This window comes from Ranitomeya variabilis, chromosome 6 (assembly GCF_051348905.1).
Source record: "Ranitomeya variabilis isolate aRanVar5 chromosome 6, aRanVar5.hap1, whole genome shotgun sequence".
Lineage (NCBI taxonomy): Eukaryota > Metazoa > Chordata > Amphibia > Anura > Dendrobatidae > Ranitomeya > Ranitomeya variabilis.
The window spans coordinates 326528309-326790781 of record NC_135237.1 but is presented as its reverse complement, the minus strand read 5'-3'; the positions used below and the strand labels follow the sequence as shown (position 1 = coordinate 326790781).

General features: G+C 45.9%; 1 protein-coding gene across 3 annotated transcripts; it reads right to left on the bottom strand.

The window, feature by feature from the left end:
* Positions 1–68432: 68432 nt before the first annotated feature.
* On the bottom strand, positions 68433–230521 carry NQO2 (N-ribosyldihydronicotinamide:quinone dehydrogenase 2). 3 transcript variants are annotated; one of them, XM_077269785.1, is made up of 6 exons: positions 230277–230521; positions 155222–155386; positions 144556–144686; positions 89252–89365; positions 75900–76001; positions 68433–70724 (listed from the first exon to the last, which is right to left on the bottom strand). In XM_077269785.1, exons 2-6 carry the CDS (start codon positions 155340–155342, stop codon positions 70551–70553), a joined length of 642 nt encoding a protein of 213 aa, XP_077125900.1. In that variant the 5' UTR covers positions 155343–155386; positions 230277–230521; the 3' UTR covers positions 68433–70550. The 3 variants fall into 3 exon arrangements, with proteins under 3 accessions (XP_077125900.1, XP_077125901.1, XP_077125899.1); XM_077269784.1 differs by lacking the exon at positions 230277–230521 and adding an exon at positions 164666–164886 and having other exon boundaries at positions 68434–70724; XM_077269786.1 differs by lacking the exons at positions 89252–89365; positions 230277–230521 and adding an exon at positions 164666–164891.
* Positions 230522–262473: the final 31952 nt, after the last annotated feature.

Genomic DNA, 262473 nt, shown 5'->3' with positions numbered 1-262473 from the left:
TATAGTATACTCACCCAGGGGCGGTCCGATCCGATGGGCGTCGTGGTCCGGGGCCTCCCATCTTCTTACGATGACATCCTCTTCTTGTCTTCACGTTGCCGCTCCGGGGCAGGCGTACTTTATCTGCCCTGTTTGCTTTGCTCTGTCCTCAACAGGGCAGATAAAGTACGCCTGCCGGAGCGGCAGCGTGAAGACAAGAAAAGGACGTCATCATAAGAAGGTGGGAGGCCCCGGACCACGACGCCCATCGGACCGGACCGCAGCGGGACCGCCACTGGGTGAGTATAATATAACCTCTTTTTCTCATCTTTCAGGTTACATCGGGGGCATATCTACAGCATTCCAGAATGCTGTAGATAAGCCCCTGATGCTGGTGGGCTTAGCTCATCTTCGATTTTGGGGGTGACGGGCTCCCTTTAAGAATTAAGCAAATATTTTACATCAGTCACAGCGTGGTACAAGAATACAAATTCCCTGCTTTTTCTGGCGCTCGTGGAGACCTCCTGGAAGAGATGTCAAATCTTGCATTGGCTGTTCCCTCTGCTATAGGCTGGTTTCTTCTGACAGTCTAATCTATATGGGGAGTCGGGGACCACCAACAGGTGATAGTCGGGGGCATGGTCGGCCCTAGCTGTGTGCGATGCGAACTCGGCTTTAGTTCCTTCCATACATTTTCTTTTGAATTGGACTCTCTTTGAAACCAATTGAGAGTTCCTTTGGCTGTGTGTTTGAGATAATTGTCTTGCTCAAATGTCCAACCTCTTTTCATCTACATCCTCCTGGTAGATGGCAGCAGATTTTTATCAAGAATGTCCCAGTACATTTTACTTTTATCCTTCAATTATATGAAGTTTGCCACTGCCGTATGCTGAAAAGCAGGCCCGCACCATGATGTTCCTATGTCCAAACTTCACTGTTGGTGTGGTGTTTTTGGGGTGATATGCAGTGCCTTCTGGCCACCAAACTTGGTGTGTATTATGACTTCCAAAGAATTCAATTTTGGTCTCATCTGACAAGACTATATTCTCCCTGTACGCGCAGGCGTGTACTACGGAGGACAGAGAATGAACTTCAATCCCATATTGCAGCCAGCATGCAGCCAGCGGGTAAGGAAAGGGTAAATCAAACACCCGAAAACCCCGCCTATATGACCCAAAACTGGTCCCGCCAAATTCAGGTGACAGGTTCCCTTTAAGCAAACGTTAAATGTGCTTGAACATGTTTTTTGTTCATCAGTGGAGTCTTGATGTGATGAGCCTGCATACAGGCCATGGAGGTTGAGTGCATTACTTACATTTTTCTTTGAAACAACTGTACCTGCCGATTTCGGGTCTTTCTGCAGTGCTCCACAGGTGGTCCTTGACTCTTGGACAACTCTTCTGATAATTCTTTACACTCCTGTCTGAAATCTTGCAGAAACACCTGGTTGTGGCCGGTTTATGGTAAAATGATGTTCTATCCACTACTGGATTATGACCTCCAACCGTGCTCAATGGAACCTTCAGTAATTATGTAACCAATGCCATCAGTATGTTTTGCAACAATAAGGTTGCAAAGGTCTAGAGCCCTCTCACTGGTTTTGCCCATCATGAGATGTTTCTTGTGTGGCACCTTGGTAATGAGACACCTTTTTATAGGCATCAGTTGAACCACTTGATAATATTTTTCACTAAATGGCAGGATTGCTTTCTAATTATTGATAGATTTCAGCTGGTGTCATGACTTTCCATGGCTTTTTGCACATCTCTTCATGTGTTCAGTACTTTTCCCGTGTCATTTCTAATTATTATACATAATTTAATTTATGGACATCTATGGTTTGATTTCTTTGCCTGTGTTGATTGGATGGGTCATTACATCTGGTGAGAATTTCATGTCAGTATCACATTTATGGCTTTGCCTGGCTCATCCCGATTGTCCAGGTGTGGTGGAAATAGGGGTAATAGTATTAGGGGTTGATGACAGCTATGATTTGTCAAAACTTAAACACCTGGGGTTAGTAATGGAGATGTGTCTATCAGACTCCCCCAGTACTAACCCGGTAATAAAAAATAGAAAGACATACACACAAAAAAAAAAAAAGTTGATTTCAATAAAGACTCCCCCACACATTCCCAGGTTCACCAATTTATTAAAATAAAGCCATGCAGTTCTGTCGTAGTCCAGGGAATCTGCTGTAGTCCACACATGAATACCTGAAAGACATAAAAAGGCAAAGGCTGGAGTCGCACACAACGTATAAAAATACGGTCCGTTTTTTACAGACCAAATACGCAGAAATGTTCCCTGAATAGTGATACATATGTCATTCGCAAGCAAGGTGTGGCTGCGTATTTTGCTCATGTAAACCTCCGTATGGCATCCGTACAGCGAGATTTTCTCACCGGCTTGCAAAATGGACATAGAATGGATCCATGGGCTCAAATATTAGTGAAAAAAAAAATAAAAATAAAAAAAAAATATATATATATATATATATATATATATATATATATATATAGTTATATATAGTTATATATATATATATATATATATATATATATATAGTTATATATATATATATATATATATAGTTATATATATATATATATATATAGTTATATATATATATATATATATATATATATATATATATATATATATATATATATATATATATATATAGTTTATATATATATATATATAGTACAGACCAAAAGTTTGGACACACCTTCTCATTTAAAGGTTTTTCTGTATTTTCATGACTATGAAAATTGTACATTCACAATGAAGGCATCAAAACTATGAATTAACACATGTGGAATTATATACTTAACAAAAAAGTGTGAAACAACTGAAAATATGTCTTATATTCTAGGTTCTTCAAAGTAGCCACCTTTTGCTTTGATGACTGCTTTACACACTCTTGGCATTCTCTTGATGAGCTTCAAGAGGTAGTTACCGGGAATGGTCTTCCAACAATCTTGAAGAAGTTCCCAGAGATTCTTAGCACTTGTTGGCCCTTTTGCCTTCACTCTGCGGTCCAGCTCACCCCAAACCATCTCGGTTGGGTTCAGGTCTGGTGACTGTGGAGGCCAGGTCATCTGGCGTTGCACCCCATCACTCTCTTTCTTGGTCAAATAGCCCTTACACAGCCTGGAGGTGTGTTTGGGGTCATTGTCCTGTTGAAAAATAAATGATGGTCCAACTAAACGCAAACCGGATGGAATAGCATGCCGCTGCAAGATGCTGTGGTAGCCATGCTGGTTCAGTATGCCTTCAAGTTTGAATAAATCCCCAACAGTGTCACCAGCAAAGCACCCCCACACCATCACACCTCCTCCTCCATGCTTCACGGTGGGAACCAGGCATGTAGAGTCCATCCGTTCACCTTTTCTGCGTCGCACAAAGACTCAAATCTCAAATTTGGACTCATCAGACCAAAGCACAGATTTCCACTGGTCTAATGTCCATTCCTTGTGTTCTTTAGCCCAAACAAGTCTCTTCTGCTTGTTGCCTGTCCTTAGCAGTGGTTTCCTAGCAGCTATTTTACCATGAAGGCCTGCTGCACAAAGTCTCCTCTTAACAGTTGTTGTAGAGATGTGTCTGCTGCTAGAACTCTGCGTTGCATTGACCTGGTCTCTAAGCTGCTGTTAACCTGCGATTTCTGAGGCTGGTGACTCGGATAAACTTATCCTCAGAAGCAGAGGTGACTCTTGGTCTTCCTTTCCTGGGGAGGTCCTCATGTGAGCCAGTTTCTTTGTAGCACTTGATGGTTTTTGCCACTGCACTTGGGGACACTTTCAAAGTTTTCCCAATTTTTCGGATTGACTGACCTTCATTTCTTAAAGTAATGATGGCCACTCATTTTTCTTTACTTAGCTGCTTTTTTTTGCCATAATACAAATTCTAACAGTCTATTCAGTTGGACTATCAGCTGTGTATCCACCAGACTTCTGCACAACACAACTGATGGTCCCAACCCCATTTATAAAGCAAGAAATCCCACTTATTAAACCTGACAGGTCACACCTGTGAAGTGAAAACCATTCCCGGTGACTACCTCTTGAAGCTCATCAAGAGAATGCCAAGAGTGTGTAAAGCAGTCATCAAAGCAAAAGGTGGCTACTTTGAAGAACCTAGAATATAAGACATATTTTCAGTTGTTTCACACTTTTTTGTTAAGTATATAATTCCACATGTGTTAATTCATAGTTTTGATGCCTTTAGTGTGAATGTACAATTTTTATAGTCATGAAAATACAGAAAAATCTTTAAATGAGAAGGTGTGTCCAAACTTTTGGTCTGTACTGTATATATTTATATTTAATACAGCGCTAAAAGCCGGTAATTCAATTGCCGGGTTTTGCTATCGCCTTATCAAACCCGACAGGATATGAGACATGGTTTCCTCACTACTAATGTTAGAAGTGTCTGTGTTCAAAATTTGGGGGCTCTAGGTGTTAAAATAAAGGGTTAAATCACGGAAAAAACTGGCATGGGCTCCCGCGCAATTTTCTTCGCCAGAGTGGGAAAGCCTGTGACTGAGGGCAGATATTAATAGCCTAGAGAGGGACGGTGGTTATTGGTCCCCCCCCCCCCCTGGCTAAAAAACATCTGCCCCCAGCCACCCCAGAAAAGGCGCATCTGTAAGATACGCCTATTCTGGCACTTATCCACTCTCTTCCCACTCCCCTGTAGTGGTGGGATATGGGGTAATAAAGGGGTTAATGTCACCTTGCTAATGTAAGGTGACAATAAGCCTTTTTAATAATGGAGAGATGTCAATAAGACACTTATCCATTATTAATCCAATAGTAGGAAAGGGTTAATAATACCCACACACACATTATGATTAAAGTATATTAATGAAATAAATACACACATGGGGTTTTAAAATCTTTATTGTACACTTAATCCACCTGAAGACCCTCATTCTGTAAAATAAATAAAATAAAAAAGCAACAATATCCCATACCTGTCCGTCGTACAGTTATGTCCCACGCTGTAAATCCATCTGGGGAATGAATGGAATGCAGGGGAACGTAGCTTTGTAGACTTGCGGTGATGCGCCCCCTGGTGGCATCATATGAACTGTAGGGTGGGAAAATTTTCAGAAAAATTCCCACGCTCCAGAATGAAGCATACAGGACCATGATGGGAAGACACAATTGTCTCCTATTTTGCAGGCACTGCACAGTGTGAATGTAGCAGAGTCGTGTGTGTACGAGGTGTATGGAGCATAGCCGCATGTGTACGGGGTGTACGGAGCAGAGCCATGTGTGTAAGAGGTGTACGGAGCGGAGCCGCATGTATATGAGGTGTACGGAGTGGAGCCATGTGTACGAGGAGTATGGAGCAGACTGTATATAACAGAAGTACTGGTTGTACGCTGTGCATAGAGCGGCAACGTGTGTGATGGAGGAGGATCCCAGTACTAGTAAAACTACTACTCCCAGCATGCAGTGTCAGTAATCTGTGGTAAAACGACTACTCCCAGCATGCAGTGTCAGTAATCTGTGGGGAAACTACTACTCCCAGCATACAGTGTCAGTAATCTGTGGTAAAACTACTACTCCCAGCATGCAGTGTCAGTAATCTGTGGGAAATCTACTACTCCCAGCATGCAGTGTCAGTAATCTGTGGGAAATCTACTACTCCCAGCATGCAGTGTCAGTAATCTGTGGGAAATCTACTACTCCCAGCATGCAGTGTCAGTAATCTGAGAAACTGAATAGTGGGGGTGTTGCATATACTTGAATTCATTACTTGTAAATAATTTTTTTTTTTCTGTTTATAATTATTATTTATGAAACAGTGTGATCAGCAGTGCTAAAAGGGTGTGGTTGGGGCGTGGATATGGGTGTGACTAGTTGTGAAATGGTTGTGGTCAGGGGCGTGGCCTATAATTTGCCACTGTGCGCATCACAACCTTTGTCCCTTTTCCCTTCTTCAAAAGTTGGGAGGTATGCATTAATACTGTTGCTTCGGCAAATTCCTATAGGGGAGGGAGCCTTATATTCAAGATACCTCCCAGCAATTGGCTGGAAGCCATCTTGCTGGTGTACTCAGATCCTAAATGTCTCCCAGCTATTGGCTGGGGGCATTTTACTATATGGACCACTGCCCCTTTATGAATGGAGGAGTGCGTGCACACAGACTAGGTGCACCGCCAGAAAGTGTGACGTGCATAAACAGGTGGCATGACACCAGACAGGGAGGTGACTGCATGGCCGCAATCAGTGGCGTATCCAGGGGGGGCAGCCGGGGCATGTGACCTGGGCGCAGCCGACAGGGGGGCGCCAGCGGGCCGCCTGATGATGTGGCGGTGCAAGGAGGCTCCCTGTCGGCGGCATTCTGCTGCCCCCATAGTCTGAGATAATCCCGTTCTCTGAGCCGGCTATCAAATTGACAGCCGGCTCAGAGAAAGTGCTGGGCGCCGTAGTCCAATCCCAAGGTGTACAGCGCGCCACGGCTGTGCCGCCGCTGTCGCTAGTACCCTTGGCTTGCCTGTTGTGAATGTGTGATCCCTTCTGACGACCGCTGAGGCACCGCTGACCGCTTCTGGCACTTCCGCATCAGTGAAGTGCCAGCAGCGGTGACGTCACTCTCTCTTCACACACAGACACAGCAGGGCAGGTGAATCACAGGCTACTGCGTTGCGGTGTTGTTGGACGGTGGTAAGTGTGCTCCAGCTCCAGACCGCAGGGACCGGCTGGGTAATGGAGCTGAAGACACCGACCTACCGAACTTAGATTGGAATTTGATAATGTTTGATATTTAAGGGGGCTGGGGTTGGGGGGGTCGGTCGGCTATATGGAGCCTGCAGCCAGGATAGGGAGGGAGCAGGGGCCAGGGGCAACGGTCTGTAGTAAATTGTGTGTGTATATATAGAGGTGAGAGGTGCTGTGTGTTGTGTGTGTATCTAGGTGAGAGGTGCTGTGTGTGTGTTGTGCGTGTGTGTATATAGGTGAGAGGTGCTGTGTGTGTGTGTGTTGTGCGTGTGTGTATATAGGTGAGAGGTGTGTGTGTGTATACAAGTGAGAGGTGCTGTGTGTGTTGTGCGTGTGTGTATATAGGTGAGAGGTGCTGTGTGTGTGTTGTGCGTGTGTGTATATAGGTGAGAGGTGCTGTGTGTGTGTTGCGCATGTGTGTATATAGGTGAGAGGTGCTGTGTGTGTGTTGTGCGTGTGTATATAAGTGAGAGGTGCTGTGTGTGTGTTGTGCGTGTGTATATACTGTAAGTGAGAGATGCTGTGTGTGTGTGTGTTGTGCATGTGTGTATATAGGTGAGAGGTGCTGTGTGTGTTATGCGTGTGTGTATATAGGTGAGAGGTGCTGTGTGTGTGTGTTGTGTGTGCGTGCATGCGTAGCGCTGCGGGTGAATGTGCAGAGATGTAAATGGTTTTGTGTGCATACGGGGAGGAGAGGTGAGGGCAATGATGGGGAGAGGGCAATAATTGGGATGGAGGGGGAGGAGGAGATGATGGATGTGGTGGAATGGGCAATGATGGAGGTGGAATGGGCAATGATGGGGGTGGGGGGAGGGAATGATGGAGGTGGTGGAATGGGCAATGATGGGAGTGCTGGGGAAGGAGGAAATGATGGAGGTTGTGGAATGGGAGGGGAAGGAATGGGAGGTTGTGGAATGAGAAGGGAGGGGAATAGTGTGATAAGACAGTATGGGGGGGAGAAAAATGAGTGGGCACAGAATAGAAACAGCAGTGGGGGCGTAGCATGGGGGGGACAGTGTAAGGGCACAGCCAGGAGTGGACAGTATACCAAGGAGGGGGAGTGTGATGAGAGAGTACAGTATAAATACTGAGCCCTATAGGGGGACACAGTATGAGAGGACAGTGTGAAGAGGGGGCCGGTATGGAAAGGAGGTCAGTGTGAGGAGCGTGTACCATAAGAGGGACAGTGTGGGGGTCATATTTTGTGCAGACAATATAGTGAGGGGCAATGTTTTATACAGGAGCATTATAATGACACTTGTATCTTTAAGGGCATCATGTGGAGATTTTCTGCAAAAGAACGGAGAAGATGGAGGTCTGCAGAGACGGCTGTGGATGAGAAAACTCATGATGGGGTCTGGACAAGATGAAGAAAGGAAGGAGAATGTCTCCAGAGACGACGTCATCTATAAGGTACCTGGATGTAAATGTTATTTGTGATACTAACTAACTCTCATGTTTTTATTTATGTTAGGAGCATTAAAGGGGATGTCCAGGTTTGTGATGAGTCTGCAGTCATTCTTTGTGACTACAGACTTCTAAGTTCTCACAGTGTGCACTGCACGCTGTCAGGATTCTCTCGTGCTGGCGATTTACATACATGCGGTCACGTGCTGACTAGACGTGTGGCTTCACTCAATGAAAACGAACTGAGCGAGGCCAGGCACGTCTAGTCGGAATGTGGTCGGACGTATACAAATCACATGCTTGTGCTGAGATGACTGTCCACCGGCAAGGGAGAATCCTAAAAGTGTGCAGTGCATGCGTTGTGAGAATTCAGTAGACTGCGATGTCAGGATTCAGCTCTGCAGGTTCCAGTAGTTGTCACATGGACACTTCACTCATATGCGACCTTCACACTTATGGTCTGGTGACAACGAGCTCTTCTGCTTCTCTGTTTTTCACTGAACATTGAGAGCATTAGGGAGAGGAGCTCGTGGGCACATGACTGAGTGTGAAAATCGCATATGTCCTGGGGGGGGGGGGGGGGCGCCAAAATGAATTCTTGCCCCGGGTGCCAGAAACCCTAGATACGCCTCTGGCCGCAATGGTGAGTATGTCGTTGTCCTGCATAGGGGGAGGAGGAGAGCCATGCGGGGACGCTGGCATAAATGTTACACATTACACAGCTGACATCAACCCCATAAATTATTACCCCGATTGCCACCGCACCTGGGCAATTGGGAAGAGCCGAGGCAAAAAGGCCAAATTGGAGTATCTAATGTGATGCACCAATTTTACGGCGGCTGCGTAGGGGAGGAAGTTACATCATTTTTTAAAATGTATTTAATAGGTAAAGTACCCTTTAGTGCCACATAAAAGGAACCAAAGGGTGCTAGTTTTTTATATGTAGGCGGCTTGTAACATTATATATCTACAGGACATTCATCATATCCGATATATCGATTCTGTATATCCTGTCTATTCTATTATGATGGTTCAGGCTGTGAATGAAGTCCTTGGCTGATTAAATGTCAGCTTTCCTTTGAAATTGGTGCATGAAAATCGGGCTGCACATGCATAGCCCATGTGCCGTCTGATTTTCTGATTGACTTGCATTGGCGAGTGCAATTCGATTCTAGCATCCAAACACAGCTTGCAGCGATTTTTTTTCTTATCAGTCTATTTAGAGCTGAGGAAAAACTCGCCAATGAACACTGACTCATTTAATAACATTGCTCAGAGTGCAATTCTATGTTTTCTAGCATTGCACTCCTCCGTATTATAAGCCAGTGTGAGCGAGCCCTTAGAAATATATTTACTTAAAAAATTGGTGACGTGATCACTACTTATTTCACCCACTATATTGATTTTGAAAATAGTAGTGCCCAAAAGTATTGGGCATGTGTGGAAAACATTCTGCAAAGTTAAAATGCTTTAAAAAAATAGAAGTGTTAAAAGTTTATTTTTATCAATTAACAAAATGCAAAGTGAATGAATAAAATAACAATCCAAATCGCATTAATTCTTCTACATACACTCAAACACAGTTTTTAAAGACATTTTCAGGCAGGTGGTTCCAAACATCTTCCAGAACTAACCACAGATCTTGTCGATGTAGTCTTGAGTAGAGGTGAGCGAATATCGTCGGATCCCTCCTTATTTGGCAAGCTATAGCGCTTACTGAAGAAGCTGCAGCGGGAACCCGGATACCTGGAGCACTCATCAGTCGCCCGGCGCCGCAGCTGTATGTATTGCGGCTATGTGACAGTCACAACACATAGGCTCTCCGTGCATGTGTTGTGCCTATCACACTGCCGCGACACATGCAGCTGCGGTGCCGGACGACTAATTATCCGAGTGCTCCAGGTATCTGGGTTCCCGCTGCAGCTTCTTTGCTAAGCGATATAGCTTGCCAAATAAGGAGGGATCCGACGATATTCACTCATGTCTAGTCTTGATCAAATCATTTTGTCACTTTATGTAAACCCCACAGACTTGATTATACAATCAAGTCACCAGGTGATTTTATATTGTGCATTGGTTTTTCCATCTTCGAGGACAATTTGGAGCTAAAAATCATTTTTGCATTTGGGTGTCATTAATATTGTTGCACTATTTGCATTCTAAAGACTGTGTTGCACTGTCTGAGGGGTTAACTGGGAATCCATCAGTAAACTTGTTCTGACTGTCTAATGGGAGAATATGTAAGGTTACATTTACATGGACCACCTTGCAGCAATAAACAACTCATCCATAAACCTTTACTGATTGACAGTCGTTTAATGGCATGTTTAAACAGGCGTAAAATAGATTGCTCAATGTCTGCACACTAGACTCTGATGTTCCAAGGTACCTGTCATCTTAGCTCTGCTGTTCCTGGGTGAACTGTTTACAAACTTGGCTCTGCTTCTCTTGGATGCCTGATTGGCAACACAGCTTTGCTGTTCCTAGGTATTGTCTACACATTATTCTTCACTTTACCTACATGGCTCTGCTATTGTGACACCCCAGGGTCCTGGTTGTTACAATGGCATTGCTTTCCTCATGGGGAGAGTGATGTCATGCTTGGAAGCGAGGGAAGATCTTCTTTGCAAGGTGAACACAAGCATACAACATGTTCACACTCCAGGCCAGAAGGGGGAGCTCTGATCCAGCTTATGGGTGGCTCCCCTATATATATATTCTGGTCTGGAGGGAAAGTCAGTTAGATCCTGTCAGAGAGACAGTTAGTGCCAGACAGCAGACTGGAGCAGTCAGAGGCCGAAAGAAGAGTGGGAGGAGCTTGTCAAGGATCATCATCTCAGGCAGAGTTGGTAAGAGAGGAGTGCAGCTGAGCAGACGTGGGTGTCTGCAGATCCTGGACAGAGACAACACTAAAGGAAGAACACTTTGTAGAGAGCGTGCAGGAGAGCGGAGCACAGGAGAGAAAGAACTGGGGAGAATAGCTGCGACTGAGCTGTCTCCTTGCAGAGCGCAGACATCGGAAGACTGAGGTTGTGTTGGACTCTAGGAGACACAGCAGAAACTGGCAGGACAGCTGGACTACACGTCACTTGTCCGCCCCAATACCCAGGAGACAGTGGTGCATAGAGCCCAGGTCGTGATAGAGACCCTGTAAAAAGGTTTGAGCCACCTGTCATACGGGTTTGTGTCCCACCTTTAAGGAGGACAGAGAGAACTGTGAGGACCTTATCAGAAGCCATAGGCAGTAAGGGACTACAATACCACCGCGCTATGAGGAAGGCTTTTAACTCACCTGGTAAAGGAGACTCTGAACTCACTTCCAAGCCGTCCGGACCCTGCCTGTACCTGTGATATGGTGCCCTGGACTGTGGCCGCCTGAAGTCTTCATTAAACCAGGTAAAAAGACAGCAAACCCCTGTCCTCATTTTCTTACTGCACCGCCCACCGTCTCCAGCTACACAGCGGGAGCCCTGGGGACCTACTTCACCTGTGGGAAGTTATTCCATCTTAGCTGCTATAACATCACCCCAGCGGACCCCTTTAAGCAGGATCGGTTATTTGTGACTGAATACCACAGGTGGCATCACGAACACAAACTTTATTCAAAACCCCTTTAAAGGCTTTCCCTTTTACTTGGGCGCCCAGGGCCACAGACCGGGACGCAGCCACCGTGACCACCCCTTTAACAGCGACTGGACCCGGTACCGAGTACCCCACGGCCCTGGCGGGCGTTCCACTATTCAATGGTGCTATCCGCACATTTGACTCTATTGCATCTAGGTGCCCAGTTACTTACGTGTCACTGCTGTACCACGGTCTGACCACACAGTAAACTCCGCTGTATCAAAGTGCCTGTTTGTCTACACAACTGTGTTATTCCAAAGTGCCTGTTCGAATATCCCAAACTACTCGTCCTCACAGCACCATGTGCCATGCAACAGGTCCAGCCCATTGTCCCACGCCACTCCAAGCTGATCCAGTTCTGTTTTTCCATGTGTTGCCTATCCTGTCAAACTCTGCTGCATTAACAGCAGTGGTCCATTTTGCTCACTCTGACTTATGGCTTGGTGAATTCACTTCCTCTGATGAGCCCTTCACATGGTTCAGCTTTCTTTTTTAAGGACTCATACTCACTTGCGTGAAATACGGCCGAGTCTCGCATGGTAACACCCAGCTCTGCCGCCGGCACTTGGGAGTGGAGCGTGCAGCTCCATGTATTTCTATGCGGCTGCACGCTCCGCTCTGGAGTGCCGGAGGCAGAGCCAGGTTTTAACATGCGAGACTCGGCCGTATTTCACGCAAGTGAGTATGAGCCCTAATGGAAAAAGCAACAACAATTTTTCATGTGTTTCTGCTTGGAAAAAATCACTGTACATTTGACGTCTGAATTAATTGAAGCAGAATAATGCCCCATAGACAAAAAGAACAGTAAGAAACAAAATGTGGGAAAAACACCCTTAGTTATTTTTTTGCAATTGATTTTTCAGCTGGAAAAAGTGACAGAAAAAACTGTGTGCGCATAAGGCTGGATTCACACTACGTTATGGGCGTCCGTTAGACGGACTACGTTACACCGCGGCATAAACGCGGTGTAACGTAGTCCTTAACGGCCGCCATTAATTCCTATGTCGGATGCATCGCTAGCGCACGCTCACAATGGGCGTGCGCTAGGGATGTGTCGTCATTGAGTGACGGACCCTGAGACGCGGGCTGCAGCGTTTCCGGGTCCGTCACTGCTAGCGCAGATAGAGCTAGCAGATGCTCTATCTGCTCTAGCGTGCTGCCATACCGGCACTTACATTTACAGCAGCCCGTTACCGTATGTGTTGAACGGGCTGCTGTAAACGTAGTCTGAACCCAGCCTAACCCAAAATGTGAACAGACTCTGTGTAAACATACCCAAGAGGTTTTTCAAAACTTAAAAACATTTTTTTTACTACAAGTTGTGTGTATGCAGTGAAAATTTAAAGAAATTCTGTCTTCAGTTTCATGCTGCTGGAACACATCAGGGAATCCTGAAAAGGGTCCAACATTCAAGATGTCTACGTTTTACTGAGGCTTTAAATCTAAAAATTGAGGCAGGAAGAAGCCAGAGAGGAGGAGATGTCCAGCATGAGGGGAACACTGTTCGATGATAGTATCCCTCAAGCTTCTTCCTTCCTCAGTGTTTCGGGGTAAAAAATAGCTCCCTGCAGGGACATACATAGAAATTATGGGGCCCCATAGCAAAAGTCTGAATGGGTTCCCCCCAAAAAAAATATAATAAATATTTTTAATATGGGGATTGGGGAAGCTTGCAACAAGCCTCGCTCACCTGCCTCCAGCCTGTGTGTGTCTTGTCCAGCTCCTCAGGCATGTGGTAATGCAGGACCGCCACAGTCACACACATGGCCCTGGACCATCAGAGGGGCCCACTCGCCGTCAGTGCCCAGGCCGCTCCCCCAGTGTTTGAGTGCGGTCACTACAACAGACATGGTGGCGCGCAGTGCGGCTGTGTCTGCTAGTAATGACATGGCCGGGGTGTCACACAAGCACAATTAAAAGTGCAGTGTCGCCCCTGTATGTGCAACTACTTCTGGCCGGGCCCTGCATACACTGCTCTCTCTGGCTTGAAAGCTACGTCATCTAGGAGGCATGGTGTCCTTATATAAATCCAGCCAGAGAGTTCAGCCGGGAGCAGGGCAGGACTAGAAAGGAGGAGTTAGGAGCAGCCAAGTGCAGAGTGACGGCGGTGTGTACATTTAATTAAAGCAGGGGTGGGGAACCTTTTTCCAGCCGGGGGCCATTTGGAAATTTCTACCATCATTCGGGGGCGGCACAAAAATGATCACCTTGAAAATTACCCTGGTATATATAGTCAAACAATTAATTACGGTAACTCACCCTTAATGTGACTGCTAGAGCTGCTTCTCTTTGGTACAGCTGTGATGTTAGGTCATACTAATCATGTTGCTTCTCACAGCTGCTTTTCCAGGTTTGTGTCGGCCAGGAGAGCAGTCAACTTTTTGTCATAATATGTTTTATACATCATATAATCACCATAGGAGATGCTGGGACTACTGTATATACATCACATAGGAGACGCTGAGACAGCTGTATATACACCACATAGAAGACGATGGGACTGCTGTATAAGCATCACATAGTAGACACTGTGACTGCTGTCTATACATCACATATAGATACAGCAGTCTCAGCATCTCCTATCACATAAAGGACGCAAAGACAGCTGTATATACATCACACAGGAGATTCTGGGACTGCTGGATATACATCACATAGGAGACACAGAGACTGCTGTATATACAGTACATCACATAGGAGATGCTGGGACTGCTGAATATACATCACATAGGAGAAGCTGGGACTGCTGTATATACATCACATAGGAGATGCAGGGATTGCTGTACATACATAGCATAGGAAATATTGACACTGCAGTATATGCATCAAAGGAGACTCTGAGGTCATATAAATTACAGGAGGGGCTGGGGGGCATATATATCACAGGAGATGCTGGGACATATTCATCACCAGGGAGGCTGCGGGGAATATACTGTACATCACTGAGGAGCTATACACATTACTAGGAAGCACGGACAGCACTGGGGGTATATATGTCCCTGGGAGAATATAAATCACTGGTGGGGTCACATACCTCACGGGGGGCTATATACATCACAGGTGGGGGATATACAGCACTAGGGGTGATATACAGTACTCAGTGGGATATACTGCGCTTCTGGGGCAAATGCAGCACTGGGGAATATATAAATCACTTGGGGCACATACAGCATTTGGGGAGGGGGGATATACAGCACCGGGGGCACAGGCATCGCCGGGGAGGCACATAGATCACTGGGTGGGGTTTATAGATCACTGGGGGGGACACAGAGATCACGGGGGGCACAAAGATCAAAGGGACACAGGAATCACAGGAGGGCGAATAGCTGGAGGGCATAGATCACGGAGGGGTACATAGAGATCACAGGGGCACAGAGATCACATTGTAGCACAAATATCCCAGGGGGTGCATAGCAGGAGGGCACAGGGATCACAGGGGGTGCATAGATCACAGGGGGCAGAAAGCTGGGAGCCTCAGATCACAGGGCTGCATATAGCTGGGGGGCACAGAGATCACAGGGGGCATATAGCAGGTGGGTACAGAAATCATAGGTTGGGCATATAGCTGGGGGCAGAGAGATCACAGGGGAAACAGATCACAGGGGGCACATAGCTGGGGGGCACAGAAATCACAGGGGTGCATATAGCTGGGGGCACATCACAGGGGCATATAGCTGGTGGGCACAGAAATCACAGGGGGCATATAGCTGGGAGAGCAGAGATCACAGGGGGGCACATAGCTGGGGGCACAGAAATCACGGGGCACATAGCTTGGGGGCACAGGGATCACAGGGGGCATATAGCAGGGTGGGCACTGAGATCACAGTGGGAAGGGCACAAAGCTGGGGCCACAGAGATCACATGGGGGCACATAGCTGAGAGTTACAGAGATCATAGGGGGGCACATAGCTGAGGGGCACAGAAATCACCGACAGGCACTGAGCTGTCTGCACAGAGATTGCTCTGGATTCTCTAGCAGCAGCTCCTATTCCGGGACAGGATGATGGGAGAGCATTGGGAGCTAACCCCACCCACCCTGGCGCTAACCTCGCTCACCCTGGCGCTAATCCCACCCAGCTCGATGACGTCATGATTCATGTGCAAGCAGCGTTCTATGATGAACGCTGCGTGCACTTGGAGGTTAAAGGGCCGGCAGCTGGCAGGATACGGCTGCCTTCCGAGCATTGCAGACTCTGGGGACCTGCCCGTGGGCCACATTAAAAGTCACCGCGGGTCGCATGTGGCCCGTGGGCTGGAGATTCCCCACCCCTGAATTAAAGGCACACAGCTCAGCCGTTGTGGTCCGACTCCGGGAGGCCCCCTCACCCCTCAGGGCCACATAGCAGTCGTGTGTCCTGCTGCCATTGGCGGTACGCCACTGGCTCTCTGTAACGAAGGCAGCAGGTAACGGTTGACCGATTCCATTTTAGGGGGTGAAAACCCAATGTTCTTGACAGTGTAAACTCCTGTTTTTCTTGTCTAGCAGAAATCTCAGTTGTGTTAATAAATCTAGTGTCATGCCTCATCCCACAGCAGTTATAAAGTCATAAAGGGAACACAGTGAATGCTGTACGTTGTCAAGTTTCAGCATGTTGTAATACAGAAATAGTTCTGTATTCTAGGTTTAAGCAGTTGAGCAAGACATTTTCTTTCACACTACAGGCTAAAACTCAATTTGCTTTCTCTTAGGCTACATCCCCACTCTCAGTATTTGGTCAGTATTTTTCCTCAGTATTTGTAAGCCAAAACCAGAAGTGGGTAAAAAAAATGCAGAATTGGTGAACGTGTTTTTATTATACCTTTTGTTTTTTTATTGTTCCTCACCTGGTTTTGGCTTACAAATACTGAGGACAAATACTGACCAAATACTGATAGTGTGACTGTAGCCTTAAAATCAGAACGTGCTGCGCCTATTGTTGAGGAGAGCACAAATGTAACTACTGTGAGCACAACTGAGCTATTACAAATATGGCAGAATTAGGTTGGTGTTATTCTGTTTAGGATATTTACACTGAAGATCCTTGAAAGCATGTAAGTAGATGTTTTTAAGAGGTTTTCTGGGATTGGCAAATTCATTAGAGTGCAAGGCATAAACTAACTACAGAACCATGATATCTACCTGATTAAACCCTTGTCTATCCATCGTCACTGCTATGGTGATAACCACCCGTCTCTGTTTACTTCCCTGTAGTTGGCATGTGAGATTTACACATCACAGCCGTCATTGGTTGATGTTGGTAGTGCACTTGGTACTTCTCCAGACCACTGCAGAAAAGTATATAGAGACCAGCAGGGTGCAAAAGAGCAGCAACAGTGATAGAGAAGTAGATTTTATTTAGATAAATGTTTTTTTTTTGTATTTTATGCCTTTTAGTAGCATTAGCGTAACCTTTGCTGAACATAGAAAACCCCTTGAAGGTAATTTACAGTGTTTCTAGCATAAAAAGTTTAATCTTTGTTTGCTTCTATGTGACCATGTTGGTGTCGCTGTTAATCTGTGCTGTTGTCTCTCACTAGGATCAGTCTTCTTCTCTATCCAGAAGCTGACAATATACAGTAGCTTTTTCTCACTTCCTCTTTAGAACAAGAGAACAAGTCATCTTGGCCATGCCGAGGTTTTGCTGCTGTCCTCACCACCAGGGAAGAAAGCTAATTCTATAAGAAGTCTGCAGCGAACAAAAGGATCACTACTACTCATAAACTGGCTGACATACTTTTCTAGAGTAAGTTATTCAACTAAAGTGGCGTATTTTATGATTTGAAGTCTGTGTTACTGTTGAGGTTCGTATCTTATGATTTCATGAACAAAAGTGACCATAACCCAATTCGTCCATGTTACACCCAAATTGGCATAGCTGGCCTGTAGTGACATGTAAATGCCAAGAGTGTCAATATTATTCACTCACATATAACAGAGGAAAGCATCGGGGAGTGGAGGTAATGGAAAAACAAAATTAGAGAAAAGAAGAGAATTACCTCACTTAGGCTATGTGCACACTTGCACACGTTGCATATTTGCTTGTAGAAATTTCTGCAAGGTTTCTGTATCTCTTGGCAGAAAAACACAGCTGAAAATACACGTGTTTTTTATGCATTTTTGCATGCGTTTATGTAAATCCATAGAGCTAAATAAAGATATATTATTTAAAAAAAAGGAATTGTGATTAGAGATGGGCAAACCCGAACAATAAAGTTCGTCATCCGTACCGAACACCTACTATTCGGTCACGGACATCGAACACGGACTTCACCTGGAAGTCTGTGTTACTCTTCAGGTGCGGCTGCCCAAACACCGGGTGTTTGTCATGCTGTCATGTGCATGAGCCGCGGTTCGTGAGCCCACAGCTATGATCGAAGGTATAAACTTTACCTCCAGTTACTGGTGTCAGCTGATGGGACTACAGCTCCCATCAACTGACACTTGCTGCCGCTAATAACAGGGAGCGCAGGAACGGCGGATGGGAGTATTCATCTGCCGCTCCTGCACTGTTAATAAATAATAAAAAAAAAAACTGCATGGGTTCCCCTGTATTTTTACTAACCAGCCAAACAAAATTCACAGCTGGGGGCTGCAACCTTCAGCTGTCAGCTTCAGCAAGGCTAGTTATCAAGAATAGAGGGGTCCCCATGCTGTTTTTTAAATTATTTAAATAAATAATTTAAAAAAACAGCGTGTGGTCCCCCCATTTTTGACAACCAACCTTGCTAAAGGTGACAGCTGGGGGCTGCTATTCTTAGGCTAGTAAGGAGCCATGGATATTGCCCCCCCCAGCCTAAAAATAGCAGCCCGCCGCTGCTCAGAAAAGGCACATTTATTAGATGCGCCTATTCTGGCGCTTTCTCCGGCTCTTCCCTTTTGCCCTGTAGCGGTGGGACACTCGGTATTAAATGGACTAGGGCGGAAAGGTGAGTATATGTTGGTTTATTATTTTTGATTGTTTGCAGGAGACACTGGCATCGGGGATTAGATGTTCGGTGAGTATGTATTTTGTATGTGAATACTGTATGTATGTAATTATGTAAATGTTTAGATTTTTTTTTACAATTGAACACAGGCGCCGGATGATGAGACTATTCTCCCTCATCGGCTCATGCTGTCTCTGTTATATGTGACAAAAGACGTAGCTGGATGGGAATAGTAGTCCCATCAGACAACGCCTGGGTACACATGTTGTATGGGTACAGACACACACAGACACCGGTACATATTCTACGCCCACACACAGAGACACACACATATTCTCCGCCCACACACTCTTCCTCCTTCTGACATCATTTCCTTTGACAAATCGCAGTGTTTTTGGCAGCAAATCTGCAGAAAATACACAAACCTTTTTACTCCTGCGTTTTTGCTGCAGATTTGACTGACTCAATTGAAGTCAGTGAGTCAAAAACGCTGCAGAAATGCAAAAAGAATTGACATGCTGCAGAAAATAAAATGCTGCAAATATGGACAGAAATTTACTGATCATGTGCATTACACTTCAGGATTATCATTGCATTACCTTGCATAAGTATTCCATTGCGTTTTTGGACCATTTAGGCTTGTAAAAAACTCATTAAAAACGCATTGTGTGCACATAGCCTTACAAACCATGCAACAGTCACAGATAACTCCTCCAACACTCCTGATATGAACACCTCTCCTCCTGAAGCCATGCACCAAATGCTAGCTCTGCCAAGGATTTGCATCAGAGCCCAGATTATAAAGGGAACGGGAGTTGCTAACTTGAGCTCAGCTGCAAGCTCAGGGCCCTCCAGCATGCCTGATTAACTCCTGCTCTACCAGAAGAAAAAAACACCATTAAAAAGAAGTGCTTCTTCTCAGTGCAGGAGTGGGAGCAATCAGACACAGCGGTCTTCTAGCTCCTCCGTGCTGCGGAAACCCTGTGTCAGATAGACCTCATTGAACCCACTAAGTTTATTTAACCATCAAGTAGGATAAAAAACACATTTTAAAAGTTGTTGCACAGCTGGAAAAGAAGTCTCTTATTGCAATATTAATTTAAGGTTTATTTAACCTTCAGTTTTCAGCTCAGTTTGGCTGAACGTCCAGGTCTAGGAAGACTTCTGGTGGTCCCAAACTTCTTCGATATAAGGATTATGGAGGCCACTGTGCTTTTAGGAACCTTGAGTACTGCAGAAATTCTTTTGTAACCTTGGCCATAACTGTGCCTTGCCACAATTTTTGTCTCTGAGACCCTTGACCAGTTCCTTTGACCTCATGATTCTCATTTGGTCTGACATGCACTGTGAGCTGTGAGGACTCCTATAGACAGGTTTGTGACTTTCCAAATCAAATCCTATCAGTTTAATTAAACACAGCTGGACTCTAATGAATGAATAGAAGCATCTCAAAAAGGATCACAAGGAAATGGACAGCATGTAACTTAAATGTGAGTGTCTGAGCAAAGGGTCTGAATACTTATGACCATTTGATATTTCAGTTTTTCTTTTTAATAAATTTGCTAAACTTTCTACATTTCTGTTTTTTTCAGTCAAGATGGGGTGCAGAGTGTACATTTAATGTGAAAAAAATTAACTTTTTTGAATTTACCAAATGGCTGCAATGAAACAAAGAGTGAAAAATTTAAAGGGGTATGAATACTTTCGGTACCCACTGTATGTCTTGCACTGAGGAGAGTATTCCGTCGGTTCACTCTGCCATAAAGGCCCGACTGGTGGAGGGCTGCAGTGATAGTTGACTTTGTGGAACTTTCTCCTATCTCCCTACTGTATCTCTGGAGCTTACCAACAGTGATCTTGGGGTTCTTCTTTACCTCTCTCACCAAGGCTCGGCTCCCACGATTGCTCAGTTTGGCTGGATGGCCAGGTCTTGGAAGACTTCTGGTGGTCCCAAACTTCCTTCATTTAAGGATTATGGAGGCCACTGTGCTCTTAGGAACCTTGAGTACTGCAGAAATTCTTTTGTAACCTTGGCCAAGTCTGTACCTTGTCACAATTATGTCTCTGAGCTCCTTGGCCAGTTCCTTTGACCTCATGATTCTCATTTGGTCTGACATGCACTGTGAGCTGTGAGGTCTTATATAGACAGGTGTGTGTCTTTCCAAATCAAGTCCTATCAGTTTAATTAAACACTGCTGGCCTTCAATGAAGGAGTAGAACCATCTCAAGGAGGATCACAAGGAAATGGACAGCATGTAACTTAAATATGAGTGTCTGAGCAAAGGGTCTGAATACTTATGACCATGTGATATTTCAGTTTTTCTTTTTTAATAAATTTGCAAAAATTTCTACATTTCTGTTTTTTTTTTATAGTAAAGATTGGGTGCAGAGTGTATATTAATGTGAAAAAAAAATAAACTTTTTTGAATTTACCAAATGGCTGCAATGAAACAAAGAGTGAAAAATTGAAAGGGGTCTGAATACTTTCCATACCCACTATGCAGAGTTAATCCATAATGATCCAGCACATCTTCTTGATAATAAAAAACTTTTACTTTATTCAAATCCTCTTAAAAACATTGTTGGAGCTCAAGACAGAATGGGATAGTTAGTCCCACATGAGAATAAAACTTTATGCGTCATGACTAGTGTTGAGCATTCCGATACCGCAAGTATCGGCCGATATTTGCTGTATCGGAATTCCGATACCGAGATCCAATACTTTTGTGGTATCGGGTATCGGTATCGAAACAACATTAATGTGTAAAAGAAAGAATTAAAATAAAAAATATTGCTATACTCACCTCTCCGACGCAGCCTGGACCTCACCGAGGGAACCGGCAGCGTTGTTTGCTTAAAATGCGCGCTTTTCCTTCCTTCCGTGACGTCACGGCTTCTGATTGGTCGCGTGCCGCCCATGTGGCCGCGACGCGACCAATCACAGCAAGCCGTGACGTAATTTTCAGGTCCTTCTAGGCATTCAGTATTTTAAAATTACGTTCCGGCTTTGTGATTGGTCGCGACGCGGTCACATGGGCGACGCGACCAATCACAAGCCGTGACATCACGGGAGGCAGGAGACGCGCGCATTTTAAAATGCGCGCGTGTCCAGCCTCCCGTGACGTCACGGCTTGTGATTGGTCGCGTCGCCCATGTGACCGCGACGCGACCAATCACAAAGCCGGAACGTAATTTTAAAATCCTGAAGGACCTGAAATTACGTCACGGCTTGCTGTGATTGGTTGCGTCGCGGCCACATGGGCGACGCGACCAATCACAAGCCGTGACGTCACGGGAGGCTGGACACGCGCGCATTTTAAAATGCGCGCGTCTCCTGCCTCCCGTGACGTCACGGCTTGTGATTGGTCGCGTCGCCCATGTGACCGCGACGCGACCAATCACAAAGCCGGAACGTAATTTTAAAATACTGAATGCCTAGAAGGACCTGAAAATTACATCACGGCTTGCTGTGATTGGTCGCGTCGCGGCCACCTGGGCGGCACGCGACCAATCAGAAGCCGTGACGTCACGGAAGGAAGGAAAAGCGCGCATTTTAAGCAAACAACGCTGCCGGTTCCCTTGGTAATGTCCAGACTGCGTCGGAGAGGTGAGTATAGCAATATTTTTTATTTTAATTCTTTATTTTACACATTAATATGGTTCCCAGGGCCTGAAGGAGAGTTTCCTCTCCTTCAGACCCTGGGAACCATCAGGGATACCGTCCGATACTTGAGTCCCATTGACTTGTATTGGTATCGGGTATCGGTATCGGATTAGATCCGATACTTTGCCGGTATCGGCCGATACTTTCCGATACCGATACTTTCAAGTATCGGACGGTATCGCTCAACACTAGTCATGACCCATGTGTGGGTCTTAATTGTAATGAGCAAAAAAACAAAACTCCTGACTTGATATCCTGCTCAGGAGAGGAAATGACATTTGTGAAACAGCTGATGAATAATCAATGTTAGAACACATACCAATCAATAAGGAACACCATACACACAAGAAACCACATTTCACATGTAGATCAAAAACTATGGAGCAACATCCCAAAGATTATTTCTGTAGGGAAAAAAAAATATTTTTTTTTTCTTCCCTCTCCTTCTCTTCTTCCCTCTATTTTTAAATAAAAATAACTTACATCTGTTTTCTGATTCAAACCTAAGGGAGCTCTAGCGTTTAAACGCAGAATCCAGCGTGCTTGTCTTTTATGCATTTCATGCACTATGTCCCCTCCTCAGTGTCTTAGATTTATTTTTTCAATTGCAGAGATTTTTAAATCAGACACATTGCCGGAGCGAGCACGCAGAAAATGCTTAGAAACACCAGACAAACTGTGCGTTGTACGGTTTTGTGCATCATAAATATGTTCTGATAATCGTTTGCGCAGTGTTCTGGTGGTGCACCCAACATATTGCACTCTGCATTTCTCACATGAGATAAGGTACACTAGATATGTGCTCCCACAATTCATCATTGATTTTATATTGAAAGTTTCTCCTGTCTGATAAGAAACAAACTGTTTAGTATTGTTCATGTACCTGCAAGCTCCACATGTATTATGGCTTTTGTTGCCAACTAGGGATGGGCGAGCATATTCATTAGGATTCGGTAATCGGCGAGTAATGCGGTACTTGAATCCTAGCGAGTATTTCAGTACTCGCCTCGCAATACTCGTATCTTCCCCCCAACCCCCCCAGCATTAGCCAGTCACAGTAATGCAACAGTCTTCTTGGTTGTGGGCGGCATTACTGTGATTGGCTGGCTGCGCAGCGTCATTGAAGAGTCATTATAGTAGATTATGACTCATAAGCTCTATACATGCCCTGCTGGCGCCATTTTCTGCACATTGCATCCGGAACACAGCTAGTGCTAGCGTTGAGAGAGTGTGAGCAGCTGCTTGGGAGAGTTGTGCTTTTGGAAATCATCCAGAAATCATCTAAAAAAAAACACAAGAGCTCTTGTGAGAGCTATTCTAGTAGTAGGTGGCTGTAGTAGTACAGGGAGACAGGCAGGAGAGTTACAGTACATACATATTTCCTCAATATCTCTGCTCTTGCTGAAAGTACTGTATAAGGTCAGGGAGTAGTGACAGTTCCCAGCAATTTTTGGGGTCACATTTACCCCTGCAGGCCAATATTTTTGCTCTTGTGGTGCTGTTTGCACACTGAATAGCACGCACGTTACTGTACAACTGACATGCATCCAGCTCCGTTGTTTTCTGTGGTGACTGTCAAGCAAAATATTCGGCGTTAAACTAATTTAATTTTTTTTGCCTTTACGGTGCTGTTTGCACACCGAATAGCAAGCATGTTACCGCACAACTGACACGCAGCTAGCTCCGTTGTCGTCTGTGGTGACTGTCAAGCAAAATATTCGGCGTTAAACTGAGTGCATTTTTTTTGCCCCTGCGGTGCTGTTTGTAAAACACAAAGCAGTACTAAGCTGTAGTGCTACCTTCCACAAAGCATGAACTGTTCCTTGTTCCCCAATATCTGCATCTGAACTTCTGCAACTATGTCACAAAAAACCCAAATTCCCAAAAAGCCTGTTGTGAAGGGACAGAGACGTGGACGTTGGCATGAGGTTGTCAGTGGTGCCCGACTAGGCGCTGAGTCAGGGAGACAGAAGAAGGTTGATGCATCTATGTTCCTGTCGAAAATTCCCAGTCTAGAATGTAAACGTGTCTGGAAGCCAGAAGAGCAAGAGCAAATACTGTCTTGGATGGCAGATAAGGCCTCAATTAAATTTTCTATTAGCACCCAATCCTCCACGACCACACAGTCTACTGTCAATACACAGAACGCTGGGTCATTCAATCCTCAACCTGTTCCTACTTCCTCCCCCCCTCAGCAGTCACAGGAAACATTTGACACCATGCTTGACCACTCCGATGATCTGTTTGGTACATATGATCCTTTGGTTGCCTCTGGCCTCTCAATGCGCAACCTTGAAGAGGAACGTGAGGAGGTATTGTCTGTTCATTGCCAAATATTTGAAAACCCACGGACAGAAGAAAGCTACTTTCAGCCTGTGATCTGTCTTTCCCAATCTGCTGGCCAGGAAGCAGATGCTGCTCATACCTCCTTCTCACAAGCTGCGGTTGCAGAGACACAGGACACATCAATCCCATCCACTTGTTTGTCCCAGCCAAGCGTCCAGTTGTCCGTGCCCCAGATCTATGAAAGGAAGCGTAAATACCAACCCATGCACCTACAAGCACAAATACCAAACGCGCACATTGCCAAGTTGCTACCCGTGGAGATGTTGCCGTTTAGGCTTGTGGGGACAGTCTTTCCATGCTCTCTTGGCTGTGGCTGCCCCACGATACTCTGTTCCCAGCCGGCACTATTTTTCCCGGTGTGCTGTCCCTGCGTTACACCAGCACGTGTTAAACAATCTAAAGTGTGCTCTCACCAATGCCGAAACCGGGAAGGTCCACCTAACAACAGACACATGGACAAGTAGTTGTGGACAGGGACGATACATTTCTGTCACGGCACACTGGCTGAACCTGGTGGAGGGTGGGACAAAGTCGCAAACTGGAACATCAGTTATCCTACCCATGCCACGTATAGTGGGCCCAAAGTCAGACATGGTTTCTGCATCATTATATACATCAAGTCTCCCCTCTTCCTCCTCCGCCTCCTCATCCTATGCTGAATTACCCTCCACATCACTCCCAAGTCGGGAACTGTGCAGCAGCACATCGGCAAAGCGGCAACACGCTCTGCTGAAGCTGATCTGTTTAGATCAAACACCACACACTGCAGCAGAGCTGTGGAAAGGAATAAAACAGACCGATCAGTGGCTCTCCCCACTGCAACTCGAACCCGGTCTGGTTGTCTGCGATAATGGGAGTAACCTGGTGGTGGCATTAAAGCTCGGGAAGCTGGTACATGTGCCATGCATGGCTCACATGCTGAACCTAGTGGTTCAGAAACTTATCAAAACATACCCTGACTTGCCGTACCTACTTGAGAAGGTGCGCCATATTTGTGCTCATTTCCACCATTCCTCTACTGCTGTTGCCAATCGTGCAGACCTTCAAAAGCAATTTCATTTTCCAAATCACTGACTCATTTTCGACCTGCCCACATAATGAAACTCAACATATCATATGTTGGCAAGGATTAGTGAGCAGCAGAGGGCACTTTCTGAATACCAGCTTAAACATGCCCATCAGACTGCAACTCAGCCAAAACACATAACAATTGTCGAGTGGGTGTGGATCGCTGACATTTGTGAGGTGCTTGATAACTTTGAGTACTGCAATAACCTTGTGAGCGGTGATCAGGCTATTATCAGCGTTATCATCCCGATGCTATGTACGTTGAAAGAATCGCTGCATAATCAAAACATGGAATCTTTGAGTGCCCATCAGCAAGGTATGGAGCAAGATTTCACACTGGGTGATCCTGCCCAGCCAATATCATGATGAGGCAAGATTGGGTGATCAAGATGAGGGGGAGAGGACTTATTTTTATGTGGTACCGAAGGGACCCATGATGCTACAAAGGGGACTCCCAACCCCAGCTTCAGGTCTGTCCAGCATGGGTGAGCTGGAGAGGAGGAGGAGAGTCAGTGTGAGGATTGTCTGTCCCAAGACCCTCGCATGATCCACATTTTCAACAGCAACCTATACTGGTTGGCCACCTTTCTCGATCCACGGTACAAGGACAAATTTCCATTGTTACTGTTGCAGTCACCAAGGGGTTTCACAATTGAATCCATCAAGAGAGTTGTTGTCGATCATTTAATGACAACATCAGACTGAGACACTGTTGGTAGCAGAGGTACCAGCTCTTTGCAACAGCATGCATTAATGGGGAGAGACACGCCCAGCAGGTACAAAAGAGGTGGGGGTAAAATGTCCACAAACTGGGCCATCTTCAATAAACAGGCTCATGAGCAAGGGCTATGTGGACCGGTAACAATGTCAAGGAGGCAGAAGTTGAACAACATGATCAAGGAGTATCTAATTGACCATACCTGCGACCTTCCTGACACATTGGTTCCATTTAATTACTGGGTATCCAAGCTGCACAGTTGGCCAGACCTCTTGTCAGGACTCTGAACATTTTTTACCTTTTGTGCATTACTGCCCTTTTCCAAGATGGCGTCTTTGGTCTCATGTGCACTGTGTCTTCCTGCTATAAAACTCCACCCCAGCCGTCAGTCTGTGCTAGAGTATTCTGCCTTGCATCCAGCTCCTGACCTCTGATTACTCCCTGGCTATACAACTGCTCCTGTGAACCTGTGTGGTGATCCTGCTACTCTTGTTATGACCCCAATGGCGAGGGTCTCAGAGGAACAAGGAAGTCTGCAGAATACAAAAATCCAGCTCATAGGGCAGTGGTAACTGGGTTGAGCATATATCTACTCCTAACGCCAACACTAGAAGTAGCCGGGGATCATTCCTACGTTGATTCTAGATGACACGCGCCAGCCGGAGAATCTAGCTACCCCTAGTAGAGGAAAACAAAGACCTTTCTTGCCTCCAGAGAAGGGGACCCCAAAGCTGGATAGAAGCCCCCCACAAATAATGACGGTTAGGTAAGAGGAAATGACAAACACAGAAATGAACCAGGTTTAGCACAGAGAGGCACGCTTACTGATAGCAGAATAAAGAAAGGTAACTTATATGGTCAACAAAAACCCTATCAAAATCCACACTGGAAATTCAAGAACCCCCGAACCGTCTAACGGTCCGGGGGGAGAACACCAGCCCCCTAGAGCTTCCAGCAAAGGTCAGGATATAGATTTGGAACAAGCTGGACAAAAATACAAAACCAAAACAAATGGCAAAAAGCAAAAGGCAGACTTAGCTGATATAACTGGAACCAGGATCAGTAGACAAGAGCACAGCAGACTAGCTCTGATAACTACGTTGCCAGGCATTGAACTGAAGGTCCAGGGAGCTTATATAGCAACACCCCTAACTAACGACCCAGGTGCGGATAAAAGGAATGACAGAAAAACCAGAGTCAAAAAACTAGTAACCACTAGAGGGAGCAAAAAGCAAATTCACAACAGTACCCCCCCCTTAGTGAGGGGTCACCGAACCCTCACCACGACCACCAGGGCGATCAGGATGAGCAGCATGAAAGGCACGAACTAAATCGGCCGCATGAACATCAGAGGCGACCACCCAGGAATTATCCTCCTGACCATAGCCCTTCCACTTGACCAGGTACTGAAGCCTCCGCCTGGAGAGGCGAGAATCCAAGATCTTCTCCACCACGTACTCCAACTCGCCCTCAACCAACACCGGAGCAGGAGGCTCAGCAGAAGGAACTACAGGCACAATGTACCGCCGCAACAAGGACCTATGAAATACATTGTGAATAGCAAACGACACAGGAAGATCCAGACGAAAAGATACAGGATTAAGGATTTCCAATATCTTGTAAGGCCCAATAAAACGAGGTTTAAATTTGGGAGAGGAGACCTTCATAGGAACAAAGCGGGAAGAAAGCCATACCAAATCCCCAACGCGTAGTCGGGGACCCACACCGCGGCGGCGGTTGGCAAAGCGCTGAGCCTTCTCCTGTGACAACTTCAAGTTGTCCACCACATGATTCCAGATCTGCTGCAACCTATCCACCACAGAATCCACCCCAGGACAGTCAGAAGGCTCCACATGACCCGAAGAAAAGCGAGGATGGAAACCAGAGTTGCAGAAAAAAGGCGAAACCAAGGTGGCGGAACTAGCCCGATTATTAAGGGCAAACTCAGCCAACGGCAAGAATGTCACCCAATCGTCCTGATCAGCAGAGACAAAACACCTCAAATAAGCCTCCAAAGTCTGATTGGTTCGCTCCGTCTGTCCATTGGTCTGAGGATGGAAAGCAGACGAAAACGACAAATCAATGCCCATCCTACTACAAAAGGATCGCCAGAACCTGGAAACGAACTGGGATCCTCTGTCTGACACAATATTCTCAGGGATGCCGTGCAAACGAACCACGTTCTGGAAAAACACAGGAACCAGATCGGAAGAGGAAGGCAGCTTAGGCAAAGGAACCAAATGGACCATCTTGGAGAAGCGATCACATATCACCCAGATAACGGACATGCCCTGAGATAGCGGAAGATCAGAAATGAAATCCATGGAGATATGTGTCCAAGGTCTCTTCGGGACAGGCAAGGGCAAGAGCAAACCGCTGGCACGAGAACAGCAAGGCTTAGCTCGAGCACAAGTCCCACAGGACTGCACAAATGACCGCACATCCCTTGACAAGGAAGGCCACCAAAAGGACCTGGCCACCAGATCTCTGGTGCCAAAAATTCCCGGGTGACCTGCCAACACCGAGGAATGAACCTCGGAAATGACTCTGCTGGTCCACTTATCCGGGACAAACAGTCTGTCAGGTGGACAAGACTCAGGCCTATCAGCCTGAAATCTCTGCAACACACGTCGCAGATCCGGAGAAATAGCTGACAAGATAACTCCATCTTTAAGAATACCAACAGGATCAGCGACTCCAGGAGCATCAGGCACAAAGCTCCTAGAAAGAGCATCGGCCTTCACATTCTTTGAACCTGGTAAATACGAGACAACAAAATCAAAGCGGGAGAAAAACAATGACCAGCGGGCCTGTCTCGGATTAAGGCGTTTAGCAGACTCGAGATACATCAGATTTTTGTGATCAGTCAAGACCACCACACGATGCTTAGCACCCTCGAGCCAATGACGCCACTCCTCAAATGCCCATTTCATGGCCAACAACTCCCGATTGCCCACATCATAATTTCGCTCGGCAGGCGAAAATTTCCTAGAGAAAAAGGCACAAGGTTTCATAACAGAGCAACCAGGGCCTCTCTGCGACAAAACGGCCCCTGCCCCAATCTCCGAAGCATCCACCTCAACCTGAAAGGGAAGTGAGACGTCAGGCTGGCACAAAACAGGCGCCGAAGTAAACCGGCGTTTCAACTCCTGGAAAGCCTCCACGGCAGCAGGAGCCCAGTTAGCTACATCGGAGCCCTTCTTGGTCATATCCGTCAAAGGTTTCACAATGCTAGAAAAATTAGCGATAAAACGACGGTAGAAGTTAGCGAAGCCCAAGAACTTCTGAAGACTCTTAACTGACGAGGGCTGAGTCCAATCAAGAATAGCTCGGACCTTGACTGGGTCCATCTCCACAGCAGAAGGGGAAAAAATGAACCCCAAAAAGGGAACCTTCTGTACACCAAAGAGACACTTTGAGCTCTTGACAAACAAAGAATTTTCACGCAAAATTTTAAAGACCAACCTGACCTGCTCCACATGCGAATCCCAATTATCAGAAAAAACCAAAATATCATCCAGATAAACAATCAAAAATTTATCCAGATACTTCCGGAAAATGTCATGCATAAAGGACTGAAAAACTGAAGGCGCATTGGAGAGCCCAAAAGGCATCACCAAGTACTCAAAATGACCTTCGGGCGTATTGAATGCGGTTTTCCATTCATCACCTTGCTTAATGCGCACAAGGTTGTACGCACCACGAAGGTCTATCTTGGTGAACCACTTGGCACCCTTAATCCGGGCAAACAAGTCAGACAACAGCGGTAAAGGATACTGAAATTTGACAGTGATCTTATTTAAAAGCCGATAATCAATACAAGGTCTCAAAGATCCGTCCTTTTTTTCCACAAAAAAGAATCCCGCACCAAGAGGGGAAGAAGACGGACGAATATGTCCTTTCTCCAGAGACTCCTTGATATATGAACGCATAGCGGTATGTTCAGGTACCGACAGATTAAACAGTCTTCCTTTAGGAAATTTACTGCCTGGGATCAAATCTATAGCACAGTCACAGTCCCTATGAGGAGGCAGTGCACTGGACTCAGACTCACTGAAGACATCCTGATAATCAGACAAATACTCCGGAACTTCCGAAGGCGTAGAAGAAGCAATAGACACAGGCAGGGAATCCCCATGAATACCACGACAGCCCCAACTTGAGACTGACATAGCCTTCCAGTCCAGGACTGGATTATGGGTCTGTAACCATGGCAGCCCTAAAACAACCAAATCATGCATTTTATGTAAAACCAGGAAACGTATCACCTCGCGGTGTTCAGGAGTCATGCACATGGTAACCTGTGTCCAATACTGCGGTTTATTTGCTGCCAATGGTGTAGCATCAATACCCCTAAGAGGAATAGGATTTTCTAATGGTTCAAGAGTAAATCCACAGCGCTTAGCAAATGAGAGATCCATGAGACTCAGGGCAGCACCTGAATCTACAAACGCCATGACAGGATAAGATGACAGTGAGCAAATCAAAGTTACAGACAGAATAAATTTAGGTTGCAAATTACCAACGGTGACAGGACTAACAACCTTAGCTATACGTTTAGAGCATGCTGAGATAACGTGTAGAATCACCACAGTAGTAGCACAAGCCATTCCGGCGTCTATGAATTTTCCGCTCATTTCTAGTCAGGATTCTATCACATTGCATTAAATCAGGTGTCTGTTCAGACAACACCATGAGGGAATTTGCGGTTTTTCTATCACATTGCACCGAATTAGGTGTCTGTTCAGACAACACCATGAGGGAATTTGCGGTTTTGCGCTCCCGCAACCGCCGGTCAATTTGAATAGCCAGTGCCATAGTATCATTCAGACCTGTGGGAATGGGAAAACCCACCATAACATTCTTAATGGCTTCAGAAAGGCCATTTCTAAAATTAGCGGCCAGTGCACACTCGTTCCAATGTGTCAGCACGGACCATTTCCGAAATTTTTGGCAATACACTTCAGCCTCGTCCTGCCCCTGAGACATAGCCAGCAAGGCCTTTTCTGCCTGAATCTCAAGATTGGGTTCCTCATAAAGTAAACCGAGCGCCAGAAAAAACGCATCAAGATCAGCCAATGCCGGATCTCCTGGCGCCAGCGAAAAAGCCCAATCCTGAGGGTCGCCCCGTAAGAACGAAATAACAATTTTTACTTGCTGAGCAGAATCTCCAGATGAACAGGGTCTCAGGGACAAAAACAATTTACAATTATTCACAAAATTCCTAAACTTAAACCTGTCTCCGGAAAACAGTTCAGGAATCGGTATTTTAGGTTCTGACCTAGGATTTCTGATAACATAGTCTTGTATGCCCTGCACACGAGTAGCCAGCTGGTCCACACTTGTAATCAAGGTCTGGACATTCATGTCTGCAGCAAGCATAGCCACTCTGAGGTAAAGGGGAAGAAGAAAAAAAAAAAAAAAAAACTCAGAATCTTCTTTCTTATAATCCCTCTTCTGCAATGCATTAAACATTTAATACTGGCCTGGCAAACTGTTATGACCCCAATGGCGAGGGTCTCAGAGGAACGAGGAAGTCTGCAGAATACAAAAATCCAGCTCATAGGGCAGTGGTAACTGGGTTGAGCATATATCTACTCCTAACGCCAACACTAGAAGTAGCCGGGGATCATTCCTACGTTGATTCTAGATGACACGCGCCAGCCGGAGAATCTAGCTACCCCTAGTAGAGGAAAACAAAGACCTTTCTTGCCTCCAGAGAAGGGGACCCCAAAGCTGGATAGAAGCCCCCCACAAATAATGACGGTTAGGTAAGAGGAAATGACAAACACAGAAATGAACCAGGTTTAGCACAGAGAGGCCCGCTTACTGATAGCAGAATAAAGAAAGGTAACTTATATGGTCAACAAAAACCCTATCAAAATCCACACTGGAAATTCAAGAACCCCCGAACCGTCTAACGGTCCGGGGGGAGAACACCAGCCCCCTAGAGCTTCCAGCAAAGGTCAGGATATAGATTTGGAACAAGCTGGACAAAAATACAAAACCAAAACAAATGGCAAAAAGCAAAAGGCAGACTTAGCTGATATAACTGGAACCAGGATCAGTAGACAAGAGCACAGCAGACTAGCTCTGATAACTACGTTGCCAGGCATTGAACTGAAGGTCCAGGGAGCTTATATAGCAACACCCCTAACTAACGACCCAGGTGCGGATAAAAGGAATGACAGAAAAACCAGAGTCAAAAAACTAGTAACCACTAGAGGGAGCAAAAAGCAAATTCACAACAACTCTGCTCTGAGTTCCTGCTGCATACACAAGTTTCCAGTAATCCTCCTTCATCTGCTGTTTGTGTTTACTTCCATCTGCATTTGCTGGACATGTAAGCTGTTTCTGCTTTGCAATAACCTGAGACTATTAACCAGGCCTCCCTGGTTGAGCTAAGATATTGTTTGAACTGCCTAATAAGCATATCTATGTGTGCCTGGACTAAAGGTACCTTCACACTGAACAACTTAACAACGATATCGCTAGCGATCCGTGACGTTGCAGCGTCCTGGATAGCGATATCGTTGTGTTTGACACGCAGCAGCGATCAGGATCCTGCTGTGACATCGTTGGTCGGAGCTAGAAGGCCAGCACCTTATTTCGTCACTGGATCTCCCGCAGACATCGCTAAGTCGGCGTGTGTGACGCCGATTCAGCGATGTCTTCACTGGTAACCAGGGTAAACATCGGGTTACTAAGCGCAGGGCCGCGCTTAGTAACCCGATATTTACCCTGGTTACCAGTGTAAATGTAAAAAAAACAAACACTACATACTTACATTCCGGTGTCTGTCGGGTCCCCCGGCGTTCTGCTTCCCTGCACTGTGTCAGCGCCGGCTGGCCGTAAAGCAGGGCACAGCGGTGAAATCACCGCTCTGCTTTACGGCTGGCGCTTACAGTGCAGGGAAGCAGAACGTGGGGGACCCGACAGACACCGGAATGTAAGTATGTAGTGTTTTTTTTTTTTACATTTACACTGGTAACCAGGGTAAACATTGGGTTACTAAGCGCGGCCCTGCGCTTAGTAACCCGATGTTTACCCTGGTTGCCAGGGGACTTCGGCATCGTTGGTCGCTGGAGAGCTGTCTGTGTGACAGCTCTCCAGCGACCACACAGCGACGCTGCAGCGATCGGCATCGTTGTCTAGATCGCTGCAGCGTCGCTAAATGTGACAGTACCTTAAGACAAGGATTTATTCGTGTCAAGTATCCTCAAGAATAACTGTGCTTCATAGACTTTCTGCTTGATTGCATTTTCCTCTGAAGTTTCCTGTAGACTGCTAAGCTGCGTTTATTATTTGCACCAAGTGTTGTGGACTTGAGTTTCTCTCTGCACCTGTTTGAATCACCGTGTGATAATATAGACTTTACCACTTATAAAACTGTGTCCTGTAGTTGTCTTGTTCCACGCAAAGAGTCTCCTGAGTTATCCCCTATAATTATTACAGGATACTCTAGCCTAAAAAAAAAAAAAAAAAAGGAGACTGCTGGAACAATGGCTGCAGAAAGCAAATTAGAGCAGGTGTTTTCCATAATTAGATCACTGCAGAAAGATGTGGTAGGTCTGCAAAAGAAGTTTGGAAGCTTTGAACACAATCAACAAGTGTTTGGACAACCTTTGCAGGACTTGAGCAACCGCATGGCAGCCCAGGAAAACAAACTTGCTGGCATAGAGTCCCAGTATGGATGGGCTTTTTAGGACATAAGCACGCAAATAGCTGCACAAGTGACTTTACCCTCTGGGCAACCGCCACCAGCTGGCCCACCTACACTGTGTTCCAAATTATTATGCACATAGAGTTTAGGAGTGATAAGGTTAGAATTTTTTTGTTTGTCATTTAAACTCATTGATGGTGATGTGTGTCAGGGCTCTTTATATCACTGAAAGCAATTGCAGATACCTGTGCAAATTAGTTTGGCAGGTGTGTCCAAATCAAGGCAAGACTACTTAAGAAGGCTGTTCCACATTATTAAGCAGCCTACATTTTTTGCCAAAATGGGAAAGAAAAAGGATGTGTCGGCTGCTGAGAAGCAACAAATTGTGGAGTATTTAGGTCAAGGCATGACTACAATCAACATTGCCAAGACACTTCATCGTGATCATCGCACAATCAAGAAGTATGTAGCTGATTCCCAGCACACACGTGTGCGTGCTGATAAGGAAAAATTGAGGACTCTTTCCAACAGGCAATTGCGTAAGGTTAAAAGAGCAGCTGCAAAAATGCCTTGTCATAGCAGCAGACAAGTTATTGAAGCTGCTGGTTCCTCCAACGTCCCCAGAACAACAAGATGCAGGGTCCTTCAGAGGTTTGCAGCTGTGCGTAAGCCATCCTGTCGACCACCTCTATCCACTGCAACAAGCAGAAACGGCTCCAGTGGGCCAAACGATACATGAAGACTGACTTCCAAACTGTTTTGTTCACCGATGAGTGCCGTGCAACGCTCGATGGTCCAGATGGATGGAGTGGAGGATGGACACCCCATGAAAACACGGCTAAGGCGCCAACAAGGAGGAAGTGGAGTAATGTTTTGGGCTGGAATCATGGGGAGAGAGATTGTCGGCCCCTTTATGATCCCTGAAGGGGTAAAGATGAACTCCATAATCTATGTGGAATTTCTAAAACAACACTTCCTGCCATGGTTCAAGAGGAAGAACCGTGCTTTCCGCAGCAAGATCATTTTCATGCATGATAATGCACCGTCTCATGCTGCAAAAAACACATCTGCATCTCTGGCTGCTATGGGCATAAAAGAGGACAAACTTATGGTGTGGCCACCATCTTCCCCTGACCTCAACCCCATTGAGAACCTCTGGAGCATCATCAAAAGGAGTGTCTATGATTGGCGGGAGGCAGTTCACATTTAAGTAACAGCTCTGGGAGGGTATTCTGTTCACATGCAAAACAATTGAAGCAGAAACCATCCAAAAACTGACAAATTCAATGGACGAGAGAGTTCAGAAGCTTCTTTTGAACAAGGGGTCCTATGTGCAAATGTAACATCACCTAGAATAAAGTTTTCACTTGAAAACTGTTTGATTTCATTTTGTAATAAGCTGATAATGCTTATAACGTCACAATTGACCATTTTTTTGTTCAAAATAAAAAAAAAAAAGTTGAAAACTCTACTGTGCATAATAATTTGGAACATGCATTTTGAGTGTTTATTTTTTTTTAAAAGATACTGTTTTCATAGGCAGTTTTTTCCAAAACATTGCAATTATACTAGAATAGTAGATGACTGGAAAATAACAATGACTGCAATTCAGATAGGTAATTTAGAGAAAATATGAGGAAATATTATTTGCATAATAATTTGGAACACAGTGTAAGTTGCCCCCATTCAGATTTAATGGTGATCGTGACAAATTTCGTGGCTTTGTGAATCAATGTATGCTATATTTTGATGTGCATGCTGACCGTTTTCCTACTGATAGATCCAAAGTATTGTGTGTAATAATGCTACTGACCTCACGAGCGCTCGCCTGTGCGAATCCGATGATTGAGTCTTGTGACCCACGGTTAAATGACTTGGATGATTTCTTGGCCGCTATGGCATTAATGTTTGATGACCCTAATCGCCGTGCAACCGCTGAATCTGCTTTGTTGTCTTTACGCCAGGCTAAACGTTCTGTTACTGAGTATGCTACTGAATTCAGGAGATTGGCGGTAGATACCAATTGGGACAGTTATGCACAATTGCCTATTTTTAAAAGGGGTCTGTCTAGTATTGTAAAAGATGAACTAGCCCTCTCTGAGTCACCACAAGAGCTAGAGACATTTATACAGCATTGTGTGCGCATAGACATTCGCGTTACGGAGCGTAGGCAGGAGAAATTTGCTGCATATAACCGTGTTTTAACTTTTCCCTTCCTTCCAAAGAGCCTGCAGGTAAAACCTCTCGGGAGGTGGAGGAGATGCCCATGCAAATTGATTCCGTTCAGAGGCGCGAGATCAATGAGCGCCGGGAGCATCGCCTTCGTGAAAGTCTATGTTTCTACTGCGGCCAGTCTGACCACTTCTAGATCAATTGTCCTAAGTGTCCTAGACGGCCTAACAAGGTTCTAGCAGCAATAGGGGAGTATCACAACTGTGATGATGAATCTGACATCTCTGAATGTAGCCTGCCTTTAAACGCTGTATTCCATTCACTTTCTATGACTTCACCCCCCAAGGAGCTGAAGGAAAAGAACTCTCACTGTTCTCTCCCTATTAAGATCCTGTGTTCAGGACAGTGGATTTCCAGTTCAGCTATTATTGAATCTGGTGCAGGTGGCAATTTCATGATTTCATGAATATCGCATTTGCCAAGGAACATGGTATTAAAATTCAGCAAAGAGCCTCTCCAATTACCATGGAAACAGTGGATGGGTCACCTTTAATCTCTGGGCCTGTGGATCAGGAGACCGTACCTCTTGAAATTTTGTTGGAGCCTAATCATCAGGAGCAACTTTCTTTCTTGCTAATTTCTTCTCCTCATTTTCCTGTGATTTTAGGCATTCCTTGGTTGCGTTGTCAGAACCCAATTATCAACTGGGAGACCAAGGAGATTATCTTCCCAACAAGGAGCAACTCAGCGTTAACAGAAGCTGTCCCTGAGTCCACGGCTACGGAACCACATGTACAGGTATTTTCTTTACCTCCAGCATATAAAGAGTTCTCTGACATCTGTGACAAGAAGAATGCAGATCAGCTTCCTCCACACAGGCATTATGACTGTCCCATTGAGCTGCTTCCCGGGGCAGCCATTCCTTTTGGTAACGTATACCCTTTGGCGGCACCTGAGCTTCAAGCCTTAAAAGGGTATATTGATGAAAATCTGGCCAAAGGCTTCATACGTCCTTCTTCCTCACCAGCAGGGGCACCTATCTTTTTTGTAAAGAAGAAGGATGGGACCCTGAGACCCTGTGTTGACTATCGAGAACTCAATAAGGTAACCGTAGAAACCGTTACCCTTTGCCTCTGATTCCCGAATTACTGGAAAGAGTCCGCCATGCTAAGGTGTTCTCTAAACTGGATCTTCGTGGGGTTTATAATTTGGTGCGTATTCGTCCAGGGGATGAGTGGAAGACAGCATTCAGATGCCGGTATGGACACTTTGAATCTCTTGTGATGCCTTTCGGGCTTTGTAACGCCCCTGCAACATTTCAATACCTTGCTAATGACATTTTCAGAGATTTGTTGGACCAGTTTGTAGTGATCTATTTGGACGATATACTAATCTTTTCTGACTCTCTACAGGAACATGAAGAACATGTCAAAACTGTTTTAAGACATCTGAAAGAGAACCATCTGTATATTAAGCCGGAGAAATGCGAGTTCCATCGTTCTGAGATACAGTTCTTAGGTTATATCATCTCTCCCCAGGGGCTGAACATGGAATCTGGTAAGATTCAGGCTATCCTTGACTGGCCGGTACCCAAGAACGTTAAGGAGGTCCAATGTTTTATTGGTTTTGCAAATTTCTACAGACGCTTCATTCGAAATGTTTCTGATATTGTCCGTCCCATTACTTCCTTGACAAAGAAGGAAAAGCCCTTTAAGTGGTCATCACAGGCTCAAGAAGCTTTTGATCGGCTTAAGATCTGTTTAACATCAGCACCGCTGTTGATACACTCAGATCCAACACTTCCTTTCATTGTGGAGGTGGACGCTTCTGATAACGCTTTGGGAGCTGTTCTCTCCCAAAGAACTGGAGAGAAGGGTCTGCTACATCCTTGTGCTTTCTTTTCCCGTAGACTGACCTCAGCAGAGAAGAATTACGACGTGGGAGACAAGGAATTGCTGGCTATTATTGCGGCTTTCAAAGAATGGAGGCATCATCTGCAAGGAGCTGCACAACAGATCATAGTGCTAACTGACCATCGCAATCTAGAGTTCCTTAGATCCGCTAAATGTCTTTCTCCTCATCAGGCTCGTTGGAACTTATTTTTAAATCAATTTAACTTTGTTATCTCGTACCGTCCAGGTTCTCGTAATGGGAAGGCTGATGCTTTATCCCGAATCCATGCTGCGGATTCCGTACCTGGAGCCCCTTCCAAAACCATTCTATCTGATGCCAATTTCATCGGAGTTATCCACGATCAGGACTTGTGGAAGGAGTGCAGGGAGGCCTATGAAGGTGATATATTTCTGGCCAACCCACCTGTGGATATTAATCTTGTCTTTAAGGGTGGCATGTGGTTCAGAGATCGACGTATCTACGTCCCAGAGGTCGTCTGTCTGCAGATCCTCAAGTTGGTACATGACTCCAAGTTGGCTGGTCACAGGGGGGTACAGAAGACACAAGAGTTCCTGAGCCGATTCTTCTGGTGGCCAACTTGCCTGAAGGATACCAAGGACTATGTTCTCTCTTGCGAGGTATGTGCCCGTTACAAGACTCCTCATGTGGCACCTACGGGTCTTCTACAACCATTACCTGTTCCGTCCTGCCCTTGGGGGTCTATATCAATGGACTTTATTGTGGAGCTGCCTACATCGGGGGGCATGAATACAATCATGGTGGTAGTTGATCGCCTGACTAAAGTTGCTCATTTTGTTCCGTGCACCGGCCTCCCCTCAGCTAAAGATCCAGTGAACTTGGTTATACAGAATGTCTTTCGGTTGCACGGGGTTCCAGATGAGATCATCTTTGACCGTGGAGTACAGTTCACTTCAAGATTCTGGAAGGGGTTTTGCTCTGCACTCAATATTAATGTCTGTCGCTCTTCTGCTTACCATCCCCAGACAAATGGTCAGACTGAGCGTACCAACCAGACGCTGGAACAATATCTAAGATGTTATGTCAGCCATCTCCAGGATGATTGGTTGAAGTTGTTGCCGTTAGCCGAATTTTCATATAACAATTCTCAGAGCGCCTCCACTAAATTTACACCTTTCTTTGCCAATCTGGGTTATTATCCGTGTATTTTACCTAGGTCTCCAATTAATTCTCCGGTTCCGGCAGTGGAGGAAAGGCTGACTGCGATGAGACAGAATCTGGAGGTTCTGAAGGAATCCCTGACCACAGCTCAAGAACGTTATAAGAGATCGGCTGATAGATTCCGTAAACCTGCACCCATGTTCAAGGTAGGAGATTCCATGTGGTTAGCAACTAAGAATCTGAAATTAAACGTTCCTTCACAAAAACTTGGACAGAAATTCATTGGCCTTTTCAAGATCAACGGTATTGTGAGCTCTGTGGCCTGCCAGCTGAAGCTGCCTAGGACAATGAAGGTACACCCAGTTTTTCATGTATCTTTACTAAAGCCTGTATCTCCTAATACCTTCCAGGGACGTGTTGTGCCACCTCCGCAGCCTGTGGTGATTGATGGGCAAGAACAATTCGTGGTGGAGGAAATTATTGATTCCAGGATTCGCAGGAATCGGCTCCAATATCTGATAAGATGGCAGGGATATATTCCCTGAGGAAGACTCCTGGGAACCTGTAGAAAACATCAATGCCCAACAGAAGATTTCTCGTTTTCAGCAGAGATTCCCTGAGAAACCAGGTCCAGGATCGTCCTGAGGCCGCTTCTAAGGAGGGAGTAATGTCAGGACTCTGAACATTTTTTACCTTTTGTGCATTACTGCCCTTTTCCAAGATGGCGTCTTTGGTCTCATGTGCACTGTGTCTTCCTGCTATAAAACTCCACCCCAGCCTTCAGTCTGTGCTAGAGTATTCTGCCTTGCATCCAGCTCCTGACCTCTGATTACTCCTTGGCTATACACCTGCTCCTGTGAACCTGTGTGGTGATCCTGCTACTCTGCTCTGAGTTCCTGCTGCATACACAAGTTTCCAGTAATCCTCCTTCATCTGCTGTTCGTGTTTACTTCCATCTGCATTTGCTGGACATGTAAGCTGTTTCTGCTTTGCAATAACCTGAGACTATTAACCAGGCCTCCCTGGTTGAGCTAAGATATGATTTGAACTGCCTAATAAGCATATCTATCTGTGCCTGGACTAAGACAAGGATTTATTCGTGTCAAGTATCCTCAATAGTGTTGAGCGATACCGTCCGATACTTGAAAGTATCGGTATCGGAAAGTATCGTCCGATACCGGCAAAGTATCGGATCTAATCCGATACCGATACCCGATACCAATACAAGTCAATGGGACTCAAGTATCGGACGGTATCCCTGATGGTTCCCAGGGTCTGAAGGAGAGGAAACTCTCCTTCAGGCCCTGGGATCCATATTAATGTGTAAAAGAAAGAATTAAAATAAAAAATATTGCTATACTCACCTCTCCGACGCAGCCTGGACCTTACCGAGGGAACCGGCAGCGTTCTTTGCTTAAAATGCGCGCGTTTACTTCCTTCCGTGACGTCACGGCTTGTGATTGGTCGCGTGCCGCCCATGTGGCCGCAACGCGACCAATCACAGCAAGCCGTGACGTAATTTTCAGGTCCTGAATGCCTAATTCTAGGCATTCAGGATTTTAAAATTACGTTCCGGCTTGTGATTGGTCGTGTCGCGGTCACATGGGCGACGCGACCAATCACAAGCCGTGACGTCACGGGAGGCAGGAAACGCGCGCATTTTAAAATTACGTCACGGCTTGTGATTGGTTGCGTGCCGCCCATGTGACCGCGACGCAACCAATCACAGCAAGCCGTGACATAATTTCAGGTCCTGAATGCCTAATTCTGCATTCAGGACCTGAAAACTACGTCACGGCTTGCTGTGATTGGTCGCGTCGCGGTCACATGGGCGGCACGCAACCAATCACAAGCCGTGACGTAATTTTAAAATGCGCGCGTTTCCTGCCTCCCGTGACATCACGGCTTGTGATTGGTCGCGTCGCCCATGTGACCGCGTCGCGACCAATCACAAGCCGGAACGTCATTTTAAAATCCTGAATGCCTAGAATTAGGCATTCAGGACCTGAAAATTTCGTCACGGCTTGCTGTGATTGGTCGCGTCGCGGCCACATGGGCGGCACGCGACCAATCACAAGCCATGACGTCACGGGAGGCAGGAAACGCGCGCATTTTAAGCAAAGAACGCTGCCGGTTCCCTCGGTGAGGTCCAGGCTGCGTCGGAGAGGTGAGTATAGCAATATTTTTTATTTTAATTCTTTATTTTACACATTAATGTTGTTTCGATACCGATACCCGATACCACAAAAGTATCGGATCTCGGTATCGGAATTCCGATACCCGCAAGTATCGGCCGATACCCGATACTTGCGGTATCGGAATGCTCAACACTAATCCTCAAGAATAACTGTGCTTCATAGACTTTCTGCTTGATTGCATTTTCTGTTGTGAACTCCGTTTTCAGGCTCCCTCTTGTGGTCACAGATGGTATTGTGTGACTTTGGTTTTTTGGCTCCCCCTGGTGGTTTGGTTTATTATCCTGCGGGTCTGCTGCATCAGCTGCCTCGTTATTCACCAGGGAGGCTCCTATTTAGCTCTGCTTCACTTCCACTTGTTGCCGGCTGTCAATGTATTCAGTGCTATTCTGATTACTCCTGATTATCTCGTTTTCTGCCTCTTCAGGATAAGCTAAGTTCTGTTTGAATATTTTTTGCTCATCTGCCTGCAATATGATTTCTGTGTATGATGAGTCTAGTCCAGCTTGCTAACATGTGATTTATTTTTGCTGGTAAGCTCTGGGGTACGGAGTTGCTTCCCCTGCACCGTTAGTTGGTGCGGGGGCTCGAGCAATCTCTGCGTGGATATTTTGAATAGGGTTTTTTATTGACCGCACAGTTTCCTTCCTATTTTCTGCTATCTAGTATTAGCGGGCCTCATTTGCTAAATCTGATTTCATCTCTGCATTTGTGCTTTCCCCTTAACTCACCGTTAATATTTGTGGGGGGCTATTCTATATCTTTGGGGTCTTCCACTGAGGCAAGTGAGGACTTACTTTCCCTCCAGGAATAGTCAGTTTCTCAGGCCGTGACGAGACGTCTAGGATTTTTTAGGTAACGTTCCACGGCTGCCTATAGTTGTTTGCGGATAGGATCAGGTTGCGGTCAATCTAGTTACCACTTCCCCAGAGCTAGTAGTCTGTTCAGTTACTTAGCTAGTCCGACCTGCGATCCTTGCCACTAGGATCATAACAGTACAGCCGGCCTATAAAGTGTTAATTGCATGGCAGAAGCAGGAGAAAAGAAGCTTGGAGATATTATTTTTTTTTTTTTGCTGCCGTGTGTCTAGCTGCTGTGTGTCTGGCTTCTCTCCTCCTCTTAATCTTGGTGTGGCTCTGAGTTCAGCTGCTGATATGGATATCCAGAGTTCAGCCTCCAGTGTAGATCATCTTGCTGCAAGGGTACAAAGTATTCAGGATTTTGTTGTGCACAGTCCTATGTCAGAGCCTAGAATACCTATTCCGGAGTTGTTTTCTGGAGATAGATCTAGGTTCCTGAATTTTAAGAACAATTGGAAGTTGTTTCTTTCTTTGAAACCTCGTTCCTCTGGGGATTCTGTTCAGCAAGTTAAGATTATTATTTCTTTCTTGCGCGGCGATCCTCAAGATTGGGCTTTCGCATTGGCTCCAGGGGATCCTGCGTTGCTCAGTGTGGATGCGTTTTTTCTGGCCCTTGGATTGCTCTATGAGGAACCTAATCTTGAGAACCAGGCTGAAAAAGCGTTGTTGGCCCTCTCTCAGGGGCAAGATGATGCAGAGGTGTACTGCCAGAAATTTCGGAAATGGTCGGTGCTTACTCAATGGAATGAGTGTGCCCTGGCTGCAAATTTCAGAAAAGGTCTTTCTGAAGCCATTAAGAATGTCATGGTGGGGTTCCCTACGCCTGCAGGTCTGAATGAGTCAATGACTCTGGCCATTCAGATTGATCGGCGTTTGCGGGAGCGCAAACCTGCGCACCATTTGACGGTGTCTTCTGAACAGACACCTGAGTCTATGCAATGTGATAGAATTCTGACCAGAAGTGAACGGCAAAATTATAGACGGCAAAATGGGTTGTGCTTTTACAGTGGTGACTCAGCTCATGTTATCTCAGCATGCTCTAAGCGCACAAAAAAGATTGATAAATCTGTCACCATCGGTACTTTACAGCCTAAGTTTATTTTGTCTGTTACCCTGATTTGTTCCCTGTCATCTTACCCGGTTATGGCTTTTGTGGATTCAGGTGCTGCCCTGAGTCTGATGGATTTGTCATTTGCCAGGCGCTGTGGTTTTGTTTTGGAGCCTTTAATATTCCCTATTCCACTAAGGGGAATTGATGCTACACCATTGGCTACGAATAAACCTCAGTACTGGACACAAGTGACCATGTGCATGACTCCTGTTCATCAGGAGGTGATTCGCTTTCTTGTATTGCATAATTTGCATGATGTTGTCGTGTTGGGCCTGCCATGGTTGCAGACGCATAATCCAGTCCTGGATTGGAAAGCAATGTCTGTGTCAAGTTGGGGTTGTCAGGGAATTCATGGCGACGCTCCTGTGGTGTCAATTGCTTCATCCACTCCTTCTGAGGTCCCTGCGTTTTTGTCAGATTACCAGGATGTATTTGATGAGCCCAAACTCAGTTCTCTACCTCCTCATAGGGATTGTGATTGTGCTATAAATTTGATTCCTGGTAGTAAGTTTCCTAAGGGACGACTTTTCAATTTGTCAGTGCCGGAGCACGCTGCTATGCAGAGTTATATAAAGGAGTCTTTGGAGAAAGGACTTATTCGCCCCTCCTCCTCCCCTCTTGGTGCGGGGTTCTTTTTTGTGGCTAAGAAGGATGGTTCCTTGAGACCTTGTATTGATTATCGCCTTCTAAACAAAATCACGGTCAAATTTCAGTATCCTTTGCCATTGTTATCTGATCTGTTTGCTCGCATTAAGGGGTCTAGTTGGTTCACCAAGATAGATCTTCGTGGTGCGTATAACCTTGTGCGTATTAAGCAGGGTGATGAATGGAAAACTGCATTTAATACGCCCGAAGGCCATTTTGAGTACTTGGTGATGCCTTTTGGACTTTCTAACGCTCCTTCTGTCTTTCAGTCCTTTATGCACGACACCTTCCGTGAATATCTGGATAAATTTATGATTGTGTATCTGGATGATATTCTGTTTTTTTCGGATGATTGGGAGTCCCATGTTAAGCAGGTCAGGATGGTGTTTCAGGTCCTGCGTGCCAATGCTTTATTTGTGAAGGGCTCAAAATGTCTTTTTGGAGTCCAGAAGGTCTCTTTTTTGGGTTTCATCCTCGTTTTTCCTCGGGTCAGGTGGAGTCTTCTGACTGTCCTGGAGTGGATGTTGTGGTGGATAGGTTGCATCAGATTTGGAATCATGTGGTGGACAATTTGAAGCTGTCACAAGAGAAGGCTCAGCGCTTTGCCAACCGCTGTCGCTGTGTGGGTCCCCGACTTCGCGTTGGGGATTTGGTGTGGTTGTCTTCTCGCTTTGTTCCTATGAAGGTCTCCTCTCCTAAGTTTAAGCCTCGGTTTATCGGTCCTTATAAGATTTTGGAAGTCCTTAACCCTGTGTCATTTCGTTTGGACCTCCCGGCATCGTTTGCTATTCATAATGTGTTCCATCGGTCGTTGTTGCGGAGGTATGTGGTGCCTGTGGTTCCTTCGGTTGAGCCTCCTGCCCCTGTGCTGGTTGAGGGAGAATTGGAATCCGTGGTGGAGAAGATCTTGGATTCTCGTATTTCTAGACGGAGGCTTCAGTATTTGGTTAAGTGGAAAGGCTATGGTCAGGAGGATAACTCCTGGGTTGTCGCCTCTGATGTTCATGCGGCCGATTTGGTTCGTGCCTTCCATGTGGCTCACCCTGATCGCCCTGGGGGTTTTGATGAGGGTTCGGTGACCCCTCCTCAAGGGGGGGTACTGTTGTGAACTCCGTTTTCAGGCTCCCTCTTGTGGTCACAGATGGTATTGTGTGACTTTGGTTTTTTGGCTCCCCCTGGTGGTTTGGTTTATTATCCTGCGGGTCTGCTGGATCAGCTGCCTCGTTATTCACCAGGGAGGTTCCTATTTAGCTCTGCTTCACTTCCACTTGTTGCCGGCTGTCAATGTATTCAGTGCTATTCTGATTACTCCTGATTATCTCGTTTTCTGCCTCTTCAGGATAAGCTAAGTTCTGTTTGAATATTTTTTGCTCATCTGCCTGCAATATGATTTCTGTGTATGATGAGTCTAGTCCAGCTTGCTAACATGTGATTTCTTTTTGCTGGTAAGCTCTGGGGTACGGAGTTGCATCCCCCGCACCGTTAGTTGGTGCGGGGGCTCGAGCAATCTCTGCGTGGATATTTTGAATAGGGTTTTTTATTGACCGCACAGTTTCCTTCCTATTTTCTGCTATCTAGTATTAGCGGGCCTCATTTGCTAAATCTGATTTCATCTCTGCGTTTGTGCTTTCCCCTTAACTCACCGTTAATATTTGTGGGGGGCTATTCTATATCTTTGGGGTCTTCCACTGAAGCAAGTGAGGACTTGCTTTCCCTCCAGGAATAGTCAGTTTCTCAGGCCGTGACGAGACGTCTAGGATTTTTTAGGTAACGTTCCACGGCTGCCTATAGTTATTTGCGGATAGGATCAGGTTGCGGTCAATCTAGTTACCACTTCCCCAGAGCTAGTAGTCTGTTCAGTTACTTAGCTAGTCCTACCTGCGATCCTTGCCACTAGGATCATAACAATTTTCCTCTGAAGTTTCCTATAGACTGCTAAGCTGCGTTTATTATTTGCACCAAGTGTTGTGGACTTGAGTTTCTCTCTGCACCTGTTTGAATCACCGTGTGATAATATAGACTTTACCACTTATAAAACTGTGTCCTGTAGTTGTCTTGTTCCATGCAAAGAGTCTCCTGAGTTATCCCCTATAATTATTACACCTCTCCTTATATGCCTTGGAGGTGCTGGCCTGCCCTGCTGCTAGTGTGGTGTCAGAGTGTGTTTTCAGTGCTGCTGGGGTGATCATCACAGATACACGCACACGGCTGCCTACAGAGAATGCAGACAGGCTGACTTATAAAATTTAACAAGGACTGGCTTTCACCACAATTTTTAAGCCCTCCAGATGTCATCATCCCAACCTAAAGTCACCCAAAATGTTCTTTTATGCTGCTGGTGATAACGCCCATCCCTTCCCATACAAACCCCTTTCCTCCTTCTATTTACATGTGTATCCTACTCCTGCTTCTGCCACATGTACCTCATGGTCAACAAGCTAGAAACAATGTTACATTCATTAATATTTCCCATCGGAGGCAATTGTGATGAGACTTCCTTCCTGCATGAACCATGGTATCATACCCCTTGGGCTAATTTTCTGGAAACACTATGTCTATGCCTGTACATAGTAGTCTAGTTTCATATTGTCTGGCTCTTGAGGCCTCCTTCTTGTGTCAACCATGATACAGCCCCTTTGGCTAATTTTTAGAAACACTATGTATATGCCTGCACATGGCAGTCTAGTTTAATAACTGTCTGGATCTTGAGGCCTTCTTCATGCCTCAAACATGATACAGCCCCATGGGCTAATTTTTTGAAACACTATGTCTACCCCTGCACATAGTAGTCTAGTTTCATAGTTGTCTGGCTCTTGAGGCATCCTTCCTGCGGCAACCATGATACAGCCCCTAGGGCTACTTTTTTGAAGACACTATGTATATGCCTGCACATTGGACATTGGAACTACCGTCCTAGTAGTCTAGTGTCATAATTTTCTTTCTCTTGAAGCATCATTCCTGCGTCAACCATGATACAGCCCATTGGGCAATTTTTTGGAAACACTGTGTATGACTGGGATATTTAGGCGTGCAGGATTCATTAGTCCTTGCCAGTTGTCAATTGTTGTTGGGAGGTGTTGGACCTCTGCTTGGTTCCTCCTGCCTTTCTGCCAAATCAGCAAAGATAAGTGTCTGTTTTTTTTTTCCTGTGGCACACATGCTATGTGCTTCACAATTCAGTGCTATTCTTTGTGTTTTCTTGTCCAGCTTAGATTGTGTCAGTATTTTCTCAGTCTTGTTGGATTCTCTGGAGTGGCAGATATACATTCCATGTCTTTAGTTAGATTGTGGAACTTTTTGTATTATCTGCTGTGGATATTTTTGGAAGGGTTTTTTAATACTGACCACCTAGTAATCTGTCCTATCCTTCCCCCAGAAGAAGCCAGGGCGAAACGCGCGTCGGGGCGCTGGGGAGGAGACGTGGGAGGACGCACATCATTCACAGCTTTATTTGGTGAGCACTTTTGTACACTTTTCCTCTCTCCATGTCATATGTATTTGGATGTTATTATAGACATATGGAGAGCGGGAAGGTACGGGGATCTTAGTCCACCTATGTACTTGGGACCTGTTATTATTCCAGAAGTGGATGCGGTTTGCACCTTGATGTCTATTGGCCCACATAGGATCATAGGTGGGCAGGTGCTCTTAATATATACATATCGATTTGTCTTAGAGGACATTTTTTGTATTGTGCTTCCCATGTTCTTCCCATAAGGTATTACCTAGAGGATTTGCTGTAGCTTTTTTAGATATTAATTGTTGTGTTATGTTGTCTTCAATAAATTTATTTTAATTTAATCTGTGGTAGGCTTCTTTATGGATGACAGTGATTCTGCTGCCATCTAGTGGTCGTTTCATATGTATTTTGGAAGTACCATTTTGTGTCTATGGTTGGACTTGTTGGTAATAATATATATATATATATATATACTAGCTGTACTACCCGGCTTCGCCCGGGTTAATGACTGCTGTTAGCAAAATAGAATGTGTTAACAAAAATTTATTCTGCACACAAAAACCACAAAACAAATAGATAGAAATGTAATTATTAAAAGGCAAAAACTAAGCTAATAGAAGAATTTCACAACATATATTAGCTTTGTTATACTGAGAATGTCTTTGTTGCCTATATTAACCAATCAGAGCTCAGGTTAATTAACTGTAGCAAAATAGAAGCTGAGCTGTGATTGGTTGCTATTGGCAGCCTGATAAATCCCCAGCCAACAGGAAGACCTCCCCCTGGCAGTATATATTAGCTCACACATACACATAATAGACTGGTCATGTGACTGACAGCTGCCGTATTTCCTATATGGTACATTTGTTGCTCTTGTAGTTTGTCTGCTTATTAATCAGATTTTTATTTTTGAAGGACAATACCAGACTTGTGTGTGTTTTAGGGCGAGTTTCATGTGTCAAGTTGTGTGTGTTGAGTTGCGTGTGGCGACATGCATGTAGCGACTTTTGTGAGATGAGTTTTGTGTGGCGACATGCGTGTAGCAACATTTTGTGTGTCGAGTTGCATGTGACAGGTTAGTGTAGCAAGTTGTGTGCAGCAAGATTTGTGCATGGCGAGTTTTGCGCGTGGCGAGTTTTATGTGTGGTGTGTTTTGAGTATGTGCAAGTTTTGTGTGAGGCAACTTTTGCATGTGGTGCAACTTTTGTACATGTGGCAATTTTTCTGTGTGTGCAAGTTTTGCATGAGGTGAGTTTTCCATGAGGTGAGTTTTGCACGTGTGGCGAGTTTTGCGTGAGCCTAGTTTTGCATATGGCGAGTTTTGCATGTAGCGAGTTTTGCGCGGTGCGAGTTTTGAGTGGTGACTTTTGTGTTTCGACTTTTATGTGGCGAGGTTGGTGTGTGTGTGGTGAAATGTGTGCTGAGGGTCGTATATGTGTTCAAGCACGTGGTAGTGTGTGGCGCATTTTGTGTTTGTGTTCATATCCCCGTGTGTGGTGAGTATCCCATGTCGGGGCCCCACCTTAGCAACTGTACGGTATATACTCTTTGGCGCCATCGCTCTCATTCTTTAAGTCCTCATTGTTCACATCTGGCAGCTGTCAATTTTCCTCCAACACTTTTCCCTTCACTTTTTCCCCATTATGTAGATAGGGGCAAAATTGTTTGGTGAATTGGAACGCGCGGGGTTAAAATTTCACCTCACAACATAGCCTATGACGCTCTCGGGGTCCAGACGTGTGACTGTGCAAAATTTTGTGGCTGTAGCTGCGACGGTGCAGATGCCAATCCCGGACATACACACATACATACATACACATTCAGCTTTATACATTAGATATACCTGTATGTAATCTCCTGTATATAGTATATACCTGTGTGTCATCTCACTTATATATAGTATATATCTGTGTGTCATCTCCTCCTGTATATAGTATATACCTGTATGTCATCTCCTCCTATACATAGCATATACCTGTATGTCATCTCATCCTGTATATACTATATACCTGTAGGTAATCTGCTCCTGTATATAGTATATACCTGTGTGTCATCTCCTCCTGTATATAGTATATACCTGTATGTCATCTCCTCCTGTATGTAGTATGTACCTGTATGTCATCTCCTCCTCTATATAGTATATACCCGTGTGTCATCTCATCCTGTATATACTATATACCTGTAGGTAATCTGCTCCTGTATATAGTATATATCTGTGTGTCATCTCCTCCTGTATATAGTATATACCTGTGTGTCATCTCCCCTGTAAATAGTATATACCTGTGTGTCATCTCCTCCTGTATATAGTATGTATCTGTATGTCATCTCCTCCTGTATTAGCCCTTGTTCACACGTTATTTGGTCAGTATTTTTACCTCAGTATTTGTAAGCTAAAATGGCAGCCTGATAAATCCCCAGCCAACAGTAAGCCCACCCCCTGGCAGTATATATTAGCTCACACATACACATAATAGACTGGTCATGTGACTGACAGCTGCCGGATTCCTATATGGTACATTTGTTGCTCTTGTAGTTTGTCTGCTTATTAATCAGATTTTTATTTTTGAAGGATAATACCAGACTTGTGTGTGTTTTAGGGCGAGTTTCGTGTGTCAAGTTGTGTGTGTTGAGTTGCGTGTGGCGACATGCATGTAGCGACTTTTGTGAGATGAGTTTTGTGTGGCGACATGCGTGTAGCAACTTTTTGTGTCGAGTTGCATGTGACAGGTTAGTGTAGCAAGTTGTGTGCAGCAAGTTTTGCGCATGGCGAGTTTTGCGCGTGGCGAGTTTTATGTGTGGTGCCTTTTGAGTATGTGCAAGATTTGTGTGAGGCAACTTTTGCATGTGTTGCAACTTTTGTGCATGTGGCAATTTTTCCGCGTGTGCAAGTTTTGCGTGTGGCGAGTTTTCCATGAGGTGAGTTTTGCACGTGTGGCGAGTTTTGCATGTGGAGAGTTTTGCGCGTGGCGAGTTTTGAGCGGCGACTTTTGTGTTTCTACTTTTATGTGGCGAGGTTGGTGTATGTGTGGTGAAATGTGCGCTGAGGGTGGTATATGTGTTCGAGCACGTGGTAGTGTGTGGCGCATTTTGTGTGTGTGTTCATATCCCCGTGGTGGTGTGGTGATTATCCCATGTTGGGGCCCCACCTTAGCAACTGTACAGTATATACTCTTTGGCGCCATCGCTGTCATTCTTTAAGTCCCCCTTGTTCACATCTGGCAGCTGTTAATTTGCCTCCTACACTTTTCCTTTCATTTTTTCCCCATTATGTAGATAGGGGCAAAATTGTTTGGTGAATTGGAAAGCGCGGGGTTAAAATTTCACCTCAAAACATAGCTTTGACGCTCTCGGGGTCCAGACGTGTGACTGTGCAAAATTTTGTGCCTGTAGCTGCGACGCCTCCAACACTTTTCCTTTCACTTTTTCCCCATTATGTAGATAGGGGCAAAATTGTTTGGTGAATTGGAAAGCGCGGGGTTAAAATTTCACCTCACAACATAGCCTATGACGCTCTCAGGGTCCAGACGTGTGACTGTGCAAAATTTTGTGGCTGTAGCTGTGACGGTTCAGATGCCAATCCCGGACATACACACATACATACATACATACACACATACACACATTCAGCTTTATATATTAGATATATATATATACAGTGTATATGTGTATATATATATATATAATGAAGAAAAAAATTGGAACAGCACAAATACACTACTTATCTTCGGGTGCAAAGCCCAGACAACCCGTCCTTGGTTGTTTCCTGTCAATATACTTCACAAAAGCAGGCAGCACTCCATAGTCTTTTGAGACAATGTGTAGGCGTTTATTGGACCCACATCTCCATATGCTTTTTTTAGCACTCCATAGTCTTTTGAGACAATGTGTAGGCGTTTATTGGACCCACATCTCCATATTCAACGTTTCGGCTCAACTGAGCCTTTCTCAAGCAGTGTACAAACCCTTTTACAACATATATATAGGGCTATGTCCCCTTCATCCCCTTATTTCAGCCAATCCGTAAATCCCATTAATTTGCATATAATTACAATTCTTCATAATGTGTCAATAGTGTATTATACAAAAAATCATTAGGTGACTCATTTACACAGTGACCTGTCATACCTTGTGAGAGACATGTCTGTAATGGAGGGGCAGCATGTTATCGGCGTCCCTGCACCGCTATTGCGCATGTCAGAGCGCTTCCTTGTACGTAGTGCTCACATGTTTGGAGGAAGACCAATAGGAACACTTAGTTCCATATGACATCACACACCTGCGCAGTAGCGCTCACAGTCTCCATCTTTCTTAGGAGATCAAATCCCTTCATTAGCGTATTGCGCATGCGCCGTAAAAATGCGGTGTGACATCATGCATCTGCGCTCAAAAATCTCCATTTCATATGGAGATGTGGGTCCAATAAACGCCTACACATTGTCTCAAAAGACTATGGAGTGCTGCCTGCTTTTGTGAAGTATGTATATATATATATATATATATATATATATATATATATATATATATATATATATATATATATATATATATTCTGGTGTACCAATTCGAGATCTACTGAGAGACAGGTATGTATCGTACAGACAGAGGTTTGCGGCGATCTGCATCCAGGACAGGTTGCTGGGTCTTGCAGTCGTAGTCCCACAAACCTGTATTTTAGTAAAGGGCTAGATTTAACGTTTAACGAGAAAGTGATGGATGGAACTGGTTAACCACATACCTCTCAAGGGATGTGCTCCTATTATGTCAGGAAGGTCCTTTTTGTCTTCCTGGTTGCACCACATGGAAGATGTCCATGTGTGAGACTGGAGCTGGCTAGTGCTCCTGAGAGTCCAGGGAGCACTGAGGGTCGGAACTAGTGACAGGACCTATATGAATCCAGGCTGGGCAAACTCGAGCATCTGTTAAGCAAATAACCCACAGTCAGGGAAACTGTGTGTGTTTGGCTCCAGACCGAGCCTGAATACCAGACACTAACCAAGCCTATGGTCAATAACCAAGTCTGTGGTCACACAGGTTTGGTTAGTGTCCAGTATTCAGGCTCGGTCTGGAGCCAGACACACACAGTTCCCCAGGCTTTGGGTTATCTGCTTAACAGATGCTCGGGTTTTCCCAGACTGGATTCATATACTGTATTTTTCAGACCATAAGACACACTTTTTTCCCCAAAATTTTTTGGGAAAAATGGGGGTGCGTCTTATGGTCAAAATATACTTAAAAATCCTGTGGCTGCGGTCCTGGTGGCGGCGGTCCCGATGAAGCCTCCCTTCCCAGGCTGGTGCGGTTATGGCGGTGCTCTGTGGTGTTGCACTGGCTGGGCTCTGTGCTGTGTGGGGGCTCTGCTGGCATTTCGTCAAAGCCCAGGGGCCCCCACAGCTCTGCTGCTGCGATGCATTGACCTCCGGTAAAATGTCCGCCGGGGCGGCACATGCTTAGATTCAGATCTCGGCAACCCCCCGGCACAGAGCGCTGCCGCCCCACAGAGCTCAGCCACACAACAGAGCACAGCTACTCCACAGAGCACAGCCACACCACAGAGCACCGCTACCGCATGGAGCACCGCCGCAACACAGAGCACCGCCACCGCACCAGCCTGGGATGGGATTTTCCGGAGGCCACTGGACCAGCCTGGACCACCGAACGACCTCTGTGACCACTCCTCCACCTGTGCCGATCCCTTCCCTGTTAAGCTGAATTCAGACTTAAGACGAACCCCCATTTGACACATTATTTTTTTTCCCCTATTTTCCTTCTGAAAATTTGGGGTGCATCTTATGGTCCGGTGCATCTTACAGTCCAAAAAATATGATAGGTCTTGTCAGTAGTTCCAATCCTCAGTGGCCCCTGGATCTAGAGTGCCCCCACGGTCGCAGAGCCGAGGGGTACCCGGTACCGGGCCTCTCTGTCTCAGTTCTGGGATTGTCACGGTGGCTAGACCCGGTCCGTGACCCTGCTAAGGGGCGTCCAATGAAAGTTGAGAATGATGATGTGTGGTGCAGGTTGCGATGAATAACGAGGACACAGGGTTGCAGTCACTTTACCTCTTTAATGAAGGCTTCAGGGTCCTCAATCCAGAGTACGGTTACCAGGGCGGTCTGAGACCGGCCGGTCCGATGGCACCTCCAGAGTTCCCTTTGCAGGTGGAAATCTGTGCCTTCCTTCTAGTGCCTGTGTGTTGTAGTCCTTCCCTGCTGAGCACCACGGGATAGTCCTCACAACTGTTGTGTCTGTTTCTGATGTTCCCTCACAACTGATTCTGATGTTCTTCTCCGTCCTCCAGATGATATGGATAGGACGCACCCGTATGACGGGTAGGCCTGGAGTTCTTCCGGGACCCTAGTGACGTCCCTCTCCCACAATTACCCCCTATGTCTGCTTAGGTGAGACAGCCCGCCTGTAACTGACTGTCCTGCCATTGGTTTGAAGTAAGGCTTGGAGCCAATACTTCCTCGGCGTTTCCGGCCACCGGCTACGCGCCTCAGTAGGATGTTGCCTCGGTCTTACAGCACGACTCCTACTGGTGTTTTCTCCTTGTTGCTATGATCTCGTTTCTCACTCTTCGCAATAAACCTCGCTTCTTGTCCTTTCTTGGGGTACCGCCGCAATGAAGTGCAGGCGCAGTCCCGTAATGTTCTTTCCTGTTCGCTAGGCCTCTGTCAGGATCCCACCCCTGACAGGGACCCCCCCTGAATCTTCCCCTGCAACACCCTCTGCCACAGGATGTTGCCTGGTTCCAACCCAGTCAGCTTCTGTCCTAACTTTCTATCCAACCCCCAGTTTTACCAGATTGTGAAGAGTGGCCTAATGCATAGTGCCCTTTGCTCCCCCTAGAGGCCAGACTATGAAGTGTATTGGTGTCTGAGATACCTGGTCAGATGAACTCCTTCAGTGCCATCAGACGTACCATAGCCCCCCTTAGTGGCGGAGCAACAGTACTGCAACGACCAGGACTCTGGGGCACTGCAGATTCCTTTATTATAGTCACTGAAATTTTGTATATATATGGTGAATTTAATCCCTAAGCATATTATTATGTTATAGGCCAGGATAAGTATGAATCTAACATAAGTATCTCTTCAGAGGATTTGTCATAGGGAGGGATGATTAATGTTTTATACAGTAAATAGTCATCATTATTATATCTGTATGATCTACAGAATACCTGCATAGGATTGTTTACATTAAACGGCTGACTGGGAATTTACTTAGTTTGTTTCATCTCTTTCTTCATCTACAGTGGGGGAAAAATAATTTAGTCAGCCACCAATTGTGCAAGTTCTCCCACTTAAAAAGATGAGAGAAGCCTGTAATTGACATTATAGGTAGACCACAACTATGAGAGTCAAAATGAGAAAACAAATCCAGAAAATCACCTTGTCTGATTTGGCAAGATTTATTTTGCAAATTATGGTGGAAAATAAGTATTTGGTCACCTAAAAACATGCAAGATTTCTGGCTCTCACAGACCTGTAACTTCTTCTTTAAGAGGCTCCTCTGTCCTCCACTCATTACCTGTAGTAATGGCACCTGTTTGATCTTGTTATCAGTATAAAAGACACCTGTCCACAACCTCAAACAGTCACACTCCAAACTCCACTATGACGAAGACCAAAGAGCTGTCAAAGGACACCAGAAACAAAATTGTAACCCTGCACCAGGCTGGGAAGACTGAATCTGCAATAGGCAAGCAGCCTGGTGTGATAAAATCAACTGTGAGAGCAATAATAAGAAAATGGAGGACATACCAGATCACTGATAATCTCCCTCAATCTAAGGCTCCACGCAAGATCTCACCCCGTGGGGTCAAAATGATCACAAGAACGGTGAGCAAAAATCCCAGAACCACATGCGGTGACCGATTGAATGACTTGCATAGAGCTGGGAAAACCATAACAAAAGCTACCATCAGGAACACACTACACCACCAGGGACTCAGATCTTGCAGTGCCAGACATGTCCCCCTGCTTAAAGGGCCACTGTCACCCCCCTCCAGCCGTTATAAACTAAAAGAGCCACCTTGTGCAGCAGTAATGCTGCATTCTAACAAGGTGGCTCTTTTAGTTTTAGGTTCAAGTATACCCCCCAAAAAAGCGATTTGATACTTAGCCATAATTGGTGTCTCTAGCCACGTAGGCTGCTCCTCCCTCCCCAGCTCGAAACGCTCCTCTGCCGTCACTCACTTCTTCTTGGTCTTTCTGCGCCGCCCCCTCAGCGCTGTTTACGTTTTCAAACCGGCGCCTGCGCTGTGTAGTACTGTTCTGCGCAGGCGCAGTAAGCTCTGGCCGTCTGCCGTCCAAGCCAGGCTTTCACACTGCGCCTGCGTGGGCAGTGCGGCCCCCACCTTTGGAATCCCATCCCCGCACTATGTTATGCATTATGCACAGTGCGGGGCTGGGATTCCTGGGCATGCGCACAGCGTGTTGCATCCTGTCAGCCCGGTCCCCCACCTTACTGCTTCTGGATACAATATACAGATCGTGCCTCCTCCTCCTCTAGCAATCGCCGGGCAAGAAGCAACTGTGGAAACTTGCCTGCTAGGTGGGTAAAGATCACCCACAATTTATTAACAGATCCAGACACATAAATAACACACCTAGACACAACACACACCACCTAGCAGGCAAGTTTCCACAGTTGCTTCTTGCCCGGCGATTGTTAGAAGGAGGAGGCACGATCAGCTGTATACTGTATCCAGACGCAGTAAGGCGGGGGACCGGGCTGACAGGGTGAAACACGCCGTGCGCATGCCCAGGAATCTCAGCCCCGCACTGTGCATAATGCATAACACAGTGCGGGGCTGGGATTCCAAAGGTGGGTGGCCGCACTGCCGCGCAGGCGCAGTGTGCAAGCCTGGCTTGGACGGCAGACGGCCAGAGCTTACTGCGCCTGCGCAGAACAGTACTACACAGCGCAGGCGCCGGTTTGAAAACGTAAACAGCGCTGAGGGGGCGGCGCAGAAAGACCAAGAAGATGTGAGTGATGGCAGAGGATTTGGCCAAGTTGGGGAGGGAGGACCAGCCTACGTGGCTAGAGACACCAATTATGGCTAAGTATCAAATCGCTTTTTTGGGGGGTATACTTGAACCTAAAACTAAAAGAGCCACCTTGTTAGAATGCAGCATTACTGCTGCACAAGGTGGCTCTTTTAGTTTATAACGGCTGGAGGGGGGTGACAGTGGCCCTTTAAGCCAGTACATGTCCAGGCCCGTCTGAAGTTTGCTAGAGAGCATTTGGATTATACAGTAGAGTACGTGGATGGGTCTTTCAGCATAATAATGATCCCAAGCACACCACCAGGGCAACGAAGGAGTGGCTTCGTAAGAAGCACATGAAGATTCTGGAGTGGCCTAGCCAGTCTCCAGATCTCAACCCCATAGAAAACCTTTGGAGGGATTTGAAAGTCCGTGTTGCCCACCTACAGGTCCAAAACATCACTGCTCTAGAGGAGATATGCATGGAGAAATGGGCCAACATACCATCAACAGTGTGTGAAAACCTTGTGAAGACTTACAGAAAACATTTGACCTCTGTCATTGCCAACAAAGGATGTATAACAAAATATTGAGATGAACTTTTGTGAACTTTTGTTAATAACCAAATACTTATTTTCCACCATAATTCACAAAATAACTCCTCTGTCCTCCACTCAGGTAATGAGTGGAGGACAGAGGAGCCTCCTAAAGAAGAAGTTACAGGTCTGTGAGAGCCAGAAATCTTGCATGTTTTTAGGTGACCAAATACTTATTTTCCACCATAATTTGCAAAATAAATCTTGCCAAATCAGACAAGGTGATTTTCTGGATTTGTTTTCTCATTTTGACTCTCATAGTTGTGGTCTACCTATGATGTCAATTACAGGCCTCTCTCATCTTTTTAAGTGGGAGAACTTGCACAATTGGTGGCTGACTAAATACTTTTTTTCCCCACTGTATAATGTTTTCCCACCTTCCTTGGTAGGGCTTTACAGGGAAGTGAGGGATAGTCCTCGTTGAGTGGGAGCGCCAAAAATTGTTCTCTTAGGGTGCCAACTTCTACTGCCAGGCAGGTTCAGGATTAGGTTTATTGCAGGGTTGTGTAGGTTTTTTTAGTCTATGTTTTGGTCTTGGTATTTAACCAATTGTTTTTACTGGGTAGGTGTCTTTTTAACATTGGAATAAATAAATTGTTTTTTAGGGGATTATTAGCATGAATTACTCTGCCTATACTCATAACATTTCTCATGCAAGCACTGTGAGATGTTATTCACATGAACTACTCTACACATACTCTATAATCAACCATTCTGCGCAGGCGTTGGATGCCATATTGCAACGTCACTGATTTGACTAATCTTTCAGGAAGTTAAATATCACCTGCCATCGGTAATTAATTATTATTGCATATTTAAACTATATATATATATATATATATATATATATATATATATATATATATATATATATTTGCCTCTTTTGTTTCTCACATTTTCCCTCAGGAAGCTGCCATGCAGCAGCGATACGCGTGGGGGTTGTCCCCACCTGCATCCCTCCTTGATTCTGGCATTTGGATCCCATATTATGGACCCTTCGCAAGCACTACACTATACAGAAGGAAAATGGTAAAAAACAGCATTGTTTCAATCACTATGATTATCTGCTGTCCATTATAGACTTTATGTAGACTAGTCATCATTCATATACACTCACCGGCCACTTTATTAGGTACACCATGCTAGTAACGGGTTGGACCCCTTTTGCCTTCAGAACTGCCTCAATTCTTCGTGGCATAGATTCAACAAGGTGCTGGAAGCATTCCTCAGAGATTTTGGTCCATATTGACATGATGGCATCACACAGTTGCCGCAGATTTGTCGGCTGCACATCCCAAAGATGCTCCATACAAGGCAGGATGGATCCATGCTTTCATGTTGTTTACGCCAAATTCTGACCCTACCATCCGAATGTCGCAGCAGAAATCGAGACTCATCAGACCAAGCAACGTTTTTCCAATCTTCTACTGTCCAATTTTGATGAGCTTGTACAAATTGTAGCCTCAGTTTCCTGTTCTTAGCTGAAAGGAGTGGTACCCGGTGTGGTCTTCTGCTGCTGTAGCCCATCTGCCTCAAAGTTCGACGCACTGTGCGTACAGAGATGCTCTTAGGCCTACCTTGGTTGTAACGGGTGGCGATATGAGTCACTGTTGCCTTTCTATCAGCTCGAACCAGTCTGCCCATTCTCCTCTGACCTCTGGCATCAACAAGGCACTTCCGCCCACAGAACTGCCGCTCACTGGATTTTTTTTCTTTTTCGGACCATTCTCTGTAAACCCTAGAGATGGTTGTGCGTGAAAATCCCAGTAGATCAGCAGTTTCTGAAATACTCAGACCAGCCCTTCTGGCACCAACAACCATGCCACGTTCAAAGGCACTCAAATCACCTTTCTTCCCCATACTGATGCTCGGTTTGAACTGCAGGAGATTGTCTTGACCATGTCTACATGCCTAAATGCACTGAGTTGCCGCCATGTGATTGGCTGATTAGAAATTAAGTGTTAACAAGAAGTTGGACAGGTGTACCTAATAAAGTGGCCAGTGAGTGTATATGCGAGAGTGTGGAAACCACAAATACGACCAACACAGTCAAAAAAATAATGTACAAAAAACTTTTAGTATCTCATAAAAACATACTACACAAAACTACAGACAGAAATGGGAATGACAGAAGGCATGTGCAAGCAACGGACATAAAGTGCAGCTGTGCACGAAACAGACATGCAGATAAACATAGAGAACCACCTGGAAGACTATTCATCAAGTATCCATATATATCAAGGCATAGTAACCCTGGGGGATGTGCCACTAATCAAAAGAGAGACCACTGTCATAGATGTGGTACAAAGATACATAGTATGATATATTATCCTATACTTGCAAGGCTATTGCCAGGAGGGATATTACCCTTCTCCGTAGGAAGCACTAGTTATACCTGCTGGAATATACAGCCTAAAAAAGCCACCATATCTATTTAGAGAAAACATCCCCTGGATGCCCCATCAGGATAAAGACGGCACATCCCAAATAAGAGCCCAAAGCCAAACATATTTAGAAATCAGGGTATCATATATATTACCTCTGGGATGGCGTTTGTGCCGCAGTGGTTCCTCTATCTAAATGTGCACCCGACGCGCGTTTCAGAGACTAGCTCCTTCGTCAGGGGACGTGTCAGATAGATGAAGTGCCGGGTTTAAATGCCGCTATACCGAAAGTAGTGGTGACGCTTACCGGAAGTGACGCCCCCGCTACCACGGCAACCCGCGACTCTCGATAGCGTCGGCATCATGCGAAGGCATCGCCACAGTCATGGCAACCGCACTATGCATAGTGGTATCTATACAGTGGCATGTAAAACTTTGGGCATCCCTGATCAAAATTACTGTTATTGTGAACAGTTAATCAAATTGAAGATGAATTGATCTCTAAAAGGCCTAAAGTTAAAAATGACACATTTCCTTTGTATTTTAGGGAAAACAATTTTTTCCATCTTTTACATTTTAAAATTTGCAAAAAGGAAAACGAGCTGACGCAAAAGTTTGGGCACCTTGCATGGTTAGTACCTTGTAGCACCCCCTTTGGAAAGTATCACAGCTTGTAAACACTGTTTGTAATATCAGGATTCAAACCAAAGCAGCTCTTGTGCACCAGGTGACAGCTCTTCCTTCTGAGCTATTCAGCTCACTGTTGTTTCTGATTTTCTCCACCCTGTGTTCCTGCTTGGCTCCACCCTGATTGAACTCCCCACTTTAACCTGACATCGCACTTCCTTCCTTGCGAGATTATTTAGCTTCTAGCTTTTAGTCAAGCTTCCTTTCATCTGCTCCTTCATTTGGATTCATCGATACAGCAGATAGGTTGTCTGCAAGACAAACATGTTGGGCCTTATATTTCTCCAGGTTTAATTTTATAATTTCTTATCGGGCTAGTTTAAGAAATGGCAAGGGTGATGCTCTGTCCAGGATATTTACTGACCCTGGACCTCAGGAGAGATCTAACACTGATTGTACTATTCTACGTCCCAAAAATCTTTTGATAATACTGGACTCCAAATAATTTTTTAATGAAGATTAAAGATGGATACCAAACTGACTTTTTTCTTAACCATTCTTCTAAACCTGTTGATCTTTCTTTTAAGAATGGGTTTTGGATGCAGAACCACCAAATATATGTCCCCGAATCTGCTTGACTTGAAGTCCTCAAACTTGTCCATGATTCTAAACTTGTAAGACATACTCAAGTCATGAGCGCAATAACTATTGTGTCATTCTTTTGGTGGCCTAATTGTAGGAAGCATGTGAGAAAATGTTTCTTCCTGTTTAACATGTGCATGGAACAAGATGGCAGAATCTTCTCTTCTAGGACTCCTTCAACCTCTTCCAGTTCCATCCAGGCCTTGGGAATCAATCGCATTGGATTTTATCGTGAACTTACCTCCATCTAAAGAAATGACTGTTAGGGCTCATACTCACTTGCGTGAAATACAGCTGAGTCTCGCATGGTAACACCCGGCTCTGTCGCCGGCACTTAGGAGCAGAGCGTGCGGCTCCATGTATTGCTGTGCGGCCGCAAGCTCCGCTCTGGAGTGCCGGCGGCAGAGCCGGGTTTTAACCTGCGAGACTCGGCCGTATTTCACGCAAGTGAGTATGAGCGCCCTTAGCCTTGTTGTGGTGGAAAGGCTCACAAAGATAGCCCATTTTATTCCAACTAAAGAGATTCCTACCGCTGAGCAAGCCGCAGAATTAATAGTCAAACAGATATTTAGGCTGCATGGAATTCCTGACAATGTAATTTCTTATAGAGGTGTTCAGTTTACATCAAGATTTTGGAAAATTGTCTGCACAGCTTTAGGAGTTTCTGTCAATTTTTCTACTGCCTTCCACCCACAATCCAATGGCCAGACTGAAAGAACTAACCAAACCCTCGAACAATACCTGCCCTGTTTTATTTTTTACCTACGGGATGACTGGGCGGACTATTTAATAAACCAAGCAAATAAATATGTATATAGTCGTGTGTCTATCAGAATACTCAACAACTACAAATATGATACACAACCAAGATTCTTCAAAAAAGTATATATTTTTATTATTGCACAATGATAACAACATTAAAATAGGGAACAGAACACCAGGTGGCAATAGAGTGCAAGGTACCATATAAGGGTATGGGCAAAAGACATTCATCAAGTTGACAATAAATTAAATCAATAGAAAAACTAATCAGTACCTCAATTATTTTACTGTACTCAAACAATCCAGACAGTAATAAAATATATAGAAAAGGCTAATATGCACTAAATGCTCACATCTCCAATTTTATCATTTAAAATACATATATCAAATGGGTATTTATTATTATTATTTATTGTTATAGCGCCATTTATTCCATGGCGCTTTACATGTGAGGAGGGGTATACATAATAAAAAACAAGTACAATAATCTTAAACAATACAAGTCATAACTGGTACAGGAGGAGAGGGGACCCTGCCCGCGAAGGCTCACAATCTACAAGGGATGGGTGAGAATACAGTAGGTGAGGATAGAGCTGGTCATGCGGTGGTTTGGTCAATCGGTGGTTACTGCAGGTTGTAGGCTTGTCGGAAGAGGTGGGTCTTCAGGCTCTTTTTGAAGGTTTCGATGGTAGGCGAGAGTCTGATGTGTTGTGGTAGAGGGTTCCCGAGTAGGGGTGATACGACGCACGGATAAAGTGAGCGCTGTGCAAAAATAATAAATTGCCCCAAGAAAATAAATCACCAGAGTGGTAAGTAATTAATATAGGAATGGGGGATATCAGATACAAAATAGCCTAGTCACTATGACGCACACAATATTAGTGCATCAAACATGGTTGTCCTGCGGTACTGCATTGCCATAATTATACATACCGCGTTGGTAAACCCGCACGGTTTGATTGGTTCCGGTCGATATAAAATGCAATGCGATGGGCTCCTGCTCAGTCTCCCTCGTCAAAGCTGAAGCGAAACGCGCGTCGGGCCGTGTGGGTTTACCAACGGGGTATGTATAATTATGGCAATGCAGTACCGCAGGACAACCATGTTTGATGCACTGATATGGCGTGCATCATAGTGACTAGGCTATTTTGTAGCTGATATCCCCCATTCCTATATTAATTACTTACCACTCTGGTGATTTATTTTCTTGGGGCAATTTATTATTTTTGCACAGCGCTCACTTTATCCTAAATACCCATTTGATATATGTATTTTAAATGGTAAAATTGGAGATGTGAGCATTTAGTGCATATTAGCCTTTTCTATATATTTTATTACTGTCTGGATTGTTTGAGTACAGTAAAATAATTGAGGTACTGATTAGTTTTTCTATTGATTTAATTTATTGTCAACTTGATGAATGTCTTTTGCCCATACCCTTATATGGTACCTTGCACTCTATTGCCACCTGGTGGTCTGTTCCCTATTTTAATGTTGTTACCATCTACTATATTATTGTCTAAGGGGTACTTCCGTCTGTCTGTCCTTCTGTCACCGTTATTCCTTCGCTGATTGGTCTCGGCAGCTGCCTGTCATGGCTGCCGCGACCAATCAGCGACGCGCACAGTCCGGAAGAAAATGGCCGCTCCTTACTCCCTGCACTCACTGCCCGGCGCCCGCATACACCCCTCCGCTCACCGCTCACACAGGGTTAATGCCGGCGGTAACGGACCGCGTTATGCCGCGGGTAACACACTCCGTTACCACCGCTATTAACCCTGTGTGACCAAGATTTTTACTATTGAGGCTGCCTATGCAGCGCCAATAGTAAAAACATCTAATGTTAAAAATAATAGAAAAAATTAAAAATGATTATATACTCACCTACGCCGCCTTTCCCGCTCCTCGCGATGCAGCCGCCACGTTCTGGTGCACGGATGGTCTGGCAGAAGGACCTGCCATGACGTAACGGTCATGTGACCGCGACGTCATCAGAAGGCCTGCGCGGAAAGGACCTGCCGTGACGTCACGGTCATGTGACCGCGACGTCATGACAGGTCCTGCGCTACAAGGACCTGCCAGTCGACAGAGCTACAACGCGCCGGCGGAAGGTGAGTATATGTTTATTTTTTGACCTGTGTCATACGTGGCTGGGCAATATACTACATGGGCTGTGCAATATACTACGTGGCTTTGTGCTGTATACTACGTCACTGGGCAATATACTACGTCACTGGACAATATACTACATAGCTGGGCAATATACTACATGGCTGGGCTATATACTACGTGGCTGGGCTATATACTACGTGGCTCTGTGCTGAATACTACGTCACTGGGCAATATACTACGTCACTGGGCAATATACTACATAGCTGGGCAATATACTACATAGCTGGGCAATATACTACATAGCTGGGCAATATACTACGTGTCTGGGCTATATACTACATGGCTGGGCTATATACTACGTGGCTGGGCAATATACTACGTCGTTGGGCAATATACTACGTGGCTCTGTGCTGTATACTACGTCACTGGGCAATATACAACATCGCTGGGCAATATACTACGTGGCTGGGCAGTATACTAAGTCACTGGGCAATATACTACGTGGCTGACCAATATACTACGTGGGCTGTGCTATATACTACGTGGACATGCATATTCTAGAATACCCGATGCGTTAGAATCAGGCCACCATCTAGTTATGTAATAATAAAAATATATACTTTTTTGAAGACTCTTGGTTGTGTATCATATTTGTAGGTGTTGGGTGGACTATTTACTAACAGCAGAATTTGGGATGTAGAACTGTGTTTGGATTCATCATAAGCAAAGTCCATTTTTTGCTATCTATGGCTTGCATCCAGTAATTATTCTTAATCTTCCATTTAATACTTTGGTTCCTGCTGTTGCAAACGGATTTACAGAGTTGCAGAAAGCTGAGAAAGAACTAACTGAGATGTTACAAAAGGCCCAAGAAGACTACAAAGAAACAGCGGATAAACATTGTGAGTCGCCAGCCAGGGCCTGGGATACTCGGTACCGGGTCCGGCCGCACTTAAAGGGGATGTCACGGTGGCTGCGACCTGGTCCGTGGCCCTGGGCACTCAATTAAAAGGAGAAAGGTCTTTAAGGGGAATTTTGGAATAAAGTCTATTTGTGACACTACCTGTGGTTCTCGGTCAGAGGGGACCGATGCTGCTTAAAGGGGTCCTCTGGGGTGATGTTGTTGCAGCAAGATGGTGGCGCTTCCCACAGGTGAAGCGGGGTCCCCAGGGCTCCCAAGGTGTATGGCAAGGATGGTGGGTTGCCGGTAAATAACGGTGGACACAAGGTGGCAGTCTTTACCTGGTTTACTGAAGTAGTAGTCAGCCTCAGTCTAGGATACCGGCAACAAGTGCAGAAGGAGTCCAGGCAATCTGAAAACAAGTAGAAATTCCCTTGGCAGGTCAGGTTGGGAGCCTTCCACTATGTGCTGGTTTTCTGGTCCCTTGCTACCTGTAGCTTGCTGGCAAGGTACCCCTTTCTCTCTTCTGTCCTGGGACAGTACCTGCACGGTAGGCAACTTGAGCTGTTATCTTGGGGTCTCTGCCATGGTGACTCCAGGCTCTATCTGCTGCTGTACCTCAGGTTTAGTATGGCAATTTACATATAGTCCTATGCCCTCTGGTTCTACTGTGGACTTTGCAGCTATCCACAATCTCTCGCTCCCGATGCCCGGTTTCTGTGCTCTGCCTCTCAGGAGGCCCAATTGCCGCCACCTTGAGCTCCAAATTCCTCCTCCCCGCTCCGCTCCTGTCTCTTGCCTCTCACAGACTGACTAACTCCTCCTCCAGACAAGGATGTAAATTAAGGGAAGCACCCCTAAAACCAGGTTTTGAGCTCACCCTTCTGGCCTGGAGTCAGAATGTGTTGTATGTGAGATTACCTGCCAAAGGGATCCCTCCTGTCTCCAGGCATGGCATTACCCTCCCTGAGAGGAAGGCAGCACCACTGCGGTACCCAAACTCCTGGGGTGCCACAATTGCAAAGCCCCTCGCACCGTTCAGGTCGGTGGCAAGGTTTGGCTTTCTACAAAAAATCTGAACACGAACGTACCGTATTCTAAATTGGGTCAAACATTCATAGGACCTTTTCAAATTTCTGCATAAATTAACCCAATTGCCTTCCATTTAATACTTCCTAACAGACTGAAAATTCACCCTGTGTTCCATGTATTCTTGCTCAAACCATTCAGTCAAAACCTGTTTCCAGGTACAACTCAGCCTCCTCCTCCACCAGAAAATGTCCATGGTGATGAAGAGTACATTGTGGATAAAATTCTGGACTCTAGGCGATTTAGAGGAAGACTACAATATTTGGTGTAATGGAGGGGTTATGGAACAGAAGATAATTCATGGGAGTTGGAGGGCACCTTTCATGCACTCAGGCTTACAAGAGCTTTTCACCCAGACATCCAGAGAAGCCAGAGCCTGAAATGTCCAGAGGCCATCCTGGGAGGGGAGTACTGTCAGGATTCAAACCGAGCTGCTCTTGTGCACCAGGTGGCACCTCTTCCCTCTGATCTTTTCAGCTTGCTGGACAGTTCCTTGCTAACCAAAATACAAGTACCTGTGTTGTTTCTGATTGCCTCCACCTGAGTTCCTATTTGGCTCCACCTGATTAAACGTTGTACTTTAACGTAATATTGAGCTACAAGCCTTTAGTCAAGCTTCCTTTCACCTGCTCCTTCGTTCAAAGATTATACTGCTGCTTCTCTGAACCGACCCCTGGCTATTCCTGTCTACGCTACCTGGTGATCCTTTAACTACATTGCTGCTCCTGTGTACCGACTCCTTGGCTAATCCTGAGTACGCTAAATGCTCATCCTTTAAAATACATTGCTGCTCCTGTTACCGACCCCTTGGCTATTCCTGACTAAGCTACTAGCCGGTGCTGCCCCTAGTAGTTGCAATACCACTACTCCAACACAGATCAGTCCATAACATAACATTTAGCCAGCCAAGAGACTTTCAATTATTATCCTTGTTTGAGGGATTTTCATGCATTCTTCCTTGGAAAATTCTTCTGGTTCTGTTAGATTCCTAGGTCATCTTGCATGCACTGCTATTTTGAGGTCTACCCACAGATTATCAATGATGTTCAGATCAGGGGACTGTGAGGACCATTGTAAAACACTCAGCTTGCACCTTTTGAGGTAGTTTATTGTGGATTTTGACGTGTGTTTAGGATCATTATCCATTTGAAGAAGCCATCCTCTTTTCAACTTCAGCTTATTATATTTGCATCAAGAATTTGTTGAAATTTCATTGATTCCATTCTTCCCTCTACCCATGAAATGCTCTCCATGACAGTGGCTGCAACACAACCACAAAGTACGATTGATCCACCCTCATGCTTAATGGTTGGCGAGATGTTCTTTTCCTGAAATTCTGTGCTTTTTTTCTCTACACATATCTTTGATCATTGTTGCCAAAGTTCTATTGTAACCTCATCGGTCCACGGGACTTGTTCCCAAAGTGCATCTGGTTTGTTTAGATGTATTTTTGCATATTTCTGATGCTGCGTTTTATGGTGAGGACGCAGGAGAGGTTTTCTTCTGATGACTCTACAATGAAGTCCATATATGGGCAGGTGTCTCTGAACAATAGAACAAAGTACCACAACTCCAGAGCCTGCTAAATCTTTCTGAAGGTATTTTGCAATCAAGCCTCTACCATGTAGTCCATATATGGGCAGGTGTCTCTGAACAGTAGAACAAAGTACCACAACTCCAGAGCCTGCTAAATCTTTCTGAAGGTCTTTTGCAGTCAAGCTGGGTTTTTGATTTGCCTCTCTAACAATCCTACAAGCAGCTCTCACTGAAATTTTACTTGGTCTTCCAGACCTTATCTTGACCTCCACTGTTCCTGTTAACTGCCATTTCTTAATTACATTTCGAACTGCAGATAGAGTAACTTGAAAACACTTTGCTATCTTCTTATAGCCTTCTTTTGCTTTGCGGACCTCCACCATTTTCATTTTCAGAGTGCTAGATATCTGCAAAAAACCAATGGCTGCTGTTTTTTGACACAAGGTTAGCGGAGGCTGGGTTTTTATAAAGCTGGGAAATTTGCATCACATGGCCTAATCTAATGATGATAGTGATTAAGCGATAACACTTAAGGGCTAATTAAGGTCTAAAACCTTGGTCAAACATATCTGAGCACACAAATTTCCAAGGGTGCCCAAACTGCGACCCAAAATCTTTTGGTAATCTTCAGATTTCATGATGCCTTACACACAGTCAAGGCATCCAGTGCCAAAGGCAGCAAAGCAACCCCAAAACATCTTTGAACCTCTACCATATTTGTCTATAAGCACTGTGTCCTTTTCTTTGTAGATGCATTTGTAGTGGGCTATTATTTTTATTTATTTAATTTGACATTTCATATATTTTTTTTTATATACCGTATATACTCAAGTATAAGCCGAGATTTTCAGCCCACTTTTTTGAGCTGAAAGTCCCCCTCTCGGCTTATACTCGAGTCATACCCAGAGGTCGGCAGGGGAGGGGGAGTGGGGGCTGTCTAAAAATACTCACCTAGTCCAGGCGCGGTCACTGCAGGTCCCTGGCTTCCCCGGTGCCGGCAGCAGCAGCTTCAGCTTCTTCCTGTACTGAGGGGTCACATGGTACCGCTCATTACAGTAAATGAATATGCGGCTCCACCTCCCATAGGGGTGGAGCCGCATATTCATTTACTGTAATGAGCGGTAACAGTGACCGCTCAATACACGAAGAAGCTGAAGCTGCTGCTGCCGGCGCCGGCGAAGCAGACTCCACAGCGCCAGGACCAGGTGAGTATACAGGGAGGGGAGCGCAGCGCTGCGCGATAGTCACCTTTCCTCATTCTGGGCGCTGATCTGTCTTCAGCAGTGACTCTGAGGACAGAGGGCGCGGTGACGTGGTTAATGCGCGCCCTCTGCTGAACGTCGGTGCTGAACATGGAGTGGCGCCGGAACGAGGTGCGGGTGACTATTGAAAGTGCCGGGGGCCTGACCGACGGAGAGGTGAGTATGTGATTTTTTTTTTTTTATCGCAGCAAATGGGGCAAATATCTGTATGGGGCATCTTATGGGGCCATAATGTTTGTGCAGCACTATACAGTATGGGGCCATAACGTTTGTGCAGCACTATATGGGGGCCATAACGTTTGTGCAGCACTATATGGGGGCCATAACGTTTATGCAGCACTATATGGGGGCCATAACGTTTATGCAGCACTATATGGGGCAATAAAGTTTGTGTAGCACTATATGGGGCCATAATGTTTGTGCAGCACTATATGGGGCCATAAAGTTTGTGCACTATATGGGGCCATAACGTTTGTGCAGCACTATATGGGGCCATAACGTTTGTGCAGCACTATATGGGGCCATAATGTTTGTGCAGCACTATATGGGGCCATAATGTTTGTGCAGCACTATATGGGGCCATAACGTTTGTGCAGCACTATATGGGGCCATAACGTTTGTGCAGCACTATATGGGGGCCATAACGTTTGTGCAGCACTATATGGGGTCATGTTTGTGCAGCACTATATGGGGGCCATAATGTTTGTGCAGCACTATATGGGGCCATAATGTTTGTGCAGCACTATATGGGGCAATAAAGTTTGTGCAGCACTATATGGGGCCATAACGTTTGTGCAGCACTATATGGGGCCATAACGTTTGTGCAGCACTATATGGGGGCCATAACGTTTGTGCAGCACTATATGGGGGCCATAATGTTTGTGCAGCACTATATGGGGCCATAACGTTTGTGCAGCACTATATGGGGCCATAACGTTTGTGCAGCACTATATGGGGGCCATAACGTTTGTGCAGCACTATATGGGGGCCATAACATTTGTGCAGCACTATATGGGGCAAGTGTCTTGATGGGGCCAAAATTAACGTTTGTAGGGCACTACAGTATATGGGGCAAGTGTCTGTATGGAGCATCTTATAGGGCCATAATCAAGGTTTGTGCAGCACTATATGGGGCCATAACGTTTGTGCAGCACTATATGGGGCCATAACGTTTGTGCAGCACTATATGGGGGCCATAACGTTTGTGCAGCACTATATGGGGGCCATAATGTTTGTGCAGCACTATATGGGGCCATAACGTTTGTGCAGCACTATATGGGGCCATAACGTTTGTGCAGCACTATATGGGGGCCATAACGTTTGTGCAGCACTATATGGGGGCCATAACATTTGTGCAGCACTATATGGGGCAAGTGTCTTGATGGGGCCAAAATTAACGTTTGTAGGGCACTACAGTATATGGGGCAAGTGTCTGTATGGAGCATCTTATAGGGCCATAATCAAGGTTTGTGCAGCACTATATGGGGCAAATATCTTTATAGAGCATCTTATGGGGCCATAATCAGCATTTGTGCAGCATTATATTGGGCAAATGTGTCTATGGAGCATCTTATGGGGCCATTATTAACCTTTATGCAGAATTATATGGGGCATATTTTAATATGGAACATCTTATGGGGCCATCATAAACTGCATGGAGCATTATATGGGGCTCCTGATTCAATATGGATATTCAAAAACACTTAACCTACTGATGTCTCAATTAATTTTACTTTTATTGGTATCTATTTTTACTTTTCACATTTACCGGTAGCTGCTGCATTTCCCACCCTAGGCTTATACTCGAGTCATTAAGTTTTCCCAGTTTTTTGTGGCAAAATTAGGGGGGTCGGCTTATACTCGGGTCGGCTTATACTCGAGTATATACGGTTATATAAATATAAAGTAGCATATTGCATGATTCGTGTAATTTGTAATTTAAATTAGGGGGGTCGGCTTATACTCGGGTCGGCTTATACTCGAGTATATACGGTATATTACATAAGGTGTGCACATAATCATTGGTTAGTTCTTTTTTTTCTGCTGTTTCATAGAAGCATCAAACATCTAGTGGAAATACCAAGGCGGATAACAATCTATAGGGTTTTCATCCCAAATTAGTTCCAGCCTTTCAGCCCAATTATTTAGCATTTCTCTTCTTCTTTCTTCACTTACATACTCTGGTGAATATGATATTTGAGGAGTAAGGACTTCAAATCCACAGAAGTGCATTATGCCATGCTAAGGAAAGCAAGAGTAAATATGTTTAGTACATTGACTTAATTTCTTAATTTACACTAATGCAGATATAAATACTGGGTACAGCAGAACTCATATAATTCCAGAGTATTAAGTTAACATGCTATTCCTTCCTCCCAACTACCCAGTCCTCCACTTCCAAAACCATCTTCTCCACTATTACAGAAGATCGACTCTCCACTCTACTCGCATCTCACCACCTGTGCACTTGACCCGATCCCTTCCCACTTCATCCCAAACCTCGCCACAGTCTTCATCCCAACTCGAACCCATCTCTTCAACCTATCACTAGCAACTGGTGTTTTCCCCTCAAGCTTTAAACATGCCTCAATCACACCTATCCTCAAAAAGCCCTCTCTTGACCCATCCTCTGTATCTAGCTATCGCCCTATATCACTTCTCCCCTATGCCTCAAAACTACTGGATCAACACGTCCATCTTGAACTGTCCTCCCATCTATCTTCCTGCTCCCTTTTTGACCGCTTACAATCAGGCTTCCGGTCACACCACTCCACTGAAACTGCCCTGACTAAGGTCACCAATGACCTATTAACCGCCAAGAGCAAGCGACACTACTCTATCCTCCTCTCCCTGGACCTGTCCTCTGCCTTTGACACCGTGGACCATTCCCTATTATTACAGACCCTCTCATCCCTTGGCATCACAGTCTTGGCCCTATCCTGGATCTCGTCATACCTAACTGACCGAACATTCAACGTCTCCCATTCACACACCACCTCCTCACCTCGCCCCCTATCTGTCGGAGTCCCTCAAGGTTCAGTTCTAGGGCCCCATGGAATCTTAAGGTTTTCAGTATCATCTCTATGCTGATGACACACAGATCTTCATCTCTGGACCAGATATCACCACCCTACTAACCAGAATCCCTCAATGTCTATCCGCTATTTCATCCTTCTTCTCCGCTAGATTTCTAAGAACTTAACATGGACAAAACAGAATTCATTGTCTTTCCCCCATCTCACGCGACCCCCCCAACGAACCTATCTATTACAGTAAATGGCTGCCCACTCTCCCCAGTCCCACAAGCTCGCTGTCTCGGGGTAATCCTTGACACTGATTTCTCCTTCAAACCTCATATCCAAGCCCTTTCCACTTCCTGCTGCCTTCAACTCAAAAATATTTCACGGATCCGTACATTCCTAAACCAAGAATCTGCAAAAACCATAGTCCATGCCCTCATCATCTCCCGCCTCGACTACTGTAACCTCCTGCTCTGTGGCCTCCCCTCGAACACTATCACACCCCTCCAATCTATTCTAAACTCAGCTGCCAGACTAATCCACCTGTCCCCCCGCTATTCCCCGGCCTCTCCCCTCTGTCAATCCCTTCACTGGCTCCCCATTACCCAGAGACTCCAGTACAAAAGCCTAACCATGACATGCAAAGCCATCCACAACCTTTCTCCTCCATACATCTGTGACCTCGTCTCCCGGTACTTTCCTGTACACAACCTCCAATCCTCACAAGATCTCCTTCTCTACTCCCCTTTTATCTCCTCTTCCCACAATCGCATACAAGATTTCTCTCGCGCATCACCCCTACTCTGGAACTCTCTACCACAACATATCAGAATCTCACCTACAGCTGAATTACACTGCCTCAAACAATGGCAGCATGAAACAGACTCTGGCTCCATCGTTTAAGCCATGCATGTTTTATTCCCGTGCAGCATTTCAGAGAAAGAAATATTTTAAAGCTGGCCTGTGACAATGCAACTGAGGTGACTCACCTATGGGCCCAAATTAAGCTTTTGTCACAAATGTGCCATGTCCTGCTGAGACCTTTGGGTTATCTGGGATCAGATGGTCACAGCAATTGGCAAATCGCAAGTCCTCTTTGGAGTCCCCTCAGCAATTAACTTGAGTAGAGCCGATTGATTTTCACTTAGTGGTGAAGGGGTTAAGAGCTCCTTTTTGATCTTGCTGGGATTCCATCTAATCTCAGCTGCTGCATGTTGCTGCCACTCCCATCCATTATGTAAACTGACTCCTATCTCTCTCTTATGCCAGTTATAGGTTATCTATGCTCACCTCCTTAAGGTACCTTCACACTAAGCGACTTTGCAGCAAGAACGACGACGATCCGTGATGTTGTAGCGTCCTGGATAGCGATCTCGTTGTGTTTGACACGCAGCAGCGATCTGGATCCCGCTGTGATATCGCTGGTCGGAGCTAGAAGTCCAGAACTTTATTTCGTCGCTTGATCACCCGCTGTCATCGCTGTATCGGCGTGTGTGACGCCGATACAGCGATGTGTTCACTTGTAACCAGGGTAAACATCGGGTTACTAAGTGCAGGGCCGCGCTTAGTAACCCGATATTTACCCTGGTTACCATTGTAAAAGTAAAAAAAAAACCAGTACATACTCACCTTCTGATGTCTGTCATGTCCCCCGGCATCCACAGGGTTACGCGCTGCTGCCAAGAACTTCCTGCACTGAATGTGTCAGCGCCGGCAGTAAAGCAGAGCACAGCAGTGACGTCACCGCTGTGCTCTACTTTACTGCCGGCGCTGACACTTTCAGTGCAGGAAGCTCTGAGCAGCAGCGCGTAACCCTGTGGACGCCGGGGGACGTGACAGACATCAGAAGGTGAGTATGTACTGTTTTTTTTTTTACTTTTTCAATGGTAACCAGGGTAAATATCGGGTTACTAAGCGCGGCCCTGCGCTTAGTAACCCGATGTTTACCCTGGTTACCCGGGTGCTGCAGGGGGACTTCGGCATCGTTGAAGACAGTTTCAACGATGCCGAAGTCGTTCCCCTGATCGTTGGTCGCTGGAGAGAGCTGTCTGTGTGACAGCTCCCCAGCGACCTAAACAGCGACGCTGCAGTGATCGTCTCGTGGTCTATATCGCTGCAGCATTGCTGAGTGTGACGGTACCTTTAGAGAAGTTGTTTCACTTAAAGTTGTGAAGTTCCATTTGTTGTTTTATTTCTGTTTGTTTGTCTCCCTCCCTGTGTTTTCTTAAGGTACCGTTACACTAAAGGTACCTTCACACGAAACGACATTATAACGATATCGCTAGCAATCCGTGACGTTGCAGCGTCCTCGCTAGCGATATCGTTTCGTTTGACACGCAGCAGCGATCAGGATCCTGCTGTGATGTCGCTGGTCGCTGAATAAAGTCCAGAACTTTATTTGGTCGTCCGATCGCTGTGTATCGTTGTGTTTGAAAGCAAAAGCAACGATACCAGCGATATTTTACGCTAGTAACCAGGGTAAACATCGGGTTACTAAGCGCAGGGCCGCGCTTAGTTACCCGATGTTTACCCTGGTTACTAGCGTAAAATGTAAAAAAAACAAACAGCACATACTCACATTGCGTCCCCCTGCAGTCTGCTTCCTCCTCTGACTCAGCGCCGCAAAGTGAAAGTGAAAGCAGCACAGCGGTGACGTCACCGCTCTGCTCTCACTGTACGGCGCTCAGTCAGTCAGGAAGTGGACGCAGGGGGACGTGAATGTAAGTATGTGCGGTTTGTTTTTTTTAGATTTTACGCTGGTAACCAGGGTAAACATCGGGTTACTAAGCGCGGCCCTGCGCTTAGTTACCCGATGTTTACCCTGGTTACCAGGGGACCTCGGCATAGTTGATCGCTGGAGAGCGGTCTGTGTGACAGCTCTCCAGCGACCAAACAGCGACGCTGCAGCGATCGACATCGTTGTCGCTATCGCTGCAGCGTCGCTTCGTGTGAAGGTACCTTAAGCGACGCTCCAGCGATATAGACAACGATCCGACTTAAACCAGATCGCTGGAGCGTCACTGTTAGGTCGCTGTAGAGACGTCAAACACAGCAACTCCAGAACGATGCAGGAGCGATCCAGTAACGTAACGGCGACTCACTTATCGTTCACGCTCCATGTAAAAACATTGCTGACATCGTTGCTTTTGCTGTCAAACATGATGATACACGCCGATCTAGCGACTAAATAAAGTTCCAGACTTCTAGCTCCGACCAGCGATATAACAGCGGGATCCAGATCGCTGCTGCGTGTCAAACTCAATGAGATCGCTATCCAGGACGCTGCTATGTCACGGATCGTTGTCGTTCTCGTTGGAAAGTTGTTTAGTGTGAAGGTACCTTTACTGTAGTACTGAGACTAGTGCTTACTGCCCTACTCATTAGTCAGGATTAGCTCAAGGCTAGCCAGGGCTTAGGCACTTGACCACACATGGGAAGGGGAGGAGGGGACCCGACTAGGGACGATAGGGAGCACAGGTTTCAATCTCAGGTGAGTATTTAGGGATCTCTCTCCCCTCTCCCTATTTTCGGGGCTCTATTTACCTTTTTTCCTGGGGTTTTTCCTCTCATTTGCGCCACACATCGGGCATTCCCTTGTTCTGGCATGACAGCTTTTACCCAAATTTTAGAGAGCAAAAAAGTAGTATGCATAGACAGTTTGGGATCACCTAATAATTTTAATTATTCTTGTAATTTTAATTAAAGCTTTTACGCAAGTATTTTGGTGTAAAAATCCTTAAAACGTCACAAACTTTTGGTGCAACTTGATGCTTTGCTAAAATGTTGCAACTTTTGGTGCACTTACACAGTCTTTTTCTGATTCTACTGATGAAGAAGTCAGACAAACTTTGAAACGCGTTGATAATAAACCGCACTTTTCCTGAAAACGTAATATTTTTTGGATAATTTTATTTATCACTTGTCAGCAGCATGACACATTCACTTTTCCATTTTTACTTGATTTCGAAGTTGGATCCTCCAACCAGCGGAGCAGCAGCAGCTGGAGTTACACATCAAGGCCTCTGAAGAGTTGTGCTTTCTCACTACTCAACCTGGGGAGCAGTTGATGCATCACTAAAAAACTATTTTTACTGGATAACACTATTTACACTTTCTTGTCCTTCTTCATTTCTCTTGCTATGTGTGCTTATAAGCAGAAACCTTTCCTTCATGAGGAGTGGGGAAGAGAGAAGCCAGCTGGGTGCTAGCGTCTTGGACTAGTCATCCGAGTCACATGATCTCCAGCTGGCTTTTAAATGTATGTTTCCTCTGAAATGCCTCAGCATGTCAAGGTAAAACATATCTGTCTGAAATGATGGAACTAATGTATGTTCCATGCTGCCCATGGTTCCAGCAGTGTGAATCAGCTGACAGGTTTCCTTTAGCAAATTCTTACTTGAATAGGCCAGAGAAGGTATCGGATGTCACCACTTAGACCTTCTTTACTGAACATTTGTTCTGTGCCACCGGTTGTAAATGAAAGTATGGCTCGTTTACCCTAAGAAGAAAAGAATTAGCTTGTAAAATTCAACAGTGTTAGAAATGATCTACACTTTCACCTACAATTTTACTTTCATTGCCATAAAATCTCTTAACTCAATTCTTTTGTACAATATTAAGCCTTCTTCACACATTTTTTTTACCAAAACAAAATTAGCAAAAAAAAAGGCAGGTAAGTAGACATATCAATATATTTCTATATCTATTTCTATAGACCTTAACACCTTCACGACATTTGCTCTACATATACGGCGCAAGCATGAATCGGCTGAATGGAGCGGGCTCACGTGGTAAGCTTGCCCCATATCAGATAAGTAATTGCTGTGTATTAACCTGCAATTGTTAACCTGTTAAGTGCTGCTGTCAAACTCTGAAAGTGGCATTAATAACATTGTGGTGGGGGCACGTCATTCCATGGGCCCATCGATGTGCCCGTGATGTGATCGCGGGTTGCGAATGAGTTGCTATGATGGCTGGGGTTCTGTTGAATGCTTAATGCTTGTCATTATGGAACTCCCTTAAAACCCAACCTGAGGACGTGCTTCAAAGGAGACCGTGATTTTCACTTTATATAAGAAAAAATTGGAGGTTGTCCTAACCCCTGGATGATGATAAAAGTTTTAGCTTTATTAGAATGTTAATTAAAATATAGCATTAAGGAGTGGGTGGAAAAAGCAACATTTTTGAATGCTATATGGCAGTGAAGCAAAAATAGAAAACACATGGGTGATTTATAATGGATACGATTAAACCAAACAGAAAAAAATGTGGTTTGATAAAATTCAATAATTCTCAAAAATAATTTACACGAAGAAGCGCATATTGAAAAACACACCGTGTTCCAAATTATTATGAAAATTGGATTTAAGTGTCATAAAGATTTAATTGTTTTGTTTTTCAAATAAACTCGTGGATGGTATTGTGTCGCAGGGCTCAATGGATCACTGAAATCAATCTTAAACACGTGATAATTAGTTTTCCAGGTGATTCTAATTAAAGGAAAACTACTTAAAAATGATATTCCTCATTATTAAGTAGGCCACAGGTTTCAAGCAACCTTGGAAATAAAAAGGATCTCTCAGCTGCTAAAAAGCGTTAAATAGTGCAGTGTCTTGGACAAGGTATGAAAACATTAGATATTTCACGAAAACTTAAGAGTTATCATCATACTGTGAAGATATTTGTGACTGAAACAGAGCACAGACAGAGGTCATGCAGATAAAGGTATAAAGAGGAAGGTTTCTGCCAGACAAATTCATTGGATTAAGAGAGCAGCTGCCAAAATACCATTACAAAGCAGCAAACAGTTATTTGAAGCTGCTGGTGCCTCTGGAGTTCCTCAAACCTCAAGGTGTAGGATCCTTCAAAGGCTTGCTGTGGTGCATAAACCTACTATTCAGCCACCCTTAAACAGTGTTCACAAGCAGAAATGGTTGCAGTGGGCCCACACATACATGAAGACTAATTTTCAAACGGTCTTGTTTACTGATGAGTGTCGAGCAAGCCTGGATGGTCAGATGGATGGAGTAGTGGATGCTTGGTGGATAGCCACAATGTCCCAACAAGGCTGCGACATCAGCAAGGAGGTGGAGGAGTCATGTTTTGGGCTGGAATCATGGGGAAACAGCTGGTAGGGCCCTTTAAGGTTCCTGAAGTTGTGAAAATGACCTCTGCAAAGTATATAGAGTTTCTGACTGACAACTTTCTTCCATGGTATAAAAAGCAGAAACGTGCCTTCAGGAGCAAAATCATCTTCATACATGACAATGCACCATCTCATGCTTTGGAGTATCATGAAGCCAAAGATCTATGATGGTGGGAGGCAGTTCACATCAAAACAGCAGCTCTGGGAGGCTATTCTGACTTCATGCAACGAATGACAGTCTGTCTAATAAAAGTCATCACCCGTTAGATTATACATCGAATTTTATTGAAGAAACCTCCCAATGATAACAGTATAATCTCCAAAATGAATAAACACTCAAAATGCACTGTTCCAAATTATTAGGCACAGTAGAATTTCTAAACATTTGATATGTTTTAAAGAACTGAAAATGCTCATTTGTGGAATTTGCAGCATTAGGAGGTCACATTCACTGAACAAAAAAGCTATTTAACTCCAAAACATCCTAACAGGCCAAGTTACGTGTTAACATAGGAACCCTTCTTTGATATCACCTTCACAATTCTTGCATCCATTGAACTTGTGAGTTTTTGGAGAGTTTCTGCTTGTATTTTGTACCGACCATTTAGGAAAATCCGAGAAAAATATCATTTGTATAATCATTTGGAACACGGTGTACACATACATTCATATTAGTAATGATACATGATTTTTCATCTTATATTTAAACCATCTTCCCTAGTTAACAAACATCTACTCATATCCTCACCTTGTGCTGGTTTATTAACCTTTTCAATGACGAAGGCTTGAAATTAAGCTACCTGCCATTGATGGTGAGTACTGAAGTGTTTGGCTGCTGACGAAACATTTCAGTTTAGATTATTTGTATTGCAAATATCATTAGAGGGAACCTGTCACCCCCCCCCCCCCCCAGTCGTTTCAAACTAAAAGAGCCACCTTGTGCAGCAGTAATGCTGCATTCTGACAAGGTGGCTCTTTTAGTTCTGGGTGCTGTAACTAGAGAAATAATCCGTTTTATAATTTGTCCAAAATACCTGGTCTTCAGACAAGGAGGCCGGCCTTTCCCCCCTGCTTTAGACGCCATACAGCCGTCACTCACATCTTCTTGGCGCCGGGCGCCGCCTCCTCAGCGCTGTTTTGAAAATAGCCGCCGCCTGCGCTCTTTTCTCCTGCCTGGTGCAGGCGCAGTGCGCATGCCCAGGAATCCCAGCCCCGCAATGTGAATAAATCATAAGTCACTGCGGGGCTGGGATTCACAAGCAGGGCGGCCGCGCAGGCGCAGTCACCGAGACTGCATATGAGGAAAGACGGCCAGCGCTCACTGCGCCTGCACCAGGCAGGAGAAAAGAGCGCAGGCGCCGGCTATTTTCAAAACAGTGCTGAGGAGGCGGCGCCCGGCGCCATTAAGATGTGAGTGACGGCTGTGTGGCGTCTGCAGCAGGGGGGAAAGTCCTGCCTCCTTGTCTGAAGACAAGGTATTTTGGACAAATTATTATAATTGATTATTTCTCTAGTTACAGCACGCAGAACTAAAAGAGCCACCTTGTCAGAATGCAGCATTACTGCTGCACAAGGTGGCTCTTTTAGTTAAAAACGCCTGGGGGGGGTGACAGGCTCCCTTTAAGATGTTCGTTGATGCAAACTTTTATTTTATGTGTCTGCAACCAACATAGATTTTTTAATATGAAAAATATCTAATTATGTATACCACATTTTCAGTATTACAGTTGATGAATTGTTTGATGTTTAATAATTGGGATTTAGTCGTATCCCTTAGGCCTCTTTCACACTTACGTCTTTGAGCTCCTGTCGAAATCCGTCGATTTTTGAAAAAACAGGATCCAGCAAATTTTTCTGCTGGATCCTGTTTTTTTCTCATAGACTTGTATTAGCGACGGATTGTGACAGATGGCCTTCCGTTTCATCCGTCGTGCACTGGATCTGTCTGAAAATTGCTGTCCGTCGGGCGAGAACAACGCACAGAGGAACGTTTTTCCTGTACGTTGGAAAATCGCTCAGCGACGGATCCTGCGCTGCCCGTCGTTGGCTATAATGGATTCCTATGGACGCAGTATCTATCGCTGACTATCAAAAGCAGGAATCCAGCGACGGGTTCCGTTTTTTGAAACTGAGCATGTGTGGAAGAATTTCCAGTCAGGGAAATTCTCTATCGCTTGCTCTCTCTCTCTCTCTCTCTCTCTCTTTTTTACTATTGATGCTGCCTATGCAGCATCAATAGTAACAAGATATAATGTTAAAAAAAAAAAAAATCGCAATATTTTCACCTTCCGGCATCTCGCGCTGCGTTTCTGATGGTTGAATCCCACCTCTGCATCAGCATGTGAAGTTGAGCTCCGCCTGCTGCTAGTAACCACTTGAATTCTGATGAAATCTCTGACAGTCCCATTTGAAGTGCCAAAACACCGCCCCTACATCCTCTGCAATGTGATTGCAGCACTCCGATGGGTTGCCATGACATCCAGACTCTGGCCAAAGGCCACCGTGTCTGCCATGATGGTGCTACAGTGAAGACTGTGATTTTTACGTTGCACTGCAATACTATAGTATTACAATATATAGTTCAAGCGATTGGCCAATCGCAGGTTCCGATACCTTATCCCTTTTATCCCCCAAGCCTATTTGCACTTTCATGACCAGACCAAATGTTACAATTCTAACCAGTGTCATTTTAGGTGGTATTAACTCTGGAACGCTTCAACGAATCCCACTAATTCTGAAACTGTTTTTTTTGTGACATATTGTACTTCATGATACTGGTAAAATTATTTGATATGACTTGAATTTTTTTGTGAAAAAAAATGAAATTTGGTGAAAATTTGGAACCTTGAAATTTTTCAAACTTTTAGTTATTATGCCTTTAAATCAGAGCGCTATGACACAAAATAGTTAATAAATAACATTTCCCAGATGTCTACTTTACATCAGCACAATTTTTGAAACATATTTTTTTCTGTTAGGAAGATATAAGGGTTAAAGATTGACCAGCAATTTCTCATTTTTTTAAACAAAATTTACAAAACAATTTTTTTTTAGGGACCATATTACATGTGACTTTTAGGTGTTTATATGACAAAAAATTACCAAAAGTGACAACTTTCTAAAAACTGGACCCTCAATGTGCTCAAAACTGCATTCAAGAAGTTTATTAACCCTTCAGGTGATTCATAGGAATTTTTGGAATGTGGAAGGAAGAAATGAACATTTTCAGTTTTTTTTTTATTTTTTACTTTAGACCCTTTTTTTAGCTTGTACAAAGGCAACAGGAAAAAATGGACCTCAAAATTAGTTGTGAAATTTCTCTTGAGCATACCGATATCCCATATGTGGAGAAAAACACTGGGTGCATGGCAGGGCTCGGGAGGGAAGGAGCGCCATTTGACTTTTTGAATGTAAAATTGTCTGTAATAATTAGCGGATGCCTTGTCTGATTTAGAGAACACCTGATGTGCCTAAACAGAGCTAACCCCCACGAATGACACCATTCTGGAAACTAGACCCCCCAGGGAACATATGTAGATGTGTGGTGACCACCATAAACCCCCAGGGGCTTCACAGAAGTTTATAACATTAAGCTAAAAAAAATATAAAATTTTCTCTTATAAATTCTTTTTAGCTTCAAATTTTACATTTTCTCAGGGTAACAGGAGAAATTGCACCACACAATTTGTTGTGCAATTTCTTCTGAGTATGCTGATACCCCAAATGTGGGGGAAACCTACTGTTTGGGCGCATGGCAGTACTCAGAAGGGAAGGAGGGCCATTTGACGTTTTTAAAGCAAAATTTGCTGGAATAATTAGCAGACGCCATGTCACGTTTGGACAGTCCCTGATGTGCCTAAACAGTGGAACCCCTCCAATTGACTCCATTTTGGTAACTAGACCCCTCCAGGAATGTATCTAGCTGTGTGTTGAGCACCTAAACCCCCAGGTGCTTCACAGAAGTTTATAAAGTAGAGCTGTGAAAATAAAAAAAATCAAATATGTCCCAGAAAAATGTCATTTTAGCACCAAATTTTGTTATTCTCATGAGGATAACAGGAAATGGAACCTCAAATTTCATGTAAAATTTCTCCTGAATATGCTGATACACAATATGTGGGGGTAAACTACTGTTTCGGGGCACGAGAGGGATCATAAAAGCAGGAGTGACATTTTGGAATACAGATTTTGATGAAATAGTCTGCTGGTGTCATGTCACGTTTGAAAAGCTTCTGATGTGCCTAAACAGAAGAACCCCCCAATTGACCCCATTTTGGAAACTAGACCCCTCCAGGAATGTATCTAGATGTGTAGTGAGCACCTGAACTCCGGGTGATTCACAGAAGTTTATAAAGTAGAGCTGTGAAAATAAAAGAAAATCAAATTTTTCCCAGAAAAATGCTATTTTGTCCCCAAATTTTGTTATTCTCATGAGGACAACAGGAAATGGAACCCAAAATTTCTTGTACAATTTCTCCTGATTATGCTGATACCCCATATGTGGGGGTAAACTACTGTTTTGGGGCACGACATGGATCATAAAAGCAGGAGTGACATTTGGAATACAGACTTTGATGGAATAGTCCGCTGGTGTCATGTCGCGTTTGAAGAGCCTCTGATATACCTAAACAGTGGAAAAAACCCCACAAATGACCCTATTTTGGAAACTAGACCCTTTACGGAATGTCTAGATGTGTGGTGAGCACCTTGAACCCACTGGTGGCTCACAGACTTTTACAGCGTTGATCTGTGGAAATGAAGAAAATATATTTTTTCACCCAAAAATGTTTTAGCTCCAATTTTTTATTTTCACAAGAATAGCAGGAGAAAATTTACCTCAAAAATTGTTGTGCAATTTCTCCTGAGTACACTGGTACCCCATACATAGTCAAAAACTATTTTTGAGGCACAGTGCAGAGCTCAGAAGGGCAGAAGCCATATTAAAGTTGAGATTTTGCTGGACTGGTTTGAGGGTGTCATGTCACATTTGCAGAGCCCCTGAAGTGCCAGAACAGCAGAACCCCCCATAAGAGACCCTATTTTACAAACTACACCTCTCAATGAATTCATCTGGGAGTGCAGTGATCATATTAAAACCCCAGGTGGGTCACAGAATTTTATACCATTGGGCTGTGAAGAAAAAAATAATTACATCTTTACCAACAAAATTTAGTTTAACCCCAGATTTTACATTTTTACACTGGGAAATAGGTAAAAATTGCACCAAAATTTGACCCACAATTTCTGTTATATAGAAATACCCAATAGGTGTCTGTACAGTATTGCTTAGCCATACGGCGAGACTCAGGATGGACGAAGCACTATTTGCCTCCTGGAATGCAGATTTTCTTAGAATAATTTGCTGACTCCATATACAGAGCCCCTAAGTGCTAGAAGAGTAGAATACACCTTCAAGTGACCTCATTTTGGAAATTATACCCCTTTGGGAGTTTTTCTACAGGTGTTCTGACAATTATAGTGACCAGAAGCTCATGCTTCTGGAGGCACGCACTTGTAAATTACACGAACTTTCATCACTTCAAAAATGCCAAACAGGTTGAAGCTAAATATGGTTTAGGTACACTGTGGGGCTCAGAAGGGAGAGGGACATTTGGATTTGAGAGCTCAGAATTTCCTGGATTTCTTTTCTGGAGGAGAAGCCATTTTGCTCTTCCAGATTCTTTGTACTACTAGTAACATGGAAGCCCCAATATTTCCATTGACAGATAACGATCCTGATGGCGACTTCCTTTTTTTGTGGTTTGATTTGGAGCTTTTGTTAGGAACATAACATTTGGTATCACATTTATCTGGCGCTCTACGCTGAACACTTACATCGGGGTTTCCATCTAAATCTCTAAGTGATGTGATTCATATGAAACCCCTGAGGGATCCATTCGCTATAATAAGGCAGCAGAGTTACTATGATCTCTTTCTGCCCTCTGTTCAGTGGTTTCCTTCTTTACAGATGTATACAAAACTGTGGCAATGGCACTTTTATGCACACCTAAAAAATATGAACGACACCCACAGTGCCTCCAGATGGCATCCACATTGCCTCCATCTGTTTCATTATAGGGAATCTTTCAACAAGGCTTCTGTTTGAATCACATTTTTCAGAGGGCTACAAGGAAAACCCCGTTGTAAGCGCTTAGCGTAGAGCACAGGATAAATATGCACAGAATATTAATGCGATCTTTGGGAGGCTGATTAAACAAATCAATAGCAGGTGAAGTATTGGTTTTATTTATTTTTTACGCCGTTCCTCATGCAGTATAAGTGATTAGATTACTTTATTCTTTTGGTCCGTGCAATTACAGGGATACCAGATTTATAGGTTTTTTTATGTTTGGTTGCTGTCACACAGTAAAAGATGATTTTTTTTTTCAAAAACTAGCATTGCCATATTTTGAGAGCCATAATTTTTCCATACTTTTGCTGACAGAGTCATGTGACCGCTTGTTTTTTGAACAAGTAAATGTTTTTATTGGTACCATTTTTGGGCTTGTGTCATTTTTTGATTGCTTTCTATTCCAAGTATTGTGAGGCAGAATGAACAAGCATCAACAATTTAGGATTTATTTTTTAAATGCCGTTCCACATCTAGTAAAATTGATAAGACGGCTTTATCCCGTGGGTCAGCACGATTACAGCAATACTACATTTAGATAGTTTTTTTTGTGTTTTGGCGCTTTTACGCAATATAAACTATTTTATTGAAAGAATATATTTTTGGATCACCTTATTCTGAGAGCTATAACTTTTTTCTGCTGATTGAGCTATATGATGGATTGCTTTTTTGCTGGACAAGATGAGGTTTTCAGCTATATCATTTTTATTTATATTCTTTTCTTATCGCGTTTTATTGGTGGCATAATTTTTTAGGTCGGATCATTCTGGACATGGCGATACCAAATATGTGTACTTTTTTTTCCCGAAAAATACTTATTTATTGGTACAATATATATATATATATATATATATATATATATATATGTGTGTGTGTGTTTTTTTTTTCTATTATAATTTGGTCATTTCTTTAAATTATGTTTTTACAATTTTTTTTTCTACTTTTTTACTAAGTCCCCTCTATGGGACTTTCACTTTCAGCAGTGTGATCGCAGTTCTAATGCATTGCAATGAACGAGCATAGCAATGCATTAGAACTGTCAGTCCTTCAGACATGTTAGTTAGAAAATGCACTGCGAATTAACTAACTAACTTGCTAGTGCCGGGTGACCTGGGTGGGTTACAATGGCAATGATCGGGCCCTCGCGATGACACCGATCGCAGTGCAGAGGGGGCTCCCTCCCTCTGCATGGCTGCAATTGCTGCAACCACTAGCAATCGCAGTATTCAGGGGTTTAAAGAGTCAGGCACTGAATCAGCTGATAACCGCTCGCGTGCAGAGCCTCTGTGCGCACAAAATTGCCATGACGTATCCATACGTCAAAGGTCAAAAAGATGTTAAAAAGTAAAAGTTAAAAAAATGTTTTTAATCACAGAAAAAATATAAGTATAAAATAGAAACAATCTCCTTTTCCCAATAAAAATAAAGAAATTGGAACAATTAAAAAATATACACATCTATGGTATTGCTGTGTCTGTAAAAGTCAGTTCTATCAAAATATAAAATTTATTAAACCAATTGGTAAGTGGCATAATGAGAAAACAAACCCTGAAACTTCACAATTGCGTTTTTTTAGCCACAAATATGAAAAGGTGCAACCAGTAGCAATCAAAACTTGTATCTACCCCAAAATGTTTTTAATGAATGATGATGTTAATTTTTCATGTAAAAAATTAGCCATCATGCAGCTCCATTAACTCAAAAATGAAAATATCACAAATTTTGAAAACTAGTAATTTTTTTACAAATTTAATATTTTTTTCACCACTTAAAGGGCCACTGTCACCCCCTCCAGCCGTTATAAACTAAAAGAGCCACCTTGTGCAGCAGTAATGCTGCATTCTAACAAGGTGGCTCTTTTAGTTTTTGCTTCTGTTATTCCCTCAATAAAGCGTTTTATAATGGAGGGGGTGACAGTGGCCCTTTAAAATAAAAAAAAAAACGATACAAGTTTGGAATCACTGTAATTGTCTTGACCTGGAGAATAATGTTCATACGAGCGCAAGTAATTTTTCTCAAAGAAGACAAATCTCCAAAACACAATTGTGCAGTTACATTTTTTGGGGGCATTCTTTCCGTACTCCATACTAATTTTTTTTAGATTTTTTAGTACATTGAATGATAACACTGCAACTCTTCCCACAAAAAACAAGACATAAAAATAAAAAAGTTATCGGTCTTGGAAGAAGGGGATGAAAAAATGAAACCACAAAAAAGGAAAATTTTCAGTGATACCATTTTTATTTACATTAGTCTTTTTGATAGTGTTTTATTCCATTTTTTGTCAGTATGAAGGGGTTAAATAGCGTGACAGTTTTATAGGCCGGGTCATTAGAAACACAGCGATATACCAAATATGTGCGCTTTTTTTTAACATAAATATACCTACAGTATTTATTGGCTTAATATTTTTTTTATTTTATGATTTTTGTAAATATTTTTTTTACAATTTTTGTAACTCCTTTTGTTACATTTTACGTCCCTCTGTGGGACTTTAAATTTAATTAGTCTGATCACAGGTGCATTGCAATGCATTATACCTGTCAGTGCTGCAGTGACAGAAGCCTCTTGGACCATGCTCTGAGCATGGTCTGATCGGCTTACCATAGCTTGGTGACCTGAATGGTTCCCTCCTTCCCCCTTCCTTCTAATTGCTGCAATCGCTATCGATCATGGCATTTAGGGCGTTTGCTTTAAGCCAAGCTCCTGGCGGCAATCATGCTGGCACTGCTCCTGTGCTCGCATGATTGACATGACGTAAATTTATGTCATTTGCGGGAACCCCTTCCCGATGTAAACTTATGTTAACTGTCACTATGGGGTTAATGAATTTGGTGCATCTTACTCCAGCACCCTTCATTAAGGCTAGTCTACAAATGGTAGTGTTAGGATTCCCTTACACTGACTGAGTGGTATACGATATTTTATCGTATAGCATTTGGCCCAATGTTATACTATGGGGCAGTGTAGATTTGACATGAGAAAAGAATCGCAGCATGCAAACTCTGACAGATCTGAGTGTCATTAGTATAATCGGCCTGATTCTCTTGCACGAGAAAATATACGGCAGTGTGAGTGAGCCCTTAAAAAGAATTTGTCAGCACAAAATGACTGTTCAGATCAAATAGTGCACCCTTGGCAAGGGCAATCACTTAAAGTGCACCTTCCCATCTCCGCCCTTCTCTGTGTCTATAAAGTCACAGCTGTCGAAGAAGTGGGGTGTGTATAGAGCAGAGGTGTCAAACTGCATTCCTCGAGGGCCGCCAACAGGTCATGTTTTCAGGATTTCCTTAGCATTCCACAAGGAGCTGGAATCATTCTGTGCAGGTGATTAAATTATCACCTGTGCAATACAAGGAAATCCTGAAAACATGACCTGTTGGCAGCCCTCGAGGAATGCAGTTTGACACCACTGGTATAGAGGGAAAACAAAACAAATTGGTGTGAAGGTGCACTTAAATGTTTGGCCACACCAATGGTTCACTGAGAAGCTTTACACAGTCATTCTGTGCTGACAGGTTGACTTTAAAGCAGTCCATTTTTCTCACTGTACACGTTGTGAGAAAGTTACTAGTAAAATACTAGATGGGAGATACGTGTTACTCAGGATGTTAGCCTCAGTGATGTGAATCTGGGAAAATGCTCCAGCATACGAAGTACTGGGTTTTAGGGAACATCTGAAGAGTGGGTGGGAGGCTGTTCACCATATCTCCACCTCAGGGTGTGGCCCAGAAGCTAATTGTGGAGACTTTTCCGCTCATTCAGTGATCTGTGTACTCTGGAGGGGAGTGGACCTCCAGTACTGGGCTCTTGCTAAACACAGCTGAAATCTGTTTCCTGTGCAGGATCCTCGCAGTTAGGGCTGTCCCACACGTCCAGATAATTCCGGTACCGGAATAAATCGGTACCGGAGTTATCCGTGTCCGTGTGCCTGGGAACTCACGTAGGCCATACGAGGGGCACACGTGTGCCGCCCGTATGGCGAGTGGGTACCACACGGAGCGTGTGGTACCCACTCTGCATCGTGCTGAAGCCGCGATTCATATGTTCCCTGCAGCAGCGTTTGCTGCAGAGAAAATATGAATAATAGTGTTTAAAATAAAGATCTATGTGTCCGCAGCCCCCCCACCCCCTGTGCGCCCCCCCGCTGGTCAGAAAATACTTACCCGGGTCCCCCGTCGGCTGTCGCTCCTTCCTGGTCTGGCCGCGGCTTCTCTACTGTATGCGGTCGATTACACTCATGAATATGTGGCTCCACCTCCAATAGGGGCGGAGCCGACTATTCATGATTGTAAATGAGCGGCCCCACGTGACCGCATACAGTAAGCCACGGCCAGACCAGGAAGGAGCGACAGCCGACGGGGGACCCGGGTAAGTATTTTCTGACCAGCGGGGGGGCGCACAGGGGGTGGGGGGGCGGCGGACACATAGATCTTTATTTTAAACACTATTATTCATATTTTCTCTGCAGCAAACGCTGCTGCAGGGAACATATGAATGGCGGCTTCAGCACCATGTGGGGGGGACAGCGCTTACTGTAGCGCTGTCTCCTGCACGCACACGGACCCCAGACGGAGAATGTCCGTGTGAGGTCCGTGTTTTACACGGACCCATTGACTCTATTGGGTCCATGTAATCCGTGCGCTCCCACGAACACTGACATGTCTCCGTGTTTGGCACACGGAGACACGGTCCGCAAAAAATCAATGACATCTGAACAGATGCATTGATTTTTATGGGTCTACGTGTGTCAGTGTCTCCGGTACGTGAGGAAACTGTCACCTCACGTACCGGAGCCACTGACGTGTGAAACCGGCCTTATAAGGATTATGGTGAGTGCTATTCTTTTTCTTAATGCCAAGAAGACTGAATATGTCTATGTATTTTGGTTGCACTGGTTTATGACGCCTGGTTTAATAAACCAGTTAAAAATGTAATTGTAAAGCATTCCTGTGACTACCTCGTGAAGCAGCCGAGTGAGCTGATCTACCACAATGTTAACACTGTTTTACTATTTTTACAAAGATTATAAACACTGTGGCCCCTATTCAGTAGCGTTTCATACTCCAGTCTTAATGAGGGGCATGCAGGAATAAAAAGCCCCAAATTCATTAAGCGGTACGTCATTTAATTAATTTGGCACTTCTTATCACTGTAGTGCTTCTCTACCTTGCCAGGAATGTTAATCCAGTTACGGAACGTAGCAAGATTTTTGGTGTAAGAAACACCTACACTTTTACTGAATTTGACAAGCAAGAGCAGCCACCTCCCATCCCACCCTGGCTCCTTCCCAGCTTCATCCATTTTGGTGGAGCTGCATCAAACCAAACTCACCAAATATTTGCACAACTCTGCATTGCGTAAAAATGTTGCAACTTTTTAAAATATTTTTCGATACTTTTTTGACATAAACAGTTTGTTTTATCGTCCCCTATATTTTGTCATTCAACATAATCGTAGTGGTACAACATACCTTAAGTAATCCAGTTTCATAACAGCCTGGGAAGTTGAAAGCAAAGCCTTGAACGAAGCATCGATCTATCCAGCCCTTCATGATTGCAGGGAAGCTAAACCAGTATAAAGGAAACTAAGGAAAATAAATAGGTACATTAAGGCTGGATTCACGCCGTGTTATGCTGAATTTTTCAAAGGCAGGTGGTTACTTGAAAGTATTTAGTGAATCATAAAAAAATTACTTTCTGTTTCTTGTTTTTTTTTTTTAATTTCTGGGCCTGACTTTTTTTTAAGAAGATCGATAAGGTTCCAGAGATATATGCTTTTTCATTTACTGTTATTTTATTGTGTTACAAGGGGAGTGACTTACAGGACTCTTTGGGGGCATGTCTGTAGACTGCTTTGCATTATTACCCTGTGAGCAACACCCCCTTGGTAAAGAATAAAATTTAGCATGTTGGGCTCACTACATAAAGAGACCTATATATCTGCAATTGTATTGCGGATTCAAAAATAAAAACAAAAAAAAAATACTCTGGGGAACAGCAAGATTAAAATGATAGCAGCCACTGGCCACTTTTGGCACCCTGCTCGTAGTATGTCATTTTTCTGGTCTCTTCTCCATTGTCATCGCTATAGGACTTGAAAATATAAGTGTATAAAATTAAAAAATAGCACAAAAATTAGCATAACAATACAGTTGCAATGATTTTTTTTTAGAAAGGCTGAAAAAGTATGCTAAGGAGATACACCCACGATATTGCACCAGGCTTGCTAATCAAAAGAGAAGTTGTGGATGACAAAATTTAGGAGGCACTAAGCAGGGATAGCAATTATTGGCCACGGAATACGAACATGGCAAATGTATTTGCTTATCTCTACTAAGTATAAAATAAAAAATCCATACTTATGTATCAATTCCACATTGGTCCTTTCTAGTACAGCCTAAGATTCTCTTCTAGTTTCCTTGCTGGGAACAGTTTATGTCACGAGTTTACAGCGACAGAGAGGATCCAGAAGACCGCAGTGACTGATTTCTCCTACTCCTGCACTGAATAGAAGCACTTCACCTTCATATTAAATGGTACAGGTTTATTTCAGCAGTGCAGGGATTAATCTACTCAGTTGAGGGCTCCTGGAAGCTTTCCTGCATTAAGGCTTAGCTGTTTACCATTAGCCACTCCCATCTTCTGCATTGTCAGAGTTAGCTTATGCTGAATGGCTGGAGGTTGTTGTTGGTTATTGGAGAAGGCATTTGGTGGCTTTTTCTGTGATTGTTGCTAGGGTTTGAGTGTGTGATAACTCCCTTTCTTCTCCTACTTTGGCTTACCCTCATCCTCCACTCTCCGGTGCACTCCTCTGTTGTCCATGTGAATATGTTTGTTATTTTTCTTTATCCCTGTTCGCATTACCTTAGTAGTCTGGTTAGTGTATTACGGTACACTATTACTCCACTCTTCCCTGGGTGGGGGAAGGGTACAGACTGAGGGCAGATTCAGGAGCTAAGGCAAGGTACGTGGCCCTGGCGTCTTCACCACCAGAAGTAATCCGGGAAGCAGGGTGAGCTAGGGGGCCCCTAGTGTTAGAGACAGGGAAGGAGCCCATGGTCCCGGAAAACCCGACAACAGAGTTGTGACAGTTTACATGTTCCAGGTTTGCTATTTTTTCTTTTTCCTGAAGACAGCAATCCTCATGGGTTTTGTGCTATTTTTCATTGCAGACATATATTGCTTTTTGACAATTTTGGGACCTGTGTCATTTGTTTCAAAATGATGTACGATTTGGATGTAGTTTTTTTTTGTAAAATTTTGTTCCCATTGACCACAATATGTATGTATTTTTCATCATGCTTAATAGTGATGAGCGAATATACTTGTTACTTGAGATTTCTCGAGCATGCTCGGGGGTCCTCCGAGTATTTTTTAGTGCTCGGAGATTTAGTTTTTCTTGACGCAGCTGAATGATTTACATCTGTTAGCCAGCATAAGTACATGTGGGGATTCCCTAGCAACCAGGCAACCTATCACTCATCACTAATGCTTAACCCCTTTACCCCCAAGGGTGGTTTGCATGTTAATGACCAGGCCAATTTTTACAATTCTGACCACTTTCCTTTATGAGGTAATAACTCTGGACCGCTTCCATGGATCCTGGTGATTCTGACACTATTTTCTCGTGACATATAGTACTTCATGATAGTGGTAAAATTTCTTTCATATTACCTGCGTTTATGTGTGAAAAAATGGAAATTTGGCAAAAATTTTGAAAATTTTGCAATTTTCCAACTTTGAATTTTCATGTCCTTAAATCAGAGATATGTCACACAAAATACTTAATAAGTAATATTTCCCACATGTCTACTTTACATCAGCACAATTTTGGAACCAAAGTTTTTTTTTTGTTTGGAAGGTATATGGGTTAAAAGTTGACCAGTGATTTCTTATTTTTACAACACCATTTGTTTTTTTTAGGGACCACATCACGTTTGGAGTCACTTTGAGGGGTCTATATGATAGAAAAAACCCAAAAGTAGCACCACTCTAAAAACTGCACCCCTCAAAGGTGCTCAAAAACAGATTCAAGACGTTTATTAATGCAGCGCCCCAGAGTCCTGGTCGTTGCAGTACTGTGGCTCTGCCGCTAAGGGGGGCTATGGTACGTCTGATGGCACTGAAGGAGTTCATCTGACCAGGTATCACATACACCAATACATTTCACAGTCGGGCCTCCAGGGGGAGCTAAGGGTGCTATTTATTAGGCCACTCCTCACCACTGTGGGTAAACTGGGGGTCAGGCAGGAAGTTAGGAGAGAAAGCTGACTGGGTTGGACCAGACAACACCTGGTGGCAGAGGGTGTCGTGGGGGAAGATTCGGTAGGGTCCCTGTCAGGTTTGGGACCCTGACAGAGGCCTGGCTACAAGAAGGAACGTCACGGGACCGTGCCTGCTCAGCATAGCGGCGGTGCCCTAAGAAAGGATCAGAAGCGAGATATATTGTGAGTGAGAAACGAGATCAAAGCAAGAAGGAGAAATACCAGTAGGAGTCGTGCTGTAAGACCGAGGCAACATCCTACTGAGGCGCACAACCGGCAGCCGGAACGCCGAGGAAGTATTACTATATTCAGCTTCAGGCAATACTTCAAACCAACGGCAGGACAGTCAGTCATAGGCGGGCTGTCTCACCTAAATCACCTATGCAGTCTTGGGGGGCAACTTGTGGAGAGGGGCGACTCTAGGGTCTCGGAAGAGCTCCGAGCCTACCCGTCATACGGGTGCCGTCCTAACCGTAACATCAGGGAGGGACGGAAGATTAGCAGAACATAATCTAATCGAGTTGTGAGGGAACTTAAGAAACAGACACAACAGTTGTGGGGACTTTCCGTAAGCACAGCAGGGAAGGACCACAACACATAGCGCTAGCAGGTAGGCACAGATTTCCACCTGCAAAGAGAACTCTGGAGGTGCCATTGGACCGGCCGGACTTGCGCAGCCTGGTGAACCGTATTCCGGACTGAGGACCCAGAGACCTTCAGTAAAGAGGTAAAGAGACTGCAACCTGGTGTCCTCGTTATTTACTGCACCGCACCACCACCACCATCCACAACCATCATTTACTGTATGCCCCTCAGCAGGGTCACGGACCGGGCCTAGCCACCGTGACAACCCCAGAGCAGAGACTCAGAGGCCCGGTACCGGGTACCCCTCGGCCCTGCGGCAGTGGGGGCGCTACAAACTTGGCGTCACGAACAGGATCTACTTAAGCCTGAAGAATCAGGTCATGTGTGCCTTGGAACTGTGATTTACTGTGCTTGGGCTGTACTTTATTGCAAGGACTGTGCTGTGCCATTTACCGCCAAAATCCGCCGCCATTGCAGCGCTGAGGAGAGCGCAGGAGAAGAAGAGGGGCGTGGAGTAGGCGTAGACAAGCTGAAGAGCGCGAAGGACCATGGCCGCCCAGTCTAAATATTGTTGCATCCTAAGGGCGGGCCCGTCAACAGGGAAGATCCGCCTCCTGATCTTCTATGGCGGGCGGAGACCGAAGAAACGAAACTATGACTCAGATGAGGTGGGACTGGAGACTGGAGAAGGCCTGCAGAAAAGGATGGCCCTGCATCGACCCCCGTCACCGGAGGATTATTCGGATATGCCCCCGCTGGAGGATCTGGATCCGTGGGAGCTGTCGATGGGGCACCCTTTGCCTGCACAGTCCCCAGCTCGTGTGCCCCCCTCAGGGGAAAGGAGTGACGCTGGAGGAGTCACCCCAGGTAGCGGTACTGAGTGCCGCGACCCCCAGGGAGATCGCCTCACCTCTGCACCAGACCCGGCCGCCGCTGCGGCCACTGGCGCTCCAGCATTCCTGCCGCCTGCTCCCAAAGAACCGGGGGGGCCAGACATGGAGCCCTTCCCTTGGGGGGAGTACAGGAATCACCTAATTGCGGAGTTCCAGCAAGAAGTGGAATGGGAGGCGCGTGGTGAGCTGCTGGAGGGCTCCCTGCCGAAGTGGGGCGTCGTGATTGCTTACCTGCCCCAGACAGGAAAGGGCTTCGTGCAGGAGATTGGGACAGCCCTGAGAGTCCGCATCACCCGGGATGAAGTGGAGCCCTGCCTGTGCGGAGACGGCGCCAAGTCCTTCATGAAGCCGGGGGATGTGGTCACATATCGCCGGCACCTAAAGGGGAGCAGCTGGTGGGCCCGGGATTTGCAGCGCTGCACCGCCGTTCTGGCGGTATCCCGAACCGAGGGGGAGGAGCTCGCCGCTGAAGCCGCTGCTGCCGCCGCCGCCGCTGCCAGCATTATCCATCGACCCACACAGACCCTCATAGCAGCGCACGACCTGGTCGTGCAGAAGACCCGAACCCACGGGGTACACCTGGCCGCGGGAGTGGACTTGGAGTTCAGCCTGTCCGGGCCGCAGAAAGCCACCTGCCAGGTAAAGCCTCGGTGGGGGCTGCCAGAAATTGAGTAGTAAATAAGTTTTAATGACTGTAAATAAGTTAACTGTTTTCACCATGTTGCTGCTAAACCCGTCCAGGGTTAACTCTTAAAGGGATCGCTTTGTTGACCCGGGATCCCTATTGTTTCTGCTGTTTGGTTTGTTTTTCTACCTTTTGTTCCGTTACCAAGAACTGCCGCAATCATGAACAGTGCATGATACAAACTGCTTGTAAATAGTTTGCACCTTCTTAAAGGTGCTCCCTACTGGTTTTACTTAAAGGACTCTTTGCGAAGATACCGCACCGGAGCCTTTGCTGAGTACGGACTGGTAGCTTGAGAAGATGTGCTACCTCATACAGACTGGATCCCCTCTTAAAGGGGATGTTCACTTGTTGCACTTAAAGAATGGTATTGCTTTAAGACAGATAGATGGCAATAATGTCTTGACAAAAAGAAAATGATGATGATGCTCACGTGTAAAAGTTATATGTATCCAACTAGTTGATTGTAAGAAATGTTCAATAATGTTAATGGAAGGATGAGGACAGGAAGTGAACCCGTAGGGGTTAGTGGTGAGTCCTCTTAGGAGCCATATAGAGATGGCTCAGTGATCTCAAACTGAAAGAAAAACATGTTCTATACTGTGTAGTAGTGGAAGGACAGAAGGCTCGGGCAGAAAGGAGCGGTCCTGTGATAGAAAGGAGAGGCAGTAGGTCTGGAGCCGTTAGGACAGGGGGTCCTGCAGATGTAAAGTAGGAGGATGTAGCACAGTTGCTCAAGCCTTATAATGTGTTATAAGAAGGTCTTTAGTGGATTTAGAGTGTACATCCTTAAAGGCAATGTTGAATTAATGTTTAAAAATTTTGCACTTAGTAGAATACCCGGTTGGGTAAGAAGAGTTATTTATAGAAAAGTTATTTAAAAGTATTTAACCATGTTTGTAACGTTTAAGTGTCCTCACCTCCCATAAAGGGAAGCTCTGTTCAAATATGCTTATTGTTATTGCACTCACAAAAATTGTATGTCTTTTTGCTGACATGTATTGTTGTTTTCTTCCCAGTCCCGGAGTACTGGATTTAACCGGGGGGGAGTGCAGCGCCCCAGAGTCCTGATCGTTGCAGTACTGTGGCTCCGCCGCTAAGGGGGGCTATGGTACGTCTGATGGCACTGAAGGAGTTCATCTGACCAGGTATCACATACACCAATACATTTCACAGTCGGGCCTCCAGGGGGAGCTAAGGGTGATATTTATTAGGCCACTCCTCACCACTGTGGGTAAACTGGGGGTCAGGCAGGAAGTTAGGAGAGAAAGCTGACTGGGTTGGACCAGACAACACCTGGTGGCAGAGGGTGTCGTGGGGGAAGATTCGGTAGGGTCCCTGTCAGGTTTGGGACCCTGACAGAGGCCTGGCTACAAGAAGGAACGTCACGGGACCATGCCTGCTCAGCATAGCGGCGGTGCCCTAAGAAAGGATCAGAAGCGAGATATATTGTGCTGAGTGAGAAACGAGATCAAAGCAAGAAGAAGAAATACCAGTAGGAGTCGTGCTGTAAGACCGAGGCAACATCCTACTGAGGCGCACAACCGGCAGCCGGAACGCCGAGGAAGTATTACTATATTCAGCTTCAGGCAATACTTCAAACCAACGGCAGGACAGTCAGTCATAGGCGGGCTGTCTCACCTAAATCACCTATGCAGTCTTGGGGGGCAACTTGTGGAGAGGGGCGACTCTAGGGTCTCGGAAGAGCTCCGAGCCTACCCGTCATACGGGTGCCGTCCTAACCGTAACATCAGGGAGGGACGGAAGATTAGCAGAACATCATCTAATCGAGTTGTGAGGGAACTTAAGAAACAGACACAACAGTTGTGGGGACTTTCCGTAAGCACAGCAGGGAAGGACCACAACACATAGCGCTAGCAGGTAGGCACAGATTTCCACCTGCAAAGAGAACTCTGGAGGTGCCATTGGACCGGCCGGACTTGCGCAGCCTGGTGAACCGTATTCCGGACTGAGGACCCAGAGACCTTCAGTAAAGAGGTAAAGAGACTGCAACCTGGTGTCCTCGTTACTTACTGCACTGCACCACCACCACCATCCACAACCATCATTTACTGTACGCCCCTCAGCAGGGTCACGGACCGGGCCTAGCCACCGTGACAACCCCAGAGCAGAGACTCAGAGGCCCGGTACCGGGTACCCCTCGGCCCTGCGGCAGTGGGGGCGCTACATTAACCCTTCAGGTGCTTCACAGGAATTTTTGGAATGTGTAAAAAAAAACAACTTTTCACTTTTTTTTTTTTTTACCAAAAATTTGCTTCAGATCCAATTTGTTTTATTATACCAAGGGTAACAGGAGAAATTGAACCCCAAAAGTTGTTGTGCAATTTGTCCTGAGCGCATTGATACCCCATATGTGTACCACTGTTTGGGCGCATGGCAGATCTCGGAAGGGAAGGAGCGCCGTTTGACTTTTCAATGCAAAATTGGCTGGAAATGAGATCGGACGCCATGTCGTGTTTGGAGAGCCCCTGATGTGCCTAAATAGTAGAAACCTCCCACAAGTGACACCATTTTGGAAAGTAGACCACATAAGGAACTTATCTAGATGTGTGGTGAGCACTTTGAACCCCCAAGTGCTTCACAGAAGTTTATAACGTAGAGCCGTGAAAATAAAAAATCAGATTGTTTCCACAAAAATAATATTTTCACCCAGAAATTGTTATTTTCCCAAGGGTAACAGGAGAAATTGGACCCCAAAAGTTTTGTGCAATGTGTCCTGCGTACGCTAATACCCCATATGTGGGGGTAAACCACTGTTTGGGCACATGGCAGAGCTCGGAAGGGAAGGAGCACCGTTTGACTTTTTCAACACAGAATTGGCTGGAATTGAGATCAGACGCCATGTCGCATTTGGAGTGCCCATGATGTGCCTAAACAGTGTAAAACCCCCAATTCTAACTCCAACCCTAACCCCAACACACCCCTAACCCTAATCCCAACGCTAACCCTAACCACAGCCCTAACCCTAACACACACTTAACCCTAATCCCAACCCCAACCCTAATCTCAACCCTAACCCTAATCCCAACCTTAACCCTAATACCAACCCTAATCCTAATCCAAACCCTAACCCCAACTCTAGCCCCAACCCTAATTCTAACCCTAACTTTAGCCCCAACCCTAAGGCTACTTTCACACTAGCGTTTTTCTGCAGACGTCTTAATGCGTCGTTTTAAGGAAAAAACGGATGCGTCAAAAATAGTGAAAAACGGATGCAACGCATACAGCATTTCGACAGATCCATCGCAAATCCGCTAAACGGTTCCATCGAAATACTGTATGCGTTGCATCCGTTGCATCCGTTTTTACTATCCGTTTTTACGACGGATCCGTTTTTAAAATGGGAGTCTCCCAACTTTGATTGGCTACTGGAAAATATGGAAAACTATATACTGACTGTTTTTACAGCCCATCTTTGAAAGGGTTTAGATTAGTGGCAGAGATGGAAGGAGTACTTGGTAGGATTGCGAGTGTGGTAACTGGTGTGATATTTGAGACAAATCGGCTGGATATTATAGTGCGGGAGAAGGAGGCGGCAGCAGAAAGACGGAGGATGCTTCTGCAGCAACGTCGACGGAGACGACTATGGATACATCCTATAAATGAACTGCGGATGACCAGGGGTGTCCAGTCCACTCTACCTGGAGTTGCGGCAGAACCCAGACAAATTTTTCAATTATGTACGGATGAGGCAGGAGCATTTTGATTATTTGCTGGAAAAACTTGGGGATGTCATCCAAAGGCAGAACACACGGATGAGGCTTGCCATCACACCGGCGGAGCGGCTGATGGTGACCCTGCGGTAAGCCTCTTTTTTTTATGTCATTGCTCATATTTAATGTCATGTAACATGCTGCAGAAAATAATGCGCTGAAACATTGCGTTGCATTTTCTGCAGCATGCTTTTTTTTTTATTGTTTGTGGCCATTACACTGTTTTACACCTGTTTCATGCAGTTTTTATTGTGCGTCCCATCAGAACTAAAATTTCCACAGTGCCATTTATTGAAACCTTAACATGGAAAAAAAAATTTAAAATGTTGTTGGTCTGTGCAATTTTTTCTAACATTTTTTTTTTTTTTCACAGCTTCCTTGCTACGGGTGAATCCCTGACTTCACTCCATTATCAATTCCGGCTTGGAATTTCTACAATTTCCGGAATAGTGAAAGAGACCTGTCGGGCTATCTGGGATACTTTGCAGCAGGAGTACATACCGCAACTGACAATGGACATCTGGCTGACAAGTGCAGAACTGTTTGAGGAAAATCAAAATTTTAGCTCTTGCTGTAGTCAGTGCGTCATACAGACATAAATGCACACGCACACACAGACATGCACACAGACGCACACAAAAATGGCAATACTCACACTGGCTCTATGGTGGCTGTAGTCTGGGTGTGGCAGGAGTCTAGCTGGCAGGCCGGAGTCTTGCTGGCAGACAGAAGTCTTGCTGGCACTCTGGAGGCTTGCTGGCAGGCTGGAGTCTTTTGTGGCAGGCTGGAGTCTTTTGTGGCAGGCTGGAGTCTTGATGGCAGGCTGGAGTCTTGATGGCAGGCTTCTTCCATGTAGGGTTTTTGCTGGCATATGTGGGGTTGAAGGCCCAGGCCAGGTTTATGGTTTATATAGATTTGGGAGTGTCTGGCCAATTGGCAACAAAATCCTGAATCTGAGCATGCTCAGTGTAAAAAAACGTATTGCAGCGCTGCATTGAGTCGTATGACGTGTCTCGATGGATCCTGCGTCCATAGGCTTCCATTGTAGCCAACGACGCATGCCGCAGGATGCGTCGCGACATGTTTTTTAGGCGGAGACAAAAAACGTTACAATCTACGTTTTTTCCAGACGACGTGGCGCTAAATTTCGACGCATCCGTCGTATGACATACACGACGTATGACAATCCGTCGCAAAGCGTCGCCAATACAAGTCTATGGGGAAAAAAAGGCATCCTGCAGGACATTTTGCAGGATGCGTTTTTTCCACAAAACGACGCATTTCGACGTCTGCAGAAAAATGCTAGTGTGAAAGTAGCCTAACCCTAACTTTATCCCCAACCCTAACCCTAACTTTAGCCCCAACCCTAACCCTAACTTTAGCCCTAACCCTAATGGGAAAATTGAAATAAATACATTTTTTTATTTTATTATTTTCCCTATCTAAAAGGGTGATGAAGGGGGGTTTGATTTACTATTTATAGCGGGTTTTTATGTTTGGCAGCTGTCACACACTGAAAGACGCTTTTTATTGCAAAAAATCATTTTTGCATCACCACATTTTGAGAGCTATAATTTTTCCATATTTTGGCCCACAGAGTCATTTGAGGTCTTGTTTTTTGCGGGACTAGTTGATGTTTTTATTGGTACCATTTTCGGGAACATAACATTTTTTGATCGCTTTTTATTATGATTTTTGGGAGACAGAATGAGCAATGAGCAATTCATGAATTTCTTTTGGGGGGGCATTTACACCGTTCCCCTTGTGGTAAAATTGATAAAGCAGTTTTATTCTTTGGGTCAGTACGATTACAGCGATACCTCATTTATATCATTTGTTATGTTTTGGCGGTTTATTATAATTATTCTGAGAGCTATAATATTTTTATTTTTCCGCTGATGACGCTGTATTGTGGCTCGTTTTTTGCAGGACAAGATGACATTTTCAGGGGTACCATGTTTATTTATATACATCTTTTTTATTGCGTGTTATGATGATAAAGCATTGGATTTTGCCTTGTTTTTTATGGGGTTCACTAAAGGGGTTAACTAGTGGGACAGTTTTATCGGTCGGGTCATTACGGATGCGGCAATATCAAATATACCGTATATACTCGAGTATAAGCTGACCTGCGTATAAGCCGAGACCCCTAATTTTGCCACAAAAAAAAACTGGGAAAACTTAATGACTCGAGTATACAGTAAGCCCTAGGGTAGAAAATGCAGCAGCTACCGGTAAATGTCAAAAATAAAAATATATACCAATAAAAGTAAAATTAATTGAGATATCAGTAGTTTAAAGGGAACCTATCACCCCGTTTTTTAAAGATTAGATAAAAATAGTGTGAAATAGGGGCAGAGCTGGGCTTTACATTAGTGCCTTTTTGGTGCCTTTACACCCCCGTTAGGCTGCCGAAATACCTTTGTGAAGTGGCCGTTTTGTCCTGTCACTCAAGTTGGTCAGGTCGGATGGGCGTGGTCACAGCGCTGTTTGTCCCCCAGGATCCTGCTCATCATTACGTTGGTGGCGTAGTGGTGTGCGCATGTCCAGCAGGCGAATCCACTGCCCAGGAGATGAATAACAGCGCGGTCTTCGCTATTCAGCCGTTTACCGGTGGGCGCGGCCATCTTTCCTGTGGCCGCGCCTGCGCAGGTGGAGCGCTCTGCTGCCCGGGGCTTCAGGAAAATGGCCGCGGGATTCCGCGCGTGCGCAGATGGAGATCGCGGCGGCCATTTTCCTGAAGCCCCGGGCAGCAGAGCGCTCCATCTGCGCAGGCGCGGCCACAGGAAAGATGGCCATCTTTCCTGTGGCCGCGCCCACCGGTAAACGGCTGAATAGCGAAGACCGCGCTGTTATTCATCTCCTGGGCAGTGGATTCGCCTGCTGGACATGCGCACACCACTACGCCACCAACGTAATGATGAGCAGGATCCTGGGGGACAAACAGCGCTGTGACCACGCCCATCCGACCTGACCAACTTGAGTGACAGGACAAAACGGCCACTTCACAAAGGTATTTCGGCAGCCTAACGGGGGTGTAAAGTCACCAAAAAGGCACTAATGTAAAGCCCAGCTCTGCCCCTATTTCACACTATTTTTATCTAATCTTTAAAAAACGGGGTGATAGGTTCCCTTTAAGTGTTTTTGAATATCCATATTGAATCAGGAGTCCCATATAATGCTCCATACAGTTTATGATGGGCCCCATAAGATGCTCCATATTAAAATATACCCCATATAATGCTGCACAAATGTTGATTATGACCCCATAAGATGCTCCATACAGACATTTGCCCCATATAATGCTGCAGAAATGCTGATTATGGCCCCATAAGATGCTCCATAGACACATTTGCCCCATATAATGCTGCACAAATGCTGATTATGACCCCATAAGATGATCCATAGAGATATTTGCCTGCATATAATGCTGCACAAATGCTGATTATGGCCCCATAAGATGCTCCATAGACACATTTGCCCCCATATAATGCTGCACATGGCCCCATAAGATTCTCCATAGAGATATTTGCCCCCATATAATGCTGGACATGGCCCTATAAGATGCTCCATAGAGATATTTGCCCCATATGCTGTTGCTGCGATAAAAAAAAAAATAAATCACATACTCACCTCTCGTCGCTCAGGCCCATGGTACCACTCATTACAGTAATGAATATGTGGCTCCACCCCTATGGGAGTGGAGTCGGGTCCATATTCATTACTGTAATGAGCAGTACCATGTGACCACTCAATACAGTAAGAAGCTGTCAGCGCCCGAAGAACCAGGGACCTGCAGGGACCGCGCCAGGAGCAGGTGAGTATTATTAGACAGCTGCCGCTCCCCCTTCCCTACCGACCCCTGGGAATGACTCCAGTATAAGCCGAGAGGGGCAACTTCAGCCTAAAAAAATGGGCTGAAATTCTTGGCTTATACTCGAGTATATACGGTATGTACTTTTATTGTTTAGAATTTTTTTTATTCAAATATTTATTTAGTGATCAAATGAATATTGATTTTTTTATTCTTATTATTTTTTATATTTTTACAATTCTTTTTTAAAAAATGTTTTTTATTTCATTCAAAGTTTTACACTTTGTCCCACTATGGGACAATCATTTTGTGCAGGCTGATTGCTTCTATAGCATGCAGATCTGCATGCTATAGAAGCTGTCAGTGCTGCAGCTTCTATTACACTGACCTGAGAGCAGAGGCGTAGCTAGGGTTTCAACTTAGGGGGGCGAAACATCTGAGTGGGCCCCTAACCAGCTAACCCTGATTACAGCTACGGTTGCGCACTCTAATTGTGAATATAGGGGAACCTCAGAATATGACCGCACTGTTATTGAAAATAAATCTATATACAAAAACGAACGTTGACTTTACCGCCATATTGTGACCATATGCAACTTTGATGGTCACAATACTCTGAGTGCCCCTATAACAACGATGCCTAAGTGCCCACTTAACATTTAATAATGTCCCCTAAGTTCCCCCATGTACTGCTCCATTATACACAGTATGGTGAGCTTAAAACTTCCCTATACACAGTCTAAGGCCCCCACAGCTCCCCTATACACAGTATGATGTTCTCACTGCTCCTCTTTACACAGTATGATGTTCCCACTGCTCCCCTCTACAGAGTATGAGCCCACTGCTCCCCTATAGATAGTATGAGCCCAATGCTCCCCTATACACAGTATAATGCTGACAGAACTCCACTATAGAAAGTATAATGCCTCCCAGAGCTCCCCTATATACAGTGTAATGGGCCAACAGCTCCCATATGCACAATATGCCTTCACAGTTCCCTATACACAGTATGATGGGCCTGCAGCTCCCTTATACACAGTATGATGGGCCTGCAGCTCCCATATACACAGTATGATTAGCCCACAGCTTCCTTATACACAGTATGATGGGCCCACAGCTTCCTTATACACAGTATGATTGGCCCGCAGCTCCCTTATACACAGTATGATGGGCTCGTAGCTCCCTTATACACAGTATGATGGGCCCGCAGCTACCGTATACACAGTATGATGGGCCCACAGCTCCCTTATACACAGTATGATGGGCCCGCAGCTCCCTTATACACAGTATGATGGGCCCACAGCTCCCTTATACACAGTATGATGGGCCCGCAGCTCCCTTATACACAGTATGATGGGCCCGCAGCTCCCTTATACACAGTATGATGGGCCCGCAGCTCCCTTATACACAGTATGATGGGCCCGTAGCTCCCTTATACACAGTATGATGGGCCCGCAGCTCCCTTATACACAGTATGATTGGACCGCAGCTCCCTTATACACAGTATGATTGGCCCGCAGCTCCCTTATACACATTATGATTGGCCCGCAGCTCCCTTATACACAGTATGATGGGCCCGCAGCTCCCTTATACACAGTATGATGGGCCCGCAGCTCCCTTATACACAGTATGATGGGCCCGCAGCTCCCTTATACACAGTATGATTGGCCTGCAGCTCCCTTATACACAGTATGATGGGCCCGCAGCTCCCTTATACACAGTATGATGGGCCCATAGCTCCCTTATACACAGTATGATGGGCCCGCAGCTCCCTTATACACAGTATGATGGGCCCGCAGCTCCTTTATATACAGTATGATGGGCTCGTAGCTCCCTTATACACAGTATGATGGGCTTGCAGCTCCCTTATACACAGTATGATGGGCCTGCAGCTCCCTTATACACAGTATGATGGGCCTGCAGCTCCCTTATACACAGTGTGATTGGCCCGCAGCTCCCTTATACACAGTGTGATGGGCCAGCAGCTCCCTTATACACAGTGTGATGGGCCAGCAGCTCCCTTATACACTGTCTGATGGTCCTGCAGCTCCCGTACAAACAGTATGATGGACTTACAGCTCCCGTATACACTGTCTGATGGACCCGCAGCTCCCGTATACACAGTATGATGGGCCCGCAGCTCCCATATACACAGTATGATGGACTCACAGCTCCCTGTCATGATTTGGATGCCCCGGTCATTTACTCATCCTCCGGCGTAATCACTATTTTGTGGCACTGCTGCAGTCCCACAGCTCAAACTTGTGAGCGCAGCTTCTGACTGGCCAGAAGTTAGAAGCTATGTCACAAGCGCTCAATGTAAGACTATGAGGCTATGTGCACTTGTTGCGGATTCGTGTGCGGATTTACCGCGGATTTCCTGTGTTTTTGTGCTGATTTCACCTGCGGATTCCTATACAGGAGCAGGTGTAAAACGCTGCTAATCCGCAAAAAGAATTGACATGCTGCGGAAAATACAACGCAGCGTTTCCGCGCAGTATTTTCCGCACCATGTGCACTGCGGATTTGGTTTTCCATAGGTTTACATGGCACTGTAAACCAGATGGAAAACTGCTGCGAATCCGCACCGTGTGCACATAGCCTGAGAGTGAGAAAGAGGCCAGAACGAGGCTCCCATAGACTCACATCGATTAGTGACCTCTGCGCTGCTCCATGAAACACTGGAGCAGCAGACAGGCCACAAACTGCAGGAGACGGAGCCGAGCGGAGACAAAAACAGATGAAAACGCCAGAAGGTGAGTATCAGACAGAGGGCAGGGGACGGGGATTTTCAGCACCGCTCCAGCAGTGAAATAAAAAATAATGCTGGAGTGGTGCTGTAAATGTGATGCAGCTCTTGGTTACTGTATACGGCTCCTTATACTAATACTCATAAAAGACCCAGGTGGTGCACATCAAAACCCCCCTACCCCCCCCCCCCCCCCATCTCCAGCCTCCCCAGACAGCAAATATTACCTGTGATGGAGTACATATAATATCATAACTAAACATTATAATATTCAGCCCCCAGTGACCTGTCCCCCCTCCCCCACTTCAGCCCCAATGCCCCCATCATCTCACATTCACCCCTCAGTGCCCTGTCCCACCTCACCCACCTTCTGCCCTCACAATACCCCCATGGTCTTACATTTACCCCTCAGTACCCTGTCCCCCCTCACTCACTTTCAGCCCCCACAATACCCCAACGGTCTCAGTGACATACCTGAATTGAATAAACCTATAATGTTCCATCCCCAGCACTTACTGATAACGTTTGCACTGCAGGCAGGAGCAGGAAGTGTGAGTGAAATGCAAGCTGACTGTGGGCACTAGGACCCAGCGTGCCTGAGCGAATCCCAGCGTGCACAGAGTGAAGAAAACTGCAGCCAGGAAAAGCTTCATCATCAGGTCTGAGGGGCGAAACCATTCACTGCAGGAGGGAGACTGCAGCCGGCCACTGTGCTAGCAGCCTGCAGAGTCTCCGTCAGAGGGGAGCAGACATTATACTGCTCTGCTCCTATGTGGTGTTCTGCCTCCTCACAGAAGTGGCCCTGGCTCCCAGTGGGCCGCTTCATGTGACAGGGCCCGGGGCGATGGCCCCCTCTTCCCCCCCAGTAGCTACGCTACTGCCTGAGAGACTTCCTGGTCATCACTGCTCATGACAGGATGTCTCTCAGGCCTGAGACCCGGATGTCATCATGACGACATTGGGTCTCCATGGCAGCGATCGGGACCCCGCGGCATGCCGCGGGGTCTCTGATCCAATGTCAGCCCCTCTGCTGTCTCCAGAATGCTGCGATCATCAGTTTTTCGGGGGGGGGGGGGGGGGGGTCCGTGACCGCTCCAGGCACTTAGTGCCTGGTGTCAACTGTGAGAATTAGCTGACACCTGGCCGTGATCAGCCACGCTCTAGCAGTAGGTAGAGTAGGAGAGGAGCTAATTAGGAGGGAAAGTTAGCCAGATTGGGAGAGGATAGAGGAGCAGGAAGATGTGCTGAGAGGGAGCTCCCTGTCAGAGGGGGCTAGAGGGAGATAGAGAGAGAAGTGGAGCTGAGCAGACGTGAGGGTCTGCAGCTCCTGACAGACAGAAGAGAGAAGTGAGAGGGAGAAGCAGAAGGAAGCTCCCAGAAGGATAGAAGGGGCACGGATAGTGAGAGATCCATCCATGGGGCTTGTATCCGCCGGCGTGGTGGGGGCGGGACCAGGTCACAGTCAGGGGACCGGCCCCATTCTAGTAGAGAGACTAAGGACTCAGCTAGCTAACCGGAGGCTGTGGTATCTGTATGTGCCACAGCCACATCTGCACACATTTGCTGAAAAGGCAGCCAAATAGGATCCAGGGGGATTCAGCGCACACCGTCCGTCCGACAAGATCTGCGGCTGCTGGCTTGGGACACTGTGTGGCAGGCGCAGGGCAGGAGAGGCGAAGAGGGCAGGAGAGACGGCCAGGAAAGGACATATGAAAGAGGGTTCTGGAAAGTGCACCCAAATTGCTTGAGAGCTGGCTGGACCACAAACCTGGAAGACACAGCACCCCAGGTGGGGCAACTAAGAACTGGGAGTAAAGCATTGGAAACTGCACCACACTTTGTCCTCACATTTATTTACTGCGCCATCCACCCTGCACTACATCCACCATCAGCATCCCCATAATTTACAACCTAAGTGTCCTAGGATTAACCCCTTTCTGACATCGGACGTACTATCCCGTTGAGGTGGGGTGGGCCCCCATGACCACGGACGGGATAGTACGTCCAGCGTGATCGGCGGCGCTCACGGGGGGAGTGCGGCCGATCGCGGCCGGGTGTCAGCTGCCTATCGCAGCTGACATCCGGCACTATGTGCCAGGAGCGGTCACGGACCGCTCCCGGCACATTAACCCCCGGCACACCGCGATCAAACATGATCGCGATGTGCCGGCGGTGCAGGGAAGCATCGCGCAGGGAGGGGGCTCCCTGCGGGCTTCCCTGAGCCCCCCGCAGCAACGCGATGTGATCGCGTTGCTGCGAGGGTCTTACCTCCCTCCCTGCCTGCTCCAGACCCGGATCCAAGATGGCCGCGGATCCGGGTCCTGCAGGGAGGGAGGTGGCTTCACAGAACAGAAGCCTGCTCAGAGCAGGCACTGTGAAGCAGCCTGCACTTCTCTCAGATCGGTGATCTGTCAGAGTGCTATGCAAACTGGCAGATCACCGATCTGTATTGTCCCCCCCTGGGGCAAAGTAAAAAAGTAAAAAAAAAATTTTCCAAATGTGTAAAAAAAAATAAAAAAAATATTCCAAAATAATGACAAAAAAAAAATATTATTCCCATAAATACATTTCTTTATCTAAATAATAAAAAAAAAACAATAAAAGTACATATATTTAGTATCGCCGCGTCCGTAACGACCCGACCTATAAAACTGGCCCACTAGTTAACCCCTTCAGTAAACACCGTAAGAAAAAAAAAAAAAAAACGAGGCAAAAAACAACGCTTTATTATCATACCGCCGAACAAAAAGTGGAATAACACGCGATCAAAAAGACAGATATAAATAACCATGGTACCGCTGAAAGCGTCATCTTGTCCCACAAATAACGAGCCGCCATACAGCATGATCAGCAAAATAATAAAAAAGTTATAGTCCTGAGAATAAAGCGATGCAAAAATAATTATTTTTTCCATAAAATAGTTTTTATCGTATAAAAGCGCCAAAACATAAAAAATAATATAAATGAGGTATCGCTGTAATCGTACTGACCCGAAGAATAAAACTGCTTTATCAATTTTACCAAACGCGGAACGGTATAAACGCCTCCCCCAAAAGAAATTCATGAATAGCTGGTTTTTGGTCATTCTGCCTCACAAAAATCGGAATAAAAAGCGATCAAAAAATGTGACGTGCCCAAAAATGTTACCAATAAAAACGTCAACTCGTCCCGCAAAAAACAAGACCTCACATGACTCTGTGGACCAAAATATGGAAAATTTATAGCTCTCAAAATGTGGTAACGCAAAAAATATTTTTTGCAATAAAAAGCGTCTTTCAGTGTGTGACGGCTGCCAATCATAAAAATCCGCTAAAAACTCGCTATAAAAGTAAATCAAACCCCCCTTCATCACCCCCTTAGTTAGGGAAAAATAAAAAAAATGTATTTATTTCCATTTTCCCATTAGGGCTAGGGTTAGGGTTAGGGTTGGGGCTAGGGTTAGGGCTAGGGTTAGGGTTGGGGCTAGGGTTAGGGCTAGGGTTAGGGCTAAGGTTAGGGCTAGGTCTAGGGTTAGGGCTAGGGTTAGGGTTGGGGCTAGGGTTAGGGCTAGGGTTAGGGCAAGGGTTGGGGCTAGGGTTAAGGCTACAGTTAGGGTTGGGGCTAAAGTTAGGGTTAGGGTTTAGATTACATTTACGGTTGGGAATAGGGTTGGGATTAGGGTTAGGGGTGTGTCAGGGTTAGAGGTGTGGTTAGGGTTACTGTTGGGATTAGGGTTAGGGGTGTGTTTGGATTAGGGTTTCAGTTATAATTGGGGGTTTTCCACTGTTTCGGCACATCAGGGGCTCTCCAAACGCGACATGGCGTCCGATCTCAATTCCAGTCAATTTTGCATTGAAAAGTCAAATGGCGCTCCTTCGCTTCCGAGCTCTCCCATGCGCCCAAACAGTGGTTTACCCCCACATATGGGGTATCGGCGTACTCAGGACAAATTGTACAACAACTTTTGGGGTCCATTTTCTCCTGTTACCCTTGGTAAAATAAAACAAATTGGAGCTGAAGTAAATTTTTTGTGAAAAAAAGTTAAATGTTCATTTTTATTTAAACATTCCAAAAATTCCTGTGAAGCACCAGAAGGGTTAATAAACTTCTTGAATATGGTTTTGAGCACCTTGAGGGGTGCAGTTTTTAGAATGGTGTCACACTTGGGTATTTTCTATCATATAGACCCCTCAAAATGACTTCAAATGAGATGTGGTCCCTAAAAAAAAATGGTGTTGTAAAAATGAGAAATTGCTGGTCAACTTTTAACCCTTATAACTCCCTAACAAAAAAAAATTTTGGTTCCAAAATTGTGCTGATGTAAAGTAGACATGTGGGAAATGTTACTTATTAAGTATTTTGTGTGACATATCTCTGTGATTTAATTGCATAAAAATTCAAAGTTGGAAAATTGCGAAATTTTCAAAATTTTCGCCAAATTTCCGTTTTTTTCACAAATAAACGCAGGTACTATCACAGAATTTTTACCACTATCATGAAGTACAATATGTCACGAGAAAACAATGTCAGAATCACTGGGATCCGTTGAAGCGTTCCAGAGTTATAACCTCATAAAGGGACAGTGGTCAGAATTGTAAAAATTGGCCCGGTCATTAACGTGCAAACCACCCTTGGGGGTGAAGGGGATAAAGCTCTACCTGTGGAGAGCTGTATCAACTCTGCTGCATCACCATCAGCCCCAGCAGTCTCTTCAAGCAGCGTCGGCTAACATTACCTTTATTGCCGAGTACCACAGGTGGCGTCACAAACAATTTATCCCATAAACTTTATGCCCCTTTTATTGGACGCCCAGGGCCACGGACCGTGTCACTGCTGCCGTGACACGTCCCCTTTAAGAACCGGCCCGGTACCGAGTATTCCCACGGCCCTGGTGGGCGCTCCATTTATGTCCTAGCATCTCCTGAGATATATATGTCCAAGCATCTCCTGTGATATATAAGCACCAGCCCCGTGTCTCCTGTGATGTACATGCTGCAGCCTCAGCATCTCATGTGATATATATGCTATGCACCAGCCCCATCATCTCCTGTTACATATATTCACTAGCCCTGTGTCTCCTGTTAAGTACAGTATATGCTGCAGCCCCATTGTCTCCTGTAATGTATTTGCTCTAATGTCTCCTGTGATGTATATGCCCCAGCATCTCCTGTGGAGTATATGCCCTAGCCCCACAGGTCATGCCTAAATAATGCACTCATACTTAACCTTGAATCTACACAAATTCAGCAATGTCTGCCCAATATGCAAATGACCCTATAACGTGTTTGAAGGGTACCTCCAGTGCACTGAATGATGCTATGGATTTTCTTTTAGACTGAGCCTCAATGTGTTCAGCCAGTGAGAGTGTATGGTCATTGACAGCTAACAAACTTTCAAGACCATGGTCTGCCTCTGGTGTAAGATACGTGAATATCTGTCAACATCTAAGGCTAGGTTCACACTGCATTAACAGCAGCCCATTCAACACATACGTTAACGGGCTGCTGTTAACGCAAGTGCCGACTTGTCACATCGCTAGCGCAGATAGAGCATCTGCTAGCTCTATCTGCGCTAGCAGTGACGGACCCGGAAACGCTGCAGCCCGTGTCCCAGGGTCCGTCACTCAATGACGGCACATGGCTAGCGCACGCCCATTGTGGGCGTGCGCTAGTGATGCGTCCGACATAGAACTTAATGGCGGTGTTAACAGGCTACGCTACACAGCGTTATGCCGCGGTGTAACGTAGTCCATCTAACGGACGCCACAGATGCAGTGTGAACCCAGCCTAAGACTGCAGGAAGCGTGTTATTCAGAAAGTTGCTTTTGAGTAATAACATTAGATTCTGGGATTTCAAAAGGAGGTGTGTTAAGCATTGCCCCAAATATTTTTAACCAAACCCCATAAAGAAATATATACCCCAGAATAAATACATAACCAAAACTAGACTCTAGAAGAAACTCCTGAATAAATACATATCCCCGAATAAATACAGACCCCCAAACAAAGAGAAAGCCTTACACTCTCCTGCCCTGTGGAGCATTGTAGCTTAGTTCACTGGCTTAAGAAATGCACAAATATGTGACACAATCTTCAACAGTATGGAGCCCTGCTGAGAAAAGTGAATAACATTCCCAGTCTTTCTTCCTCTCTCTCTTTATCCCCAACTGCTCTGTAGGGGGAGAAAGGAGTCTTAACCCCTTAACGACCGCCGATACGCCTTTTCACGGTGGCAATAAAGGGTACTTAAACCACAGCGCCGCTTTTTAACCGCGCTGTTAAAAAAGTATATAGCGCCTCCCAGAGTCGGAGTTTCTCTGGGGTCTTGGCTGCCAGGAGTAGCCGAGACAGAGAACATGATTCGGGTCGGTTTTTACCGACCCCGGGGTTACGATCGCCGCTATTAACCATATAACGGTAAAAAAAGGTCAGATTTGCCATTTAATTTCTCTCTCCTTTGATGTGATCGCACATCAGAGGAGAGAGAAATAGGGTTCCCGATCCTCCCGGTACTTCCCGGTGTCCCTGGGTCCTCCTGCTTCCCGCCACAGCCGCCGGCGTCTTCTGGTAAGAAAATGGCAGGCGCATGCGAAGTGCACCCGCCGAGATCTGCCGGCTGGCACCCAGCAACAATAGGACATTTTTCCTATTGGTTCATTTTGATCACTGTGATAGACCCTATCACAGTGATCAAAATAAAAAAATAGTAAATAAAACTTCCCTTTATGACCTCCTTGGTTAGGGAAAATAATAAAATGGAAAAAAATATATTTATTTCCATTTTTCCATTAGGGTTAGAGTTGGGCTAAAGTGAGTTGGGCTAAAATTAGGGTTAGGGTCGGGGCTAAAATTAGGGTTAGGGTCGGGGCTAAAATTAGGGTTGGGGCTAAAGTTAGGGTTGGGCCTAAAGTTAGCGTTAGAGTTGGGGCTAAAGGTAGGGTTAGGGTTGGGGCTAAAGTTAGGGTTGGGGCTAAAGTTAGGGTTGAGGCTAGCGTTGGGGTTAGGGTTTGGATTATACTTATGGTTGGGATTAGGGTTAGGGTTGGGATTAGGGTTAGGGGTGTGTCAGGGTTGGGTTTGTGATTAGAGTTATGGCTAGAGGTTTGTTGGGGTTAGGGGTGTGTTGGGGTTAGGGTTGTGGTTAAGGTTGGGATTAGGGTTAGGGGTGTGTGGGGGTTAGGGTTGTGGTCAGGGTTATGGTTAGGGTTGGTATTAGGGTTATGGGTGTGTTGGGGTTAGGATTGGAGTTATAATTGGGGGGATTTCTACTGTTTAGGCACATCAGAGGCTCTCCAAATGCGACATGGCATCCGATCTCAATTCCAGCCAATTCTGCGTTGAAAAAGTAAAATGGCGCTTCTTCCCTTCCAAGCTTAGTGCTTTACCCCCACATATGGGGTTTCGGCGTATTCAGGACAACTTTGGGGGTCTAATTTCTCCTGTTACCCTTGGGAAAATAAACATTTTGGGGCGAAAAGATCATTTTTATGGAAAAAATATGATTTTTTATTTTCACGGCTCTACGTTATAAACTTTTGTGAAGCACTTGGGGGTTCAAAGCGCTCAACACACATCTAGATAAGTTCCTTGGGGGGGTCTACTTTCCAAAATGGTGTCACTTGTGGGGGGTTTCTACTGTTTTGGCACATCAGGGGCTCCCCAAACGCAATATGGCGTCCGATCTCAATTCCAGCCAATTCTGCATTGAAAACGTCAAACGATGCTCCTTCCCATCCGAGCTCTGCCGTGCACCCAAACATTGGTTTACCCCCACATATGGGGTATCAGCGTATTCAGGAGAAATTGCACAACAAATTTTGAGGTTAATTTTCTCTTTTTACATTTGTCAAAATAAAAAACTGTTTCTGAAATAAAATGTTTGTGAAAAAAGTTAAATGTTCATTTTTTCTTTCCACACTGCTTCTGTTCCTGTGAAGCACCTAAAGGGTTAATTAACTTCTTGAATATGATTTTGAGCACCTTGAAGGGTGCACTTTTAAGAATGGTGTCACTTTTCGGTACTTTCTGTCATGTAAACCCCACAAAGTGACTTCAATTGTGATGTGGTCCCTAAAAAAATGGTTTGTAAATTTTGCTGTAAAAATGAGAAATCGCTGGTCAACTTTTAACCCTTATAACTTCCTATCAGAAAAAAAATTTGTTTCCAAAATTGTTCTGCTGTAAAGTAGACAAGTGGGAAATGTTATTTATTGACTATTTTGTGTGACATACTGTATATCTCTGATTTAAGGGCATAAAAATTAAACGATTGAAAATTATGAAATTTTAAAAATTTTCACCATATTTCATAAATAAACACAAATCATATTGAAGACATTTTACCACTAGCATGAAGTACAATATGTCACAAAAAACCATTCTCAGAATCAGCGGGATCTGTTAAAGCGTTCCAGAGTTATAACCTCATAAAGTGACAGTGGTCAGAATTGTAAAAATTGGCCTGATCATTAAGCTGCAAATTGGCTGTCACTAAGGGGTTAAGGGGGTTCTCTAGTTTCAAAATATTGATGGCCTATCCTCAGGAGAGGTGATTAATAATAAATAAATGTGGGGTCCGACACTTGGTGGTAGATGGATGTAAACTTTGAATGTTTCAATGTCTAGTAGCCTCTGCTGAATACTGCAGATCAGTACCTATTCTCTTGAATAGGAAAGTACTCAGTTCAATGTTTACATCTGACAACCCTGAGCTAATAACAACTAATTGGTGGGGGTGCCAGGTATCGATAAGTCCTCAATATCACATGACTTATTAAGGGGTGGGAGAAATTGTCCTGTTCACTCTTCATTAAAAGGGTTGTCTGGGCTTTCTGTATAATTTGTATGTACCTAATTTGTATGTACCTAGGATGCAGAATGTTGAGAGTTTGGTTTGTGATATACTTCCTGTCAGCATTCTGCATGGTGTCCTAGGTATCACACTTTAGTCTGGTGAGAAGCTGTCTCCTGATTCTGGAGGAGCTGCTCACTCCCAGACTAGAGTTTTCCTGTCTGACTGGCAGAGACTGGTGGTAACCACGCCCAGTTACTGCAAGACCCTTCCACTCCTGAATTATGCTCCAGCCTCCCTGTGCAGTACACAGTGCAAGGCAGCAAGGTAATAACTCAGCTGATTGGACAAAGCAAGAAGCAAGGCTTCTACTTAGGTGAGTATAATGTGCTGTGTGTATCCATCCCTCCCTCATCCATCCCTTCCTCCCTCATCCATCCAACCGTCCCTCAACCACCCACACACACATCCATACATACATAACTTTAGACTGAGGTTCTGCAGCAGCTGAAGTTTATTATGTGGTATATATGCAGATACACACACATCACTATAGACTCTTCACCTCAGAGTACTCCATGTCAGGGGTGATGGGGGACATGTGGTGCTCTATCAACACTGTGAATGTGATGTGGGGACATGTGAAGCTCTATCACCACTGTAGATGTGATGTGGGGACATGTGACGCTCTATCACCACTGTGGATGTGATGTGGAGACATGTGACACTCTATCACCATTGTGGATGTGATGCAGGGACATGTGACGGCTCTATCACCAATGTGAATGTGATGTGGGGACATGTGAAGCTCTATCACCACTGTAGATGTGATGTGGGGACATGTGACGCTCTATCACCACTGTGGATGTGATGTGGGGACATGTGACGCTCTATCACCACTGTAGATGTGATGTGGGGACATGTGACGCTCTATCACCACTGTAGATGTGATGTGGGGACATGTGACGCTCTATCACCACTGTAGATGTGATGTGGGGACATGTGGTGCGCTATTAACAATGTGAATGTGATGTGGGGACCTGTGAAGCTCTATCACCACTGTAGATGTGATGTGGGGTCATGTAATGCCCTATCACCACTGTGGCTGTGATATGGAGACATGTGGTGCTCTGTCACCACTGTAGATGTGATGTGGGGACATGTGAAGCTCTATCACCACTGTAGATGTGATGTGGGGTCATGTAATGCTCTATCACCACTGTGGCTGTGATGTGGAGACATGTGGTGCTCTGTCACCACTGTAGATGTGTTGTGGAGACATGTGAAGCTCTATCACCACTGTAGATGTGATGTGGATACATGTGAAGCTCTATCACCACTGTAGATGTGATGTGGGTACATGTGAAGCTCTATCGCCTCTGTGGATGTGATGTGGAGACATGTGAAGCTCTGTCACCACTGTAGATATGATGTGGGGACATGTAACATTCCGTCACCACTGTGGATGTGGTGTGGGTAAATTTTAAGCTCAATCACCACTTTGGATGTGATGTGGGGACATGTGAAGCTCAATCACCACTTTGAATGTGATGTGGGGACACGTGAAGCTCTATCACCACTGTACACTCACCGGCCACTTTATTAGGTACACCATGCTAGTAACGGGTTGGACCCCCTTTTGCCTTCAGAACTGCCTCAATTCTTCGTGGCATAGATTCAACAAGGTGCTGGAAGCATTCCTCAAATATTTTGGTCCATATTGACATGATGGCATCACACAGTTGCCGCAGATTTGTCGGCTGCACATCCCAAAGATGCTCCATACAAGGCAGGATGGATCCATGCTTTCATGTTGTTTACGCCAAATTCTGACCCTACCATCCGAATGTCGCAGCAGAAATCGAGACTCATCAGACCAAGCAACGTTTTTCCAATCTTCTACTGTCCAATTTCGATGAGCTTGTACAAATTGTAGCCTCAGTTTCCTGTTCTTAGCTGAAAGGAGTGGTACCCGGTGTGGTCTTCTGCTGCTGTAGCCCATCTGCCTCAAAGTTCGACGCACTGTAGGTTCAGAGATGCTCTTAGGCCTACCTTGGTTGTAACGGGTGGCGATTTGAGTCACTGTTGCCTTTCTATCAGCTCGAACCAGTCTGCCCATTCTCCTCTGACCTCTGGCATCAACAAGGCATTTCCGCCCACAGAACTGCCGCTCACTGGATTTTTTTTCTTTTTCGGACCATTCTCTGTAAACCCTAGAGATGGTTGTGCGTGAAAATCCCAGTAGATCAGCAGTTTCTGAAATACTCAGACCAGTGGCGTAGGAAGGGGGGTGCGGGGGGGGCGGTCCGCCCCGGGCGGCACAATGCGGGGGGGCGGCACAATGCGGGGGTGAGTCAGTGGCGTATCTAGGGGGGAGCAGCCGGCAGGGGGGCGCAGTCGGGCCGCCTAAAGCGGCGGTCCGCAGTGTCTCCCCCGGCGGCTGCATTCTGTCACCCCCCGCACTGGGAGTCAGCTGTTCTCTGTGCCGACTGTCAAGCTGACAGCCGGCACAGAGAAGCTGCGGCGCGCCGGCTCCCAGTGTTCAATTGTACTCGCATCTGAGATGCGAGTACAATTGAAGCTCTGACTGCCGGGTCAGAGCGACGCCAGCAGCGTGATCAGGTCATGTGATCACGCTGCTGACGTCACTCACCTGCGCGGCAGAGCAGGAGCTGCAGTGCAGATCGACCAGGAGACACAGAGCGGTGGTAAGTGCTCCAGTGGAGCTGAAGACACCGAAGGTGCAGGGGGGGGATTTACTGTGAGTGGGGATGGGGGCATATATTGTGGGGGGGATTTACTGTGAGTGGGGATGGGGGCATATATTGTGGGGGGGATTTACTGTGAGTGGGGATGGGGGCATATATTGGGGGGGGGATTTACTGTGAGTGGGGATGGGGGCATATATTGTGGGGGGGATTTACTGTGAGTGGGGATGGGGGCATATATTGTGGGGGGATTTACTGTGAGTGGGGATGGGGGCATATATTGTGGGGGGGATTTACTGTGAGTGGGGATGGGGGCATATATTGTGGGGGGGATTTACTGTGAGTGGGGATGGGGGGCATATATTGTGGGGGGGGATTTACTGTGAGTGGGGATGGGGGCATATATTGTGGGGGGGGATTTACTGTGAGTGGGGATGGGGGCATATATTGTGGGGGGGGATTTACTGTGAGTGGGGATGGGGGCATATATTGTGGGGGGGGGGATTTACTGTGAGTGGGGATGGGGGCATATATTGTGGGGGGGATTTCATGTGAGTGGGGATGGGGGCATATATTGTGGGGGGGATTTACTGTGAGGGGATGGGGGGCATATATTGTGGGGGGGGATTTACTGTGAGTGGGGATGGGGGCATATATTGTGGGGGGGGATTTACTGTGAGTGGGGATGGGGGCATATATTGTGGGGGGGGATTTACTGTGAGTGGGGATGGGGGCATATATTGTGGGGGGGGGGATTTACTGTGAGTGGGGATGGGGGCATATATTGTGGGGGGGATTTACTGTGAGTGGGGATGGGGGCATATATTGTGGGGGGGATTTACTGTGAGGGGATGGGGGGCATATATTGTGGGGGGGGATTTACTGTGAGTGGGGATGGGGGCATATATTGTGGGGGGGGATTTACTGTGAGTGGGGATGGGGGCATATATTGTGGGGGGGGATTTACTGTGAGTGGGGATGGGGGCATATATTGTGGGGGGGGGGATTTACTGTGAGTGGGGATGGGGGCATATATTGTGGGGGGGATTTCATGTGAGTGGGGATAGTGGGATATATTATTGGATTGGGGATATTTAATATGAGTGGAGATGGGGGGATTTATTGTGGGGGGAGATTTAATGTGAGTGGAGATGGGGTATTTATTGTGTGTGGGGGGAGATTTGTCATGGGGATGGGGGGATTTAATGTGTGGGGGAGATCTGAGGACACAAAATGAAGAGCAAAGGGGGAGATGGGGGGGCATATATGAGGAAACAGTATGGGGGATGGGTGCAGACAGCTTGGGGTCAAACGGGGGAATGTATGCGGACACAGTATGAGTAGCGATGTGAAAAACGTATGTGGACAGAGTACGGGGAGTGAGGGTGTTGGGATGTGTGCATGCGTAGCATGGGGGACAGTGTAAGGGCACAGCCAGGAGGGGACAGTATACAAAGGAGGGGGAGTGTGATGAGAGAGTACAGAATAAATACTGGGCCCTATAGGGGGGGGGACACAGTATGAGAGGACAGTGTGAAGAGGGGTCCGGTATAGAAAGAGGAGGTCAGTGTGAAGAGCATGTACCATAAGACAGACAGTGTGGGGGTCATATTTTATGCAGACAATATAGTGAGGGGAAATTTTTTATTCAGGAGCATTATAATGACACTTGTATCTTTAAGGGCGTCATGTGGAGATTTTCTGCAAAAGAGCGGAGAAGATGGAAGTCTGCAGAGACGGCTGTGGATGAGAAAACTCAACATGGGGAGAACGACTCCAGAGGAGACGTCATCTATCAGGTACCTGGATGTAAATGTTATTTGTGATACTGACTAACTCTCATGTTTTTATTTATGTTAGGAGCATTAAAGGGGATGTCCAGGTTTGTAATGAGTCTGCAGTCATTCTTTGTGACTGCAGACTTCTGACTTCTCACAGTGCGCCCTGCACACTGTCAGGATTCTTTGGTGCTGGCGATTTACATACATGCGGTCACGTGCTGACTAGACATGTGTGGCCTCACTCTATGAAAATGAGCTGAGCGAGGCTGGGCACGTCTAGTCGGAATGTGGTCAGAAGTATACAAATCACATGCTTGTGCTGACATGACTGTCCACCGGCAATGGAGAATCCTAAAAGTGTGCAGTGCATGCGTTGTGAGAATTCAGAAGCGTGCAATGTCATGATTCAGCTCTGCAGGTTCCAGTCGTCGACACATGGACACGTCACTCATATGCGATTTTCATACTCATGGTCCTGTAACAACGAGCTTCTCTTCTGCTTCTCTCAGTTTTTCACTGAACATTGGGAGCTTAAGGGAGAGGAGCTCGTCGGTACATGACTAAGTGTGAAAATCGCATACGTTCTGGAGGGGGGGGGGGGGGGGGCGCCAAACTCGGGAACAGCCCCGGGCGGCAAAAGCTCTAGCTACGCCCCTGACTCAGACCAGCCCTTCTGGCACCAACAACCATGCCACGTTCAAAGGCACTCAAATCACCTTTCTTCCCCATACTGATGCTCGGTTTGAACTGCAGGAGATTGTCTTGACCATGTCTACATGCCTAAATGCACTGAGTTGCCGCCATGTGATTGGCTGATTAGAAATTAAGTGTTAACAAGAAGTTGGACAGGTGTACCTAATAAAGTGGCCGGTGAGTGTAGATGTGATGTGGGGACATGTGGCGCTCTATCACCACTGGGAATGTAATGTGAGGACATGTGAAGCTCTATCACCACTGTGGATGTGATGTGGGGACATGTGAAGCTCAATCACCACTGTGGATGTGATTTGGGGACATGTGGCACTCTATCACAACTGTAGATGTGATGTGGGGGACATGTGGCACTCTGTCATCACTGTGGATGTGATTTCGGGACATGTGGAGCTCTATCACCACTGTGGATGTGATGTGAGGGCATGTGAAGCTCTATCACCACTGTGGATGTGATGTGGGGACATGTGAAGCTTTCTAGCCACTGTGGAGGTGATGTGGGGACGTGAAGCTCTATCACCATGGTAAATGTGATGTGGGGACATGTAAAGCTCTATCACCACTGTAGATGTGATATTGGGGACACGTGAAGCTCAACCACCACTGGGGATGTAATGTGGGGACATTTTAAGCTCTATCACCAAAGTGAATGTGGTGTGGAAACGTGTGAAGTTCTATCACCATTGTTGATGTGATGTGGGGACATGTGAAGCTCTTTCACCACTGTAGATGTGATGTGGGGACATGTGATGCTCTATGACCGCTGTTGATGTGATGTGGGGACATGGGGTGCTCTATCACCACTGCGGATGTGATGTGAGGACATGTGAAGCTCTATCACCACTGTGGATGTGATGTGGGGACATGTGACACTCTGTAACCACTGTGTATGTAGTGTGGGGAAATCTTAAGCTCAATCATCACAGTGGATGTGTAACACCCCAGGGAATCGGTTGTTGCAGTGATGTTGCCTTCCCTTTGGGGAGGGTGATGTCACGCTGGGAGGCAAGGGAGATTCTTTCTATCAGGTAAAGCACTTACATTCAACACATCTGAATCTGGAGGAGGAGCCAGTCAGTCTTAGTGAGTCTGAAGGAGACAGTGGACGGAGACAATTGGTCTCCAGGAGGGAGCAGAAGGACTTCTGGTGCAGACGTAGGGGCCGAGCAGCCATGAGGTAGCTGCTACCCCTGGAAAGAGCAAGAATTAGAAGGAGAGTTGAATTGTGAAGGAGCTGAGAGGGAAGAAGCACAGTGGAGGAAAGGGGTCAGGAGAGGAACAGCGGAAGGAAACCCTCAGAGCCAGAGCGCAAAAGCCGGGCACCAGGAGCCCGAGGTCGTTTTGTTCTCCAGTATGCACGACAGAACCGGAGGGCATAGTACTATATGTCAATTGCCTGTAGCAAGTCTGAGGTGAAGCAGTGACCTTAAGAGCCGGGTCATGTAAGAGATTCTATAAACAGGCTCAAACTGCTTATCGTACAGACATCTGTCTTAGGACAGGAGACAGGGGACCCTGTCAGCAAGCTTTAAGCCGCAGGGACCTCGCCATCTGGCACAAGTAGAAAAGGCTTACGGACCTCACCTGAAGTGAGATCCCTTCTTGCCTCCAAGCCGGCCGGACTACAGCTACCCTACACCTGGTACCCTGGACTGAGGACTTTTACCATCAGTAAACCAGGTAAAGGACTTTGCAAACCTGTGTACTCGTTCTTTGTACATTCATTGGATTAAACTATCTTGCCATATGCCTGGGAAGCCCTGGGGCCCCCGCTTCACCTGTGGGAAGCGTTACCATCTAGCCACCCTACCATCACCCCAGAGGACCGCTTTAAGCGGCGTCGGTCCCAACTGACCGAACACCACAGGTGGCGTCACAGACATAGACATTACAAATCCCCTTAAAGACCTTTCCCTTTAATTGGGCCCCCAGGGCCACGGACCGGGTCGCAGCCATTGTGACATTCCCTTAATATAATAGTGACTGGACTCGGTGCCGAGTACCCCGCTGCCCTGGTGGGCGATCCAGATGTGATGTGGGGACATGTGAAGCTCTATCACCACTGTAGCTGTGATGTGGGGACATGTGGGTCTCTATCACCACTGTAGATGTGATGTGGGGACATGTGGCGCTCTATCACTACTGTGGACGCGATTTGGGGACATGTGACGCTCTATCACCACTGTGGATGTGATGTGAGGGCGTGGGAAGCTCTATCACCACTGTGGATGTGATGTGGGGACATTGGAAGCTCTATCACCACTGTGGATGTGATGTGGGGACATGTGGGGCTCTATCACCACTGTAGATGTGAACATGCAACACATATCACACTCCAGGCCGCCAGGGGGAGCCCCTGCTCCTATTTATTAGAACACTCCCCATATATACTGTATATATAACTGGTAGTCTGTAGGGAAAGTCAGTCAGTTCCAGACCAGAGTCTGAGGAGGATGGAAGGTTAAAGGACCTGTGCATGCCCTCAGATCTGCAGCTCCCAGAAAGAGACATTGAAAGGCAGAATTGTATTGCAGAGAGCGTGAAGGGAGTCGAAGCAAAGGAGAGGATACCAGAAGGGGACCAGCCTCGCTCAAGCTGTCTCCTTCTGAGGCGCAACATCCCAGTAGCCGGAACACCGAGGGAGTAAGGACCTCTACGCCTTATTTCAAAGACCGGCAGGACAGCTAATTGCAGGTTACCTGTCCGCACCTACTCCCAGGAGGCATGGTGACACCTACAGAGCCGGGTTATCTAAGAGACCCTATAAACAGGCTCAAATCACCAGTCATACGGGTTTTGTCCTATCCTATATGGGGGACAGAGAGAGCGAAACATCGCACCTGTGAGACCCTTATGTGAAGCCATAGGCAGTAAGGGACTACACCACCGCAGCGCAAGGGAAGGCTACTGATTTCCACCTGGAAAAGGGGACTCTGGACTTGCCTCCAAACTGACTGGACTCTGCCTGCCCTGTGATCTGGTGCCCTGGACTGTGGATGCTGAAGTCTTCAGTAAAGGTAAAGAGACTGCAACCTTGTGTCCTCGTTCTTCCCTGCGCCTCTCACCATACCACCATCTACACACCAGGAAGCCTTGGGGACATACTTCACCTGTGGGAAGGTATACCATCTAGCTGCCATAACATCACCCCAGTGGACCCCTTAAAGCAGCGTCGGTCACCCTGACCAAATACCACAGGTGGCGTCACAAACATAAACGTTATCCCTTTAGGCTATGTGCACACGTTCAGGATTTCTTGCAGAAATTTCCTGAGCAAAACCGGACATTTTCTGCAAGAAATCCGCATGCGTTTTGTGCGTTTTTTTACCACGTTTTTGGTGCGTTTTTTTGCAGATTTTTCTGGAGGTTCCCAATGCAATAATATACTGGGAAATCCGCAAAAAATACACAAAATTAATGAACATGCTGCGTTTTTTATCGCGATGCATTTTTTTCGCGGAAAAAAATGCATCATGTGCACAAAAATTGCGGAATGCATTCTAAATGATGGGATGCATAATGTATGCGTTTTTTTCGCATTTTTATAGCGTTTTTATAGCGTAAAAACGTGAAAAATCTGCAACGTGTGCACACAGCCTTAAAGACCTTTCCCCTTTTACACGGACGTCCCAGGGCCACAGACCGGGTCAGCCACCGTGACATCCCTCTGTGAACCGCAGGACTCAGTACCGAGTACCCGACGGCCCTTGCGGGGCGATCCATGTGCAGAGCGCGGGGCTGGACATTGATGCCAGGCAGTGCTCGCTCTGGCTGTGAGGTTAGCTAATAATGCACAGGGAACTGTCAAGTTTGGTAGAGCCGCAGGTAACAAAATGAGTGCAGGGAATGAACTGAAATTCAGTAGGGATGAAAGGCAGAAACATAAAACTAAATTTATAGGGGTATTGTATATTACAATACAGCACAGATTAGCTTAAAAAAAAGGGATTTTGGACAACCTCTTTACATTGAGCAGGGCCGGCTCCAGGTTTTTGAGGGCCCCGGGTGAAAGAGTCTCAGTGGCCCCCCCCTTTAGCAATAATACCACGATTCATGACGCACAGATACAGCAGAGAAATATAGGTATACTACAATGCCAGATTTCACTTCTTACATGAGTGATATTGTAAATTCTACAATACCATACAGCAGAGGGGCTTTATATAAGTCAACCCCTTATATGCCAATTTTTGTGACCTACTCCTTCTTCCTCAGTTACCAGTAGGCATTTTATTGTTAGCTGAACTTGCTGCACACAAAAAAAACTGCATACATTGAATATGACAATTTTTTAATGGAAAACTTTTTAATGTAAACATTAGAATGTATTAACGTAGAATATTTGTAAAAGTGGGTAGCATATAGCACAGCCATATAGTATATAGCACAGCCACGTAGTATGTAACAGCCCACGTAGTATATAACACAGCCATGTAGCATATAGAACAGCCAAGTAGTATATAGCACAGCCAGGTAGTATATAGCACAGCCACGTAGCATATAGCACAGCCAAGTAGTATATAGCACAGCCACATAGTATATAACACAGCCCACATAGTATATAGCACAGCCATGTAGTATATAACACAGCCCACATAGTATATAGCACAGCCACGTATTATAACACAGCCCACGTAGTATATAGCACAGCCATGTAGTGTATATAGCACAACCACTTAATATATAACACAGCTCACGTAGTATATAACACAGCCCACGTAGTATATACCACAGCCACATAGTATATAGCACAGCCAGGTAGCATATAGCACAGCCACGTAGCATATAGCACAGCCACGTAGTGTATAACACAGCACACATAGTATATAGCACAGCCATGTAGTATATAACACAGCCCACATAGTATATAGCACAGCCACGTATTATAACACAGCCCACGTAGTATATAGCACAGCCATGTAGTATATAGCACAGCCACTTAGTATATAGCACAGCCACGTAGTATATAACACAGCCCACGTGGTATATAACACAGCCCATGTAGTATATAACAGCCCACGTAGTATATAACACAGCCCATGTAGTATATAGCACAGTCACGTAGTATATAGCACAGCCCATGTAGTATATAGCACAGCCACGTAGTATATAGCATGGCCATGTAGTATATAGCACAGACACTTAGTATATAACACAGCCCACGTAGTATATAGCACAGCCACATAGTATATAGCACAGCCACGTAGCATATAGCACAGCCACGTAGTATATAGCACCGCCACGTAGTATATAACACAGCCCACATAGCATATAGCACAGCCATGTAGTATATAGCACAGCCACGTAGTATATAACACAGCCCACGTAACAGATAGCACAGCCATGTAGTATATAGCAAAACCCACATCTCCCCCCGAGAATGGCCCCACAGTCCAGTACTCACTGTTATAGTAAAAAAAACAAAAAAACACTCCTCACCTCTCGTGCCTGCGCTGCTCCCTGCTCCTGTCTCTGCGGCTGCACTGCCTGGCACACAGTGAGTGCGTGATGATGTCATCGCGCACACGCAGTGTCAGAGGCAGAGTGGTGGATGATGGGAGAGGGAGCATCAGCTGACGTTCTCTCCTTCAGCATTGCTTTGAACTGTATAGTTCAATGTTTCGGCAGCAGGGGAGTCGGCGCTAGGGGCAGGCGTGCCTCCGTGCCTCACAGGGGCCCCATAGCGGCTGCATGATGTGCCGCTAGCTGAGGTCCCCTTGGGGAGTGTGGTCCCTAGGCAGCTGCCTGCCCCTAACGCCGGCTCTGCCTGCATGGCCCCCCGGAGCCTCAGTGTACTGTACCATGAATGGGCCCCCATCTCGCCAGGGCCCCGGCACTTGCCTGGGTGCGCCGGGCGCTGATGCTGGCCCTAACTTTGAGCCCTGGGTGAGGACTAGTGTACTGTGAGGTATCAGACTTTTTAGAGACAGAGACTGGTGACCAATGTATTTGTAAGATGTGTAGTACAGCGGTGTCCACCTGTGCAGTGATAAGGCAGTGACCCAGGAAAGTTCAAAGTGAACGTAGTTTAATGTCCAAACTCACAACACAAGCAGCACTCGGTATCCTTCGGATCACAGCCGGGAAACAAGATAGTCCGTATCCGTGACCGCTTGCCGTGGGCAACTGCACCACCATGTACGCTGAGGGGCTCCACTTGGCTCCGTGTTGCTTCACACAGGCTGATGTTCTGCAGAGCCTCTTGCTCTGCAGGTTTGCAAAACAAGACTGACACACTCGACCCTTTGCTGCAGGGATTTTACAAGGAACCTGTGGTCATGGGCCACTTGTAAGACCTGGCCGTGAGGAAAAGGACCGCCCCACTACCATCCGGTAGTCCGCTTAAAAAAAAAAAGCCCATGGCAGGTTTTATTAAATCTGCCTTGGGCAAATAGCTTGCCCAAGAACAACACTTACTTTTATTTTGCATTGCAATCACAGGTATGCCTGTGACTGCAATGCACTCCCGCGGCTTCAATATGCTTCTATGCGCATCCTGGGGGACACATAGTGAACCTCGCATATAACACCGGTCACAGCCTCACATACCCCCCTTCCCTGTTCAAATTGTGGGGTTGAACATTTGTCACCATGCAGGGGGCCATTGACAGGGCATCCGCATTTCCCTGTGACTTCCCCGCCTGATGTTCCCCGAAAAACTGAAGTTTTGTAGGGACAGGAACCATTCGGTCACCCGAGCATTCCTTTCCTTTGCGTTTCTCATCAAGATGAGGGGTGAATGGTCTGTTACTAAATGAAACTGACGCCCGAGCAAATAGAGTAGGGACTCCAAGGCCCACTTAATCGCCAAGCACTCCTCCACTACGCTATAATTTTTCTCTGCTGAGTAGGGTTGAGCGACCTTTACTTTTATAAGATCGGGTCGGGTTTCACGAAACCCGACTTTTTCAAAAGTCGGGTCGAGTGAAATCGGCCGATCCTATAAAAAAGTCGGGGTCGGCCGAAACTCGAAACCCAATGCAGTGCATTGGGTTTCCAATGGTTCCCAGGGTCTGAAGGAGCGGAAACTCTCCTTCAGGCCCTGGGATCCATATTTAAGTGTAAAATAAAGAATTAAAATAAAAAATATCGCTATACTTACCCTCTGACGGGCCCTGGTACTAACCGGGAACCTTCCTTCCTTAGAATCAGCCTTCCAGGACCTTGCGGTGACGTCACGGTGACGTCGCGGCTTGTGATTGGTCGCGCGGCCGCCCATGTGACCGCTGCGCGACCAATCACAAGCTGCGACGTCACCGTGACGTCACCGAAGGTCCTGGAAGGGCTGATTCTTAGGAAGGAAGGCTGCCGGAAAGAAGCAGGGCGTGTCCGAGGGTGAGTATATACCTAATAGGAATATACTCACCCTCGGCTTCGTTCCGGCAGCCTTCCTTCCTAAGAATCAGCCCTTCCAGGACCTACGGTGACGTCACGGTGACGTCGCGGCTTGTGATTGGTCGCGCAGCGGTCACATGGGAGGCCGCGCGACCAATCACAAGCCGCGACATCACCGCGACATCACCGAAGGTCCTGGAAGGGCTGATTCTTAGGAAGGAAAGAAGCAGGGCGTGTCCGAGGGTGAGTATATACCTAATAGGAATATACTCACCCTCGGCTTCGTTCCGGCAGCCTTCCTTCCTAAGAATCAGCCCTTCCAGGACCTACGGTGACGTCACGGTGACGTCGCGGCTTGTGATTGGTCGCGCAGCGGTCACATGGGCGGTCGCGCGACCAATCACAAGCCGCGACGTCACCGTGACGTCACCGCAAGGTCCTGGAAGGCTGATTCTAAGGAAGGAAGGTTCCCGGTTAGTACCAGGGCCCGTCAGAGGGTAAGTATAGCGATATTTTTTATTTTAATTCTTTATTTTACAGTTAAATCTGAATTCCGATACCAATTCCCGATATCTTAAACATATCGGGAATCGGTATCGGAATTCCGATTCCAGATTCAGAAGATCGCCGACTTCATGGCCGACCCCACACAGGGGTCGGGTCGGGTTTCATGAAACCCGACTTTGCCAAAAGTCGTCGACTTCTGAAAATTGCCGACCCGTTTCGCTCAACCCTACTGCTGAGGTCAGTTTCCTGCTCAAGTAGGTGACTGGATGCTCATTCACCGTTCACCTCCTGCAACAGGACGGCTCCTAGGCCCATATTAGAGGCATCCATCTACACGATGAAGGTTTTCCTGAAGTTGGGGCTGATGAGGACTGGCTGTCCATACAACTCCGACTTAAGGGATTGGAATGCTTCCTCCTCCTGAGGATTCCACCATATCATAACGACTTCTTACCTTTTAACACCTGGAGTAATACCGATGCCGAGGAATGCCCTCACCTTTTTGGGCCAGTTTTGAATGGCCTCGACTTGTTTTACTTGGGGTTTGATAGCCCCACGGCCGATCACGTAACTTAAGGGCTTAGTGAGACCTTTCGCACATTTTTTGGGGTTTGTTGTTAACCCCCGATTTTGAGAGACTCCAGCACTGCTTGTACCTGGGACAGGTAGGTATTCCAATCTGCACTAAAGATGACTATGCCATCTAGATATGCTTATTTCCGATGAGGCTCTAACACTATGTCCATCAGCCTCTGGAATGTGCCCCATGTAACCCAAAAGGCAAGACGACATAGTGGTAGAGACCCTCTGGCATTATTAAAGTGGTCTTCTCTTTCGCCAATTCTGTTAACGGAACCTGCCAGTAACATTTGGTGAGATCCAGCGTGGTGAAGTACTGGGCCTCCCCCAGTTTTTCAATTACCTCGTCCACTTGGGGCATTGGATAGAGGTCAAATTTTGACATTTCATTTAATTTCCTGAAGTCATTACAGAATCATAATGACCCATCTGGCTTTGGTATTAGCACAGTGGGGCTAGCCCACTCACTCTGGAACTCCTCGATGACTCGCAACTGAAGCATTTTCACTTCGGCCGCTATGGCTTGCCTCTGGGCTAATGGCACCCTATACGGTTTCATCCGTACCCTTACCTGGGGCTCGGTGACAATGTCTTGCTGGATTACCGAGGTCCACCCCGGCAGCTCATCCGTATTCTGTTGCACCAGGGTCCGAGCCTCCCGTCGCTGCTTCTTGGTGAGAGCGTCATTTATTTTAACCTCACCCCCGGCTGCGTCCTTGACCGGTGACAGGGTTCTCAGTTGGCATGACCGGAGTCGCTTTCATGGCCAAGCATTCCTGGTTGTCCAGGCTTTTAGCAGGTTGACATGGTACAGTTGCTCAGGTTTTCTCTTCCTGGGTTGGTACACTATATAATTCACTTATCCCACCTTCTACCATATCTCATATGGCCCTTGCCACTTGGCCATGAGCTTACTCTCTGTGATGGGCACTAGTACCAGCACCCGGTCCCCCTCTTTAAAGGTCCTGACCGTCGCTCTCTTATTATACGTACAGCTCTGCACGGCTTGGGCATTCAATAGATGCTTCTTGACTATGGGTCTGACGGCCTCAATCCTGTCCTGCATGCTCGCCACGTGCTCGATCACACTCCGTTGCGGAGATGGCTCCTGTTCCCACATCTCCTTGGCTACGTCCAGCAACCCCCTCGGATGCCTGCCATACAATAGCTCAAATGGGAAAAAACCTCTGGACGCCTGTGGGACCTCGCAGATAGCGAACATTAGATAGGGCAATAACATGTCCCAATCCTCCCGTCCTTGGAGACCACCTTTTTGAGCATGGCTTTGAGGGTCTTGTTAAACCTCTCTACTAAGCCGTATGTTTGTGGGTGGTACACCGACGTGCGTATCTGCTTGATCAGGAGCAGCTTAAATAGCTCCTTGGTTACCTTAGACATAAAAGGAGTCCCCTAATCTGTGAGAAGCCCAAGGTGACAAAACATGGCAAACAGCTCGCAGGCTATTAGTTTTGCTGAGGTGTGGCAGAGAGGTATCACCTCTGGGTACAGCGTGGCATAGTCCACTATGACCAAAGTATGTTGATGGCCCCAGGCGGATTTCACTGTAGGCCTTACCAGATCCATTGCTGTCCGCTCAAATGGTACTTCAATGATGGGCAGAGGTACCAATGGACTTCGGTAGTTTGCGGTGGGTGAGGTTAGCTGGCACTCCGGACACGGTCACAGTACCTTTGGACCTCCGCATAAATCCTGGGCCAAAAAAAAGCTGCAATAATCATTTCTGCATCTTTTTGGCCCCAAGTGCCCTCCCAGCATGTGGGCCATGTCGAGCACCGCCCGATGGTAGGATTGGGGCACCACCAGATGTTTGACCACCTCATCCCGAATTTTATCCACCCTGTACAACAAATCCTGATGTATAGCCATGCGGGGAAAAACTGCCTCGGCACCCGGTTGCTGAGCCACTCCATTAATCTCTATCACCCTTTATCATGCCCAAGCCAGGGTGGGATCATGGAGCAGAGCTGTCCTGAACTTACCAGGGGACACTTCCAGCTCGGGGATTGGTGGGGTCTCCTTGACCTCTCCTGCCAATACCTCTAGGGGAAACTTATCGCGGTCACACTCTGTCCCTAGGTTAGCGACCCCTACAGCAGGTATCCCTGGCTCAGGATCTTCGGGTCCCGCTCTCAGAATAACATTTACCCTGGGAGGTTCCTGGACCAGCAGGACCCAACGTGGCAGCTGAAGTGGAGCAGTGTCCCATTTAAAGTCCTAAGTGGCCATATACCGCTCAATCAGTCCCACCACCTGGTCCAGAGTGCCCGGGTCCCCTTTCCCCACCCAACGCTGTATGGCTGCTGGCAGAGCCCTCACCAGCCGGTTGACCATCACCCTCCCTACCATCTGGAAAGAGGTTAAGGTCTCAGGCTGAAGCCATTTTTTTACCAGCTGCAAGTCATATGACTGAGACCAGGTGGGATGAGACTCCGCAAAGGACCACTGGAACACCCGCTGAGCCCACACCTAGGTAATAACCCCCAGTTGAGCAAGTATCTCAACTCTCAGCTTTTCATAGTCTAGTGCATCATCCCGACTGAGGTCCAGGGGGGCCTTCTGGGCATCTCCCGTCAAGAAGGGGGCCACCACTTCAGCCCATTGGGTCATCGACAGGCTATCCCGCTCTGCTGTGCATTCAAACACAATGAGGAAAGTCTCCAAATTGTCTTCAGGACTCAACTTCCTCAACTTCCATTGTTGGTTTGCTGCTGCTGCTGTAGCTGCTACTGAAACTCCTGCAACTTCTGCTGTTGCACTTGAGAGAGGGCCAACTGTCTTAGTATTTCCTCCATCTTGTCAACAGGCTTGGGCTGCAGCGTTGCAGGCCTAGTAACCAACATGCAGCACGCTTTGGGGTATGCCTTAGCTCACACTGCCCGCATTCTCGGTGTCCACACTGTGCAGTGATGAGGCAGTGATCCAGGAAAGTTCAAAGTAAACGTAGTTTAATGTCCAAACTCACAACATAAACAGCACATGGTATCCTCCGGATCGCAGCCGGGAAACAAGACAGTCCATTTCCATTACCGGTTGACGTGGGCAACTATACCACCATGTACGCTCAGGGGTGCCAGGCCTTTTGGCTTCACTTGGCTCCATGTTGCTTCACACAGACTGACATTCTGCAGAGCCTCTGTTTGCAAAACAAGACTGATACAACCAACCTTTTGCTGCAGGGTTTTTACAAGGAACCTGTGGCCATGGGCTACTTGTAAGACCTGGCTGAGAGGAAACAGACCACCCCACTACCATCCTGTAGACCGCTTAAAAAAAAGCCCATGGCAGGTTTTCTTAAATATGCCTTGGGCAAATAGCTTGCCCGAGACCAACACTTACTTTTATTTTGCATTACAATCACAGCTATGCCTGTAACTTCAATGCACTCCCGTGGCTTCAATATGCTTCTATGCGCATCCTGGGGGACACATAGCGACTTTCACATATCACTGCCTCACAGATGGTAGAATGTGAATTCAACTTTTTGCTAGTTAATTGAATGAGATGTCTACAATACGGACAGTTGAGGAACAACAAAGCTTTAACCCATTCCCGAAAGGCGCCTTACATATACTGCTCCCAAACGCCCACAAAAAAAGCAAGCCTTCACTGAAGTGCATCATCTGTCAATGGAAATATAGGGGGCTTCCATGCTACTGGTAGCACAACGGCTCCCCAAAAGAAGTTCAGCAAATTCTTTGCTCACAAATCCAAAAGCTCCCTCTCCCTTCTGAGCCCGAGTGTGCCTAAACCACATTTAGCGCCCACATGTTTAACATGTCTGTAGTGATGAGAGCCCGCCTCATCACTACATGTGCGTGTTTCCAGAAGCATAAGCTGGGCATAATGTACTGGTGACCGCAACGTACTGGTCACTCAGCAACATGCACTGCTGCTTGTTTCTAGAAAACACAAATGGAGGTAAAATCCTCACTACATCTGTAGATAAATTCCCAAAGGTATAAATTCCAAAATGGGGTCACTTGACAGGGGATTCTGCTTTTCTAGCACTTAGGGGCTCTTTATATGGAATCCACAAACTATTCTAGGAAAATTTGCATTCCAGGAGGCAAATAGCATTCTGTCTCTCCCGAGTCTCTCCGTATGGCTAAGTAGTACTACACAGCCACATATGGGGTACTGCCATGTTGAGTAGAAATTGTGGTGCCATTTTTACCCATTTCCAGTATGAAAATGTAAAACTTGGGGCTAACACACAATCTTGGTGGTAAAAATGTAAATTATTTTATCTTCACTGTCCAATGGTATAAAAGTTTGTGACACACCTGTGGTGTCAATATAATCACTAGAGGTTTAGTTTGTAAAGTAGGGTCACTTATAGGGGTTCTGCTGTGTTAGCACCTCAGGGGCTCTGCGAATGTAACATGGCACCCTCAAACAAGTGCAGCAAGATCTGCACTATAATATGGCATTTCTTCCCTTCCAAGCCCTGCCGTGCGCCCAAACAGTTGTTTTCCTCCACATATTGGATATCAGAGAAATTGCACAACAAGTTTTATGGAGCAATTTCTCCTGTTACCCTTATTAAAATGCAAAATTTGGAGCTAAAAAGATTTATCTGGGAAAAATGTATTTTTTTTTAATTTTCACAGCTCTACGTTATAAACTTCTGCGAAGCACCTGTGGTTTCAAAGTGCTCAATACACATCTAGATAAGTTCCCTAAGGGGTCTACTTTCCAAAATGGTGTCACTTGTTGGTGGTTTCCACTGTTTAGGCACATGCTTTCCAAACATGACATGGCATCCGCTAATTATTCCAGCTAATTTTACATTCAAAAAGTCAAATGGCGCTCTTTCCCTTCCAAGCCCTGCTGTGCACCCAAACAGTTGTTTTCCTCCACATATTGGGTATCTGTGCACTCAGGAGAAATTGCACAAGAAATTGTATGGAGCAATTTCTCCTGTTACCCTTATGAAAATGCAAAATTTGGAGCTTAATAGATTTATCTGGGAAAAATGTGAGGGTTTTTTTTTATTTTCACGGCTCTACGTTATAAACTTCTGTGAAGCACCTGTGAGTTCAAGGTGCTCAATACACATCTAGATAAGTTCCCTAAGGGGTCTACTTTCCAAAATGATGTCACTTGTTGAGGGTTTCAACTGTTTTTAGGCACATCAGGGGCTCTCCAAACATAACATGGCGTCCGCTTTTTGGTATTTTCTGTCATAAAGGCCTCTCAAAGTCACTTCAAATGTGAGGTGGTCCCTAAAAAATGGTTTTGCACATGTTGTAAAAATGAGAAATCACTGGTCAACTGTTAACCCTTATAACTACCTAACAAAAAACATTTTTAAAAAAATTGTTCTGATGTAAAGTAGACATGTGGGAAATGTTATTTATTAACTATTTTGTGCGATATGATCTGATTTCAGGGCATAAAAATTAAAAGTTTGAAAATTACGAAATGTTCTAAATTTTGGCCAAATTTTTGTTTTTTTCAAAAATAAACGCAAGTCATATCAAAGAAATGTTATCACTATCATGAAGTACCATATGTCACGAGAAAACATTCTCAGAATCAATGGGATCCATTGAAGCGTTCCAGAGTTATGACCTCATAAAGTGACAGTGGTCAGAATTGTAAAAATTGGCGTGGTCAGTAAAGTGAAAACAGGCTTCGCAGTGAAGGGGTTAAAGAGGTACTACGCATAGAGATTTAAGAGAAATGCACATTCCTATTTTTACCTCCAGATGTTATTATATCTGTCAGGACATATTATATTACTACTACTGGATTTTGAAAATTTTAGTGGGATATGTTTGAATGTATAGGGTGTAAGGTTTTACTCACTCAGGTGCGGTTGAGCTATGCACAGGAAAACGGTTTTATTAAAATGTCCAGGCTAGTTTATTAAGATTGCATAAACTTCTCAGGAAACCAAACAAAAAATAGCCTTTTCCACCACAAAGTGAAAACACAAAGAAGTAAATAGTCCTTACAGGATTGCACGTTGGCCCGCTCAGGTTAGTGTCCAACCAGTAGCGTAGCTACCAGGGGGGCAGAGGGTGCGGCCGCCCCGGGCCCACCGCTCACAGGGGCCCACCCAGAGCTACACTACACTTATGCTTGGCATAGGTGGTTTTCCTGTATTGGATGTTTTCCTTTATTGGATGCTGCCCTTCCCGTGGTTGTTCCTTTCCGGGGAAAGGTCTGGCTATTCATTGCTTGCGTTGAGAAACACGTGATGGTGTCTCCGCAGCTATCCTACATGCATTTGCATATTTCCCATAAGGGATGGGGGCAGTGTTCTGGATCACTGCGTTGAGAAACACGTGATGGTGTCTCCGCGGTGTTCGGATGTTTTGGTCTCCCCGAGGCCAATCATCTGTGCCTTTACAGCCTTTTACTAGGCACTGCTCCTAATAGCCAGATTCCTACTCCACACTGATGAGGGGCAAACACCCCAAAACAGCTGTCTGTGGATGGATACCATGCTTGGCATAGGTGGTTTTCCTGTATTGGATGTTTTCCTTTATTGGATGCTGCCCTTCCCGTGGTTGTTCCTTCCCGGGGAAAGGTCTGGCTATTCATTGCTTGCGTTGAGAAACACGTGATGGTGTCTCCGCAGCTATCCTACATGTACAGCCAGAGGTGTCTGCACTGTGCAGGGAGGAGGTGACAGGATGCTGCTCCTCTCCAGGTAAGACCCAGCCACATGCTGTATCTGCAGTCTCTGAGACACTGTAGATTTATGGCAGCATCCTGAACTTTTACTCAGATCGGGTCACTTTGAGTGCAAATCGCCCAAGCATCACCCGATCTGTAAAAAAACTTCAGAGCAGCTGATATAAATCTAATGGTTCCTCAGATAGACAAGACTGGTCAGTAATGTGCACTGACAGATGTGACCCCGGCTGCAGGACCCCACAGATGAGGATATAGGTCTCTTTCCTATATATATACAGTGGGGCAAAAAAGTATTTAGTCAGTCAGCAATAGTGCAAGTTCCACCACTTAAAAAGATGAGAGGCGTCTGTAATTTACATCATAGGTAGACCTCAACTATGGGAGACAAACTGAGAAAAAAAAATCCAGAAAATCACATTGTCTGTTTTTTTATCATTTTATTTGCATATTATGGTGGAAAATAAGTATTTGGTCAGAAACAAAATTTCATGTCAATACTTTGTAATATATCCTTTGTTGGCAATGACAGAGGTCAAACGTTTTCTGTAAGTCTTCACAAGGTTGCCACACACTGTTGTTGGTATGTTGGCCCATTCCTCCATGCAGATCTCCTCTAGAGCAGTGATGTTTTTGGCTTTTCGCTTGGCAGCACGGACTTTCAACTCCCTCCAAAGGTTTTCTATAGGGTTGAGATCTGGAGACTGGCTAGGCCACTCCAGGACCTTGAAATGCTTCTTACGAAGCCACTCCTTCGTTGCCCTGGCGGTGTGCTTTGGATCATTGTCATGTTGAAAGATCCAGCCACGTTTCATCTTCAATGCCCTTGCTGATGGAAGGAGGTTTGCACTCAAAATCTCACGATACATGGCCCCATTCATTCTTTCATGTACCCGGATCAGTCGTCCTGGCCCCTTTGCAGAGAAACAGCCCCAAAGCATGATGTTTCCACCACCATGCTTTACAGTAGGTATGGTGTTTGATGGATGCAACTCAGTATTCTTTTTCCTCCAAACACGACAAGTTGTGTTTCTACCAAACAGTTCCAGTTTGGTTTCATCAGACCATAGGACATTCTCCCAAAACTCCTCTGGATCATCCAAATGCTCTCTAGCAAACTTCAGACGGGCCCGGACATGTACTGGCTTAAGCAGTGGGACACGTCTGGCACTGCAGGATCTGAGTCCATGGTGGCGTAGTGTGTTACTTATGGTAGGCCTTGTTTACATTGGTCCCAGCTCTCTACAGTTCATTCACTAGGTCCCCCCGCGTGGTTCTGGGATTTTTGCTCACCGTTCTTGTGATCATTCTGACCCCACGGGGTGGAATTTTGCGTGGAGCCCCAGATCGAGGGAGATTATCAGTGGTCTTGAATGTCTTCCATTTTCTAATTATTGCTCCCACTGTTGATTTCTTCACTCCAAGCTGGTTGGCTATTGCAGATTCAGTCTTCCCAGCCTGGTGCAGGGCTACAATTTTGTTTCTGGTGTCCTTTGACAGCTCTTTGGTCTTCACCATAGTGGAGTTTGGAGTCAGACTGTTTGAGGGTGTGCACAGGTGTCTTTTTATACTGATAACAAGTTTAAACAGGTGCCATTACTACAGGTAATGAGTGGAGGAAAGAGGAGACTCTTAAAGAAGAAGTTACAGGTCTGTGAGAGCCAGAAATCTTGATTGTTTGTTTCTGACCAAATACTTATTTTCCACCATAATATGCAAATAAAATGATAAAAAAACAGACAATGTGATTTTCTGGATTTTTATTTCTCAGTTTGTCTCCCATAGTTGAGGTCAAACTATGATGTAAATTACAGACGCCTCTCATCTTTTTAAGTGGTGGAACTTGCACTATTGCTGACTGACTAAATACTTTTTTGCCCCACTGTATATATATATATATATATTGTAAGAGTCATGTCGGTCTGGTAGTCGGGGGCAGGTATGTCTCGCCCAGGTATTTGTCTTATGTGAATTAGGCCGCTCAGTATCTTCAGGATACCGAGGGGTTAATAAGTGCAGGAATAAAGGCTGACCAGCTGGAGGTTTCAGGTGTCAGCCTGGGGCACACAGAATGCCTGTCCGTGTGAGACAACCGTGAGTGAGAGCTGTGCTCGTGACCTGTGTAATGTTAGCTGGGTGGGGGAAGCCCCCCAGTTGTTAGATAGGAACATATTTGTATAGTTAGCGCCGGACAGGCAAGGATTTATTTTTATGTTTTGTTTTCTGTATTTGCTTTCACTTTAATAAACCTGACCTGAGGTCAGTCTACTTGGAAACCTGCTGTCGCCTCAGAGTTTAATGCACAAACCACGTGACCTTTGACCCCAGCAAAGGCGATCCTGGAGTGTTTTGTTACATTGTGGTGGAGAACGCGGGCACTCCGTGGCACAGGCGACAGTATGGAAGACGTGGTGAAAGCCCTAGTACAGTCCGCTGCCGTACAGCAGGAAGCTAACCGCTTGATGGCCGCACAGCTGAAGGAGTTGGTGGACGTGACGACTGCAGACCGCCAGCTTCTCCAACAGGTGGCGCAGCGCTTGGTGAGCATGCCTGAGGCTAACCCGCAAGCAGAGTCCAGGAGAATCCATGTGAGTCGGTACTGGCAAAAGCTGACCGCAGAAGATGACGTCGAGGCGTACCTGACAACGTTTGAGCGGACAGCGTTGAGAGAGAAGTGGCCGAAGGAACGATGGGCCGATCTAATTGCTCCGTTTCTCTCCGGTGAGGCCCAAAAAGCTTACCATGACTTGGACTCGGAAGTCGCTCAGGACTTTGAGAGGCTGAAAGCTGAGGTCCTGGCCCGGCTCGGTGTGACGACGGCTGTCCGTGCACAGAGGGTACACCAGTGGACCTATCAGCCAGATAAACCGCCGCGATCGCAGATGTTCGACCTGATCTACTTGATAAAGAAATGGCTGCAACCCGAGGTACTGACAACTCCGGAGATAATCCAGCGGATCGTTCTGGACAAGTACCTGAGAGTACTACCACCGGCGCTGAAAAAGTGGGTGAGCCAAGGAAATCCCGCGACAGCGGATCAATTGGTGGACTTGGTGGAGCGTTATTCAGTGGCGGAAGGACTTCCTGATGAATACCGCTACTACCCGAACTGTACCTCCTCCTCGTGGAACCTGTAAGACTGTTCCAGGGACTGCGGGGGAAGGAAAATTGCCAAAAACTGTGGGGGAGGAACACGGGACTGCTCGCACCCCGAGATCAAGGGTGTCGGACTCTGGTTTCAATAGGGGGCCTGTTAGGTGTTTCCGTTGCCATGAGAAGGGCCATGTTTCTGCGAACTGTCCTGTTACCACTGAACCCATGCAGTGCGACGTTACGGACTCTAAAAAACACGTGTCTTTGGTTACACGGCTAGTAAGTGTGAATGCGGGTCAAAATGATACAGCGAAACACCTGCGTGAATTGTCTGTAGATGGGAAAAATGTTGTGGCATTGCTAGACTCTGGAAGTGTGGTGACTCTGGTGAAAGCCAGTCTGGTGGCACTTCCATCTGGTCCGTCTGATAAATTTTCTGTAACGTGTATGCATGGTGACACCTGCTCATATCCTACAGCAGTCATATGTATCTCCACTCCCTATGGGTCTGTGCAACACAAAGTGGGACTCGTTCCCGCATTGTTACATGATATAATCCTGGGCAGGGATTTTCCTCATTTCTGGCAGTTGTGGGAGAATCAGTTGCTCCTTCACGGTAGCTGTAACCGTGAATCTTCCCCCATGCCATCTGGAGGTCCCGAGTTCCTAGACGAGACCCCACAGGAAGATGTTGCTGGGGAGGTTATTGAATCTAACCTTCAGTTCCCCTTCTCAGTTATGGCGGGGGAAACTGAGGAAACTGAGGAAACTCAGCGAGAGGCGGAGGCAGACAGCCATCCAGCACCATGCCTACCCGATTTGGGAGTTCAGTTGGATGACTTCCACAGCGAACAAATGAAAGATCCTACCCTGACTCAGGCTAGGAAAAATGTAAAAGTGATAGATAGCGTACCCGTAGAACCGGACACTAGGCTAGCGTACCCGTACATGGTTCTTGAGAATGGTTTACTCTACCAGGTAGAGAAAAAAGGGGAAGACACTGTGCAACAGTTAGTGGTACCCAAACCTTATCGGCGGAAGGTACTGGACCTGGCCCACGGACATATAATGGGGGGACATCTGGGGGTACAAAAAACCACAGAAAGGATATTGCATTGTTTTGTGTGGCCCGGAATACACAATGATGTGCGTAACTATTGTGAGTCCTGTCCAGAGTGCCAAATCTCGGCACCTAAACCTCGATTCTGTAGCCCTTTGGTACCGCTCCCTATTATTGGGGTCCCGTTTGAGAGAATTGGGATGGATTTGGTTGGGCCCCTTCCCCGGTCCGCACGTGGGCATCAACATATCCTCGTCATCATGGACTATGCCACTCGTTATCCCGAAGCCATCCCTTTGCGTAACACTGCTACCAAAACGATCGCCAAAGAGTTGGTACAAGTGTTTAGTCGGGTGGGAATTCCAAAACAGATACTCACCGACCAGGGGACTCCCTTTATGTCGAGGGTAATGAAGGAGCTCTGCAGGCTCTTACAAATAGACCAGTTGTGTACGTCTGTCTATCACCCTCAAACAGATGGCCTGGTTGAGCGGTTCAATAAAACCTTAAAACAGATGCTCCGGAAGGCGATAGACAAAGATGGGAAGAACTGGGATTACTTGTTACCCTATTTGCTGTTTGCCATTAGGGAAGTTCCCCAGTCTTCCACAGGATTCTCGCCTTTCGAGCTATTATATGCCCGTCGTCCCCGTGGACTGTTGGACGTCGCAAAAGAAACCTGGGAAAGTCAAGTCACTCCCTTTAAAACGGTGATAGACCATGTAACGCAAATGCAGGACCGGATTGCTGCTGTCATGCCCCTTGTTAGGGAACATATGTTACAGGCCCAGGGAGCCCAGAGGCAAAGTTATGATAGAGGCGCCAAGGTCCGTACATTTGCACCCGGCGATAGGGTGTTGATCCTAATCCCTACGGTGGATAGTAAATTTCTGGCGAAATGGCAGGGCCCCTTTGAGGTCATGGAACGAGTTGGAGAAGTGAACTATAAAGTGCACCAGCCTGGTAAGAGAAAACCAGAGCAGATTTATCATGTGAATCTGATAAAACCCTGGAAAGACCGCGCTGCCCTAACAGCGGATCTGCCCCGTCCAGTTTGCTCACCTACCATACCGGAGGTGCAGATTGCCGAGACTCTCTCTGAACGACAAAAATCTGAGGTTAAGCAGTTTTTGTTACAGAACCAACAGTTTTTCTCGGAAAAACCTGGCCAGACTAGGCTAGTGAAACATGAGATTGTCACAGAGCCTGGTGTCACAGTTCATGTGAAGCCATACCGGATTCCGGAAGCACGCCGTGAAGCCGTCTCCCGGGAGGTGAAGGCCATGTTGGACTTAGGAGTCATTGAAGAGTCGCACAGCGCCTGGTCCAGTCCAATCGTGTTGATACCTAAGCCGGATGGCTCTATACGGTTTTGCAATGACTTTCGGAAACTGAATGCGGTTTCTAAATTTGATGCCTACCCTATGCCCCGGGTCGATGAGTTAATCGATCGGCTGGGTAAAGCCCGATATATTACGACCCTGGATCTAACAAAGGGGTACTGGCAGATCCCAGAGAGAAGACGGCATTTGCTACACCGGAAGGGCTGTTCCAGTATATCTACATGCCGTTTGGACTTCACGGAGCCCCAGCAACGTTCCAGAGATTGATGGATCGAGTCTTGAGGCCCCACAGGCAGTACGCTTCTGCCTACCTAGACGACATCATAATTTACAGCGTGGACTGGGAAGCTCACCTCCGGAAGGTACAGGGGGTGATTGATGACCTGAGAGACGCAGGCTTAACGGCGAATCCTAAGAAATGTCACATCGGCCTTGAAGAAGCCCGATACTTGGGCTACGTGATTGGCAGAGGAGTGGTTAAACCCCAGATCGACAAAATACAGGCAATTCAGGGCTGGCCGCAACCAGTGAACAAGAAACAAGTTCAAGCTTTCCTGGGCATTGCCGGCTATTATCGCCGGTTCATACCCAACTTTGCGGCCATGGCTACCCCCTTGACGGATCTTACCAAAAGGAGGGATTCCGTCATGGTAAAATGGACCTCAGCGGCTGAAGAGGCCTTCTACAGTCTGAAACTGGCTTTGTGCTCTCAGCCCGTACTAGTGACTCCTGATTTCAGCAGCAAGTTTGTGGTCCAAACTGATGCTTCTGATACTGGTGTCGGAGCTGTACTTTCCCAGGTAAGGGACGGAGTCGAACACCCGGTCCTCTACCTCAGTCGGAAACTGAATGTACATGAGCAGAGGTATGCCGTGATTGAAAAAGAGTGCCTAGCCATCAAATGGGCTCTCGACTCCCTCAAATATTACCTGGCAGGTAGGAAGTTTAGGCTGGTCACGGACCATGCCCCTCTCAAGCGGATGCATCTCCACAAGGACCGTAATAGTCGGGTAACTTGGTGGTTCCTTGCTCTGCAGGCTTACTCGTTCACGGTGGAGCACCTCCCCGGGGTGCAGATGGGGAACGCTGATGCCCTGTCCCGAGTACACTGTTTCGAGAGTATTCTTGCTCGACCTGAGTGGTCTGAGCAGGGGGGGAGGATATGTAAGAGTCATGTCGGTCTGGTAGTCGGGGGCAGGTATGTCTCGCCCAGGTATTTGTCCTATGTGAATTAGGCCGCTCAGTATCTTCAGGATACCGAGGGGTTAATAAGTGCAGGAATAAAGGCTGACCAGCTGGAGGTTTCAGGTGTCAGCCTGGGGCACACAGAATGCCTGTCTGTGTGAGACAACCGTGAGTGAGAGCTGTGCTCGTGACCTGTGTAATGTTAGCTGGGTGGGGGAAGCCCCCCAGTTGTTAGATAGGAACGTATTTGTATAGTTAGCGCCGGACAGGCAAGGATTTATTTTTATGTTTTGTTTTCTGTATTTGCTTTCACTTTAATAAACCTGACCTGAGGTCAGTCTACTTGGAAACCTGCTGTCGCCTCAGAGTTTAATGCACAAACCACGTGACCTTTGACCCCAGCAAAGGCGATCCCGGAGTGTTTTGTTACAATATATATATATATATATATATATATATATATATATATATAGAGGAAAGAAGCCTATATCCTCATCTGTGGGGTCCTGCAGCCGGGGTCACGTCTATCAGTGCACATTACTGACCAGTGTTGTCAGTATATATACCTTGGATTTACTGATATGAGATCATACAGACATTGGACTGGTAGGATCCTGACCCCTGCTATAGGAGATGTATGTATGTATCTATATATATAATTGTCTAAGGGTTTTTCTGTCTGTCTGTCTGTCTTTCTGTCTGTCTGTCTGTCCTGGAAATCCCGCGTCTCTGATTGGTCGAGGCCGTCAGGCCTCGACCAATCAGCGACGGGCACAGCATGGCGACGATGATGTCATAATGGAAATCCCGCGTCTCTGATTGGTCGAGGCCGCCATGCCTCGACCAATCAGCGACGGGCACAGTATCGACGTAGATGTCATAATGGTTGCCATGGTGACGATGATGTCAAAAAGGTTGCCTCGACCAATCAGCGACGGGCACAGTCTGCCGCGAATTCTGGAATCATCATTGTCCATATACTACGGGGACATGCATATTCTAGAATACCCGATGCGTTAGAATCGGGCCACAATCTAGTATATATATATATATATGTAATGTAATGCAGTCCTATAGCCGGGGTCAGGATCCATCAGTCCAGTGTCTGTATGATCTCATATCAGTAAATCCAAGGTTGTAAACACAAAACCCCCATTATAAAACCTTTTATTAAAAAAAAGTTATGGGTGAGTTTATACAGTATGATAAATAGCCAGACAGAAGAAAAAAGCATCACAAGTAAGTGTGTATAGAAAATCACATATGGTTGCCAGCCCCTGAACATATGCTCAGTCTAGACAACAAGACCCCAAAGGGTGAAAAGGGAAAAAGAGAGGAGCAGACGAGTCAGGGGGTGTACTTTCTTCTTTAGATTGGTAACATTCTATCTCCCCCTCTTTCTTCTGGTTGCCTCCTTTCCTTTCCCTCTTTGGGGTCTTGTCCAGACAAGAGTATTTTTTTAGGGTTACCTGGATAAATTCAGGGAGCTATACCCATACACTGGCCTCTATACGCACCCACTGGCTGTTTCTATTTTCTTCTATTTAGCTCTTTGTTAAGTATATCAGGGCTGTGCAAGTAGCAGCCCACAGACAGTGAGCAGATTCTAAAGAGTGGGAGCTATTGCAAGTTCCATTATACAGCATGGGAGCTACTGCAGGGGTCATTATACAGTGTGAGAGATAATGCAAGGGCCGTTATACAGTTTGGAGGCTGCTGTCAGGCCATCATACAGTGTAGGGGCCTATATACAGTGTGGGAGCTACTGTGGTGGTCATTATACAGTGTTGGGACCACTGTGGGGGCTGTAAAGAGTTTGGGGCTACTGTGAAGGCACATAGACATTTTACTATGTAAGGGCACAATGGTGGCATTACTATGTGAAGCAGTGTGAGGAACAATGCTTTTGTACCACACAGCAGGTGCAGTAATAGGGACACATACGGCAGCAGCGGCTCAGTATTGGGGTATCAGGGGCAGTAATAGGGGCAGTAATAGGGACACATACAGCAGCAGCGGCTCAGTATTGGGGTATCAGGTGCAGTAATATGGACACATACGGCAGCAGCGGCTCAGTATTGGGGTATCGGGGGCAGTAATAGGGACACATATGGCAGCAGCGGCTCAGTATTGTGGTATCGGGGGCAGTAATAGGGACACATACGGCAGCAGCGGCTCAGTATTGTGGTATCGGGGGCAGTAATAGGGACACATACGGCAGCAGCGGCTCAGTATTGGGGTATCGGGGGCAGTAATAGGGACACATACGGCAGCAGCGGCTCAGTATTGGGGTATCAGGGGCAGTGATAGGGACACATATGGCAGCAGCGGCTCAGTATTGGGGTATCAGGGGCAGTAATAGGGACACATACGGCAGCAGCGGCTCAGTATTGGGGTATCAGGTGCAGTAATAGGGACACATACGGCAGCAGCGGCTCAGTATTGGGGTATCAGGTGCAGTAATAGGGACACATACGGCAGCAGCGGCTCAGTATTGGGGTATCAGGTGCAGTAATAGGGACACATAACGCAGCAGCGGCTCAGTATTGTGGTATCAGGTGCAGTAATAGGGACACATACCGCAGCAGCGGCTCAGTATTGGGGTATCAGGTGCAGTAATAGGGACACATACGGCAGCAGCGGCTCAGTATTGGGGTATCAGGTGCAGTAATAGGGACACATACGGCAGCAGCGGCTCAGTATTGGGGTATCAGGTGCAGTAATAGGGACACATACGGCAGCAGCGGCTCAGTATTGGGGTATCAGGGGCAGTAATAGGGACACATACGGCAGCAGCGGCTCAGTATTGGGGTATCAGGTGCAGTGATAGGGACACATACGGCAGCAGCGGCTCAGTATTGGGGTATCAGGTGCAGTAATAGGGACACATACGGCAGCAGCGGCTCAGTATTGGGGTATCAGGTGCAGTAATAGGGACACATACGGCAGCAGCGGCTCAGTATTGGGGTATCAGGGGCAGTAATAGGGACACATATGGCAGCAGCGGCTCATTATTGGGGTATCAGTAGGATGAGGAGTTTGTGCAGGTTTAGAATAGATGGTGATGGGGCTGGAATATGAGAAGTGAAATGTGTCTTTGTTGTATTCTCTGCAGCCGAGTCGTTGCTGGAAGAAGTTGTCATGTCGGTCTGGGCCAGATGGAAAAGACGGGAAAAGTGACGTCAGTGGTAAGTCACCATCTGTAACTGTGCAGTGATCTATGTTCTGTAGGACTGGTAGTGTTGGTCTTTGTGGAGATTTTTTTTAGTTACAGGGGGGTCATTGGCTGAGGTTCTTATACACGCAATTACAGTGAGACACACCGTAGTTGTAATCAGGGGTTAGGGGCCCACTCAGATGTCTCGCCCCCCCTGAGCTGAACCCCTAGCTACGCCTCTGTGTCCAACTCTTAAGCCCTTAGCACGGACCAACTCAGGATATCCACACATCTCCAGACATAGACATTGAATGGGACACTTGGTTTCCATTTTATCTGCCAAACCACAACCCCCGGGATGGGATTTGTGAGCAGTCAGTCCCACACATTTCTTTGACTGCTCTTAAAACTTGGCCCTGATACGCCCTATTAACTCTCTCAGCACTATACATGCTTGAGCATTCTTTCTCGTGCTTACATCACTGAAGCTGCCAATCTTGATGATACATATCTTCCCTCACGGACCTGTCTGGTGGCCATCTTACAAGAGGCACAGCTTAAATGTATTAGCACATAGAAGGACTGCATTGAAGATCACCTTGTCGTAATCTGCCATATCAACACTGGAACTTGACAACTGTAGACTTTAGGTACCTTCACACTCAGCAACTTTACAACGAGAACGACAACGATCCGTGACGTTGCAGCGTCCTGGTTAGCGATCTCGTTGTGTTTGACACGCAGCAGCGATATGGATCCCGCTGTGATATCACTGGTCGGAGCTAGAAGTCCAGAACTTTATTTGGTCGTCAGGTCGGCGTGTATCGTCGTGTTTGACAGCAAAAGCAACGATGCCAGCAATGTTTTACATGGAGCTAACGACCTGTGAGAACGATAAGTGAGTCACCGTTACGTCACAGGATCGCTCCTGCATCGTTGTGGAGCTGCTGTGTTTGACGTCTGTACAGCGACCTAAACAGCGACGCTCCAGCGATCGGCTCGTTGTCTATATAGCTGCAGCGTCGCTGAGTGTGACGATACCTTTTGACTAGCAATGACATCTGGATACATAGATGAAAGAGGGATTTGGGTTGAGGAAAGGAGAAACAAATACGAGAACCTATTGCTGCATGTATTGAGACAAACATCTACATCACCTGGAAGATGACAAGATCAGCTTCTTGGATTTTTTTCTGTTCCTTTATGATGTCCTCACATAGCCAGCCTTTCTTAAATGCTTCCATTGTTTCTATGCCATAGCTGAAATGCTGAGGATTACACATGTCTCCTGTTAATTAGAAGTATAAGTTATAAAATTCCAATATAAGAAATAAGAATCTGGATGAAATGCCTCTTTTTTTTCTTTGCACAAGTTTTATAATTTTCCCAAGTGTGTAGAAAATTTGAGGTAGATTTGTAATTACAATAAAATTAGAGGTATTTTCCCGCAAAGTATTTTTTTATTAATAACTCTTTAAATAAAAATAAGTTCCACAGTTGAATGTGTTAAAAGAAATGTTCATGTGCTGAGATAATCTTCTAAATGTGTCCCTGTCACTTATAAATGTGACAGAACCATTACACAGTACGCAGCAGGGACACGTTTATAAGATTATCTCAACGCAGGAACATTTTTTAAACACATCTAATTGTGGAAATTATTATTATTCAAAGATTTGTTGATTAAAATTAACTTTGTTTGTGGGAAAAAAACCTTTAATTTTCTAGTATAGATTATTAATATTGGGTAGGTAACCAATTTCTGGTAAAGTTGCTATTAGGAAAACATAGTAATCCTTGATTACCAACCTTCAGTATATAATCTTCAATCGGAGCACGTTTTACTAATTTGCTATTGCATGCTTTTACAGAATTAAATTGCTTGAAATTGGAATGAGAACCGTGTGTGAGTTCTCCTCTTTATTTTAACAAATGTTTTGGGCATGTGATTTTGAGGCACTAATATATAGATTTTACAGGTTCTCCTGGTTTGTGAAGCGCAGCCTGCTTGTTAGTGTAGCCTTCCTCTCAGACCGTCTGTTACGTTTTGATTCAATGTCCAAGTGACCAAACATGTCCACCAGCCTGCTCCAAATGAAAAGCAGTAGAGTAGTGTTTGCAGTGAGATGAGGCTTATCGGAGGGCTGGTCACACGTCCACTAAATCAGAAGAAAAACTGCACTAACAAGTGACTGGAGACAAATCTGTAATAGCTATATATTAGTAAGTATTACAAAATCATATCCTCAACACATTTCTTAAAACAAATATAAAGTGCCTTCCCATATCCCATTTAAACACAACATTTAGCTTATAGTCCTAAAGCTTCCAGGGAGCCACAAATAATAATAAAAAAACACATGATAATGTCTTTATAGTCAATATCATAATTTTCTGCTACATATAGCAATGAAATTATTTGACTTCAATCAAAGAACTGTATTTCAAGTACATTTTGCTCGTCTTTAAAATTACTGTGTATAGCTTCTTGTACCAGTTTCTTTGTGCCTTAAAATGCTTTTATAAGTGACAATCACACCTGATAACAGTTAGACCATGGTGGGGGCAGGTTTCACAATGGAAATTTATTACCTACCAACCTGAAAAGAGAAAAATATCTGATCACTGTGGGTCTCACCAATAAATTAGGGTCTCTAGCCACTAATTCCCACAGCGAGAAAGAAGTTGAATAGAGTATAATACTGTTCCATTTAAGTTTTTGGAGCTTCCCCTATGGACTATGGTCCTTACTTGCATTTATGGTTCTGGCATATTTTGTACACTGCTCCATTTAAGGTCTATCAGACTGATTAAAACAGAAGAGTACGGCATGCATGGTGGTATACATTTAAAGTCCACCTCACTTTGGCTCAGGACCCCTGTTTTCGTGACATGTGGGTCCCAGCGTTGTGGACCCCAACAATTAAGGCCCCGTCTCACTAAGCGATTTACCAACGATCACGACCAGCGATACGACCTGGCCGTGATCGTTGGTAAGTCGCTGTGTGGTCGCTGGGGAGCTGTCACACAGACCGCTCTCTCCAGCGACCAACGATCAGGGGAACGACTTCGGCATCGTTGAAACTGTCTTCAACGATGCCGAAGTCCCCCTGCAGCACCCGGGTAACCAGGGTAAACATCGGGTTACTAAGCGCAGGGCCGCGCTTAGTAACCCGATGTTTACCCTGGTTACCAAAAAAAACAAACAGTACATACTCGCCTTTCGGTGTCCAGGTCCCTTGCCGTCTGCTTCCTGCTCTGACTGAGATCCGGCCGTACAGTGAGAGCAGAGCGCAGCGGTGACGTCACTGCTGTGCTCTCACTTCTCACTGTACGGCCGGCAGTCAGTGAGAGCAGGAAGCAGACGGCAAGGGACCTGACGGACATCAGATGGTCAGTATGTAGTGTTTTTTTTTTTTTTACATTTACGCTGGTAACCAGGGTAAACATCGGGTTACTAAGCGCGGCCCTGCGCTTAGTAACCTGATGTTTACCCTGGTTACCAGTGAAGACATCGCTGGATCGGTGTCACACACACCGATTCAGCGATGTCAGCGGGGCCTCAACGACCATAAAAAGGTCCAGGCCATTCCGACACGACCAGCGATCTCGCAGCAGGGGCCTGATCGCTGGTACGTGTCACACATAGCGAGATCGCTATGGAGGTCGCTGTTGCGTCACAAAACTTGTGACTCAGCAGCGATCTCGCTAGCGATCTCGCTATGTGAGACGGGGCCTTTAGACATGTCTCACCTATTCTGTAGATATCCATTGTGTGATCACCCCTTTAAGGGATGACGGGAAATTTAGGAATAGACTTCGTGTCATTAGAAGTAATGTCCAATCACACTCTTAGTGGATGCTTTAGATAAGTTTATTACATAATTTCTGGATGCAGCAATATCGTAATTAATCAATATGGAATAGGTGCAGGAAGAAATAATATAGTGAAGCGACAAGCACATTTAACGTTTCGACCCGCACAGGGTCTTATTCATATCAGAATAGAAGATGGCCATCATGATTTCTCATAGTTTGGTGTTATGATCCCAGTGGTAGAGGATCTCTGATATTCCGGCAAGATAGCAAAAACATAAATACTGCTCTAGGGAGGTGGAAACTGGGCTAACCGCATACCTGATCCTAACACACACAACTAGAAGCAGCCGGTGAACGTGCCTACGTTGGTTCTAGACGTCTCGAGCCAGCCGGAGAACTGACTACCCCTAGAGGGAAAATAAGACCTCACTTGCCTCCAGAGAAATTGAACCCCAAAGATATAGAAAGCCCCCAACAAATAATAACGGTGAGGCAAGAGGAAAACACAAACGTAGAGATGAACTAGATTCAGCAAAGTGAGGCCCACTAGTCTAGATAGGCAGAAAATAGATAGTGGACTATGCGGTCAGCAGAAAACCCTACAAAAACATCCACGCTGAACATTCAAGAACCCCCACACCGACTGACGGTGCGGAGGGAGAATATCAGCCCCCTAGAGCTTCCAGCGAGCCAGAAAATCTAATATTAAGCAAGCTGGACTAAAACACTGAAAAATGCAAACGATCCATATTATACAAAACGGACTTAGCTTTTCTTGCATGAGACAGACTGAAAGGAATCCGGAGGAGACCATATAGGTCTGGATACAACGATGCCAGGCAAGAGACTGAGTCCAGAGGAGACTTAAATAGGGAACACCCGCTGCTTAACGACACAGCTGGAGCTCAGGCCTGCAACAAGACATGCCTAACACAATACCGTTAGTGACCACCAGAGGGAGCCCAGAAACACAGTTCACAACAGTACCCCCCCCTTGAGGAGGGGTCACCGAACCCTCACCAAGACCCCCAGGGCGATCAGGATGAGCAGCGTGAAAGGCATGAACCAAATCAGCCGCATGAACATCAGAGGCGACAACCCAGGAATTATCCTCCTGACCATAGCCTTTCCACTTAACTAAATACTGGAGTTTCCGTCTAGAGATACGAGAATCCAGAATCTTCTCCACCACGTACTCCAACTCCCCTCAACCAAAACCGGGGCAGGAGGCTCAACAGCAGGAACCATAGGCACCACGTACCGCCGCAACAAGGACCTATGGAACACATTATGAATAGCAAATGACGCTGGAAGGTCCAAGCGAAAAGACACCGGGTTAAGGATTTCCAAAATCTTATAAGGACCGATAAAGCGAGGCTTGAACTTAGGAGAGGAGACTTTCAAAGGAACATGCCGAGAAGACAACCAAACCAAATCCCCAACACGAAGTCGGGGACCCACACCGCGGCGGCGGTTGGCAAAACGCTGGGCCTTGTCTTGTGACAATTTCAAATTGTCCACCACATAGTTCCAAATCCGCTGCAACCTATCCACCACAGAATCAACCCCAGGACAGTCAGAAGGTTCAACCTGGCCCGAGGAGAAACGAGGATGAAAACCAGAGTTGCAGAAAAAGGGTGAAACCAAAGTGGCAGAACTAGCCCGATTATTAAGGGCAAACTCGGCCAGTGGCAAAAAGGTAACCCAGTCGTCCTGATCAGCAGAAACAAAACATCTCAAATAAGTCTCCAACGTCTGATTAGTTCGCTCGGTCTGGCCATTAGTCTGAGGATGAAAAGCCGACGAAAAAGACAAATCAATACCCATCTTAGCACAAAAGGATCGCCAGAATCTGGACACAAACTGGGATCCTCTGTCAGACACAATATTCTCAGGGATGCCGTGCAAACGAACCACATTCTGAAAGAACAATGGGACCAAATCAGAGGAGGAAGGCAACTTAGGCAAGGGCACCAAATGGACCATTTTAGAAAAACGATCGCACACCACCCAGATGACAGACATCTTCCGAGATACCGGAAGATCCGAAATGAAATCCATGGAAATGTGCGTCCAAGGCCTCTTCAGGATAGGCAAGGGCAAAAGCAACCCGCTGGCACGAGAACAGCAAGGCTTAGCCCGAGCACAAATCCCACAGGACTGCACAAAAGAACGCACATCCCGCGACAAGGCAGGCCACCAAAAGGACCTAGCCACCAAATCTCTGGTACCGAAAATCCCAGGATGTCCCGCCAACACTGAAGAATGAACCTCAGAAATAACTCTGCTGGTCCATCTGTCAGGGACAAACAGTCTCTCTGGTGGGCAACGATCAGGCCTATCAGCCTGAAATTTCTGCAGCACTCGTCGCAAATCTGGGGAAATGGCAGACAAAATCACTCCCTCTCTGAGAATACCAGCCGGCTCCGAGACTCCCGGAGAGTCAGGCACAAAACTCCTAGAAAGTGCATCAGCCTTCACGTTCTTCGAACCAGGCAGGTACGAGACCACAAAGTCAAAACGGGAGAAAAACAACGACCAACGAGCCTGTCTAGGATTCAGGCGCTTGGCAGACTCGAGGTAAATCAGATTTTTATGATCAGTCAAGACCACCACACGATGTCTAGCTCCCTCGAGCCAATGTCGCCACTCCTCAAATGCCCACTTCATAGCCAACAACTCCCGATTACCAACATCATAGTTCCACTCAGCAGGCGAAAATTTTCTTGAAAAGAAGGCGCATGGCTTCATCACGGAGCCATCAGAACTTTTTTGCGACAAAACAGCCCCTGCACCAATCTCAGAAGCATCAACTTCAACCTGGAAGGGAAGAGAGACATCCGGCTAGCACAAGACTGGCGCTGAAGTAAACCGACGCTTCAGCTCCCGAAAGGCCTCCACGGCCGCAGGAGACCAATTAGCAACATCAGAACCCTTCTTGGTCATATCCGTCAAAGGTTTAACCACGCTGGAAAAATTAGCGATAAAACGACGGTAAAAATTAGCAAAGCCCAAGAACTTCTGCAGGCTCTTAACAGACGTGGGCTGAGTCCAGTCATGAATGGCACGGACCTTGACTGGGTCCATCTCCACAGTAGAAGGGGAAAAAATAAAACCCAAAAAAGAAACCTTCTGTACCCCAAAGATACATTTTGAGCCCTTCACAAATAGAGCATTCTCCCGCAGAACCTGAAACACCATCCTGACCTGGTTCACATGGGACTCCCAATCATCCGAAAAAACCAAAATATCATCCAGATAAATAATCATAAATTTATCCAGATATTTCCAGAAGATGTCATGCATGAAGGACTGAAACACAGAAGGGGCATTCGATAATCCAAAAGGCATCACCAGGTACTCAAAATGACGTATTAAATGCCGTTTTCCATTCATCTCCCTGCTTTATGCGCACAAGGTTATACGCACCACGAAGATCTATCTTGGTGAACCAACTGGATCCCTTAATCCGAGCAAATAAATCAGACAACAATTGCAAAGGATACTGAAATTTAACCGTGATCTTATTCAGAAGACGATAATCTATACAAGGTCTCAAAGACCCGTCTTTCTTGCCCACAAAAAAGAATCCTGCACCAAGAGGAGAAGAGGATGGGCGAATATGTCCCTTCTCCAAAGACTCCTTTATATAACTCCGCATCGCGGCATGCTCTGGCACAGATAATTTAAGGAGTCGTCCCTTAGGAAACTTACTACCAGGAATCAAATCTATAGCACAATCACAGTCCCTATGAGGAGGAAGGGCACTGGACCTGGCCTCATTAAATACATCCTGAAAGTCTGACAAAAACTCAGGGATCTCAGAAGGAGTAGAAGAAGCAATAGACACCAATGGAGAATCGCAATGAATCCCCTGACACCCCCAACTAGACACAGTCATAGCTTTCCAATCTAAAACTGGATTATGGGCCTGTAACCATGGCAGACCCAAAACGACAACATCATGCATTTTATGCAGTACCAGAAAACGAATCACCTCCTGATGTACAGGAGTCATGCACATGGTCACTTGCGTCCAATACTGAGGTTTATTCTCTGCCAATGGCGTAGAATCAATTCCTCTAAGAGGAATAGGATTTTCCAAAGGCTCCAGGACAAAACCGCAGCGCTTGGCAAACGACAAATCCATCAGACTTAAAGGAGCACCAGAATCCACAAAAGCCATAACTGAGTAAGAAGATAATGAACAAATTAAAGTCACAGACAAAATAAACTTAGGCTGAAAAGTACCCATGGCGACAGGATTAACAATTTTTTTTAAGCGTTTAGAGCATGCTGAGATAACATGTGTTGAATCACCACAGTAGAAACACAACCCATTTTGACGTCTATGATTTTGTCGCTCGACTCTGGTCAGAATTCTGTCACATTGCATAGAATCAGGTGACCGTTCAGACAGCACCGCCAAAGGATTAACAGATTTGCGCTCCCGCAAACATCGATCAATTTGAATGGCCAGAGCCATTGAATCATTCAGACCTGTAGGGATAGGAAACCCCACCATCACATCTTTAATGGCTTCAGAAAGACCATTTCTGAAATTTGCGGCCAGTGCACACTCATTCCATTGAGTAAGCACGGACCATTTCCGAAATTTTTGACAATATACCTCAGCTTCGTCCTGACCCTGAGAGATAGCCAGCAACATCTTTTCAGCCTGATTTTCAAGATTAGGCTCCTCATAAAGCAAACCAAGTGCCAGGAAAAACGCATCAACATTCACCAATGCAGGATCTCCTGGCGCCAGAGAGAAGGCCCAATCTTGAGGGTCACCGCGCAAGAAGGAAATAACAATCTTAACTTGCTGAGCGGAATCACCAGAGGAACGAGGTTTCAGAGACAGAAACAATTTGCAATTATTCCTAAAATTCAGGAACTTAGATCTATCTCCAAAAAACGGCTCAGGAATAGGTATTTTTGGTTCAGACATAGGGCTATGGATAACAAAATCCTGAATGCTTTGCACCCTAGCAGCAAGCTGATCCACACTAGAAGTCAGAGTCTGGACATTCATATCTGCAGCAGAGTTCCAGCCACTCAGAGAAAAAAGGGGATGGAAGAAGCTAGGCAAACTGCAGCAACAAAAAAAAACAAACAAAAAAACAAACTCAGAACTTCTTTTTAATCCCGCTTCTGCGATGCAATAAACATTTTCTTATGGCCTGGCATACTGTTATGATCCCAGTGGTAGAGGATCTCTGATATTCCGGCAAGATAGCAAAAACATAAATACTGCTCTAGGGAGGTGGAAACTGGGCTAACCGCATACCTGATCCTAACACACACAACTAGAAGCAGCCGGTGAACGTGCCTACGTTGGTTCTAGACGTCTCGAGCCAGCCGGAGAACTGACTACCCCTAGAGGGAAAATAAGACCTCACTTGCCTCCAGAGAAATTGAACCCCAAAGATATAGAAAGCCCCCAACAAATAATAACGGTGAGGCAAGAGGAAAACACAAACGTAGAGATGAACTAGATTCAGCAAAGTGAGGCCCACTAGTCTAGATAGGCAGAAAATAGATAGTGGACTATGCGGTCAGCAGAAAACCCTACAAAAACATCCACGCTGAACATTCAAGAACCCCCACACCGACTGACGGTGCGGAGGGAGAATATCAGCCCCCTAGAGCTTCCAGCGAGCCAGAAAATCTAATATTAAGCAAGCTGGACTAAAACACTGAAAAATGCAAACGATCCAAATTATACAAAACGGACTTAGCTTTTCTTGCATGAGACAGACTGAAAGGAATCCGGAGGAGACCATATAGGTCTGGATACAACGATGCCAGGCAAGAGACTGAGTCCAGAGGAGACTTAAATAGGGAACACCCGCTGCTTAACGACACAGCTGGAGCTCAGGCCTGCAACAAGACATGCCTAACACAATACCGTTAGTGACCACCAGAGGGAGCCCAGAAACACAGTTCACAACAGTTTGGGCTTCTAGCCTCAAGTGATCATGCAGCGCCCCAGAGTCCTGGTCGTTGCAGTACTGTGGCTCCGCCGCTAAGGGGGGCTATGGTACGTCTGATGGCACTGAAGGAGTTCATCTGACCAGGTATCACAGACACCAATACATTTCACAGTCTGGCCTCCAGGGGGAGCTAAGGGTTCTATTTATTAGGCCACTCCTCACAATCTGGTAAAACTGGGGGTTAGGCAGGAAGTTAGAACAGAAAGCTGACTGGGTTGGAACCAGACAACACCTTGTGGCAGAGGGTGTTGTAGGGGAAGATTCGGAGGGGTCCCTGTCAGGGGTGGGATCCTGACAGAGGCCTAGCAATCAGAGAGAACGCTACGGGACCGCGCCTGCACGATATAGCGGCGGTACCCCAAGAAAGGACAAGAAGCGAGATTTATTGTGCTGAGTGAGAAACGAGATCAACGCAACTAGGAGAATACCAGTAGGAGTCGTGCTGTAAGACGAGGCAACATCCTATTGAGGCGCATAACCGGTGGCCGGAACGCCGAGGAAGTATAGAGCTCCAAGCCAAACTTCAAACCTACGGCAGGACAGTCAGTTACAGGCGGGCTGTCTCACACAGACCCAGGAAGACACAGGGGGGTAACAACAGGAGAGGGATGACGATAGAGCCCAGGAAGAACCTCCGAGCCTCCCCGTCATACGGGTGCGTGCTAACCGTAAGATCAGGGGGACGTAGAAGAACATCAGAATCGAGTTGTGAGGGAACACGAGAAACAGACACAACAGTTGTGGGGTACTATCCCGTAAGCACAGCAGGGGAGGACCACAACACAAGCGCAGGAAGGTAGGCACAGATTTCCACCTGTAAAGGGAACTCTGGAGGTGCCATCGGACCGGCCGGACTTGCGCAGCCCTGTTAACCGTATTCCGGATTGAGGACTCAGAAGCCTTCAGTAAAGAGGTAAAGAGACTGCAACCTGGTGTCCTCGTTATTTACCGCGACCGGCACTTCACCACACCATAACGACATCCCATACCATCACTTTAATTGTGCGCCCCTCAGCAGGGTCACGGACCGGGCCTAGCCACTGTGACAACCTCAGAGCAGAGACCCAGAGGCCCGATACCGGGTACCCCTCGGCCCTGCGGCAGTGGGGGCGCTACAATCATATCTCTGAATAGAAGTAAGATAATATAATGTCTTCCACAATTACATACTAGTGAGTATTTTTTATTTTAGCTTGTTAGGTATACTTTGAAAGATGCCTTGAGCTATAAAGCCTCATTCAAACCTCCATGTATCATGGTCAGAGTATGGATCCAGCTGCAGGTCTACTGCGGGTCAAGAGATCCACGGCCGTCTGTGCATTGCAGTCAATACTTGGACCATTATATACGGACATCTGAATATGGATTAAACATAATTTAATAGTTATATTCAAATTCATATGCTGATTAATTTACAAATCAAATTGAATACATACTAATGTTTTTCCCTCCGCCATGACTTGAGGAAACTTTCTGCATTTGGATTTACAAAACTCTATTGAACTCAATAATGAATGTAAATGCAGTAAGCTCTTGAAAATCCTTTAGATGAAGTAACATAACACACATCTCTGACATGAGTTTTAAAACATCTGAGGAATTTATTAAGGTCTGCCCTTGAATTATGGCCACAAAAAAGGCTAAATGTTCAAGCCTCATTTGTACAAAAATTTGCAACTTTTTATTTTTATTTTCCATCTTTTTCACCATTTTTCTTTAAAGTTGGCATGGCCAAATGGAAATAGTCAAGGGCCTATTGCAACCTTACATATTTATTATAATTTTTGCCTGTAGCTGGCTTAAATTATAGAATAGAGCTATGCCTGTCCACAACATTTATGGTTCACAAACTGCTAAAGATAATTTAATTTATTAATATTGTAATTTATTATTGGGTGTATCTTATTGGAGTTCTGCTTAGCTTAAGAATGGACTGTAAAACACACATCTTAATAAATTCCTCCTTAAATGGTTCTATATAGTTCCAAAATATGCCAATACGACTGACCTGTGATGTCATTTCTGGTTGCTGCCGCATTAAACTGCATAGCATATAGATCAGAGACAGTAACTCTGCATCCCATCTTACTCAGAACATCAACTGCAACATTTTTTAATGAACCGTTCATTGATTTTGGCTCCTGGTGAGCATACACAATCAAAACATTTTTGCCTATGGATAAAAGTAAAAACATAAAAGATTTAAAATTTGTTAATTAAGAAAGTTATCAGGTGATTGCTGCACAGAACATACAGTAAAAAGCCTCACTTTTTCTTTCTGCAAATTCTTCTACTTCTATAGCTTTGCTTCATGTAATGTTACAACTTTAGGTAGTTTTAGTCTAATTAGTCTACTTTCTAAGGTGACGTTCACCTGCTGTGCAACCATATTTTGTAGTGCAGCCATGCCTTCTGCAGGGGTGAATAAGCACACAAATTTGCATTTTATGTCAAAATGTTATAGCACACGCCTCATTTGCATTCAATAGTGGACAACAGTAGAAATGGCTGTCGCTAATATTGTTAACTTGAGTTTTACAAGTGACATCCAAATTATAAGTGGGTTTCGTCATGAAGATAACTCCTTTTACAGACAGCCCGGTAATCAGATAATTACTACAAGCCCAAATCATAGTCCAAATGGTGGAACCCTCTATCTCATCCATGTACTTAAATACATTTAAATAAATTTAATCATATTAAATTTAATTTTGAGGTATGTGAGTTGCCCGCCAGGGCCGTGGGGTACTCGGTATCGGGTCTGGTACTTAAAGGGAATGTCACGGCGGTGGCGACTTGGTCCGTGGCCCTGGGTGCCCAAGTAAAAGGGATAGGTCTTTAAAGGGAACCTGTCACCTGAATTTGGCGGGACCAGTTTTGGGTCATATGGGCGGGGTTTTCGGGTGATTGATTCACCCTTTCCTTACCCGCTGGCTGCATGCTGGCCGCAATATTGGATTGAAGTTCATTCTCTGTCCTCCGGAGTACACGCCTGCGCAAAGCAATATTGCCTTGCGCTGGCGTGTACTCCGGAGGACAGAGAATGAACTTCAATCCAATATTGCGGCCAGCATGCAGCCAGCGGGTAAGGAAAGGGTGAATCAAACACCCGAAAACCCCGCCCATATGACCCAAAACTTGTCCTGCCAAATTCAGGTGACAGGTTCCCTTTAAAAGGGGGTTTGAATAAAGTTTGTGTTCATGACGCCAGCTGTGGTATTCGGTCAGTGGGGACCAACGCTGCTTAAAGGGGTCCGCTGGGGTTATGTTATGGCAGCTAGATGGTATAACTTCCCACATGTGAAGTAGGTCCCCAGGGCTCCCAGTGTATAGATGAGGATGGTGAGTGGTGCAGTAAAGAACAAGGACACAGGTTTGCAGTCTCTTTACCTGGTTTACTATAGGCTTCAGGCAACCGCAGTCCAGGGCACCAGATCACAGGTACAGGCAGGGTCCGGCCAGCTTGGAAGCAAATTCAGAGTCCCCTCTACCAGGTAGAGATGAAAGCCTTCCTCTTAGCGAGGTGTATTGTAGTCCCTTACTGCCTATGGCTTCTGATAAGGTTCTCACAGTTCCTCTCTGTCCTCCATAAAGGTGGGACACAAACCCATATGACAGGTGGCTCAAGCCTTTTTATAGGGTCTCTATCACAACCCGGGCTCTATGCACCACTGTGCCTCCTGGGTATTAGGGCGGACAGGTAATGTATAGTCCAGCTGTCCTGCCCATTTCTGCTGTGCCTCCTAGTGTCTGACACAACCTCGGTCTTCCGGCGACTGGTATCTGCGCTCTGCCAGGGAGGTAGCCCAGTCGCAGCTGTCCTCCCCTGGTATCACTCGCCTGTGCTCCTCTCTCCTGCATGCTCTCTACAAACTGTTCTTTCTTTCTGTAAGTCGCTATCCAGGAGCTGCAGCACCTCTGGCTGCACGGCCCCTCACACTTCTTCCTGCCTCAGACTGCTCCAGTCTGCTGTCCGGCACTAACTAACTATTTTCCCTCCAAAACCAGAATTTATATATAGGGGATCCACCCATAAGCAGGATCAGAGCTCCCCACTTTGGCCTGGATTGTGAACTGTTGCATGTTTGTGTTTACCTGATAGAAGAGATCTTCCCCTACTTACAAGCGTGACATCATTCTCCCCATGAGAAAAGCAAAGCCACTGTAACAACCAGAACCCTGGGGTGTTACATGTGCTTATGGTATAAACAGCCACAACTAATTAAAACCAAATCTCTGGAAATATGGTTTATAACATTTTGAAAAATGATGGCCAGTTATTGTGTAATGAATCATCAACTTGAGTTAGACTTCCACAGCCAGACTTAAGGCCCCGTCTCACACAGCGACGCTGCAGCGATACAGACAACGATGCTGATCGCTGCAGCGTCGCTGTTTTGTCGCTGTGTGGTCGCTGGAGAGCTGTCACACAGACCGCTCTCCAGCGACCAACGATGCCGAGGTCCCAGGTAACCAGGGTAAACATCGGGTTACTAAGCACGGGGCCGCGCTTAGTAACCCGATGTTTACCCTGGTTACCAGCGTAAAAGTAACAAAAAACAAACAGTACATACTCACATTCCGGTGTCTGTCCTCCGGCGTCTCAGCTTCTCTGCACTGTGTAAGCACAGCGGCCGGAAAGCACAGCGGTGACGTCACCGCTGTGCTCGCTTTCCGGCCGGCAGGCGCTCACAGTGCAGAGAAGCTGAGACGCCGGAGGACAGACACCGGAATGTGAGTATGCACTGTTTCTTTTTTTCTACTTTTACGCTGGTAACCACGGTAAACATCAGGTTACTAAGCGCGGCCCTGCGCTTAGTAACCCGATGTTTACCCTGGTTACCAGTGAAGACACACACCGATTCAGCGATGTCAGCGGGACCTCAACGACCAAAAAAAGGTCCAGGCCATTCTGACACGACCAGCGATCTCGCAGCAGGGGCCTGATCGCTGGTACGTGTCACACATAGCGAGATCGTTACTGAGGTCCGTGGTTTGCGTCACAAAACTTGTGACTCAGCAGCGATCTCGCTAGCGATCTCGCTATGTGAGACGGGGCCTTTAGTGCTAGCAACTCGCAAGGATACTACAGTTTTCACTCTTTTCCTATATAGGGATCTTGTAACTTGTGTACCAGTTCCTGTCCCATCTGTTTCTGCTTCAGGTGCTAGGTGGTGCCATAGCACATGACTGCTACAGTCCTGTTTTATTCCTGGGACTTTTGGTTCCACTAGATTAGGGAATTATGAAATTAATTGTTTGACTTTTATTATTTTTTTCTGAGAGACCTGGGCTGGATTCTCTGCTACTTAAACTCTTTGGTCTCTGACTTGCACTGGCAGTCAATAAGTCCTGGTTACCTGGCCCGTAGCTCTAGTCCTTGCTTTTGTGCTTTCTTCCTGATTTTTCCCCTTTTGGGACATCAGCTTATATTTTGAAAATCCACTTGCTTTCTGATTTTGTCTGTGATGTAACCTCTTGGTACTGAACCTGCGTGGCAACACTTACTCCCATCAGCTTGCCCCACCAGTCAGCACACAGCTGACTATGTGGCCCCAGTCCAGGGCACCTGTGTAAGACCCGATCCTTTCACAACATATGATGACAGTTTCATCATATGTAATGTCCCTGCCTTTGATGCGGGTTCGCAAGTCGAGCCCACATCTTTCCTGGCAGATGATGGCTGATTTATTCAATCTCAGAAAAATTTAACATGCCAATTTTTTTTTTTCATCTTTTAAATTAAAAAAAATACATGTTTGGTATCTATGTAAGAGCACTGACCTGGAGAATCATCTTGTCAGGTCAGTTTTACCTTATAGTGAACATGGTAAATACAAATAAAAAAAAGTAGTGTAAATGTACGGTACTTGTTTTGGCTTGCTTTAAGCCTGTCTGTATAAGTTCTTTTGACGATGGGCTAAGTATTGCACCAGCTGTTTTTAAAAATTTTGCTAATAATATATTCAAATACATAAACGGTCTTTGTGTGGTTGTCTATCCGAATAACATCTTGGCTTATTCACCTGACATTATGTCATACATCGGACATGTACATTCTGTACCCAAAGACTCAGAGACTATTTTTTTATTTGCTAAATTTGAAAAACGTGTGTTAAGGGATCAAGAAGTAAATTTCCTGGGGTATATATTGTCAACTAAATGTTTTGAATGGACCCCTCAATGGTCAAAGCTGTTAAGGAGTTGATGCAACCCAAATCTCTGAAGGACTTGCAGCATTTCCTTGGGATTGCCAACTACTATCATAAATGTATTAAAAATATTTCTAGGACTGCCAAAAACTGACCACCTTGACCAAAAAAGGAACAGATATAGATAACTGGAAACCTGGGATTATCGGTGCCTTCACTGAGTTAAATGAGCATTTCTCATCTGACCCTGTCCATTCGTAGTGGAAGTTGATGCCTCAAAGATTTGAGTGGGAGTGGTGTTGTCACAGTGTATACCGCCTCTCGCTCAATTCCGTCCGAGTGCCTTCTTCCTACGAACATTTTCATCTATTGATAAAAATTATTATATAGTTAATTGTGACTTGTTGCCAATTAAGTGGGGGTTTGAGAAATGGTGCCACTTCCTCGATGGTGCCAAACATAAAATCATTGTTTCACGGATCACAAAAACCTTACATATCTTGTATCAGGAACTGTGCAATGGATACCCACTGGTCAGTATGAGTCCTGTGAAGTGCAGGCAAGCGGGGCTCAGAGCGTCCGATTGGGAGAGATGGGACGGCATGCGACCGTCGGTGAGCAGGACCTGCTGTCACGTAACCGCAGGGGGAGGGACCGGGTTGGAGCCAACTACAGGACACCTGGAGGAGATAGAGGGACATGACGGGGACCAGCTGGACCGCAGAGAGGTAAAGCAAGTAGGGGCAGCCGAGTACGAGCACTAGAAGTAGTCAGGGCAAAGCCAAAAGAGTCATAAAACCTAGAGGGGCAATAACGGTACCAAAGGGACAGACAGAACGGATAGTCACAAACCACGCAGGAGTCAAGAACCAGGCAAGCAAGCAGACAGTACAAAATCAGTAGTCAAATACACAACAGAGGGACAGACCGGGTCAGAACCCATGTCTTGAAGTTCTTGGATCCACTTCTCCATGGACTTCATTACTGATCTCTCACCATCAGAAGTGAAGTCTGTTATATGTGTAGTAGTGGACAGATTTAGTAAACCGCGTCATTTTGTTCTTTTGCCTGGGTTGCTTAACTCTCAAATCTTAATTAAATTGTTAATGAAACACATTGTGCTTTTTCTTAGGATTCCGGAAAATATTGTTTCTGATTGAGAAAATCAGTTTGTTTCTAAATTATGGAGGGCATTCTGTACTAATATTAGTATTGAATTGTCCTTTTCACTAGCTGATCACCCAGAGACCAATGGTCAGACTGACGTGCCAACCAAACACTTAGACATAACTCCAAAGATATTTCCTATGATCACCAGTTTGACTAGGTGGAATATTTCTATTAGCTAAATTTGCCATAAGTAATCAATATCAAGAATCCCTTAAAACATTTTCATTCTTCTGCTACAGCAGGTTTTTTTTCTCATTTTGTTTCTTGTAGGTTTTGTATACTGTATACTATGTACAGAGCTCCTGTGTATAGTGTTAGTGGCACTGACACTATATACAGAGCACCTGTGTATAATGGACTTAGTAATGTGTTTTTTGTTGTGTTTTGTGTGTTTTATTAATGATCAGTATTGTAGTATTCAGTCGTTATGTGGTGGTAATATGTGTTCTCGTCATCGTGTGGCGGTATTTGTTCCTTGTATGTGGTATTATTCTGTCACTATGTGGTGGTAGCATGTGCACTGGTCACGGTGTGGCAGTATTTGTTCCTTGTATGTGGTATTATTCAGTCACTATGTGGTGGTAATATGTGGTCTGGTCATGGTGTGGCGGTATTAGTCCCTTGTATGTGGTATTATTCAGTCACTAGGAGGTGGTAATATGTGATCTGTTCATGGTATGGCAGTATTTGTTCCTTTATGTGGTATTATTTGGTCACTATGTGGTGGTAATATGTGATCTGGTCATGGTGTGGTGGTATTTGTTCCTTGTATGTAGTATTATTCGGTCACTATGTGGTGGTAATATGTGATCTGGTCATGGTGTGGCGGTATTTGTTCCTTGTATGTGGTATTATTCAGTCACTATGTGGTGGTAATATGTGGTCTGGTTGTGGTGTGGTGGTATTTGTTCCTTGTATGTCATATTATTCGGTTACTATGCAATAGCAATATGTGGTACGGCCATGGTGTGACGGTATTTGTTCCTTGTATATGGTATTATTGGTCATTTAAAAAAATGTATGTGACTCATTCCCTTAAAGAGAAATATACCTAAAAAGAGTATTGGATATTTAAAGAAAGTTTTAATAGGGTAGAGTAGAGCATGGACAAAACAAAAGCTGATGGCTATATATGTGATATGGTGATCACGTACAGTTGTACTCAAAAGTTTACATACCCTGGCAGAATTTTTTTTCAGATAATATGAATGATAACACCAAAGCTTTTTCTCCAGTCATGGTTAGTGGTTGAGTGAAGCCATTTATTGTCAAACTATTGTGTTTTCTATTTTAAATAATAATAACGATACAAAACATCCAAATGACCCTGATCAAAAGTTTACATACCCTGGTGATTTTGGCCTGATAATATTCACAGAGGTTGACACAAATGGGTTTGAATGGCTACTAAAGGTAACATCCTCACCTGTGACCTGTTTGCTTGTAATCAGTGTGTGTGCATAAAAGCTGAGTGAGTTTCTGGGATCCAGGATTGTGATTGTGAGTCTTGGGGAAAGCAAAAGAATTGTCAACGGATCTACGGGAAAAGGTAGTTGAACTGTTTAAAACTGGAAAGGGTAGAAAAAGATATCCAAGGAATTGATAATGTCAGTCAGCAGCAATCAAACTGTGATTAACAAATGGAAAATCCGGGCCTCTTTAAAAACAAAACCACGGTCAGGTAGACCAACAAAAATGCCGTCCACAACTGCCAGGAAAATTGTTTGGGATGCAAAAAAACCCCCACAAATAACATTTATCAGCTGAAATACAGGACTCACTGGAAACTAGCGGTGTGGCTGTTTCAAGATGCACAATAAGGAAGTACTTGAAGAAAAATGGGCTGCATGGTCGAGTCACCAGAAAAAAGCCATTACCTAACAAATGCCACAAAGTATCTCGCCTACAATACGCAAAACAACACAGAAACAAGCCTCAAAACTTCTGAAACAAGGTAATTTGGAGTGATGAGACCAAAATTGAACGTTTTGGCCACAACCATAAATGTTACATTTGGAGAGAGGTCAACAAGGCCTATGATGAAAGGAACACCATTCTTACTGTAAAGCACGGAGGTGGATCGCTGATGTTTTGGGGATGTGTGAGCTACAAATGCACAGGAAATTTGGTCAAAGTTGAAGGAAAGATGAATGCAGCACGTATCAGCAAATACTGGATGCAAATTTGCACTCATCAGTCCGGAAGCTGCGCATGGGACGTACTTGGTACGTTGCAACATGATGACGATCAAAAAACACAAGGCCAAGTCGACCTGTCATTGGCTACAGCAGAACAAAGTGAAGGCTGTGGAGTGGCCATTTCAATCTCCTGAACTCAATATCATTGAGCCACTCTGGGGAGATCTCAAGCGCGCAGTTCATGCTAGACAGCCCAGGAATTTACTGGAGCTGGAGCCTTTTTGCCAAGAATAGTGGGCAGCTATACCATCTGAGAAAATAAAGAACCTCATCCACAACTACCACAAAAGACTTCAAGCTGTCATTGATGTTAGATGGGGCAATACATGGTATTAAGAAATGGGGTATGTGAACTTTTGATCAGGGTCATTTGGATGTTTTGGGTTGTCATTATGATTAAAAAAGAAAACAGTAGTTTGACAATAAATGGCTTCACCCAACCACTAACCATGAGTGGAGAAAATGTTTTGCTGTTATCATTCATATTCTCTGAAAAAAGGATAAGGGTACGTTCACACAGGACTTTTTTGCAGCTTTTTTTTGCTGCTTTTTTTTATGCTAATTTTCAGCTGCTTTTTACAGTACCAGTAAAACCTATGAGATTTCAGAAATCTCATGCACACACGTTGGTTTTTTGTTTGATCAGTTTTTTCTGCTTTGCTGCTTTTTTTGGACATAGGGCATGTCACTTCTTTCAGCGTTTTTGCAGCGTTTTTGCAGCGTTTTTTCACCCATTGACTTGAATGGGTGATGAAAAAAACGCTGCAAAAACGCTGAAAAAACGCATGTAGCATTATTTGCTGCGTTTTTTGTGCAGAAAATCATGGCCAGCAGGAAGGGATCTCACAGCCAAGAGCTTAGGGGTGTGGTTAGGTAGGTGTGAAGAGCCATTGTGAGCCATTGTGAGGTGTGAAGAGCCATTGTGAGGTGTCCTGTTTGTGATCTATTGTGAGGGAGTTCCTGGTAGTGAGGTGTGAAGAGCCACTGTGAGCCATTGTGAGGTGTGAAGAGCCATTGTGAGGTGTCCTGATTGTGATCTATTGTGAGGGAGTTCCTGGTAGTAAGGTGTGAAGAGCCATTGCGAGGTGTCCTAGCAGCTGAAAATTGGCATAAAAAAAGCAGCAAAAATCTGCAGCAAAAATCTGCAGCAAAAAAGTCCTGTGTGAACGTACCCAAAAAACGCACCAAAAACGCACCCAAAAAACGCACCTAAATTAGCATTAAAAAAAGCAGCAAAAAAAAGCAGCAAAAAAGTCCTGTGTGAACGTACCCTAAGAAAGGAAAAATTCTGCCGTGGTATGTAAACTTTTGAGCACACTGTCTATAGCCATCAGCCATGTACTGTTTTTTGATCACTTCATCCCCCAAACATGGAATAAAAAGGTATTTAGAGAGTCGTAAATGGTTCTAATTAAATTACAACTTGTCCTGCAAAAAATAAGCACTGAACTAATAACCAAAAAAACAAAAAGGGTTATGGCTCTCAGAGCAGAAAAGCAAAAATGAAATGAGTATTGGATCAATCACATGACATACAAAACAACAGCAGACTGACCCTACTGGCTTATAATGAGGTCCGTCAGTTTTTGTCATTGTGTTTTCCATGCCAGATGAGTTCTGAGTGTAAGCTCTTCTTACCTGTATTGTCTCAAAACTATGTTTTACCGCATAGACTGTAAATAAAATTAGTTTCCTATACACTTAAGATTAAGTGCATGTACAATATACATGACAAAATATCATATTGCAAAAAATTCTAAATTTGTCGCTGTATAATTAACTTCTATACAGATGTATGTCTGCAGTGAGGACAAAGCAAAACACAATATTAATCTAACATGGATATGATTTAGCAACAAAATTAAGCTTGAAACTACACAAGTCTAAAAATTATCCTTACCTGCCAACTGGGAATAAAACTGATTTCCTTACCTGACATTTTAAGTGTCCGTTATCTATAAAATTAGTCTTCTGATGTGTGTCTGCTAGTGTATGAAACATTAAATGCTTGTAGTATAAGGTGTCTGCTTTTTGAAAGGCAGTCAGTCTGTGATCCGAGTCACAGGATCACCACTGTCACTAAGGAAGTGGATGCAAACAAAGCCAGTAGGCAGCGTATCCCGGATTTCTCATTCATCCAACGTGCAGAGAATGTTATTACCAGGATTCACTTCAATGTTTTATACTTCATACTGAATTGCTTTCCCTTGGAAACAAGAGCCACGCAGATCAGTTCCCAGCCTCCAGAATTTGTGCAGTTGGTGATTATCACAAGTGACAATTGACAGCGAAAAGCAGTGTGTGGTTTATACCCTACTCTAGAACTTAGCAATTCAGTGTTTTTTTTATAACCCTTTGTATTGCATAATAGAAGTAAGAAAAATAGAAAAAAGGTTGAGGGTCTTAGATAATCGCTGGAGCAAATGCTCCCATTCAAACTGCTGAAGATTTTAGCTCTTTGGAATTCATGAACTAAACACTAAAATAGCTTAACCCTCAAATACAATAGGATAAAGAGAAAGGTCTTTCAAGTACAGCTCACGTACTGTTCATGAATAAGAACCAGGATCAGGTCGTAAATTGTGAACTATTGATCATATAGCTCTAATGTTGCACAATGTACAAAACAATGTGATGTTTAAGTTTCAGTTTAATTGGACATGTCACACGTTTACTGGGTTATACATTAGAGCTTCTGCATATAATGTATGAAGTTTGGGCTATGCTTTATTTTGTCAGCAGGTTCAGATTCCGATATTTCCTGAACTTGAAGCTTCCCAAGTTAAATTTACCTAATTAAAACCTGGAGTCAAGAATATGTTTTAGCTTGAGCCCTAATTAATATCTTTACACTACACTTTGTTACCTCTAATATTCTTAGTGTTATCAGATTATACTTTTCAGCCATCTTAACTCATCAATTTAAACCAATTGAACTGATTTTCTTACTATCTCTATTTACACTTTGATAAAATAACTCTGCAAATGTGCAGTAATGTAATAATAGTGAAAAATGTTTCTATGTGTATGTAAGAGATGTGGACTGGACTGTCACATTCCTACCCCTGAAGCCACCAATCACATTATAATGTGTATTATGTCTTGCCTCTTTGCATATATTGTGTCATGTGAATTGTGTTGTACTGTAATGCATAGTGTATAAGTGATGTATAATGTGTAGGATGTGATAACGTAGGATAGCACAGGGTAAGACATAGTTTAGGACATAAGATAGATAGGATAAGATAGTGACTGTAGTTAGTGTTAATGTTCAGTACTAGCCCGTAGTGGGAGCGGCTTAGTGTAAGGTAAAGAGACCACTTCCTGTAGTTAGACCGATAGAGACAAGTTCAAGTAATAGTAGGAAGTGTCTGTGAGCACTGCTGCTGTTGTGGGTGAACTACAGCAAAGGAGACTAAGGGTACCGTCTCACAGTGGCACTTTGGTCGCTACGACGGTACGATCCGTGACGTTCCAGCGATATCCATACGATATCGCTGTGTCTGACACGCAGCAGCGATCAGGGACCCTGCTGAGAATCGTACGTCGTAGCAGATCATTTGGAACTTTATTTCGTCGCTGGATCTCCCGCTGACATCGCTGGATCGGTGTGTGTGACACCGATCCAGCAATGCGTTCGCTTGTAACCAGGGTAAACATCGGGTTACTAAGCGCAGGGCCGCGCTTAGTAACCCGATGTTTACCCTGGTTACCATCGTAAATGTAAAAAAAAAAAAACAGTACATACTCACATTCCGGTGTCCGTCAGGTCCCTCGCCGTCTGCTTCCCGCACTGACTGTGAGTGCCGGCCGGAAAGCAGGGCACAGTGGTGACGTCACCGATGTGCTCTGCTTTTACTTTACGGCCGGCCGGAGCTCACAGTCAGTGCGGGAAGCAGACGGCGAGGGACCTGACGGACACCGGAATGTGAGTATGTACTATTTGTTTTTTTTTACATTTACGATGGTAACCAGGGTAAACATCGGGTTACTAAGCGCGGCCCTGCACTTAGTAACCCGATGTTTACCCTGGTTACCCGGGGACTTCAGCATCGTTGGTCGCTGGAGAGCTGTCTGTGTGACAGCTCCCCAGCGACCACACAACGACTTACCAACGATCACGGCCAGGTCGTATCGCTGGTTGTGATCGTTGGTAAATCGTTTAGTGTAACGGTACCCTTAGGGACAAGGGAGTAGCGTAACCTTGAAGTGACCGAAGAGATTAGAATGGCCTTCCATCTTAAAGAGGTCCTTGGATAGGACGACGTGACACGAGAGAGCCTGTGCTTTCAGAACACCGACGGTAACGGATCTATACAGGATTGAGTTTGTGGGACTAGTGGGTGGTACCGAGTGGTAGATTCAGGGTGCCAGTAGTGGAAGAAATAGTACGAGGAATCACTGAGCAGGTAGAGAGACTTGCTGATCAGGACTGTGACAAGCTAGGTTGTGATGAATTAGGGCAAAACAGTGTGCTTCACCAGCCCTGGAGTAGACTACAATGGAAGGAAACCATATTTGTGTAAAAATGCTTTACACTGTGAAGGAAATTCCCATAAGACTTTGTACCCACTACCCCTTGTCCTGGAAGGCCAATACCATCAGCTACAGGTGGCCTGCATGGGCAAAAGGTCCTAACACCACCAACACCAACAAACTGAAAGGATCTACTCTTTAATGTAGCATGCCAGGGCATGACAGGAGAAAATGAGTACCTTGCTTCACTGTAGACTACAGTGGAAGGAAGCCATGTGTGTGAAAATGCTTCACACTTTAAAGGAAACATCCATAAGACTTTGTAACCACCACCTCTTGTACATAACCCTCACCAAGTTACCATTCAGTAAATACTGTGTTTTCAAGCGGGAGTCTCCTTTATTGAACTCTGATACACCCACTCTTATATGTAGTGCACTGGAGCATGACAGGAGATGAGTACCTCGCCTGCAGCTACCACCCCACGCAGCGCTACATGTATTATAGTCATAGCCCATGAGTATACAGTAACGTAACTAATAATGTATTCTATAATGGTATGGAGAGAGGCTTACTTTTTGTTCCCTGTGATAAGCTCGGCAAAACATTATCCCCAGTGCCTTTTAGTGCCACAGCTGCAAGTGGTCAGTAAAAATGTTAATCACATTTCCCACTTTAAAATGTCAGCCACAGTATCCTCATAATAGAGCTCCTTTATGAATCTTAGCAGATGGTTTCATAAAAGTACTATCTCCAGTGCCCACAATGACGTATAAGATTGCTAGGAAGTAGAGATAGGCGAACCCGAACAGTAAAGTTTGGGGTCCGTATCAAACACCTATTGTTCGGGCACAGACTTCCTCAGCAAATCTGTGCTACTGTTTGGGTTTGACATCCCGAACATCGGGTGTTTCCCGCACTGCCACACAGATGAAGAACACCAGTAGATCTGATCGGCGGTGACATCGTTACTGCTGATCAGAACACTGAGAGGTCATCCTGTGAGATGTCAGCGTGAGCCTGCAGCTGTGACCGGCGGTAAAAAGCTTACTTACGCCTGCTGTCGCTGATAACAGCAACAACAGGCATCACCAATGGGAATAGTCATCAGCCGGGGCCTGTGCTCAAAGTAAATAAAAATAAATAAAAATAAATATTGAAATAAAAATAAAAAACACATTAATACTCACCTTAACACCTACTCCCTGAAGCCCTTGTCCCATGTAAAAAATAAAAAACACCATAATACTCACCTTAACGCCTAATACCCAATGCTCATGTCACCTGTGAAAGAGAAAAATTAATAAACCACCATATCCCTCACCTATCAGTCAAATGGATTATCTTCATGGTGGACTGGTGAGTATTATGGTGGTTTATTTTTCCTTTTTAACAGGTGACAAGGGCATCGGGGATTAGGTGTTAAGTTGAGTAGAAATAATTTTTTTATTTTTGTGTTTTTTTTTACAGGGGACAAGGGCAGAGGGGATTAGGTGTTAAAGTGAGTATATTGTGTTTTTTATTTTTAAATACATATATAAAACTATGTGATCTTTTATTTTAAATAAGGGCACCTCCATTACTAACCCCATATTCAAATTGTAACTAAAAAAAATACTTAGAATAAAGTCCTTTATTTGAAATAAATGACCACACAGTTTTACACATTTATTTAAAAATAAAAACCACATTATACTCACCTTAATCCCAGATGACCTTGTCACCTGTATAAGAGAAAGAAAATAAACCACTGTATTACTCACCTGTCCGCTGTGAAGATAATCCATGTGACTGATCTCCCCAGCAGAAGGCTCACACTGACACAGGAGGTAATCGCTCCTGTGTTAGTGTGTAGCGCTGAGCTGCGGTGAGAAAGTTCACTGGAGTTCATCAGCTGATGAACCCCAATGAACTTACTGATGGCACCACTGCTGTTTGAAAACGTTCTCACACAGCAGCTGCAACATCAGTGAGTTCACCTGGGTCATCAGCTAATGAACCCCGATGAACTCACTGACGTTACCAATGATGCATGAGAACGATGGGGTGCATTATACTAAATGGAGGATAATGGGGAGTGCATTATACTGTATGGAGGACTGTAGGTTGCATTATACTATATGAAGGACTATGGAGAATGCATTATACTGTATTGAGGACTATGGGGAGTGGATTATACTGTATGAAGGACTATGGGGAGCATTATACTATATGGAGAGCTACAAAGGGGCTATCATAATATTTGGAGGGCTGCATGGATGACTATGGGAAATGCATTATGCTATATGGAGGACTATGGGGAGTGCATTATAACATGGAGGACTATGGGGTGCATTAATACTGTATGGAGGACTGTATGCTATATGGAGGACTATGGGGTGTATTATATATATGGAAGACTATGGGGAGTGCTTTATACTATATGAAGGACTATTGGGAGTACATTATACTGTATGGAGGACTATGGGTAGTGCATTATACAGTATGGAGGACTGTAGGGTACATTATACTGTAAGGAGGACTATGGGATGCATTATACTGTGTGGAGGACTATGGGCTGTATTATACTAAATTGAGGAATATGGGGTGCATTATACTGTATGGATGACTATGGGAAGTGCATTATACTATACGGAGGACTATGAGGTGCATTAAACTGTATGATTGACTATGGGGAGTTCATTCTATATGGAAGACTATGGGGAATGCATTATACTGTATGGAGGACTGTGAGTTGCATTATACTATATGAAGGACTATGGGAAATGCATTATACTGTATTGAGGACTATGTGGAGCAGAGGTGTCAAACTGCATTCTCGAGGGCCGCCAACAGGTCATGTTTTCAGGATTTCCTTAGCATTCCACAAGGTGCTGGAATCATTCTGTGCAGGTGATTAAATTATCACCTGTGCAATACAAGGAAATCCTGAAAACATGACCTGTTGGTGGCCCTCGAGGAATGCAGTTTGACACCTCTGATGTGGAGTGCATTATACTGTATGAAGGACTATGGGGTGCATTATACTATATGGAGACCTACGAGGGGGCTAATATAATATTTGGAGGGCTATGTAGGGGCCATTATATTTCGAGGGCTATGAGGGGGGCCATTATAATATTTTGATGGCTATGTGGCAGCCTTTATACTTTATGGAGGGCAGTGTGGGGGCCATTATACTGTATTCAAGCAATCATACAGTGAAGGTTTGTGTGGGGTCCATCATACTGTGTAGAATCCATTATACTGTGTGGAGGTCTGTTTGAGGGTCATTATACTATTTAGAGGACTAGTGGGAGCCATTATACAGTGTAGTGAGGTGTGGGGCCATTATTCTGTATATAGCTCCATTTATACTGCATGGAGGGCTGTGTGGGTGTCACAGTTGGGGGATCATACTATGTTGGGGTCTCTATACTTTGCCAGGGGAATCGAGGTGGGGTACAATAGGGTTATCATACTGTGTGTGGTGGAATTTACTGTGGGAGTATCATACTGTGTTTGGGGGCACTTTGTTGGCATTATACTTTATGAGTGCGATGAGAGGGAATCTAGGGCTTCAGTAGGAGGAAAATTATTTTGTAAGGAATGCAAAGTGGTCACATATGCTCTTCTGTGACCCTGCCAAATTTTAAATCTTTTTTTTTTTTTTGTGGTGGTGAGGGGATTAAAACTTCTGCTATGGGGCCCTATGATTTCTATGTACTTCACTGGTTGGGAGTGAAGATCTTAGTGTTCGTTCTGAAATTATCAGCTCATCAAAATGGGCCTTTATATTGTCTTTTTTTTTTTTTTGCTCTCTGTGCATCGGTTCTTATTTTGTTTTTTTTTGTGTACTGTGCAGTAGGGTTGAGCGACTTTTACTTTTTCAGGATTGAGTCGGGTTTCGTGAAACCCGACTTTGTCAAAAGTCGGGTCGGGTGAAATCGGCCGATTATTTCGAAAAGTCGGGGATCCGACCGAAACACGAAACACAATGCAAGTCAATGGAGAATCAAAGTCGGCAGTGAGTGGAGGACAGGAAAACACCAACAGAGCCCATTTTAATGCCAAAAACATCAATTCTTGTTACTTAAGCTTGTCAATCTTAATAAACCTTATAATAATAGTTAGCCATTGAAAATTTGGGGGTCATTTGGCAACAGTTGTGGGGGGAGTAGGGCTGGCTCAAGTTTTTCGTGGGCCCAGGAAACGCGGACTACGTCACGGCGGTGAAGCAGGGAGAGGTAAGTATTTCAACTTTGCAAGTGCTGTGATCCTGAGCAAGCAGGGGGAGCACACTCATTCGCATTGCCACTGGCACAGGGCCCCTCAAAGTACGGCGTTGTGATTGACGGCGGGGGCGCCTCCCACCGGCAGAGACACTTTTGCGTACTATGAGGGGCCCTGTGCCAGTGACATCGCCAATGAGTATGCCCCCCACCTGTTGAAGGAACCTGCACTTTCATCTGCACCTTCCTCTTTGTCCCCATGTAAGGTGGTATAGTATGTGGGAAGGGGAACCTGAGTTTCAGCAGGGTCAGATTCAGGCTGTGTAGAGTGCAAGGGGAATGTAGTGGTCTGTGTCAACGTACCAGCAGACTCATCTAGCAGTGGCTGGGCAATGGGCAGGAATGAGGAGGAAACACAGATATAGGCCCAAAATAAAAAAAAGTAGGCTAAAAGCTGTTAAAAATTGGTAACAGGAGTAAACAGGCGACATTGGTTTGTTCAGTGGAGGAGAACAACAATCAGCGGCAGACACCGTTAGTAGGCCCAACCAAACAAGTAGGCCAAATGCAGTTTCATATTCTAAATATAGGCCGAAAGCCTGAAGATTGAAGCTCAGCTTTGTGTAGTAGAGGAAAACAAGAGGCAGCAGCAGACAACGTTACTAGGCCCAAACCAAGAACTAGGCCAAATGTAGTTTCATATTGTTGTTACAGGCCGAAAGCCTGAAGCTTCAAGCTCAGCTTTGCTTAGTAGAGGAAAACAAGAGGCGGCAGCAGACAATGTTACTAGGCCCAACCCAACAAGTAGGCCAAATGCAGTTTAATATAAAAATTATTTAAACGAAAGCCTGAAGATTGAAGCACAAGAAAAATAAACCAGGAAAACACCAAGGAGCGGCAGACACCGTTAGTAGGCCCCAACCCAACAAGTAGGCCAAATGAAGTTTAATATTTGAAACGGGACAACAGTTGAAGTTCAGCTTTGTTCAGTGAAGGAAAAAAAAGAAGCAGCGGCAGACACCGTTATTATGCCCAAATAATAAAGACAGTGGTAGTAGGCGCAAAGTATTAAATGGAGGCCAGGGCCCCTGTATATTTTATCTATCATCTATCATTTCAAATAATTCGTATTGGCAGTGCCATTTAAGGTTTTAACCGCACAGACTACACAGTGGTGGAGCTGGGAGAGGTAGTATTGCAAGTGGTAGAGCACTGTTCAAGCTGGGGGGGGAACACTCTCGTGGGTGGCGGTACTGGCACAGGGCCCCTCATATTACGACGGTGTAATATGAGTTGTGGTTCAGTGTCTCCCCCCCAAAAAATGAGGAAGTATGGTGGAAGAGGCCGTGGGCGGGGGTTGCCAGCTGGTACTGATGGTGCTGATGGTGCTGCAACTCGTGGTAGTGGCAAAAGCACAGTAGCACCTAAGGCTGGAGGTGTTCAGCCTGCGTCATCGTCTGGCTACACAAGGCCTCGAAGGCTCCCTTACCTGGGAGTAGGAAAACAGCTTTTAAAGCCGGAGAAGCAGGAAAAAGTGTTGTCTTTCCTTGCTGACTCACCCTCTAGCTCTTTCGCCTCCTCTTCCCAAAGTTCTAAATGTAAGAGCAGCCAGTCGTCAGTGGATGCTCCCGGTCAGGAAAAAGACGTTTCCTTTTGTCCTTCTCCCAAACCAAAAGTGAAGGATGCATCAGGCTACACTACAGGTTACTCCATGGAGCTCTGTACACATACCGTGCCTGGGTTAGAAAGGGAAATTGTACACTGCCAATTACAAGAAGAATCGGACATGGAGTGCACTGATGCACAGCCACAGCTAGATTGTGATGCTGTTCCATTGACTCTGATCACTACATTGCCCTCGCAGTTTACTGAGCCAGAATGTGACCCTGATGAGACTATGGTGCCCTGTCCCGAACGCTATAGCACCTTACACGGTGACACTGAGGAAGGTGCACATGACATTGAGGAGGAGGTGATAGATGACCCAGTTGTTGACCCAGATTGGCAGCCATTGGGGGAAGAGGGTGCCAAAAATGTTTGCGAAAAACAAAAACAGTTTTAGGAGAGCGTGGCCATTCAGTGAAAGTAGCACAGCGCACAATACCTGAAAAGGTTTTCGATAGTAGGAAGAGTGTAGTGTAGCAATTTTTTAACCAAGATCAGAATGATCAGTCAAAAGTTATCTGTAAGAAATGCTCAAAGACCTTTAGCAGAGAGAAGAATCTTCAAAATTTAAATACAACGTGCATGCTTAGACATTTAACCAGCATGCACTTGCAAGCCTGGACTAAGTACCAAACGTCCCGTACCGTTGGTGCTCGGAATGAAGGTAATCAGCAATGCTACATTGCTTCCCTCACTGTAAGCCCACCGGTTAGGACACCACCAGCAGCAAATGTGGAGGTATCGTCGTAAGGCCAAAGCAGTCAGGGAATCACAAGGTTATTGGTAGGAAAGACTGTATGTAGGCCAACAACAAGAATACCATAACAAACTCTCTCTCAATCCGCCATGTCCACCACCACCACCGCTAGTTCCACCATATGCAGCTCTCCAGTCCAGCTCACCCTACAAGAGACTCTCGTTAGGAAAAGAAAGTTCTCTCATCCGCATACACAGGATTTGAACGCCCACATTGCTATACTAATCTCATTACAGATGATGCCCTACCGTTTGGTTGAAAGCAAAGCTTTCAAAGACCTGATGGCCCACGCAGTACCACACTATGACCTACCCAGTCGCCACTTCTTTGCGAGAAAAGCCATCCCAGCCCTCCACCAGCATGTCAAAGACCGCATTGTCCATGCCTTGAGGCAATCAGTCAGTGGAAAGGTGCACCTCACAACAGATGCATGGACCAGTAGGCATGGCCGGGGACGTTACGTGTCCATCATGGTGCACTGGGTTAATGTGTAGGATGCAGGGTCCACAGGGGGCAGCCATAGTGGGACAGTTCAGCCTATCCCACAGTCTAAGGAAACAGTTGGCATAAGGCGTTCGCCACTCCTCCTCCTCCTCCAGAAGCAAAAGCTCGTGCACAGAGCGCACTCGCCCTACCACTCCATCCGCAACTGCCAGTGTTGCACACGGGGTGTCCTATTATCGAACAGCTAGTGGTAAGCGTCAGCAGGCTGTGTTTCAAATGAAGTGTTTGAGCGACAACAGACACACCGCGGAAGTACTGGTGGAGTACTTGCAGCAACAAACTCAGTCATGGCTGGGCAGTGTACATCTTGAGGCAGGCAAGGTATTCAGTGATAACGGAAGGAATTTTATGGCTGCCATAGCCCTTTCAGAACTGAAACACATACCTTGCCTGGCTCACACCTTTAACCTGGTGGTGCAGGGCTTCCTCAAAAATTATCCAAAGTTACCAGCCCTGCTCCTGAAGGTGCGAAGACTTTGCTCGCACATCCGCCGGATGCCCATACACTCCAGCCATATGCTGAACCATCAGCGATCGCTGAATCTTCCCCAGCACCGCCTAATAATCGACGTTGCAACAAGGTGGAACTCCACACTGCACATGATTCAGAGGCTGTGCGAACAGAGGCGTGCTGTAATTAATTTGTGGGAGGATACACGGGCAGGCACTTGGATGGCAGACATGGAGTTGTCTGGTGTGCAGTGGTCGACGCCATCATAAGCATTAACATCCCACTTATGCGTCTGCTGATGCAAAGTTTGACGCACATTAAGGAGCAGGCGTCTGCAGCCGAGGAGGAGGGAAGCCTTGATGACAGTCAGCCATTGTCTGCTCAGGGAACTGTCCAGGACAAATTGGCGGACGAAGAGGATGAGGAGGAGGATGATGGGGATGAATATGTATGGGAGGAGGATGATTCTCAGGTGGCAATAGAAACTGGTGGCATTGCAAGGTCTGGTACAGGTTTATTGCGGGACACTTGTGATGTTGTTTTGCAAGAAAGTGGTCCTCAACCCAGCAGAAACAGTTAATTGACACCTGGAACATTGGCCCACATGGCTGAGTATGCCTTGCGTATCCTAAAAAGGGACCCCCGCATTGTTAAAATGATGACCGATGACGACAACTGGTTGGCCTGCCTCCTGGATACAAGATATAAAGGAAAACTGCAAAATATCATACCACATGAGAACCTAGGTCAAATATTGGCTACCAAACAAGCAACTCTTGTAGACCGTTTGGTTCAGGCATTCCCAGCACACAGCGGCGGTGATGGTTCTCACACGAGCTGCAGGGGGCAACATGGCAGAGGTGCTAGAGGTGCAGAAATCCGAAGTGGCGTTGGACAGAGGGGTTTTATGACCAGGTTGTGGAATGATTTTGCAATGACCGCTGACACGACAGGGACAGCTGCATCGATTCAAAGTGACAGGAGACAGCATTTGTCCAGTATGGTTACAAACTACTTTTCCGCCCTTATCGATGTTTTCCCTCACAGGTCATTCCCCTTTGATTACTGGGTATCTAAACTAGACACCTGGCCTGAATTGCCAGAATATGGATTACAGGACCTCGATTGCCCTGCTGTCAGTGTGCTTTCAGAAAGAGTCTTCAGTGCTGCTGGTTAAATACTGACCGAAAAAAGGACACGTCTGGCTACCAAAAATGTTGATTAGCTAACCTTCATTTAATTTAACCAATCATGGATTTCCCATTCTTTTGCCCCACCTTCCCCTGCTGACACGTAGCTTGCCTGAAAGATGACTTGCTTTTGGGGGGAGACACAGAACCCCAACTCTGGCCCTGTGGTATAACACAACACTATGAACGTGGCAGAAAGTGGCTGCCTGATATACGACGCACTAGTAGTACAGCTGAATATACACTGTGAGAATTTGAATCTCCATTTTTTGGGGGGAGACACTGAACCCTAACTCTGGCCCTGTGGTATAACACAACACTATGAACGTGGCAGAAAGTGGCTGGAATTATTATAAAGAAAAAAAAAAGGTACTGCAATAACACGCTCCCTAGTCCCTACAATGATCTCAGGACAAGTATGGCAGCAATAAAAAGGACTTCAGAACAAAAAAGTGTGGACAAACAAACAAGACAGGTAACTGTGCAGAAAGGAGCAACAGGATTTTTGCTTTCAAAAAAGCAGTTGGTTTGCACAGCACCGTGCACACAGCTATGCAGCTGATGCACTAAAATACGACCTCCACTGTCCCTGGACAAAAAGGTGGTGTTGGACAGTGGAAATCGCTACAGCACAAGCGGTTTGGGGGTTAATTTTCCCTCCCTAACTATATCCCTTCTTCTGATGAAGCTGCAGCAACCTCTCCCTATGCTAAGATCGGCAGAAGTAAGATGGCGGTCAGCGTGCACGCCCCTTTATAGCCCCTGTGACGCCGCAGACAGCAAGCCAATCACTGCCATGCCCTTCTCTAAGATGACCTATGTCATCACCCTGCCCACACTCTGCGTCCTCCTTCATTGGATAAAAAACGGCGGTGACAGCGTCATACGAAACGCGACTTTGGCGCTCTGATCGTGTACCACATGGCCGATCCCACACTAGGTTTCATGAAACCCGACTTTGCCTAAAAGTTGGCGATTCATGAAAATGACCGATCCGTTTCGCTCAACCCTACTGTGCAGTGCTAACACATGACCTGCACAATGTAGTGTGCTCAGCCTTTTCTGCAACCAGAAGTCTTAATTTTTGGGGTCTTTGTGATTAAAAGTAGTTATGAGTTCAGGGCATAATTTGGTGATATGGTTTATAATAGGGAATTGGATGAGCGTCCATGAAAATTTTGGCCCGTCCATGAATTTTTCATTCAGGTTTCTAGAAAAAAATGTAAGGGTACGTTCCCATGATCAGGAATTGCTGCGGGTTTGACACTGCATATTTATGCAAAACCGCAGCGGTTTCAAGAAATTCCATTTCCACTATGTGTGTATGTGCGCCTGCAGATCAACCATGGACACTGACATGTGGCGCGTTTTTCCAGACCGCAACATGTCAATTTCTCTCTACTCAAAAATGTAGTCAATGGAATGTATTGAATGCGGTAAATCCACATGGTTCAGTGAACACATGCGGTTTTACCTGCGTTCAATAGAAGGCAGCACTTTGGAAGCAGTGAAAATACACTGCGCCCAAAGCCCCCTGCTACTTCCAGTTTGTGGTCACATAGCCTGAAAGCTGGTTGGCAACACTGCATCTTCTGCAGGTCAAATAATACTGCACAGTATTTTCCTCCTACAGCAAAACATTGCCATCTAGTGGGGAAACTGTACATTTGTCATTTACACAGTCAACAAATATTTTTGCTTGTTCATCTTTGTTTTACTTTTTACATATTATTTGTCACACAATTATCATACAATTATCAATACTAATAATCTGATATGCTAAGGTTTGTCACTATGTTAAAAATCAACTATGCAAATATGTAGTAAAGCTTTTTTTTTCATTTATATTTTTATTTAGTGCCTCCTTTTTCATAGATAAAATAAAAAAAGGTTTCTGTAAAACTCTGTTAGGGCTTGTTTCCACTTGCGAGAAACACGTCCATGTCTCGCATGTGGGAACCAAGCTCTGGCGCCGGCACTTTGGAGCGGAGCTGTGCAGATCCATGTGTTCCTATGCGGCCGCACGCTCCGCTCTGGAGTGCAGGCGCCACAGCTTGGTTTCCACATGCGAGACATGGACGTGTTTCTCGCAAATGGAAACAAGCCCTTAGCTGCAGTTCTGAGAATTTTTTTAAGGATTTACTGAAAATGCAGAGTCTGTGCTTCAATCCAGATTGACAGCATTGCATGTAAAACAGATTTTAATTCCCCATTCTCACTACATGGGAATTCTGAGCATATATTACAGAGGACCTGACAACAAGACAAAAAAGCACAGTTTGTATTCCTTTCCTGCTACTGCTCTAAGCATTCATTTTTTAATTTTAATTCGGCCTTATGATTCATGAGATATGGTCCTTTTTGGTGCTAATTATGATGGCCTTTGCAAAGTGAAGGTTGTTTAGGTGGAACAACCTAAAGTTACACCCATAGAGAATCCCTGTGTACAATACCCCCTGGGTAAGGAAAATCCAAAATTAGCACTAAATAAAAAGGCCCATATCTTTGGAACCATATAGCCAATCTAAAATAAAAGGAATAAAAAATGTGCAGCAAAATAAAATAAATGGGACAGGTCCTCTTCAAGGTCTTCAGGCCCTTTTTATACATATGGAGGACTATGGGGAGTGCATTGTACTATATGAAGGACTATGGGGAGTACATTATACTGCATGGAGGACTATGGGGAGTGCATTGTACTATATCGAGGACTATGGGGAGTTCATTCTACTATATGGAGGACTATGGGGAGTGCATTCTACTGTATGGAGTACTATGGGGAGAACATTCTACTGTATGAAGGACTATGGGGTGCATTATACTATATGGAGAGCTACGCCATTATAACATTTGGATGGCTATGTGGATACCATTATAATATTTGGAGGGCTAGTGGGAGCCTTTATACTTTATGTTGGACTGTGTGGGGGCCTTTATACTGTATTCAAGAAATTATACAGTGAAGGTTTGTGTGGGGTGACAGGTCCTCTTTAAGAAGCTGTCTCTTCAAGAAACTGTCTCTCCTGAACATTTAAAAAAATAATAATCTAGAATTAGATTAGAATCCTGCATTAGGATCTGAATTAACATCCTGGGAAAGGGTCAGCATATGTGGAGGGGGCTCAGGAGCTGGCATTTATCTCTAACTTAGCTCCGGCCTTGGCTGTTAACCATTTAAACGCCGCTGTCAATCTCTAACAGTGGTGTTTGAATGAAACGCGTGCCGGTGCTCACATGCACTGGCTCACATTGGCCCCCTGACGAAATTGGTGGAGGTGATCGATGGCTTACTATACCAGCCAAGCCCTGCTTTCATCTTGGTCACGGACTGCTCCTAGCACATTAACTCCCGGCACACTGATATCAAAGATGATTGCAGCATTCCGGCTGCAGAGGGAAGCATTGCGCAGGGAGGGGGCTCCCTGCGTGCTTCCCTGAGACCCTCAGAGCAATGCTATGTGATCGCGTTGTTCCGAGGGTCTCCAAACTCCTCCTTCCTGCAGGCCCGGATCCAAAATGGCCGCTGGGGGCCTTCCGGGTCCTGCAGGGAGGTGGCTTGCAAGCGCCTGCTCAGAGCAGGCGCCGGCAAGCCTCCTTCAGTGCCTGTGTGATCGCTGATCTGACACAGTGCACTGCAAAGTGTCAGATCAGCGATCTGTCACTATAATGTGAGGTCCCCCCCTGGGGCAATGTAAAAAAAAGTTTAAAAAAAAATATTTACATGTGTAAAAAAAAAAAATTCCTAAATAAAGAAAAAAAAAATTGTTCCAATAAATACATTTCTTTATCTAAATAATAAAAAAATAAAAGTACACATATTTAGTATCGCCGCATCCGTGACGACCCGACCTATAAAACGGTCCCACTAGTTAACCCCTTCAGTGAACACCATAAAAAGCAAACAAAAAAAACCACTTTATTATCATACCGCCAAACAAAAAGTGGAATAACACACGATCAAAAAGACGGATATCAATAACCATGGTACCGCTGAAAACGTCATCTTGTCCCGCAAAAAATGAGCCACAATACAGTGGCATCAACGAAAAAATAAAAATGTTATAGACCTCAGAATAAAGCGATGAAAAAATAATTATTTTTTATATAAAATAGTTTTTATCTTATAAAAGCGCCAAAACATAAAAAAAGATATAAATGAGGTATCGCTGTAATCGTTCTGACCCGAAGAATAAAACTGCTTTATCAATTTTACCAAACGTGGAACGGTATAAGCGCCCCCCCAAAAGAAATTCATGAATGGCTGGTTTTTGTTCATTCTACCTCACAAAAATCGGAATAAAAAAGCGATCAAGAAATGTCACATGCCCAAAAATGGAACCAATAAAAACGTCAACTCGTCCCGCAAAAAACAAGACCTCACATGACTCTGTGGACCAAAATATGGAAAAATTATAGCTCTCAAAATGTGGAGACACAGCAACTATTTTTTGCAATAAAAAGCGTCTTTTAGTGTGTGACGGCTGCCAATCATAAAAGTCAGCTAAAAAACCACTATAAAAGTAAATCAAACCCCCCTTCATCGCCCCCTTAGTTAGGGAAAAATAATAAAATTTTAAAAATGTATTTATTTCCATTTTCCCATTAGGGTTAGGGTTAGGGTTAGATTTGGGGCTAAAGTTAGGGTTAGGGTTGGGGCTAAAGTTAGGGTTGGGGATAAAGTTAGGGTTAGGGTTGGGGCTAAAGTTAGGGTTAGGGTTGGGACTAAAGATAGGGTTAGGTTTGGGGCTAAAGTTAGGGTTAGGGTTGGGGCTAAAGTTAGGGTTGTGTTATGAACTGGTGGTTTAGGAGCAACATGGGACGTGCTCTGGAGGAGGTGGTACCTGTACTGACCGCAGTTCCTGAGCTTAACACAACACTAGAAGTAGCCGTGGGATGTTCCTGTCACGCCCTAGACACCTCGTCACAGCCGGAGGACTAATTACCCCTAAAGATAGAAACAGGAAAGCTATCTTGCCTCAGAGAAAATTCCCAAAGGACAGACAGCCCCCCACAAATATTGACTGAGTGGAGAGGGAAATGACATACACAGAATGAAACTAGGATGTAGCAAAGGAGGCCAATCTTGCTAGGTAGATAGAACAGGACAGAATGCTGTGCGGTCAGTATTAAAAACTAGAAAAATCCACCACAGAGTTTACAAAAATCTCCACACCTGACTAAAGGTGCGGAGGGTAAATCTGCTTCCCAGAGCTTCCAGCTTAACTGAATAATTCCATACTGACAAGCTGGACTAGAAAAGAAAACATAGAATGTGCTGAACGATTAAGTCCACAACAAGTGGAAAGAAAAAGAACAAAGCAAGGACTTATCTTTGCTGAACTGGTCAGAATATCAGGGAAATCCAAGAGAGATGTGAATCCAAGCAGGAACCATTGACAACTGGCAGTAGCTGAAGGATAGAGCCAGGATAAATAGCCGAGCCAGAATAGACGATCAGTGGAAGCAGCTGCTGACTGCTAAATCCAAGGAGCAGCAGTTCCACTTAAATCCACCGGAGGGAGCCCAAGAGCAGAACTAACAAAAGTGCCACTTACAACCACCGGAGGGAGCCCAAGAGCGGAATTCACAACAGTACCCCCCCCTTGAGGAGGGGTCACCGAACCCACACCCGAGCCCCCAGGCCGATAAGGACGAGCCAAGTGAAAGGCACGAACCAAATCGGCGGCATGGACATCGGAGGCAACAACCCAAGAATTATCCTCCTGGCCATAACCCTTCCACTTGACAAGATACTGAAGCCTCCGCCTCGAAAAACGAGAATCCAAAATTTTCTCCACCACATATTCCAACTCCCCATCAACCAACACCGAGGCAGGAGGATCCACAGAGGGAACAACGGGCACCACATATCTCCGCATCAAAGATCTATGGAAAACATTATGGATGGCAAAAGAGGCTGGAAGGGCCAAACGAAAAGATACCAGATTGATAATCTCAGAAATCTTATAAGGACCAATAAACCAAGGTTTGAACTTAGGGGAAGAAACCTTCATAGGAACATGACGAGAAGATAACCAGACTAAATCCCCCACCCGAAGCCAGGGACCAACACACCGACGGCGGTTAGCAAAACGTTGAGCCTTTTCCTGAGACAACGTCAAATTGTCTACCACATGAGTCCAAATCTGCTGTAACCTGTCCACCACAGAATCCACACCAGGACAATCAGAAGGCTCAACCTGCCCCGAAGAAAAACGAGGATGAAAACCAAAATTACAAAAGAAAGGCGAAACCAAAGTAGCCGAACTAGCCCGATTATTAAGGGCAAACTCGGCCAACGGCAAGAAAGCCACCCAATCATCCTGATCAGCAGACACAAAGCATCTCAAATAGGTTTCCAAGGTCTGATTAGTTCGCTCAGTTTGGCCATTTGTCTGAGGATGGAACGCCGAAGAAAAAGACAAATCAATGCCCATCCTAGCACAAAAGGCCCGCCAAAACCTAGAAACAAACTAGGAACCTCTGTCAGACACAATATTCTCTGGAATGCCATGCAAACGAACCACATGCTGAAAAAACAATGGAACCAAATCAGAGGAGGAAGGCAATTTAGGCAAAGGTACCAAATGGACCATTTTAGAGAACCGGTCACAAACCACCCAGATAACAGACATCTTCTGGGAAACAGGAAGATCCGAAATAAAATCCATGGAAATATGCGTCCAGGGCCTCTCAGGGACCGGCAAAGGCAAAAGCAACCCACTAGCGCGGGAACAGCAAGGCTTGGCCCGGGCACAAGTCCCACAGGACTGCACAAAAGAACGCACATCCCGCGACAAGGAAGGCCACCAAAAGAACCTACCAACCAAATCTCTGGTACCAAAAATCCCAGGATGACCAGCCAACACTGAACAATGAACCTCAGAAATTACCTTACTAGTCCATCTATCAGGAACAAACAGCTTCCCCACTGGACAGCGGTCAGGTTTATCAGCCTGAAATTCCTGAAGCACCCGCCGCAAATCAGGTGAGATGGCAGAAAGAATCACCCCTTCTTTAAGAATGCCAACCGGCTCAAGGACTCCAGGAGAATCAGGCAAAAAACTCCTAGAGAGGGGATCAGCCTTGACATTCTTAGATCCCGGAAGATACGAGACCACAAAATCAAAATGGGAGAAAAACAGGGACCATCGAGCCTGTCTAGGGTTCAGCCGCTTGGCCGACTCGAGGTAAATCAGATTCTTATGATCGGTCAAGACCACAACGCGGTGCTTGGCTCCCTCAAGCCAATGTCGCCACTCCTCAAATGCCCCCTTCATAGCCAACAACTCCCGATTGCCAACGTCATAATTGCGCTCCGCAGGCGAAAACTTTCTGGAAAAAAAAGCACACGGTTTCATCAAAGAACCATCAGAATTCCTCTGAGACAAAACGGCCCCTGCCCCAATCTCAGAAGCGTCAACCTCAACCTGAAAAGGAAGAGAAACATCCGGCTGACGCAACACAGGGGCAGAAGTAAATCGGCTTTTAAGCTCCTGAAAGGCCTCAACAGCCGCAGAGGACCAATTCGTCACATCAGCGCCTTTCTTCGTCAAATCGGTCAGGGGCTTAACCACACTGGAAAAGTTGGCAATGAAACGGCGATAAAAATTAGCAAAGCCCAAAAATTTCTGAAGGCTCTTCACTGATGTGGGTTGAATCCAGTCATGAATGGCTTGGACCTTAACAGGATCCATTTCTATAGACGAGGGAGAAAAAATAAAACCCCAAAAAGAGACCTTCTGAACTTCAAATAGGCACTTAGACCCCTTCACAAATAAAGCATTATCACGAAGGATCTGGAATACCATCCTGACCTGCTTCACATGAGACTCCCAATCATCGGAAAAAATCAAAATATCATCCAAATACACAATCGTGAATTTATCAAGATAATTGCAGAAAATATCATGCATGAAGGACTGAAATACAGAAGGAGCATTAGAAAGCCCGAAAGGCATCACAAGTAGTGTTGAGCATTCCGATACCGCAAGTATCGGGTATCGGACGATATTTGCTGTATCGGAATTCCGATACCGAGATCCGATACTTTTGTGGTATCGGGTATCGGTATCGAAACAACATTAATGTGTAAAATAAAGAATTAAAATAAAAAATATTGCTATACTCACCTCTCCGACGCAGCCTGCACCTTACCGAGGGAACCGGCAGCGTTGTTTGCTTAAAATTCGCGCTTTAACTTCCTTACGCGAAGTCCCGGCTTGTGATTGGTCGCGCGCCGCCCATGTGGCCGGGACGCAACCAATCACAGCAAGCCGTGACGTAATTTCAGGTCCTTCAGGATTTTAAAATTACGTTCCGGCGTTGTGATTGGCTGCGTCGCGGTCACATGGGCGACGCAACCAATCACAAGCCGTGACGTCACGGGAGGCTGGACACGCGCGCATTTTAAAATGCGCGCGTCTCCTGCCTCCCGTGACGTCACGGCTTGTGATTGGTTGCGTCGCCCATGTGACCGCAACGCAGCCAATCACAACGCCGGAACGTAATTTTAAAATCCTGAAGGACCTGAAATTACGTCACGGCTTGCTGTGATTGGTTGCGTCCCGGACACATGGGCGGCGCGCGACCAATCACAAGCCGGGACTTCGCGTAAGGAAGTTAAAGCGCGAATTTTAAGCAAACAACGCTGCCGGTTCCCTCGGTAAGGTGCAGGCTGCGTCGGAGAGGTGAGTATAGCAATATTTTTTATTTTAATTCTTTATTTTACACATTAATATGGTTCCCAGGGCCTGAAGGAGAGTTTCCTCTCCTTCAGACCCTGGGAACCATCAGGGATACCGTCCGATACATGAGTCCCATTGACTTGTATTGGTATCGGGTATCGGTATCGGATTAGATCCGATACTTTGCCGGTATCGGCCGATACTTTCCGATACCGATACTTTCAAGTATCGGACGGTATCGCTCAACACTAATCACAAGGTATTCAAAATGGCCTTCGGGCGTATTAAATGCAGTTTTCCATTCGTCACCCTGTTTAATACGAACAAGATTATATGCCCCTCGAAGGTCAATCTTAGTAGACCAACTAGCCCCCTTAATCCGAGCAAACAAATCAGAAAGCAAAGGTAAAGGGTATTGGAATTTGACCGTGATCTTATTAAGAAGGCTATAATCAATACAGGGTCTCAAGGAGCCATCCTTCTTGGCAACAAAAAAGAATCCCGCTCCCAATGGTGATGAGGACGGCCGAATATGCCCCTTCTCCAAAGACTCCTTGACATAACTCCGCATGGCGGCATGCTCTGGCACAGACAGATTGAAAAGTCGGCCCTCAGGGAACTTACAGCCAGGAATCAAGTTAATAGCACAATCACAGTCCCTATGTGGAGGAAGGGAACTGGACTTGGGCTCATCAAATACATCCTGGAAATCCGACAAAAACTCAGGGACTTCAGAAGAGGGGGAAGAGGAAATTGACATCAAAGGAACGTCACAATGTACCCCTTGACAACCCCAACTAGTCACAGACATAGATTTCCAATCCAGCACCGGATTATGTTCCTGTAACCATGGAAAACCCAGTACAACAACATCATGCAAGTTATGCAACACCAGAAAATGGCAATCTTCCTGATGTGCTGCAGCCATGCACATGGTCAGCTGAGTCCAATACTGAGGTTTATTCTTGGCCAATGGTGTAGCATCAATCCCCCTCAAAGGAATAGGGCTCTGCAAAGGCTGCAAGGATAAACCACAGTGCCTGGCGAATTCCAAGTCCATTAAGTTCAGGGCAGCGCCTGAATCCACAAATGCCATGACAGAAAAGGACGATAATGAGCAAATGAGGGTCACAGATAAGAGAAATTTAGGCTGTACAGTACTGATGGTAACAGACCTAGCGACCCTCTTAGTACGCTTAGGGCAATCAGAAATAACATGAGCAGAATCACCACAGTAAAAACACAGCCCATTCTGATGTCTGAATCCCTGCCGTTCTGCTCTAGTCAAAATCCTATCACATTGCATAGGCTCAGGACTCCGCTCAGAGGACACTGCCATATGGTGCACAACTTTGCGCTCGCGCAGGCGCCGATCAATCTGAATGGCTAGAGACATAGATTCGCTCAAACCAGCAGGCGTGGGGAACCCCACCACAACATCTTTAAGGGCTTCAGAAAGACCCTTTCTGAAAATTGCTGCCAGAGCATCCTCATTCCATTTAGTGAGCACAGACCATTTTCTAAATTTCTGGCAGTATAATTCTGCCACTTCCTGACCCTGACATAGGGCCAACAAGGTTTTTTCTGCATGATCCACAGAATTAGGTTCATCATACAATAATCCGAGCACTTGAAAAAATGCTTCTACATTAAGCAATGCCGGATTCCCTGATTCAAGGGAGAATGCCCAGTCCTGAGGGTCACCACGCAGCAGAGAGATGACGATTTTAACCTGCTGAATGGGATCACCAGAGGAATGGGGTTTCAAAGCAAAAAACAATTTGCAGTTATTTTTAAAGTTCAAAAACTTGGATCTGTCCCCAAAAAACAAATCAGGAGTAGGAATTTTAGGCTCTAAAAAGCCGGAGTCTGGACAACATAATTTTGGATACTCTGTACTCTTGCAGCAAGTTGATCCACACAAGAAAACAAACCCTGAACATCCATGCCAGCGCCAAAATCCTGAACCACCCAGAGATTAAGAGGAAAAAAAAGACAAAACAGACTACAGAAAAAAAAATGGCACAGAATTTTTCTTTTTTCCTTCTTTTGAGATGCAATTAATTCATCTTTGGCCAGTTGTACTGTTATGAACTGGTGGTTTAGGAGCAACATGGCACGTGCTCTGGAGGAGGTGGTACCTGTACTGACCGCAGTTCCTGAGCTTAACACAACACTAGAAGTAGCCGTGGGATGTTCCTGTCACTCCCTAGACACCTCGTCACAGCCGGAGGACTAACTACCCCTAAAGATAGAAACAGGAAAGCTATCTTGCCTCAGAGAAAATTCCCAAAGGACAGACAGCCCCCCACAAATATTGACTGAGTGGAGAGGGAAATGACATACACAGACTGAAACTAGGATGTAGCAAAGGAGGCCAATCTAGCTAGGTAGATAGAACAGGACAGAATGCTGTGCGGTCAGTATTAAAAACTAGAAAAATCCACCACAGAGTTTACAAAAATCTCCACACCTGACTAAAGGTGCGGAGGGTAAATCTGCTTCCCAGAGCTTCCAGCTTAACTGAATAATTCCATACTGACAAGCTGGACTAGAAAAGAAAACATAGAATGTGCTGAACGATTAAGTCCACAACAAGTGGAAAGAAAAAGAACAAAGCAAGGACTTATCTTTGCTGAACTGGTCAGAATATCAGGGAAATCCGAGAGAGATGTGAATCCAAGCAGGAACCATTGACAACTGGCAGTAGCTGAAGGATAGAGCCAGGATAAATAGCCGAGCCAGAATAGACGATCAGTGGAAGCAGCTGCTGACTGCTAAATCCAAGGAGCAGCAGTTCCACTTAAATCCACCAGAGGGAGCCCAAGAGCAGAACTCACAAAAGTGCCACTTACAACCACCGGAGGGAGCCCAAGAGCGGAATTCACAACAGGTTGGGGCTAAAGTTAGGATTAGGGTTGGGGCTAAAGTTAGGGCGAGGGTTGGGGCTAAAGTTAGGGTTAGGGTTGGGGTTAGGGTTGGGGGTAAAGTTAGGGTTGGGGCTAAAGTTAGGGTTAGGGTTGGGGTTAAAGTTATGGTTAGGGTTGGGGCTAAAGTTAAGGTTGGGGTTGGGGTTAAGTTTGGGGTTAGGGTGAGGGTTGGGGCTAAAGTTATGGTTGGGGCTAAAGTCAGAGTTGGGGCTAAAGTTAGGGTTGGGGCTAAAGTTAGGGTTTGGATTAAATTTACGGTTGAGATTAGGGTTGGGATTAGGTTAGGGGTGTGGTTAGGGTTATGGTTGGGATTAGGGTTAGGGGTGTGTTTGGGTTAGCGTTTCAGTTAGAATTGGGTGGTTTCCACTGTTTATGCACATCAGGGGCTCTCCAAACGCGACATGGCGTCCGATCTCAATTCCAGCCAATTCTGGGTTGAAAAAGTAAAACAGTGCTCCTTCCCTTCCGAGCTCTCCCATGCGCCCAAACAGGGGTTTAGCCCAACATATGGGGTATCGACGTACTCAAGACAAATTGGACAACAACTTTTTGGGTCCAATTTCTCCTTTTACCCTTGGGAAAATACAAAACTGGGGGCTAAAAAATAATTTTTGTGAAAAAAAAAATGATTTTTTATTTTCACGGCTCTGTTATAAACTGTAGTGAAACACTTGGGGGTTCAAAGTTCTCACAACACATCTAGATAAGTTCTTTCGGGGGTCTAGTTTCCAATATTGGGTCACTTGTGGGGGGATTCTACTGTTTAGGTACATCAGGGGCTCTGCAAATGCAATGTGACACCTGCAGACCATTCCATCAAAGTCTGCATTCCAAACTGAGCTCCTTCCCTTCCGCGCTCTGCCATGCGCCCAAACGGTGGTTCCCCCCTACATATGGGGTATCAGCGTACTCAGGACCAATTGGACAACAACTTTTGGGGTCCAATACATACATACTACATACATACATACTACATACATACTTCATACAATACATTCATACATTACATACAATACATACATACAGACATACAGTACATTAAACATAGATTACATACTCACCATTACTTGTGATTTTGATCCCCGAAGCCAGTGTTATCTGTAAAAAAAGATTAAAATAACAAACAACCAATATACTCCCTGTCCGCAGAAATCCACGAGTGTCCCACGACGATCTCCCGTGGAGAACGGCAGCATCAGCTGATGCGACCGCTCTCCAGGGGCCCCAGGAACACAATGATGGGAGGAAGGTATCCTTCCGCACTGTAGTCCTCCGCCGCTGTAAAAAAAATAGTCCCTAGTCTCACTTTTGGCATTGCTGTGTGAGAAATTTTCCCACTCAGCAATTGCCATAAAGTGAGACTGAGAGGGTACTATAGTTCAGTGATGCACTGCAGGAGCCATTGTCTCCTGTCAGTGTGTCACTGAAGGTCCTATAGAGCAGTGACATCACCCGATGTCACTGTTCTTTAGGGGAGATCGTCGTGGGACACTCGATATTAACTGGACTAAGGCGGACAGGTAGTATACGGTTTATTATTTTACGTTTTTTGCAGGCACTGAAGTATGGTAAGTATGGTTAAATGAAGAATATTAAAATACTTTTTTCCTAATGTGTGTGTTTTATTAACCCTTTATTACTATTGAATTAATAATGGATAGGCATCTTATTGACACCTCTCCGTTATTAACCCAGCTTAATGTCACCTTACAATAGCAAGGTGACATTAACCCCTTATTACCCCATATCCCACCGCACCAGAGTGGGAAGAGAGGGGATAAGTGCCCGAATTGGCGCATCTTACAGATGCGCCATTTCCGGGGCGGCTGCGGACTTCTATTTGTAGCCGGGGGGGTGCCAATATTCATGGCCCCTCTCTACAGTAGGCTATGAATATCAGCCCACAGCTGTCTGCATAGCCTTTCTGGCTATAAAATATAGGGGGACCCCACGTCATTGTTTTTGGGGTCCCCCTATTTTAATAGCGAGTAAAGGCTACGTAGACAGCTGCGGGCTGATATTCATAGGAGGCTACAAATATTGGCCCCCGGCCGACGGCTTTCCCACTCTGGCGCAAAAAATTGCGCGGGAGCCCACGCCATTTTTTTCCGTTTTTTTTTTTTTTTTTAAATTCAACGCTCATTAAGGCCTCTTTCACACTTGCATCGGTACGGGTCCGTCGCTATGCGTCGGGCCGACGTACCGACGAACGTTGTGAAATTTGTGCACGATGTGGGCAGCGGATGCAGTTTTTCAACACATCCGCTGCCCATTCTGAAGTCCGGGGAGGAGGGGGCGGAGTTTTGTCCGCGCATGCGCAGTAGAAAATGGCGGACGCGACGGACAAAAAAAGTTCACTTGAACGTTTTTTCGTGCCGATGGTCCGCCAAAGCACGATGGATCCATTGCCTGATGCAGTTTTTGGTGCAGTTTTGATGCAGTTTTTGGTGCAGTTTTGATGCAGTTTTTGATGCAGTTTTTGGTGCAGTTTTGATGCAGTTATTGGTGCGGTTTTTGATGCTGTTTTTGGTGCGGTTTTCTATGCGGTTTTTGATGCGGTTTTTGCACGGTTTTGATGCAGTTTTTGGAAATAAATAAGTAAATAAACTGGAAATGTGCATGACTTGAATGGAAACATGCATGAAAAAACGGATCCGGATTCATCATTTCACATCTCAGTTTCATCTGTTTTTTTGCCGGATCCGTCGCTGTGCGGTTTTTCGCCGGACAGAAAAACCGTTACTCTGTATGTGTTTTCCGTCCGGCGGAAACAGCTTTTTTGACAGATCCTGCAAAAAACGGATGAAACGTGTGGCCATCAGGCGCAATCCGGCGCTAATACAACGCTATGAGAAAAAAATGGATCCGGTGGAAAAAAAAAGGATCCTGCAAATGTGCTCGCAGGATGCGTTTTTACCCATAGACTTGTATTAGCGACAGATCGCGACGGATGGCCACACGTCGCGTCCGTCGTGCAACGGATCCGTCGTGTTTTGGCGGACCGTCAGCATGAAAAAACGTTCAAGTGAACGTTTTTTTGTCTGTCGCGTCTGCCATTTTCTACCGCGCATGCGCGGACGAAACTCCGCTCCCTCCTCCCCGGACTTCAGAATGGGCAGTGGATGCGTTGAAAAACTGCATTAGCTGCCCACGTCGTGCACAAATTTCACAACGTGCGTCGGTATGTCGGCCCGACGCATAGCGACGGACCCGTACCGACGCAAGTATGAAAGAGGCCTTAATGAGCGTTTAATTTTAAAAAAAAAAACAGAAAAAAACGGTGTGGGCTCCCGCGCAATTTTCTGCACCAGAGGGGGAAAGCCGACGGCCGGTGGCCAATATTTGTAGCCTCCTATGAATATCAGCCCGCAGCTGTCTGCGTAGCCTTTACTGGCTATTAAAATATGGGGACCCCAAAAACAAATGACGTGGGGTCCCCCTATATTTTATAGCCTGAAAGGCTACGCAGACAGCTGCGGGCTGATATTCATAGCCTAGAGAGGGGCCATGGATATTGGCCCCAATTCCGGCACTTGGCCCCTCTCTTCCCACTCCCGTGTAGCGGTGGGATATGTGGTAATAAGGGGTTAATGTCACCTTGCTATTGTAAGGTGACATTAACCCCTTCACCCCGAAGCCTGTTTTCACCTAAGTGACAGGGCCAATTTTTAGAATTCTGACCACTGTCACTTTATGAGGTCATAACTCTAAAACGCTTCAACGGATCCTGGTGATTGTGACATTCTTTTCTCGTGACATATTGTACTTCATGATAGTGGTAAAACTTCTTCGATATGACTTGCATTTATTTGTGAAAAAAACAAAAATTTGTCGAAAATTATGAAAATGTAGCAATTTTCAAACTTTTAGTTTTTATGCCCTTAAATTAGAGAGTTATATCTCATAATATAGTTAATAAACAACATTTTCCACATGTCTGCTTTACATCAGCACAATTTTGAAAACATAATTTTTTTTGTTAGGGAGTTATAAGGGTTAAAAGTTGACCAGCGATTTCTCATTTTTGCAACAAAATTTGCAAAACCATTTTTTTTACGGACCACCTCACACTTGAAGTGACTTTGAGGGGTCTATATGACAGAAAATGGCCAAAAGTGACACCATTCTAAAAACTGCACCCCTCAAGGTACTCAAAACCACATTCAAAAAGTTTATTAACCCTTCAGGTGCTTCACAGGAATTTTTGGAATGTTTAAAAAAAATTGAACATTTAACTTTTTTTTCACAAAATTTTTACTTCAGATCCAATTTGTTTTATTTTACCAAGGGTAACAGGAGAAATTGGACCAAAAAAGTCGTTGTACTATTTGTCCTGAGTACGCCGATACCCCACATGTTGGGGTAAACCATTGATTGGGCACATGGCAGAGCTCGGAAGGGAAGGAGCGCCATTTGACTTTTCAATGCAAGATTTGCTGGAATTGAGATCGGAACCCATGTTGCAATTGGAGAGCCCCTGATGTGCCTAAACAGTGGAAACCCCCACAAGTGACACCATTTTGGAAAGTAGACCCTCTAAGAAACTTATCTAGATGTGTGGTGAGCACTTTGAACCTCCAAGTGCTTCACAAAAGTTTATAATGTAGAGCCGTAAAAAAAATTTCATATTAATTTTCACAAAAAATGATCTTTTTGCCCCAATTTTTTTATTTTCCCAAGGGTAACAGGATAAATTGGACCCCAAAAGTTGTTGTGCAATTTGTCCTGAGTACGCTGATACTTCATATATGGGGATAAACCACTGTTTGAGCGCATGGCAGAGCTCGGAAGGGAAGGAGCGCCGTTTGAATTTTCAATGCAAAATTGGCTGGAATTGAGATCGGAACCCATGTCGCGTTTGGAGAGCCCCTGACGTGCCTAAACAGTGGAAACCCCCCACAAGTGACCACATTTGGGAAAGAAGACCCCCTAAGGAACTAATCTACATGTGTTGTGAGCACTTTTAACCCCCAATTGTTTCACTAAAGTTTAGAATGTAGCGCTGTGAAAATTAAAAAATCATTTTTTCTTTCCACAAAATGATGTTTTAGCCCGCAATTTTTTTTTCCCAAGGGTAACAGGAGAAATTGGACCACAAAAGTTATTGTCCAATTTGTCCTGAGTACGCTGATACCCCATACATGGGGGGGAACCACTGTTTGGGCGCACGGCAGAGCTCGGAAGGGAAGGAGCGCCGTTTGAAATGCAGACTTACGGTAGATGGATTGGTCTGTAGGCATCATGTTGCATTTGCAGAGCCCCTGATGTACCTAAACAGTAGAAACCCCCCACAAGTGACCCCATATTGGTAACTAGACCCCCCAACTTATCTAGCTGTGTTGTGAGAACTTTGAACCAACAAGTGTTTCACTACAGTTTATAACGCAGAGCCGTGAAAATAAAAAATATTTTTTTTTCCACAAAAATAATATTTTAGCCCCCACGTTTTTATTTTCCCAAGGGTAACAGGACAAATTGGACCCCAAAAGTTGTTGTCCAACTTGTCCTGAGTACACTGATGCCCAATATGTGGGGGGAACCACTGTTTGGGCGCACAGGAGAACTCGGAAGGGAAGGAGCACTGTTTTAGTTTTTCAAAGCAGAATTGGCTGGAATTGATATCGGATGCCATGTCGTGTTTGGAGAGCCCCTGATGTGCCTAAACAGTGAAAACTCCCCAATTCTAACTGAAACCCTAACCCCAACCCTAACCCCAGCCCTAACCCTAGCCCTAACCCCAACCCTAACCCTAGCCCTAACCCTAGTCCTAACCCTAGCGCTACTTTCACACTAGCGTTTTTTTGCATACATCGCAATGCGTCGTTTTGGCGAAAAAACGCATCCTGCAAAGTCATCTGCAGGATGCATTTTTTCCCCATAGACTAACATTAGCGACGCATTGCGACGTATTGACACACGTCGTAACCGTCGTGCGACGGTTGCGTCGTGTTGTGGCGGACCGCCGGCAGCAAAAAACGTTACATGTAACTTTTTTTGTGCCGACGGTCCACCATTTTCGACCGCGCATGCGCGGCTGGAACTCCACCCCCACCTCCCCGCACCTCACAATGGGGCAGCGGATGCGTGGAAAAACAGCATCCGCTGCCCCCGTTGTGCGGTGCTTGCACAGTATGCGTCGGTACGTCGGGCCGACGCAGCGCGACGGCCTGTACCGACGCTAGTGTGAAAGTAGCCTTGGCAAGGCTGACCTGTACCTGTGGTTCTGGGATGGACATTTTTCCCCACCACTGTACCGCACGTTACTTCTAAGCGGTTTACCTCCTTATCCTTCATTCAGATAAGTGATTGAATTTTTTTCTAGTATGTCTCCTGATGAACCGACCTCGGAGAAACGCGTCGAGATGAACATACTGTTTGAGATGAACATACTGTTCAACTATATGCCTATATACTAGAGTGTGGGCTTACACTTATTTTGGTGTGCTCTTATTTATTTGATTGGGTGCCATAGTCTTTTAGCCTCTAACATGTTCTTCCCTGACTAGCAACTAGTTTGCAATTTTGCAGTGGTTACCATCTGGCAGCATTAGGGCACATTAGGGCCAGCCGACGGGAGCGGGAGCGCCAATTGCGCAGGAATTGTAGGGTGCCAACCCCCGCAGACAGGCAGGGCGGACATAGGTACATTTTATCCCATAGGGAGTCGAGAGGCTGGATAGGGTTATGTGCAATTATGTACTAAACATGTGTTACTGTTGATTCAGAAAGAACACACGTACGCACTATTTTATGTGCGTTTAGTACAAGACACACCAGTCATTGTTATTTGTTTGTCTGTTTGTATGGTCTGCTGTTTGCCTATCACTCCGCACTTGAGGGTGGTTTAGGGTGAGTCAGGGTGAGTCCACGTTGAGCGGGGGTGCCATTGCGCAGGTTTTCATAAGGGTGCCAACCTCCGCAGCAAGGTAGGGCACAGACAGCCTACGCATTAGGGACTGAGAGCACCCTGTATCTATATTTAGCCAAACAGTAGCCTTTTTAGGTCGTGTGTGTTGTAATTTTTATCTTTAATACTAGTAAATGTTACGTTTTAATGTGTATTGGATTTATTTGATAATTTAGTGCTTCAGGGGGCGTTTATACCGTTCCACGTGTGGTAAAATTGATAAAGCAGTTTTATTCTTCAGGTCAGTACGATTACAGCGATACCTCATTTATGTAATTTTTTTATGTTTTGGCGCTTTTACACAATAAAAACTATTTTATATAAAAAAAATGATTGTTTTTGCATCGCTTTATTCTGAGAGCTATAACTTTTTTATTTTTCTGCTGATGATGCTGTATGGTGACTTTTTCTTTTGCGGGACAAGATGACGTTTTCAGCAGTACCATGGTTATTTATATCCGTCTTTTTGATCGCGTGTTATTCCACTTTTTGTTTGGCGGTATGAGAATAAAGCGTTTTTTGCCTCGTTTTTTTTTTTTTTTTACGGTGTTCACTGAAGGGGTTAACTAGTGATATAGTTTTATAGGTGGGGTTGTTACGGACGCGGCGATACTAAATATGTGTACTTTTATTGTGTGATTTTTTTTTATTTAGATAAAGAAATGTATTTATGGGAATATTTTTTTTTTTTTTTCTTTATTTAGGAATTTTTTTTTTCTTTTTTTTTTACACAGGTGGACATTTTTTTAAAAACTTTTTTACTTTGTCCCAGGGGGGGACATCACAGATCGGTGATCTGACAGTGTGCACAGCACTCTGTCAGATCACCGATCTTAGAGGCACGTTACAGAGGCTTGCCAGCGCCTGCTATTAGGAACTCTCAGCAGGCGCCGGCAAGCTAGGTCATCTCATGACCCGGAAGGAGTCCCGCGGCCATCTTGGATCCGGGGACTCCTTCCAGGTCACCGGAGCAGCGCGATCTCATCGCGTTGCTCCGGTGGGAGAGCGCAGGGAGCCCCCGTCCCTGCGCGATCCCCCTCTATGCCGCTGTCACTATTGACAGCGGCATCAGAGGGGTTAAATGCCCGCGATCGGCGATAGCGCCGATCGTGGGCATTGCTGCGGGGTGTTAGCTGTCATATACAACTGACACCCGCATCCGATCACCGCGGCGCTCAGCGCGAGATCGTGGTGATCGAGCCGCCGTACTAGTACTGCGGCTGGCACAAATGCAGTGCCGGCAGCGCCGTACTAGTACGGCGGCTGTCGCGAAGGGGTTAAATAAAATTTATACCCTTTTTATATATTGTGATTCGAGTTACTCCTATGTTTTTCTCCTGAATTCTATACCGGTCTTTTCATGTATCATGTGACCGCAGTTGTAACCAGTTACTGGCACGTATCATATCTTTGCGGACCACAAGTCACTTCCTCTATGTAAGTCTATGAGACTCTGAACAAGGCTTCATTGACTGTGTGAAACGGCAACAAATAGCTGCAGTCACATGATATAGGAGAGGAACCGTGCTGGAATCTGCAGAAGACCGTAGGTAAGTATTTTAGTGCATACACTGAACATACAGTTGAAATCAGAAGTTTAGATACACAATATAAAAAAACACATATGCATGTTTTTCTCAATATCTGACATGAAATCAGAATAATACTTTCCCGATTAGGTACATTAGGATTATTTACCATAATCCTTCTATATTATTTCAAAATACCCACACACACACAAATGATACACCATTTGAAAGGTAAACTTGCCCCCCTTTAGCAAGAAAACAGCCAAACAAACCAAACATCCATGATGTGATCACAAAATACAGTTTAAACATGAATTTTCATAAACCTGCAGTAAGGAAAAATGACATGCAGGTGGCACCACACTACCCCAAAGCACACTACCACAAAGCTGCTTTCAGACATCACAAACAAATCCTAACAGATTGCACACTTCACTGCAGGTGAGTCACATATGCAAACTCATTTGGAAACATGCACTGCTTAGGCCGGCGTCACACTCAGCGTATGTAAATACGGTCCGTTTATTACGGCCGTAATACGCAGAAATGTTCCCAAAATAGTGATCCGTATGTCATCCGTAGGCAGGGTGTGGCAGCGTATTTTGCACATGGCATCTTCTGTATGTAATCCGTATGGCATCCGTACTGCGAGATTTCCTCGCAGGCTTGCAAAACCGACATCTAATGGATTTATGTGCTCAAATGTTCGTTAAAACATATATACAGTATATATATATATATATGTCATTGAGACACATATATATATATATATATATATATATATATATATATATATATATTGTATTTATATTTAATTCAGCGCAAGATATGACAGGATATGAGACATGGTTTACATACAGTAAACCAATTCATATCCCTTTTTTTTGCATATTCCACACTACTAATGTTAGCAGTGTGTATGTGCAAAATGTAGGCACTCTAGCTTGTAAAATAAAGGGTTAAATGGCGGAAAAAATTGGCGTGGGCTCCCGCGCAATTTTCTCCGCCAGAGTGGTAAAGCCAGTGACTGAGGGCAGATATTAATAGACTAGAGAGGGTCCATGCTTATCGGCCCCCCTTGGCTACAAACATCTGCACCCAGCCACCCCAGAAAAGGCACATCTGGAAGATGCGCCTATTCTGGCACTTGGCCTCTCTCTTCCCATTCCCGTGTAGCGGTGGGATATGGGGTAATGAAGGGTTAATGTCACCTTGCTATTGTAAGGTGACATTAAGCCAGATTAATAATGGAGAGGCATCAATTATGACACCTATACATTATTAATCCAATAGTGCGAAATGGTCAATAAAACACACACACATTATTTACAAGTATTTTAATGAAATAAAGACACAGGTTGTTGTAATATTTTATTATACTGGTAATCCACCTGAAGACCCTCGTTCTGTAACAAAGGAAAAATAATAAAACAACAATATCTCATACCTTCCGTCGCTCAGGTCAAGTCCCACGAAGTAAATCCATCTGAAGGGAGTTAAATCATTTTACAGCCAGGAGCTATGCTAAAGCAGTGCTCGTGGCTGTAAAACCCCCGGGAATGAATGGATTGCAGGGGAATGACCTGTAGGTACCTTGAGTTGCGGTGAGGCGCCCTATGCTGGATGTCCTCATGAACTGGAGCCTGGTAAAAGTTCCCACGCTCGAGTTCATATGAGGACATCCAGCAGAGGGCGCCTCACCGCAACTCAAGGTAACTACAGGTCATTCCCCTGCAATCCATTCATTTCTGGGGGTTTTACAGCCACGAGCACTGCTTTAGCACAGCTCCTGGCTGTAAAATGATTTAACCCCTTCAGATGGATTTTCTTCGTGGGACTTGACCTGAGTGACGGAAGGTATGAGATATTGTTGTTTTATTATTTTTCCTTTGTTACAGAACGAGGGCCTTCAGGTGGATTACCAGAATAATAAAATATTACAACAACCTGTGTCTTTATTTCATTAAAATACTTGTAAATAATGTGTGTGTGTTTTATTAACCATTTCGTACTATTGGATTAATAATGGATAGGTGTCATAATTGACGCCTCTCCATTATCAATCTGGCTTAATGTCACCTTACAATAGCAAGGTGACATTAACCCTTCATTACCCCATATCCCACCGCTACACGGGAATGGGAAGAGAGAGGCCAAGTGCCAGAATAGGCGCATCTTCCAGATGTGCCTTTTCTGGGGTGGCTGGGGGCAGATGTTTGTAGCCAGGGGGGCCAATAAGCATGGACCCTCTCTAGACTATTAATATCTGCCCTCAGTCACTGGCCTTACCACTCTGGCGGAGAAAATTGCGTGGGAGCCCACGCCAATTTTTTCCGCGATTTAACCCTTTATTTTACAAGCTACAGCGCCCAAATTTTGCACATACACACTACTAACATTAGTAGTGTGGAATATGCAAAAAAAAGGGATATGAGATGGTTTACTGTATGTAAACCATGTCTCATATCATGTCGGGTTTGTGAAGGAGAAATGAAAAGCCGGCAATTGAATTACCGGCTTTTCTATAGAACACTGCTGCGTATTTCTCGCAAGTCACACTGCTGGTCCGTGTTTAATCCGTATTTTTCTCACCCCCATAGATTTTCATTGGCGATGTTTTTGCGCAATACGGTGACAAACGCAGCATGCTGCGATTTTGTACGGCCGTAGAAGACCGTATAATATGGATCCGTAAAATACGGCTGATAGGAGCTGGGCCATAGAGAATCATTGGGCCGTGTGTTATGCCTATTTTACGGGTGTATTTTCTGCGCTCATACGTCCGTAAAACTCGCCAGTGTGACGCCGGCCATATTCTGTTGGAAACATGCACTGCCTATTGTACATTTCAAGCTGCATGTGGAGCGCAGACCTGACATTGTTTGGGTTTGGAATTACTTTGCAGGATGCCTAGGAAGAGGCATATAAAAAGCAGGCCTCTAGGCAGGCCAACACGAACAAGACGTCCCAGACCTCTTCAGACACCATCTCAGCGAACAGCAAACAGGCAACAACCTCATGAACAAAGGCAAACAAGACTTGAAAACCATAGACAGGCTCAACAGAAGCACAGACAACAGATAGTGAATCAGCTTAGAACACTACTGCAAGAGCATTGTATTGATTTAGTTCCACCTAATTACTTCCTGCATCTACAACAAGACATCTGTGCAAGGATGTGCCAACATTCATTTCCAAATACATACTGTTGTGCTCGCTTATTACGTCCAGACAATGAAGTTAAAACCCACAGTGTTGGGAGTATGGATAAAGTATGTCCACATTGATCAGCAAAGCTCTATTTAGGTGAAGTCGGTCTTGACCAATCTGTTTCCATCTGTTGCCACAAGGGAAAGGTTCAATTACATACCATTACTAAAGTTTATCTAAGTTACAATACTGTACTATGTGAGGATCCAGAACATCAACAGTTATATCCCTTAGGGTACCGTCACACATTGACATTTCCATCGCTACGACGTTACGATTCGTGACGTTCTAGCGATATCGTTACGATATCGCTGTGTCTGACACGCTACTGCGATCAGACACCCTGCTGAGAATCGTACGTCGTAGCAGATTGTTTGGAACTTTCTTTCGTCGCTGGATCTCCCGCTGACATCGCTGGATCGTTGTGTGTGACAGCGATCCAGCGATGTGTTCGCTTGTAACCAGGGTAAACATCGGGTAACTAAGCGCAGGGCCGCGCTTAGTAACCCGATGTTTACCCTGGTTACCAGCGTAAACGTAAAAAAACAAACCGTACATGCTCACCCGTCGGTGTCCTTCAGGTCCCTTGCCGTCTGCTTCCTGCTCTGAGTGCCGGCCGGAAAGTGAGAGCAGATCACAGCGGTGCTGCGCTCTGCTCTCACTGTACGGCTGCACTCAGAGCAGGAAGCAGACGGCAAGGGACCTGAAGGACACCGACGGGTGAGTATGTACTGTTTGTTTTTTTACGTTTACGCTGGTAACCAGGGTAAACATCGGGTTACTAAGCGCGGCCCTGCGCTTAGTTACCCGATGTTTACCCTGGTTACCTGGGGACTTCGGCATCGCTCCAGCGCCGTGATTGCAACGTGTGACCGCAGTCTACGACGCTGGAGCGATGATTATACGACGCTGCGACGTCACGAATCGTGCCGTCGCAGCGATGAAAATTTCAATGTGTGACGGTACCCTTAGAGTTTCTCAATTCCTTAAACACTTCCAGCTTACCCCCTCATAAGTTGGTCTTGAAAAAAAATACGATTATCATGTTGCTAAGAAATCTTTACACTAAACAATGACTGGTCAATGGAGCAAGATTAGTCATTACTAATTTAGGCAATTACACAATCACTGCAAAAGTCATTAATTCCGCTCAAACAGTTACCATACCTCGAATTAACGTCACAACTTCCGATCCAACTATTCCTTTCCACCTGAGCAGAAAGCAATTCCCAGTCAAAGTGGCATTTGCAATGACCATTAATCAAGCACAGGAACAAACACTTCAAACAGCTGGCCTGTTCCAACCAAAACCAGTATTCTCACACGGCCAGTTGTACGTGGCATTTTCAAGAGTGCGAAGCTTCAAAAATATACATGTTTGCGTAAGCGATACTTACAATCAAAAAGTCACTCAGACTGACATTATCACCCCCAATGTTGCGTTTAAGGAGGTTTTATAACAGCGATAATTTTTTGTATTAACAATGTACATATACAGTACAGACCAAAAGTTTGGACACACCTTCTCATTTAAAGATTTTTCTGTATTTTCATGACTATGAAAATTTGTACATTCACACTGAAGGCATCAAAACTATGAATTAACACATGTGAAATTATATACTTAACAAAAAAGTGTGAAACAGCTGAAAATATGTCTTATATTCTAGGTTGTTCAAAGTAGCCACCTTTTGCTTTGATGACTGCTTTGCACCCTCTTGGCATTCTCTTGACGAGCTTCAAGAGGTAGTCACCAGGAATGGTCTTCCAACAATTATGAAGGAGTTCCAGAGATGCTTAGCACTTGTTGGCCCTTTTGCCTTTACTCTGCGGTCCAGCTCACCCCAAACCATCTCGATTGGGTTCAGGTCTAGTGACTGTGGAGGCCAGGTCATCTGGCGTAGCACCCCATCACTCTCCTTCTTGGTCAAATAGCCCTTACACAGCCTGGAGATGTGTTTGGGGTCATTGCTTGTTGAAAAATAAATGATGGTCCAACTAAACGCAAACCAGATGGAATAGCATGCCACTGCAAGATGCTGTGGTAGCCATGCTGGTTCAGTATGCCCTCAATTTTGAATAAATCCCCAACAATGTCACCAGCAAAGCACCCCCACACCATCACACCTCCTCCTCCATGCTTCACGGTGGGAACCAGGCATGTAGACTCCATCCATTCACCTTTTCTACGTCACACAAAGACACGGTGGTTGGAACCAAAGATCTCAAATTTGGACTCATCAGACCAAAGCACAGATTTCCACTGGTCTAAAGTCCATTCTTGTGTTCTTTAGCCCAAACAAGTCTCTTCTGCTTGTTGCCTGTCCTTAGCAGTGGTTTCCTAGCAGCTATTTTACCATGAAGGCCTGCTGCACAAAGTCTCCTCTTAACAGTTGTTGTAGAGCTGTGTCTGCTACTAGAACTCTGTGTGGCATTGATCTGGTCTCTAATCTGAGCTGCTGTTAACCTGCGATTTCTGAGGCTGGTGACTTGGATAAACTTATCCTCAGAAGCAAAGGTGACTCTTGGTCTTCCTTTCCTGGGGCGGTCCTCATGTGAGCCAGTTTCTTTGTAGCGCTTGATGGTTTTTGCCACTGCACTTGGGGAAACTTTCAAAGTTTTCCCAATTTTTCTGACTGACTGACCTTCATTTCTTAAAGTAATGATGGCCACTCATTTTTCTTTACTTAGAATTTGTATTATGGCAAGAAAAATGCAGCTAACAGTAGGACTATCAGCTGTGTATCCACCAGACTTCTGCACAACACAACTGATGGTCCCAACCTTATTTATAATGCAAGAAATCCCACTTATTAAACCTGACACCTGTGAAGTGAAAAACATTCCTGGTGACTACCTCTTGAAGCTCATCAAGAGAATGCCAAGAGTGTGCAAGGCAGTCATCAAAGCAAAAGGTGGCTACTTTGAAGAACCTAGAATATAAGACATAATTTCAGTTGTTTCACACTTTCTTGTTAAGTATATAATTCCACATGTGTTAATTCATAGTTTTGATGCCTTCAGTGTGAATGTACAATTTTAATAGTCATGAAAATACAGAAAAATCTTTAAATGAGGTGTGTCTAAACTTTTGGTCTGTACTGTATAAATGCGTGTCTGTGTTCATCATATCATTAAATACATTTACATTTGACCAGCCTGCTTTTTTGGAAATTACCTGTGCCCCCGACGACCAATGCGCGAAAATTTCACAAGGGCCAACTAGTTATTAATATTTGCTAAATGCCAGAATAATGAGAGAGAGAGAGAGAATGTTGTAAGGCATTTTTATTACTTACTGAAAAGTCAAAAGTTTACATACACTAAGACTACTATGCCTTTAAACAATTCTGGACTGCCCATATGATGATATCATGTGTTTGGAAGCTTCTAATACCTTTTTTTAGCAACATCTGAGGTAATTAGAGACACTCGTGGGTGTATTTTAATGCACACATGAAGCACACTGCTCCTTTGTGTAACATCATGGGAAAGTCTCATGAAATCAACCAAGACATCAGGAAGGGAATTGTGGACTTGCACAAGTCTGGCTCATCCTTGGGTACAATTTCAAGACACCTGAAGGTGCCTCGTTCATCTGTACAAACAATTTTATGCAAGTACAAACAAGATGGGAATGTCCAGCCATCATACCGCTCAGGAAGGAGACAGGTTCTGTGTCCCAGAGATGAATGTGATTTGGTCCAAAAGCACAAGACCTTGTGAAAATGATGGTGGAAGCTGGTAAGATTTTGTCAATATCCACAGTGAAATGAGTACTGTATCAACATGGGCTGAAAGGTTACTCTGCCAGGAAGAAGCCGTTGCTCAAAAAAAACAAAAACATAAAAAAGCCAGATTAATGTTTGCAAATGCACACAGGAACAAATACCTTAATTTTTGGAGACATGTCCTGTGGTCTGATGAAACTAAAATGTAACTTTTTAGGCATAATGACCATCATTATATTTGGAGGAAAAAGGGAGAAGCTTGGAAGCCTAAGAACACTATCCCAACTGTGAAACATGGGGTGGTAGCATCATGATTTGGGATTGTTTTACTGCAGGAAGGACTGGTGCATTTCACAAAATAGATGGCATCAAAAGAAGATTATGTGTCAATACTGAAGCAACATCTCAAGACATCAGCCAGTAAGTTAAAACTTGGGAGGAAAGGGGTCTTCCAAATGGGCAATGGCCCGAAGCATACTGCCAAAATGGTAGCAGAGTGGCTTAAGGATAACAAAGTCAATGTTTGGAGTGGCCATCAAAAAGCCCTGATCTCAATCCTATTGAAAATTTATGGGCAAAGCTGAAAAGGCAGGTGCAAGCAAGGCGACCTACAAATCTGGATCAGTTACACCAGTTTTGTCAGGAGGAATGGGCCCAAATTCTGACCAACTATTGTGAGAAGCTTGTGGAAGGATATCTGAAACATTTGACCTAAGTCATTCAGTTTAAGGGCAATTGTACCAAATATTAATGAAATGTATGCAAACTTTTGACTGCGCAGTAATACAAATGCCATAAAACATTCTCTCTCACTCATTATTCTGGCATTTGGCAAATATTAATAATTATGCTAATCCTAATTGACCTACTGTAAAATGGGAAAGGACTTTCTGATTTCATGTCAGATATTGAGAAAAACATGCATATGAGTCTTTTTATATAGTGCATGTAAACGTCTGGTTTCAACTGTACATTACTGGTAGCTAATGGAAGATGGAATTTAAAAAAAACTCAAAGCAAAAAAAAACAAGTGGAGTGGTACTTAATATACTTCTCAGACTCTAAGAAACCAAAGCTATGGTTGGTGTGTTCTTTTTCTGTATTGTGCCTGTTTATATTATGATTGATCAGCATCATACAGCATCATACATGGTTATCATCAAACTGTCAAAAATTAAACCTAGGCCATTTAGACCAAATTTGTCGAGGGAACAATTACGAGCACTGAGAGATTTAGAAAATAACCTCACAGAGTCCAATAACATCACCAGCCCTAGCTGCTTGTGAATTATAGATAAGCTCAGAAGCTACAATGTCTCCAGGAACTAGCAGTGTTAAAAGCAAAAATGTAAAGTCCTTTATTATGTGCTGACTATGCATAACTGAAATGTCACGAGTGTGTCACGTCCTCCTGGGAGATATAGGGACTTGAGGTGACCAGGCCTGTTGGAGCTCTGTTGCAGTGGAAGAGGGGCTTGCTTTGGATTTTCTAACCAACAAATGTTCCTCCTGAGCAGTTGTCTTGCAGGGTCTGCCGGACCTGGGCTTGTCAAACACATCTCCAGTCTCTTCAAATCTTTTTTTAATTCTGTGTACTTGATGCTGAGACACATTAAAGGTGCCAGCCACCTCTGCAGTGGATCTGGTCTTCAGCCTCTTGATAATCCAGGCTTTGGTCACAGGGTGGATTTTTGGCATGTTGTCAGAGCTCAAGTTGCAGTTCAAGTGAAGGTCTGGGGTGCTGGGTTTCTTTTTATACACACACAGTAATTAACTGATCATTTACTGAGGACAGGTGAGGATGTAAACTAGGATTGGATGCATTATATGACCAGGCGACAAAACTTTTGTCTTGACAAAATCTGACCTTTCTGTGTCCATTAACTGATCAATATTTCTGCATTGATGCCAATTTATTTTCTTAACCTAAACCACATTTTGGAGGGTTTCAGCTTTCAAAAGAATAATTTATACAATCAATGGATGAATTTAACGTCAGGTTATAAGCTTTTATTTACATAACATGGATAAGTGACATAAATTCTGTCAGGGAGTGTATCTTTAAGAATACCCCCAGGACAGTGATAGTTAGAGTCTCAGTTCCAGGGATAGTTTTAGGCCCCCCTTCCTTACCGAAGTCCATCACAGCAGGACATTTTCACATTTTTGGATCCTGACTTGGATCCATTGCTAGCCTTTAGAGACAGCTGCAGGGTTTGTCTTGTGAGCTATCAGACTTATGGTCTTTTCTTCATACCAGACAGCTGGACTGGAACCTAAAGTGGAACTCCCGGATAGCTTTTTTGGGGATCAAATTTGACATGTTCCTTGAATCCTGTAAGCTCTATTTAAGACTTCATCCGTGGTCATCTGGGAGTGAGATACAGAGTTTAGGGATTGTTGTCTCCCTCCTTCAAGGTGACCTCAATTCTGGGCCTTCACACTCCCATCCGACTCATTGTCATTCCAGTTGGTGGATGGATTTTTCGGAGCTCTTGGCCTCTTTTATGATGAACTGGTCCGGGTCTCCCTTGTGGAATCTAAACTACATAAGATCCAGCAGGGAGACCAACTGTCAGAGGAATTTTGTTAAGAATTTAGTTGATGGGTCACTGATACCCAGTGGAATAACTCTGCCCTTAGGAGTCAGTTTTGTCAGGGCCTGTCTGAATGGTTAAATGATGAATTGGCACTGTACGAAACTCCAGCGTCGTTGGAGGTTGCCATTGCTCTTGCCATAGGTATAGACATACACCTCCATTATAGACCAGTAGTGACCTGTTGTACTACCTAGAACTGAAGTTCTCCCCATGTGCTCTGAAGAACCTATGCAGTTTGGAGGGTTTCTTCTTGTTATGGGTGTCTTGCGGTACGCCGCAAGATGGGGTTGTGTCTTTAACGTGGCGAAAGGGTCATTTTATTGGGGTTTGTCCATGTATATCTAAACACCAGAAACCGTTGGAAAACTTCTGACCCCAGGTTGTGTGGAAGATTACAACCTAAGTGTATATATATCTCCTCCACAGGTGTGTCTTAGTTTCCTATCTGCAGAAGTAGTTATAGGTACAGAAACTGAGACAATATCTGTCCTACTGGATAGTGGGCAGGAGCCAATATTGTGGATGCTCGGTTCACTCAGATCCATGGTCTCACCTGCAGTAAATTGGCGAAGTTCATTCCCCTATTTGCGATAGACTCTGCCCCTCTTGGTCAGGGAAGCTTTACGCACGTAGCGCATAAAGTGTACCTTCGGGTAGGTGATCTTCACAGAAAGCTCCTTCCTTTTTACCTTCTGGAAGGCCTCCCTGCTCCTATTGTGTTGGATCTTCCCTTGTTGACTAAACATAATCTGGTCATAGACTGGCAGGTGAGAAAGATTATTATGTGGTGTAATTTTTGCAAGAAGAATTGCCTAGGTAGTGTTATCTCTAATGTCTCCATTAATGTCTCTGATTTTGAGGAGGTGTTCTCTGTAAAGAAGTGTCAAGAACTGCCTCCTCATCGTGCGTATGACTGTCCTGTGAATTTGCTTCCTGGGTGCAAAGTTGCCCAAAACCAGATTAGATAATCTATCAGGTCCTGAGAGACATGCCATGAAAGTCTATCTTTGAGAGTCTTGCCAAGGGACATATTAGATCCTCATCTTCACCTGTAGCAACGGGGTTTTTCATCATTAATCTCAGGAGAGCATATACTGTATATACTCGAGTATAAGCCAACCTGAGTATAAGCCGAGGTCCCTAATTTTGCCACAAAAAACTAGGAAAACTTATTGACTCGAGAATAAGCCTAGGATGGGAAATGCAACAGCTTCTGGTAAATTTTAAAAATAAAAATAGATACCAATAAAAGTAAAATTAATTGAGACATCAGTAGGTTAAATGTTTTTGAATATCCATATTGAATCAGGAGCCCCATATAATGCTCCATACAGTTCATGATGGGCCCCATAAGATGCTCCATACAAAATACTCCCCATATAATGCTCCATAAAGTTCATAATGGGCTCCATAAGATGCTCCATACAAAAATATGCCCCGTATAATGCTGCACAAAGGTTAATGATGGCCCCATAAGATGCTCCATAGAATAATATGCCCCATATAATGCTCCATAAAAGTTGATGGCCCCATAAGATGCTCCATAGAATAATATGCCCCATATAATGTTCCATAAAAGTTGATGGCACCCTAAGATGCTCCATAGAATAATATGCCACATATGCTGCTCCATAAAGGTTGATGATGGCCCCATAAGATGCTCCATAGAACAATATGCCCCATATACTGCGATAAAAAAAAAAAGACATACCTCTCATCGCTCACCTCTCATCGCTGGAGGCCAGGTGCCGGTGTCCTGAGCAGGCGGAGACACCAGCGTGCTATGGGGGCCAGGTGCCTGTGCCGCCGCTTGCTCAGGACACCGGCACTTGCAATATTCAACTGTCCCCGTTCCACCGCCATGCGCCGCTGTGTCTTCCGGGTCTCTGCAGTGACTGTTCAGGCAGAGGACTCGCACTAAACACGTCATCGCGCCCTCTGACCTGAACATCACAGCCAGAGGACGCAGAAGACAGAGCCTGGCAGTGGAACAGGGACAGGAGAACATCACATGGCTCACCCTCCCCCATCATACTCACCCTCCTGGCAAAGTCTCTGCACTTTCCTGCTTCTCCGTTGTCCCAGGGCTGGTCACATGGTACCGCTCATTAAATTATTATTATTATTTATTTATATAGCACCATTAATTCCATGGTGCTGTACATGAGAAAAGGGGTTACGTACAGGGCTATAGATATCGTTTACAGTAAAAAATTTTACAATGCTGAGGGGAGAGGACCCTGATTTTGCGGACTTACATTCTATGGGATAATGAGGAGGAGACAGAAGGTCGGGGGAGCAGCAGTTCTGGCGGTTGGTGAGGCGGCAGTTCTGGCGGTTGGTGAGGCGGCAGCTCTGGCGGTTGGTGAGGCGGCAGCTCTGGCGGTTGGTGACGCAGCAGAATGGTTATTGCAGGCTGTAGACTTTCCTTGAAGAGATGGGTTTTCAGGTTCCATCTGAAGAATCCGAGGGAGGTGGATAATCGGATGTGTTGAGGTGTGTGCAGCGCCCCAGAGTCCTGGTCGTTGCAGTACTGTGGCTCCGCCACTAAGGGGAGCTATGGTACATCCGATGACACTGAAGGAGTTCATCTGACCAGGTATCACAGACACCAATACATTTCACAGCTGGGCCTCCAGGGGGAGCTAAGGGTTCTATTCATTAGGCCACTCCCCACCATTGTGGGTAAACTGGGGGTCAGGCAGGAAGTTAGATGAGAAAGCTGACTGGGTTGGAACCAGGCAACACCTTGTGGCAGAGGGTGTTGTAGGGGAAGATACAGTAGGGTCTCTGTCAGGGGTGGGATCCTGACAGAGGCTTGGCAACGAGAACGAACGTAACGGGACCGTGCCTGCTCCGGGTAGCGGCGGTGCCCAAGAAAGGATTAGAAGAGAGAGAGATTGTGCTGAGTGAGAAACGGGATCACGCAAAGGAGAAATACCAGTAGGAGTCCTGCTGTAAGATCGAAGCAACATCCTACTGAGGCGCACTACCGGTGGCCGGAACGCCGAGGGAGTAGAATAACATTCAACGGTGAGGTAAGAGGAAATGACAAACACAGAGATGAACTAGGTTTAGCAAAGAGAGGCCCACTCACTAATAGCAGAATGTAGTAAGATAACTTATATGGTCAACAAAAACCCTACAAAAATCCACACTGGAGATTCAAGAACCCCCGAACCGTCTAACGGCCCGGGGGGAGAACTCCAGCCTCCCTAGAGCTTCCAGCAAGGATAGGATACAGATTATGTACAAGCTGGACAAAAATGCAAACAAAAACAATAGCAAAAAGCAAGAAAGCAGACTTAGCTTAATCAAGCAGGAACCAGGATCAGTAGACAAGAGCACTACAGATTAGCTCTGATATCAACGTTGCCAGGCATTGAACTGAAGGTCCAGGGAGCTAATATAGCAACACCCCTGACCTAACGACCCAGGTGAGCATACAAGGGATGATAGACATACCCAGAGTAAAAACACTAGTAGCCACTAGAGGGAGCCAAAAGGTAAATTCACAACAGTACCCCCCCCCTTAGTGAGGGGTCACCGAACCCTCACCAAGACCACCAGGGCGATCAGGATGAGCGGCGTGAAAGGCGCGAACTAAATCGGCCGCATGCACATCAGAGGCGACCACCCAGGAATTATCCTCCTGACCATAGCCCTTCCACTTGACCAGGTACTGAAGCCTCCGCCTGGAGAGACGAGAATCTAAGATCTTCTCCACCACGTACTCCAACTCGCCCTCAACCAACACCGGAGCAGGAGGCTCAGCAGAAGGAACCACAGGCACAACGTACCGCCGCAACAAGGACCTATGAAATACGTTGTGAATGGCAAACGACACCGGAAGATCCAGGCGAAAGGATACAGGATTAAGGATCTCCAATATCTTGTAAGGACCAATGAATCGAGGCTTAAATTTGGGAGAGGAGACCTTCATAGGAACAAATCGAGAAGACAGCCATACCAAATCCCCAACACGAAGTCGGGGACCCACACCGCGGCGGCGATTGGCAAAACGCTGAGCCTTCTCCTGTGACAACTTCAAGTTGTCCACCACATGATTCCAGATCCGCTGCAACCTATCCACCACAGAATCCACTCCAGGACAGTCAGAAGGCTCCACATGTCCCGAGGAAAAACGAGGATGGAAACCGGAGTTGCAGAAAAATGGCGAAACCAAGGTGGCAGAACTAGCCCGATTATTAAGGGCAAATTCAGCCAACGGCAAGAAGGTCACCCAATCATCCTGATCAGAAGAGACAAAACACCTCAAATACGCCTCCAGAGTCTGATTAGTTCGTTCCGTTTGTCCGTTAGTCTGTGGATGAAAAGCGGACGAAAACGACAAATCAATGCCCATCCTACCACAAAAGGATCGCCAGAACCTGGAAACAAACTGGGATCCTCTGTCCGACACAATATTCTCAGGAATGCCGTGCAAACTAACCACGTTCTGGAAGAACACAGGAACCAGATCAGAAGAGGAGGGCAGCTTAGGCAAAGGAACCAGATGGACCATCTTGGAGAAACGATCACATATCACCCAGATGACAGACATGCCTTTAGACACCGGGAGATCCGAAATGAAATCCATAGAGATGTGTGTCCAAGGTCTCTTCGGGACAGGCAAGGGCAAGAGCAACCCGCTGGCACGAGAACAGCAAGGCTTAGCTCGAGCACAAGTACCGCAGGACTGCACAAATGACCGCACATCCCTTGACAAGGAAGGCCACCAAAAGGACCTGGCCACCAGATCTCTGGTGCCAAAAATTCCCGGGTGCCCTGCCAACACTGAGGAATGAACCTCGGAAATGACTCTGCTGGTCCATTTAGCAGGCACAAACAATCTGTCAGGTGGACAAGAGTCAGGCCTATCAGCCTGAAATCTCTGCAACACACGTCGCAGATCTGGAGAAATCGCTGACAAGATAACTCCTTCCTTAAGAATACCCTCAGGTTCAGCGACTCCAGGAGCATCAGGCACAAAGCTCCTAGACAGAGCATCGGCCTTCACATTCTTAGAACCTGGTAAATACGAGACCACAAAGTCAAAACGGGAGAAAAACAATGACCAGCGGGCCTGTCTAGGATTCAGGCGTTTAGCAGACTCGAGATACATCAAATTTTTGTGATCAGTCAAGACCACCACCCGATGCTTAGCACCCTCGAGCCAATGACGCCACTCCTCAAATGCCCACTTCATGGCCAATAACTCCCGATTGCCCACATCATAATTTCGCTCTGCCGGCGAAAACTTCCTAGAGAAAAAGGCACAAGGTCTCATAGTAGAGCAACCAGGGCCTCTCTGCGACAAAACGGCCCCTGCCCCAATCTCCGAAGCATCCACCTCAACCTGAAAGGGAAGTGAGACATCAGGCTGGCACAAAACAGGCGCCGAAGTAAACCGGCGTTTCAACTCCTGGAAAGCCTCCACGGCAGCAGGAGCCCAGTTAGCTACATCAGAGCCTTTCTTGGTCATATCCGTCAGCGGTTTAACAACGCTAGAGAAATTTGCGATAAAACGACGGTAGAAGTTAGCAAAACCCAAGAACTTCTGAAGACTCTTAACTGACGAGGGTTGAGTCCAATCATGAATAGCTCGGACCTTGACTGGATCCATCTCCACAGCAGAAGGGGAAAAAATGAACCCCAAAAAGGGAACCTTCTGTACACCAAAGAGACACTTTGAGCTTTTTACAAACAAAGAATTTTCACGCAAAATCTCAAAAACCATCCTGACCTGCTCCACATGCGAGTTCCAATCATCAGAAAAAACCAGAATATCATCCAGATAAACAATCAAAAATTTATCCAGATACTTCCGGAAAATGTCATGCATGAAGGACTGGAAAACTGAAGGTGCATTAGAGAGCCCAAATGGCATCACCAAATACTCAAAATGACCTTCGGGCGTATTAAACGCAGTTTTCCATTCATCTCCCTGCTTAATGCGCACAAGGTTGAACGCACCACGAAGGTCTATCTTGGTGAACCACTTGGCACCTTTAATCCGGGCAAACAAATCTGACAACAATGGCAAAGGATACTGAAATTTGACAGTGATCTTATTTAAAAGCCGATAGTCAATACAAGGCCTCAAAGATCCGTCCTTTTTGGCCACAAAAAAGAATCCCGCACCAAGAGGGGAAGAAGAAGGACGGATATGCCCCTTCTCAAGAGACTCCTTGATATATGAACGCATCGCGGTATGTTCAGGTACCGACAGATTAAACAGTCTCCCCTTAGGAAACTTACTGCCAGGGATCAAATCTATTGCACAGTCACATTCCCTATGAGGAGGCAGTGCACTGGACTTAGACTCGCTGAAGACATCCTGATAATCAGACAAATATGCCGGAACTTCCGAAGGCGTAGAAGAAGCAATAGACAAGGGCAGGGAATCTCCATGAATTCCATGGCAGCCCCAACTTGACACTGACATAGCCTTCCAGTCCAAGACTGGATTATGGGTCTGTAACCATGGCAAACCCAAAACAACCAAATCATGCATTTTATGCAGAACAAGAAAACGTATTACCTCCCGATGTTCGGGAGTCATGCACATGGTAACCTGTGTCCAAAACTGCGGTTTATTTTTTGCCAATGGCGTAGAATCAATACCCCTAAGAGGGATAGGATTTTCCAATGGCTCAAGAACAAATCCGCAGCGCTTGGCAAATGACAGATCCATAAGGCTCAGGGCCGCACCTGAGTCCACAAACGCCATGACAGGATACGATGACAGTGAGCAAATCAAAGTTACAGATAGAATAAATTTAGGTTGCAAATTACCAATGACGACCGGACTAACAACCTTAGTAAGACGTTTAGAGCATGCTGAGATAACATGTGTAGAATCACCACAGTAGTAACACAAGCCATTCTGGCGTCTATGAATTTTCCGCTCATTTCTAGTCAGGATTCTATCACATTGCATTAATTCAGGTGCCTGTTCAGACAATACCATGAGGGAATTTGCGGTTTTGCGCTCCCGCAACCGCCGGTCGATTTGAATAGCCAGGGCCATAGAATCATTCAGACCTGTGGGAATGGGAAAACCCACCATCACATTCTTAATGGCTTCAGAAAGACCATTTCTAAAATTTGCAGCCAATGCACACTCGTTCCACTGGGTCAGCACGGACCATTTCCGAAATTTTTGGCAATACACTTCAGCCTCGTCCTGGCCCTGAGACATAGCCAGCAAGGCTTTTTCTGCCTGAATCTCAAGATTGGGTTCCTCATAAAGCAAACCGAGCGCCAGAAAAAACGCATCAATATCAGCCAATGCCGGATCTCCTGGCGCCAGCGAGAAAGCCCAATCCTGAGAGTCGCCCCGTAAAAAAGAAATAACAATCTTCACTTGCTGAGCGGAGTCTCCAGAGGAACAGGGTCTCAGGGACAAAAACAATTTACAATTATTCCTGAAATTTCTAAACTTAAATCGGTCTCCGGAAAACAGTTCAGGAATCGGTATCTTAGGTTCTGACATAGGATTTCTGGTAACATAATCTTGTATGCCCTGCACACGAGCAGCAAGCTGGTCCACACTTGTAATCAAGGTCTGAACATTCATGTCTGCAGCAATCACAAGCCACTCAGAGGTAAAGGGGAAAAGAAAAAAAAAAAATGAGAGAGAGAAAAAAAAACCTCAGAACTTTCTTTCTTATAATCCCGCTTCTGCAATGCATTTAACATTTAATACTGGCCTGGCAAACTGTTATGACCCCAATGGCGAGGGTCTCAGAGATATCAGCAAGTCTGCGAAGTACAAAAATCCAGCTCATAGGGCAGTGGTAACTGGGTTGACCATATATCTACTCCTAACGCCAACACTAGAAGTAGCCGGGGAACATGCCTACGTTGGTCGCTAGATGTCTCGCACCAGCCGGAGGACTAACTACCCCTAGAAGAGGAAAACAAAGACCTCTCTTGCCTCCAGAGAATAGACCCCAAAAGTTGGATACAAGCCCCCCACAAATAATAACGGTGAGGTAAGAGGAAATGACAAACACAGAGATGAACTAGGTTTAGCAAAGAGAGGCCCACTCACTAATAGCAGAATGTAGTAAGATAACTTATATGGTCAACAAAAACCCTACAAAAATCCACACTGGAGATTCAAGAACCCCCGAACCGTCTAACGGCCCGGGGGGAGAACTCCAGCCTCCCTAGAGCTTCCAGCAAGGATAGGATACAGATTATGTACAAGCTGGACAAAAATGCAAACAAAAACAATAGCAAAAAGCAAGAAAGCAGACTTAGCTTAATCAAGCAGGAACCAGGATCAGTAGACAAGAGCACTACAGATTAGCTCTGATATCAACGTTGCCAGGCATTGAACTGAAGGTCCAGGGAGCTAATATAGCAACACCCCTGACCTAACGACCCAGGTGAGCATACAAGGGATGATAGACATACCCAGAGTAAAAACACTAGTAGCCACTAGAGGGAGCCAAAAGGTAAATTCACAACAGGTCCCTGTCAGGGGTGGGATCCTGACAGAGGCCTGGCTACAAGAAGGAACGTAACGGGACCGTGACTGCTCAGCATAGCGGCGGTGCCCAAGGAAGGATTAGAAGCGAGATAGATTGTGCTGAGTGAGAAACGAGATCAAAGCAAGAAGGAGAATACCAGTAGGAGTCGTGCTGTAAGACCGAGGCAACATCCTACTGAGGCGCACAACCGGCGGCCGGAACGCCGAGGGAGTATTACAATATTCAGCTTCAGGCAATACTCTAAACCAACGGCAGGACAGTCAGTCTAAGGCGGGCTGTCTCACCCAAATCACCTATGCAGTCTTGGGGGGCAACTTGTGGAGAGGGGCGACTCTAGGGTCCCGGAAGAGCTCCGAGCCTACCCGTCATACGGGTGCCGTCCTAACCGCAACATCAGGGAGGGACGGAGGATTAGCAGAACATCATCTAATCGAGTTGTGAGGGAACTTAAGAAACAGACACAACAGTTGTGGGGACTTTCCGTAAGCACAGCAGGGAAGGACCGCAACACCTAGCGCTAGAAGGAAGGCACAGATTTCCACCTGTTAAGAGAACTCTGGAGGTGCCATTGGACCGGCCGGACTTGCGCAGCCTGGTTATCCGGATTCCGGACTGAGGACCCGGAGATCTTCAGTAAAGAGGTAAAGAGACTGCAACCTGGTGTCCTCGTTATTTACTGCGACCGGCACTTCATAACTACACCACCATCACCATCTACATCCGTCACTTCATAAACTGTGCGCCCCTCGGCAGGGTCACGGACCGGGGCCTAGCCACCGTGACAACCCCAGAGCAGAGACTCAGAGGCCCGGTACCGGGTACCCCTCGGCCCTGCGGCATTGGGGGCGCTGCATGTGCAGTTCCAGAGGATGGGGATATTCAGGAGAAATCTTGGAGGCGGTTGTGTGAGGAACGAATAAGTGTGGAGGAGAGTAGGAGGTCTTGGGAGGATCGAAGATTGTGTGAGGGAAGATATTGGAAGATTAGTTCAGAGATATAGGGAGGGGAAAGGTTGTGGATGGCTTTGTAGATCATTGTTAGTAGCTTGAACTGGATTCGTTGGGGAATTGGGAGCCAGTGGAAGGATTTGCAGAGGGGAGAAGCAGGGGAGTAGCTAGGAGAGAGGTGGATTAGCCAGGCAGCAGAGTTGAGGACAGACTGGAGCGGTGCAAGAGAGTTAGCGGGGAGGCCACAGAGGAGGGTGTTGCAGTAATCGAGGCAGGAGATGATGAGGGCATGCACAAGAGATTTAGTAGATTGTGGGCTGAGGAAGGGACGGATTCTGGCAATATTTTTGAGTTGGAAGCGACAGGAGGTGGCAAGAGTTTGGACGTGCGGCTTGAATGACAGGGCAGAGTCGAGAGTTACCCCGAGGCAGTGGATTTCAGGTGCAGGAGAGAGCGTGATGCCGTTTACCATAATAGATAGATCAGGTAGGGGGGATATCTGAGATGGGGGAAAGATGATGAGTTCGGTTTTGTCTACATTGAGTTTTAGAAAGCGAGAGTTCAAGAAGGAGGATATGGCTGATACACGCTTTGATTCTGGACAGCAGAGAGGTGACATCTGGGCCAGAGAGGTAGATCTGAGTGTCGTACACATACAGGTGGTACTGGAAGCCATGGGAGTTTATAAGTTGTCCTAGGTCAAGGGTATACACTCCCTGACAGAAGTTATGTCGCTTATCCATGTTATGTAAATAAAAGCTTATAACCTGACGTTAAATTCATCCATTGGTTGTATAAATTATTCTTTTGAAAGCTGAAACCCTCCGAAATGTGGTTTAGGTTAAGAAAGTAAATTGGCATCAATGCAGAAATATTGATCAGTTAATGGACACAGAATGGTCAGATTTTGTCAAGACAAAAGTTTTGTCGCCTGGTCATATAATGCATCCAATCCTAGTTTACATCCTCACCTGTCCTCAGTAAATGATCGGTTAATTAGTGTGTGTGTATAAAAAGAAATTCAGCACCCCAGACCTTCACTTGAACTGCAACTTGAGCTCTGACAACATGCCAAAAATCCCCCCTTTGACCAAAGCCTGGATTATCAAGAGGCTGAAAACCAGATCCACTGCAGAGGTGGCTGGCACCTTTAATATGTCTCAGCGTCAAGTACACAGAATTAAAAAAGATTTGAAGAGTCTGGGGATGTGTTTGACAAGCCCAGGTCCGGCAGACCGGCAAGACAACTGCTCAGGAGGAACGTTTGTTGGTTAGAAAATCCAAAGCAAGCCCCTCTTCCACTGCAACAGAGCTCCAACAGGCCTGGTCACCTCAAGTCCCTGTGTCAACTAGAACAGTTTGTAGAATTCTGTCTCCAAATGGCCTCCATGGTCGAATCAGTGCCCAGAAGCCAGAACTAAACAAAAGACAAATAAAAAACCGTGTGGCATTTGCAAAGTCTCACAGCCTGCTAAACAGATGGATGCTGGAAAAGTGGCAGATGGTGGATTTCTCTGATGAATCTTCAGTAGAATTACACCACAGCCACTGCAAATACTGCAGGAGACCTACTGGAGCCCGTATGGATCCAAAATACACCCAGAAAACAGTTAAAGTTGGTGGTGGAAATATCATGGTCTGGGGTTACATTCAGTGTGCAAAACATTTGCAAGGTGGAAGGCAATATCAGTAGCCTAAAATATCAAGAAGTATTAGCTACCGCTTATATTCCAAATCATAAAAGAGGTCAAATTCTGCAGCAGGATGGTGCTCCATCTCATACATCCATCTCTACAGCAAAGTTCCTCCAGGCAAAAAAGATCAAGGTGCTCAAGGAATGAACATCATTGAGCATGTTTGTGGTAGGATGAAAGAGGAAGCTTGGAAGACAAAACCAAAGAATCTAGATGAACTCTGGGAGGCATGTAAGACTGCATTCTTTGCTATTCCTGATGACTTCATTAATAAATTGTATTAATCATTGTTGAACCGCATGGATGCAGTCCTTCAAGCTCATGGAAGTCACACAAAATATTAAATATGACTCTAATAGCACCACATCTTCATTCACCAATGTTATGCAACATATATTTGTATTTTAAGTTAATTATTTGTTTGAATATCGCATTACTTTCTGTGGGCGACAAAACTTTTGTCTTGCCAAAATCTGACCATTCTGTGTCCATTAACTGATCAATATTTCTGCATTGATGCCAATTTATTTTCTTAACCTAAACCACATTTCGGAGGGTTTCAGCTTTCAAAAGAATAATTTATACAACCAATGGATGAATTTAACGTCAGGTTATAAGCTTTTATTTACATAACATGGATAAGCGACATAACTTCTGTCAAGGAGTGTAGATGGAAAAAAGTAGGGGCCCTAGGACAGAGCCTTGAGGGACTCCAACAGAGAGAGGGCGGGATGAGGAGGTAGTGTGGGAGTGGAAAACACTAAATGTACGGTTGGAAAGGTATGAAGCAATCCAGGACAGGGCAAGGCTTTTGATGCCAAGGGAAGAAAGAATCTGTAGCAGTAGGCAGTGGTCGACTGTGTCAAAAGCAGAGGATAGGTCAAGAAGGAGGAGGATGGAGAACTGTCTGTTAGCTTTGGCTGCGAGTAAGTCATTAGTAATTTTGGTCAGAGCAGTTTCGGTGGAGTGGTGGGGGCGGAAGCCAGATTGGAGGTTGTCAAGAAGAGAGTTAGATGAGAGGTGGGAGGAAAGATGAGCATAGACATGCTGCTCAAGGAGTTTATAAGCAAACAGGAGCAGTGATATGGGGCGATAGCTGGCATAGCAGTGGTCAACGTTAGCTTTTTTGAGGATGGGTGTGATGGTGGCATGTTTGAAAGCAGAGGGGAAGGTATCCATAGCCTAAGGTGTGTGATCCTTATGAGTGATAGACAGTATTAGTATTTTCCGGGACTCATCGCCCGTGTATTCAGTGAGTAGCCTGAGTCAGTGTGTGATTTATGCTCCCATCACAGCATAGGACAGAGGTTGAATGCTGGACTGAGAGTGGGGAGATAGATTAACCCTTGCAGGCACAACCTCAAGTCACGTGCTGAGAGCGAGTACATGACGAATTAGTGGCAGCATGGAGTGGGATTCGTGACAATTGGATTGTTGGAGGCCACCATGGCCCTTGCTATCTGGGTGGATAGACCCCTCAGGGAGAGACATACACTAAATCTACCCCCTATGTGTCTTTTCTAGGGAGGACACACTTAAGCAGATGGACTAACCAATGCAGGCAGGAGGAGTCTCTTCTCAGACTAGGCTGCCTGCGGTTCACTGTGGGATGGGGCATGTTTTTTCTGTGGTCTGGCTGATCATTTCGTCAATGTATGCCCAGCTCGTGTCAAAGTATGTACACCATCTCAAAAGCCGCATCCCCTTGGTTGCTTGGAGGGAGGCTGTTGTGAATTTACCTTTTGGCTCCCTCTAGTGGCTACTAGTGATTTGACTCTGGGTATGTCATTCATCCCTTGTATGCTCACCTGGGTCGTTAGGTCAGGGGTGTTGCTATATAAGCTCCCTGGACCTTCAGTTCAATGCCTGGCAACGTTTATATCAGAGCTAATCTGTAGTACTCTTGTCTACTGATCCTGGTTCCTGTTTGATTAAGCTAAGTCTACTTCCTTGCTTTTTGCTATTTGTTTTGGTTTGCATTTTTGTCCAGCTTGTATATAATCTGTTTCCTGACCTTGCTGGAAGCTCTAGGGTGGCTGGTGTTCTCCCCCCGGGCCGTTAGACGGTTCGGGGGTTCTTGAATCTCCAGCGTGGATTTTGATAGGGTTTTTGTTGACCATATAAGTTATCTTACTACATTCTGCTATTAGTAAGTGGGCCTCTCTATGCTAAAACCTAGTTCATCTCTGTGTTTGTCATTTCCTCTTACCTCACCGTTATTATTTGTGGGGGGCTACTATCCTACTTTTGGGGTCTATTCTCTGGAGGCAAGAGAGGTCTTTGTTTTCCTCTTCTAGGGGTAGTTAGTCCTCCGGCTGGCGCGAGACATCTAGCGACCAACGTAGGCATGTTCCCCGGCTACTGCTAGTGTTGGCGTTAGGAGTAGATATATGGTCAACCCAGTTACCACTGCCCTATGAGCTGGATTTTTGTACGTCGCAGACTTACTTGTTTCTCTGAGACCCTCGCCATTGGGGTCATAACAGTTTGCCAGGCCTGTATTAAATGTTAAATGCATTGCAGAAGCGGGATTATAAGAAAGAAAGTTCTGAGTTTTTTTTTCTCTCTCTCATTTTTTTTTTCTTTTCCCCTTTACCTCTGAGTGGCTTGTGTTTGCTGCAGACATGAATGTCCAGACCTTGATTACAAGTGTGGACCAGCTTGCTGCTCGTGTGCAGGGCATACAAGATTATGTTATCAGAAGTCCTATGTCAGAACCTAAGATACCGATTCCTGAACCGTTTTCCGGAGACCGATTTAAATTTAGAAATTTCAGGAATAATTGTAAATTGTTTTTGTCCCTGAAACCCTGTTCATCTGGAGACTCCGCTCAGCAAGTAAAAATTGTTATTTCTTTTTTACGGGGCGACCCTCAGGATTGGGCCTTCTCGCTGGCGCCAGGAGATCCGGCATTGGCTGACATTGATGCGTTTTTTCTGGCGCTCGGTTTGCTTTATGAGGAACCCAATCTTGAGATTCAGGCAGAAAAGGCCTTGCTGGCTATGTCTCAGGGCCAGGACGAGGCTGAAGTGTATTGCCAAAAATTTCGGAAATGGTCCGTGCTGACCCAGTGGAACGAGTGTGCATTGGCTGCTAATTTTAGAAATGGCCTTTCTGAAGCCATTAAGAATGTGATGGTGGGTTTTCCCATTCCCACAGGTCTGAATGATTCTATGGCCCTGGCTATTCAAATCGACCGGCGGTTGCGGGAGCGCAAAACCGCTAATTCCCTCATGGTGTTGTCTGAACAGACACCTGATTTAATGCAATGTGATAGAATCCTGACTAGAAATGAGCGGAAAATTCATAGACGCCAGAATGGCTTGTGTTACTACTGTGGTGATTCTACACATGTTATCTCAGCATGCTCTAAACGTCTTACTAAGGTTGTTAGTCCGGTCGCCATTGGTAATTTGCAACCTAAATTTATTCTATCTGTAACTTTGATTTGCTCACTGTCATCGTATCCTGTCATGGCGTTTGTGGACTCGGGTGCTGCCCTGAGCCTTATGGATCTGTCATTTGCCAAGCGCTGCGGATTTGTTCTTGAGCCATTGGAAAATCCTATCCCTCTTAGGGGTATTGATTCTACGCCATTGGCAAAAAATAAACCGCAGTTTTGGACACAGGTTACCATGTGCATGACTCCCGAACATCGGGAGGTAATACGTTTTCTTGTTCTGCATAAAATGCATGATTTGGTTGTTTTGGGTTTGCCATGGTTACAGACCCATAATCCAGTCTTGGACTGGAAGGCTATGTCAGTGTCAAGTTGGGGCTGCCATGGAATTCATGGAGATTCCCTGCCCTTGTCTATTGCTTCTTCTACGCCTTCGGAAGTTCCGGCTTATTTGTCTGATTATCAGGATGTCTTCAGCGAGTCTAAGTCCAGTGCACTGCCTCCTCATAGGGAATGTGACTGTGCAATAGATTTGATTCCTGGCAGTAAGTTTCCTAAGGGGAGACTGTTTAATCTGTCGGTACCTGAACATACCGCGATGCGTTCATATATCAAGGAGTCTCTTGAGAAGGGGCATATCCGTCCTTCTTCTTCCCCTCTTGGTGCGGGATTCTTTTTTGTGGCCAAAAAGGACGGATCTTTGAGGCCTTGTATTGACTATCGGCTTTTAAATAAGATCACTGTCAAATTTCAGTATCCTTTGCCGCTGTTGTCAGATTTGTTTGCCCGGATTAAAGGTGCCAAGTGGTTCACCAAGATAGACCTTCGTGGTGCGTACAACCTTGTGCGCATTAGGCAGGGCGATGAATGGAAAACCGCATTCAATACGCCCGAAGGTCATTTTGAGTACTTGGTGATGCCATTCGGTCTCTCTAATGCACCTTCAGTTTTTCAGTCCTTCATGCATGACATTTTCCGGAAGTATCTGGATAAATTTTTGATTGTTTATCTGGATGATATTCTGTTTTTTTCTGATGATTGGGACTCGCATGTGGAGCAGGTCAGGATGGTTTTTGAGATTCTGCGTGAAAATTCTTTGTTTGTAAAAGGCTCAAAGTGTCTCTTTGGTGTACAGAAGGTTCCCTTTTTGGGGTTCATTTTTTCCCCTTCTGCTGTGGAGATGGATCCAGTCAAGGTCCGAGCTATTCATGATTGGACTCAACCCTCGTCAGTTAAGAGTCTTCAGAAGTTCTTGGGTTTTGCTAACTTCTACTGTCGTTTTATCGCAAATTTCTCTAGCGTTGTTAAACCGCTGACGGATATGACCAAGAAAGGCTCTGATGTAGCTAACTGGGCTCCTGCTGCCGTGGAGGCTTTCCAGGAGTTAAAACGCCGGTTTACTTCGGCGCCTGTTTTGTGCCAGCCTGACATCTCACTTCCCTTTCAGGTTGAGGTGGATGCTTCGGAGATTGGGGCAGGGGCCGTTTTGTCGCAGAGAGGCCCTGGTTGCTCTACTATGAGACCTTGTGCCTTTTTCTCTAGGAAGTTTTCGCCGGCAGAACGAAATTATGATGTGGGCAATCGGGAGTTGTTGGCCATGAAGTGGGCATTTGAGGAGTGGCGTCATTGGCTCGAGGGTGCTAAGCATCGTGTGGTGGTCTTGACTGATCACAAAAATCTGATGTATCTCGAGTCTGCTAAACGCCTGAATCCTAGACAGGCCCGCTGGTCATTGTTTTTCTCCCAATTTGACTTTGTGGTCTCGTATTTACCAGGTTCTAAGAATGTGAAGGCCGATGCTCTGTCTAGGAGCTTTGTGCCTGATGCTCCTGGAGTCGCTGAACCTGTGGGTATTCTTAAGGAAGGAGTTATCGTGTCTTCTATTTCTCCAGATCTGCGACGTGTGTTGCAGAGATTTCAGGCTGGTAGGCCTGACTCTTGTCCACCTGACAGATTGTTTGTGCCTGCTAGATGGACCAGCAGAGTCATTTCCGAGGTTCATTCCTCGGTGTTGGCAGGGCACCCGGGAATTTTTGGCACCAGAGATCTGGTGGCCAGGTCCTTTTGGTGGCCTTCCTTGTCAAGGGATGTGCAGTCATTTGTACAGTCCTGTGGTACTTGTGCTCGAGCTAAGCCTTGCTGCTCTCGTGCCAGCGGGTTGCTCTTGCCCTTGCCTGTCCCGAAGAGACCTTGGACACACATCTCTATGGATTTCATTTCTGATCTTCCGGTGTCTCAGGGCATGTCTGTCATCTGGGTGATATGTGATCGTTTCTCCAAGATGGTCCATTTGGTTCCTTTGCCTAAGCTGCCCTCCTCTTCTGATCTGGTTCCTGTGTTCTTCCAGAACGTGGTTCGTTTGCACGGCATTCCTGAGAATATTGTGTCGGACAGAGGATCCCAGTTTGTTTCCAGGTTCTGGCGATCCTTTTGTGGTAGGATGGGCATTGAGTTGTCGTTTTCATCCGCTTTCCATCCCCAGACTAACGGACAAACGGAGCGAACTAATCAGACTCTGGAGGCTTATTTGAGGTGTTTTGTCTCTTCTGATCAGGATGATTGGGTGACCTTCTTGCCGTTGGCTGAATTTGCCCTTAATAATCGGGCTAGTTCCGCCACCTTGGTTTCGCCATTTTTCTGCAACTCTGGTTTCCATCCTCGTTTTTCCTCGGGACATGTGGAGCCTTCTGACTGTCCTGGGGTGGATTCCATGGTGGATAGGTTGCAGCCGATCTGGGGGCATGTGGTGGACAACTTGAAGTTGTCACAGGAGAAGGCTCAGCGTTTTGCCAACCGCCGCCGCGGTGTGGGTCCCCGACTTCGCGTTGGGGATTTGGTATGGCTGTCTTCTCGATTTGTTCCTATGAAGGTCTCCTCTCCCAAATTTAAGCCTCGCTTCATTGGTCCTTACAAGATATTGGAAATCATTAATCCTGTATCCTTTCGCCTGGATCTTCCGGTGTCGTTTGCCATCCACAACGTATTTCATAGGTCCTTGTTGCGGCGGTACGTTGTGCCTGTGGTTCCTTCTGCTGAGCCTCCTGCTCCGGTGTTGGTTGAGGGCGAGCTGGAGTACGTGGTGGAGAAGATCTTAGATTCTCGTCTCTCCAGGCGGAGGCTTCAGTACCTGGTCAAGTGGAAGGGCTATGGTCAGGAGGATAATTCCTGGGTGGTCGCCTCTGATGTGCATGCGGCCGATTTAGTTCGTGCCTTTCACGCCGCTCATCCTGATCGCCCTGGTGGTCTTGGTGAGGGTTCGGTGACCCCTCACTAAGGGGGGGGTACTGTTGTGAATTTACCTTTTGGCTCCCTCTAGTGGCTACTAGTGATTTGACTCTGGGTATGTCATTCATCCCTTGTATGCTCACCTGGGTCGTTAGGTCAGGGGTGTTGCTATATAAGCTCCCTGGACCTTCAGTTCAATGCCTGGCAACGTTTATATCAGAGCTAATCTGTAGTGCTCTTGTCTACTGATCCTGGTTCCTGTTTGATTAAGCTAAGTCTACTTCCTTGCTTTTTGCTATTTGTTTTGGTTTGCATTTTTGTCCAGCTTGTATATAATCTGTTTCCTGACCTTGCTGGAAGCTCTAGGGTGGCTGGTGTTCTCCCCCCGGGCCGTTAGACGGTTCGGGGGTTCTTGAATCTCCAGCGTGGATTTTGATAGGGTTTTTGTTGACCATATAAGTTATCTTACTACATTCTGCTATTAGTAAGTGGGCCTCTCTATGCTAAAACCTAGTTCATCTCTGTGTTTGTCATTTCCTCTTACCTCACCGTTATTATTTGTGGGGGGCTACTATCCTACTTTTGGGGTCTATTCTCTGGAGGCAAGAGAGGTCTTTGTTTTCCTCTTCTAGGGGTAGTTAGTCCTCCGGCTGGCGCGAGACATCTAGCGACCAACGTAGGCATGTTCCCCGGCTACTGCTAGTGTTGGCGTTAGGAGTAGATATATGGTCAACCCAGTTACCACTGCCCTATGAGCTGGATTTTTGTACGTCGCAGACTTACTTGTTTCTCTGAGACCCTCGCCATTGGGGTCATAACAGAGGCGACCAGGGTGAGTATATTTCCTCCATCTTTTCATCCCAGTGTACCATTCCTGCTGAAGCGGTGGTTGGCGAGGTTACTGAGACTATACCGGTGCTTGTGGATAGTGGAGCTGGAGTCAATTTGGTGGATTCTTGCTTTGTCCAGACCAGTGGTCTGATGAGTTGGATGCTGGCGAGACCTATTAGCGTTCAGGCAATTGACTCTGTTCCTCTCAGCCAGGGGAGGGTGGTCCAAGTCATAGATAATATTAACCTGCGTATAGGGACTCTTCATGAGGAGTCCCTGTCATGCTATGTCTTGGAGGGTGTGCCAAATCCCATCATCTTAGGTCTTCCTTGGTTGAAGAAACAATCCAGTCATAAATTGGTGGTTCAGGGAAGTAGTCAGTTGGGACCAGTCGTGTAATGACTGCTGCCTGGGAGCTACGATCTCTGCCATTCTTCTCCAACCTACCCCTTATTCTCTTGTGGGGGCAGCTGAGGTGCTGCCAGGGAGTAGGGGCAAGACTCAATCCTTGCCTTAACCCTGAGTCTTGGCGTCCTCTCAGGAGGAGTGATCAGGGGAGGGTGGTGGTTCCCTCTGTATGTAGCGAGGGTATGAGTTTGGTGACACAGGGGGACGCCTCTGTTGTCAGTTCCTCAAAGAGTTCACCATCCTTTGACAAACGCATGCGTGGAAATAAATGTGCAGGTCCGGACCTGTGTGTGAGTGAGTACATATGGGTGTCCAGTCCACCAAAAACATCAGGTGGAAGTATGCTTCTGGGACCTGGAATTTTAGGATGATAGGGCCATATCAGCTGTCGGTCATTCTCAGCCCGGGGACTTTCCAGCTGGAGTTACCCCCAGTAATGCATGTTCACGATGTATTCCACAGGTCGGCGCTCTGGAGGTTTGTTGCGCCTCCAGAGTCTACGTTATTGCCATCTCCATTGGCCTGCGTTTGCCGTAAACCTGAGGATCAGGTGACTGCAGAGGTGAACCCTAGTGGATCAAGGCGTCCTCACTGTATGTCGTTTCCGGTGAGGTCCGGTGTTGAGGGTCCAGAGGACCCTCATTGAAAGAGGGATACTGTCACGATCCATTTTTGGATGCATGGCAGCTCTATTTCCACTTTGATTTAAATGTAGCTTTTTTCCTTTCAGGCCATGAGAGGTTAATGTCAATTTCACTTGATGGCAGTGTACTGCAATTGCAGAGTTGCTTGGTCAGCTGATGTGGGTGGTGACCTAAATAGTCACCTGATGCATCAGCTGACTGTTGGTGATAGAGCAATCTATGTTGACCAAGCCTGGATTAAGAAGCTCACTGGCTGCAGTGGTGAATCAGCTGGTTTTGTGGAGTTCGTGGTCTGGGTGCCTTTCTTCTGCTGTGCAGTGCTTTGCAGCAGAGAAGGCTTTTAAGCTAAGTTTGGTGTTTTTTTCCTGTCTATCTCATGTTGGTCACTGTCCCCTGTGTTGTTCCATCTGCAGTGTTGAGGCTAGCACCCCTGCCGGCCAGTGCTCTAGCCAGGGCAATGCTAGGTGACAGCAATGGACGAGGTTCCTAATGGCGGTGGGGGGAAGGACCCACTTAGGGTATTAGTGGAGTGCAGGGACAGGCTCAGGTTTGAGCTCAGGAGGTGTTCATCCCTCATTCCCTATCGGTAGGGCCTTCATCTCCCCATTTTCACCAACTTGTGTGTGCATAGTGCCGTCTGCTGACTGACCCTCCATTGGGTTGTTACATTTCGTGACACCGGGTTTAATTTTGTGGTCACTTACCATCCTGGGATTAAAAACATCAAAGATGATGCTTTGTCTCGGAGTTTCAATGGAAGTGAAAGTACTGATGATGCTGTGCCTATTTTACAAAAAAAGGTGGTCATCTCCACAGTGTGTTCTGAACTTGAGGGTGAGGTATTTAAGGCTCAAGGGGACGTCCCTGCTAGTCCTTTAGGGAAATTGTTCATACCTGTACTTCTGCATCTTAAAATTTTAGAGGTACATCATAGCTCGGCTCTGGTTGGTCATCCAGGTGGTAAAGCGACCTTGGACCTCTTTACTTGTTGATTCTTGTGGCCAAAGTTGCGTAAAGATGTAATTGACTTTGTGTTCTCTTGTAGATATGTATCTTGCAAGATATGTTGCGCCTGTGGTACCATCACCTCTCCCACCGACACAATTATTATTGGTGGCAATTTAGAATTTCAGGTAATGAGAATCGTTGATTCCCGCAAGGTTCACCACTCTGTGCAGTACCTGGAGCATTGGAAGTGATATAGTCCTAAGGAGAGGATGTGGGTGCCGGCATCGGAAGTTAATGCCGATAGGTTAATACGGTCTTTTCATTTGGCCCATCCAGGTAAGCCTGCCCTCAAGGGTCCTGTGGCCCCTCATTGAAGGGGGAGTACTGTCACAAGTGTGTCACATCCTCCTGGGAGATCTGAGGTTAGGCGATCTTTACGTACTGTGAATCACAGATCTTCCATTTAGTGTATTTTGTTCCTCATATTAAATGGACTTCGTTTCCTTTGGTGCTGAAGAGGTTAATGACTCTTTGTATGCTGCTTAAGGTACCTTCACACGAAGCGACGCTGCAGCGATAGCGACAACGATGCCGATCGCTGCAGCGTCGCTGTTTGATCGCTGGAGAGCTGTCACACAGACCGCTCTCCAGCGACCAACGATGCCGAGGTCCCCGGGTAACCAGGGTAAACATCGGGTTGCTAAGCGCAGGGCCGCGCTTAGTAACCCGATGTTTACCCTGGTTACCAGCGTAAAAGTAAAAAAAACAAACAGTACATACTCACCTGCGCGTCCCCCAGCGTCCGCTTCCTGACACTGACTGAGCTCTTGCCCTAACAGCACAGCGGTGACGTCACCGCTGTGCTTTCACTTTCACTTTAGGGCCGGCGCTCAGTAAGTGTCAGGAAGCAGACGCTGGGGGACGCGCAGGTGAGCATGTACTGTTTGTTTTTTTTACTTTTACGCTGGTAACCAGGGTAAACATCGGGTTACTAAGCGCGGCCCTGCGCTTGGTAACCCGATGTTTACCCTGGTTACCAGTGTAAAACATCGCTGGTATCGTTGCTTTTGCTTTCAAACACAACGATACACAGCGATCGGACGACCAAATAAAGTTCTGGACTTTATTCAGCGACCAGCGACATCACAGCAGGATCCTGATCGCTGCTGCGTGTTAAACGAAACGATATCGCTAGCCAGGACGCTGCAACGTCACGGATCGCTAGCGATGTCGTTTTGTGTGAAGGTACCTTTAGAGACATGCAGCTCCATCTCACAGCTGCTCTTGACCTGCTTGTTTTCTCTTTCTATAAATCCTGGCCAGACCTTCTCATCTCTGCTTGTGAAAGTTTTGCTTCCTGGCTTGCTGGAATTGGTGTGCAAAAGTTGAAGTTTGTAGTTGCTGCTGGAGATTGTTGCTATTTTTTGGGTGTATGCTTTCTCCTTTATCCTATTTCAATTTGGTTTGTACCATCCTATCCTTTCTTATATTTCTCTCTACTAGGGGTGGTCATGGAGCGCCCCAGTGGGCAAGGGGTACTCAGTACCGGGTCCTTCGGTTCTCAAGGGGGATGTCAGGGTGGCTGACCCAGTCCGTGGCCCTCGGAGGGTCCATATTAAAGAGAAAGGTCTTTAAAGGGGAAATGTTCATGATGCCACCTGTGGTATTCGGTCAGGGTGACCGACGCTGCTTTAAGGGGTCCGCGGGGGTGATGTTATGGCAGCTAGATGGTATACCTTCCCACAGGTGAAGTATATCCCCAGCGTTTCCCAGTGTGTAGATGGTAGATGGTGAGAGGCGCAGTGAAGAACGAGGACACAAGGTTGCAGTCGCTTTTCCTTTACTGATGGCTTCAGCATCCACAGTCCAGAGTACGAGACCACAGGGCAGGCAGATTTCGGCCGGTTTGGAGGCAAATCCAGAGTCCCCTTATCCAGGTGGAAATCAGTAGCCTTCCTCTAGCGCCTTCGTGTTGTAGTACCTTATTGCTGAGCCTCTCATAAGGTCCTCACAGATGTTGTAGATGTTATGTCTCTCTCTCTGTCCCCCAGATGGATAGGACAACCCGTATGACCGGTGGCTTGAGGCTTTTTACAGGGATTCTATCATGCCCCGGCCTCTCGTGGGTACCACCTTGCCTCCTGGCTCTGGGGCGGATCAGTAACATGAAATTAGCTGTCCTGCTGGTCTCTGGAGCAAGGCATAAAGGACTGTTGCTCCCTCGGTGTTCCGGCTACCGGGATCCTGCGCCTCAGAAGGAGGCAGCCTGTGCAGGGCAGAACTCCTTCTGGTATCCACTCCTTTGCTATGACTTCTTTCTCACCTTCTCTACAATACAGTTCTCCTTGGTGTCTGTTCTTAGGAACTGCCGCACTTAGGGCAGGCGCAGCTCTGTGACCTTCTGTCTAGGCCTCTGACAGGCTCCCACCCCTGTCAGGGACCAACTACCTGAGCGGAGCTCAGACAGCAACTGCCTAACTTCCTCTCCAGACCACTAGTTTTACCTAAATGTGAAGAGTACCCTAATAAATAGGAGCATAGCTCCCCCTGGTGGACTGGAGTATGAAATGTGTTGTATGTTTGTTATACCTGGTAAAGATATCTCCTTCATTGCCTCCAAATGTAACATCACTCCCCCTAGAGTAGAATGATATCACTGCAACGACCAGGACCCTGGGGCGCTGCACACCCCCCCCGTTAAATCCAGTACTCCCGGACTGGGAAAAGAAAACAACAATACTTTAGTAAAAAGACATACAATTTTTAAAATGCTATGAAACAAATTGATGTAAACTGTGCTTCCCTTTATGGGAGGTGAGGACACTTGAACAATGCAAACAAAAACACATTTACATTTTGCGCGTGACTTTAAGTCAAGTAGAAAACAGTTATTAACTAGCTATGAAACACAATTACCCTTACAGGTATGCTATCTCAAAACCTTTAAAGTGCAACTCAACATTTTTATTTATTCTTTTCTAAGTGCAAAATTTCAACCAACCCCCATGGGTTTACTTTATTCAGCTGCAGATAAATCTATCAACCCCCACGGGTTCACTGCATTTTCCTTCAATTTTATTCAAAGTGCATCATATCAGACTATCTAATTTTAACTCTATAATATCAGCTACATTCTATCGGCTATGTAAACTTAATTCTATCTATTATATTAACTCTTTCAAATGCTACAGTCAAACATTCCCTTTAAGGGCTAACTCAAGTCTGTCCTGAGGTAGTGCAATTATTCTACACTCAATATTCAAGTCAATTTAGCAACACGAGCGGCATGATGCGAGGGACCCATTACGAACCCCCAACGTTGGTCTTGGGAGGGCTACAAGACGTGTATCCTGACCCAGAATTCTGCCACACCAACGGGTTTTTCTTCAGGTCGCTGAAAAACAAAAGCAGTTCTTACAACAAGATTAGTAGCAGTCTCCATTCGAGGCTGTCTCTGTAAAAGCCTCCATTGTAAAACCAGTAGAAAGCACCTTTAAGAAGGTGTAAACTATTTACAAGACAGTTTGTGAACCATTCACTGTCCATGTGTAATACTATTGTAGGAACTCCAGGATTCTGATAGCGTGGGGCAATGAACAGATAGAGACAGGTTTCTTTAGTGCAAATAGTGTATTTTTACAACAGCAATAACACCCAAAACAATATACTGATAACCCACAGTGTCCTGGAATGAAACAAGTCCTTGAACATATACAGCAAATCGGCAGAGTTCTTAAGGCAGAGTCCTCAGCAAGGTGATCAAAAGGTGAGTGTGACAGGTGACGTGGTGCAGATCCAAATACTGTCGGTGCAGAAAGAGTCAAATCCAGGTATGAAGTAATTACAGGGAAGTCCAGAACAAGTCCACAAGTTCATCCCAGGTGTGGCATGAACACCGTAAGTCCAGAAACTAGTTCACAAGTTGATCCCAGACGTGGCATAAATACGGGTAAGTTCAGAAACAAGTTCACATAAGTATTATACTGGTGTTGTTTCCAACAGCTCCCACCGAGGGGAGTAAATGAAGGATTCAGTAGCAACACACAGTCCAGAAACAAAGTCCAAAAACAAAGTTCTAAAAACACAGTTCTTACCAGAAGGAATGAACCAAGGGTTAAGTTCCAAGTCAGCAGACTAATGATAACATAGAGAGTGTATCTTACATATGCAGGGAATGTCTAGAGCCAGAAATAGAGACACACTCAGAACTAGCAGCTGAACTGAAGGAGAACAGAATCAGAATACTCCAGCAAAGAGGCTGACACCTGACCCGGGTTTTAAACAAACGAACAGGAAGTAGGGCAGACAAAAACAGCAAACTCCATCTTAACAAAGGGCAAAATCATTCACAAGGTGACTTGGAAAACCCGGAATACTGACACCATGATTCAAGTGTTCTTTAAATGGAACGTAACTTGTGCAAACTGAGGAACCCATTAAACGTGGGACCCCTTTAAGGAATAACCCTGGACAGGTTTAAACTTGGAAAATAGCAGCAAAAAGGACGTTTAAGAACTATTTACAGTCAGTGTTCCTGTTTGCGGTTTCGTATTATAGCAATTTCCAAGGCACCAGCCGGCATCGAACACTTCCTGGCCTGGGAAGATGGGTGCCCGGATCTTCTTCTGGCTCCAAGTAAACGTCATGGGTTTGCCTCTCATGTATTGTCAAGTCATTAGCTGCTATCAAAGTTTGTGTAGCTTGAGTACGAATGTCAGCTTTAGCATTGGCCACAGCAGCAGGTCCAGTAGTGGTAATTATGCACACAGAGGAGCTGCTGGTTCAGAGACTACAGGGGTAGTGTTGTTAGTCTTAGTTTTGGCAGCAGGTGGTGCTACTGCAGGTTCACATCGCATAACGTTCTTGGCATACCAACCTTGCTCACTCCAGTGGCGGGTATAGGTCACATTATCCCCTCTGCACAAGTTTCGATTAGGGTGGCCGTCCCAGAAATGGGCTTCCACGTTATAGCTGGTAACAAAGACTTCTGTTCACAGTCCCAGCTCCTGGATGAAGGCCCAACCCCTTTTTGGGTGAAAGGCTATTACTGTCCCCCGCATTGCTGGATGCAGTTTACGGTGTTTGGTCTTCTAGGTCGGCATTTTACATGGAGCGCCCTGCTCCTTTCGGTCCTTCCAGTGCGAGAGCAGGCATTGCTTATACTCCTCCCAGGTGAGGACTGCAATATAGGACCTGTTCAACCCATCTCACGGGGCGTCCCAGCGAAAGATCACTCCTTCAGGGCTCACGTCCAGCGGTATGCCCTCGGTCACTAGGAGCGGGAGTGGTGTCCCGTCAGTGGTGCGGGGAGTCGCTGGAACTGGAGCGACGGCTGGTGTCTGGGCGAGGAGTGGTCACTGAAGCGGAATCAGCTGCAGGGGGAAGAGCGGTCGCTGGAGCAGGATTGGTCACTGGGGCAGGGGCATTTTCTGTACCTGCATCTGATGTGGTTCCACCGATGCTGGTCCGCTCTGCTGATGAGGACGCTGGAGTCTGCTGCTGCCCGGACCGCGATTCTTCCAGTGCGATCTTCCTGCACAGGGCTGACTTCCATTTCTTCACTGCTGTCGGCTCTGCGTCCGGGAGTTGTTGGCTCAGCTTCTCTGCTGGCGACTCCAGGAAGTCCACATCCTCCAGCGGCGGCAGGCCCGGGGACTCCTCTGGTGGCTCGAGACGATCCTCGGTCACTTCGTCGTCGTTCAGGTACCCGCTGGTTGCCATCCCTGCTTCTGGGTCTACTGTCGCACATGCACGCTGCTCCTCCATTTCCTGGGGGCGGGACTCCTCCTTCTTGTTCCCGCCATTGCAAATAAGGGGGCGGACCTCCTTGGCTGCTGGGCACGTCTTCATCTCTTTTGGTGCCGATTTGGTAGTCTCCTCCCATGTTGGCACGCCCTTCTTCTCTCCTGCGCTCCTCGTGGCGCTGTTATGGCGGCGGTTTTGGTGGGAATTTTGGCGGTCTTTTGCAATACACAGTCCTTCAGCAAATCACAGTTCAAGCACGATTCTGGCACAGTTCTTAGGCGCACATGACCCGATTTTTATGGCTTAAGTAGATCCTGTTCGTGACGCCAAAAGGTTTGAGCACCCCCGTCGGCAAGGGGTACTCGGTACCGGGTCCTTCGGTTCTCAAGGGGGATGTCACGGTGGCTGACCCGGTCCGTGGCCCTCGGGAGGTCCGTATTAAAGGGAAAGGTCTTTAAAGGGGAAATGTTCGTGACGCCACCTGTGGTATTCGGTCAGGGTGACAGACGCTGCTTTAAGGGGTCCGCTGGGGTGATGTTATGGCAGCTAGATGGTATACCTTCCCACAGGTGAAGTATATCCCCAGGGCTTCCCAGTGTGTAGATGGTGGATGGTGAGAGGCGCAGTGAAGAATGAGGACACAAGGTTGCAGTCTCTTTACCTTTACTGATGGCTTCAGCATCCACTGTCCAGAGTACGAGACCACAGGGCAGACAGAGTCTGGCCGGTTTGGAGGCAAATCCAGAGTCCCCTTATCCAGGTGGAAATCAGTAGTCTTCCTCTAGAGCCTTGGTGTTGTAGTACCTTATTGCTGAGCCTCTCATAAGGTCCTCACAGATGTTATGTCTCTCTCTCTGTCCCCCAGATGGATAGGATTACCCATATGACCAGTGGCTTGAGGCTTTTTACAGGGACTCTATCATGCCCCGGCCTCTCGTGGGTGCCACCTTGCCTCCTGGGTATGGGGCGGATCAGTAACATGATATTAGCTGTCCTGCTGGTCTCTAGAGCAAGGCATAAAGGACAGTTGCTCACTCGGTGTTCCAGCTACCGGGATCCTGCGCCTAAGAAGGAGGCAGCCTGTGCAGGGCAGAACTCCTCCTGGTATCCACTCCTTTGCTATGACTTCTTTCTCACTCTGTTGGGGGTCGAGTTCCCGCCTCTGCACAGGGGGAATCTCAGGCCATCTCCGCTGCGGTCTCCCATTCTTCTCCTGCCGCAGTGGAGCCTGCTCATTGGAGACGTCGGTCCCAGCGTCTCGCTCAGTCTGACTCTGTGCAAAAGGTTACTGCTGCTTTTCCAGCTTCTGCCATTGACGCCAGTGCTGGGCAGCGGCGAGCAGATGCTTTTGGGACTAAGTCCTGTTTTTACCCTTCTGAGCATGCCCAGGGTAAGATCTCTCATTGGAGACCGAGGGTCACATGCTTAGATACTGCAGCAAAACCCATTGGTTCTCCAGAAAGGTCCTGAAGGTGCTCAGGCTCTGTGGCAGCCTCTCATTGGTCCCTCTAGGAAGGTCCTGTACTTGCTGCAGCTATAAAAGGTTCGCATGGCCGCACGGCTATGCGCTAGTATCAATCCAAGTATGTGCTTTGCGCCAGTGTGGTTATGTGTGAATGTATTCAGGGACCCGGCTGACATAAGCCCCTAGAATACCCGCAACTCCGGTGACGAGATTGTATGAATGTATTCAGGGACCTGGCTGAAATAAGCCCCTAGAATACCGGCACCTCCGGTGAGGAGATTGCGTGTTTGCATAACCACTGACTGCTATCAGTTTAGCAGTAAGCTTGTGCTCCTGTGAGGCTAACAGGGCGAAGTGCTTTTTTTCACGGCTACTCTGTGAAGTAACAGAGCTAGTCTATACCGCCAAACAGTGCCACCATTCACTAGCAGCAGGTTCCTTCTGCACGGTGGACCCCGGGCTGCGAACGCACCAATTATAATAAACATCTATATTTACTCGGTGCGTTCCGCTAGCCCTAACACACCCTCTCTACAATACAGTTCTCCTTGGTGTCCGTTCTTAGGAACTGCCGCACTTAGGGCAGGCGCAGCTCTGTGACCTTCTGTCTAGGCCTCTGACAGGCTCCCACCCCTGTCACGGACCAACTACCTGAGCAGAGCTCAGAGAGCAACTGCCTAACTTTCTCTCCAGACCACTAGTTTTACCTAGGTGTGAAGAGTGCCCTAATAAATAGGAGCATAGCTCCTCCTGGTGGACTGGAGTATGAAATGTGTTGTATGTTTGTGATACCTGGTAAAGAGATCTCCTTCATTGTCTCCAAACATAACATCACTCCCCCCTAGAGGAGAATGATATCACTGCAATGACCAGGACCCTGGGGCGCTGCAGTCATACCGCCGGTGCAGCCAATGCAACTGCACTGGGGCCCGTTGGTGGACGGAGGCCCCTGCAGGCAGGAGTGTACTGCCCATAGTGGCAGTTTGCAGCCGCTATGGGGCCACTCAGTCAAGATTACGGGCAGGAGTGAGAGGGGCCCAGTGTCATGCAGCATCGGGCCCTCTACTTCTCTCCTGTAATCAAGTGGATACCCAGAGCCAGGGAGAGAGCACTGCGCAGAGTGCAGGAATTGAAAAAGGGGTGTGTCTTGTGGAAGAGACGCTGGCCAATGAACACTTTTCCCACCAGACTGATGAGAGCGGTTACTGGCTTCCGTCTCTGTCTTCCTGCATGGCGCGATCCAATGGTGAGTATTCACCTGTAGTCATTGGGCCCGGCCACACAGCACACTGGAGACAATAGTGGAGGAAGAGCAAGACTTTGGCTGTGTCTTCTGCTCTCTGGCCCTGTTCCATTCCCAGCAGCATCTCCCCACAGAGAAGAGGTTGGGGGAGGAGGGCGCACTATGGGACAGCAGAGCTGATATCAGTCCTCTCTGCTCTGTCCCCATCTCCCACATTGGGTTCTGCAACCTTCTCCAGCTGATCTTTGAACTATGTGAAAGAACTCTTCCAGGGCTCATCTGAACACCTGATGTCATAGATTAGTATGTGGGTGTGTATACATATATGTGTGTGTATATACATATATATGTGTGCATGTACAGTATATGTATCTGTGTATGTATGTGTGTGTGCTTCTGTGTATGTATGTACAGTATGTGTGTGTTTCTGTGTGTGTGTGTGTATGTATGTACGGTATATGTGTGTGCATCTATATATGTAAAAGATATAGAGTGCTCTCAGTGGGAGAAACAAAATAGGAATCTTGTGGGTGTGATACCTTTTAATGGCTAGCAAAATATAGTGAATGATGTTACAAAGCAAGCTTTCGAGACTAGAGTTGAGCGACTTACTTTTTTGGGATCGAGTCGGGTTTTGTGAAAAGTCGGGTCAGGTGAAATCGGCCGATTATTGCGAAAAGTCGGGGGCCGACTGAAACACGAAACCCAATGCAAGTCAATGGGGAATCAAAGTCGGCAGAGAGTGGAGGACAGGAAAACACCTACAGTGCCCATTTTAATGCCAAAAACATCAATTCTTATTACTGAAGCTTGTCAATCTTAATTTACTTTATAATAATAGTTAGGCATTGAAAACTGGGGGTCATTTGGCTAAAGTTGTGGGGGGTAGGGCTGGCTCAAGTTTTTCGTGGGCCCAGGAAATGCGGAATACGTCACGGCGGTGGAGCAGGGAAAGGTAAGTATTTCAACTTTGGAAGTGCTGTGATCCTGAGCAAGCAGTGGGGTCCCACTCGTTGGCATTGGCACTGGCACTGGCACAGGGCCCCTCATAGTACGGCTGTGTGTTTGACGGCGGGTGGTGCCTCCCACCGGCATAGACACTTTTGTGTACTATGAGGGGCTTTGTGCCAGTGACGTCGCCAATGAGTATGCCCCCCCACCTGATGAAGGAACCTGCACTTTCATCTGCACCTTCCTCTTTGTCCCCGTGTAAGGTGGTATAGTATGCGGGAAGGGGAACCTGACTGTCAGCAGGGTCAGATTCTGGCTGTGTAGAGTGCAAGGGGAATGTAGTGGTCTGGGTCAATGTACCAGCAGACTCATCTAGCAGTGGCTGGGCAATGGGCGGGATGAGGAGGAAACACAGATATAGGCCCAAATAATAAAGTGGGCTAAATGCAGTTCCAAATTGGTAACAGGACTAAACAGGCGGCATTGCTTTGTTCAGCGGAGGACAACTGTAATGACAGGCTGACACAGTGAGTAGGCCCAAATAAGTAAGTAGGCTAAATGCAGTTCAAAATTGGTAACAGGACTAAACAGGCGGCATTGCTTTGTTCAGCGGAGGACAATTGTGAGGAGTTTCTGACACAGTGAGTAGGCCCAAATAACAAAGTAGGCTAAATGCAGTTCAAAATTGGTAACAGGACTAAACTGGTGGCATTGCTTTGTTCAGCGGAGGACAACTGTAAGGAGTGGCTGACACAGTGAGTAGGCCGAAATAAGTAAGTAGGCTAAATGTCTGCCAAAAATGTTTTCATAAATAAACAGGTGGCATAGCTAGGTACAGGGGTGGGCTCCTCTGCTGAGTAGCAGACAGTGGTAGTAGGCGCAAAGTATTAACTGGTCTAAATGGAGGCCAGGTGCCCTGTATATTTTAACTATCATCTATCATTTCAACAAATTTGTATTGGCAGTGCAATTGAAGGATTTAACAGCACAGACTGTGGTGGAGCAGGGAGAGGTAAGTATTGCAAGTGGTAGAGCACTGTTCGAGCTGGGGGGAACACTCTCTCGTGGGCGGCGGTACTGGCACAGGGCCCCTCGTATTATGATGGTGTGTCTGACGTTGGTTGTGCACCACCACCGTCAGAGACACTTCATTGTACTATGAGGGACCCTGTGCCAGTGCCGTCGCCCAAGAGTGGGCACACCCACCTGTCCAGGCAAACGGCACTCGCACGGGTGCTTGCGCCAGGTGGTGAACAAGGCCCTGTGGGGGGAGTCAGCCCATTTAGGGAGGTATAAAAATGGCCTATGGTGGACATTCAGCAGCTGCAAATGGAGGAATTGGAGAAGTCAGTAAGAGGAGGCCAAAAGCAAGACATTTTTTCAGGCAAGCTACGTGTCAGCAGGGGAAGGTGGGGCCAAATAATTTGAAATCCATGATTGGTTCATTTTAATGATGGTTAGATCATCAACATTTCGGGTAGCCAGACGTGTCCTTTTTTCGGTCAGTATTGAACCAGCAGCACTGAATACTCTTGATAGCACACTAGCAGCGGGGCATGCGAGCTCCTGTAATGCATATTCTGCCAATTCAGGCCAGGTGTCTATTTTAGATGCCCAGTAATCAAACGGGAATGACCTGTGAGGGAGAACATCGATAAGGGTGGAAAAGTAGTTCGTAACCATACTGGAAAAATGCTGTCTCCTGTCACTTTGAATTGATGCAGCAGTACCTGTCGTGTCAGCGGTCGTTGCAAAATCACTCCACAACCTGGTCATAAAACCCCTCTGTCCAATGCCACTTCGGATTTGTGCACCTCTAACACCTCTGCCATGTTGCCCACTACGGCTCGTGTGAGAACCATCACCGCCGCTGTGTGCTGGGAATGCCTGAACCAAACGGTCTACAAGAGTTGCTTGTTTGGTAGCCAATATTTGCTCAAGGTTCTCATGTGGCATGATATTTTGTAATTTTCCTTTATATCGTGGATCCAGGAGGCAGGCCAACCAGTAATCGTCATCAGTCATCATTTTGATAATGCGGGGGTCCCTTTTTAGGATACGCAAGGCATACTCAGCCATGTGGGCAAATGTTCCAGGTGTCAATTCACTGCTTGTGCTGGGTTGAGGAGCACTTTCTTGCAAATCAACATCACTTGTGTCCCGCAAAAACCCTGTACCTGACCTTGCAACGCCACCAGTTTCTATTGCCCCCTGAGAAGCATCCTCCTCCCATAAATATTCATCCCCATCATCCTCCTACTCCTCCTCTTCGTCCGCCACCTTGTCCAGGAGAGTTCCCTGAGCAGATAGTGGCTGACTGTCATCAAGGATTCCCTCCTCCTTGGCTGCAGACGCCTGCTCCTTAATGTGCGTCAAACTTTGCATCAGCAGACGCATTAGTGGGATGCTCATGCTTATGATGGTGTTGTCTGCACTTACCAGCCATGTGCATTCCTCAAAACACTGAAGGACTTGACAGAGGTCTTGTAGCTTCGACCACTGCACACCAGACAACTCCATGTCTGCCATCCAAGTGCCTGCTCGTGTATGTGTATCCTTCCACAAATAAATTACAGCATGCCTCTGTTCGCACAGCCTCTCAAGCATGTGCAGTGTGGAGTTCCACCTTGTTGCAACGTCGATTATTAGGCGGTGCTGGGGAAGATTCAGCGATCGCTGATGGTTCAGCATACGGCTGGAGTGTACGGGCAACCGGCGGATGTGCGAGCAAAGTCTTTGCACCTTCAGGAGCAGGGCTGGTAACTCCGGATAAATTTTCAGGAAGCACTGCACCACCAGGTTCAAGGTGTGAGCCAGGCAAGGTATGTGTTTCAGTTCTGAAAGGGCTATGGCAGCCATAAAATTCCTTCCGTTATCACTGACTACCTTGCCTGCCCCAAGATGTATACTGCCCAGCCATGACTGAGTTTCTTGCTGCAAGTACTCGGCCAGTACTTCCGCGGTGTGTCTGTTGTCGCCCAAACACTTCATTAAGACAGCCTGCTGACGCTTACCACTAACTGTTCGATAATGGGACACCTCGTGTGCAACACTGGCAGCTGCGGATGGAGTGGTCATGCGACTGAGCTCTGTGGATGAGCTTTCGCTTATGGAGGAGGAGGAGGAGGGGTGGCGAACGCCTACAGCCAACTGTTTCCTAGACGGTGGGCTAGGCAGAACTGTCCCACTATGGCTGTCCCCTGTGGACCCTGCATCCACCATATTAACCCAGTGCACTGTGATGGACACGTAACATCCCTGGCCATGCCTACTGGTCCATGCATCTGTTGTGAGGTGCACCTTTCCACTGACTGATTGCCTCAGTGCATGGACAATGCGGTCTTTGACATGCTGGTGGAGGGCTGGGATGGCTTTTCTCACAAAGAAGTGCCGACTGGGTAGGTCATTACGTGGTACTGCATAGGCCATCAGGTCTTTGAAAGCTTCGCTTTCAACCAACCGGTAGGGCATCATCTCTAACGAGATTAGTCTGGCAATGTGGGCGTTCAAACCCTGTGTACGCGGATGAGAGGATGAGTACTTTCTTTTCCTAACGAGAGTCTCTTGTAGGGTGAGCTAGACTGGAGAGCTGCATATGGTGGAACTAGCGGTGGTGGTGGTGGTGGACATGGCGGATTGAGAGAGGGTTGGTGATGGTATTCTTGATGTTGGCCTACATACAGTGTTTCCTACCAATAACCTTGTGATTCCCTGACTGCTTTGGCCTTGCAACGATACCTCCACATTTGCTGCTGGTGGTGTCCTAACCGGTGGGCTTACAGTGAGGGAAGCAATGTAGCGTTGCTGACTACCTTCATTCTGAGCAGGCGCACCAACGGTACGGGACGTTTGGTAGTTAGTCCAGGCTTGCAAGTGCATGCTGGTTAAATGTCTACGCATGCACGTTGTATTTAAATTTTGAAGATTCTTCCCTCTGCTAAAGGTCTTTGAGCATTTCTTACAGATAACTTTGCACTGATCATTCGGATCTTGGTTAAAAAATTGCCACACTGCACTCTTCCTACTATCGAATACCTTTTCAGGCATTGCACGCTGTGCTACTTTCACCGGATGGCCACGCTGTCCTAAAACTGTTTTTGTTTTTGACACACGTTTTTGGCCTGATACGGGCCTGCCAGGTGACAGCTGTTGCGATGTAGATGGCTGCTGCGGATCATCCTCTTCTGCTTCTGAGCTACTGGCAGCGGCACCCTCTTCCCCCAATGGCTGCCAATCTGGGTCAACAACTGGGTCATCTATCACCTCCTCTTCAATGTCATGTGCACCTTCCTCTGTGTCACCGTGTAAGGTGCTATAGCGTTCGGGACGGGGCACCATAGTCTCATCAGGGTCAGATTCTGGCTGAGTACACTGCGAGGGCAATGTAGTGATCTGAGTCAATGGAACAGCATAATAATCTAGCTGTGGCTGTGCATCAGTGCACTCCATGTCCGATTGATCTTGTAATGGGCAGTTAACAATTTCCCTTTCTAACCCAGGAACGGTATGTGTAAAGAGCTCCATGGAGTAACCTGTTGTGTCACCTGACGCATCCTTCACTTTTGGTTTGGGTGAAGGACACAAGGAAACGTCTTGTTCCTGACCGGGAGCATCCACTGACGACCCGCTGCTTTTATATTTTGAACTTTCTGAAGAGGAGGCGAAAGAGCTAGAGACTGAGTCAGCAAGGAAAGCCAAAACTTTTTCCTGCTGCTCCGGCTTTAAAAGTGGTTTTCCTACTCCAAGATAAGGGAGCCTTCGAGGCCTTGTGTAGCCAGACGATGACGCTGGCTCAACACCTCCAGCCTTAGGTGCTATTTTGCTTTTCCCACTACCACCAGATGCTCCACCACCACCACCACCATCAGTACCAGCTGGCAACGACCGCCCACGGCCTCTTCCACCAGATTTCCTCATTTTTGGGAAAATGTTACCAAAATAACAATCGTTATATGGTACTGTAAAACAAGGTAGAAGGTGTATATAAACTTGTTGAGAATTTAAATCTCCCTTTTTGGGGAGACTGCACCGCAACTCAGGCCCAGTGTATAACACAACACAAAGTAAGTGTCAGAACGTGGCTGGCTGATATACGACAAACTAACAGAACTGACGTATATCCACTTTGTGACAATTTGAAACACCCTTTCTTTGGGGGGAGACTGCACCGCAACTCAGGCCCAGTGTATAACACAACACAATGTAAGTGGCAGAACGTGGCTGGCTGATATATGACAAACTAACAGAACTGACGTATATCCACTTTGTGACAATTTGAATCTCCCTTTTATTGGGGGGAGACATCACCGCAACTCAGGCCCAGTGTGTAACACAACACAATGTAAGTGGCAGAAAGTGGCTGGAAGATATCTGAAAAAATCCAAGGACTGTAGTACAATTTCAATCTCCCTACAATGATCTCAGGACAAGTATGGCAGCAACAAAAAGGACTGCTGCACACAAAAGTGTGGACAAATGAACAAGATAACTGCAGAACGGAGCAACAGGATTTTTGCTTTTAAAAAAGCAGTTGGTTTGCACAGCAGCGTGCAAACAGCAATGCAGCTATCAGGGAGCCTTATAAGGCAGCCTAATAAGCTACAGAGCTGATGCACAAAAATATACCCTCCACTGTCCCTGCAAAAAAAGGTGGTGTTGGACAGTGGAAATCGCTACAGCAAAAGCGGTTTGGGGGTTAATCTTCCCTCCCTAACTATATCCCTTCTTCTGACGAAGCTGCAGCAACCTCTCCCTATGCTAAGATCGGCAGAAGTAAGAAGGCGGTCGGCGTGCACGCCCCTTTATACCCCCTGTGACGCCGCAGAAAGCAAGACAATCACTGTCATGCCCTTCTCTAAGATGGTGGGGACCGAGACCTATGTCATCACGCTGCCCACACTCTGTGTCCTCCTTCATTGGCTGAGAAATGGCGCTGAACGCGTCATACGAAACGCGACTTTGGAGCGAAGATCGCCGACCGCATGGCCGATCCCACACTAGGATCGGGTCGGGTTTCATGAAACCCGACTTTGCCGAAAGTCGGCGATTTTTGAATTTGTCCGATCTGTTTCGCTCAACCCTATTCGAGATGGCTTACGTCTCTTCATCAGGCTTATATGACAAGATATTTGAGGAAACCCAACTATATACAGTAAGGAGCACAGGCATGGTGTGATACATGGACATTTAAATAAACAAACACTGAGCTTAAAGAGAGAATCCTTAATTAGGTAAGATTAGATAGGTGGTGTGAAAGTTTTATGGACCCCATATCCATGTGAGATCAAAGGGCTGGTGGTGCCTTCATTGTTTTTAGAGGAAATTGCTCAGATTTGGTAGTGGGCCATAAATCCTCCTGACAAATTGAGTCATGTGTGACCAGAATCAAAGATGGTAATGAATTTATATTCCCATACCCTGCGATGTTTCTGTGATTTGAAGTTGCCTTTCAAAATGACAACTTTCATATTGTCTATGTTGTGTCCTGGACCACAGAAATGTTTGGCGACAGGTAAATGGTTTTTTTTGTCTGTAATTATATGACTATGAAAGTTGTCATTTTGAAAGGCAACTTGAAATCACAGAAACATCGCAGGGTTTGGGAATATAATTCATTACCATCTTTGATTCTGTTCACACAGGGCTCAATACTACCAAATCTGAGCAATTAAGGATTCACTCTTTAAGCTCAGTGTTTGTTATTTAAATGTCCATGTAACAGGGGTCACTGCATCATATATTCCCACCCTCTGTTCAAACCTGTGGGGTTGAACAGTTGTCACACACCAGGGGTCTCGAGACCGGGTACCCAAGTCACCTTGCCCTACCTGTCGAGAGGACCCTCTCAGTTGGGTTTGAGCATCCTTCATCACCATACCCTTGTTAAGCCTCCCCCACTCCCAGAGGTCGGTATGTAAGTCTTGAGTTTTAGTTTTCAAGTCACCTTCTGTCTGTGTCATCAGACCCTTTTTAGACCTCACATTTTTCCAGTACGCCCCTTTACCCGACCTTTCTCTCCATGGCTGCCACCCACGATTGGTGTGGTCATGAGACCCACTTACAGTCGAGTCTGCTGTCTGGTCTGGGTCTGAGTCTGAGTCTGGCCCATCTAAGACTTGACAGGGGCTACTGTCCAGATCTCTCAGCCTCTTACCGGGAATAGAACTGCCACTTGCAGATTCTCTGCCTCCTACTCTTGCTGTGCGTCTTTGGCTGTCAGCCATTCCATTATTTGGAGGGCCTCTTCTGTTTCCTTTTCCTTGGGCTGAAGGCGGCCACCATCTTCCATCAGTTGGGGCGCAGAAGTCCTGTAAGGCGCAGTTTTTTACGCCTTAACTGCTCTATCTTCCTTAGATACGCCACACAGAACTCCAGCAGAGTCTGTATATTTCCAAGACTCTCCACTGTACCTAGAATGATGAATGGTACCATACCCTTTTCTCTGGGTATCTGGTATTCATGGTCACCAGGAATTCTTAACTTCACCACTCCAGACTTATTCACCATCTCTTGCATGGCTTGACCATTCCTTCAAGTGGCTCTTTTCACCATAGGAATAGGCACCTGTATTACAGTTTCCCGAAGACTCCGAGCTTTCCTCATATGCTACAGCCACCTAGCAGTGTCTTCATTCCTCAACTGGACCATCCACTTTGTACGCACATACAGTAGCTCAAGTGCATGTCACTCAGGGTAGCTACTCTCTTTGCTGTGTCATCATTTGTGGACAGTATCACTAACTGACTAGTTTCCGGGGTCCAGTTCACCTTACACGCCCCCACAGCCATCTTGAACTCTTCATGCATAGAATCCCTGGCACATGCTTGTCTCAGGTCTTCAGGTATGTCTATTAACCCCTTCCCGACCCATGACGCCACGTAGGCATCATGAAAGTCGGTGCCAATCCGACCCATGACGCCTATGTGGCGTCATGGAATGATCGCGTCCCTGCAGATCGGGTGAAAGGGTTAACTCCAATTTCACCCGATCTGCAGGGACAGGGGGAGTTGTACTTCAGGCCAGGGGGGGTGGCTTTGCCCCCACGTGGCTACGATCGCTCTGATTGGCTGTTGAAAGTGCAACAGCCAATCAGAGCAATTTGCAATATTTCACCTATGAAAATGGTGAAATATTGAAATCCAGCCATGGCCGATGCTGCAATACCATCGGCCATGGCTGGAAATCCTGATCTGCCCCCCCACCGCCACCGATCTCCTCCCCAGTCCTCCGTTCTGTCCCGTACTCCCCTCCGTCCGCCTCCCCGTCCTCCTGTCCGCTCTCCCCGTGCTCCGATCCACCCCCCCTGTGCTCCGATCCACCCCCCCATCACCCCCTTATACTTAGCGATCCTCCCGGAGTCGTCCGTCTTCTCCCTGGGCACCGCCATCTTCCAAAATGGCGGGCGCATTTGCAGTGCGCCCGCCGAATCTGCCGGCCGGCAGATTCGTTCCATGTACATTTTGATCACTGTGATAAAACCTATCACAGTGATCAAAATAAAAAAAATAGTAAATGACCCCCCCTTTTATCACCCCCATAGGTAGGGACAATAATAAAATAAAGAAAATATATATTTTTTTCCACTAGGGTTAGAACTAGGGTTAGAACTAGGGTTAGGAGTAGGGTTAGGGGTAGGGTTAGGGGTAGGGTAAGGGGTAGGGTTAGGGTTAGGGTAAGGGTTAGAGCTAGGGTTAGGGCTAGGGTTAGAACTAGGGTTAGCGTTAGAATTAGGCTATGTGCACACGGTGCAGATTTGGCTGCGGATTCGTAGCAGTGTTCCATCAGGTTTACAGTACCATGTAAACCTATGGAAAACCAAATCCACTGTGCCCATGGTGCGGAAAATACCGCGCGGAAATGCTGCGCTGTATTTTCCACAGCATGTCAATTCTTTGTGCGGATTTCACAGCGTTTTACACCTGTTCCTCAATAGGAATCCGCAGGTGAAATCCGCATAAAAAACACTGGAAATCCGCGGTAAATCCGCTGGTAAAACGCAGTGCCTTTTACCTGCGGATTTTTCAAAAATGGTGCGGAAAAATCTCACACGAATCCGCAATGTGTGCACATAGCCTTAGGTTTGGAATTAGAGTAAGGCTAGGTTCACATTGCGTTAGGGCAATCCGTTTAGCGCTAGCGGATTGCGCTAACGCAATGTATTTTTATGGATCGCGTTTGGGGGTCGCGTTAACGTCCCCGCTCTCGCAGATCCCCGATCTGCGAGAGCGGGGAACGGACCTCGGGCGCGCCGCAGACGCTGCAAGCAGCGTCCGAGGCGCGTCACAGAAGAACGGCACATCACTAGCGCGAGCCGAAAAAGGCACGCGCTAGTGATGCGCTGCTGGCGAAATTAACATTGCTGTCAATGGGTGCGCTAACGGACCCGTTGCACGGCGTTAATTGCGACATTTTCGCCGTGCAACGCTGTCCGTTAGCGATCACCCATTAACGCAATGTGAACCTAGCCTTAGGGTTGGAATTAGGGCTAGGGTTGGAAATAGGGTTAAGAATAGGCTTGTGGTTAGGGTTAGGGGTGTGTTGGGGTTAAAGTTGTGGTTAGGGTTGGGGTTAGGGTTAGGGTTGGGATTAGGGTTAGGGTTGGGATTAGGGTTAGGGTTGGGATTAGGGGTGTGTTGGGGTTAGGGTTGTGATTAGGGTTATGGCTAGAGTTGGGATTAGGATTAGGGGTGTGTTGGGGTTAGTGTTGGAGTTAGAATTGAGGGGTTTCCACTGTTTAGCCACATCAGGGGTCTCCAAACGCAACATGGCGCCACCATTGATTCCAGCCAATCTTGCGTTCAAAAAGTCAAATGGTGCTCCCTCCCTTCCGAGCCCCGACGTGCGCCCAAACAGTGGTTTACCCCCACATATGGGGTACCAGCATACTCAGGACAAACTGGGCAACAATTATTGGGGTCCAATTTCTCCTGTTACCCTTGCGAAAATAAAAAATTGCTTGCTAAAACATAATTTTAGAGGAATGAAAAATTATTTTTTATTTTCACGGCTCTGCTTTATAAACTTCTGTGAAGCACTTGGCTGTTCAAAGTGCTCACTATATATCTAGATAAGTTCCTTGGGGGGGTCTAGTTTCCAAAATGGGGTCACATGTGTGGGGTTTCTACTGTTTAGACACATCAGGGGCTCTGCAAATGCAACGTGACACCCGCAGACCATTCCATCAAAATCTGCATTTCAAAACGTCACTGCTTCCCTTCCGAGCCCCGATGTGTGCCCAAACAGTGGTTTACCCCCACACATGGGGTAGCAGCGTACTCAGGACAAACTGGACAACAACTTTTGGGGTCAAATTTCTCCTGTTACTCTTGCGAAAATAAAAAATTGCTTGCTAAAACATAATTTTTGAGGAATGAAAAATTATTTTTTATTTTTACGGCTCTGCGTTGTAAACTTCTATGAAGCACTTGGGGGTTCTAAGTGCTCACTATACATCTAGATAAGTTCATATGGGGGTCTAGTTTCCAAAATGGGGTCACTTGTGGGGGGTTTCTACTGTTTAGGCACATCAGGGGCTCTGCAAATGGAATGTGACGCCCGCAGACCACTCCATCAAAGCCTGCATTGCAAAACGTCACTTCCTCCCTTTCGAGCCCCGACTTGTGCCCAAACAGTGGTTTACCCCCACATATGGGGTATCAGTGTACTCAGGACAAACTGGGCAACAACTATTGGGGTCCAATTTCTCCTGTTACCCTTGTGAAAATAAAAAAATGCTTGCTAAAACATCATTTTTGAGGAAAGAAAAATGATTTTTTATTTTCATGGCTCTGCGTTGTAAACTTCTATGAAGCACTTGGGGGTTCAAAGTGCTCACCACATATCTAGATAAGTTCCTTGGGGTGTCTAGTTTCCAAAATGGGGTCACTTGTGGGGGATTTCTACTGTTTAGACACATCAGGGGCTCTGCAAACGTAACATGATGCCCACAGACCATTCCATCAAAGTCTGCATTCCAAAACGTCACTACTTCCCTTCCGAGCCCCGACGTGTGCCCAAACAGTGGTTTTCCCCCACATATGGGGTATCAGCGTACTCAGGAGAAACTGGACAATAACTTTTGGGGTCCAATTTCTCCTGTTACCCTTGGGAAAATAAAACATTGTGGGCTAAAAAATCATTTTTGAGAAAAGAAAAATTATTTTTTATTTTCATGGCGCTGCATTATAAACTTCTGTGAAGCACTTGGGGGTTCAAAGTGTTCACCACACATCTAGATTAGTTCCTAGGGAGGTCTAGTGTCCAAAATGGGGTCACTTGTGGGGGAGCTCCAATGTTTAGGCACACAGGGGCTCTCCAAACGCGACATGGTGTCCGCTAATGATTGGAGCTAATTTTCCATTCAAAAAGCCAAATGGCGTGCCTTCCCTTCCGAGCCCTGCCGTGCACCCAAACAGTGGTTTACCCCCACATATGGGGTATCATCGTACTCAGGACAAACTGCACAACAACATTTGGGGTCCAATTTCTCCTGTTACCCTTGGGAAAATAAAAAATTCCGGGCTAAAAATCATTTTTGAGGAAAGAAAAATTAATTTTTATTTTCACGGCTCTGCGGTATAAACTTCTGTGAAGCACTTGGGGGTTCAAAGTCCTCACCACACATCTAGATTAGTTCCTTGGGAGGTCTAGTTTCCAAAATGGGGTCACTTGTGGGGGAGCTCCAATGTTTAGGCACACAGGGGCTCTCCAAACGCGACATGGTGTCCGCTAACGATTGGAGCTAATTTTCCATTCAAAAAGTCAAATGGCGCGCCTTCCCTTCCGAGCCTTGCCGTGCACCCAAACAGTGGTTTACCCCCACATATGAGGTATCGGCGTACTCAGGAGAAATTGCCCAACAAATTTTAGGATCCATTTTATCCTGTTGCCCATGTGAAAATGAAAAAATTGAGGCTAAAATAAATTTTGTGTGAAAAAAGGTACTTTTTCATTTTTACGGATCAATTTGTGAAGCACCTGAGGGTTTAAAGTGCTCACTATGCTTCTAGATAAGTTCCTTGGGGCGTCTAGTTTCCAAAATGGGGTCACATGTGGGGGAGCTCCAATGTTTAGGCACACGGGGGCTCTCCAATTGCGACATGGTGTCCGCTAATGATTGGAGCCAATTTTTCATTCAAAAAGTCAAATGGCGCTCCTTCCCTTCCGAGCCCTGCCGTGCGCCCAAACAGTGGTTTACCCCCACATATGAGGTATCAGCGTACTCAGGACAAATTGGAAAACAATGTTCGTGGTCCAGTTTCTCCTTTTACCCTTGGGAAAATAAAAAAATTGTTGCTAAAAGATCATTTTTGTGACTAAAAAGTTAAATGTTCATTTTTTCCTTCCATGTTGCTTCTGCTGCTGTGAAACACCTGAAGGGTTAATAAACTTCTTGAATGTGGTTTTGAGCACCTTGGGGGGTGCAGTTTTTAGAATGGTGTCACTTTGGGGTATTTTCAGCCATATAGAACCCTCAAACTGACTTCAAATGTGAGTCCCTAAAAAAAATGGTTTTGTAAATTTTGTTGTAAAAATGAGAAATCACTGGTCAAATTTTAACCCTTATAACTTCTTAGCAAAAAAAAATTTTGTTTCCAAAATTGTGCTGATGTAAAGTAGACATGTGGGAAATGTTATTTATTAACTATTTTGTGTCACATAACTCTCTGGTTTAACAGAATAAAAATTCAAAATGTGAAAATTGCGAAATTTTCAAAATTTTCGCCAAATTTCCGTTTTTTTTCACAAAGAAACTCAGAAATTATCGACCTAAATTTACCACTAACATGAAGCCCAATATGTCTCGAAAAAACAATCTCAGAACCGCTAGGATCCGTTGAAGCGTTCCTGAGTTATTACCTCATAAAGGGACACTGGTCAGAATTGCAAAAAACGGCCAGGTCATTAACGTCAAAATAGGCTGGGTCATGAAGGGGTTAAGCATTTAAACAGAGAAGTCTCTTTCTCTCCTGTTGTCATTAGACACCCATCTTGTTCAGTTCTCAGGGCCATCTTCCTCTGAATGTCACCTGCTTCCACATGTTTGGCCAGGATAGACACCTGCTGCTCCGTTTTCAAGGCTGTTACATTCATCGACTGGCTTTCAGCCAGGCGACCTCTGTGCTCCACCACCTCTTTCTCTAAGGCACCCACACGGCACTCAGCAGCCTGTCTCCGAAGCTCCTCTTGCTTCATCCAGGCTTCTACAGTATCCTGGACCCTCCTTAGCTCGCTTTTCACATCCTCTGGATTGGTTGGGCTTCCATCAAGCGAGGAGGTATCTACTTCAGGCCCCACTTCTTTGGTGGCTTCCTCCACTTCTGCACCCTCGGACTCAGCACTGTCAGCGTCATCCTTCACTTGGTTATCTGAGTACCCCAGCTCTTCCGCATCAGGTACTATGGAGCCTTCACCATACTCCGCTATTTCACAACCTCTTTGTCACCGCAGACATGGGTCTACAACAGGTCAGTTCCTCATGTCCTCCGTGGATTCTCACTCCACCAGTGCTCTCCAGGTTTTCTTCTCCTACAGCGCCATCAAATGGCTGGTCATCTGACTCCAACCTAGCGGTTGCTAGGTGCATCAAGAACGCATCTATCTTCCTTGTACAGTCTGGAAAAGAATCCATATCTTGAACAAAAGCACAAGACACTGTTTTTCCTTTATTCCTTTCTTCACAAGGTGCAACTGGTTCAACTTCTTTGCGCCCTTTACATCTCCGGCGCTGGGAGGACTTGGCCTTCTTGTGGGGCTCTTCTTTACTGTACTCCCTTACTTCCTCAGAGTCACAGTCACCCCCGGAGTCTGTGTCACACCCCACAGTGTGTGAACCCCCAAGTCACTCTCTATCTATGTGTCACCTCGGCTTTTTTTCTATCGCATCGTTATCATTCACATTGTGGTAACCTACAGGTGACATCAGGCCAGTAAGTAGGGCAGACGCATCCTTTCCACTGGTCAACCTGACGTATGACCCATCAAGTTTGGGAGGTGTTTCGGCCACCGTCGTGTCACTAAGTTGGGCCCGTCCAACATTTTCCTCGGTCCAGCTTAACTTAGGACTGTCAACTCTAGGGGGCGTATTCTCCACATTACTACCTCCCATACACATTACTTCTACAAACACCTTTCCAAATCTCCACCCATCCCACAGGGTCTCCAAGTCCCAACCGATTACCATATTATACAGCAAATCCGGGACTACCGTCACTTCGTGGTACCTGGACACTCCAGTCACTTCAATGTAGAGGCAGGCTGTCAAAGGTCCTTTATCGTCCCCACCGGAGCCATTCACTCTCAGCCCTGACCAAGGCGACACTGAACTTTCAGGAGGGGTCCTCAGCAAAGACGCTTCCCTCCCAGGGTCTATCAGTCCCATCACACATTCTCCATTCAACCAGAGGGGGCACTGTAGTGTCAGTTCATCGACTGAGCTATCCACTGTATAGCATGGTCCTGCATAGCAGGAACTTAGCTGCTCCTGGCTACAGTCCAATGGCGCATTCGCCGCCTCCTCTTTTTTTTGTCACTACCCCAATTTGGGTTACCGCTCCTTTTTTGGACTCCGTCCCCTTTTGGGCAACTGCTCCATTTTGGACACACCCCTTTTGGGACTCCACCCCTTTTGTGAAACTATCCCTGTTCGGGTTACCACCCCCTTTTGGGATTCCACCCCTTTTTGGGCAACCATCCCTGCTTGGGTCACCGCCCACTTTTAGGGACACAACCCCTTTTGGGGACACCACCCTTTCCCTCGTGTACACCCTGTAGCCTTCCCACGGTACTCTCAGGCACCAGTTCGCACAGTACACCAATATGTCTCTGGGCATGCATTGGCCCTTTAAGAGTCTGAATGATCTGGACCACCAATGTCCGTACGACACCTCACCAGCTCCCGCTGGCACTGCCACAGCTCCTGCTGCAGTCACAAACTGCCGGCACCTCTGGCTGCCAATCACAAGCCGCTGCTGCTGCCACTGCAGCTCCGGCTGCTGCAGAACCTCCTGCTGCAACTGCAGCTCCTCTCTGCAGGGCTCTGCACAGCTCCACACCGCAGACTTCGTGGACCCACCGATCCACAGCAAATCTTCATAACCCCTCCGAGTTACAACAAAACGGTTTCAATCTTCGTGGACCCGCCGATCCACAGCAAAACTTCGTAACCCTGCCGAGTTACAGCAATCATGTCCACACATGCTTTGTGGACCGTTGCCCACAGACTAACACCATATGTGAGATAGCGCTCACTAAGAGGTTGGGGAATACTCGCTTGGCAATGGGATAAATGCACACGGGCATGGTTTTTAACACAAAAACAGTCTATCCGGTTTATTCAGGTATCATAAACCGCAACCACAAACAGTGCATTACATCACTTCATATACAGCTTCATCTCGCAGACGCTAAACATGCTGGACGTTACTTTGTCCAGTTGCCATGGGTGACAGCATGCCGCACAGTTCATTAGTTCATAGAACACAATAAGCACCAACAGTCTGTGGAGGTACCTTACGGGAGCTCCTGTTCCACACACCGACTCCTTTTCAGTTCTCTCTATCCTCTGGAAAAGCTGCCTTATGGGGATCACCAACTTGCCTTGCCGGCACACGTCAATTAGTTCCAGACCCACCGAAGGACGGTAGCTTCCCCAACACAGTAGCCGTCACCGGCTCTGCAGATCCATGGCCTCACCTCATGCTTTTCAGGGATCCGGTCCTACTCCCAGAACCTCCCAACACAGAGGCCACTCAGGATCACGGCCTCACCAGGTGCTCTTCAGGGATCCGGTCCCCATTCTGGACCTCACAACACCCAGGCCTTTCCTCTTACAGGACCTTACAGCTATGACCCATTCAGGTCCATACACAGGAACCATGTGACCAACACCCTGGTCACATTATCAAGCTGTAACCACTTCCATAGGTGGGAGGTGTGTGTGGCTAGTCCAACCCGCCCAGCTCTCAAACTAGCCCTGCAAGCCTCCCTTTAAAACAACACAAATACTTGTGGGACTACAGGTCCCAGAACAACCTTACTTCAGGTTTACAGTGCAGAGTATCTTCCTCTGTGACACACACCGGCCATTCACAATAATGCCGGACGTTGTCTCATCACTACAGTTATGCCTGCAACTGACATGCATTCTTATTGCCTCAATATGCCTCAGTGCGTATTCTGAGGAGACCATGCAGCGCCCCTTACCTGTAACAGGGGTCACTACATCATAGTATGTTATATGTAAAGTATGTACGGTATATGTATGTGTATCCGTGTGTGTATGTACGGTACAGGGTCGGACTGGCCCACCGGGATACCGGTGAAATGCCCGGTGGGCCCCGACCCAGGGAGGAGGAGAAGGAGGAGAAGGAGGAGGAGGAAGAAGAAAAAAAAAAGAGAGACGCGGGCCCTTTAAATCTTCCTGCGGCGCCGACCACCGCCACGACCAGGGGCCCCCCCGGTGCCAGTGCTGGCCCATAATACTGTGTGTGGGGGGGCAATAATACTGTGCGGGGTGGGCATAATACTGTGCAGGGGGAGGGGGGCATAATACTGTGTGGAGGAGCTGGGGGGGGGAATACTGTGTGGGGCCTGGGGCATAATACTGTGTGGAGGAGCTGGGGGGGGAAATACTGTGAGGGGGCATAATACTGTGTGGAGGAGCTGGGGGGGAAAATACTGTGCAGGGCATAATACTGTGCAGGGGGCAATAATACTGTGCAGGGGGCATAATACTGTGCAGGGGGGGCATAATACTGTGCAGGGGGACAATAATACTGTGCAGGGGGCAATAATACTGTGCGGGGTTGCATAATACTGTGTGGGGGGGGGCATAATACTGTGTGGAGGAGCTAGGGGGGGAAATACTGTGCGGGGGCATAATACTGTGTGGAGGAGCTGGGGGGGGGAAATACTGTGCGGGGCCCGGGGCATAATACTGTGTGGAGGAGCTGGGGGGGGGGGGAAATACTGTGCGGGGGCATAATACTGTGTGGAGGAGCTGGGGGGGAAAATACTGTGCGGAGCATAATACTGTGCAGGGGACAATAATACTGTGCAGGGGACAATAATACTGTGCAGGGGGCAATAATACTGTGCCGGGGGGGCATAATACTGTGCAGGGGGTGGGCATAATACTGTGCAGGGGGGCATAATACTGTGTGGAGGAGCTGGGGGGGGAAATACTGTGTGGGGCATAATACTGTGTGGGGGGGCATAATACTGTGTGGAGGAGCTGGGGGGGCGTAATACTGTGTGGAGGAGCGGGGGGTCCCATAATACTGTGTGGAGGAGCTGGGGGGCATTATACTGTGTGGAGAAGCACGGGGCCCACAATACTGTATGTAGGAGCAGGGGGCCCATGATGTGCTGTATGGAGGAGCATTACATAGGGCCCATAATACTATATGGAGGACTATGAGGTGCCCATAATACTGTATGGAGGAGCATTATATGGGGCCAATAATACTGTATGGAGGAGCATTATATGGGGCCAATAATACTGTATGGAGGAGCATTATATGGGGCCAATAATACTGTATGGAGGACTATGTGGTTGCCCATAATACTGTATGGAAGACTATGTGTTGCCCTTAATACTGAATGGAGCACTATGTGTTAACCATAATACTGTATGGCGGACTATGACGTGCCCATAATACTGTATGGAGGACTATGTGGTTGACCATAATACTGTATGGAGGACTATGAGGTGCCCGTAATACTGTATGACGCACTATGTGGTGCCTATATTTTGTACGATATCTGTTTTTTTATCTGTGCATCAGGAATCATGGCATGTGTTAAAGGGGCCCATGGAAACCTGGAGCCAACCCTGGCGACAACGCACATCAAGATGAATACCGGCTGCTACTGTGACAGTGCGCTCTGCTCTGTGACAGGCCATGTGTTGAAGTCACATAACAGTTTTGTTAAATGACTCCTGCAGCCTTTGATAGGCCGGCGGTCTTTCAATGTTACTGCTATGTGACGTCAACGCACGGCCTGTTACAGAGCAGAGAGCCCTGTCACAGCTGCGGTCGGCAGCCATTGTAGCGACCACACCAAATATGAAGCCAAAAGAGGATGCTGGGGAGCACAAGAAGGTGAGAAGAATCCCCCCTCTGTAGTTGGGCAAGGTAGTGGCCATAGGGACGGACATAGGGGCCCAGGGAGGGTACATTAAATAAAGGGGCCCAGGATGAGGACATTATTACTGGAAGGAGCCCAGGATAGGGACCTTATTAAGGTGGACATTGGGGTCCAAGATGGAGACATTAAATAAAGGGACCAAGGATCTGGCACCTTATTCAATAAAGGGGAGACATAATTACTGTATTGAGGTCAGGATGAGGAACATACATTATTGGTTTATGGTGGCAAATGGGGACATAATTGCTGTAGGGGCCAATCAGAGGACATTATTACTGCTGTAATTTACTTTTGATCTTACTGTCTTCCATGGGGAGAACAAAAGGGTCCTACTACTGAGCAGGGTGGCACTTTGTCTTTTTTTTTCTTCATCTGACATAGTATAGAAGTCGAGGAAAATAGTGGGGAATGTGCTCTGGAAGCGATCAGCTATAGCTAACTCTGTTATTTTCTGCAGAGACGAGTCTTTGCTGGAAGAAGTAATGGCGGTCTGCACTGGATGAAGAAAAAATACCTCAACTACAGATGTCACCGGTGAGTCAGTGTGTTGCTTGTTCACTTACACTATAAACTGTGTACAGAGCTCCTTTGTATAATGTTTCTGGTGGTCACTGTATTATGTGTACACTGACACTATATACAGAGCTCCTGTGTGTAATGTCACTGGTGGTCACTGTATTACCTGTACACTGACACTATATACAGAGCTCCTGTGTATAATGTCACTTGTGATCACTGTATTACCCGTACACTATACAATATACACTCACCGGCCACTTTATTAGGTACACCATGCTAGTAACGGGTTGGACCCCTTTTGCCTTCAGAACTGCCTCAATTCTTCGTGGCATAGATTCAACAAGGTGCTGGAAGCATTCCTCAGAGATTTTGGTCCATATTGACATGATGGCATCACACAGTTGCCGCAGATTTGTCGGCTGCACATCCCAAAGATGCTCCATACAAGGCAGGATGGATCCATGCTTTCATGTTGTTTACGCCAAATTCTGACCCTACCATCCGAATGTCGCAGCAGAAATCGAGACTCATCAGACCAAGCAACGTTTTTCCAATCTTCTACTGTCCAATTTCGATGAGCTTGTACAAATTGTAGCCTCAGTTTCCTGTTCTTAGCTGAAAGGAGTGGTACCCGGTGTGGTCTTCTGCTGCTGTAGCCCATCTGCCTCAAAGTTCGACGCACTGTGCGTTCAGAGATGCTCTTAGGCCTTGGTTGTAACGGGTGGCGATTTGAGTCACTGTTGCCTTTCTATCAGCTCAAACCAGTCTGCCCATTCTCCTCTGACCTCTGGCATCAACAAGGCATTTCCGCCCACAGAACTGCCGCTCACTGGATTTTTTTTCTTTTTCGGACCATTCTCTGTAAACCCTAGAGATGGTTGTGCGTGAATATCCCAGTAGATCAGCAGTTTCTGAAATACTCAGACCAGCCCTTCTGGCACCAACAACCATGCCACGTTCAAAGGCACTCAAATCACCTTTCTTCCCCATACTGATGCTCGGTTTGAACTGCAGGAGATTGTCTTGACCATGTCTACATGCCTAAATGCACTGAGTTGCCGCCATGTGATTGGCTGATTAGAAATTAAGTGTTAACAAGAAGTTGGACAGGTGTACCTAATAAAGTGGCCAGTGAGTGTATACAGAGCTCCTGTGTATAATGTCACTGGTGATCACTGTATTACCTGTACACTGACACTATATACAGAGGTACTGTGTATATTGTCACTGGTGGTAATAACAGTGTTGTTAGTATTGTGGTTTGCATTCATAATCAATGTTGTAGTATTCGGGCACTATGTGTTGGTAATTTGTGGTCTGGTCACTGCGTGGCAGTATTTCTACTTGTATGTGGTATCATGTGGTCCCTATATGCTGGTAATATTTATTTTTATTTATTTTTAGTCATTTATATAGCGCTATTAATTTCACAGCGCTTTACAGACATTATTGCCACTGTCCCCAATAGGGCTCACAATCTAGATTCCCTAGCAGTATGTCTTTGTAAATGTGGGAGGAAACCAGAGTACCCAGAGGAAACTCTCGCAAACATGGGAGAACATACAAACTCATTGCAGATGTTGTCCTTGGTGGGATTTGAACCCAGGACCCCAGCGCTGCAAGGCTGCAGTGCTAACCTCTGAACCGTGCTGCCCTAATTTGTCATATTATTCGGTCACTATGTGGTGGTAATATGTGATCTGTTCATGGTGTGGCGGTATTTGTCCCTTGTATGTAGTATTTTTCGGTCACTATGTGGTCTGGTCATGGTGTGGTGGTATTTCTTCCTGTATGTGGTAATATTGGTCTTGGTATAGTGGATTGTGTTGTGTATGGTGGTCATTTGTTCTCTCTGATATTAATTAGGAGAAGATTCTTTATTTCCATTATAGTTTTAATGCTTTGTACACAGCGGTGGAGATGCACTTACAGGGGGTTTCCTGTGGAAAAAAAGTAATCACCTCTCCACAGGATAAGTGATAACATACTGATTGGTGGGGGTCTGACTGCTTGGACCTATTCAGCAAAATGTGGAACTTTTTATCCCCATTAGACTGGAGTGGCATGTCCGACTAGATCACTGATCCATTCATTCCCTCAGTGGCTGCACTTGTTATTTTCTGGAAGCCCCAAAGAGAATGAATGGAGCTGCGGTCAGACATCCCACCTGCCGCTGCATTTTAAAATAGTGATAAAAGTGTCCTGTCATGGATAAAACTTCCCCATTCTTCCGATCGGTGCAGTTTCTAATGGTCGGACCTAAGCGATCACCTATACTGTGGAGCCCATGGATCGGTGATAACATGTTTTAATCAAGAACCCCATTAATGTAAACTATGCTCCACTATAATGACAGATATTTGCATATAGCTGTAGGGTGGGCCCCTAGAGTCCATTCCCCTGGTGGGCCCCAAACACCCCAGTCCGACCGTAGTACGGTATATGTGTGTGTATGTATGGTATGTATGGTATGTGTATGTGTATCTGTGTGTGTATGTACAATATATGTGTGTGTACACATGTGCAGTATATGTGTGTGTATGTACGGTGTATGTGTATGTACGGTGTATGTGTGTATGATGTGTGTGTATGTATGTACAGTATATGTATATGTATCTGCGTGAGTGTATGTACAGTATATGTGTTTACGTATGTACGGTATATGTATGTATGGTATATGTGTGTGTAAAAACGCTAGTGTGAAACCGGCCTAAGTGATGTAAAACCAGAGTGCTTTTGTCTCCAGCACGCTAAGTGCTGAGAGCGTTAATAGGATCCTATGTTATGGGCTGGCTTTAGTGGACCTTCATAGAGCGGGTGGGAGGAGGTCCACTGTATCTCCACACGCAGTCCTGACAGGATCTGTGTGAGGTCACGTTTATGTGACCATCACATGGGAAGTTAAATACCTGAACATGAGAGTCAGACAGTTTTGTCTCTTGGGAGAGTAGGAACTGTGCTGGTTATCTGCAGGTAAACCCTGAAGGGAATGGACTTATATGGACTGTGCTTCGTTTGTTTTACCCTTAAGGTACCTTCACACTAAACGACTTTGCAACGAGAACGACAACGATCCGTGACGTTGCAGCATCCTGGATAGCGATATCGTTGTGTTTGACATGCAGCAGCGATCTGGATCCTGCTGTGATATCGCTGGTCGTTGCTGAAAGTCCAGAACTTTATTTGGTCGTCAGATCGGCGTGTATCGTCGTGTTTGACAGCAAAAGCAACGATGCCAGCAATGTTTTACAATGGTAACCAGGGTAAATATCGAGTTACTAAGCGCAGGGCCGCGCTTAGTAACCCGATATTTACCCTGGTTACCATTGTAAAAGTAAAAAAAAAACACTACATACTCACCCTCTGATGTCTGTCACGTCTCCCGGCGTCCGCGCTGCTGCTCAGAGCTTCCTGCACTGAATGTGTAAGTGCCGGCCGTAAAGCAAAGCACAGCGGTGACGTCACCGCTGTGCTTTAGGGCCGGCGCTTACACAGTGCAGGGAAGCTGAAGGCGAGGGACGCGACAGACACGGCAATGTAAGTATGTAGTGTTTGGGTTTTTTTACATTTACACTGGTAACCAGGGTAAACATCGGGTTACTAAGCGCGGCCCTGCGCTTAGTAACCCGATGTTTACCCTGGTTACCCGGGGACTTCGGCATCGTTGGTCGCTGGAGAGCTGTCTGTGTGACAGCTCTCCAGCGACCACACAGCGACGCTGCAGCGATCGGCATCGTTGTCGATATCGCTGCAGCGTCCCTTAAGGTACCGTCACATTAAGCGACGCTGCAGCGATAGCGACAGCGATGCCGATCGCTGCAGCGTCGCTGTTTGGTCGCTGGAGAGCTGTCACACAGACCGCTCTCCAGCGACCAACGATGCCGAGATCCCCGGGTAACCAGGGTAAGCATCGGGTTGCTAAGCGCAGGGCCGCGCTTAGTAACCCGATGTTTACCCTGGTTACCAGCGTAAAAGTTAAAAAAACAAACAGCACATAACTCACCAGCGCGTCCCCCAGCCTCTGCTTCCTGACACTGACTGAGCTCCGGCCCTAACAGCACAGCGGTGACGTCACCGCTGTGCTTTCACTTTCAGTTTAGGGCCGGCGCTCAGTCAGTGTCAGGAAGCAGAGGCTGGGGGACGCGCAGGTGAGCATGTACTGTTTGTTTTTTTAACTTTTATGCTTGTAACCAGGGTAAACATCGGGTTACTAAGCGCGGCCCTGCGCTTAGTAACCCGATGTTTACCCTGGTTACCAGTGTAAAATATCGCTGGTATCCTTGCTTTTGCTGTCAAACACGGCGATACACGGCGACCTAGCGACCAAATAAAGTGCAGACCTTCTAGCAGCGACCAGCAATTTCACAGCGGGATCCAGATCGCTGCTGCGTGTCAAATACAGCGATATCGCTATCCAGGTCGCTGCAACGTCACGGATTGCTGGCGATATCGCCTAGTGTGACGGTACCTTAAGTGTGAAGGTATCTTTATGCCAGCAAGGCTCTGTTTATTTTGCTGAACACTGCCAAGGTTTATGCTATCTTCAATAAACCAGCAGGTGATCTTCTACCAGAACAGTTCCTGTGTCTACCTGGGAAAGCAGCTGAGTGTGTCAACCCCTCACAATAAGTATACATATATACATATATGTGTCTATATATAGGAATGTACACATATACATATACATATATTTATAGTCATGTGTACAGGACCTATATATTTAAGATGTATTTCACACCTTTCATCAACTTTTTTCTTTTTTTGCCATATTTTAACTGCAACGGAAGCCAGACGAACAGATGCTGCTAACCAGGAAGGACATCTGCACAGCCTACTTAAAAAACTACAAAAGAGAAGGGTGTAACAGTGGAAGAAAGATTTCTAGCATAGAAGGAACTAGAAAACACCTTTTGAAACATCTCACTTACTTCCTCCTAACACTCAGTGTGGGCAGAAATCTGAAATCACTGCATTTAAAAACAATGCTTTGATCATAATAATTTAAACAATTAGTACCTCACGTTCCCCACATTGTTTCTACTTCCTATTTTCACTTTCCCTCTTTTGTTAGATAACATTGTAGGATATTCCCTCCTGGTGGCACTAATGTAAAGTCTCTGATTCTAATTACCGTATATACTCGAGTATAAGCCGACCCGAGTATAAGCCGACCCCCCTAATTTTGCCACAAAAAACTGGGAAAACTTATTGACTCGAGTATAAGCCTAGGGTGGAAAATGCAGCAGCTACCGGTGAATTTCAAAAATAAAAATAGATGCTCCATACCATTCATTATGGCCCCATAGCTGTGCCATATAGTGCTCTGCACCGTTCATTATTGCCCCATAGCTGTACCATAGAAAGCTGTGCCATATAGTGCTCTGCACCGTTCATTATTGCCCCATAGCTGTGCCATATAGTGCTCTGCACCGTTCATTATTGCCCCATAGCTGTGCCATATAGTGCTCTGCACCGTTCATTATTGCCCCATAGCTGTACCATAGAAAGCTGTGCCATATAGTGCTCTGCACCGTTCATTATTGCCCCATAGCTGTGCCATATAGTGCTCTGCACCATTCATTATTGCCCCATAGCTGTACCATAGAAAGCTGTGCCATATAGTGCTCTGCACCGTTCATTATTGCCCCATAGCTGTGCCATATAGTGCTCTGCACCGTTCATTATTGCCCCATAGCTGTGCCATATAGTGCTCTGCACCGTTCATTATTGCCCCATAGCTGTGCCATATAGTGCTCTGCACCATTCATTATTGCTCCATAGCTGTGCCATATAGTGCTCTGCACCGTTCATTATTGCCCCATAGCTTTACCATAGAAAGCTGTACCATATAGTGCTCTGCACCGTTCATTATTGCTCCATAGCTGTGCCATATAGTGCTCTGCACCGTTCATTATTGCCCCATAGCTTTACCATAGAAAGCTGTGCCATATAGTGCTCTGCACCGTTCATTATTGCCCCATAGCTGTGCCATATAGTGCTCTGCACCATTCATTATTGCCCCATAGCTGTACCATAGAAAGCTGTGCCATATAGTGCTCTGCACCGTTCATTATTGCCCCATAGCTGTGCCATATAGTGCTCTGCACCGTTCATTATTGCCCCATAGCTGTGCCATATAGTGCTCTGCACCGTTCATTATTGCCCCATAGCTGTGCCATATAGTGCTCTGCACCATTCATTATTGCCCCATAGCTGTGCCATATAGTGCTCTGCACCGTTCATTATTGCCCCATAGCTTTACCAGAGAAAGCTGTACCATAAAGTGCTCTGCACCGTTCATTATTGCCCCATAGCTGTGCCATATAGTGCTCTGCACCATTCATTATTGCCCCATAGCTGTGCCATATAGTGCTCTGCACCATTCATTATTGCCCCATAGCTTTACCATAGAAAGCTGTGCCATATAGTGCTCTGCACCGTTCATTATTGCCCCATAGCTGTGCCATATAGTGCTCTGCACCGTTCATTATTGCCCCATAGCTGTGCCATATAGTGCTCTGCACCGTTTATTATTGCCCCATAGCTGTGCCATATAGTGCTCTGCACCGTTCATTATTGCCCCATAGCTGTGCCATATAGTGCTCTGCACCGTTCATTATTGCCCCATAGATGTACCATAGAAAGCTGTGCCATTGCTGCTGCTGCTGCTGCAATAAAAAAAAAATGACATACTCACCTCTCTTGCTTGCAGCTCCTCAGCGTCTCGGTGTCTCTCTGCACTGACTGATCAGGCAGAGGGCGGCGCGCACACTATATGCGTCATCTCGCCCTCTGACCTGCACAGTCAGTGCGGAGAGACGCCGGGAAGATGGAGCGGCGCCCGGCGTGTGGAACGCGGACAGGTGAATATGTAATACTTACCTGCTCCCGTCGTCCCGCTCCTTCCCCCGGACAGCTGGTCTTCGGTGCCGCAGCCTCTTCCTCTATCAGCGGTCACAGTTACCGCTCATTGGAGAAATGAATATGCGGCTCCACCCCTATGGGAGTGGAGTCCATATTCATTTCTCTAATGAGCGGTCCCACGTGACCACTGAACAGGGGAAGAGCTGCGGCACCCGGAGACCGTGGGACTGCAGGGACAGCGCCAGGAGCCCCGGAAGCAGGTAAGTATGCCTCAGCACCCTCTCCCCCTCACCCGCCTACCCTGCCGCCGACCGTGACTCGAGTATAAGCCGAGAGGGGCACTTTCAGCCCAAAAATTTGGGCTGGAAATCTCGGCTTATACTCGAGTATATACGGTATTATACTTTCCAAACATCACTCTGGCCCTGTTCCGCCATCTTATGACCAAAATTTTGTAATGGTCACAAGCTCTATGAGAGCCTCATTCTGGCTTCGTTCTGGCTCTCATATACTTACATTGAGTTGTGACTTCTGGATCGCCCAGCAAACACTGTAGCGACTCAGCAGGTCATAAACTGCTGGAAACCAACTGGATCGGCACCGGTAACAGATAAAGACAACGGCTGTTAAGTATATTACTAGGTGCAGGGAATTTAGTCGCCCAACTCCAGTGCTGCAATAAAAAAAAACTGCTGAAGTGGTGCTTTAAAGAAAACCTGTCAGGTAGAGAATGCAGTAATAACTGCAAAAGAGAGTGATAGCATAAATTATGGACTATTAAATAAGTCAGGTGGAAATATGAAGAATATACTCTACATAGCACTGCTATGTATAGCGAAAATCACGGTCTCCAATGAATGCTAGCTACAGGCTAGCTTTAATATGAGTACAGTCATGACAGGCACAGGGGTCTCGACTGTCATGGCAACCCATCAGCGCACTGCGATCACGTCACAGGCATGCGGATGGGTGCATAGAATATTGTGACTCCTGCTGGCACACATTAAATGTCACTGTCAGAGACAGCGGCATTTGCATTTAACAAGTTAAAGGGAATCTTTCAATAGGATCAACCCACCTAGGACATCCATATGGGCTTGTAGTTCATAGGAAGCTGAATAAAATGATACCTTGATATCTACAATCTGATTGTCACGGCTCTGTTGTCGGGTATTCCGAAACCAGAGTGTCATGGTTCCCAATGGCAAGGGAACGTCAGAGAACTTAAACAACAGACTAGCTCTTGGGTGATGGAATCTCGAGCTGACCGTGAGCTAAACCTACCACACAACTAACAGTGGCCGGGTGGCGTACCTACGTTTTATCCCTAGACGCCTAGCGCCAGCCGGAGGAC

What these genes read in the sequence shown, in the direction of transcription:
- NQO2 (XM_077269784.1), bottom strand. An exon ending in AACCAGAAATGACATCACAG is followed by an intron (nt 144,687 to 155,221) that starts GTCAGTCGTATT and finishes TCTAATTAACAG; the next exon opens with GAGACATGTGTAATCCTCAG. An exon ending in CTGATCTTGTCATCTTCCAG is followed by an intron (nt 89,366 to 144,555) that starts GTGATGTAGATG and finishes TATTTTCCTTAG; the next exon opens with TTTCCTTTATACTGGTTTAG.